The sequence below is a fragment of the Phascolarctos cinereus genome, unplaced genomic scaffold, assembly GCF_003287225.1.
Source record: "Phascolarctos cinereus isolate Bilbo 61053 unplaced genomic scaffold, phaCin_HiC Scaffold_5;HRSCAF=322, whole genome shotgun sequence".
Lineage (NCBI taxonomy): Eukaryota > Metazoa > Chordata > Mammalia > Diprotodontia > Phascolarctidae > Phascolarctos > Phascolarctos cinereus.
This window is the reverse complement of record NW_027555958.1, coordinates 368,497,665-368,786,022: the sequence shown is the minus strand read 5'-3', so window position 1 is coordinate 368,786,022 and position 288,358 is coordinate 368,497,665. Positions and strand designations below refer to the sequence as shown.

The 288,358-nt window shown below is 39.3% G+C and overlaps 3 protein-coding genes, 2 long non-coding RNA genes and 1 pseudogene across 6 annotated transcripts; 2 read left to right on the top strand and 4 right to left on the bottom strand.

Moving 5' to 3' along the window:
* Positions 1-68,948: 68,948 nt before the first annotated feature.
* On the bottom strand, positions 68,949-77,336 carry LOC144457798 (uncharacterized). The gene is made up of 3 exons (XR_013487309.1): positions 77,231-77,336; positions 73,724-73,860; positions 68,949-69,297 (listed from the first exon to the last, which is right to left on the bottom strand). It is a non-coding gene; the product is annotated as an uncharacterized LOC144457798 (long non-coding RNA).
* Positions 75,925-155,949, top strand: PPP2R5A (protein phosphatase 2 regulatory subunit B'alpha). 2 transcript variants are annotated; one of them, XM_021007780.2, is made up of 13 exons: positions 75,926-76,782; positions 121,895-122,091; positions 129,556-129,657; positions 134,645-134,737; positions 137,405-137,535; positions 139,450-139,509; positions 142,096-142,204; positions 142,931-142,984; positions 147,305-147,355; positions 147,644-147,763; positions 147,857-147,984; positions 149,142-149,243; positions 154,660-155,949. In XM_021007780.2, exons 1-13 carry the CDS (start codon positions 76,575-76,577, stop codon positions 154,802-154,804), a joined length of 1,500 nt encoding a protein of 499 aa, XP_020863439.1. In that variant the 5' UTR covers positions 75,926-76,574; the 3' UTR covers positions 154,805-155,949. The 2 variants fall into 2 exon arrangements, with proteins under 2 accessions (XP_078012451.1, XP_020863439.1); XM_078156325.1 differs by lacking the exon at positions 134,645-134,737 and having other exon boundaries at positions 75,925-76,782.
* A 3,198-nt stretch (positions 155,950-159,147) lies between these two features.
* On the bottom strand, positions 159,148-197,954 carry PACC1 (proton activated chloride channel 1). Its single transcript, XM_021007890.2, has 8 exons — positions 197,750-197,954; positions 191,359-191,455; positions 177,310-177,519; positions 172,614-172,765; positions 169,519-169,661; positions 167,367-167,511; positions 164,203-164,310; positions 159,148-160,003 (listed from the first exon to the last, which is right to left on the bottom strand). The coding sequence occupies exons 1-8, from the start codon at positions 197,783-197,785 to the stop codon at positions 159,842-159,844; spliced, it is 1,053 nt and encodes a 350-aa protein (XP_020863549.1). The 5' UTR covers positions 197,786-197,954; the 3' UTR covers positions 159,148-159,841.
* Positions 197,955-202,508: 4,554 nt separating this feature from the next.
* Positions 202,509-221,317, top strand: NENF (neudesin neurotrophic factor). Its single transcript, XM_021007776.2, has 4 exons — positions 202,509-202,753; positions 217,230-217,290; positions 220,234-220,337; positions 220,963-221,317. The coding sequence occupies exons 1-4, from the start codon at positions 202,580-202,582 to the stop codon at positions 221,137-221,139; spliced, it is 516 nt and encodes a 171-aa protein (XP_020863435.1). The 5' UTR covers positions 202,509-202,579; the 3' UTR covers positions 221,140-221,317.
* On the bottom strand, positions 212,682-213,451 carry LOC110222672 (ran-specific GTPase-activating protein pseudogene; annotated as a pseudogene).
* A 34,122-nt stretch (positions 221,318-255,439) lies between the features above and the next one.
* LOC144457987 (uncharacterized) lies at positions 255,440-258,807 on the bottom strand. The gene is made up of 3 exons (XR_013487554.1): positions 258,733-258,807; positions 258,494-258,630; positions 255,440-256,216 (listed from the first exon to the last, which is right to left on the bottom strand). It is a non-coding gene; the product is annotated as an uncharacterized LOC144457987 (long non-coding RNA).
* Positions 258,808-288,358: the final 29,551 nt, after the last annotated feature.

Below are 288,358 nucleotides of genomic sequence, written 5' to 3'. Positions count from 1 at the left end.
TCAAATAAGATAATATCTATAAAATGCTTAGCATAGTTTCGACATGTAATAGGTATTTAATAAGTGCTAGTTTCCCTTTATTCCTTCTTTCCTTCCAATCTTGACTTTGGGCAAATCACTCTAACTCTGTTTCCTCAGTATCTTCAACTGTAAAATGGGAATAATAATAGCACCTATGTCCCAGGATTGTGAGGATGGAATGAGATAGTATTCGTAAAGTGCTTAGCACAGTGCCTGGCATATAGCAGGTATTAATAAATGCTAGTTTTCTTCCTTCTTTCTCTTTTTCCTTCCTTCCTTCTTTCCTTGACCTTGGGCAAGTCACTTGACCCTTCTGGGCCTCCTCAATGCAGGCCCTTCCCAACCCACCCCCTATCAACAACCAGACTATATGCCTCCTCTTGAAGGGTAGAAGGAATTTAGAGGTGAATTGAGGGGCCTAGAAGCACACCCCAATCCTATCACTCTATGAGAAGATCCTGGGATCTTCTTCTCATAGTCTGAGCCCCTGAGTAAGCCATTCTCCAGGGAATCAGTACTTGTGGACACCTAGCCTGTCAACTGCCTCTGTAGGTGTTGCAGCTGTTGAAGACCAGGAAATAAAAAAATATTCCTACCACTATTAAATGGTTCAACATCAGACATCAATATGCTTTATCTGTGGAAATAACATTAATAAGAAAGATGCCCGACTAGCAGCTTTGCTACTACAACCTAATGACTATGAAGCTTTTCAATTTGACCATGTATTGTCTCCACGTTAGAATGTGAACTCCTTGAGAGCAGGGACCATCTTCCTTTTCTTTGTGTATCCCTAGAGCTTAGCACAGTACCTTGCACAGAGGAGGTGCTTAACAAATGGTTTTTCATTCATTCATTCATCTCTTTAACATCTGGAGATCTCTTATAGCCTTCTCCCCATTCCCTTCCCATTTAAGTAAAAACTCCAAGGGCAGGAACTATGTTGCTTTTGATCTTCTGGTCCTCAGGATTTACCAGTGGCAGGCCCTTAATCAGTATTTGTAAGTTGTAAGTTGCATTGAACTGATTAGTGTCCTTATCTATGAGGTGCCAAAAATAATGGAAAATTATGTGATTCACAGGATGCAACCATTGAGTCATGGAAACTCTCTGTCAATGAAAGCCAGAGTCTTCCAGAGAGAGGAACAGCCCCTGTAGTGAAATGAGCAATTCATATAGAGCTCATATCAAAGCACTGAACAAAACTGACTTCTTGAGCAAGGGATAGCTCCTGGAGCAATAGGGCTCCCATTCTGCTGGTCAGGGTTCTGGTAGTCAGAAGATCCCAGGACTGGTGATACCTTTGATGAAGACAATCCAGGTGGAGAATTAATGTGGGGCAGAGACAAGGGGTGACGTGGGGAAGAAAGGGGCTTCCTTTTCCTTCTCAGGAAAATGGGACCTATCCTATAAATAGGTCATTCTCGTTGGGTAGTTTATCTCCAAGCATCAGACTAAGAAATCTAAGTTCATGAAAGCCTCATTCACATTCTTTCCCCCATCTCCTGTTTTCCCATAGGACAATGGGATTTTGACCCCCTTTTGTGGCAAAGTAGAGGGAAGTATCTTCAGAAGATAATGGGGCATGAAGGGTAAGAGGAGTGGTGGTGGGGTCTCCTTTAATCCTGGTACAGCAGGAACAGAGAACAAAAATGTTGGAGAACCTTTACCCTCTGCCCTGAGGGCAGAACCTTTACCTGGCAACTGGGAAGGAAAGGCATTGCACAATGGGAAAGTCCTGTCTGAAAAGAGGAAGCCAGGCTGCTTCCCTGGGGAACAGTTTCTTTAATGTCTCACTCCACCTACCACCAAATTTATAGCCTTAATGTAATAGAAGAAATGGAGTACTGCTTTTTTAAAGCAGTAACAACAAACATAGCCATAGGGAGTGGTTCAGACTAAGGAAGGTCCTTTTTACACAAAGACAACTACGATAAAAAAGACTAGCAACCCCAAGAGAACTGAGACCACCCCAAATTTTAATGTTAGAAGAAACCTTCAGGATTGTATATTCTAGCCCAATGTTCTCATTTGACAGAAGAAAAAAAATCTGAGTGAGGCCCATGGATTATCAGATAGGTAACAAATGGCAGAATCATGATATGAACTCAGTTTTCCTGACTCTAAAGCCATTGGGGAAATTTAGGGCAGTAAAAAGAACATGTGATTTGAAGTTGGAGGATTTGGATTCAAATTGTATCTCTGCTGTTTTTACTAATTGTGTAACCTTGAAGTAGTTCCTTTATACCCCCTAGATTCAATTCTCTTGAGAAGGTTGGACTGGATTATCTCTAAGGGACTGTCTTTAAATTCTGACTAAGGTCTCAACATAAATCTAAATACCATAATCCCTCTCTTTTTCCCCCTCCCCACTTCCCCAAGTGAGGAGATCTAGGAAGGGAGCAAATTTGCCCCGTAGTCACCAGTATAAGGTAAAATCAATTACTTCCTGGGGTTCCCCTATCCTAAAATGGCCTGGATGTGGGCATAAGGGTGGGATGCAGTATGTGAAGAAGGAAAGTGATTTTTGTGGTTATAAAAAAAATTGAAATTGGGGGATGCCCAGCAGTCGGAGAATGGCTGAACAAGTTGTGGTATATGAATGTAATGGAATACTGTTGTGCTATATGAATGTAATGGAATACTGTTGTGCTATAAGAAACAGAGAGCAGGCAGATTTCAGAAAAACCTAGAAAGACTTGTCTGAACTGATGCTGAGTGAAATGAGCAGAACCAGTAGGACATTGTACACAGTAACAGCAACATTGTGTGATGATCAGCTTTGACAGACTTGGCTCTTCTCCACAATACAATGATCGAAGACAATTCCAGAAGACTCATCGTGCACAATACTGTCCATATCCAGAGAAAGAATTATGGAGTCTGAATTTAGATCGAAGCACATCATTTTCACTTTTTTTGGTTTGTTTTTTTCTTGTGGTTTTTCCCTTTTGTTCTGATTCTTCTTTCACAACATGACTAATGTGGAAATACGTTTAATATGATTGTACATGTATAACCTATATCACATTGCTTGCCATCTTGGGAAGGGGGGTGGAAAGGGAAGGAGGGAGAAAAAAGTTTGAAACTCAAAATCTTATAAAAGTGAACGTTGAAAATTCTCTTTATGTGTAACTGGAAAAAAATACTAGCAAAGTTAAAAAAAAAAAACAAGAAAGGAAAGTGAGTAAAACCTGGAAGACCAAACTCAGCCTTTTCTATTGCTCTCTTCCCTTTTTCTTGTTGTGGTTTATCCTCCTTTCAAGTTCTATTGACATTTTTGCCTGCACTCAAACTGTTGTTGACACTAGCTACTCTGCCTTATTTGTTTTTGCTCCCCTTGTAGCCTGGAGCCCAGCAGAAGGACTTTAAAACCAGAGCACTCAGGTGTGGCTCCTGACCAAGAAACCTGTAAGAACCAGAGAGAATATGAGGGAGGAACTGAGATAATGGGGTGCCAATGAGAGGCCATTCTTAGAGGCTGTATGTCCATCCTGAGCACTCAGCAGGGATCAGAAAAGAATTGAGCCATGATGGAATGTAATCCCTGCTACTGGGGTCTCTGAAGCTGATGGATCTCTTGAATTTGGGAGTTCTGCTGCAGTAGGCTAAACCTGTCAGGTATCTTCACTAGCCACCAGGCTTCCTAAGGAGATTGAACTAGACTAGGTCAGAAATGGAGCAGGTCAAATCTCTCATATGGATCATTAATGGGATGGGCCCAGGAATGGCTGCTGAATTTCTAGCTTGAGCAAGATAGGGAGACCCAGTCTCCAAAAAAAACAAAAACAAAAAAAACCCCCAACCCACCAAAAAACAAACAAAAAAACCTGACCTTGGGTTGTGCAACTGAACTAATTGTAAATATTTAACCTCTTCCTTATTTTTGTTTTAAAGCTATCTTTACCACATGCTCATTCACTGTTTATATGAACATCTCTCAGCCTTTTTCTGTCACTATATCACATCCCCACAAACTAGTATAGAGAAGAAAAGATCTGAATTCAACCAATTAGCTATTTAGAACTCCCTACTAGTAACCGGTTGTTTGGATCCAGAAAGTCTTTTTTTCAAAACCGTCTATGTATGTCAATACAGTCTTAAGCTGGCAGTACCCAGAGGCAAAGCTGGGGCCCAGGTAGTTTTTGTATGGTGGCAGGCATAGACCAGAAAGGTTCTTAATTGAAGCTATGGTGTTGGCTAGTTAATCCTGCTGAACTGAGTGCCCTGTTGTGCTGGTATCCCACTTCTTGGCAGGGAAGGGGAATGTTTGGGACTTATTAAACAGGCTCCATCTCCAAGCTGGCAGAGGGAAGGTTCATGCTGGGGCACAGACCTGAGACTGGAATGATTCCAAGCTTCTACTCCATTGATGGACACCTCCCAGGCCTATCTCTGTCCTTTAAATGAAATGAACTAAGTAGCAAAGTAAAAATAAAAAGTAGAGTCAGACAAAGAGCAGACCTAGAAAGACAGAAATAGGAAAATTCCTGCACACGCAAGGGGGTGAAAAAGACAGGAAGAAAAGAAAATGTTCCCACATCATTACTGATGTATGGGGAGCCCGGATTCAGTTTTAAAATCCCAAGAATCTCCACCTTCTAAAAATGATCTTCACTTTTATAATTTAAAGACTGAACATTTATCCACCACTGTCAAGGAGCCTCCTTTGACAGGGTGAATTTTTTCCCTTCAACTTGAAGGATTTAGGGCTTAGAAGTAGAGGGGAAAATGGAGAGGCACTGAGTTTCTATTCCTCCGGATGCTGCAACTTCCCATAGTGCATTGCAGAAAATAGGTCCTCATTATGTGGGTGTAATGATGAAGAAAAAGAAGAAAATCTGGCTTATGATGGGCTTGGCTAATTCAATGGGACCAAATTAAATTCAAGAAATTGCACTGTGCTGAGTCTCTAGGGAGTTAAAGGAAAGAAAAGCTATGAGGGCACAGGATGTACTCAATGAACAGGGATAGTAAAGGGATTGAATGCTTGGTCAGAAAGAGATTCCAAGGGATCCCTGTCCTAGCAATGGACAGAGGATTGGGCATGGTTTGGCACCACCATAGCCTATCACTCAGTTCCTGGTTGCAGGGTTCAAAGGAACAGGGGTACTTGGGTAAGGACCAGAGCACAGATCAGGAGGGCAGTGATCAGACCAGATCACACCACTTAGGAAGCACATACAGGCCCACAAATCACTCTGCAGAAGCTCAGGCCATCTATCCCTGACACTAGACCCCAGCTGACATAAAGTCCAAAGTCAAGAAATAGGCTGGAAAAATGAGCAAAAAACAAAAAGCCCTGTGATCTAAAGTGAAGAACAGTAGACTTAAATGTCTGAAGACTAGGTTTTGAATCTCAACTCTGGCACTAGCACCCCTAAATTATTAAACCTCTTTCAGCAGCTGCTCTCCCATCTGTAAAATGGGCATAAGAATATTTGTTCCTGCTACCTATTGATGTTGACAACTAGCAGATATAGAGCACAAGGCACTTTACAAATATCTTATTTGGTACTCAGCAACAGTTTTGGGAGGTAGGAGCTATTGTCATACTCATCTTACAAACACAGGAACTGAGGCAGACTGAGGTTAAGTGACTTGCCCCACGTCACACAGATAGTAAGTGTCTCAGGCTGGATTTGAACTTAGAACTTCCTGACTCCAAGTCCAATGCCCTATCCACTGTATTACTTAGCTGCCTCTAATAATATGTTTGGTTATTTCAGTTGTGTCCAACTCTTTGTGACCCCTCTGGGATTTTCTTGGCGAAGATACTAGAGTGTTTGACATGTCTTTCTCCAGCTCATTTTACAGATGAGGAAATTCAGGTTTTTAAACAGGGTTAAGTGACTTGCCCAGGGTCACACAGCTAGTAGGTATCTGAGGCTAGATTTGAACTCAGGTCTTCCTGACTCCAGTGCTGGTGCTCTATCCACTGTGCCACCTATCTGCCCTTCCAATAATAAAGATGTATAAGGTAGCTTGTATATAATAAATTCTAATATATGTGTATGTGTGTGTGTGTGTAATATATATATATGTATATATATATATATGTATATATATATATATATATATATATATATATACATATATATATGCATATAACAGCAGTTTAGGGTTGCAAAGCTTTTTATATAAACATATCTCATTTGGTCCTTATAACTTCCTGTGAGGGAGGGGCCATTATGAGCCCCATTTTATAGATGAGAAAACCATGGTGGAGAAAGATTAAGTGACTTGACCAGATAGTAAATATCTGAGGTAGATTTATTTCTGAATTCAAATTGCTGTCCACTGTGCCAAGTAGCTGACTCTAAAGGACTTACCTCACAGGTTTTTTTGTTTGTTTTGTGAGGCAATGGCGTGAAGTGACTTGCCCAGGGTCACACAGCTAGTAAAGTGTCAAGTGTCTGAGGCCAGATTTGAACTCAGCTCTTCCTGAATCCAGGGCCGGTGCTGTATCCACTGTGCCATCTAGCTGCCCCACAGGTTTGCTTTTTTGCAGAAAGCACTTCGTAAACTGTTAGAGCCAATTATTACAAGAAAAAAGCCTGTTTCATAGTTTTGGCCTTTGATGAGCTTACCTTCTCTTAGAAGAGACAAGACTGACAAATGAAAAACGATTAGAGAACACACACACACACACACACACACACACAAATTGTGCAGTATAGATCATAAATACCATGGTACATCAGGAAGACAGGAGAGTAACACTTAGCTTGTAATTATCCAGGCCAGCTTCATGGAAGAGGCGAGATTTGAATAAGTAGGATTTTGATAGGCAGAAAGGAAGAAGAAAGTTCTCTAGGCCAAAGTCATGACTTTAACATTACACAGAAAAAATCTCCATGGCCAAGACCAGTAAGTATCCTTATGTCCATTTGCCATTGATAAGGAGGTGAACCGGGTGAGAAATGTTAGCATAATCCATTCCCACTACTATGGAAACAACTCAAAATGTTTAAGTCACTGATGGCAGGTTATCAAGAGTGTCTGCTATATAGGGTAGCTCTGTGGTGCAATGGATAGAGTGCCTGGCCTGGAGTCAGGAAGACTCATCATCTTCCTGAGTTCAAATCTGGCCTCAGACATCTACTAGCTGTGTGACTCTGGTCAAGTCACTTAATTCTGTTTGCCTCAGTTTCCTCATCTGTAAAATGAATTGGAGAAGGAAATGGCAAGCCATTCTATTATCTTTGTAGAGAAAACCCCAAATGGGGTCACCGAAAGTTAGACATGACTAAAGAACAAATCTGCTATATAAACAAAGTTCATATAAAGGACAGATGCCTCTGAGCAATTCAGAAAAAAAACTCATCTGCCATATTATAAAAAATTTTAATTGAAAATCTAATGATAATAAAAACAGTTAGTAAAACATTTAAAATAGAAGGTAAAGTATTGTATAAGATTCATCATTTAGCAAGGTAGAACGTAATAAACTAACACCAAGGCAAAGTTCTGGGTTCACTTCTAGGTCTGTTTGAAGTTTTGGTTTCTCTGGAATTCTTTCCTTTAAAAAAAAAAAAAAATATATATATATATATATATATATATATATATACATACATATATGTAAACTATAGTTAGTATATATTCAATTCTAGTTCTGTTTGTTTTACTCTGCATCACCTTCTAAATCTTTCCATGTGTCCTTATATGTTTCATATTTATTTTTTTCAAAGCACCATAATATTCCATTATATCAATGTAGTATTATCCATTTTGGGGGCTTAAAGGTTGATTCCAGTTTTTTCCCACGAAAAATAAATCAACAATGTATATCTGCACATTGATAGGTCCCTTTCTAAAATTTTATATTTTTAGGACAAAGTCCTGAAAATGGAATCACTGGATGAAAAGATGTGAACAGCACTGGGACTCTTTTTATATACTGTCCTATCACTCTCCAAAATGCCTACCCCAATCCACAGTCCCACCAATGGTGTATTAGAGCTCCTGTTTCCCTACAGCCCTGCAGACATTATTGAATTCTATCATTTTTTGGTTATTTTTGCCATTCCAGTGGGTGTAGGGTGATTAATAATAAGGTTGTCTTGTGATTGGCATTTCTCCAGTTATTTAGCAAGTCTGAACATCTTTTCATGTGATTATTAATAGATTCTATTTCCTCTGATAATTGTCCGATCATATTCCTTGGTAATTGCTCACTTGGGCAATACAGAGTATCCCAAAAGCCTTAGTGCTGTTCTAAGCTATTAAAGCTTAATAAATTACACATCCACCCATAGATATGTGTGTTATTTACGTACATGATAGCACTTAAATACACACATATAATAGCACTTAAATAGTGCTTTCATTCATTTTTCAGTCATGTCCAACTCTTTGTGGCCCTTTTTATTAGGTATTTTCTTGGCAAAGATATTGGAGTGCTTTGTCAATTTTCTTCTCCAGATCATTTTACAGATGAGGAAATTGAGGCAAACAAGGTTAAGTGACTTGCCCAGGGTCACACAGCTAGTAAGTATCTGAGGGTGGATTTGAGCTCAAGTCTTCCTGACTCCAGTCCCAGTGCTCTATCCATTGTGCCACTTAGCTGCCCTCAAATGGTGCTACTCAAGTGCTACTTGATGCTGTACTAAGTCTTTCGGGGATACTCTGTATTATTAGTAATAGACGTGTGACATTTCTTTACATATTATTTGTCTCTGACCTTTTTCTAACATATTTACTAAAAACGTTTTCCCCAATTTCCTTTTTTTAATTTTGAAGATATTACTTTTTGCTGCACAAAATCCTTTTATTTCTGTATGAACAAATCTATCAGTTTTGTCTCTTGACATTTCTTCTATTTGATTACTGAAAAAATACCCCTTCCATAGTTGAGGTAATTATATTTGTAGTCAGGGCTGTTGCTCACATGCAGCATAAAGTATCATTGTGTGTCTCAAAGGAAATTAGAGTGGACATCTCTAGCTTCTTCTCCCCCCACCTTTCTCCAAGAGAGACTTTCATTCCTGTCAGGAGGGAAGCAGGGAGGTAAGGCCAGATGCTGCCACCCTGCTCTCATCTGAGAGAGGGGGTTACTGGGCTACAATCATATGCATCTACTTCCTTAAATATTGCTAGTCTAGGGAATGTGGTTTTCAGGTTCAAGTTCACTTCTGATCAATGTTTTCTTGTTGGGGAAGCAGGGCTCCAAGTTTTTTATCCATGACTTGATCCCTTTCCCACCAAATGCCAGCTCCACGATGAATATACATAGTGAATAACAAAGAAATCCATTTACCCAAATCATAGCAAAACCAAAATTAGAGAAGGTATTCATAGGAAGATATATATGGACAATACAGAGTGAAGGAGCTCTCCCAGTGGGAGCAAGGCAACTCATCTCAACTAGGAAAGAGAGTCCCAGATCTCACCCAAGGGGAAATCCTGTAGCAAACTAGAGAAAGGGACATGATGGAGACTGCCAGCTCCTCTCATGTCAGCTTCTTCCCAGAGTCTTATTTTCACATTAGTAACCTGAAGTGGGGTTGACCTCATCCATCTTTTCTCTCAGAGCTGGAAGCTAGAAGTGCCCAAAGTCCATAAAGACTCAGTGACTCAAGGAGAACTAGAGAAAGATTAAAGAGACTTGAACTCTCCCACTCTCATCAATTCTACCCTGCCCTTCATACAGACCTGAGCATTGATCTCCATCAATAATGAAAGAGTCCCACACCAATGGGTTGAGACTAGGCTTGCATATTATTCCATTTTCTTCTTTTTTTTTAAACCATATTCCACATTTAAAGTGATGCTTGCAAGATTCCCTCCGCTAAAGTATTCCTTCCAATGCCTTGATGAAGGTGACTTTCATTTGTAAGAGGCTATGCTAAATGAAGCCCAACTCTAGCTGGTCCAGCCACACTAGAAAGTCTTTGAAGGCAGGTCTGATAAGGGACTATACTGAATATCTGTCATTTGAGGACTGGTCTGGCTATGTTCAGAAAGATTTAACACCAGCAAGTTGGCCAGCAGGGGATGAGTTTCAGGGCCAAACGGTTCATGTAACCACCTACTAAGGCACTGAGGGGTTGCCATCTGAAGGAGTGGAGCGCATAGACAAGCTGATTAAATCATATAGATCCTGTGAAGTATTCTAGTAAGAAGCACACTGCTTGCTTCAAAATATCACTGAGGCTTGAAAGAGCTTTATTATCAAAAGCAATTGTCCCTGACAGGCATCCATGAAGCAATCCAAGATCCACGAATGCTGTTTGTTAACAATCTGTGCTAGCCCTGCCCCATGGGACCCACACGAAGTTAAGGGGTTGGGGTCGGGCAGAAATGTGAGGCTGGAGAAAGGTAGGAATGAGAAAGAAAGAAACGGTTTCTTTTCCTCATCAACTTTGTCAGCTGAAGATCATAAAAAACAAGTCTCTTGAATCTTTCCTGTTCTTTGTCTCTCCACTGCACCTAAAAGGAATAAGAATTAACCAAGGGTAGGGTAAGGAGGAGGTTCCTCTAGAGGGATGAAGTTGGAAGGAGGGGAAAGAAAGAGGGAGAAGGAGTCCTCAGGGATAAATTGCATCAGATGGAGGGCATACGGATTGTGTGGACACTAACTCCCTACCCAGGGAGTTAGTCAATATGGCCATGTTTTGTTGCTCTGTCTTTTGTTTCGTCCCCAGAGAAGACAATTTCCATGACAACAACCAAGCCCATACAAAGCTCAGATAAATTATACGGAGCAGGAGCTAGCTTAGGATGAGAGTCATGTATATGCTTAGTTTCTATTGATAGCAATCGCCCATTGAATATTCAGGGGCCACACAGACCAGAGTGATACCATTCTGATGAAACAGCTGACTCAAGTAGTAGGAGTGAATTGCCTCATAGGTGAATGGAGTGTGAGTCAGCCTCTTTTCCTTCCCCTTCCCCTGCTGGTCCCCAAGGTGAGCTGGAGTTCTAAGAGGGACACTGTAGCTACAAACAAAAAACAAAATCAACCAACCTACAAATAGCTTTTTGGGGCTAGTAACTGAAACATCAAAAGGTTGATTATTATGGGGTGGAGGTAGGTGGAAGGGGACAATGTACAGTGGTTTATCTGGTTCCTTATACCTCTATCCCTGCCCCCTCCCCCAACTTTGTAGCTGGGGGCATTTAAATTTCATCTGCAGATTTGACCATGCCTCACACTCCCCGATCAATCATGACCAAAGTAGGGGTAATATAAAGAGGTGGTAGCCAGCAGGTCACCAGTTGATGTGATATTGTGGCTGATTTTACTCTGATCTTGGTCCTACTATGAGTAACATAAGATTTACAGCTGAAAAGGACGTTAGACATCATCTAGTCCAGGGGCCTCAAGGCTGCAGGTTCCCCACCTCTGATTTATCCTATCCTCCTCATTTTAGAGGAGAAACAAGCTGCCTAAGGTCACAGGCAGTAGTAGCAGAAGCAGAATCTTAACCCAGGTCCTCTGGTTGCAAATATAACATTCTTTCCACTATGCCATTCTGCTGCCATGCTGCCTTATCAATAACTGGGCTCCTGGCTTGTATTTATTTATTTTTTTAACAACTGGGATTCCTCATTTCTCTTAGGCTGGAGGTTTAGGCACTACTTGCCACTGTTGTCGGGTACAGAAGCAGGAGACTCATCATATTAATGCAGTAATGATTCATTTATTGTAGATACCAGATCATCATAGCCCACTGTAGCCCCAAACTCCCAAGTCCAAGAGATCTGCCAACCTCACCACCCTCAGTAGCTGGAGTTACAGGTCTGTGCCACGGGGCCCGGTACTCCTGCCTTGTAGCACACTTTTCCAAGATAAATACCTCTGTGGTATAGTGAAAAGAATATAAGACTAGCAATCAGGAGAATTGCCTGGATCCTAATCCTGGCTTGCCCATTGGGTAGTTGTGTTTTTTAGGACAAATCATTCAAACTCTCTGGACATCATTTTTTTTCATTTAGAGAATAAAATGGTTTGATTTGATTGAGCTATCCCATTATCAAATCTAATAATGAGGCAGCTAGATGGTGAAATAGATAGTGTTGTATCTAGAATCAGGATTCAAACCTGAGTTCAAATTCTGCCAAAAGACACATAAACTTTGTGAGCTTGGGCAAGTCATTTAACTTCAGTTTTTTCATCTGTAAATGAGGATAATAATAGCACCTACCCTTTCAGAGTTGTTATGGGGATCGTGTGAGGTAACATAAGTAAAGTACTTTCCAAACCTTAAAGGGCTATATAAATGTTAGCTATAATTAGTCTCTTCTCCATTCCTTCCCTTAGGACTCCTAGTCCTACTAAAACATAGAAAGGTACAATCTGCAGGCTTAAACTTTTGTGATACTAATACTGATTGTGACTATTTTTAACACAGCTTGTAATATTAAGCAAGACAAATCTTTTCCTCTGGACCTAAGTTTCTTTTTTCTATAAAATGAGGGCTTTAAACGAGCAGTTCTCTAAAGCGCTTTCCAGACCTAAGTTTCTTGTGTCTAAAAGTTGGAAGCCAGCCTGTGCAAGGGCACAACATATGTGGTGATCCTTAATTTGTTGTTTACGTAAATTCAGAACAGTCTTTCCCCAGTGCCTGAAACCAGCTGTTTTATTATAGTTCACTAAAACTACACAAATGGAAGGTCAGTGCTTTTTCCTCACCCCACCTCCATTAGCATAGAGTTTGAAAGAAGCTAGGTGCCAAAGTGGATAGAGGGCTGGAGCTGAAGTCAGGAAGGCTTAAATTCAAATCCAGCCTCAGATACTTATTAGCTGTGTGACCCTGAGCAAGTCACTTAGCTGCTATCTGCCTCAATTTCTCTGATCTGTAAAATGGGGGTGATAATAGCATTTACATCCCAGGGATGTTGTGAGGAGCAAATGAGATATATTTCTAGAATTTTCTACAATATTTGCAAAATTTAAAGTGCTATACAAATATTATTATTATAAAATGAAACCATATTAATAATATATATACATATGTATACTTGTGTCTAATGGTAGTCATCTCTAGGGTGGGGGGAGAAAAAAGGGAAAAAAAGATAAAAATGAAGTTTACGAGATAACTTTAAAAATAATAGCAAGTTGTACACAATAGATTGGCAGTTTCATATGCAATCAATTTTTTTTTATTACACTGTGTTATGGAAATGCTTGTTTTATTCCATAAATTAAAAATAAAATAAATAAAGTATTTTTAAAAGGAAATATTAGACTATAGAGAAACACAGCAAATTTAAAATTTTGCTATTATTTAAATTGGGTCAAGGTAACCCATAGGTCACATCCTTTCTCCTCTTATTCAGCTAGTACTCAACACAGTGGGGAGAATGTCAAGGAAATATATCTAAGACTCAGTTCCAACTTTAAGGAGCTTACTATCCTTTGATGGAGACAAAGATGATTTGCAAAACAATCAGGGGGGGAAAACCCCACTAAATTGTGTGCTACAAATAGTACACTAGAAACATCATGGCTTTGTCTCCTACTTCTCCCATCTCCTCTGCTTAAAACGTTTCAGTATTTTCACTCACTCTACTCTTTCTCTCCTATCCCAGAGGAACAGATAACTCAACTCCTCACCAAAGCTAATCCCTTTTCTCTGTGCCTGTGGTGCCAACTTTCCCATTTATCTCAGGATATACCTTCTCATATATTTTGAATCTCTCTTGATCCATAGATTCCTACCAGTAAATAAGAATGCTCAAAGGACTTTCTAATTCATCATTTAAAAAAACAACCCAACACCCACTCCCTTCACCTTTCAAACCCATCTAGATACCATTCCATCTCATCGTTCCGCTTTGCTTATAAATTTCTTGAAGAAGTTGTGCACACTAGATACCTGTATTTCCTCATTACCCATTCCATCATCAAGCCCTGAGAATCTGGCTACTGCTTCCATCCCTCTGTTGAGCTGATTCTCTTAAAGATCACCAATGACCTCCTAAATGCTTAATCCAAAGGCCTTTTTTGGGTCCTCATCCTGTCTGACCTCTTTGTAGCAGCTGGCAAGCTTGAACATCCCTGTCCCTCTGGATTTTCTCTCCTCTTTTGACTTCAGAGACAGTATGCTCTCCTGGCTACCCTCTTACCTTTTAACAAGCCCTTCTGCCTGCTGTCATCCTCTTCCTGATCCCTTAAGTTGGGTGTCACCCAAAGTTCTGTCCTTGGCCCACTTCTCTTCCTTTCTGTACTCTCTCTCCCTTGGCAACCTCATTCATTCCCACTTCCTCAACTAAGATTTCTATACAAATGATTCCCAGATCTATAGGTCTAGCTCTTGTTTTTCTTCTAAGCTCCAGATATATATCTACAGCTGCCTATATCTGTCTGGATGTTCTATCAGTATTTTTAATTTAACAAGTACATACCTTATATTTTCTTATATTTTCCTCAAAATCTAAATGGTACATGTAGCAATAGCACCATTGATCTAGTCTCAAATGTTTGAAACCTTGGTGCAATCTTTGACTCTTTCCTCTTTTTCATCTCTTATTACCAACAAGTTGACAAGTCTAGTCTATTTCCTCAGTATTTCTTAAAAATAATTCCTTCTGTTCTATTCCCTCTGCCACCACTCTAGTACAGGTCCTCGTTATGACTCACCTGGTAATAATCTCCTGCCAGGTTTTCCTTCTTCTACTCTCTCCTCTCTTCAAACCATCTTTCTATACAATTCCCAGTCTTATCCATTCGTCTAGTCACACTCAAATCCCTATAATGCCTTTCCCTTCTATGGAGCAAAGTTTAAATTCCTTGGCTTGTCATAACTGATCTACTCACCATCTCTCCAACAAGTCCTCACTCTTACCATCTTAATGCATTTGCTTGTGATATTCCTTCTATCTGAAACATCATTCCTCTTCTGCCTCCATCTATCAAATTCCTACCCCATCTTTAAAATTCAGGTCAAACTCTCACTCTTCCTAGAAACCTTCCGTGACCATTATGACCAACTGGTCTCAGAATCAGGAAGATCTGTGTTCAAATCCTGCCTCATATATACTAGTTGTGTGACCTTGGACAAATACCAAGTTTTCAGGCCCCAGCCAACTATCCAAAATTATCAGTTGCACAATTATCAATCTTCATTGGCAGAGGCAGTTTCATCATAGAGTGGTCCCTATAACAATGGAATCACAAATGCAGATGTAAAACCTTGGTCATAGTCATAAAGAGAGACTCTCAAAGACAGAAGGGACCTCAGTTTATCCAGCTAATCCCCTTACTTCACAGAGGACAAAACTGAAGTAAACAAAGGGAAATAGACTTGCCCATTGATGTAATAATGACAAAGAGAGTGGGAGGAATGTAAGGATGTTTCAAGTTAATTTGCATGGCTTTAAACTCTGACTTCCTGATTCCTCATTTTACTCATGCCCCGTGACTGACACAACTATTTCATGTTCATATTCATGAAGCTTTTCTAAACCTTTTCATCCCTCCTCAAACCTTCCTCTCACCCTCTCAGCTGAGAACCTTGCTTTATACTTGACTGAACAAAGTGAGACAAATTACTTATTGATTATTCTCTCTTTCCTCCCTTCCCCTCAAATTCATCTCATATCACTTATATGTCTTCTCGTACTACCTTTACTTCTATCTCACATAGAGAAGTTGCCCCTGTTTTTATTAAGGCAAATCCCTCTACATGCAAACATGTTCCCTTTCCATTCTATCTTCTCCAAAAGATTGATGCCTCCATCAAGCCCACTCTCTCAGTAATCTTCAACTTCTTCTCATCCTGGTTGCTTCCCTGATACCTCTCTCATCATCAAAACAAACTTTACTTGATCTAGCCAGAGATGGTCCTTGTTGTAGTGAGTTAGTTGCTATGTCAGGACTAGAATATATGTGCCCTGACTATTTGAGGCTGTAGAAGTCAGGCTGTGAGAGAGAAGCTTTTAAGAATCATTGCTAGAAAGATTCTCCATTACCTTTACATTGGAATCCAACCACAAGGCTCTTAACCGGGTAACAGGTCACTGGATAGGATTTCTTAGGGATCGGGAATAACGGTTGTGATGAGGCACTTCTTGCATTGTTAATTAAGAGACCAACTTGAGATGAGAAGAGTGAAGCTTGTGTGGTTGATTGCTACTATTCCTTCCAGCTGGAAAGTAGGGGTCCATACTAGAAGCCACCAGTCACATACTAGCATGCCCTAGTCAGGGGTGGGGAACCTGCAGCCTCGAGGCCGCATGTGACCCTCTGGGTTCTCAAGTGCAGCCCTTTGTCTGATGTTTGGATTCAGTCAAAGGGCTGCACTTCAGGACCTAGAGGGCGGCATGTGGCCTCAGGGCCTTAGGCTCCCCACCCCAGCTCAAGAGTGATCTGACATAGAGAGAAAACACTTTGCATGCTGTTTTAACTGGCTGACTGTAGGGACCTTCTACATAATATCCCTGGTTAACAGGCATCAGGACAACTGAACTCCTTAAGCATCTGGCACTGTGGGGCAATAGGAGACTAAAAGTCACAAGTGGAGACTAGTAAGAGCTTGTTTCTCCCCAGACCTTAAGATCTGAATTCAAAAGCTTATTTCTGAAGCTTTTAAATAAGCAAGCGAAAAGCCTCCAAAAGTCATTGTGGATGACTATATATATTAATTATAGCCACCAATGGTTACAAAGTCTACTGTAAATTAGTGGGGCTACAGTTTAGATGAACTCAGTGACTCTATTTAAGAGTAGCATACCCTACAGGGATTATCCTGAGGCAATTAGATATTTTAGGCCAAGCATTTTTTTTTAGACCAATCACATTTAGCTATGTGACTGAAGTGGCCTCTGAGTCACTTGGCTAAGGAAAGGGATTGCAGAATCCAGCCTGGGAGAAAGGCCAGTGATAGACCCTGGGGAAAGTGTCCAGGGAAGGGAAAGTTAGTAGATACCAAGATATTTTGTAGCTTCCTGCTTTCTACCTCTGCTTTCAACTTATTGGGAAAGTGATTTTGATTTGACGGGAAGGGTCAGTCTCTGATATAACTTTACTCTTGGTATCCACAAGAAGCATCCTCATCATAACAACTTGTTTTATGTAGATCTTTAAGGTTTGCAAAGCACTTTACATAAACTATCTAATATACATATATCTATATATACATATATCTATATCTAATATACATATAAATAATAGCTGACATATAGCACTTACTATATGCCAGGTACTAGGCTAAGTGCTTTACAGTTATCTCATTTGACCCTCACAACAACCCTGGGAGGTAGGTGCTATTATTATCCCCATTTTGCAGATGCAGAAACTGAGGCAGACAGATTAAGTGACTGGTTGAGAGTCACACGGCTACTTATCTCATTTGCTCCTCACAATAACCCAATGAGAGAGGTCCTATTGTTATGATTTCCCCCCATTTTACAGATGAGAAAACTGAAGTTTAGTGATTTGCCCAGAGTCACACAGCTAATAAATATCTGAGGCAGCATTTGAACTCTGGTCTCCCTAACTCAAAGTCTAACATGTTAGCCACTGGGCCACTTAGCTGCCAGCAACTTAATATTTCCACATTTATTCATTAGTGAACAGATCAATTGATCAACAGATATTTACATATAAACAAGAAACTCTAGCGTACTGTAAAGAACATTAGATTTACAGTCAAAAGCCTCGGGGCAAATCAAATCTTGACCACTGTCTGTGTTCTCTTAGTCAAGGCATGTAACCTTTCCAGGTTACAGGAGAAACTTAGGATCTCAGCTTCTTTCTCAGTAGCATAGAAGTTAAACAATATTAGTCAATTGTCATAACAAGGACACCGAAAGACCCACAAAAGTACCTCAGTCAACAAATATTTGAATTCCAAGACAAGCCAAGAGATTTGATAGCCAAGGGCAACCACCACCAGGTTTAGAATATTAGCCTTAATTGTAAAATCTTACAGGAAAGGATGCTAGAAGAATATGCTCATTATTGATCATAAAACAATAGGAAGGAATAGAGACTAAATCTAGCTTAAAGAAAGCTTATGAGAGATCTGACTGAGCAGTCATCTGAAGTAAGAAAATAGAAGCACCACAAATGAAAGAAAACTGAAAAAAAAATAAAGCCCTGCAGCCTTTTTTATGAATGCAAATATTTTTATAAAAATAATTTCTCATCATCAAGAACAGTAGAGTCATCATGTAATTAACAGATCAGTCATCACTCGGCCTAGTCTTGTAACTCAGGTTCCAGAGCGAAATGAAATGAGGTATTTGCAGAACATCTGACACTTGATAAAATAAGTTTACTTTTCCATAGCAGGGAAAGGATATTCAGCAAGGATACAGTATTGATTCAGCTGGGTGTAGCTTCCTTGCTTCCGTGTTGCCCACAATGGTCCTCGGTTAGAGGCCTGAGGGAAGATCAGGTTACTACTTGCACCTTGTATCATATACTTAGGGCAATGAGAAAAAGCTAAAGCAATAGCTCAAGTCTTTAGATCCAGAGCCAATTAAATGAAGAAAATGGTTTCAATTCCTTTTAAACAAAAACTGTCCAAGTCTGTGTGGGGCAGGGACTTAGAATATTGCTTGCATCACCTTGGACTTTAATATGACAATACCAGATGCATTTATAGAGGAAATAGGACTAGCACTAAGGGAAAAAGATGGGAAAAGCAGCTGGATACAAATGTGCATAGAGTAGATTCATACTGGAAGGGACACACTTGTGAGAGCATTAGAGAATCAATTCACAAAGTATCTGAAGGAGGATAAGATACCCAAGGGATGTACAAAATCATGGACCTTATTAATACCAAAAAGCAGCAACTGAGGCAACAGCCAATTACCAACTTATATTCCTCCTTTCCCAATTATTTACAATTTTATTAGAAGCACTGACACGAGCATTTACAACAAGAATATTAATAAAGAATAGGCAGGCATTTGCAAGCAATGTTCCACAGTAGAACACATCTTAACCGTTACGATTAACTGAAAAATATAGAAAATACAGGATCCCATTGTGCTTATTATTTGTTGTTTACGAAAAAGTGTTGATTTGATAGAGCAACACACTCTCTTCCCAAAAGGAACATCCTATTCTCACATCAAAATTATTCAAGATTCATTGAAAGTCACAATAGCAGAAATAACTTTATTCTATCAATACTTGTTAACATCAGGCAAAGCATAAGCGAGGAAATCTATATTTAGCAAAGGTGCTCTCCACTCTCACAGAGGAGATTCATCACAGCGTCCCAAGTTGAAGAGGCATTCTCTACAGATAGTCAAGTCCTCCAGATGCTTTCGATTGTGTATGATAGTATACTGGTCATAACAATTGCTAGAACACTGCAGAGTCTGTTGGAAGAGAGTTAACTAAAGAGAGTTAACCATCCACATGGGTGAAACCAAGTGAACAAAAAATGCTGGTTAACCAAATCACGATGCGCAGTTAGATCAGCAACTCTTTGAGCTCGTTCAACAATACATCTCAGACAAACAGTGCAAATGAACAGTAAATTGGGCATAGAATAAAATATGAGAAACGAAGGCTGGATTGCCTTGTAGAAATGGAAGAATTCCTTTAATGACCCTATACTTTTCCCAGAAGTGAAAACCCATTATTTTAATTTCAATATTTTACTACTGTTTTTGTTTAGTTCCTTGTTGTGGAATATTATAGTCTCCAAAGAATTAAAAATGAATATCACACAGATAGCAAGGATGATATATGTTATTGCAGGTGTGAGCAGGCTGCAACATATAAAAATAGGAACTATGAAAAGGAATAAGAATAAAGGACTTCATCAGAGAAAAGGATAATCAAAAAGGCAATGTGTTGGTCATGTAGAAAGAGTAAGAGATAATTAAGTAGTGGACAGCCTATGGGTTCCCCTAGTGATGTTAGGAGAAGCTAGTTGGATGGACCCTCTCTGGTGAATTGATAATAGTGCACACACAAGAGTCATAGAACACGGACTCATTTGGATGGGCTGTGATCCTCATCGCTGGAGGAAACATTTGCTGTTGCTACACTTGGTTAAGGTCTTAGATCCAATTGAGTATTTGAAGAGTGCATCCTGGACTCTTGGGTTCTTTCCTTTCCTGGCTAAGTAACTTAGAGGCAATCCAGATCTTCCTGCCACTGGCCTATCTAAGCTTATTGTTTTTAGTGGCTATCTACATGGTGTATAACACTCTAACAAACTAGAAATTGCACATTCAAGTACTGGTTAAAGAAACTGGGGATTAGTCAACAAGTATTTATGAAGAGGCCACAATGCACCTGGTCCTCCAGTAGGTTGGCATACATTGTAGATCCAAAGAAGGAAACAATCCCTACCCTCAAAGAGCTTGTACTCTATTATATGAGTGATAGAGATGAGATAGAACTAAGAGTTTTTATAACGGAAAAAAGAATTTGGTGGGACATAATAACTGTCTTCAAGGCATCTAGGTGGCACAGTAGATGGAGTATCAGGCCTGGAGTCAGAAAGATCTGAGTTCAAATCCAGCCTCAGACACTTACTGTGTGACCCTGAGCAAGTCACTTAACCCTGTTTGCCTCAATTTCCTCATCTGTAAAATAAACTGGAGAAAGGAAATGGCAAACCTTTTGAATATCTTTGCCAAGAAAACTCCAAATGGGGTCATGAAGAGTCAACTACAATAATCCATTTACCTAATTTTTTTTCAGATAACAAAATTAGGGCTGATGAGATGAAGTTCAATTCAATAAACATTGATTACAAGTACCTAATATGTTCAAGGCACTGTGCTGGGTGATAGGGGTACATACAAGAGCAGAAACTTAACTTGCTCTCAAGGATATTAGATTCTACTAAGGGTTAGCAGCAGATTCCAGCATGTAAAAGCAAAGCAAACAATGGAAAACATTGTGGGGTTGGGGGGGAATCCAGAAAGACTTCAGTTAGGAGATGGTATCTAAGCTGTCCTCCCAAGGAAGCAAGATTGAGAAAGGAACAACTCGTCCAAAGTCATACCTCAATTTGGTATTGGAGCTGGGACCGGCATCTAGGTCTCCGGAGTCTAGGCCCAATACTTAAGTGGTTTAGGAAGGTTCATTTGTCCTGGTGTGCCAGAGAGCTTTGGCTTGGCAGAGGGAATGACTGGGGCCGGGGAGTTCAGTTGCTTGGACCCACACCTTTAAACTTGATTACTTTAACATACTTTCCAATTGCTCCAGCGTCTCATTCAGAACCACCTCTGGCTTCTTAAATGAAATTTAACTTTGGAAATATTTGTCATTTCTCAGGATTTCTGAGGTTTCCTGTTAGAACATTTTAGAAATTTTTTTTTATTTCCCCCTCCATTTATTCTGCTTAGCTAAAGTCATCAGAGACAACTTGAACTTTATATCTTTACAAGGCCTCTTTCAGAGTGTGCTGAAACTGCCTTAGATGGTCTGGTTACTAGACTGAGGGGATGTCATTAGGAAAGTGCTGGATTTCTCAGAGTTCATAAGATCAGCTAAAGCAACCATACATAATGAGAGATTTCCTTCCCCAGGCATTAGCTGGTTCTCATACCCATGCAGGTCTTTATATTTATTCCCAGGGGGAGGTTCCTAGCCCCAGTCAGATTGTTTACAAAAAGTTGTTAATCCAGAGTAAATGAGAACTACTCTCCATTCTCCGAGGCTGTGGGAGAATTGTGGCACTGCTCCCTTAGAGATCCCTCCCTACAGAAGAGCAGGCTGTGTAAGGAATGGGCATTAAAGGAAGTGATTTGTTTCACTGCCAAGCTCTAGGGAGTTTGGTATTTGTAATGTTTGATGCTTGACTTTTTACATGATTTCTCCAGCTCTTACATTTCACCCCAAGAGCAAAGGCTAGGGCTCTGAACTCGACATCCCTGATGCTGACCAATAGCAAATAATTTGACTCTAGCGTACTGACCAATACATCACATCAACTTTTAGGCTTGGCAGTTTTGCCAGTTTGCGAGGCTGGTTAGTTCAGGTAGTTGGAGGAAAGAGAAAATGAGGCCAAGGTCATAGGTTTCTATCCATACAAGGGTCATTGAGCATTGCACAGAGTAAAGTCCTATTTCATTATAACATGCTATAAATCTACAGATTGGGCCAGTCAGTTCTTAAATACAAATTGTTGGCCCCAAAGAAAGAGCCAGCCCTTGGAATGAGGAGACCTGGTGTCCATCCCATGTTCAGTATTTAGGATCAGATGATGTTTCGCTGTTCAGTTGTTTCAGTCATGTCTGACTGTTTGTGATCCCATTTTGAGGTTAAGATACTAGAGTGCTTTGCCATTTCCTTTTCTAGTTCATTTTACAGAATGAGAAAACTGGGGCAAGGAGGGTTAAAGATTTGTCCAGGGTCACACAGCTACTAAGTGTCTGAGGTGGGATTTGAACTCACAAAGATGAGTCTTCCTATTTCAAAGCCCAGTGGTCTATGCACTGGGCCACCTAGCTGCCTCAGTAGGATGACAGATATAGAATCAGAAGGGACCTCAGAGGCTATTTAGTCCAACCCTTTTATTTTACAAATAAGGATTTCCTTCATTTCACAGATGAAGTAGTCTAGGTAAGTTAAGTGTCTTCCCCAAGATTTCCTAACAATTCATTTCAAATAGAGATATCATCTTCATACATGCTTCCCTCAATCCACACAGCCTGTGCTTCTCTAACTTTGCTCACTGTTTCTGAAGCCTGGAATGTCTTCTCTCCCCTTCTATGCTTGTCAGTGCATTAAACTCCCAACTATTCTTTAAAGTTTAACTCACATGTCACCTTCTCTATGAAGTCTTGCCTGATTTTTAGTTTGTTCCCCTCAAGTTGGTGACTTCACATAGTTTTGTCCCCCTCTCTTACACCTAACAGATCATATAATATTGTATAGAGTACCATTCTAGATCCTGGGAAATATATTAAATTGCCAAGTCATGTCAATTCTTTTTTTTTTTAAATTTTAATCAACAATCATTTATTAAGCACTTACATAATATACTGTATTGGGGATACAGAGGGATCCCTAGGTATTAGAGATACAAAGACAAAGCTGAAACAGTCCCTCCCTTCAAGGAGTTTATATTCTGCTAGTGAGAAAGTTATGTCAATTCCAAGGCTACGTCTCTCTTTGGTAATCCTTCTTTCCATTAGCATAGCCACTAATTAAATTTAGGATCTTAAACCCTATGGATCAGACTACTAAAATGGCCTCCTAATTAGACTACCCCCTTCCCCAAGGCTCTCTCCTCTACAATCCCTTCTCCATGTAGCTGCCAAATTAATCTTCTTAAATTATAAGCCTGACTACATCACCCTCTGCTTTAAAATTTTCAGTGGTTTCCAGTTGCTTCTAGTGTGAACTATGAACTCCACATCTTGGCCTTTCAAAACCCTTTACAGGCTGGCTCTAGTCTACCTCTCCAAACTCATTTGTCATTCATGAACTCTTTATTCCAGTCAAACTGGTCAATTTACTGTTCCCTCTGCTCAATGTTACCTCTCCTGTCTCTGCTTAACATAGACTGTCGCATATGTTGGAACTCCATTTCTCTTAACCTCTACATCTTAAGATGCTTAGCTTCTTTCCCAAGACCCATCTTGGCAGCTACTTCCTACAGGAAGTCTTCCTTGATCCTCCTGGTTGTTAATGTTTTCTTCCTCCTTAAAATATATTACATCTGTTTAAATGTATTTTTGACAGTAAACACCCCAAGGGCAAGGACTTCTTTTTGGTTTTGTTTTCATATTTACATATTGCATATTTGGGGAAGGGAAGGGCAGAGAACTGACCTGTAATTTCTTTGGTGTGAGGAGTTCCCCATGCATATACAGATGAACGTCTCCTTTACAGTTTATAGTTTTAGAGAGTTGTCCAGGGCATTTACACATGAAGTGACCAGCCCATCATCTAGCAAGGCTTAATGCTCAAGGAAGTGGAAGATGTTGGGATCTTACAGCAATCAGCCTGCTTGTGTGGCTGCCCCACCTCAGCCTTCCACTTCTTGAAGCTTGACTACTAGTCAATTGCCTTCCTCCTTTCTGTCCCCATTATATCCACTCCCAATACATAGACTGACTGAAAATTTTGCCTGTAGGCACTGATAGGCCCTGGGGCAACCACCAATTTTATAAATTATAACCTTGTCCAATGAGAAAATGTCCCTGTGCAGTCCTGTGCCACTGTAGTATTGGCAAAGATAAAAGATGGCCAACCTCTCTGCCTCAGTACCCCACAAAAGCAGTCTCTTACAGGTCCAGATAAGACCCACTATAGAATAATTTACTTCAATTTCATGGGTTCATTCTTGTTCCTAGCAGATCTTGGGATCATTTGTATGATCCTGTATTATCCCCATATTTTCTGATGGTCTAAGAAAATTGCATTTTATTACCCTGACGGCAATACCTTCTTCCCCTTCTCCATGTGGCTGCTGACCTTGTCCACCACCAGCCAACATCACGCATACTAGTCAGTCTCTGGTGTTCCCAAAGCTAATATAGTACTCAGTTTTTCCCCCTCAACTATGGCTGTGCAATTAATTTAGATCTCAACCACGTTCCAGAATTTTCTGAGCTTTGTTTTCCAGGATCTGCTAGATCCCAGTTTAGGGATCTCTTTTTATGATATCTTAATTTACCCAAGTTTCTAAGCTTCCTGACTAAATAACCTATGCAGTCCACACCTATCTTTACAACTACTGCCTCTAAATACTTACTGTTAAAAAAAAAAAAGTCCTAGGGGCAGGTAGGTGGCACAGTGGATAGAGCACTGGCCCTGGAGTCAGGAGGACCAGAGTTCAAATTCAGCCTCAGACAATTGACACTTACTAGGTGTATGACCCTGGGCAAGTCACTTAAGCCCATTGCCTAGCCAAAAAACAAAACAAAACAAAAAAATCCCAGTTTGTAAACAAATTGTGGCAAATGCATGTGATAGGATATTCCTGTGCTGTGAAAAATGACAAACACTGAAGAATTCAGAGAAACATGGGAAAATATCTGAACTGATAGAAGGAAATATGTACAATCAAGGAAACAATTTCTACAATAACTGCAATGATATAAAGAAAAAGAAAACCAAACACTGTGTAATGATTATGACCATGTTTGGCCCCAGAAAAGAGTTGAAAAAATGTGCCTTTCCTCCCTTCGTTGTGTGTATATGGGGAAACTATAGGTGTGGAATATTACATATTCTGTCAGATAATGATTGATGAATTGGTTTGGCTGAATTGATTTGTTTCTTTTTTAATCTTTATGATAAAGGTTGGAATGTCAGGAAGAGGATATGGTAAATCTATATTTGGCAATAAAAGTGAGTGAAAACCAAATACGTCAATAAAAACAAGATAGATATCAGAGATCATTTGTCAAAAGAAAAAAAGAAACATCAGTTGGACAAAAAGGAAATAGAATTTCTTGGGCACATAATAAGCCAGAAGGTTATTAGGATGGATTCCTGGAGAGTGAATGTGGCACTGCTATGGGGAGACTTCCAAGACCATAAAAATCCAGGAATGTGGAGTTTGTTGTTCAACTTAGTCTACTCAAAAACTAAAAAGCAAGTCATCACCTATTCTCTTCTTTCCCTATACATTAATTGCAAATATCCTTTTACGGTGGGAACTAAACTCTTAGTCATCAATAAATATAAAGCTAGCTGACTGTAACAACACAGTACCCATGACTTCAGAAAGAACGTCTAGGACAAAGTGCACCCAAGGTGGACAGGGAGAGGCGGTGGGAAGAACTATTTGTGTCCAAAGCAGCCATTGATACATGGCTATCCTTGATGGAGTACAGCTATGCTTTGATGAAGCATAGCTTCTAATCCCCATATGTAGTTAACCCCAGAACTCAAGTTTAAGCTTCTTCAGTTTTCTTACAAAACTGGTGCTAGTGTTAGGGTTGATTCCATTTTAAAATCTTATACTTTCCTGCAAGTCTGAACCAACAAGCAGCAAATACTGTATTCTGAGAAGTAAGTCCTCTATCATGCTGAGAATGTCATGGTGACCCAGTCTTCCCTTGACCCTCCTGAGTTTAACTAAAAGCAATAATTGATGACTACTACACTAATGCTACCATAATTACTACTATCACCACCACCAACATTATTACCACCACTACTGCTACAAATACTACTATCACTACCACCAACACGATCACTACTACTACTACTACTGCTACTACTACTACTACTAATGTCTTAATTATCCAGTCCTCTGGGAGAAAAGCTATTTTATAATGAATTTGGTTAAGAAAATCTTTAAATTGTGTGAAGCAATATTGGTGAATATCATATAAGTCAATGGTGGTGTTTCTATTAGACTATAAACAAAGGCAGACGTAGGCATCTATCCCTAGGGAGTCATTGACAAAAAGAAGATAGGTTCCATATACAACAAAATATTTATAGCATTACTTTTTGTGGTAGCAAAGAACTTGAAACAAAATAGATGACCATAGATTAGAGAAAGGCTAAACTAATTATGGCACAAGATAGTAAGAGAATATCACTGTGATGGAAGAAAGAACAAACATAACTACAGAGGAGAATGGAAAGATTTAACATAAACTGATATAAAGATATAAGCAGAATCAGGATAACAATATACATAGTGACTACAATAATAAAAAATTTTAAAATGACATTCACAAAGCAATGGGAAAAAAAGTTACAAAATTATAAAGAACAAGCATGGCGCCAGAAGAAGAGACACTTCCCACTACTCTTTTGCAGAAGTGGAGCCCAGTATACTGGTGTAGGAATATTGCAATGTGATGTTAGACTTTTTCAATGTATTGATCACTTTTTCTAATTCTTTCCTCTTTCTCGTTAAAGAAACAACAGTTCTTTTTTATAAGGGATGGCTCTCTAGGAGGGAAGGGAATGGAGGAGGAATTCTAGGAGATGCAAGAACAAAATATACTGATTTTAAAATCTATCTTTAAAAAAAAACATAAGCAGATACACCAAGCTGAAATATATCTCTGAATAATTTCAATTTATCCCCGAGAGTTACAGAGTAAAAGGGCCAATCCTGGACAGAATTCTGAAGTCAGAAAGTTTGCTATTCTCAGTTTTCCTTTTCTGTGCCTCCCCTTTCTTGTTTTCTTCCACCTATCTGTCCTTCTTCCACATCCCAGGGCCCTCTAAACCCCTTCACTTAACTAAAACAGGAAAAGACTTAATATCAGTGATTTATACTTGTCAACCAACTAAGAATACTCAAACTGGGAATTAATTTCTGTTTGTCGCCTAAACCAGGCATTGGCATTTTAAGCTCTTTAAATAATGTATCTAGTAGGAAAATTTAAAGCCTTCCTCCCGTTATAATGAAGGTAGAACACACCCCATGGAACATGCGTGAAGCTAAGCAGAGCTCCCCCTGGCCGCTTCTGGGGGCACACTTGCTCGGGACTGAAGGATCTGAGATTGATGCTGCAATTCATTGGTCTGAGAGACAGCAGGAGTAGGGAACTGTGCCAAAGACGATTGGCCACCAAAAACTGGAAGAGCCACCCACTCAGCAGTCTTTAAAAGGAGAGCCAATTTCTACTCTTGATCTCTTCTTTCTTTCTCCAGGCTATGTCTTTCTCTGGGTCTGCCTGTGGGTGATGGAGGAGCTCCTTCTCTAAAGTGCCTCTCACTTTGCATATATTAATGAGCACATGTACTGCCTAGGTGAGCCATTTTGCATTCACCTCAGCTCTGCACTGTACAAACAACTCCATCAAAGTCCCCGTCTAGTAGCAAGCCAGAATGTGATTTAGGTTCTTCTTCCTCTCAGTTTTCATCTTCTCTGAGAAAGATGTGATTGTAGAAAAACTCCTACTTCTTCCTGTCAACTCTAGCTGTCAGCTCGAGGGCTCCAGAACTCTCAGTGAGGAGATTGCCCTCAAGGCTGCAAAGATCCACCTCAGTATTACTTTTTTGGACACCCTTTCTCAGAGAAAGAAACACAAAGCAGAAGAGGCAGCTAGGGGCCCCAGATCCAGACTCGGTGCACTTAGGGCAGCTCCTGTGCTCATTGCTATACGGAACCAGCCACCATAGGAAGTCCCAGAGAGAAAAACTTTCATGCCATGCATTCAGGAAGAAGAAAGTGAGACCAGAGCTTGGCTCTCCTTTTAAAGTTTACTGAGTATGTGGCTTTTCTTGCCTCAGCCATTCCTTTCTAAGGAGCCCCTTCTCCCTAATGTTGTCATGGCGATGGAGAGAGAGGCATATCATCCCAGAATCCCTGGAAGGAGCCAAAGGAAACTTGGAACTTCTCTATCCTCACTTCGGGGGTACTGGATCCATTTTACACCCAGTGAAGTAATTCCAAATGTGGTAGACTTGGTTTTGAATTGAGGACCTTCTAAAATCATATGCTAATAAGACTATTCCTGAAGGTGGACCTAATTTAATTGAAGGGTGGGGCTGGAAATGTCTCAGGGTTGGGAAGAAAGCAATGGGTATCCTTTTCTTATGACATGGCTCCCATTGGAAGACTGGTCCAAGCCTCAGCTGATGGATGCTACGAACCGTTTTTGAGAATCGCCTGGTGGGCCCTTGCCTGATCTCACTTCCTCAAAAGTTTTTAATTTGATCACGGGCTCTAGTTCAAACCTTTGCCCTTAATTTAACCTTTCTCTTCTTATCTAAGATTCCCTCATTTGTGTTTTACGTCTCCTGGCATGTTTGACCTTACCTTCGTTGGTATTTGTGATATTTTTCTACATAATAAACAATCCCTTCTTATATTATGAAATGTGTCCCTGTTTGAATTTTGTTTGAAAGGCCTCATGCAGAAAAAGGCACTTGAACAGAGTCTTGAAAGAAACCAGGGATTTTGAGAGCAAGAGGTGAGGAGGAAGATTGTTTCATTTTCATCTGTATATCCCCCGTAGTAGAAACTTGTCAGATGAATGAAAGATCCGTGGCACTTTCCCCCACCAGTAGTAGGATCAAATTATACACTCAATCACAGATTCCCAATGGATTTCTCAGCCCTTCTTTTCCCTTTAGGTAAAGCATTTATTAAGTACACTGTACTGTGAACTGTGAATACAAATATAAGATAGAGAATCAGGCCTGGAGTCGGGAAGATCAGAGTTCAAGTGTGACCTCAGATATTTATTAGCTATGTGACCCGGGGCAAGTCACTTAACTCCTATTTGCCTCAGTTCCTGATCTGTAAAATGGGGACACACCAGAGAAGGAAATGGTAAACCACCCCAGTATCTTTGCCAAGAACACACCCTGGACAAGAAGGTCCATGAGGTCATATAGAGTCAGGCATGACTGACTAAACAACTGAACAACAATCCTCCCCCCAAACCCCAGCTACTCCCCTTAAGGAGCACACATTCTAAAGCAGAATGACAACACAGGAAAGAGAATTGCAAAGCAGGAGGATCGGGAAGGGAAAGTATCCACATAAGGCAGTGCGGAAAAGTCCAGAGTCATGAATGGGGAGAAAGGAAGTGAACATGGGCCTAGGTGCTTCCTGAAAAGGTGGTTATGGGTAGGAACTCACCAGTTGGAGGAGGGGCCGCATGGGACAGAGCCATCTCCGGGGTGAGATCTCCTTCCCCAGGGTATGGACCAGCACTGTAATAAGGGATAGTTAAGCGCAATAGCCATGAGTGGGTGGTCCTAACCTCAGCTCAGAATGGAGAGGAAGGCTGTAATCAGGAAAAAAACATGGGGCGTTTGTTTTCTGGTGGTTTGAAAACTTTGTTGTTGAAGTAGACTTTTTAAAAAAAGCATTCCTTGTTGGCCAATGGCTCTGAAATCATCTTGATGGTTTAGTTAATCATTTTAAATGAGTCTTCCAAAGTACATTCAGCCTTTCTGTTAATAACAGGGGGAGAAAAATGGAGGGGCTATATTTCAGTTCCCCCACTTTGAGGAATTGAGGGTTTGTCTTCCACAGGATTACTCCTGAGGTGCCCTGTTTTCTTCCTTCTCTGACTCCAAACATTCAATAAGGCTGATTTGGTATACGAGGTTCAAAGTCCGTAACCTTCACCCAGCTACCAGGCCGGTGTCTATGATGCTAGGCCACTGGGCAGGGCAAACAGGATACAGGAATTCTGGCAGGTAGTGATAATAATGACTCTTTGGGACCCCATTTGGGGTTTTCTTGGCAAAGATACTAGAGTAGTTTGCCCTTTCTTTCTCCAGCTCACTTTACAGGTAAGGAAACTGAGGCAAACGGGGTGAAGTGACTTGCTCAGAGTCACACAGCTACTAAGTGTCTGAAGTTAGATTTGAACTCAGGAAGATGAGACTTCCTGATTCCAGGCCCTGTGCTCTATTCATTGCACCACCTAGTTGCCCCCATTTGGTTCCACAGGGCCAGGCAAAGTATATAAGATTAGCAGTGTACACGGTTCATGTGACTATACTGAGGTTGGAACTGGAAGGTGAGAGGCATGGTGAAGGGCGTTGGATTTGCAACCGGAGAGCGCTGGGTTTAAATCCTGATTGCCACTAACTGTGGTCACTTCCCTTGGCCTTTCTGGGACTCAGTTTTCTCCCATGTAAAATGAGGGAATTGTTCTGGCAGACCTTTAACAGGTCCCTTTCAGCTCTGAATCTATAATCTATATAATCTATGATCCTAATAAGATTAGGAGAAGAACATCTGGGCAAAGAACAAGGAATAATGGGCCCTGCGTGTGACTCCTAATGAATTTAGACATCAGTTGGTTGCTCAGTCAACACTATGGATTAAATGACAATTCTGTGATGATCCTTGATCCAGCAGCCGTGGGGAGATCCAGAGAAAAGAGGAGATGCAACACCCGCAGGGACATTCTATTCTAATGGGGGTAGACTCGGTCACTGAAAACAAAACAAAATAAAACTTCGGGTCACTTTGGGGGCCTTAGCAAGCATAGTAAATAGGATCTAGACAAGGAGTGCTAAGTAAAAGGAGTGATCCCTTTGTCACTTCAAGATCCAGAATCTTGTGTGACAGCACCATTTCCCAGACTGGAGAGTAGGGGCCCCAGAAACTAAGGAAACGTATACTCATAGTATATATATAAATAATTTTTAGACACACCCATGTTTCATTGGTATAAGGAACTTTGGATGAAGAAACTCCCTGAATCAATTCAGATCAGCACTTCAGCAACTTGGCCTCTGAGAGAGTTGTGCAGGCCACTACAGGCTTAAGTGATATGCCCAGTCGGGGTCACGTAGCCAATGACACTAAGAAATGGGACTTAAACCCAGGTCTTTTTGGCAGGGAGGCCTCTTTATCCACAATTTCACATTATGTCTCTTGCCCACAAGATCATTTGCTGTATTGAATATATTGAATTATAATTATATTGAATATATACATATATATATATATATACATACATATATGTAAAATATTGAAATCTGTCTGCTCAGGGATTTATTATATTTACATATTTTATGTTATTTTTGGTTAACAAATTATTTTCCTGTGTTGATGACAGTTGCATAGAAGTATGTCCTATGTATTTTTATCAAATGCCTATTTCCTTAAAATGTACTACATGCGAACATCTCATATTGCTACCCTTCCCTCCAAAACGGTCCCTGTGGTGGTCCAGCACCTAGTACAATATCTGTAAGTACGATATAAGTGCTTAAAAAATGTTTTTTGATTAATTGACTGGTAACTGGCTTTACCAATGGGCTCCTCAATCTCCATATTAAGTTTGAGTCTTATTATTACCAGTGTTATTACTATAGTGCTAATAAAGCTCTTAGAAAACATGAGCCTCACATTATGACTTTTCCTTCAGAAGGGAATATTGTGCTCATCTCTCCCCTATGTTATCTGTGGATCACCTGAAGATAAAAACAACCACAATAACAGTAACAACCACAATAATAACGCATTTCCATAGTGCTCTGAGGTTTCTGAAAGTACATTTTTCACAACAATCTTATGAGCCTGATGGAATTATTATCACCATTTTACAGATAACAAAACTGAGGTTCAGAGAAGTTGTCATACAACTAGTGGCAGATGAAGGATATAAACACAGGTCCTCTGATTGACCAGTGCTCTTTGCATTAAATACATATCCTGCTGCTAAAAATAATAATAATAATAATAATAATAATAATAATAACAAAATAATAAAACTCAGAGCCTGGTTCTTAGCACCCTGAGGAGAGATGGGATTTGCCTGAATTTATTCACTCCTACATGGGTAGATCATCAAGTCTGTGGGAGTATCTGTAATCAAAAACAAAGTATGTGGTCTCTCTTGAATCATGAGGAATCATGGCATAGGCTAGTGTCAGGTGCAGTTCCAACATCTTTGGTGGGACATGCTGCAATCTCAAAAGAGACACCTGGGAAGGAAAATCTGATCTGCCAGAGGCCTTCTCGGGAGCCAAGTTCCAAGGTCTCTTGGTTTTATACTTTTAAATCATTCATTCATTCATTCATTTGCTTATTTATTTATTCATTCATCTATTTATTTATTTATTCACTGATTCATTCATTCATTCATTTATTTATTTTCAGTTATTTCATTGCCTCAAAGGGAAACCACAAAAGATCTACATTGTTTCTTGTAATCAGTTCTGGTCAAAGGTCTCTTGAGGAGGAAAATGAACTTAATGAGTTCTTTGTATTAATATAATGAAGCAGGGAACTGGCCAATAAAGGTTCCAGTCCTCAGAGCCCGTGTAGTGTGTTCTGCCTGCTGGCATTCCTTGTGGAAGCTCGACGAACCTGCCTCTGGGAATGTGTGATTGTGTACGCTGAATCATCTTGCCTCTTGCCAGTGCAATGTTTAGGCCAGTATCCTTTGACAGCTTTCTGTTGGTTTGCTGTGCCTGAATTGAGTGGGCATACAAAAGACATAGATTAAAGTTTTCTGTGTCCCTGGCAGCTTTTGAAAGAGGGAGAGGGAGAGAAAGGGTGGGGGCAGCGGGGTAGACAGAGACAGATAGACAGAGACAGAGTGAGAAAGAGAGACAGAGAGAAAGAGAAAGAGAAAGGGAGAGAGAGAGAGAGAGAGAAAGAGAGAGAGAGAGAGAGAGAGAGAGAGAGAGAGAGAGAGAGAGAGAGAGAGAGAGAGAGAGAGAGAGAGAGAGAGAAGCAAGAAATGATAGCTGCCTTATCTCTTCGCCCAGGTCACCTTGTGGTCATGAACTCCTGGCCACCTCTTTTTCTTCTGTTCCTGTGTGTTTATTATTTCCCGATCTTAGGAGAATAAATATTAGAGACTAATTGTTTCACCCTGCCAGATCTGAAAGGTCAGCAGAGCCACCAGAGGTCCCCCAACATGAGTCCGTACCAGAATTTGATGATAGCTGTAGCAGCCAAGCCCAGGAAAGGAGCCAGCCCTGGAAAGCGACTTGCTAGACCTAGCCCAGCAATTAATCAACCCAGCAGCTGAGATGTTTTCTCTTATAAGCAAAGGACACTACACCCAGAAGTGAACTTGTGAGGAAAATGTTGGTAGTTACCCCTTTAAGTACTAGCCCATTAGCTTTAGGGTCTGAGGGGGTAGAGGAGACATTTTATTCTTTAGTTCTTGCTATCTCTCCCAGGCTAGAAGTACAGGGGCTACTCATGGGCCCCCACCCACTCTGATCAGCTCAGCAGATTTGACCTGCTCCATTTTCTAATCTGAGGTAGTTCTAGCTGCCCTAAGCAATCTGTTGGTACCTGTTCTCAGGGGCTCACTATACTGATGCTGAATTTAGTGAGAACACCCAATTGTCTTAGCCCACTCCAGCTCAGAACTCCCAAATTCAAGAGATCTATAAGATGTAGCTTCACTGACAGCAGGGATTACAGGTATGTGCCTGTTCTTAATATCTTATTAGTAAATATCCTTTTGTAAAAGCTATTATATTATCATTTGTTATTTATTTTATTAGTAATCATTTTTATTTTTATTCCATTAGTTTATAATTCAATACATAATTTTGTTTTATTTAATGTTCAATTTTTATTAATTTACATAATTTAATATTTAAGAATGTGTTGGTTATTTATATGAGTTAGTCAAAATGATATTGGGGCAGTAACCACTGGTTAGATGTTATTGGGGAAATATTAACAATAGTATTAGTAGGAATATACCAGTTGGGGGCTTTTAGGCTACAGCATAGTACAAAAGATGATACCTCTCAAACTCTCAGGGTTACCCATAGAACCCTGAGGGAAGAAGTAATAGTAGCTTGACTCTAGGGCCCCGACCTCTAAATGTGACTGTGAGTTGGAAGCATAAGCCTGGAGCATGTCTGTGCAACATCTTCATAGTTCAATTACTCATGCCTCCAGTTCTCTCTAATGAGCAGAGAATTCAAAATGAACAAAATATATTTAGAAGTAAGCTTCATCCAACCATGCAAATTGTGTTCTAAGCTATTTTCATTTCTTATAGTTTTTCTGTGTAACCACCTTGTAATACTTTTCCATGGAAGAGTGGTCAGAGAATCCATAAGTGGAAGAAACTGAGACAGGAAATCCTTTTTTCAAGCAGGTCTACAACTAAAGAAAACTTTGTCAGTGGAAAAAAAAATTATACCTTCTCTTCTCTCAAGAAACCTTCCAATATTTAGTAGCCTGTACTGTCCAGAAGTTCTTCTTCAGTTTCACCTAGATCCCTTTAGATATAGCTTAGCCTAGTTACTTCTGTTTAGCTCTTGGTGAAGATAAAGATGAGCAGTAGTATTTTTCCGTGGTCCTTTAGGCATTAAAGATAATTAAGTAAACTCTATTTGAAAAGCATTGCTTCTGACTCTTTTCTAAGGCCTGTCATAAAGCAGGAAGGCCTGAATGCAAAGTATTTGGCAAATAAAGAGTTTGAAACATAGTTTGCACAGCAGGTTGCACTTAACTTCCAACTGGAACTTTTCTCCAAAATTCTGGGATCATGGATCTAGAACTGGAAGAGAACTCAGAGACTGAGGTAACTTTGGAAGTATCCGAGGTGGGATTATATAAATCTATCCCCTAAGATTCCAGAGTTAGCCTGCTTTCCCTTGTACCACACCCTGAGATGACTGTATCTCACTCTTAATTATCTATTCCAATAATGGGAGGGTTGAGTTTTGGGTAAAAACCAGAGAAGCAAAAGAGTATTGATGACTCATACAAGCTGTATGATCTGCCCCCTAGGATAGCACTAGAAATACAGTCAGAACACCTCAATTCAAATCATGGCTCCACCTCTTACTAGCTGTGTAACCCTGGGCAAGTCATAATTTCTCTGAGTTTCATGGGGAAGATTCTGTACCACAGTTAGCAGCAGAGTTGGTAGTAGAAACCAGGCCTCCTGGTCTAGTGGTCTTCATACTGTAATAGTTTGCCTTGTGCTGATTCTTAGACAGTTAAGTGATGGTAATAATCATACATCAAATGTCAAAACTGAAAGAGAGGTGGTATTATTCAACCACCTCATTATACAGATGAGAAATAATGATAGCTCACATTCAGGCAACACTTTCAGGTTTTAAAGCCCTTACCTCACAACATCTCTATGAAGCAATTAGGTGATGGAATGGATACAGCACTAGGCCCAGAGTCAAGAAGTTCAAATGTGACCTCAGATATTTACTAGCTGTGTGACTCTGGGCAAGTCATTTAACCTCTGTCTGTCTCAGTTTTCTGATCTGTAAAAGGATAATAATAGTACCTACTTCTCAGGGTTATTGAGGGTATAATATGAGATATTTGTAAAGTGCTTTATAAACCTTAAAATGCTATATATGTTAGCTACTATTATTATAAGATCAGTCTTCATTATAGTTCAATTAATTTCACTGAGATCACTTACACTCTGTGTAAGTATTATTATTCCCATTTTATAGAAGAAAAGATTAAAACTTAAAGAGGTTGTCATTTACTTGGGCTGATTAGTGACAGAGCTGGAAAATTCGACACATAATTGAACCCCAGTTAGCTCCTAAATGTTTTTATTAGTCACAAGGGTGATGGAGAAAAGGTATGGATGACTCAGCATACTCCATTCCCATTCCTGGCTACATTATAAAAAAAGCTCATGTCTTACAGAAAGCAAGTCAATAGCCAGAGTCTTAACTTGGACACTGCAACTGGGACTTTGCTCCAAGATGACAATATGGTGGTGGTGGTAGTGAGCTTCCTCCCCAAGGAGTCACCACCCCTTAGCCACACACTACATACCCCAAATGAGTCCCTTTCCCTCACCCAATACCAGGCCACTATCCTAAAGTTCTTATCCTTATGGTATATCCCTCGTCAAAGCTTTCTTCATTGCCACACACTTCTGCCTCCTTCCAAGGGAGGGGAGATGAAGGACCACCAACTATGATGTAGGGATGTTGATCAGAAACTTTGGATTCATCCAGTACAACTGCACCTGAGTGAGTGTCCCATGTGCAAGTGTTCCTAATTAAGGCTCTACTGAGAGCATCCCTTTTCTAAAATGATGATATCTCATATTGATGAGTATAAGCATAACTCACACTTATATAACATTGGAAAGTTTAGAAGGTGTTTTCTTCCAAATAGTCCTGTGATACAGATAGTTTAAGGATGAACATTCCCATTTTAGAGAGGAGGAAACTGAGGTTCAGAAAAGTTAATCAATCTGTACATAATTTATATTAAAAAGATTTCTATAACAAAACCTCATGAGATAGGTAGTATAAATATTATTATTTCCATTTCATAGAAGAGGAAACTGAGACTTAAGGAAGTTATCATTTACTTGAGCAAATAAATAGCAGAACTAGGAAATTCCGCACAAATGAAACACAAAAATCAGAATTGTTGGCAGTTAGACATTTAAATAATCGCTGATGATTGTGATAAAGACTCTGTCTAACAATATAACTTGGCTTTGCAAACCCACATCAAGCTTGGAAAGAGACCAATCAGAGAACCATGTAATGAAAATAGAACTTAAAAGCGAGATATTTATGAGTTCATTATGAGCAGACGTCTGAAGTTGGGTTGAACATTAAGACAAGATGAGACAATTTTCTTATGATAAGTGGGAGGAAAAGAGAGAAAATAAGAAGATATCCTTGGACACTTTGAGGGAGAGAGCTGGGGGAAGCTGTGGGACATCCTGACTGCTCATTTGCAGCACTACCAGGCTCATCTTTTCAAAAGGCATGTCACAGGATGAGACTAAATCAGGATAATCTTCCTAATTGTTTAATGTGGCTTAAATGTAGGCAAGAGGTCACTTAGGGAAAGCAATTACTTTCAATGAGCAATGACTTATCAAAAATTACTTAGGGATTATAGGATAAGAAGCTGGAAGAAACTTTAGAAATTATTTAGTTCAATCTTCTTATTTTACAGATAAGGAAACTGAGGCTAAAGGAAGGTAGAGAATGACCAAATACCCAGAACTAACCAACCAAGTTTCAGACATGCCTACTGAAGAGTGAGGAATCTTATACCTAGGAGTCTAAGAAAGATGAAGTCAAATTCTGGCAGATGTGAGCTGCTTGCTCTGAGGTTTCTGTTTTCTCTGACATCTTAGGTATGGCTCTACCTGAAGTCAAGTGCTCTCAAAGTTTCTGCCTGACCAGCTGTTGTTAGAGTCACAAACTCTGCTAGGGAATATTTTCATGTCTCTTTCCAGCACTTGTTTTTCCTAAAGTTTATACAATAATAGTAACCAAAAGGCAATGGGGTTTATTGACAGAGAAAGATCTGGATTCAAGTCTTGCCTCTGATACACACAGCTGTGTGACCTTGGGCAGGTCATTTAATCCCTCAGTGGCCTTAGAAACTCTCAAATTGTAAATAGTAGCAGTTATTAATCTTCATTAGTGAAGGGAGTTTGCTTGGCACATTTCCTCAGCACATTGCCTGGCACATAGTAAGATCCTAATAAATGCTTGTTAACTTGACTTGACTTATTGGAAGTCTTACACCAATGAAATCACGGAAGCACTCCTGGCACCCCCCAACAAAAGAATGAAAACAAATGGCAGTTGAATGCTTGCACAACGTGGAGGTTTTGTTGAAGCAAACTTTAAGATATAACAAAAAATGTTATTAGCCTTTATATTTTTATATGCTTAATTTTTAATATTAATTTTTAATTTTAGATTTATTTTTAATGTTTTATATTGTACATGGTGATTAAAAATTTTTTTTATTTTAATATCATACATGGTGATATTTCTTTGTCAGAACCATTGTAGCGTAATTAGGACCAATGAACCCAGCCCTATGGGTATGTGCAGAGTGCATCAACATGTTTTGCTGATGTGATGCCCCATGGAGAAGAGTCTCTGGAGTCTGCTTCCAAGGGAGTTGTAATAGTGTGTAATGGCAGTGCCCTAAAAAGACTTTGGAGAATGTGGAGGTGTTCCATAATGGCTTCTGGTCTACTCACCCCAGAATAAATGGCAGCCTCTTTGTTTGACTGGAACAGGAGGTGGCTTCTAGAGACTTCTCTGGTGTTGAGCCCTGGCTCTCAGTTTGATTCTTTCATTGATAATGTTTGGTGGAAAATAATTCTATAAGAAGAGAGACCTTGAGCCTACTCCCTCTGAGGCCAACATGGAGCCCCATGAATGAGGGCCTTTGATCTATACCTACCTTGATGTTTGTTCTTTTTTAAAAAATGTAAATAGCATTTCATTTTTTCCAATTACATATAAAGCTAATTTTCAACATTCATTTTTTAAATAAGATTTTGAGCTCCAAATTTTCCTCCCTCCCTGTTTCCTCTCCCCTCCCCAGGCAATCTGATTTGGGTTATACATGTGCATTCATGTAAAACATATTTCCACAATACTCATCTTGTGAAAGAAGAAACAGAACAAAAGGGAAAAAACACGAAGAAAACAAAGAAAGTGAAAATAGTGTATTTTGATCTGTATTCAGAATCCATTAGTTCTGTCTCTGAAAGTGGATAGCATTTTCCTTCATGAGTCTTTTGAAATCGTCTTAGATCATTGTATTGCTGAGAAGAGCTAAGTCAATCATAGTTGATCATCACACAGTGTTGCTGTTACTGTGTACAATGTTCTCCTGATTCTGCTCACTTCACTTTCATGTAAGTCTTTTCAGGTTTTTGTGAAATCTGCCTGCTCATCATTTCTTATAGCACAATAGTATTACATTACATTTATATACTACAGGTGTTTGTTCTTTTGTTTTAGGTAAAAGAGATTAATCTGGAGGCTACAAACTTCTAAGCTGTCCTAGGAGAATGAACTGATTGAATTGGCATTTAGGAATCCTAGGAGTTCAGGGATTGGATACATTCTGGGATTTGCAGCCAGCCCAGCACTGATGCTCTGAGAATAAATTTTTGTAGTAGAGAGGAGGATTCATCTGGTAGAGATGATGAATTTGGACACAAACTTGGTGGGACTAATGCTATGTAGAAACAAACCATTAAGTTTGAGCTCACTCTCCCTAAAGCCTGAGGTAAGATAGGAAAGAATGTGCCCCCAAGATAAGAGGGGAAATAGTTATACTTTTATTCATGTTATATCTTTAAAGTAAATATCCCTTTGTAAAAGTTGATTGATAAGTTGTTAAATGGAGCTAAGGAGCTAGTCACTAGTGGTTAAGAGTGGGAAGAATATATAGGGGTGCTCAAGCCAATGATATTAAAGAACAGACATTCTTCTTTAAGTCTTAAGACACTCTTCTTTAGGTCCTCAGGGGGTACCTCTAGAAAGGTCAGGGTGAATATATGGCCTACCTTGCTCTGGAAGAGTGAGGTCAGAGAGAGAGATTTACTACACTATTATCCCCATTTTATAGATGAGTGAGTTGAAGAAACATGACTTATTAAGTGCTAAAGTATGGCTGAGTCAGAACTGGAATCACCTAAAGCCACACTGCCTTAGCAAGCAGAGTATGTTGTGTTATGTGTTTTGGATTAAATTGGAGGAGGGCAAAGGAAGAAGGGGAATATTCCTGACCTAGAACTTCCTTTTTGAGAATCAGAAATTCTCAGAGAACAGGAGCTAGTACAGCTCATTTAATTCTCTCTCCACGGCAACCTCTTTCCCTCCCCGCAACCCCTAAACAAAGAAGCTTGGCAAATAATTTTGTTCCCTGGGGCAAGTTCCAAAGCCTATGCTTCCCTCCTCCAAATCCCAATTTTGGGGAAAAGAACCGTGTGGGAAAACAATCCTGTAATTTAAACTACATTTATAAATCTCAGAAGCTTTGTCTAGTTCCTCCCCACTCTTTCTGCTCTCTCAACCTAACAGGAGGTTCCTTTTTTCACAGAAGCAATCAAAGGAAAGAGACTGTCATTGCAGGTCAAATACCAGCTCAGAAAAACATGGCAGCTTCTGGGGGCTCCTGTAGCTCTAGCTTTAGCTCTGTGCCCCCACATGGGCTAAACTCAGGAGGGTTTCCCTTGATGTCTTGACCATAGTTAGGCTCCACTGGGCCCAAGACAACTCTCTCTTTTTACGGTGCCCATTGGCACTGTCCTAAGACAACAAGAATGAGTTAAAAACCAAAAGCCAATGAGTTGAATCTGCACAATGATCAGACAGGCTTGCCTCCTGGAGATAATTCAAATGGAAAAGAAAAGAAAAAAAATTCAGGTCATTGGCCTTTTTAAACAGACAGCCGGCAATATTTACTCCTCTTGAAATAGCAGTCACATGAAATAAGAACTGTGTTCAGTAATGCCTGGAAAACAAAAGGACAATTTACAGGCTGCCACGTTCACTGAGGCCCCTCTGTTTGCTGGGCAGGAAAGACTGTTTTCTGGCCTCGCTAAGCCATCTTCAGCACCCAGCCTGGAGGAGGTCAGGAGAGTGAGACAGATACCTGGGAAGCCTCGCCCTGGATTTTATGAACTGGGAGAGGAAACCTGACCGTTTTGGGCTGGGCTGTGAGGAGGGTGTGGCAGATTTGATCTCCACCACTCCCTGGGGGTAGGGACAGCTGTGTCATAGCCTTAAATAATTTCAAGTAACAAGCCCTAGAGTATAGGAACTGTCTTATCTAAACTTTCTATCTCACTAAGACCTGGCTGGCACAGGACCATAGGAGAGTAGGACCTTAGATTTAGAACTGGTTGGGATTTTAAGGGAAATGGAATCTAAGCCCCTGGTTATACAAATGTGGGGGTAGAGACTACAGATGTGGAAGGTAGATGGGCTGTCGTGGGCGCGTGTGCTACCCAGGCAAAAGGCTCTCTAGAATTCTCACTGTATGTACCACTTTTTTCCTCCTTTCTCCCTAATTTCCCCTTTCTCCTTAGTGGATGGCTTAGACCTACCCATGGCTTCCAGTTGGGTTTTTGTGGTCCTGTTCTTGGCCCTCTGGACTAATGGACTCCTAATCCCTAGGCTAATGAGCACTTATTAATTGCTTCTGCTAATTCCTACTGGGATTCATGCAGACTTCCTTGTGAGGAATCCAAGTACACCTTCTTTGCCTAAATTTTTAGAATCTGTCACAGCAGCTGCCTGTTTTCCAAATGGACATTAAATGAAATACCTATTTAATAGATCTTAATATATTTATATTTTAATGTATAACATGTCTTAATATATATCAGTTAATATATCTTACATGTCTGTACTTTTTAGAGTGCCTTCAAATCTATTAACACATCCGACCTCTACAACCACCCTATGAAAGAGCCAGGGCAAGTGAAATGATAATTAATTTATGAAATTATGAAATAGAGGCAGGCACACCTGGTTCTTTGGGTACTCACCAGGAAAGACCATTATGGCAGTGGAAAATGGAGCTGTAATCAGACCTTAATAAGGCCAGAGGGTGTCAGGGCAAACAGCAAAGAAAGTACAGACTCAGGCAGCAAAAGGGAGGAAAGAGGCAGACTGCCACAGGAAAGGGGATAGGGTGGTAGAGAAAGACAGGCAGCAATGGAGAAAAGAATGGGGAGGGAGGAAAAGCAGCGAGGTGTGCAGGGAATGGAGCGCAGGGCCAGCAGTCAGAAAGACTCATCTTCCTGAGTTCAAATCCAGCCTCAGCTACTTAGCACCTGTGTGACCCTGGGCAAGTCACTTAACCCTGTATGCCTCAGTTTCCTCATCTGTAAAATAAGCTGGAGAAGGAAATGGCAAACCACTCCAGTGTCTTTACCAAGAAAGCCCTCAATAGGGTCACAAAGAGTCAGACATGACTAAACAAGAGCAGCAACAAAATGAGGAAGGGGAAAGGCACACGTAACCGCGGATATGCACTGGGACCACTGGGCAGTCTGGACTGGACCAGGAGCAGTGTGAGGTCTCAGTTTTACAGGATTTTGTGGGGGAGAATGGGCTAACTTGTATCTGTGCCATCTTAGGGTCAGTTCATAAACATATCTAAGTCATCTCAAAGTTGTCAGTAAAACTTTAAAGTTAACACGTTCGCACCATCTTCTGCTGGTTGTATTGTGAATGTCCTGTCTGAAGTTTACACAGGACACAGGATTTCTACCATAGGACCAAAAGTCCCTGAAAGCAAAGATTAGGTGGCTTCTTCTGATTTAGCAGATGTTATCAGGATTTGATCTTTGAATAGTGTCTAATGCAGTTTGTAAATTATTCTCCTCTGATCTTTGAGATGGTTTGTATGTGATGTCCACATTCCCCTTTTACAATGCTACTTCCTGCTATTGCCACTTTATACTGACTACTTCTAAACTTATTTATTATACTGACTAGAAGGGGGGGTGGGATGGGGGTAGTCACAGGACCCAGAGCAAAAGACAATTTTAAAATAGCAATTATTATTTCCATATATAATATAAAATATCATAAATAAAATAGATTTTATATATAGATATATAAATTGCATATTTAGTTTAGGAAAGCTTCTGTTTTCCTGCTGATACTGATAGTGAATTACTCAATAAGCATTTGTTAAGTGCCTACTAATATGCCAGGCACTGGGGATACAAAAAGAGACAAAAGACAGTCCCTACCCTCAAAGAGCTCAAAATCTAAGAGACTAAAATTTAGGAAGTAAATTATTTCCATTTTACATATGAGGTGACTTAAGATAAAAGAGGTTTATTAAAAGCCTCTTGTTTAAAGAGTCATGAATTTAGCAAGATGGAGGGGAATGAGGAGTGGGAGAGAGCAGTGAGAAGGGAAGGAATAAAAATAGTAAGAATAGCTTTTTATTGGGAATATATTCTTGATGTCAGAGAGGGACTCCCCAGAAGGCAATGTGTCTATCCTGTAGTCTGTGATGAGCTCTGTTTTATATACTTCTTTAAGGGTGAGAAATACATGTTCTTAAATCCCTAACTTGTCAAAATTTGGACATTTTGTTGAATGTTATTATTTATTATTATTTTATTATTTATTTCAATTAGAAACATGCATATCATGAACTAGATTTGCATTGAACATTTACATTTTTGTTTTACAACAAAAACCCAGCTTGCTTGAACTTCAATTTTCCTTCTGATATTCATCTTCAGTGGAGATTAGGTCACTGGAGACTCGGACAACATATTCATTCCATATTTTTTTTTTCCAGATCTTTTCTACATAAAAATCGCCTATGGGTAATTCTCCCAAATTGATATTCACATTCACGGGTTGGGTTCCAAGTGAGAGGCTGCTATACCCACAGGGCCTAGGATACCCTATGAATCCCAGCTCCTATAGACCCCAAAATTGTATTTCCCATTAACAACCAGTAGACACATTTAGCTCACAACAAAAGCAGAGTAAGAATAGTACCTACAAAATATCCTCTTCCCCCACAAATGTAATGCACATTGTTCCACAAATACGCACATGCACACACACACACACACACACACACACACACACACACACACACACACACACACGATGAATATAAAGGTAGTGAAGTATACACATAGGAAGAATGTCTATGGCCAAGACAATTCAACTCTGGTACTTTAGGAGCTCAAAGTACTTTCTTTCTTCATTCAGTCCTTTCTGTAACCCAACATGATTGCCAGGGCGTGTTCTTTCTTGAGTCTCTATTTGGCTGCCTTTTCTTTTTTTCTTTTTTTGTGGATTGATCTTTATTTTTTAAAAAATTAGTATTTTATTTTTTCCCTAATTACATGTCAGGACAATTTTTAGCATTTATTTTTACAAGATTTTGAGTTCCAGATTTTCTCTCTCCCTCCTTTCTCTCCTCTCTTCCAAAAATGGTAGGCAGTTTGACATAGGTTATACCTGTGCTGTCATGTAAAACATTTCCATATTAGTGATAGTTGTGGAAGAAGAAACAGATCAAAAGGAACAAAAATGCAAAAAAAAATAAAGTAAGTGAAAAATATTCTTCAATCTGCATTTAGAGTCCATCAGTTCTTTATCTGGATGTGGATAGCGTTTTCCTTTTGTGAGCCCTTTGTACTTGTCTTGGATCGTTGTGTTGCTAAGAACAGTTGAGTCTTTCATAGTTGATCATCATACAACGTTGCTGACACTCTGTACAATGTTTTCTGGTTCTGCTCATTTCACTTTGCATCAGTTCATACAAGTCTTTCCAGGTTTTTCTGAAATCTGCCTGCTCATCATTTCTTATTGCCCAATTATACTCTATTACATTCATATACCATAGTTTGTTCAGCCATTCCCCAATAGATGGGTATCCCCTCAATTTCCAATATTTCACCACCACAAAAAGGGCTGCTATAAATATTTTTACACATGTAGGTCTTTTTTTCCTTTTTTCCCTCTTTGGGATACAGACCTAGTAGTGGTATTGCTGGATCAAAGGCACAGTTTGATTGCCCTTTGGGCATAGTTCCAAATTGCTCTCCAGAATAGTTGGATCAGTTCACAACTCCACCAACAGTGCATTAGTGTCCCAACTTTCCCACATCCTCTCCAACATTTATCATTTTCCTTTTTTTTTTTGTCATATTAGCCAATCTGACAGGTGTCAGGTGGTACCTCAGAGTTGTTTTAAGTTGCATTTCTCTAATCAAAAGTGATTTAGAGCACTTCTTCATATGCCTATAGATAGCTTTGATTTCTTTATCTGAAAACTGCCTGTTCATATCCTTTGACCATTTATCAATTAGGGAATGGCTTGTATTCTTATGTATTTGACTCAGTTCTCTATATATTTGAGAAATGAGGCCTTTATCAGAGACAGTTGCTGTAAAGATCATTTCCCAACATTCTACTTGCCTTCTAATCTTGGTTGCATTGTGGTTTTTTGTACAAAAGCTTTTTAAACTAATATAATCCAAATGATCTATTTTACATTTCATAATGTTCTCTATTTGGCTCTGTTTTCTGATGCTGGGGATCACGGTCCTTGAAGTTGCTTCCAACCTGGAGTGACTCTCTCTATATATTAGTGTCTGTCTGGAGAGTGTCTGCTCAATTGCTGGCTCCTGCCCAGACTCTCCTGAATTCATGAACTCTTTGTCTCCTGGCTAGGCCATGCCTTTTGGGGCCAGTGGCTCTGCTGTTTGATGCCATGATGAGTGTGTGTAGGGAAGAAGAGAAAAATAAATCCCTACTCCTCTCCCACCCAAAAGGTGAAGAGCTGGCTTTTCCCCACCTTCTTCTGGCTTTGTAATTCACCAGGACTATTTGATTGTCCAGCAGTCACCAAGGCTTAGATATCGAAAATTCCAAGGGGTATGGCCAAATTCTTTGCTTATCCAAAGGCCGGGATCCCTTTAATTCTATCAGAGAAAAGTGTTCAAGATTCATCAAGAGATCACCAGGTGTTAACATCATGTTACCACACTAATTCACTGCCATATGTGATTATGGGCAGCTAGGTGGTACAGTAGATAGAGCACAGGAAGACCTGAGTTCAAATCCAGCTTCAGACACTTACTAGCTGTGTGTCCTAGGGCAAGTCACTTAACCCTGCTTACCTCAGTTTCCTCATCTATAAAATGAGCTGGAAAAAGAAATGGCAGATCACTCCAGTCAGTATCTTTGCCAAGCAAACCCCAAATGGAGTCATGAAGGGTCAGACACAACCAAACAACAACAATAACAACATATGTGATTATATCTCAAGTGACTACATCAACTGAACTTAGGTGGAAGGTCCAAATTTTCTCCACATTCACATCTGATTATGAAAATAATTACTCATGCCACTGAGGAATTCTGTCACTAAGTTTAGTCAGTAAGTATCTTTGGAGTAAATGCTTTATGCTCTGCCATGTTTAGCAGTATAGGAAATACAAAAGAACTATATGACATGTAAGTATATCAGACATAGCTCCTTCCTTCCTTCAAAGAGCTTACAATATAATTGAGAAGATAAAATTAACAAAAATGATATGATTGTAGAACAATATGACTTCATGTCAAGTGTAAAATTGTATAGTGAAGATAATAAGGGATACTAGAGTCTAGGGAAATAACAATACATTTAAATGTTCACCATGCAGCAAAAGTTTGCAAAGGCATCAACTTCCGAGTCCTCTGTTTTCATCAGACTCCCTGAGCATCACCTTCCTTTCCTGAGCTTCTGAGTTAGGGTTGCTAGCATGGCCTGCTTTGTGTAGGTCACTGATCTTGGATGGGGCACTGTTTTATTTGTTGATGACCTCATTATCTTTGTTTCACAATATTACAAAGACTTGGGGATATAGGAATGTCTAGCAAATTTCCTGACCCATGACTGAGATATTGAGTGCCATTCATCTTTTCCAGCCAGAGAGTAAATTTATTTTACCAGACAAGATCATGATGTTTGATTTGTCTTTTCAGTCATAGTGCACCCTTTTCTTCCCTTCCCCCAATTGTTTCCCTCTCTAGTTCTGGAATTATGATCAAGTTAGCCATTATTCTGGAAAGAGATGTATTGATCTACTCCTCTATGGCCCCACTTACTATGCATGTAAATTTCTGGACCAAATTGCCCCTCTAAGTCCCCTATTCCCCTTTTAATGTTATTTACTTCGTTAGGGTAGTGACTGACTTTCCTTCTGTATTCCCAACTCTTAGCTATCAGCCCTGTTTTGGTGGACATTAAGTACTTGATAATGCTTTATCATTCATTTATTCATTCATTTCTGAAAGAGATCAAACTTATTAAGGCTGCTAATTTGACATTGATATTTATCAAGATAGACTAGACTCGAGGAATTATACATCTGGGAAGATGTATAGGAATCATCTTTTCCAATCCCTCTAACTTTTTAGAGGAAACTGAGGCAACTAAGTGGCACAGTGGACATTGTGCTGGGCCTATGGACAGTAAGATTCCTTTTCCTGAGTTCAAATCCTGCCTCAGACACTTACTAGTTGTGTGACCCTGGGCAAGTCACTCAACCCTGTTTACCCCAGTTCCCTCATCTGTAAATGAGCTGAGAAGGAAATGGTGAAAGATTCCAGTATCTCTGCCAAGAAAATGTCAGTTGGGGTTATGAAGAATCAGACACAGCTGAAAATGATGAGGCTTATGTGGTTAGTAGCAAAGCCAGTATGAGAATTCAGGTCAATTTTTTTAGGTGGCTCTTTGAACTTGAACAAATCATTTAACTTCTCTTTACCTCAGTATCCTCATCTATAAAATGAGGATTCTGGTCTAGAAAGAGAAGGCTTCTAAGGTCCCTTTCAGTTTTAAAAGTCCATGAATCTATGAAATCCATGTTAGGTTAAAGCCTATTCACCGGAATCTATTAAAAAATTTCCAAAAAGTTGAAATTCCAGAGGAAGAGAAGATTTTCTATATTTAACTGAAACTTAGGTTCACTCTACCCAGACCCCTACAGTAAGTTTTGCATCTCCTAGCCTGCCACAATGAAAACTTGAGTTCACAGGATCATAGATAGAAGGTTAAAAGTCATTTTGTCCAGCATCTTCATTTTACAGAGGAAGAAATAACCAAGGCCCAGAGATGTTAAGTGATTAGCCCAAAGCCGCACAGGTATGAAGTGGTAAACATTTGAGCCTAGTATCTCTGATTACACGTTGTGTTTTCTCACAATAATTTCTTCTTCTTTGGTATTCACAGCCTAGAAAGTTGTTTCCTTCAATAGGTCCTATATTACGGTTTCAAACTGGTTTTGAAGACTACCCCACTCCCACTTGACTCCAGGAAAGAGATGATCGCACCCACATTGCTCCTCTGAGGACCTGGATTTCATGAGGGAATCTGTCTCCAGAGGCCCGGACTGGGCTGAGTGTTTACTCTGCAAGGTTTAGATGAATAGGGATGTCATTTCCTTATCCAGAATCTGGCAGTGTGCCTGTTCCCTCCCGAGTAGGCAGGAACCAAAGATGGCCCATGCCCTGTATCCTCACTTCCCCTTTCCTTGCAGGCCTATTCATGAATGTGACCTAGAATATGGATTACATCTGAGACCTGGAGTTTCTATCCTAGGTTTCTGCCCTCCCAGAAGGAGAGTTGGGTGAAGAGGCAGAGGGGTAGGATGATGAGTCTAGTTTATTCTGAAGGGCTGTTTTCTGAGAAAAAGGAAATTTAAAAGAGCAGATAATCAGATCTGAGAATAGCAAAGCCTGCTGAAGTCCTTGTGGACTTGGTATTTGCAGTAGGTGCTTAACAAATGTTTATTAAATGAATGATTGCTGTTTCTGGGGTAAATGCTGGTGGAGAAAAGAGGCAGGTCTAGTCAAAGGGTCATAGGCTTTTAAAAAATTCTTAGCATTGCAGAATGCCATTCTTAGAAGGGACCTTAGGAAATCATCTAGTCCAGGGGTGGGGAACCTGTGGCCTCAAGGCCACATGTGGCCTTCTAGGTCTTTGGGTGCAGCCTTTTGATTGAGTCCAAGTTTTACAGAACAAACCTTTTTATTAAAGGGATTTTTTCTGTGAAGTTTGGATTCAGTCAAAGAGATGCACTTGAGGACTTAGAGGGCCACATGTGGCCTCGAGGCTGTAGGTTCCCAGCCCAGAGAGATTAAGTGATTTGTCCAATTTCTATTTTAATTTTAAAATTTTAAAGAAATTTTAAAATAATCTTTGCCTGTGGAGCAGAAGCTAAGTATCCAAGTGGGGATGATGGCTGGTAGGGACTGTGCCTGGATTCCATTGGCAGTACCCCCTTCTTCCCCTCCTCCTTCCTATCTTCCAGCCCTGTAACTAATGGTTACTCCTCCCCACAAAAAAAGGTTCTACAGCCATTGGTCAGATGAGTTTTGTAGGCAGTGGAAGGTGAGAGAAATTGGAAACAAAGGGAGTAAATCCAAACAGCCCCCAGGTATGGAGGAAAGCCAAGAATTTATGTGTATTTGTCCTATATAATTAATGAAATTGAAAGCTTCATGAGGGCAGGAGCCACGAAGAAATGAAGGCTTAGTCCAACGGTATCAAAAACCAATAAAAATGGTGCTACTACACAAGGATCCCTTTGGGTTGCATATTGACTTAGTTTTAAGCCTCACGATTATCTATGTTTTATTATATTTTAAATTTTATTTTGTTAATATTTCCTAATTACATTTTATCTGGTTCAGGCCACACTCTGGAGTGCAGAGGAGTGGGATTTGTAGTCAGGAAGGCCTGGATTAGTCCAAACTTAGTCAATAGCCTCTTGTAGCCAGGTTTTCCTCATCTGCAAAACAGGAACTATGTGAGATAGTATGTGTAAAGTTTTCTATATTATTATGTTTTTTCTGTCCCCTTTATCTGTCCACATACCCATCACAATACCCTACCCACAACGGAGCATCAATAGACATTGCTGATAGTGTTCGTGAATTATACACACTGGAGGCCATTGCTGTTCAGTCATTTCAAACGTGTCTGATTCTCTGTGGCCCCATTTGTAGTTTTGGCAAAGATACTGGAGTGGTTTGCCATTTCCTTCTCCAGATCATTTTACAGATGAGGAACTGAGGCAAACAGGGTTAAGTGACTTGCTCAGGGTCATGCAGCTGGTCAGTGTCTGAGGACGGATTTGAACTCAGGAAGATGAGTCTTCCTGATTCCAAACCCAGTGTACTATCCACTGTGCCACCTAGCTGCAATATAATACGGGAGACAACAAAAATAGTGAATACTTATTAAGCATATGGTATAGGCTCAGAATCTTTTAAGTACTAGACAAGTCACAAAATTTTGATTAAACATAGTTCTTGTCCCTGAGAGAACTGGGGAAGAGAACAAAGATTCATATAGGCCCTGCTATGTGTCAAGTGCTGTGCTAAGCACTTTACAATTATTAGGTCATTTGATCCTCACAAGAAGCCTAGCAAGTAGTTACCATCCCTATTTTACTGTTGAGGAAACTGAGGCAGAGAGGTTAAGTAATTTGTCTAGGGTCACATGGATAGGAAATGTCTAAGGACAGATTTGAATTCAGGTCTTCTTGACTCCAGGAAGGTAACCAGTGGATAGAGTGTTGGTCCTAGAGTCAGGAAGATGAGTCTTCCTGAGTTCAAATCTGGCTTCAAACACTTACTAGTTGTTCTGGCCTTGGAGTCAGGAGGACCTGAGTTCAAATCTGGTCTCAGACACTTGACACTTTCTAGCCATGTGACCCTGGGCAAGTCACTTAACCCTGACTACCTCACAAAAAAAAAGGAAAGAAAAAAAGAAAAAAAGAACACTTACCAGTTGTGTGACCCTGGGCAAGTCATTTAACCCAGTTTACTTCAATTTCCTAATCTGTAAAATGAGCTAGAGGAGAAAATGACAAACCACTCTGGTATCTTTGCCAGGAACGGGGTCACAAAGAGTAAGATATGACTAAAACGACTAAGTGACAGTGACACAAATTAAGTCTGAATTATGATTGCGATTTGGATAGGTAAAAGACGTTTTAGGCATGGAAAACTACCTGAGCAAAGGCTTGCTATTGAGATTGGTATGTCTGGGGGACAGTGAAGAGATCAGCCTCTTGAGCAGTAGTGGCAAGCAAAGTTAGATAGGTAGGGTGGGGCTAGATTATGGAAAAATGTCTGGAATGCTAGGCTGAGGAGTTCAGACTCTACAATAGAAAGTGTGGAGCCAGGGGAGGCTCTCACTCAGGGAAAGTTTTCTACTGCCTCTCCTCCAGGCACTTAGGAAATCAGTGACTCAGGAAGATTATCCTGTAATCAGTGTGTAGGATGGGTGTAGGAGGTGTCATGGCTGTCCAGGTGCAATAAAGGGCCTGGCATAAGAAGGTGGTGTAGTGGCCAGTGGCCACAGTGGTAATAAAAAAGAAGAGAAAGATGCCAGAAATGTGTCATAGGAAGGAAGAATTTAAAATGGGGAAAAGAAAGAGAGAGATAGAAAGACACAGAGAGAGAGAGAGAGAGAGACAGAGAGAGACAGAGACAGAGACAGAGAGACAGACAGACAGACAGACAGAGATAGACAGACAGACAGACAGACAGACAGAGACAGAGAGAGAGAGAGACAGAGAGAGAGAGACAGACAGACAGAGAGAGAGACAGAGAGAGAGAGAGAGACAGAGAGAAAGACAGAGAGAGAGAGAGAGAAAGGACTTGGAGGATTTGGTGACAAAAACCATCTTAGTCCAGTCCTTCATCATCTCTTGACCAGAGTATTATAGCTGACTCCTAATTTGTCTTTCAGTCCTTTTTCAGTCAGTCTGACTCTTCATAACCCCATTTGGGATTTTCTTGGCAAAGACACTGGAATAGTTTTCTATTCTTTCTCTAGCTCATTTTACAGTTGAAGAAACTAAGGAAAACAGGGCTAAATGACTTACCCAGGGTCACATAACTAGTAAGTGTCTGAGGCCAGATTTGAACTTGGAAAGATGAGACTTCCTGACTCCACTCCCAGCCCTCCATCCATTGTGCCACCTACCTGCCCCCTAATTTGTCTCTCTAACTCAAATCTCATCCCTTTCCAATCCACTTTCCACATAATGACTAGAGTGATTTTCCTAAAGAGCAGGTCTGACCATATTATTCCCTCACTCAATAAATCCCAGTGGCTTCCAATTGACTCTCGGAGCAAATATTATTTTACCTTTATCTTCTCATTTTATTTTTTTAACTTTAAAATTTTAAAGATATTTTCTATTAACAAGCATTTTAAAAATCAATCTGTCCCTCCCTGCAACTGAGCAAATTTTTAAAAGGCCTCAAGGCATAGCAAAACAAATTCTGACATTAGCCATGTCTGAAAATTTATGTCTCTTTCTGAATTTTTAAGTTCATCACTTCTTTATGAGATGAGCGGCATCTACCATCGTTCTTTTGGACTTGTGATTTAATCATTGTGGTGATCAGAGTTCTGAAGTCTTTCAGAGTTGTTTTTATCTATAATGTTGTCCTTGTAGAGAATGTTCTAGTTCTCATCTCACTCTGCATCAATTCATAGAGTTCTTCCCAGTTTCCTCTGAAATTGTCCTTTTCATCATTTGTTATGGCACAGTAATATTTTATTACTTTCATATACCCCAATTTGTTTAGCCATTCCCCAATAGGACATCCCCTTTCATTTACAGTCTTTGGATACAATTTTTAAAAAGCTATAAACGTTTTTGTGCATATAGATCCTTTTCCTCCTCATTTAGGAATACAGGCCTAGTAGCAGTATAGCTAGGCCAAAGGATATACATAGTTTGGTAACTTTCTGGGCATAGTTCTGAGTCACTGTCCAGAATAGCTAGTCCAATTCTCAGCTCCATCAACTTTGTACTAGCATCCCTAGGGGTCTGTGGCCTAGTAGCATGTCTAGAGGTGTATGGGGTATTCAGGGAGAACTAGCACCTCTGATATGACGGCTTGCTGAGCCCTTTTCAGGGCTGCTCGTCTACCTTTGGTGTTCACCTATCACCCAGCTCTTGCCTATGGCTCCAAGAAGCTGCAGCACGCACAGTGGCTACCCTCTAGTATACCATGTTGGCAGATGGACTAAACCAGGTCAAGGATAACTGAGGTTAAAACCCATTGGTGAGTTAGCATGTGAAGCCTTCCCCTGGTGGAATGGACAGATGAGAACAATTTGTTTCAATGGCCCTGAAGGTGGTTGAAGCAGGCACTGTGGAGTGCTTAGAGCTTGGTCAGGCATTGAAGATGACAAAGTCATTCACTGCATCCTGGGCCATTTCCTCTTGACTTTTGTCTTGCTACTGGACTTTGATGATTCTGGAAGAAAGAATGAGGTTGATGACTTTATGCAACTCAGCCTCACTTAAATCCAATTTGCCTGAAACTCAAGACATCAGTCTTCAATGTCATTGGTCTTCTTCAAAAACAAAGGATAAACAACAAACTGGTATGCCTATTTTCCCATATCCCCTCCAGCATTTGTCATTTTCTTCTTTGGTCTTCTGTGTCAGTCTGATAGGTATGAGGGAGAACCTCAAAGTTACTTTTATTTTTACTTTTCATAAATTATTGCTGATTTAGAGCATTTTACATGATTATTGAAAGCTTGAATTTCTTCCTTTAAAAACTCCTTTGATTGGGGAGTAAATTTTAGTCTTATTATAAATTTGAATCAAATTTATCATAAATTTGAACTAAATTATAAACTTTTAATCTTATTATAAATTTAAATATCTTGGTTATGAGACTTTTATCAAAGAAATTTGTTACAAAGATGTTATTTCCTTAGTTACCTGTTTCTCTACTAATTTTTACTACCTTAGATTTGTTCGTGATCCTCTCTCTGTCACTTGTTAAGTCATAAACTCTTCCCTTACCCAGAGATCCAAAAGGTAATTTCTTTCTTGTTCCTCTAATTTGTTTATGATATGGCTTTTTATATCTAGTTCACTTATTTATCTGTAGCTTATCTTGGTGTATGATATATGGTATTGGCCTAAGCCCAGTTTCTGTTAAGCTATTCCTCATTTTTCCCAGGAGTTTTTGTCCAATAATGAGTCAAATTTATCAAATTATTTCCTCTATTAACTGGGTCTTTGAGTTTATCAAATACTTTGCCACTGTATTTGCTTCTGTACTATGTACCTAATCTGTTCCATTGATCACTTCTCTTTTTTAACCAGAACCAAATAATTTTTAATGATTATTACTTTGTAGAAGAGTTTGAGATGTGGTACTACTAAGTCCCCTTCCTTCTGATTTTTTTTTTCATTACTACTCTTGAGATTTTTGGCTTTTTGTTTATATGAATTGTTTTTTTTTCTAGATTTACAAAACATTATTTTGGTCATTCTTTTTAAATTTCTTTTTTATATGTATTTGATGGTATAAGTAATCAGTGTGATAGTCTGTATGTAAATAAGTGTATATGTATATATGTATACACACATATATGTTTTAGGGGTGATTGCTCAAAAATTTTTTACTTTTAAAGGTATACAATCAAGAAAGTCTGGAGACCATCGCTCTATACCCTAAGCAACTAGGAGAGACATACCCTATAGATGCTACATTTGGGAAGCCAGCAACACTGCTGTGGCCAACACTGTGGATTTCATGTCAAAGGATCTGGGTTTAAATATTGGTTCTGTCACTTTGGACAAATGACTTAACTTCTCTGGATTTCACTTAGCACAGTGCCTGGAACATAATTAGGTGCTTAATAAATGTTTTTGGATGGACTGACAAGATGACTTCTAAAGTTCCTTGTACCCCTTAATTTATGATACTATGACCCTATAAATGTTACATGCTGGCTTACTGAGTGATTACTTGTCTGTCTCAGCCCCATAGGTTGTTGGGAAGATTCCTCCAACATGACTCTTTTTATAACTGGGGAGCAAACGAAAGGGAGAAAGGTCCAACAGGGGCAGGATTTCCAGAACAAAATTTCTTCAGCTGCCTGGGGAAACAGTATAATGTTATGCAACAAATGGCTTATGGGGTAAAAAAGGCACATCAGACCTTGGTCCCTCAGTCTGCTCAGCTATTTTGGATCTGTTAATATAACAATAGTAAAGAGATGAAAAACTAAAGTTAGCAAGTTCAGATGCCTTTGTGATACCCTAGGAAGCTAGGTTTATGTTTTTGTTCTTTGACTTCATTTTTACCCTGGTTAAATAAAAAAAAAAGCATCATCTGAAAATGACATTTAAGACCAATGAGAAATGGATGGTTATATTTTCTCAACTGTCTTCCTTCCTGCTAAGTTTTCAAGTTCTGCCCATGCTTCTTTTTTCCCCCTCTAAACTACCACAAACCCACTTCCTCTCTCAGAGACCCAACCCACTCAACTACCCTCTCTTGTCACTTCTCACTGCTTCAGGTCCTCTTCCTCTCTCATTCTAAAAAGCTCATAGTCATAATGCTCTGCCTGCCTGGTCCTGGTGGAGCTCCTAAGCCAGCAGCTCTATAGAGAACCTCTACTGGGGAGATGGCTTGGTCTTGCATACCTCACTGTGAGCATTTTAGACTGCTAGTAAACCGTAGGAAGGTCGTCTTACCACCTGCTGCCTCAGACAGATCATCAGAGGCTAGGAGCTACTTTTAGAGAACTGGTGAATTGGGTGGGGCCCAGGGCCAGGCTATCCCAAGAGGTATGTGGATCTGTGCCTGGTCAACTGCAAGGCAATCTGCACTTTCTCAGGGGATTGTTTGACAAGATTCACTTCTACTATGCCTCTTGTCCCAGATCCTGGTCATTCTGATGTTAATGGGGCCAGTGTCATAGGTTGGTCTCCATGAGGGCCCATTAATTTTAAATTGTTTTGCCACAGACAGAAACCTCTATTCCTGGCTATTTCAATTCATGCCTCTGATAATTTAGCAAGCCAATCACCACTAATGGAAAATAACAACAAGAAGCTGTTTTCAGCTTGGACACAAAAGACATCATTAAGGACAGATAAACCAGTCATGTAGCCTATTGTTGGTATTCTCCAAATACTGAAAGAATCTGAATAAGTAAAAGGTTTCCATGGGCCTTGAGTGGACCCTCTTTGTAATACTTAATGGAAAGGCACATAACCAAACAGGAGGAGACAGTATTGTGATTTGTACCTATAGAGGAAAGCTTACAACAATAAAGTCACTGATTGATTTATGTATCTAAGTATACCCTACAATGGTAAGTCAGAAGTGTTGTTTTTTTAAATGAAAGAAGCAGCATAATATTAATGATAATTCTATGTATCACTTAGATACATAGAACAGTCCTTGGAAGGTATGGCCCTAAAACATGCTCACTTTTCTCAAGATGTCAAGTTCCCACTGTAGTAGGTTTTTGCCCTGATTATAGGTCCAAATACGTTAAATACTTTTCAACTTTTTTTCACAATTATCCTCAACTAATGCATAGAAGTCAACTAATTTTAAGGTATTCTCTATTAGACTGTAAGCTCCCTGAGGTGAAGAATGATGTCTTTTGCTACCTTTGTAACAGCCTACAGACTAGGGTTCAGGACATAAGAGAACTTTAATATTTGCCTGAGGGATTCTCTGTATCAGTCTCTAGTCCAGAATAAACATGTGCTTACTGGTTGGAACTGTGAGTTATCTCACAGAACTCTTCTATTAAGTCCATTAACTTGAGTTATGACTTGAGTGCCTATTGGGGTGCTCATTACAATAGCTCATGAGTTTCCATTCTCTCAGGCTTATTTCAAGTACAGCCTTCTGTACAAAGCCTGCGCTGATCCCCCTCACCTTCCCTCCCTATTATAAAAGTGCTTTCCTTCCTCAAATCTTGGTAGAGCACTTCATCTGGATCTCAATTTATTTTTACTCCCTTTGTTCCCCACTTTGCATTATACTAATCTTTATACGTGTTGAATCCACCTCCCAATATCCCCCCTCCACATATACACACTTTACATTTGTAATGTCCTTGAGAACAGACACTATAATTTTTTTATCTTTATATTATTAGTGCCTATATTATAGTGCCTTTATATATCAGTACCTACCACAGTGTCATTCACATTGTAGACACTTAACCAAATGTTTGTTGAATTTATTGTTCACAGTTCTCTTTGGAATTTTAGAGACATAGGACAGACAACATACTTTAAAAAAAAGTTGTAAAACCACACACAAAGAAATAAAGGAATAAGTAAAACCAAAAAAAAAAACCCACCAAAAAACCCATGCTATACATAAAGGCATGGAAATGTGTTGGAAAAATTCTACTCATAAATTGCTGAGAGGGATGTTGGAAGTTTTCAAGCCCCCTCATTTCGTTGTATTTATTTTTAAAGAATTTTAATTACATATAAAATAATACAATAGAAAAATAATATAACAATATAATATAATTTTACAGATGAGGAAACTGAGCCCAGAGAACTTAAGTAATTTATTCAACATCAAACGGTTAATAAGTGATATAGGTAGAATTTAAACCCAAGTCCTCTGACTCCAAGTTCAGCACTCTTTGCATGGCACTAAACTAATATCTTGTAGGAAAAGGAGGAGTTTGTACCGTTTTTTTTTAAAGAAAAGGACATGGTTTAAGGAGAAGACCTTCACAGATCACATAAGATCATTGAATTCAAACTAGAACAGACCTTAAAAATCATTTAGTCTGGCTCCCTCATTTTACAGATGGGGAAACTGAGACACTGAGAGTTTAAATGATTTGCCCAAGGTCATACAGAAAATTAGTGGCAGAACTGGGATTTAAACTGAGGTGTATTGACTCCAAATCCAGAGTTCTGTCACTAAACTAAGTATTCACGGCCCAGATTAATAAGTGTCTTTGGGATCCTAGATGTTCCAAGGAAGATAATAAATACCGAGGAAGCTATACCTTATTTTTACTCCTCCATGACCCGCCCTAAAGAAAATCCTGTGGTTTCTCTTGCAGACAGGAGGCACAATGGCTCTGGGGCAGGAGAACCTCTTTCCTTATGACGTGCAAAGAGGGGCAACCTCAATGTCCTTTAAATGCTACTTTTAAATAACTGAAAAGAGGCAGATCTCAGTTATCAGCAGATGACAAATCATTTTCCCTAAACTGGTCTCTAAAACAACATTGAAAGTGATGGAAAAGTCCATGCTGCTTTGGACGGTGTAAATCTATCCTGTTTCTGGGGAATTCCTCTTCCTTCTTTAAAAGGCATACCCTTGTTCAGAAAGCTTTAACTTGTATATCTGACTCATTCCCACCAAAACAGTTAAAATACCCACTTTAAATGTCCAGGAAGCAGTGGGGGATGGTGGAATGGACTGCCTTTCTAAATGGGCTCACTTCTTTCAAAACAGGAAGTGGCATTTGTCCAGCTTCATAAAAAATCATCACCAGGGAACATTTATTCAATAACTAATTATGTAATATGACTCTGGGTTGGAGTAGTTGGAAGGGTTTTTTGAGAAAGGCTAGGGTAGAAAGATAGAAAATAATAACAACTAACATTCATATAACACTTTACAGCTCATTGATATGGGTGTTACAGTCATAATTATCCTGATTTTACAGATAAGGAAACTGAGGCTCAGAGAATAACTTGCCTATTGGTCTCACAGCTAAGCCTGGCAGAAGTGGGATTTAAACCCAGGTTTTCCTTCCTCCTACTCTAGCTCTCTATCCACCATGCCATGCTGCTTCTCAGGAAAGGAAAAGGAAGAAAGAGAAGAGTAGGAACCAGATTCGTCTCTACCTGCCCTGGCATTTCTCAGTTCTGTTCTTTGTGCTTACTAATGGTATAGAGACAGGGACAGTCTGTTTCCTTGAAGCCTCACAGTAAATAGTTTGTTTTCTGAGTAATCAGTTGTTGTCCAGGAGTGACTGCTGAGTTAGCTGATGAGTCACAACATAGTGCATTAGAATATTGAATTTTGGGGGCCAAAAGGAACTATTAGGATTGTTTAGTCCAACCCTCTCATTTTACAGATATAGAAATGAAGGTCCTGAGAGGTTGTGATTTGGCCAACGTCATACGCTGCTAGATAGTCAGAGAAGCAGAACTAGATTCAAGGTCTCATCTCTATTTCCAGGGCCCTTGCCACTGTGCCAGATGGTTCACTGCTTATTGTATTGCAGAAATGAAGGAACAACCTTGGGATGAGTGCTGAACTGGTGCTGTCCTGGAGATGAAGGACACTAGCATACTCTGTGGCTCTGTCCCCTCTGGGACCTGGGGCACCACCATAGCAGCTTTAAGACTAACTGGCTCAAGCAGGGATCAAACCTATGACCCAGGACTGCATAACTGTGCCACAAGAGAAGAAAAAGTACTCACCGTTTACTAGAGAGCCCAGAATGAGATATTTGCATCACTTGTTCAGAAGAACAGAAAGGCTGAGAGAATGGTTGCTATTGCATTTTTAGCTAGGCAAGAGCGGCTTCCTGGAGGAGGTGAAATTTTCGAAGGTCTTCCAACATATGTATGTAGAGAAGGCTGGCAGAATGAGAGGAAGGAAGTTCTCATGTCCTGGAATAAGCAGCCTGGGATACCAGGGGAAGGCTCACTGACTGTAAAATAATTTTTCACACGTTTGGGGCAATGTGTCACTTTCTAGAGATGGGTGTGGCTGGAAATAATGACTGTTGGAGGAGATATGGGAAGAATGGGAATCAGCCATGGTTCTGGGTATGCCCTTGGGCAATAGTTTTATATTTTCATCCTTGATCCTGGTTCCCATCTCAGTGAAGCAAGTCTGTCTTCCTTGCTTCCTACATCAACTCCTTTCTGGCCTTCATTGTTATCTCAGACTTTCTCCTACACCTTCTTCTCTAGATGACGCTCACCAAAGATAATTTCCTTTTCCTGAGTAGGTTTTTTGCAACTTTTCTAACCACTATGAGGCTCAGAATGTGCATAAAATTGGGACAAGACACAAGTTGTGGTATATGATTGTGATGGAATACTACTACTGTGCTATGAGAAATGATGAGCTCGATGATCTTAGAAAAACATGGATAGACTTGCACGAAATAATGAAGAGCTGTTGTTTTAAGAACAACTTTGAGTGAATAAATAATTTTAATTATTATAAATACCCAAATTAACTACAAAGGACACATGAAGGAAGATACTATCTGCATCCAGAGAAAAAACTGATAAATATAAATATGTATAAAATGATGTTTATATGTGTGTGTATGTATATATATATATATTTATATATATACACACACACATATACACAGACATATTTGTGCCTAATGGTGGGTGGGTGGCAAGGGGAGGGAAGAAAAAAAGGGGAAAGAGTTACATGATAACTTTATTATATATTTAAAGGGAATAGCAAGTTATATGTTTTTTGCAGTTTCAGTTCAGAAACTACAGATTGCAGTTTCATGGGCAATCATCTTTTTTTTTTTCCATTCTGTGTTATGGAAATGTTTGTTTTATTTCTTAAGTTCAGAATAAAATACATTAAATTGAAAAAAAAAACAGTAGGGTCACAAACCAGAATTGGAAGAGCCAAAGTAATCATTTAGGGATGAGGGTTTGAGACAAAGCAGGCAGGGAGGTAGGACAGACCCCACACAGGACAGGTAGCTATGCAACCTAGTGGATGTCATCAGAATATTTGGGTTTGAATCTCAGGATCACTGTCTCTACCTTAGCTGTGTGACACAGGCAATTCATTTCACCTTTTTGAGCCTCCTTCCCAATCTGTAGGAGGGGTAGGATGTGCTACTTTCATCTTGGGGTTATTGTGAAAATTAAATGAGATCATGCATGTAGAGCATGTTGTACTCATAAAGACTACAAAAAGACAACTATAAGTATTTCACAAGTAGAACTCCAAGGTGAGGCAAGATCTGTGCTAAAGAAAACAGTCACGCATCACAAACAGGAACCACAGCTCACAGCAAGAAAGAGGAAAGAAAGGACAAAAATTACCAGAGGCAAAGAGGTCTTGAGGATCTGAGATATCAAACATGCTCTATGCCAGAAATTCTATATGAGCCTCATAGTAGAAGTAAATAACTGGTCCTCCCAGGTGGGGCCAAGCAACTACTTGCCTGGCTTAGGGCTTCTGTAGGATAGTAATTCACTTCCCTGGTGTGTTCCAACACTGAAAAGTTTTTGAGAAGAGCTGTTATATGATGAAAGTGTTTTTTAGGAAGCCTAATTTGGTGGTGGTATGCAGGATGTATTAGACAGGTTAAGAAAGGAGAAAAGGGACCTCTCTAACTGACTATGTCATCAGAGGGAAGGGACCAAGTGGAGACAATACATCCAGCAGAGGGAAATACATCAAGGACAAGCATGAGCAAACACTAATGCAAATGTATACAAGAGGGTAGCTACCCAGTGGAGGAAGAAGCTTCAGGAAACATGATTCTCCCCTCCCTCCTCCATCCTAATAGTGGAGAGAATGCTGGCTATGTACCCTAAAAAGGGACCTATCCTCAGAACTCAACAGAGAGCTGCTCTAAGGGAAACGTCATGAATGTTCCACAAAGATAGAAAAGGTAGTGCTGGGACTTGTGAGGTATCCCTTTGTCCTGTATGTTCTATATACATGTGCCTCACTACCTTTCTTCTTTATGTCTCAGCTCACTTTACCCAGGATCCTTAGATATGCAGGGGGACAATGTGCCCTGGTTTTTTGTGGGGGGAATGTTATGTGTCAACTGTTTTTACTATGCCAGCTTAGTAAATAACCTTTTCTGAAAGCTAATTAAATTAAATTAAACTAAATTGAGTCAATGAAACCAGCTGGGAGGCAGTACTCCTGAGGTAACATGATGAGGTCCTAGCCTGGTACAGTTATCCTTTCCACATCATGACTTTCCCCATCGTGGTTTCAACATATCATGGGTTGGCATAAGAAATTAAATGGGAATTGGGGGAAAGTTTTGTGGAAGCCACAAATGACCCCCGAAGGCCAGCAGATGACACAGAAACAGTTTAGAAACTCAGAAATGCATAAAATATATGTGTAGTATTGTATAATATCAACATAGTTTATCTTTTAGTACCATAATAATTCAGACTTCTTCTTTGGTACAAAGGGAAAGCCAAAAAATTTTATGTGGATTTTCCAGATTTTGGGAGTGCTATGCCCCAAAGCCCTGAAATGTGGAAGGGATAACTATTTAACAACCCCTGGCAAGGCTTTGGCTGGTCATGAAAACTGGAAGAACTACAATTCCCAGGGTCTTTGTGGCAGCCAAAGCCTTTCCAGACATTGTTACTAGGATGAGGGGAAAGGGATACTGATATAAGAAAAATCACCATAATCCTTTATTCTTACATTGCCTTCCTATGCTTTATTCCCAACTTCCTTTATTCCAGATTTCATTTTTCCCATTCTAATGATCGCTCCTTTCATCATGCCCTTGCCATACTCATCCCCTTACCCTTATTCCTCTTCTGGTTTTTGCTTTTCTGCATTCCTGCTTATCCTGGTATCTACTACTAAAAAAAAAACCCAACAAAAAAACCAAAACTGCCCTCATTCATAATGTGACCTTCATTCTGTTTGACTTTTGTGCTGATGAAACTTCTTATTCTAAAATCAAATAATGAATTGTCTCCTGGTCAAACCGAATTTTCTTTTCTTTCTAATTATTTCACTCATACTGACACAGAGTATTTCTTCCTCTTCCATGCCCCCTTCCTCCCTAGGCATCTGTGGAATTGTATTTTCCTTGTTTTCATTTTAGCAACCCATCTGTTCCTTTAGCTTTTTCTGTATCAGCACTTCATTCTCTCTTTTCCTGTGGGTGGGCATCTCTCAGGGCTCTGTTCCCAGACCCCTTTTTACCTCACAACTCTTTCTCAGGGACTCTTCCTTCCCTTCAGTGTGATAATGTGATCTCTGCTGTTTCAAAGACTGTAAAATAGAGTCATATAGACCCAAACAACTTTCCTTCTTTCTGATTGGGCCTTTCTAGGCTTTTCTATCTGCCTTCCCCACTCAAATTTCTAATTGTCATATCAACCTCACCATTTCTAGGATGCAGATCCTCCAGGTTGACCATTATTCTGCTCCCAAATTCTTTTTTATTCTGGTATGTGATCATTACTCTTCATCAAGTCTGGACAATTTCAGAAAGCAATCAGGCATTCGACAGTACATGTATGAGAGTAACCTGTTATTTAAAAAACTTTTTTTTTTGAGAATGAAGTAGTATGAAAGACATCATCAAGTAAGAACAGACGTAGCCAGGAAAGTCTGTCAGTCAGTCAGTCAAGCATTTATTAAGCACTTTTTATGTGCCTTAGCACAGGTGATTGCTAAGTGCTAAAGATACAAAGAGAGGCAAAAGACAGTCTTGCTCTCGAGCGCATAGTCTAATGAGGGAGACCTTATACAAACAACCACTAAAAAACAAACTACATACAAGATAAATAGGAAATAATCAACAGAGAAGATACTAGAATTAAGAGAGATTGGGAAAGGCTGCCTTTAGAATGTGGGGTTTAAATTTTTTTTAAGTAAGTTTTTATTGAGTTTGAAACTTTGTTTTTAAATGTTTTCATAAAGTTTTGTAAAAGTTTCACTTTGTTTCTTACATCATTATAGATATGCCAAGTATTCCTCCCTTTTTTCCTCCCAAAGAGCCAACTCATATACCATATAGTATTTTGGGGGGAAGGAGGAAAAAAATCAGTTTAATTGATCAATACATTGAAATAGTCTGAAAACCTGTACAATGTGTAACACCTGTAGATGTTCCATCTCCAGAAAGGGGTAGATTGGGAGTGTCCTTTCATATCTCTTCATTTGAGTCCTGCTTGATCTTTGTAATTTCGTTATATTCGCTTTTGATTCCTTAGTATGTAGTTGCTCTTCCCATTTAGATTGTTGTAGTTACTGTGTATGTTGTTTTTTTCACTCTGCTTATTTCACTATTTATTAGTCCACAGAGTTCCCATGCTTCTCTGTATTTGTTACACATATCAAGTCTTACAGCATAGTAATATTTAATTACATTCATGTACCATAATTCAGCTTTCCCCCAATTTACAGGAATCTACTTTGCTTCCAATTTTTTGATATCACAAAAAGTGCTGCTATAAATATTTTGGTGTGTATGGAGACTTTCTTCTCCAATGGCTTCCTTGGGGGATAAGCCCAATAATGGTATCTCTGATTCAAAGGATGTGGACATTTTAGTCATTTTATTTGCACTATTCCAAATTACTTTCTAAAATGGTTGTACCATTTCATAGCTCCATAATAATGTATAACTGTGCCTATCATTCTACAACCCCTCCAACATGGAATATTGTCATTTTTGCAAATTTTCAGGATATAAGGTAAAAACTCAGCTTTGTTTTGATTTACATTTCTCTTATTAGTGATTTGGAGCATTCTTTTATGTGGTTGTGAATTCTACTTTTGATAACCATTTGTTCATATCCTTTGACCACTAATCTGTTGGGGAATGACTATTGTTCATACACATGTACATATTTATTATTTGCTTATATAGCTTGATACACAAGCAATTTATATGTAACATATATATGTGTATGTACGTATATGTATACATATAAATATATTTCAAACCCTTATCAGAGAAATTTGATCTAAATTTTCTTCCTCATTCCATCACTTCCCTTGTTCTAGGTTTAATTCTAGCATTAATTTTTTTCTTGCCAAAGTTTTTCAATTTCATATAATCAAAGTTATCTATTTTATCTTTTGTAATTGCCTCTGTCTCCTGTTTGGTTATGAATACATCTGCTACCCATAGCTGTGAGAGCTATATTATCTGTTTTTCTTTTAAATTTTTTATAGTATAATCTTTAATATTAAGGTTGTATATCCATTTTGAATGTATTGTGGAGTATGGTGTAAGCGTATGAGCTAAGCCTAATTTCTGCCAGATTGCTTTCCAGTTTTCCCAGAAGTTTTTATTAAATAAGGACTTTGACTTAGTCATTTCAGTTTTCCATTTTATCAAATCCTAGGTTATTGAGTTCTATTGTTTCTGATTTTTCCTTATTAACTCTGTTCAATTGATCTAGCTTAATATCAGATGATTTTTATAACTGCTGCTTTATAATATAATTTGAGGTCTGGAAGTGTTATTCCCAGGTGGGATTTTAGATGGGAGGTGGAGATGAGAAGAGAGAACATTCTAGGCATGGATGGGTGGGGGCAGCATTTCCAGAGAAAATGCCTGGAGCTAAGAGATGGGAATGTCTTATTAGAGGAACAGAAAGAAGACAAGTGTCACTGGACCAGAGAATATACATGGTGGGGTATAAGGTGTATGAAGACTGGGGAGGGGGGTGGTGATAGGTTATGAATGGCTTTGAATGCCAAAGGATGAGGTGATAGGGAATCACTTCAGTTTATTGAGTAGGGGGAAGGAGGTGACACGTTCAGATATTCACTTTAGGAAAATCACTTTGGTGGCTGAGTAGAAGATAGAATGGAATAGGAAGAGGCTGATGGCCTGGAGACCAACCAGGAGTTATTATAATAACTCAGATGTGAGGAGGCACCAGTGTGGAAGCAGAATTAGAGGAGAGAAGGGGTTGTATTGGAGAGGTGTTGCAAAGGTAAAATCAACAGGTCTGGCCAATAGAATGGATATAGGGAGAGACAGTGAGAATTAGAGGATGAAACCTACATTGCAAACCTGGGGGACTGGGAGTATGGTGATGCCCTTGACTGTAATAGGGAAGTCTGGAAGGGAGGAGTGTTTGAAAGGAAAGATAATGAGTTCAGTTTTAGACATTTTGAATTTAAGATGTCTCCTGGACATATAGTTCAAGATGTCTGATAAGGAGTTGGAAATGCAAAACAAATGGTTATCAGAAAAGGTAGGGCTATCTAAATAATTAGATTTGAGAATTATCAGCATAGAGTTGATAATTGAATGCATGGGTACTGGTGAAATCACCAAGTGAGATAGTGTAGAGGAAGAAGAGAAGAGGACTCAAGTTAGAGTCCTATATGATACCCACAGTTAGTGGGCATGATCCGGATAAAGATCCAGAAAAGGAGATTGAGAAGTGGCCAAAAAAGCAGGAGGGGAACCAGGAGAGAGTAGTCTTCTGAAAATTTAGAGAGAAGAGTGCTAAGAAGAAGAGGGTGATTAACAATTTCAAAGGCTACAGAGAGGTCAAGAAAGACAAGGACTGATAAAAGGCCGTTGTAATCGGCAATTAAAAGATCATTGATAACTTTGGAAAGAGGAATTGTAGTTGAATGATAAGGCTGGAAGCCAAATTATAGATAGTTAAGAAAATAAAGGGAAAAGAAGTGGAGGCACCTTCTGTAGATGGCTCTCTATAGGAATTTAACCACAAAAGGCAGAAGATATATGGGATAATAGTTAGCAGGGATGGAAGGATAAAGTGAGGATTTTTTGAGGATTGGGGAAACACAGGCATGTTTGTAGGCAGTAGCCAGTCGATAAGGAGAGATCAAAGATAAGTGAGACAGGAGATACGATATAGGGGGGGTAATCTGTTGGAGGAGACAGGATGGAATGATATTCCTTGTGCAGGTAGAGTGGTTTGCTTTTGCAAGGAGAAGGGCCACCTCTTTGTGTGAGCCAGGAGTGAAGGAAGAGATAATGGTAGAAGGCACCTGAGTGATATGAGGTGAAGAGGAGAAGAGATAGTGAGATCTCAGCAAATGACCTCAATTTTTTTCAGTAAAATGTGAGGTAAGATTCTCAAGCTGAGAAGGTGGGGAGAAGGGGAACCATTGGAGGTTTGAGGAGGGATGAAAAGATTTGGGAGAGTCTCTGTGAAGAGTGGAATAGTGAGTTGATTACAGAAATTTAAAAGGATTGCCTAGCAGGAGTGAGGGCCCAGTTGAAATTATGCAGTATAAATTTATGCAGTGTAAATATGTAGTTGCATGATTTTCTCCACCTTCATTCAGCAGCCCATGTTTAGGAGAGAAGGCAGTATATGGCGAGAGTAATACAAGGCTGAGGCTTGGCAGGGCACAATTGACATTATGATTAGGGGGCAAGGGACTCAAGAGAAGAGGTTAGTATAGAGTTGAATTAGTTCATAAAAGGGTAAAGATGGGAAAAAGGGGAGAGTGTAGCTAGTGGAGCTAGCTAATAGCTAGTGATGCCCTGGGAAAGAACTGAGGGGTAGAGGGTTTGTAGGTCAGTTAAGTCAACAGAGCCAGAAGGGATATCCTGATATTGTACCAGTAATGCAAAATATTAAAAAGTTCATAGAAAAGACTCCAGTGTATTGGTTATAAGCGATAATAAAATAGATACGGTTGATCACTGTGCTGATCAGACTTCTTAAGTCTTCAGAAATTATTCATTTTTACAATGTTGATGTTATAGTATGCTGTTTTCCCAGTTCCTTAGTTAGGTTTTCATGCAAATGGACAGACTGCAAAACCACCATACGTGAACCAATACAGGAAAGGGACATTTGATAAGTTAAAGTTTAAAAAAATTTTTTTTCTTTCCTGGACAAGGGTGGAGGAAGGAGATCCAATCTCATGTGTGCAGATGTTTAGTACTTTAAGGCTGTGTGAAGGGAAAAACCCTCTCCCCATTTGTATCCCCTTTAGCCCTGCTTTGAATGATGGACAGTCCATCCAATACAGTGAGAGGGATGGAGTTAATACTTTCTAGCACTTACTACACTCTTTGATATGCAGCCTAAGGAGGTGGCTAGCTAATTTCATGATAATACTCTGGACCAAAAAGATTATCAAACAGCATGCAAATAATTAGCCTATATCGGCTATATCACCATCATGCCATTTGGCTCTCCTGGAATGCTCATCCCACTCCTTTCTGCCTACTAAAATTCTATTCACATTTCCACATAAAGCTCACTTGCCACCTTTTCTGGGAAGCATATCCTGGCCACTTCTACACAAAATGCTATCTCCCTTCTCTGAACTCCCTGAGTTTATACTGTCTAAAACCATTTCTCAGTCATGTCATCTATTCTCTTACATTCATAATTATCTTTTCATGTGTATATGCCTTAGCTCTTCAATGACATTGTAAGCTTCTTGAGGATTGGGACTACATTCTACATATCTCATGTAAGGCCTAGCATAGTGCCTACCATAGCATATTCCTTGAACATTGTGGGTACTCAATAAGTATTTGTTGACTAATTTATCTGAATTGCTTTGAGTTCTCTGCCTATAATTTGTCCTCTGAGGTATATTCGTTGTCTACATTTCTTATCTTGATTTAAAACATGGTATATATACTTATATGCCTCTACAAACTATTTCACTTTTAAGAACCAGACACTGTAACCTCAAATAAGCAACATTATAGGATTTGTGTCACTGATTAAGAAAGGTCTTGGTGTTGAAAGTCCTTTTCTTTCCAGTTCCATTAAAAAAACAAACAAACCTAGACAAGGTAACAGAGAAAGGGAATGGGACGAACATCTGGCTCCCCCATTGACCTTTATGAAAGATTAATGAGAAACATCAGAAGTGAGATAGCACATGAAGGAACCATTTCTGAAAGTGAAATGGATTATCACAAAAAAACTCCAAGGCAGACACAAGAGACAACATAGAATCATAGGAATCAAAGAGACCTCAGCAAATAACCCCCTCCATTCTGGCAGGTGAATCAGAACATTTTCTGTATGGAAGAGCTACCAGGGAACATTTTGTGGAACATAGTGGTTGCTCTCCATGATATCATCCTTTCATGTTAGGAATGATCTCCAAACATCCCTACGCTCCCCCTTAATTACCCATTATAGGCCTATCATCCATGAATCTCTGTACTCTTCGTGAAATTCTACTCATATTTTTTATTTTATTCCTTCCTTTACTATCTTCCCCTCCCTTCCCCCCCCACTGCTTTCACCCCTGGAATCCAAAAGCACATTGCTTCTTGTACATAGTAGGTGGGCATTGGTGAATCAAATACATGAATGTTTCGACCATTAGGACCAGTGGTCATTTTTTCTTCTGCTGAATGCTTTCAGAGAGGGAGCTTTCCTAACCTGACTCAGTAGCCCCTTCAATTGTTTTGCCACCTAAAACAGGAAAGAAGTTCATTATGTCTAACAGCAATATCTTTTGCTTTAATTTAAAGTTCATTTTCTCTTGTTTAATATTTCACAGATAAGGAGAATAATTTCATCCTTCTTATCCAGGCCTTTTCACACACTGTGCTTGGATATAAAAATTAAATCACCCCTAAGCTTTTTCCTTTCTAAAGAACAGAAATCCAATTCCTTTAAACTTTTCTCATGTTTTCTAGTTATTCTCTTAATTCTTTTCAGTTTTTCTGCAGGAGGAAAAGAAGATAGAGATACGCATATGTAAAACAACCATGCATATTAATATAGGAATGAAAGTTATGGACATGAAAAAACATCAGAAATTTTAAAAAATCAGAAAGTACTGAAAATAAAACTCAGAGTACTAGAACTGTTTTTTGATAATTCTTTTTTTAATTAATTTATTTTGATTTATCAACAATCACTTCCATATTCTTTTGAGTTGAAAATTTTTCTCCCCCTTCCTCCCCCCCACCCTTGCTAAGAAGGCACACAATCTGATGTAGGCTTTACATTTACATTCCTATTAAACATATTTTCACATTAGTGAGGTTGTAAGTAAAAATTAAAACCAATAGGAGGAACCATCAGAAAGATGAAACAAAACTCAACAGAAGGTAAAAATAAGTGATAGTGATTCAACTTCCATAGTTCTTTCTTCGGATGTGGACAGCACTTTCCATCATGAGGCCTCTGGAGATGTCTTAGATCCTTGTAATGCTGAGAAGGATTCAGTTTAACAATATTAGTCATCACATAATATGGCTGTTATTGTGTACAAAGTCCTGTTGGTTCTGCTCACTTTACTCAGCATCAGACCATATAAGTCTTCCCAGGTTTTTCTGAAGTCAGCCTGTTCATCATTTCTTATAGCACAATAGTATTCCATTACATTCATATACCACAAATTGCTCAGCCATTCCCCAATTGATGAGCATTGATAATTCTTCTTGACATGAGACAAGAAAGCTAGTAAAGGTTGGGTGGACTGGTTACAACATTTTGAAGTTGATGTCTATCTACAAGCCTAGTTTAAAACATTAAAGCCAGGGGCAGCTAGGTGGCCTCAGACACATAATACTTCCTTAGCTGTGTGACCCTGGGCAAGTCACTTAACCCCATTGCCTAGCCAAAAAAACCAAAACAAAATAAATAAAACATTAAAGCCAGTGGATAGAGTACTGGTCCTGGAGTCAAGAGGACCTGAATTCAAATGCAGCCTCAGACACATGATACTTACTAGCTGTGTGACCCTAGGCAAGTGACTTAACCCCAATTACCTCATAAAAAAAAATTAAAGCCAAAAGGAAAGTTATATAAATGAAACACACACACACACACACACACACACACGATATATAAATGAAAAACCCATTTCACAAACACACACATTATATATACTAAACAACTCAAGGATATTCTTCTCTTTAAGGGTTATATTGACTTCCCCATGTATAAAATGGGGGTGCTTCAGTAACAAATAAGCATCTGCTACTGAGTGGACAGATGTTGTGCCTGCTCCTCTCCATAAGGTACTCCCTTTTCTCTGGATTCAAGCATTCAATAGCACTGGATTTATTCCTCTGGGAGCCTAGCCTACAATGAGAAGACTTAAGTCTCTTTTTTTCTCACACTTCTGCAAGTTAAGTCTCCACCCTAGCACACAAGGGACATTATTTAAAGTTTAAATTATGGCTTAAATCTAGGTCTCCCCAAAGTGGCCAATGCAAAGGTATTCAATGTACAGTATGAATCAGGTATGGGACAGGTATTTTATTCCTATGCACAAAAGAAATGCTAAGTTTAAACACTCATAATGACTTAAAACAGGATCCAGTAACAATTTGTAACTACTGTTAAAAATCTTCTGGGAGGTTGATACTTAAACCTTAAAAGAAGATAAAGAAACTTTCAGGACTGCTGATTAGATATTTTACATTTCACCTTTTCAAACCTTTTCCCATTACATATTTGTGGTAAAATGGGTCTGGTCTAGGCCAATCCTCTTCTTGTTAGTGGTTATCTTTTTGGACGAAGAAACTCTCCTTGCTACTAGTCAGCTTCTTTCAGTAGGTCTAGGATGTCAGACTTTTTGTACTTACAAAGTTATCTCTAAACCTAGACAGATCTACCTTGAGGTTGATGCTCAGTCACCTCCTCAGAAAAAGAAATACAAAGGGAAAAAGACAGCAGTGGGCCCATGCTCACTTAGTTGAGTCTATGCTCCAAGTAGGAATGAGGGTGGGGAAAAAAAAAGGAAAGAAACAAGGGTTTAAGTGCATACTACATGTCAGATACTGTGCTAAGCACTTTACAAATATTGTCTCATTTGATCGTCACAACAACCCTGGGAGTTGGGTGCTATTATTATCCCTATTTTACATTTTACATTTACATTGAAGCAGACAGAGGTTAAGTAACTTGTCCAGATTACACAGCTAGTGTCTAAGAAAAATCTGAAGATCTTCCTTACTACAGGCCTAGTGCTCTAATTGTGGACTAACATCCTACCTACCTCATGGGAGTTTAAAAACAGAATAAACCAAAAGCAGTCTCTTCTCTCAACTGATGCAGCCCCCTGTCTCCTTGTTGCTGTCATGGGATGGAAAGAAACCCATAATACTTCTTGGTGTTGCCATATCATACCAAAATGTCAAGCTTTTTTTCAGTACTGGGGCCCTACATAGTGGAAAGCACACTCCAAAGATCTTTATGGTCAAATCTAACCAGGAAGAGTATCTCTGAGCATGCTCCATGGGATGGCTCTTATTACACAAATACTTGCAATTCTTGCCTCCTAGGGTGGAGGTGCAAATCAGATAAGATAGTGTAAAATGCTTTGTGGCCACAAAGTATTATATAAATTGTTGTTGTTACATTTCCCTATTTTCAATCTGCCACATATACTGAAATATGCTAGAGGTATTTGTCAACACTGGCACTTCCCTCCACCCTACCTGAAATCCTTTTTATTATCAGAATCAGGATCAGATCTGGAGAAAATGTCATGTGCAATAGAATCACTGAAATAGTTCTGTTACAGAAGCAGATATCCTGAAAGTAGACTAAAAACATGTGGCTGGGTGAGTGGAGGAGGGGTGCTGGAGAGTATTTTTCCTTAATGTGCTTACACATGTAGGCACATACACACATCACATTTTCAGTTTTGTCCACACGGATTATAATTTCCTCTCCTGGGTAATCACTAATTTGTTCAATAGAATCCTGACTTTCTCTATCTGGAAGCTACTCTCTTCCTTTAAAATTCTGCTTTAAAATCATCTCCTCCAAAAAAGTTTTCCCTGACTAATTCCAACTCATTCTAGTTACTCCAATTTTTCCAGCTACCCCATCCCAACATTCATAAATGTAGCTTTATACATCTGCAACTAGTTATGTACTGTATTTGTTTGTTTTCTGTTGTATAACAACTCACATTAAGACAGTGCTTGAAGTTTTACAAAGCAATTTCCTCAGAACTACCCTGAAGTAAGTAGAACAAATATTATTTTCCCCATTTTAAAAATTAAGATATTGAAGTTCCAAGATTTTTAGTGACTTGCCTGTATTTACACAGCCAGTAAGTGAAAAAAGAAGGATTTAAACCTAGGTTTCTTCTAAGTTCAAAACCAGTTTTCTTTCTATTGAACCATATTGCCTCTCTTGAATGTGTTTTGCCTCTTGTATTCTATTCAAGTATGATAAAAATTCATGGGCTTAAGAGATCACATTTTTTAAGGAAAATGACGTCTAAGGAGGGACTAGAAAGGTTAAGTAACTTGGCTAACAGCTAGTGAGTGGCAGGACAGGGACTTCTGACTCCTTGTAGAGTGATCTTTCAACTTTGGTGGTATAGGGCTGAAAAGGAACCAGCCACTTACTACCTTTATGACCACAGGCAAATCATTTCATCCCTTTGGGCCTCAATTCTCTTATCTGTGAAGAGGCTGAACTAAATGGGCTCTAAGATCCCTCCTTTTTCTATATTAATGACAATGGTTCTTTCTTCATTACCAAAAGATACTATTACAGATCTTAGAACTGACATCAACTAATATCCAAAAAGTCCTAAATGAAAACAGATATTATAAAGGACACTAAAATTATTAAATACTATATGCAAGAAATTGTATCATGATGAAGAAAATATGAATACCCTCTAAGACTTCACAGTCTAAAAGGAAAAATAAGAACTTTAGATCACAGGATCATGCAGCTATAGATCATACAGCTTCCTTAATGTATGGGTCTCATTACCATTGTGCTACAAGTTTTAAGCCTATTTTTCCCACTGAAGCTGGGTGTATTTGTGGGAGAGTATGCTACAGGTTTATGGAGTAAATGTTTTGTAGGTATATTTTTACTTCATCATCTTACTAAATGCCTTTGCTAAGAGTTTATTGTAGCTACTGGCTTACCATTTATGGGAAGCATACCAGTAGGGGCTCAGAAGTTATATTTAGAGGAATAGCCACACATAGGGTTATCCCTAGAATCCAAAGTAACCACCTTCTAAGTCCCTAAACCTGGAGTGAAAGTGCTAAATTAGGGAATAGCAGGTAAGAGAACTGAGGCCTTCAAGTGACTTGTCCAAGATCTGACAAATAAGTAGCACAGCCAAATTTGAACACAGGCCATCTTATTCCGGATCCAGTGCCTCTTCTACTATATTACCCCAAGTCTTGATAAATACAGCATAAGTCAGATTTTAACTGCTGTATCAGTGTGACAGCTAATAAGTGCAATAGAAGGTCATGAAAAGGAGGACTGGGCTAATCAGGGAAGGCATCTTCGAGGGAGGGTTTGATCTAGGCAAGCATTTTGAAATACCTCTTAAGATCATAAAGTTACAGATTTAGAGTTGGAAGAGATCTTAGAGGTTATAGACCAACTCCCCTCATTTAACAGATAAAGAAGTTTAAGCCTAGGGAGACTGGCCCAAGGTCATACAGGAAAGAGGTATAACTGGGATTTGGTATGAAAAGGAGTAAATAAGCATTAAATACCTACTGTGTGTCAGCACTGTGCTAATCACTTTACAGATATCTCAACTGATCCTCACAACAACCCTGGGAGATAGGACTATTAGTATCATCTCCATTTTACATTTGAGGAAACTGAGACAGACAGAGGTTAAATAACTCACCAACAGTTGCCGAACTAGTAAGTGTCTGAAGCTGGATTTGATCCAGGTCTTTCTGACTCCAGGCCCGGCTCTTTATCCACTGTACACCTTGCTGCCTCTGATTTGAACCTAGGTCCTCTCGCCTTCTGGTCCAGCTCCTGTGATGTAGATTGTGGGAGTAAAAGCAGGTTCTAGGCCAAGAGTTATAAACTTTTTTTGTATCATATCCCCTTCATGGACCCCTTTTCAGAACAATATATAAAATACATAGGATCACACAGGAAACTAATTATATTGAAATGTAGGTATCAAAATATTTTTTTAAAAAACAAGTGCATTGACCCAAGGTTAAGAACTCCTATATTGTTGTTGGGCCCTGGCCACTTGTGGAGACCCCCATCTGGGATTTTCTTTGCAAAGATACTGAAGTGGTTTGACATTTCCTTTTCCAACTCATTTACAGATGAGGAAACTGAGGCAAACAGGGTTAAGCTGCTAGCCCTTTGAATTCAGGTCTTCCTGACTTCAGCCCAGTGCCCTATCCACTATACCACTAGCTGCCCCTATCTTAAGTAGAAGGAAAATCACAGAGGTGGGAAAATCAAGGCATATTTTGGAAGTGAATAGATTGGTCTTTTTAATGCATGGATCTCTCATATCAGGGATTCTTAAAATTTTGTGTCAGTTTGACAGTTTGGTGAGTTAAGCTGATGCATCCCTCCTTAGAATAGTTTTTTTTAATGCATAATTGAAGGAGATGCTCAAATTCGATGTATTTTTTTTCCCATCCAAGTTCACAGACTCCCTGAAATCTAGACGTGACTCCAGGGAAAGAACCTCTCCTAGGGGAATGGTAGCACAAGGACTAGAAAGGTTTTTAAAGGTCAGGTTTTGAAGCCCTGGCTAAAGAATTTGCACTTTATTGAAAAGATAGTTTGGAGAAAGTGTGTCGTGAGCAGGAAGCAAGGTCAGGCCAAGGGTATATGCAAGTTTCTGAATAAACAGACCAGGTTTTTTGTTTTTGTTTTTTAAAGTGAATACGTACTCTCTGGTTGGTTAGCGTTTGCAGGCCTTGAATTGTGGAAGGAGGGGAACCTCATGTTCAGTCCAAGAGAGCGGTCAGGAGGATGTCAGCCGTGGGGCTTTTTTGGAAAGATGTGCTGGTACTTCACAACCTACAGCACGTGCTCATAAAGAGCCGGAGACGGGGGAGGCGCCTGAATTCCCCCAAGACACTTAAAAACTTTGGGGAAGGGTTTTATATCCAACGCCTGCCCTTGGAATCCTTCCTTTCCCTCCCCTGGTGTTCCCTCCGGATCCCCGCAGGCTGTCAATCAGTGCCCGCTGCTGCCCCGACTGGACGGCAAAGCTGCCCCTCCAACTGACTAATCACCCGGCGTTCTTTCCTCCCCATGCCCGTCCCCATGGTCGCTGTCAGTCGCTTCAATCGCTCATTGGCCAGCGGGCCTAGGAGGTGGGCGGGAAGGGGGTGAGGAGAGTGTCCGGCGACGCCAATCCCCCTATCCCTTTCTAGTCTCCCTGTTCATTATTGGCTATCGGAAAATTAACAGGCGCCTAAGCAATCGCACACGAACACACGTGTGTATGTATGTGTGTATGTGCGTTTATGTGTTGGGGGGTGACGGTACCTCCCCTCTCCCACTCAGAAGTATTGGTTCCACTGCTATGACGCTAGCAGCGCGCTTCCCTCCCTTCATCGGCGATTAGTAGAGAGAGATGTCCGTCACAGAGCATCCCCACCCTCTTTCCCCTCCCACCCTGCCCTCCCTACTCATTCTTCAGTCTCTCCCGAGCTTTTCCAAGGGCTACCCTAAGCTGTTTGATCGACTGTTAGGCGTGTCCCGCCTCTCTCCGATGGCTTCGGTTTGCATTGGCGGGTAGTGCCTGTCACTTCTGTTTAGTTCACTACCCCTTCATAGGTTCTATCCCCTATTAGCCTCCTCCCTCCTATCCCCCCACCCCGGAGCCTGAGCCTTAATTAGCTTCACGGTTTTCGTCAGAAACACAAGCTCCTCTTCCTCCTTGTCTTGCTCTTCCCCTCCCCCGCCGCAGGCCCCTCCCTCTCGCTCGGCGAACTCCGGGCTAGGAGCGCGGGCGCACACACCCTCCCCAGTATCCACCACCCTCTCAAGTTGTAGCGGTCGCTGCGCTGCGGGGGTTGGCCGTGGGCTGCAGACTGGCAGGCGGGCGGGGTGGGGGAGGGGGGTTTGAACTTGGCGGCGCGGAGCAGAGCGGCGGTGAGCTGGGTCTGGTGTGGAGGGTGAGGGACTGCGGGTCCACCTCCTGCTCCGGGAATGAGGGGCGGCCACTGACCAAGAGCAAGGAGACACCGAGGGAGCGGGGGGGACACCACGGTAGCGCCGGGTGGTGGCAGCGGCAGCAGCAGCAGCTCGGGCCGTGAGGAGCCCCGGGATGGCCGCGGCGGGGGAGCCTCCCGGCAGGAGCACCAACAGCGGCAGAGGCAACTGAGGCACTCTCCTGGACGGCTCTCCACGTCCTCTCCTCCGCGCACTCCGAGGAACTTCCCTCCAGCTCCTCCCGCCCTAGACGCCCGCAGCCCCCAACTTCTACCAGCCCGGGAGGAGCGCGTGCGGCGCTGGGAGCCCGGCCCGAGATGGGGCTCTGAAGATTTGGGGGCAGGCGGAGGGCGGCCGGGCGGCCCGGGGCAGGAGGAGCGAGAAGAGGAGGAGGAGAAGACCCGGGGTGCTTCGGCAGCGCGGGAGCTGGTTCCCCTTCTCCCGGGAGCTGAAGGCGGGGAGGGTGCGGGCAGTTGGGGGTGACGGGGCCCGCAGGGGGGGCTTCCGCTCCTCCTTCTTCTCCTCCTGCCGTGACCGCCGCCGCCGCCGCCTCCATGCAGCGCCAGCCTGAGCTGCCAAGCTCGGCGGCCGCGATGTCGTCGTCGTCCCCGGCCAGCGCCGCCATCTCAGCCTCCGAGAAAGTGGACGGCTTCACCCGGAAATCGGTGCGCAAGGCGCTGAGGCAGAAGCGCGCGCAGGGCTCGTCGCAGTTCCGCTGTCAGAGCAACCTGCCCGAGCTGCAGCCCTTGCCCCAGCTTAAAGGTAACCGCAGTCCCCACCGTCGGCACCTCCACCGCTGGGTCCTGGCCCCGGCCCGGGCTCGGGCTCGGGCTCTCCCCTCCTTCTCCTCCTGGCCACGGTCACTCCCGGTCCCGCCACCTCCGGCTTGCTCTTAGCCCTCGGGGTTCAAGAGGTGTCGGTTTCACCTCCTTGTAGGTTGCTGAGATGGTGGTGTTTTTGTCCCCGAACACCGCAGCCCCCCATCCAATCCCCGAACCAATCCCTCCTGGAGGGAAAGTTGCCCTGGCCTTCGGTTTCTCATTAGCTGGAGTTTGCAACCGCCTTGGTCTTGGTTTCCCTCTGCCACTTGGGCTCCCTCGATTGCCTGCGGTTTGGATTTGAACTCAGGTTAAACTTAGGCACACTTCTCCAAAGCTTGTCGGGCTCCTTTTTCTTGCTTGAACCCCCCCCCCCGCCCCGGTTTTATTACCATCTTGCGACTTTCGCTTTCCTCGGGTCTCCTCACTTTTCTCTGCTACTCTAAGCCTGGCAACACAGACACACACACACACACTCGTCGACACACACCCCACCCCTCAAACACACACACACACACACACACACACACACACACACACACACACACACACGCAAACTCCCCCTCCCACTGATCACTCCTAGAGGCCATATTGATGAAGACTGCTAATGTAAACAGCTGTCCTTATTATTTGGGTTTTAGGAAATTAAGTTAGGTATTTCTTTTTAAGTGAAACTTTTCACTGGCTAATGCAGAACAAATGCATTTCCTAACCTGGGGACCAGGAAGACTTTACAATCCCTGTGGGCTCCGAATGCATCAAGGATAAACTGAAAGGCATAAAATGAAGAGAATTCTCTTCAAAATGCTATGGAATTTTCTCCAGCGAGTGAGTGCGTCGTCCCAGTTCTATGGCTTTATACAGCAATTCAGAATGAGATTCTGTCCAAAGCAGTGCAGAGGAAATTAGCAATCCCTGTCAGTTTATAAGATTTTCAGCGAGTTGTTTCCCTGGTGTTATTGGGAAATACTGTAATTTTCCTCTTTCTCTAACAGAAATACTTTGCATTTGCACAGTTTTGACGGTTTGTTGGGTAAGGATGCTGTCTGAGATTGGAGTATGATTCCATTTGACAGTTTTAGAAAACTAGTCAATAAAAGCTACAAAGACTGGCTAGTCAACGTGGAAGAATTTCAGTAAAAATTTAGATTTTTTTCAAGGCCTGAAAAGCAAAAAGTTCACACTCAGATATTTAACTACGAAATGCACAAAGTGCATTTTAAAATCTTTTCTCCCTGCTTTGCCTACTCCTAAAACCAGTCTGGGTCCCAGCTGTGTGAATCCAGTTAAGGCTGAAAGAAGAAGCACCAGAGAAAACCTTTCTAGTATATATGAAACCTCTAGAACTGTTTCTGCTTCTTAGCCTCTAAATAGGAGACATTCTTCCAGGAAAAAATAAGGCAGGTACTGAACCAGAATCAAACTGAATAGAGGTGGAATTTGTGAAATGTGGCATACCTTATCAACTTTAAGCTTATTCCTTAGTAAGTTATAAAAATTAATTGGAGTCCAGATATCGTGGTCACTTGAGTTCAACTCAAGTGTAGGCATTGCCAAGAAATATTTGAGAGTGATGTCATTCACATCTAAGAAACTTGAGTTGCTTGGTCCTTTGTTTAGCCTAAATAATAAAAATTTGGGTTTTTAAAAAGCCATTTAATTCTAAATTATCAATTTGATTTTGTAGTTAGCAGAAAGCATGAAATAGTTTTCATTTCCCTGTGTTAAAGGCAAGTTTAAAGTACAGTGTAAATTAGCTTCAAACTTTTTAATACTATGTCTACTTTTAACTGCTAAACAAAAAAAAAAAGAAAAGTTGAGAATAAAAGCTTTTGATTATCCTGTAAAGACATTCTACCTTTACTACTTTCCCCTCCCCCAAACCCTTAGTGCTGTTCATACTGTCCTAAAAGGTAATTGGAGAGATGTTTGCTTCATTTCATATGATTGGTGCAAGCTTACTGCTCAAGGTCAAATGTAAGTGTGTTCTTTATAATGGCATATAGTTTGAACAAGTGGAAAGTTATTCATTTTATTTAGCATTTGGTTTTTGTGGAGAGAAGGAAAATTAGAATGTTTTAACAATAAATGTAGCAGTGAATATAGGTTTGATTCTTGGGCTTTTTAGTGAAGATCACCTTTTGGAAAACAAACATTTATTAGGAGAGTGCTATTTATTTAATAAAATGAGCTTATGCAAATTTAACCTTTCTTTGCTCTATTTACACCAATAGGAAAAACTAGGTTGATTTTAATAGAATTTCTAAAATGTTGGGAAAGCATATTTTAACCCATTGCTTTAATTACCATTGTTTGTGCTTAATTAATATAAGAAACTAGTATATGGCATTATAGGTATAGGTGCCAAACACAATATGTTTCCCCCTTGGCAAGTGCTACTGATTTTCTTATATATTTAGCTATAGCCCTAATAAAGAGAAGACTTGTAGTATATGTGGAAAATTGCATATTCCTCCATGCCCTCAAATTTTATCCTACTATAAAGTGAAATAAGTGTATATATATATATATGCATTCAGAAACAACCTGCTCATGTTACAACTTTGTTCACGTAGGCCCAGTGTTGGCAGAGTGCCAGCTAGCTTTCTCCAGTGTACCATGTGCAGGGATTAACTTAACCAAATAATCCAATCTTTAGTCGATCTATATAAGAAGCTCATTTTTGTAAAATGATTTCTAAAATGGATTTTGGTGTTTTATAGGGAAAATGTAAGTCCTTAGCAAATCTGTTATCCAGAAGAGTAAGCAACTGTTTAAAAAATATGAGGCCTAAAAAAATACCATTACTTTGAATTTATATAGCACTTAACTTTTTTCAAAACATCTGTTGTTTCACTTGAGCCTCCCAACCACCCTAAATGATAAAATAGGACAAACTTATTAAACTTTACATGGCAATAATATACAATTTTTTTGTTTATTTGAATTTGCTTCTGGACAAGGTGTAATTATAGTTTTCCAGGGAAAAAAACTCCCCTCTTCTCCCCAACACAAGAGTAAGGAGCCACTTAAAGTTTCCCATCTTTATTGCAGACATTGTTATCAGCTATGTTGGGGCTCGAGTAGGTGTGAAAACATATCAAACAAATGTCTATGTTAATATAGATGTAACTTGCTTTAAGGCTGGGGTTCTTAACCTTTTGTGTGTCATGGAACACTTTGAATAGTCTCTTGGAGCCTGTGGACCTCCAACTCAGGATAATGTTCTTAAATGTTTGAATGAAATGCTCAGTTTTAGTTAGATATTAGTAAAAATAAAGATATACTTTTTTTCCCCAATCTCCTGAAATTACCCAGGGACTGGTGGTTAAGAACCCCGGCTTTAAGTACACTTGTTATTATAAAACTTGGATTTTTTTCAAAAGATAAGTTAGGAAGTAATTTGCTTTTCAATGAAGATTCACGATGTAATTTATTTAAATAATAAATTATTTAAATTTGTCATAGCTTACTTGTCAAATAAGGACTCAGATTTATGTAATTACTTTAGTCTGGTTAATTTACATAGCTTACCTAGTACTTCTAAAATATGACTTGGATGTAAATTGAATTTTTGCAAATCAACATTTGCCAGTACAAATGCCACATTCTTTAGATGCATCTGTATAGAAATGAGTAAGGTAAAAAGTAAGCTCATAAAAAGGATACCACACTTACAGGCCAACAAAAAAGCAGATGGAACTTACAAAAAGCATGGTGACTTAGCACTTAAAGTATAGTAGACACTCAGGAAATTGATAAAATAAGAAATTGGAGACTGGAGGGTCATATGCCCTGTTGGGAGCTGAGAGTAAAGCACCCACCCAACTATCAATCAGAGAGTATATGCTGCCCCTAATCTTGCAGAGGTGATCAGTGCATTTACTATAATAATGACTGTAGATGCTCTGCTTCCTTTTAGAGAAATATTTCCAGAAAATGCAGTCTTTCAAAACTGAAATCTTTATCACCTGAAATCTGAAAGATTTTCTGAGAATTGTGTTGGCAAATATACAACCTACCCTTCCTCCAACTCTTTTTCTGAAGTTTTATATAGCCTACAAACCTGTTTTATTTCTAAATTGCTGTGATGTTAAAGAATAGGAATGTTTACAATTAGTAATTGGATACATATGCATACACACACATACATACATGTTTGTCCTTTAATTTGAGCACATTAGAATCTTGTTCTTGAAGATCTATCATGTCCCTAGAACACAGTGGTTTTTATTTATTAGAATATGGATCTACGAGTAGTTCCTAAATATAGTATCCATTGCTAGTCTTCACATACAGACTTCTATTTAAGTCTTTCAGTCTTGTTACATGCCTATTTAGGATCAAATTTCTTTTTCCAGTTCATTGCCCTTTCCATTCCTTGATGAGAATTATTTTGTAAATGTCTAATTGAATAGAACAAATCACATTTGAAAATAAAAATTTATTTAGAGAAACAGCAGGTTAGGGAGAGATTTCATTCCTGTTTCTCTAAGTTTTTTTTTTTACCCCCTAAATGTTTAAATGTCATCTCAGACAAATTGTCTTTGGACTTCAGTTTCTTCTCTGAAATGTATCAATGTCACCAATCCCCATCCTACCATAGGAGCTAATGTAATGAAGTACTATCATTTTGAGATTGAAATTATTGCTTGCTGACAAGATTGGCTTTGATTAATTAAGAATAATCAAAAACTTTGTGGAATTATCCTTAATTTTTTTTTATTAGCTTTGAAATGATTTTCAAGTGTGTGAGAGAGATCAGTTTCAAAGTCCGTAACTGAGATGTTTTCCTATTGATCTTGGCCTCTTTTTACACCTATGCCATTTTTTGTTCTTGGTGATTATAGCATATTTGCTGTTTCTATTACTTTTACTATTATCTCCCAAACCTCTCTTATTCCATGTGGCTCATTAGCTACCTACATGCTAGTTTTTGAAATAGGAAGAGAGCTTTTGCTAGCTTTCAACTTTGATGTGGTAGAAGTGATCTCAACCCTTGTTGTTTTTTGCCTCTACTTCTCAGGGTGTAAGAAAAAAAATCCAACTTTTTTTTTCATTTGGCATCCATGTTAAGTTATTTTTAGCTCATGAGATTTGGTGGAGTCAGGGCTAGGACAGGCCAGATGGTAGAATCTCAACTGACTTCAGCTTTTTTTTTTTAAACTAGGTAAGGTGCAGTGATTATGGAACTAACTCATTCGCTTTAGAATATGGAACTGGTTTTTTGTCACATTCAAAACAATTTTAATATTACAAATTTATCTGTGATCATTACCCAATAAGAGTCTTTGGCACACTAAGTGTTAAACAGATAAAATTCCTGTTGTGGAACTTAGCTGTTGTGTTATACAAACACATATAACTCTTCCAGTCATCCCTCCCCACAAGATCTCTTCACATCTCATTTAATCCACACTAGCAGAATAAGGAAGGTAGGGCAAGCAGAAACCAAGACCCAAGACCTTTTCCACTGACTATACCATATTAAAGAAATTAAAACGAAAACAAAAGCTTGCCATCAGTGTTCATTTCTACAAGAGTTTTGAAATGTGCTTCTTATATATTTTTATCACATTTAGTTTTTGAGCTTTCTATTGGTCTAGTTTGGAAGATGTGAGACCTAGAATCCTTTCATTCCAGTTAAACTTTTTGCATTTGTTGCTCTGTAAATATATTCTTGTTTTTTCAAATAAATTGGCATATACTTTTGCTTCCTTACTTTGACTGAAAGATCCTTAGTTTCACCTTTTTAGACATTTCTTCCACCGGCATAGTAAGTCTGTCAACCTGGTACAAAAGTCATGGTCTGACCCATCTCAACTTCTTGGAAGTAGGAACCAGATCTTCTATTCTTGCATCACATAGTTCTTATTATAATGTTCTGCAACACATTTTGACTTATTAGATATAGCAGGGAACTCATATCTACTGTTACCATCAGTTGATTTCACATAGACAAGTTGAATATTTTGTTTATAAAATTACCTGTCTTGGCAGTTTTATCAAGTTTTACCCCCTCCCCCAAAGTTTTTTCAGACTCTTCATTGTCTTTGGTGCTGCTATACCCTTGAAAGGTCTTTAGTCAAGATCTAAATAAAGAATACTTTGGGGGGGAAAAAAACAATGAACACCAATAAGTTTTAGTGTTTAAAACCAAACCTCTGCTGAAGTCATCTCCCAGCATCTCATTGTGATGTGAAGGGTGTAATTGTGGGGTTTTGTAGTTGAGTTAAGCTCCAGTATTTCCTACCGAGGTGGCAAGACTTTTAGTATTGGCTAGCAATAGAGTTTGTATTCTTTGTCTTTTAAAGATCACACTAGAAACTCTGTGTTGGTGGAAGGAGTATGTATCTCCACTGAAATCACCATACTTGAGGTAAAGTTGAGCACTTACATTCTTGATGATGTTAAGAAGATGAAGTCCAGGTTTATGTTACCTGAGTACAGGTTTAAAAGTAAGAGATTGTTGATTCCCTGGTTCTCTGTCTGAGAAAAGTGCCATGTGATATTGATAAAAGATTTATTTCATTGTAACTAAAAAAGAATTGAGCACTTTTGTTAGGCAATAATTTATTTGTATTGTGGTAAGTTTGACACTGAATGTGTACTGTATATTTGTGATTAGACAGACTAGAGCAGTATGCACTGATTTGTCATATTTAAAGTGAATTCTTTATTTGTCAGAATGTTCTTGGGAGAACAGAGTTAAAATATATAATCACTTGTAGTAAGTTCACCATTATGTAACAAGAGAATGGAGTGCTTTTTCTCTTAAGTTTTTTATATGACAAGCAAGGCTTATGCAAAATGAGCTTTACTTGTCTGTGCAGGATATGGACTAATAAGTAGTTTCAAGCCTACTCATTATACATATCTTTTGAACTTTCTTTTCTGAAGGAAATGGTGTAATATTTCACATGTATTTTGAAGAGGAGGGAAATAACAAAGAATTTTAGAGACTTTCTAATTTCAAACAAGTTTTCCAGAGATAAACTTGCCTAATGATGCACAACCTTCGTGCATTTTTTTTTTATTGCTGAGAAATGACATTCACAGAATCAAAATCATGCTTCTGTTAACTGATTTGAATACTTAAGGTAAATAAAGAATTTCTTGGGAACAAACTCCTCCTGGTGGAATGATGCTATTAGTGGCATCCGTAGTAGCATTACTAGCATGCTTTGTTATTTCATATATAACTTGAAAATTGATTTGGTGATTTTATTTGTCAATAAAAATGTTTTTTCTTATTTAATAAAAATAGTTTTCAAGATGTATGGAAAAGAAAGTTTTACATTTGTGAACTCAGGCATTCTAAGAATTTCACCTTAGGTAATAAACAGATTGATCCAGAGATCTAGCTAAAAAGGGTTAAGATATCAAGTTTTTATAGTATTTTTTTTTGTTAGTAGATATCTATGGTGGTAGATATAGGATTAGAAATATGTAGCATAGGAATATCAAATCTCTGCTTAAGTCATATGCTATAATGTTTCTAATATGCTTTAAAGATTGAATTGTAAGGGTAGTTCTAAAACTGTTCTTTCCTAATCAAAGGAAAGATCAGATTATTATTCAAAGTCCACTTTGTTCTTGTCTTTAAAACATATGACAAATGGGTCAGATAGATTTTCTTATCCTTAAATTAGCAAAACAGGGTATTTCTTTCATCATGTCTATTAAGTAGCTAACTGAAGTAACTCTTCTAAAATATGGTATTTATTGTTTATTACAAAGAACATCTGTTCAAGCTAAAAGAAAAGTGTAACTTAGAATAGGATCTGCTATTTTTTAATTGTAATTTCAGGCTTCTCTCCTTGACCAAAGTGGGGAAATTGGTTCAAGGCTTTGAAACTTGATGTAAATTTCTTTCCCTTTTGAAACCATAATATGGGTAATATCTTGTTCCATAAGTTACGCTTTTTTGAAATATAATTAAAGGTACAATATAAGCAAACTTATAAATGAGATCACAGTATAGGATTGTAGCTTTAGAGCTAGAAGGAACCTTAGAGGTCATCTAGTCCAGCCCCCCTCATTTTAAAGGTAAGGAAAGGAAGCCTAGAAAGATTAAACAGTTTGCCTAAGGTCAAATATATAGTAAGTAGCAGAGCAGGGATTTCAACACAACTCCAAGTTCAGCACTCTTTTTGCTGTCCTGTTCCTTCCCCCACACCATGCTTTTTAAAAGCATGTATATTTCTCAAATTCTTTACATTTGTAACAAATGTAGTCCGTATTTTTTTTTTAATTTTCTGGTTGATATTCATCTATTTGCTAAAATTATAATTTTGGAAATTTGAAACTATTTTTAGCTAAATAGGAGGTAGATGGTATTTTTTTAGAGAGTGAAATCTACCTGTGTGGAAGTTTTATTCTTGTGAATATCATTTATTAACTTAATTATATCTGAAATATCAGACTAATCTGCTATTAATCTCATCCTTTAGAGTTGCTGTTGGAATTATATTAGCTTTTGTTGGGATAGAAGATGGGGGAGGGGAGAAAGGGGTGAAGAAAGCAGTGACTATAGGCTAAGATTGGTTCTCTAGATTGATGGTAGGAGATTGATTCCTGGACTCAGTGTCAGTATACATGAGTGAATGATCTGCTACCAACTTGTGTCAAGAATGTATTGAGTGCTTCCAATGTTTAGGACACCATTCTTACTTGGCACTGGAGATAAAAAGGCAAAATGAAAAGTTACTCTTCTTAAGGAGTTTACATTCCAATAGGGGTTTGGGAGCATAGAACATGTAAGGAGATATGTAACTATGGGATAATATGAAAAGTTAGCACTAACAGGTTGTGTGTGTGTTGTGTGAGTGACAGGAATTAAGAATGGTTTCAATAAGAGGTGGCCATGAATTGACCCTTGAAGGAAGCTAGAGATTCTAAGAGGTATAGAGGTAAGGAATGAGTGCATCTAGGCGTGAGAGGTAGCAGTGTCCCATATGTGGGATCTGTGGAATACAGGAAATAACATGTGAAGTTCTGAGAAAAGCAAGTAGACCTATTAGGCTGGAACATAATGTGTAAAATAAGTCTAGAAGGGTCAGTTGGAGCCAAATTGTGAACGGCTTCAAATTATAAAGGCCAAGTTCAGGAATTTGTACCATCAGTAAATATAAGTGCCTACTATGTACCAGGCACTGTGCTAAGTGCTAAGATATAAAGACAGGCAAATGATGTTGCCTGCCCTCAAGGAGCTCATAGTCTAATCAGAGAGACAACAAACAATGGTGTACAAACAGGATATATTGGAAATAGTCAACAGAGGGAAGGTACTGTTTGAAACACCACTACAAATTATTGAACTGAGGAGGATGTTGTGAAACTTGTGCTTTAGGAAGATTATTTTGGTAGCCATGTGGAAGATCTGTTGGAGAATGGAATAGGAATTGGGAGATCCAGGAGGAAACTCATTTTGGTCATCCAGGGGAGAGGTGATGAGCACCTGAACTAAAGCAGTAATCATGTCATTGGAAAGAGAGAAGATGGATGCAAGAGATGTAGAAATAGTAAACAAGAATTAGACAAACTGATTGGATTTGGTGGGGAAGGAGAAGGATGATGAAGGGGCTAAGATAGCCCAAGTTTGTGAGTAGGCAATTGAGAGCATGACAGATAAATACTTAGGAGTGGGGAAAGACCAGTTCCGTTTTGGACATGAATTTGAGATGCCTATAGGCCATGCAGTGGAGATATTCAGTAGGCAGTCAAGAGAGAAACTAGAGCTGGTTATCTGTCTAGATCTAGATCTAGATATAGCTACAGGTCTATATTTGTATGGATCTAGATATCTAGATCTGGGCATCATCTGTGCAGCAGTGATAATTGGACCTGTTGAAATCACTAAGTGTAGGTGGAGAAATAGAAGATGGCCAGGGACAGAGCCTTGTGTCACAAAGCAAATTATCTTTGAAAAGCTTAGGTCTGACCATGTCACTCCTCTCCTCCACCTTCCCCCAACCCGATAAACATCAGTGCCTCCCTATCCCCTTCAGGATTAATTATGAAATCTTCTATTTGGTCTTCAAATTTATCCTTTTCTCCCCATTCCCTCACCTTTCCAGGCTTCTTATGTTTTACACCCTGCCTTTTCAATCTAGTGACCTGGGAGCCTCCTTGAACAAGAAACTCCAGGCATTTTCACAAGCTATTCTCAGTTTCTGGAATGCTTTGCCCCCTTATCTCCATCACCTGGCTTCCCTGGCTTCCTTCAAGTCCCAACTAAAATCCCACCTTCTATAGGAAGACTTTTCCAATCTCTCTTAATTCTAGTGCCTTCCCTTTGTTAATTATTTCCTATTTACTTTGTATATAGTTTGTTTTACAAGTTATTTGCATATTACCCTACCCCCATTAGATTGTGAGCTCCCTGAGGGACAGGTATTATATTTTTACCTTTCTTTATTTCCCTAGTACTTACTACAGTGTCTGGTACATATTATTGTTTTTCAGTTGCTTCAGTCAATGATTCTTTATGACCCCATTTGGGGCTTTCTTGGGAGTGGTTTGCCATTTACTTCTCCAGCTCATTTTACAGATGAGGAAACTGAGGCAAACAGGGTTAAGTGACTTGCCCAGGGTCAGACAACTACTAAATGTCTGAGGCTGGATTTGAACTTGGGTCTTCCTAACTGGTTCTCTGTCCACTGTGCTGCCTAGTTGTCCTTATCTGTTGCATAGTAGTGCTTAATAAATGTTTATTGACTGACTCTGAGGATTCAGACAGGCAAAGACCTGAGTAAAAGCTATTGGAATTTAACAGTAAAGAGATCATTGATAAACTTTTCAGAAAACAATTTAGTTGAGTGATGAGAGTGGGAGTCATATTACAAAGAGTTGAGATATAAATGGGAGAAAAGAAAAGAAGTTTAGACAAGTATAGATGACTTTTTCTTTTTTTTAACTTAAAAAATTATTTTAGACATTCTTATTTTAAAATTTCAAGTTCCAAATTTTCTACTTCCCTCCGGTTTCTCCCCCACCCATTGAGAAGGCAAGCATTGTGATATCAATTATATGTGTGAAATCATGCAAAACATTTCCATATTACCCATATTGCAAAAAATAAATAAAAAAGCAAGAAAAATAAAGTGAAGGAATTATATTTTAATCTGTATTCTGAGTTTATCAGTCCTCTTTCTGGAAGTGAATAGCATTTTTCATCATGAGTCCTTCAGAATTGTCCTAGATCATTGCCTTGACTAATTAGAGTAGCTAAGTCTTTCACAGTTGTTATGATATTACTGTTAAAGTGTACAGTGTTCTCACTTCACTTTACATCAGTCCATCTAAATGTTCCCAGGTTTTTAGATGACTTTTCTACCCATTTAACTGGGAAAGGGTACAGTGGTAGAGGAGGGTAGCTTGGTAGGATGGTAGGGTCAAATGAAGGATTTTGTTTGTTTTGATTTGTATTTTTAAGGATGGGAGAGACTTGGACATAATTGTAGGAAGCAGGGAATTCACCAGTAGGTGAGAAGAGACGGAAGATGAGAGAGGGAGGATGACTGAAGAGACAGGCTCCCAGAGAAGAGATGGAATAGAATCAAGGTCTGCCATCTTTGTTACAGACTGGAACAAAGTAAGAGAGAGCTAGGTGAGTGGGGGAAATTGTTGAGGGATTTTATTAAGAGTATAGAAGAGTATAGAACAAGGAAGAAGAAGGATCTTGGGATGAATGTCTTGAATTTTTTTTTCTTGGTAAAGTAGAAGGTGAGATAGTGAAAGGAGAGATTGGGAGTGTGCTGTAGGAGACTTGAGTTTGAGAAGAGAAAATCTGGAACAGCAGCTGTGGAAAGTTTGTAGAAAGTGAGTTACAGAGTAATAAAAGGATAAAAGTGAGAGGGCTAATTGAGATTGCATAATATATAGTGGACCCAGTCAACTTACTCTATAGTGGACCCAGCACAGAATTATAGGGATGCTAGTGTTTGTAGCTCTGTAACCAAAGGCTACAATGTTATAATATATCCAAGATGGCAACAATGTAATAATAACTGAGGGAAAGTTTTTCCTGGCAGAGCAGTAGTAATTTCACTTGAAACCTTAGGCCTTCTCCTATTTGAGTGAGTAGATCTACTTTTTCATGGTTACTTTGTAATATAATTGTGCTGATACTTTTTTTTTAATTGCAATTGAGAAAGCTTATTCTTACAGATACTATTTCTAAACGTAAAATATCGAATATATGGAAGCAGGCTTATTTCTCATTAGAAAAAACTGAATTAATTCTTTCAGAGGCAGTATGGAGTAGTAGATAGTGTTAAATTGGGAGTCGTGACGAGACAGGTTCAAATCCTGCCTTGCCTTAGACTGTGTGATTGTTATGTTTCTGTTTATTCATTTGTAAAATGGAACTGGGCTCCATGGCCTCTAAGTTCTTTTTCAGCTCAGGATTCATGATCCTATTACTTTAATCTCAAATTCCATAAATCAAAAGAAATTATTTCCTAGAAGATATTAATAGCCATTATGCAGTTGGAGTAATATCTTTTAACTATAGTAGCAGATCTTTATGTCAAGAAGAATTATTTTTTTAAATGTGGACATAAATTGAGGGGTTTATTTAATTAACCTATGTTTTCATGTATTTTGCAATCCATATCAATCTGCTGTTTTTAAAAAGGCCTTACTTTCTTAACATTGAAGTTTGACCCATGGCTTGATTCTTTAAAGGCCATTTTTCAGCCAAAGGGACAGAGGTTGGAAGTAATCAACCTTGTGATTGATTGTGAACTCAACTTAAAGTTTTCTTTCTATACCTATTGATCTGTCACTAAGAATCTAGAGCATATTTCTAGGGCTCCATTTTTCTCTTTCTATGACCAAGACAGTCTCTTTGTAGAATCTGGGATAGCTTGTTGACTTTTTGCATTTCTCTTTCTTTTTATTTCCCCGAATTTCAGCTTTCTCTCATATAGAATAAAAAAAACAACCTGTTAAATTCCTGTTTAGTAGTCATTCCACTCATGAATAAGTTGTCCTTTGGTGTACTATTTCTAGTAAGCTGATTTAAATATCTTAAGTGAACTGTCATGATTTCTTAAAATGTTGGTATATTAGGTTTCAAAATGTTGTATTTAAGGATTCCCATTCCACCCCTCAGGGCAGCTAGGTGGCTTAGTGGATAGAGTGTTGGGCCTGAAGTCTGGAAGACTCATCTTCCTGAGTTCAAATCTGGCCTCAGACACTTAATTAGCTGTGTGACCCTGGGCAAGTCACTTCACCCTATTTGCCTCAAGTTTCCTCATCTGTAAATGAGCTGGAGAAAGAAATGGCAAACTGCTCCAGTATCTTTGCCAATAAAACCCCAAAAAGGGATTGCAAAGAGTCAGATATGACTGAAATGACTGAACAACAGCATCCCTTCAAACCCAGGAGAAAATAAAGAGTCTTTTCACTGGTACTTATAGTTCTCTTTATATTCATTCTGGTCATTGCAGCAAATTTCTTATGCTCAAACAGAATCAGTGTTTTTGGGAGAGGATACTGGTATCACAGATATATTAGAGTAGTTTGGCTAAGGGAAGGGGGCAGTATGGGAGGTAGCAGCAGAGCTGTCTGCTTAAGAGCAGGGATTTTTGGTGCAGAATAGGAGGAGGAGATGGTAGGCAAAAACAGAGCAGCACTTAGAGTAGTTTTGGGTCAAGGACAAAAATTAGAGATTAGTGGTAGAGGAAGGGAATAATAACCAGAAATCTGGACTTTTTACCTGATGAATTCTTTAATGAAATGTCAGCTCTTGAAGGGTATACTTAAGACTTTTTACGTCCCAGTAGAGTATTTAACACAGTATGTGTATACTGAAGAAGTCAGTGCAAAAAAATGATAGGGTAGAGGAAGGTGGGTGGAAGTTTAATTTGTCACTTGGATCCAAAGAACCTTGATTTCATTAAGACAACCTTTGTTAGACCTCATTCTGTGAAACTTTATGGTTATATGAAGCAATCCAAGGGGTTCCTTGAGAAAAAGTTATGATGATTGATGAGTGTGTACAGGAAACTAATTTGCTTTGTGGTCTGTGGTTGTGCACAGTATGTATGTTCAATCAATGTTGTTAACTGCCAGAGATTGGTAGAAATGCATTATGTGACAAAAAGTTTACTTCGTGTTGGTCTAGAATCAGTCTTTGAGCAAATCTGATAACAGAGGATTCGTAATCAGTATTTTTGTTCTGAGTGGGCAGGGCAATATAAAACAACCAATGTCCATTTATTTGTATTTGTATTTTCCCTTATAAATATTTTTTCCACCAATACTTATGAATCCCCATGGTAACAATGAAAAATACTGCATTTGAGTGAAAGAAACTGGCTTTGAGTTCTTCCACTGCTTTGTTGTGATCTTGGATGAGTAACTGGACTTCGTCAATTTCTTCATCTGTAAAGTGTGGGAAATGAACTGGGTCACCTCTAAGGTCCTTCCGCTCTAAATCTGTGCACCCCTATTGTGAATGACTGACTTTAACAACTAGAAAGCAACTGTTAATAACCAAAATAGAGGATGGCAAATATCCACTAACTAGTCTGAGAACTAAATCCCGAATGAAAAAGAAACATAAATGTGAGTGACCATAGCAAGTGACAACCTGTGTTTGTTTCTAGTGATCTAAGGTCCCTTTCAACTCTGAAATATCTGATCTTTGAAATTATACTGTATATATTTGTCTGTTTACATATTGTATCCCTCTCAGAATATAAGCTCCTTGAGGGCATGAACTTTTTCATTTTTTCCTTGTACCTCCAGAGAAAGTTTAAAACAGTTTGTATGGATAAATTTGATATAGATTTTGCTAGAAATGAATAATATTTAAAGCCCTCAACAGTTTTGCTCCATCCATCTTTCTGGCCTTCTCGTGTGCTATTCATCTTAAAAGACAATATCTTCCATTGAGATTGGACTGCTTGTCTTTCCCAGTCTCACCCCTTTCTCTGCCTTTGTGCCTTGGCTTATAGATTGGCTTATATACTGGGAATGACCCCTCCCCTCACATCTCTCTTTCTTTTGGATCTTTTCTTTGCCTTCAAATCTCAGCTCAGTGGCCACCTCCTACATTTTAATTCAGCCAGCATTTTAAAACTACTGTATATAATATAGAATATTAGGTACTGGAGATTGGAAGAAAAGTGTGTAGTAGAATGCTGGCCTCAGAATCAAGAAGATCTGAGTTCAAAACTCATATATTAAACTTACTAGTTTTGCAACCATGAGTAAGGTTTATCTTTAAAATGAGGAAGGGGAAAGTAAGAAGCACTTATTAAGCACCTACTGTTTGCCAGCTTGAAAGCATGGTCATGAAACCTTTGTCATGAAGTAGAGCGAAGAATTGTGAGGACATGGGAGTTGAATTGAGGGAACAAATGCACTGAGATCCTAAATGAGGCTACTGAAGCCAACCAGGAGGAAAATGACAAGGGAAAAGAGTAAAATTGTGAACAAGGTGCTGGCATTCATAGCTCAGGAGAGGGCAGGGACAACGAAACTACTCTCAAGGGACTTATTTTCTAGCATGTTGGATAGTTAATTGTATAGAGGGAAGAAATACAAAATGAAAGCAAAGTAGTAAAACACCAGGTAGCTAGGGAGGGAAGGGACTGATATTGGGTGGAAAAGGGATCAGAAAAAGCTTATGTCAAAGGCAATGCTTGAGCTGCCTCTAGAAGGAAGAGGAATTCTCTGATGTGGAGGTGAGGGGCTAGAGCTTTCCAGGCATCAGGGACCATTTCAAAGGCACAGAGATGGGAGATGTAAGGGAAATGGATTGCTGTGTGTAGAGAACAGAGAAGTCAGTTTAACTGAATATAGAATGTGAGGGGGGTGGTAAATGAATAATGTGTCTGGAAAAAAAGGTTGGGGCACGTTGTAAAGGGCTTTAAAATGTCCTAAACATATGTCCTAAAAGGACAATGGGAGTAGATAGTATATAATAGAATGGCCTCATCCTCTAAAGCATTTATGTAGCACCTACTATATATGTGCCAGTTACTGGGCTAGTTTTTGAGTCTTATAAATATCTCATTCGAGAGCAAAAGCAAAAGGAGATATTCTTGAATGATGGTGGCAGATCCAGGGTCTAGAAGGCCTAGCAGTAGTTGTTTCTGAATACAAAAAACATTTGAAAAATAATTAATTTATTTAAACAAACCATAGAGTGGACCTTTCTATGCTGTGATGATAGTAGTAAACTTAGAATATGAATTAAATGAAATAGTAATTTTATGGCCTGGCAAGTTTGTTAGGTGGGATTCTACTACCCTTATGTTTTCTTAGGGTTAGATACCACCAAGGTAATTGCCAAACTGGTAAGATTCAATAGTTTTTCATTTGTGATGATTTTGAATTCTTGTGGGAAAAAAAAGCCTTAAAACTAAGTTTCAATATTAGTGAAAACCATAGAAAATATCTGAGACTGAATGTTTTCATTAAGTTACTTTACAATAACCTGACCCACCAAAGTATCAAATAAAATCTGATTTTAGACTCATGGTTATTAACGTTCTAGGGGTGATGCCAAAAAAAGCGACATGTCCTATATTCCATGCCAGTTTCTTAAATTAGAATCTTGGATTGCATCCTCAGCGTGTCACTGTGGTGGGATTGCTGGGTTGCTATGATACAGTGCTTGTTCTAAAATTTGTAGCATGAATTGTATAGGAGATCCTACTTCAAATTTCAAATATGTGAGCAAAAGCATTTGGAATATTTAGTACCTTTTTTTAAAAGTAAAATTGTACTTGTCAGTTAACTCTCTTCTATCACCATAAATTAAATTTGTCAGTTATTCTTAAATGTAAAACAGAATTAAGCAAGAACAGTTTCAAATAATTATCACTAATGTTACAATTCTTTGAAATCAATCTAATTAACTTTTTAAAGAAGGAAATGAGTTTTATCTCCTAATGCCTTGATAAAATTACAATATCTTCCTATGTCTTGATAAAATTTCAATGTATTTAAGGTTTTGAGAGGTTGTGGATATTAATTTTTTTGCACATGGAAAGGATGGTTTTAATTTGTAAAGTCATTATATATTTCAGGTAACAGTGTCCACAAAAGATTCATTTAAAAACTTCTGAATTCTTCATTTTTTAAAAGAAAATTTAAAATGAATTAATTTTTAGTTTTCAACATTCACTTCCACAAGATTTTGAGTTCCAAATTTTCTCCCCATCTTTCCCCTCCCCCTACCCCAAGAAGGTATGCATTCTGAATATCCCTTCCCCTGATTTGCCCTCCCTCCTATCACCACCCCCTTCTCTTATCCCCTTCTCCTTCTATTTTGCTGTAGGGCAGGATAGATTTCTTTGCCCCATTGCCTATATATCTTATTTCCCAGTTGCATGTAAAAAACAATTTTTAACATTTGTTTTCAAAACTTTGGGTTCCAGATTTTCTCCCTTCCTTCCTCCCCACCCACCCCCATTGAGAAGACAAGTAACTCAATACAGGTTATACATGTGTAGTCAAGCAAAACACTTACATAGTAGCCATGTTGTGAAAAGCTAACCATATTTCCCTTCATCCTATCCCATCTCCCATTTATTCTGTTCTCTCCTTTGACCCTGTCCCTCCTCAAAAATGTATGCTTCTGATTACCCTCTCCCCCAATCTTCCCTCTCTTCTATCATCCCCACCTGTTATGCCCTTCCCCTCTATTTTCCTGTAAAGTAAGATAGATTTCCATACCCAATTGAGTGTGTATGTTATTCCCTCCTTAAGCCAAATCTGATGAGAGTAAGATTCATACATTCCTTCCTACCTCCCCCCACTTCCCCTCCACAGTAAAAGCTTTTTCTTCTCTCTTTTCTTCTTCTCCCAATACAATCCTCTCTTACCCTTTAATTTTATTTTTTAGATATCATCCCTTCATATTCAACTCATCCTGTGCCCTCTGTCTATAAATATTCCCTGCAACTACCCCTGATACTGAGAAAGGTCTCATGAGTTACAAATATCATCTTTCCATCTGAATTCTTCATTGTATGAGACTTTAAACTCTTTGTTTCCCGAAGTCATCCTTAAACAGCTGTATTAGCAAACCTGTACTTAGCCTTTAATTTTTGAGTTATATTTTTAATCGTTTGTGAATAAGGTCCCCTCTGTCTTGTATGTGATGGTATAAATGAGGGAAGATGACAGGAATCTTCTACTGTATGGCAGTCCTTCACATTCCCAAATGTGTATCTGAATGGACAGTGAGTGAGGCAGCTACATGTAATACCCTTGGCATTATTTATTTTTCTTTGCGTTTTTGCAGTCCCAAACAAGAATATGATCCCCTCCCTTTCTGGGGCACCCCTCCTCACTTATTATCATAAGGATAAGGAATTATGGCTGGAGTGGGGAATTTCCGCGTTAACTATGAGAGGATACTTGTTAAAGATAAGAAACTGGAATATCATGTTTAATAAACAATCATTTTTGACTATCAGTTGGAGGCAAGAAATTCAGTGAAAATTTGTAAGGATATTAATTTAATTAAATATATATATCCTTTCTGTCTAAATGTGAGGAGTTCTCTCTGCTGATTCCTGATAAGTCTGTGTTTCATTGCTTTTTGATGTTTATTTTCAGAAATTAATTGGTATAAATAGTAAAAATTCAACAAATTTGATTGGCTATGTGAAATTTAAATCCAAGGATGACCCCAAAGTTCCTAATGTATCTGAAAGCAAAATTTAAGGCATTTATTTTATTTTCTGGGAGAGTTTTTTTTTTAAATTTTCTGTGACACTACTTTCCTTTATTGGGGATAGGGCCTAGACTTGTAATTTCATTGGTTCAGTGAATTTCCTCATTAGAAAACTCCTTCTACCAAGGCAAGTCATCACTTTCTTTTCAATTTATAGTGTTAGAGAACTGCTTAGAGCAACAAGGGCTTAAGTGATGTGCTTTAAGGTCACACAGCCAGCATATGTCAGAGGGAGGACTTGAACCCAGGTCTTCTTGGCTTCAAGACCAAGCTCTTTATTCAGTGTTCCAGGCCACCTCTCTAGATCCCTTTATTATATGTAGATTATTAAAAGTTCAGTTTTAAAAGGAGTTACTTTTTTATGTTTTCACCTAAATTTGGTAATAGTTGAGTTTTCAAACCAAGAGATAGAAAAATGAAAACATAACATTAATACAATTGAATACTGGAAGGGTAGATGAGGAGATGGCTATTCAGGGGGCAGTTGATACTAGAACCTAAGTCTCCTGCCCATCAGTTCAGCCTTCTTCCCTACAAGGCACTTTAAGTACAATAAAATGAACTATTTTAAGATCAGGCTTTTAAAATAATATAGCCATTCTGTTATGAAGGTTTTCCTGTTTTTTTAAATTTACATTACAAAAGGACAGGAAAATAATGATATGACTGGCCCCAGACATTTATAGAGCACTCGCTGTAAGTTCTGTCTCGATTGATCCTCACAACCACCTTGAGAGATAGGAAAAGGACTTTCAGAAAAGTTAAATCACTTTCGTGGTAGAGTAGCCGGTTAGTCAGTCATTGTCTGAAGCTAGATTCAGACCCTAGTCTTATCTTTGTACTGGAGTTCTTTCCAAATAAATGAAGGAGTAGGCTTTAACAAATCATCTGTGGGACTGTAAAATGTGAAATTGGTTGCAGATTTTTCTTCTTATTAATCTATTAACTTACTACTTCATGTATCATTTGGTGATATCCCTTGTCCTCTTAGCTTTCTCTTGCATATTTTTGCCTGTTCCTTCTTCCCTCTCCTTCCTGCCCTGTCCCCGCCTCCCCCCCCCCCAATTCAGTAGATGATTTGAAATGTGGCTATTTTTGGAAAAAAAGCGGCCATCCATATCTTTGGGTTACTCAGAGCCTTCCTTGAGGAGAAGTTAAGGATGGAGGGGGGTACCCAGGAATTTTAGGGTCTTTTATTGAGGCAAATTTATCACTGTGAAAAGAAACTTGGAAGGACAAATTGTAATTGATTGGAGATTCTTTAGAACTAGGGTTTCTAGCCCTTTACTACATATAGTCTGTACCCAACAGATGGTTTTAGGGTTTTCTGTAGATTTCAGTTATACCCCATACTCTTGGCCCCTATTACTATGAATAATTGAGAATTGGCTGCAGTCAGGCTATTGTAAAATAGCATATTGTGTCCTAAGAAATTTAATTTGAGAGATTATATTTGCTATCTCCTTGTCACTCCCCCACCCCCATAATATCTGAGAATGTGTTTAAAATAGAATGTTCAGAAGCTTTTTCACCTCTAAGCACAATTGGTGTTTTTAAGAGTCTGAATATGAAAATAGGTTCCAAAAAAGGCCTATAAGAGGTTTCATTTTCACACAAAATTTTGAATAACTCTACTCAGACATGTTAAAACCTCCCCTTCTTCCTATAGTTAAATACATTCAGAGCCATAAATTAACAATTCTCATAATATCTTAACAAAAAAGAAAACTTTGAGTGACTTATTTAAAGTAGATCCTGATTTTCATAATTTCTGTTAAAAGAAAAAACATCACTCTGTAACCCATATGTACCACATAGCTGCCCAGGGAAGAAGAGGCATCAGATCTGAAAGTGTGTGTTAGGCTTCCCAAATACCATTTTAGTAAAAACATTCACTATTTCATCTTACGTCAGGCCTCTACAAACTTGATCTAGTCATTTGCTCCCCTCCTCCAAACTTAAATATCCTGAGAAGGATCTAAGAATTCTTCAGTCTTTGAACAGGCAAGGAGGGGTGGGGCTAAGAATATGAAGAAGGAAGTACTTGGCTTCCTGGGAGCTATGAGGAGATGTAATATTATTGAGTTTTTAGCTATCTCCCTTCCCTACTAGAAATGGTTTTGAAGGAGGAACATTTTTTAATGATTGTTTCATTAATTCATGATGCAAAATGCTATCCACATCCAGAGAAAGAACTGTGGAATCTGAATGCAGATCAAAGCATATTATTTGCTCTATCTCTTTTTTTGTTTTGTTCTTTCTCGTAGTTCTCCCCCTCCCCCGCATTTGTTCTAATTCTTCTTTACAACACGAGTAATGTGAAAATATGTCTAATAAGAATATATATGTAGAGCCTATATCAGATTACACACCATCTTGGGGAGGGGGAAGGAGAGGGAGGTGGAGAAAATTTAAAACTCAAAAGCTTATGGAAGTAAATGTTGAAAACTAAAAATACATTTAAAATAAAAAATGATTGTTTATTAACATGATTGGTTTATAATCAAGGGATTGAGGACCCCTTTATTCATAAATAAATGAATAATTTTAGCCATTTTCCAGTCTTAACATAAAAAGGTATCATAATGCTGGAATTAGTATGATTTGTTTTTGAAGAAATAATTTTTGTTTTAGAATTTCCTGGAATAATATTGTGGTGTGATGAATACCTTCTCACAAAATATCTAAAATCACTCTCTCTTTCTAGAGAGATATTGAGAATTGCGGAAGCCATGAAGCTAGGAGGGGATAACTAACACTTTGGATGAAAGGGTTGGGATTCAAAAGAATCTTGACAGGCTAGAGCATTGGACTGAATTGCATAAAATATGCCAACAACTGAATACAACAGTCCAGATTTGGATGACTAGAGCAGGATACAGTAGAATTATCACCTTCTTAGACCTCAACAATACATCTTTCTTAATATAGTCTAAGATCACAATAATATGAACTAAAATGATAAAATTAATTTAAAAAATAAGACTTTTTGAGGTATAACTGTAAATTCTTATATTTGGGTTCAAAACATCAATTTCATAAGTATGAGACAAGAGAGTCTTTGACTAGATAGCAGTTAGTGGATTATAAACTAATTATAAATCAGTAGTGTAATATAGAAGCCCCATAAGCTAATGCTGTCATAGGCTACATTAAAAAAAAAAGCTTTATCAATTGTTTGGGGGGAGGGGAACCCAGTCATTTCTGATTATAGTCCTCCCTCCAATGAGTCTTCTCTTGTAACCAAAATAAAAGAAAATCCTGACACATGTTAGTTTATGAAACATTTCATACCCATAGTTGCCTACATTCCCAGTGAAAGGAGGGAGGTGCATTAACTCGTCTCTTCTTGAGGGTCAAGGTTGATCATTATCATATGCTGTTCAGCTTAATTTTATCATTGTAATTTACATTATTGTCATCTTAGACTTTATGGAGAATAAATCTTGTTCATAGACTTTGAGGTCCCTCCAAATCTTGAGATTTTTTGATTTGTGGACATTTTATGCCAACTCCTAGAAGCTAGCAGAATCATTAAAAAATCAGGCAAAGAGATAAAAAAAAAGAATTTGTTTTGCTTTCTTTCCCCCAAAATCTTTGGGGGGGAATACTTTTTATTCAAAATCTTTTACTCTTTCTTGTTATCCCTGACTCTGTTGTCAGTATTGTCATTCTTCTAGCATTACCTGGATGAAGTTCTCTAATGGGTTGCTACAGGTCACTATCTTTTGGGCCCTAGTGTATTAAATATTTTTTATCAGTGATTTGAATAAAAGTATAACTACATGCTTATTGAATTGCTAGGTGATAGGAAGTTTGGACAAATAATTAATACATTAAATGACAGAATTAGGAGCTCAGAAGGTCTTGAAGACAAAAACAATAGACAAATCTAAGGGGAAGATACTTAATAAGTAAATATCCCCTGCTGTACTTGAATTTTTTTTTAAATCATCTTCATAAGTACCAAATGAGGAAGACATGACTATACAGCAGTTCATGTAGAAAAAGTTCAGTGAGGGTTAATGGACTGCAATCTCAATTGATGTGACACATCAAGAAATTAAGGTGCTTTCAGGCTGTATTCATAGAAATAGAGTCCAAAATAATAGGGGATGGTCGCACCATATTCTTACCTGATCTGCTCATATCTTGTATCTAGTTGTGAGTGCCATTTTTTAGGAACAGCATTCATAAGCTGATGTACAGCTAAATGAGGGTGACAAATATGGTGCATGGTGTACCAAGTTTTGGTGAAAGTAATGGGCTTATTGATCCTGAGGATAGGGACACTTCAGTTGGATATGTTTGCTGTTTTCAAATATTTAGAGTTGTCACTTTGAAGACAGTTCTTTTAAAGAAGAGAGATTAGAGTTATTCTGCATGTGGTCCAAGAGGACAGCACTCAGACCGGTGAGGTCAGGTTCTAGGGAAGCAGTTTTTTTTTTTTCCAATGAGGCAAAGGTTCCTAATGGAGCTGCCTGGAAAAGGGATGTGGATTGCCTTCTTTTGTGGTAGGTGATAAGTTCCTTGTCATTGGATGTATTTAGGGGGAGCCTGGATAACCACTTCAGTTGTTGTAGAGGAAATGATACCCAATTTCAAGTAGGGAATTGTGCAAGATATTTTCTGAGGTTCTTTCCAATTTAGATTTTGATGATTTTGTTCCATTTTTAAGGCTCTCCAACTGTACTTCACACTTCTGCCCCCTCACATAGTCTATACTCCAAACAGGCTGGACTATTTGCTGTCTACTGAACGTGCTTTGCATTTTTATGCTTCTCCCTTTGCTTCCATTATTTCTTATCTCTTGAATGCCCTCCTTTCCCTCACTCCACTTCGGACGTTTGACATAGAATGGCCATCTTTCAAGATCTAGTTCAAATATTCCTCCACAAAGACTTCACTATTCTCCCCACTCTATAAAACAAAGTGTGGTGAGGAAATAAACTTAATATTGTATCACATTTGTCTGTATAAATATGCCTTATCTTCCCCTTCTGGGTTGTAAGTTCCTTGAGGATGGGGATAAATGAATGAAAAAAGCATTTACTAAGCACTTACTATGTTCAAGCAACTGTGCTAAGTGCTAAGGATACAACCAGAAAAATAAGACAGTCCTTGCTTTCAAGTAGCTCATGTTCTAATATAGGGAAACAACACATATAGAAGGTTTCAGCCGCAAGTCAAATGGAAAGGTCCCATTGTTTTTAGGGTTCAGCAGAGCAAAAGATAGTGTATCATCTTTAATGTTATTTCTACTGATAAAATGAGAACTTTTTCTGATGTTGAACCATTTGCTGGTGCCAAGGGCTTCCGTGAGAAATTTCTTTTCTGGGACTTGAGTAGCTGTGGCTGCAGCACCTGCAGGAGCACTTGCCATTTTATTTAATTTTACATCTCTTCTGGCATCTAGCTCATTGACAAATAAAGGCTATCTTTGTTGAAGGCGTACATGTTCCCTTAACTTATGGAACTGTTTTGCTACCTAGCAGTTTGAGACCCCAAAGGAGAGTGAGGGAAGATCTCTGAGAGACTTAAGTAGAAATAAAAGGCTATTTGGCAAATTGAATGCATCCACTGACCTTTTGTCAGGGTTGAAGTTAAGTGGAAAGGGGCTTGACACAGGTTCTCAATTCTCTGCTCCATAATGCTGAATCTTTTGCTTGCGTTACACTGTTGTTATTAAATTCCTTAGTTCAGCTTAACTAATAACAACAACAAAAGGAGATGATGGTAGTTGATTATTTCAAGGATGTGCAATTTTATCAATGTGGATTCTCCCTCCGTTGATGCAGATTGTAACTCGTCTGTGTCTTACATGGTTTTTTTTTTCCATGAATTTAGATGGCCAGAAAAATTCATCATCTCATAGCCAACTTGATTATGAGCTGCTATGAATTTAGCTTGGTTAGTCCTCAGATGACAGACACTAAATTGCTGAGCACATATCTGAAGCCTTTCTAAAGTGGTAGAACTTTTTAGAGTTTGTATTCCATTGGCATAATTTTCAGGAACCCACAGATATATTTCATCTCTTGAGGCATCAAAAAAGAACTTTAATGAAAGTGTAACATGGATTAGCAGAAAAATGTAATTAGAAATGATTTTGGCTTCTTTTCACGGATAACACTTTAATGAATCAGTGATATTAATATGAGTATTCTCGACATGGGTGAAGATCACAACTTTTCTGTTCCTCTTTATGTGACTTTTGTTCATATCTTTCCATAAATCTGCCATAAAGGAGCCACCCAATGTGCCAGAGGCCTTCTGGTTTTTTGTTTTGTTTTGTTTTTTTTACCAGTGCAGTTCTGACATTTTCCAGCTGTTGTCCCTTATTCTTGCTCTGTGACTGACCTAATACATTCTCCGATTTATACCATGCCCTTGAGGATTTCTTATGCCATTTCTTTGAAATGTTAAATTTTACAGAGTTTCTGCATGTAATATTACATGTGTAACAACATGGCAATGGTTATTTTCCATTTATTTTGTTTTTCTAATGTGTGTGGTTCCGCCAGTTATTCAAATGCTCATCAAATGTTTCAGTCCCATTGAGGAGGTTTGTAGTGTTCTATGCATGTTATCTTTGAGTAAAAGTATTTGGAAAGTATTGCCAACTATGGCGAGTCCTTCTGTTTGGACTCTATACAAGAAAGCCTTCATAACGCTGGTCTGGTGTACACCTTAGATGAGCTTACTTGTTCCTATTTTATGCCTTGTTTAATTTTAATACTAAATTTTGTTCAACAATCAGTGATATCCATGGAGATGTTATGAAATTTATCATGAAGACAATATGTCAAGAGACACATCTAATGAGGCAAATGAGTGTTTTGTTTTATATTAAATGAATTTTTTAAAATCAACAAACAATGCAGAAATCTTTTTTTGGTAACTCAGTTAGCAAGCATTTACTAAGAAATTACCATGTACTGTGTATCAGACATTGTGCTCAGTGCTGGGAATAAAAAAAATAAAAAGCAAAATAAAAAGGAAAAATAATCCCTGCCCACAGGGAGCTTACATTTTAATAAGAGACAATCTGACAGGTACATACTGGTTGCATATAGAGTAGATGGAAAATAATCTCAGAAGAGAAGGTACTAGCTGCTAGGGAGATTGGTACAAGTCTGTTGCAGAAGGTGGCTTTTGAGCTGAAACTCTTTAAGAGGCAGAAGTGAGGAGGGACAACATTCTGGTCATGGAGTTTATAGTGCAGAGGAGGAGAGTAGATGAAGTATGGTGTTTGGGAAGCAGCAAATAGGTCAGGATGGCTGAACCACATGGTACATAGAAAGGAGTAATGTATAAAAAGACTAGGAAGGTAAGAAGGTACCAGGTTATGAAGAGCTTTAAATGCTGAAGTTTATGTTTGATATTAGAGTTTATTAAGTGGGACTAGAGGTAACGTGATCAAACCTGCACTTTATGAAAATCGTTTTGGTGTAGAAAATGGATCAGGGTAAAGACACACTTGAGACAGGGAGACCAATTAGGAGGTTACATTCAGCAGTATTTTGAACCTGAGTGATTAGGAGGCTAGTGGAGCCTTTACCTGTAATAAGGAAATTTGGAAGAGAGGTAGGTTTGGGGAAAAATGAGTTCTGGTTTGTACATACTGAGTTTGAGAAGCCTGTATCTATCAATGGTATGATTGTAAAGATGTCTGTTGTAGATAGATTCTGTTCAAACTTGACTTTAAAGCAAAGAGGTAAATATGTCCCTCCTTCCTTTCTTTGTAGAAGAAGTAAAGGCCTGTGGATATGGAACTTTGTGTATACTGTCAGACTTAGCTGTTATATTGGTTTCTTTTATTGAACTGCCTTTTCCATCTTTTTTATTCTTTATGACAAAAGTTGGCTCACAGAGTAAAGAATGAACATAATTTGGAAATGAATATGATGTAAAAACAAAAAGTATCAGTGTAAGTTTTTTTAAAAGGAAAGAAAGAAAATCTGCCGTTTTCTGTGTTCTCATGCAGCATATGCCCTTGAAGGATGAATAGTTTTGATGCATGATGCATAGACTGTTCTGACAAACCTTCTATGAAAATGAAAAAGTGTTCATATAGGTTAGTAGTTTCTGACATCGTCTTGGTTTGCTTTTTGAGTTAGATACCATCTGGTCTTTCTAATTCTTTTGGAATCTTATCTTCTTTGTGAGAACTTGAAAATCACTCCTCAAGTACCTTTAAAATTGTGTCACCTTCTGCAGATTTTCTTTCCTGTCTATATCTTGTTAGATCTAGCTACTTTTTCCAACTTCATACTTAAATGTCATCACCGTTTTCTCACATTGTTCAGAGTACTAAGGCAGTTAAGAATCCATATGTGATTTTACTACCATTGCTAATGAGACTAGATCACTGTAAAAATGCCATGAGATCTTGTGTTCTGAGAATGAATGAATTAGTAGGATCATGTGACATGCAATTAGCTCATTCTTCCCTCAACAGTTTGGTGCTGTTTTCTGAGACAGTATTTCTGGTAGTCTTCTGTGACCTTCTTCTGTAATGTTTTGCAAATGAGATTGTATGCTAAGCCAGTCATGCTCTTGGGACTGCCATGGTTTTCCCTTTAACAAAGAAAGAGAAGAGAGCAAATGCCTGTTGGCTGAGGTAGTTTGGGGCTTTTTTGGCCACCTTATTTCAACTGTTCTATGCTTATAAATTTCTCTAAGAAATGGTGGTCAAAGAATAAGTTGGTCACTTTCTATTTTGTGCTTTTTGGAGTCAATAGCTTATTTAAACATATTGGGTTGGGTTGTACATAGAGTCTTCTTATTCTTAGCTTTCTAAATGCCTCCTGAGCTCTAGACCTGCATCACCAACTACCTATTGGATATAAGTTTGTATAACCAATGTTCTTTCTCAAACTCAGCATGTTCTAAGCAGAACTTATCATCTTTACCCCTAAAACTACCTCACTTCTTAACTTTTCTATTTCTGTTGAGGATGCCATCATTCTTCCATTCACCTATCTTCATGACTTAAGCCATCCTTGATTCTTCACTCTTCCTTACCCCACTCATCTAAGCATGCTAATAATTGATTCTTCCTCTATTGTCCATTCATATGGCCAGTACCCTAATCAGTCAGTCAGCAAGTATTTATTGTTTACTTTGTGCCAAGGCAGTGTGCCAGGCCCTGGGGATACAAATACAAAGAATGAAACAATCTATAATCCTCAAGTCTTCATAATCACTTGCAGGGACTATGGCTAGCCTCCTCATTTATTTCCCTTCTTCAGATCTCTCCCCTTTCCAGTCCTACAGATTGTTCCCAAAGTGGTATTCCTAAGTACAAAGAAACTTTCTTTCCTGCAAAGAAAGTATTTATGGTCTTCCGAGGGACCTGCTTTTGACCTCTTCATTGTTGGATGAAAACCGCAAAGAATGCCAGTAGTGAAATTGTGTTTTGGTATTTAAGGTCTCTGTGATCATATCTCATTCTTTGTTCTACTCACTGTCAAAAGTAAAAGGGAGACTGCTAGTATTGAGGGATTACTTTGGTCTTATTTCATGAATTGCTTTGGCCAGTCTTTTGCCTCTTTCAACTCTTAGCTCCATGATGCAATGAGACATTGAAACAGAACTTCTGTAGCTGTCATTTTGTTTCTTAAGTCAACATATGGGGACATAGAGCACTTTTTGCAAAACTTTTCTGTGGTTGAGAGAGCCTTGTTGGTCAGTAGGTGATGATTTATTCTGTAATTTTATTTTGGTATAGTCTGTGATATTTTCCATTGCTTTGTAATCTTCCTTTGTTAATGCTCTTAAGAGTATTAAAGATTCCAAAATGATGGAAACGATTACAGTTATAATCAAAATATCATGAACACACACACACACACACACACACACACACACACTCTCACACACTCAAACATTTTTTACGTGGCTGCTATGTTCCAGACACTGCTAAGCTCTGGAGACACAAAAAATAAAAGACGGTCCCTACTCTCAAGGAGCTCACAGTCTAATGAAGGAGACAATAAGCAAACAAATGCGTATAGTGAACAAGCTATGTACAGGATGGAAGGGAATGAAGAAGGTGGGGGGTGTGTATGTATATATGAGAAAAAGAGAAACTTCCCCTTCATTCTTTGTGGCAAATCATATTTTTGAGGCTCTTTTAGCTAGATTAATCTTCCTGAAAATGTTGCTTCAGTCATGTCACTTTTTAGCTCGAAAATGTTAGAACGTAAGTGGATTCCAGTTGGCTACAGATAAAATCCAAATTTCTTAGTCTGACATTCAAGGCTCTCTATCATCTATTAAATGCCAATGTTTGCTTCAAGGGTGCATCCACAAAGTTTTATTGTGTTTAGGCAGATGGAAGACAGTGTTGGTGATGAGAAGATCATGAGATGCACAAGTCTTCAGTAGTAAGTGACCATTGCTGTTGCTGTTTCCGACTCCATTCCTCCTTAGGACTTCCTCCCAAGTTTGGTAATCTGCGCCTGCCCTAGCATTACCCAGAATTACACACACACACACACACACACACACACACACACACATTTTCTGAAGGAAAGTATGGGAGAGAAGAGATATTAGACTGACAGACTAAAGGTCTAGAGAGCTGTCGTGCTGACTTCATTATTATATGCCTGTGAAACCATACAGTATACCAGCGCCATGCCAGGAAACTGAATTGCTTCCATTTGAATCGTCTTAGGAAGATTCTGAAGATCGCCTGGCAGGATAAGATACCAGACACTGAGGTCCTGTCTTGAACTAAACTGCCAGGCATTCAAACTTTGCTTCAGAGAGCACAGCCCCAATGGGTTGGCCACATTGTTTAAAGGCAAAACATACACGTGCCGAAAAAGGTATTTTATGGAGAAATCACACAGGGCAAACGGTCACATGGTGGACAGAAGAAGCAGTAAATACAAGGACACTCTCAAGGTCTCTCTTAAGAACTTTGGAATTGATTGTGTGACATGGGAGACACTGGCACAGAACCACTCAGCATGGTGTGCCCACATTGGAGAAGGTGCTGTGCTGTGTGAGCAGAGCCGAATTGAAATAGTTCCAAAAAATGTAAGATGTGCAGATTTAGAGACTCCACCTCAAATGTTCACATGGACTATTTGTTCCTGACCTGTGGTAGAGCATTCTGAGCTCATGTTGGTCTCATCAACCACAGTTGGACACACTGAAACTTGACTCTAGCATAGTGATGTCATTTTGGTCCTCCTCAAAAATGAAAGACAAAAACCACCACCCGCAGTGATCTCTCTCTCCTCAAAACTTTGATGTCAAGTGCCTTCTGTACCTTTGATTTGACATTTACCATGTAAAATTTGTTGTCCTGGTTTTACATTATGGTGGGCAAATCACCTAACCTCTCATTGTCTACATATGTCAAATGGGATAATATTTGCACCAAGACAAGATTATAGAAGAAAGTACTTGGATTTACCAAGACCTAATATAATTAGGATGTAGTATTATTAATACTATTGTCATGGGTGTTCCTTTCCCCTCCCTACCTAGAGTGCAAACTTTTTGAAGATAAAGGGCTGGATTTATGCTACTTTATATCCTTCCCAATGATCTCACATTATGATCTCAGATATTTTATAGAGTAGAGAATTTCATTGGGTATTTTTGTTGCTTTAAACAGTTTTAGATTATTTTGTCACACCCACCCACCCACCCAATCAACCACTGATCACTTTTTTTTAATCTCAAGATAATTTTACCACATCATTTTATTTTTGTCAGGTTTTAAAGTCTAAGACTTTTAATAACAAACCTGAATACACTGGTCTTAAATGATTTTGAACTTTGGAGTTGCATGTTTTAAATATCAGACTAATTTAGAGATATTAGATTAATAACATCTGAAAAGCTCAATGCAGTTTGTTACTGTGTTTAAAATACACACACGTGTGTGTGTATGCATATATATCCTCTTTGTATGTCATATTTAGCCTTTGAAAGATCCAGATCTCATTAAAATGAACTTAGAGTATAACCCCTTTATCATTTTAAAATTGAGGAAACTGAGGGAGGTTGTGAATGAACTTGTGTCTCACAGACTACCAACTTGGTGGCTACTACCATAGACTTGATCCTTAGTTTTCTAACTCCTCGTCAATGTTCTTTGCACTGCTTACTCCCTGATGTTAGTTACCATAGAATTCTTAGGTTATTTAGCCTTTTGGGGTGGTTTTGTTGTTATTTATTTTTGCTTTTCTTATTTTGCTGGAAGCCAGATTAGTGGCCCTTCTAACAAGGGTTGTGTGTGTGTGTGTGTGTGTGTGTTTATGCGTTGGGGATATGGTTTTATTCCTGTGAACATTGTTTCTTGGAAGCTTATATTCCTTTTAGTTGCATTGTCTTTCATGCTAAAAGTTGATAGATGAATCATGTAGTTTGAAAAGTATGGGTGTTCTTTTTTTTTTAAATCTGGAATTTTATTTATAGATAAATATTTGTTTTACAAAAAGACTCATCATGATGGTTTTTTATTTGTTGTTGTTCAATTACATCCAGGAATGTACATTTAGTAAATATAGTTTGATTTACAAAAAGAATCTGGGAACATGTCTATACAAAGTAAGAACATATGTATTCTAATTAATAAAATCACTCAGTTAATTCCATTGAGCTCTCATCACAATACTGTGCATTTTCCCTGCATTTATATGTAGTACTATTTGTATCATGTCATGCACTTGATAATATTGCTTTTCAACAATATTCAGTTATTTCCTAGATATTCTTTACTTCCTATCAATGTCCTTGGGGAAAGGGGAGCATCTATTTCTTTTGTATATTTTACCTCCTCCCTAATTATCTAACACAAGTTGTGCTCGAAGTGGCCACTTTATAAATGCTTATCTTCTTAATGCCAGTAGTTTAAGGGGAATATATGCTTAGCCCATATGCTATTCAGAATATATCAGGTGATTATTGGATATGGTAAGGGAGTGGAGAGTTCTTTAAAATTTTGACAAGCAATACGGTAACTTTATAGTGACCAGAGCTGGAATATAATAAAAGGCATCTATAGCTTAACAATCAGCTGATTTACAATGATTTCAGTTTTTTATTTAAAAGTCCCCTTGGGACTATTTTATATGAAGTGAAAGCCATTAGAAAGTCTCATATACATAGTGTCAAATATGAAAGAAACTTGAAGTTTAAAGCGTAGGTATACTATGAAATATCAACAGAAAATGAGGAACTTTTACCTCAGGAAAAGAAGTGTTGCACTGGAGATCTATGTGCCTAATAAATATCAGTTGACTTGGGGGTTCAGAAAGTCTGCTTTATTAAGGAAACAGTCCTGTCTCATGAACTTTATGGTTATTACTTTCTGTGACCTTACTGCTTCTAGTGATCATGTTGGATATGCTCTATTTTCTCAGCTATTTATGAAACATGGATTTAGCAGATGTTAATTTCTGTATTACTCTGGGGTTTGTTGTTACCAAAATGGCAAGACCAAAGCACTAACATTAGGATCCTCAACATAAGCAGAGTGTTCACAAATATTCACCACTGTCTTTACTCAGGGAGCCATGTCAGATTGCACCAATTCAGGTTCCCAAAACAAGTTCTTTTTTTTTTTTAAGTTTATTTAACAAACTACATTCCAAAGGAGAGCAGAGTGATTTCTTCAGGAATCTTTCATGTGCTAGGTGAAGTATCATCGACATCAACTCATGAGTGACCTTGGGCAAATCACTTAATTTTTGTCAGTTTTTATATCTATTTCTTTTTCCTCTAATGGTAGAATCTGATTTTCTTGTCACCTCCAACTTGACAAATCTGTGTTGTTCAGTACCTTTTCATTTGGAGGAATAATGTGCTGTGTTGCAAGGAATTACGTATTTTCACATTCTACAGTTGTGGATTCTGTTAATCAAAAAGCAGACTGACCAGGAATGGCACTCATTCCTACCTAGCACATAATTTTCAGAGAGATAAGAAATTCATTGAGTGTTTTGGAAATAATAAAATGCTTTCTGTAAGCTTTAATTTTTTTAAAATGTCATTTTATTTTCTCATAGCACATTCAACAAATGTTCAGTTCCTATTGTATGCCAAGTTCTTTGCTAAATGTCGGGAGCAGGAACAGTCTTATTTGAGTAACTGAATGGATGAAGAGTTGGACTTAGTCTCAAAGAACTGGGTTCTAATCTATCTTTTTTCATACCAGCTATATGTTCACGATCCTGTTGCCGCATCTATAAATGCAGGTCATGTCTATAGTACCTACTCCATAGGATTGTTGCAAGGTGCCAATGAAAGGTTCATTTCATATGTTAAGCACAGGATGGAAGAAGTGTGGCTAGTAAACAGTTCCTGTGAAAAAGTTCTAAGGGAAGGAAGGTTCCTTTAGAGCTCAATATGCATCACCAGTGACATGGAAGCAAAAAATAAAACCCCAAACTAAAACTAGACTGTAATTGAGGTTCCCAGAATGAGGATCAAAGGATCTTGAGATAATAATTCTGCTTTACTCTGCCCTGAGTAGGTTTCATCTGGTGTATTGTTTTCACTTTCGGGTCCCCATTTCTGGAAAGACATAAATAAACTGGAGAGGATCCACAGGAGGAAGACGAGAATGATGAGAAGGTACCACACTAGATCTCTTGAAGCAACAGGATTGCTTTTGGTCTGGAGAAGAAAAGACGTAGGTTAGCAGTGAGCAGTTTTCATATATTCAAAGACCTGTAAATGAGAAGGCAGATTAGATAGAACCAGTTGTTGGTCCCTCCTTCATTCTCAAAGAGGACCAATGATATCATGAAGGTAGTGTCTTGACTTGCAAGTGAATTGGATAGAACTTGTAGTGATGTGTAGAAGGAGCATGGAGCAAGGAAAAGAGTTTGGAATGCAGGATGCTTGAGTTCAAATCCAGGCTCTGTCTTTTACTTTCTCTACTACTTTGGTCAAATCATTTCACCTCTCTAGTCCTCAGTTTCCTTATCTGTAAAATAAGAGGTTTGGACTAAATGATCCCTTAAGGCCTCTTCCAGCTTTAGGTCTATGAACCTTTAAAAGGCCTCTGTCAATGTCAGCTATACATATGTAATATGTTGTTGGATCGCATATTAAATATAATTGTCTTTCATATTAAATGGCTTTGATTCTACATATTTTCCCCAAATGGCATACATTTTCTTTTGAAACCATTTGAACTCTAAATTTGTCCCTTTTTTTGTACTAGGATAGCTTGAATCTTAAATTTCAAGATTTTAGGCCCAACATTTGGAGCTTTCTGATATCTTTCTCATCCTTAACAATCTCTACTAGTATCTTAAGTCATTAATACAAACTCCTTTAGAAAAAAATCTTTCCCCAGAATAAAACCTGTGTAGTCTTATTTTGTTCTTGTTGGTAACTATGGTACTTTGTGACTGTCCAGACCATGTTCCTTCATATTTTTTCTCCCTAACTATATTAAATTGCTTGGCATCGTTTCTTTTCCCTTGTTATTCCAAAGTAGTGTGTAGAATGTGTCTCAGTAAATACTTAACTAAATCTTTAAAAACTTAGTAAAAATAAATGTTGGTATGTAATACTGATTTAGCAGAAATTAATGGTTATATTTATAACCTTCTATGTCTTTAAGTTACTAGTTAAAATTAAAGTCTGCTTGTTTAAGGAAATCATCTATAATTATAGTTCATATGAATGAATTTTGTGGTCCTTTTGTTCTAGTTTCTAGTAAACACTCGTCCGTGTGACATGAACCCATATCACAGTTGGCCTCTTAGCTGAGACTTTTAAGGGTGCCAAAGACTGACAAGAGTAGCAAGACTGAATTAACCTTGGAGATAGAGTTACAAAGTCAGGGCACGGGAAACTTGACCTAACTTAGGGTAGCTTTAATTGTCTGTAACCACCAAACTGTTGCAGCTTAGGTCACTTGCTATGCATTCCATAGACATTGAAGTAATGTGGAAAATCAAGAAACCAACTGGAAATTATCTGAATAGAAATATGTTATACTAACTAATGAGGCAAAAGCAGTTGAATTTTTTTTTAAGTACTGTAACTAGTTCAGAGAAAGCAAATAAGCTTTTGGTCTGGTCTATGACCTTTAGTAAATATCTAACTGAGTTTGTTTCCTACAGTATTCGAGTTTTTGTTTTTAAGACTAATTAAGAATGGGATACATTAAAGTGGCTAAGGGATTCCTTTTGGAGAAGGGAGGAATAGATGTTTTAAAGCCAATATATCCATGTAAGGTCATCGGATACCTCAAAAGCTGGCAGTTGGGATTATCTGCTTGTGCAGAAGCCTGAATGTCACTTCCAGTTCCCATCTTGTCTGGAAATGGTGGTGCTGCTGTGAGAAATACTGCTTTACGAAAGAAGGAGGCTAAGAATTCTGCTCATATGTGCCTGGAAATAGTCTGGTGAAGAGTATCCCTTTGTGACGTAGCACCTTGCACATAGTTGGGCCTCACTGAATGTTTGACTTGAATTATTGGTACATGAAAATCCTGAATTCTGTCTTCTTACCAACTGAATGAATACGCAGACATCTTCAGTGTTGTTTTATTAAAAAGTTTTTATAAATGATAAAGACCTAATGAATACAAATCTACAGTTTCACTTCTGTGGCCCAAGATATTTGTTTCTTCTTTGAAATTCTGTGTTTCTAGGTGCTCTTTGCTATAGATTGCTTTTATGATTTTAAGCAAATCACTTTTATTTCGTTGATTAGGTTTAGGTGACTCAAGGAACAATTCAAACTCCTGCCTCAAAGCACAAGTTATGTAATTGTATACTGACATAATCTAGAGTGTAGCTCAGGGACCTCTGGAGGCCTTCAAAACTTTCTAATAGGGGGAGGAGGTCTGAAAAAAAATTTTTATTTTGAAATTTCAGATTTCAAAATTTGAAATTATTCTGAAAAAAACATTTTTATAATAATATTAAACCATTTTAATTTCTTAATACAGCAAAAAAATCCAGAGATACAAACCATAAAAAAAAGTTTGGAGTAGTTGTGTCCTCAGCAATTTTAAAGAGTGTAATGGGGTCCAAAAAATTTGAGAACTGCTAACCTACAGCAGAGATGTTACTCAGTGGTACTCTGCAAGTATAACCAGAACAAAATTAAAATGTAATTGGGAAATATTTAACAAAATAAATAATCATACAGTAGAACATAGATAATATGCTACTGGCAGAAATCTCTACATATGTGTTAGTAGCCTTGAGTTCAGTCATCCATTTCTATTTGAGTTTAATACCAACTGGTCTAGAATGTGGAATTTCGGTAAATGTTACTTTGTTAGCTCTAACCAAACTTAATGGTTATGAGTACTATACTTCCTGCCTCATGCCCTTTTCTGTGATCCTGCAAGATAATTCAAATTCAAGTTAATAGTGATTATGTCAGTTGAACCTGAAGTGGTGACCAACAGCCTGGTAGCTGAATTCTGTGCCCTATCTTTTTCAATCTGATTTGCTAAAATTGAGTCTTAGGTCTATATCTATCTCTCTGTCACAGTCTGTCTTTCCATGTTAGCCTGCTTGCTTGTCTGCTCTCCCCAGCAGTTCCTTCTCCCTTCTGTCTTAATCCTGCCAAAATAAAGAAAAGTTCACTTATGTATTAAAACTGATGAGGTTTTAATTCTGGTTATAGCCACTTTTAAACTGATTGTAAACTAGGTAAAGTCTGTATTCAGCCTGAAATAAGTATAGTTTCTGGTTTTACATTTTTTTTCTCAGTTACACAAGTGTTCACAAATATGAGGAGAGTGTCAAGAAAGCATATAACATTTTCTAAATCTTTAATCTTATGTTTGGGAGATACAAGGCTACCTGGTTAAATAATTAGAGAAATAATTTAAAAATACTGAATTGTATAGCACAAGCAGTATTGTAGAAATTCAGAGAAGGGAAAAATCAATGTGCGCCCAAGTTAATGGACAATCTGCTGAGAAAGTGGGAACCTACCTGGATATTAAACGTTCCCATATAGGGGAATAAGAAGGTTGTTTCAGGCTTTATGATTTTAAATAATTCTTTCGTCAGAAATTTTTTTATATTTCAAAAGATATTAGGCATCGGTTGTGGCATATTTTGTTGGTTTTCATTATATTCTTTGAACCAAAACTTTTTAGAGAGAACACAACTTCATATTTATAATGAAGCAATTAAAAAAAAAAGTTTTAAAAAATTAACTTTCCAGACTTTTCAGTATCTTTTCTTTTCTTTTTTTTGAAAATGGTGATATAACTGTACTTTAAATTAAGATTCCTAGAATATTCATTATTTCTTTTTTATTGTCTTGTGGCCAAGTTCAGGTTTCTTCATATAATGATGAGCCTTTGATGAAAGCACCTATTAAGTGCTCATCCTAGCAAAGTGCCTTGTATATAGCAAGCTTCCAAATATATATTGAATGAAGAACTCTTGACTTCTTGATGATACTAGAATATAAAGTTGAACATGTAATTCCATTTATTAAGCACCTTCTATGTGCCAGACAGTATAATAGGAACTGGGGGTTACAAAGACAAAAATGACAGTCCTTGCACTTAAGGAATTTACATTGGATCAGTAGGAAAAACATATACATAAATAGGTATTTACAAAATATGTTGCTATAAATGCTAAAAAAAAATGAGAGCTTGTATTTTATCCTAGGGCAAGGGATCTTTGCCTATTTTGTGTCATGGACCCTGGTGGCAGGCTTGAAGCCTACAGACTCCTCCTCAGAATAATCTGTTTAAATGCACAAAATGCATAAAATTACAAAGAAAAGTAATTATGTTCAAAACACAGTTACCCAAAAAAAGTTTTTTAAAGTTTACAGACTCCAAGTTGAGAACCCCTATCCTGGAGGCAATAGGAAAAACACAGAGCTCCTTGAGCAGGGGAGTGAGGTGGTCATATTTATTATGCTTTAGGGATATCAATTTGTCAGCTGTGAGGAGAATGGGATGGAAGGGAGACTGATGAAAGAGGTATGATCGATGCCTGAAGAGTAGCTAGCTGTACTTTCTTTGGCACAGTAGTGCCTGAGAATGGCTAGATATGTCTAGCCTTCACACTATACTATCAGCTATGTGGTTCAGAGGATAGTATGCTGTTGTCTGGAAGATCTGAGTTCAAATATTGCCTCAAATACCTATGAGCTGTGTGACCCTGAGCAAGTCACTTATCTCTTTCATCCTCAGTTTCCTCATCTGGAAATTGAAGATAATAATAGGACCTACCTTACAGGGTCCTTATGATGATAAAAATGAACATAAGTAAAGTGCTTTGCAAACCTTAAACAGGCTGTAAAAATATCAGCCATTATTATTTTCATCATCATTATCCAGGAGTTTCTTGCCAAGGTAGAGTGTGGGCATGAGTGGGCCAGCAGGTGTTAGTAATATATTAGTAGAACTATGTTTTCCTTACAGTTCATTAGAACAGGACTGGACAGCTTGGAAGTTATTACTGAGAGATGCAAGCACAATCCAGGATAAAGAAAAATAAGGAGATAATAGGACAAGATGAAACAAGGGGGACTGAGACTTCATAGGAGGAGGAGTCAAACTGAATAGGTAGAGGTGAGGTCACAGATGGAAACCAGGGCTGGATGAGAGGAGGGAACAGATGGATGGATGATGAACATGAGTCTTATTCTAATCAGAGAAATCAAGAACATATTGAGGTGGCTGAGCTGAGGCTAGAAACAACAGTGGGGATCTCTCTCTCAAGAAGAAGAGTTGTACACCATCAGGAGCTTATAGTAAAGTAGAATGGGCAGTCAGGGCTTTTTGAATAGTCTAAGACCAAGAAGGAACAGTTTTGTCTTGCCTTGCCTGAAAAAGAGGCCTACTGGGACTGGCTTTGTTAGGCCAATGTTGTCTTGGTGTCTTCTAGCATCAAAATCCTTTGAGGTAGAGGCAATGCTAATAAGTCTTAGAAATTAACCAGGATTGGGAAAGCCATCTTTAGGGCTTTCCTCCCTCAAATTGGGCATCAGGGCCCCTGACAGCAGTGTTTTTTGTTTGTTTGCTTTTTAGTGTTGCAACTTCAAAGTGGATAGCTAACTAAATGCAGTATCTGGTTGGATGTCAAAGGATCATAGCGTTTAGATCTAGAAGAGAGATTAAATAAATATCTAGAGCACTTATGTTAGAGATGAAGAAAATATCTCCTAGAGATAACCTACCTTTGTCAAATGTGATAATCATTAAGTATGATCACAAAGTGCTTTTTCATAAATAGAAGGGTATCTACTTGTAGCACATCAAGTATTCTTTTACAGTGTAGACATAATACTGGACTTAAGGTTCTACACAGGGGTCTTACCATTACCAAGAGACTATGACTTCTCTGAGTCTGGGCAAAGAATTAGAACACAGATGGCTTTTCCTGATTGTCCTTAAATTTTTGCTTTATAAATCGTTACCATAGTATTCTTCTAAATGGCACTCCTTGGATGCATTTAGCTTTTTTTTTTAAAATAGAAATCTGAGTTATGTACGTTTTTTTTCAAGAATACACTTATTAGGTAAAATATGAATATGCTTGCATAGGGAATTGCAGTATTAACTTTGCTAGTAATGTATTCAGAGGCTTCAAGAATCTATGATTTCATCCATAAGTATCCCTTCCTTTTTAAGATGACAGAGCCTCAATCTGTCTTACAGTTTTCATAGGCTGTTACAATTAAGACTGGTGGTGGCCATTGTGGTGATCAGCTTCTCCAAACTTTATTGCCCGCCTACTATCTGTAGTTAAAATCTTTGCAGCTGTCTAGTATCTCCTAGACCTTGTAATCTGGTGACATGGCCTTCAAGACATAAAGGGGATCTCTAGACTCTGCTGACTCACCAGAGTGGTACTTTAGTGGAGGATGCAAATAATTTAAGTTGGAGAAAATTTCCTGGATTTGTTGAGAGGTAGATATGGGTTTTAATAATGAAGTTCCTAGAAAGCTGAGACCATCTTTCATTCTGGCTCACAAGGTATTATGAATGTGTAGGTGTTTAACAAATATTTAATATTGAGAATCATGTATAGATTTAGAGTTTTAAGGGACCTCAAGAGGCCTCTTAAAGGTGCTGCAGGGATTATGGAAAGGCAGGCATTCTTGGTGGAGCTGTGAATTGGTATAACCATTCTGGGAAGCAATTGGAAGTTATACAAATAAAATGATTAAAATGTACATACCTTTTGAACCAAAAATTTTTACTTCTCAGCTTGTCCTCCAAGGACATTATTTACTAAAAAGAGAGGCTCTTTATGCACTACATTATTTATAGTGGCACTTTTTCTAGTAGCCAAGAACTAAAAACAAAGTAGATGGCTATCAATTGGGGTTGTTTTTTGTCCTTCATTCTCAAAGAGAGGACCATGACATCAGGGAGGTGATAGCATCCACCTTCAAAGGAAAATGTCAAGAGTTATTTACAAGGGGCTCTGCTTTGATATCTCCAAATATTATATCAGTTGGGGAATGGCTAAACAAACAGTGGTCTAGGACAGTAATGGCATATTACTGTGCTATAACCAATAATAAATGTGATAAATAGTGAGAACTATGCAGAAGCTTAGAACTAATGAATAGAGAAGTAAGCAGAGCCTGGAAGACAATGTATGAGTACATAAATAGAAAGGACTGCAAGGCAATCAAAACTAAATGTTATAAAATTACAAAGGTTGGACTTGGCCAGAAGAAGACACACCTCTGCACTCTTGCAGGGGTCCACAGATGTAGAGCACCATATATAATGTGAGATTTTTTTTTTAATGTATTGGTTGGTTTTGCTGAATTTTTTCCTTTTATTCTATTTTTTAAAAATTCTTTCTTATAAGAGAGGGAGAAGAGGAATAGACTGGGAAAAGTAGACAATGTAAAAAAGAATGAAAGATACCAATAAAATCTAATTTTAAAAATAGGAACTGCCACTGTAACAGTATCTTCATATACAACAGAAATTTTCTGTTCACCACTTAAAAGAATCCTATAATGATGTTTGTAAAGAAACAAGTTAAGGACAATTAGGAAAAATCATCTGTCTTCTGATTCTTCATTCAATTTCAGGAAAGTTATGGTCTCTTGGTAATGGCCAGACCTGTATCTATAGGCTTACCTCCAATATTATATTTATACTGTCTTGTATACGCATCTTGAACCTCAGAGAAGTATTCCCAACTAGTAATAGTTGACAACCAGCTCCTGTTACAGTCTTAGCAACCCTTTTATGTTTTGACCTTTCCCCTCTCCTGAAATTTTCTTCTTAAAAGTTGCCAGGGACACATTATTCACCACGTGTAATGTCTTATTTCAGCCCTCATTCTCCTTGACTTCTCTATGGTAATTGTCACTACTGACTAACGTCTATCTTTGAAAAACTTATCTCTTAGTTTCTGTGACAGAGTATCTGTTCTTCCTTTCTCTGATTATTCCTTCTTTTCCTTTTCCTGGATCTTACTGTAGACATCACCCAAGTTTCAGCCTTGGGCCTTCTGTTCTCTCTTTTTTTTTATCCTTGGTGATCTCAGACAGTCATACCTAACATGATCAAAACCCCTAAATGTATACTTCAAATCCCTCACCCCCACCTAAAAGTTATTCTTGCATTTCCAACTACCTGCTAGATACTTCCACTGAGTTGTCATGCAGTCACCTTAAAATCGTGTCTAAAACTGACCTCATCATCCTGTTTCCTAAATTACTTTCATCTTTCTGAACTCATTATTTCCATTAATGAATCCTACCACCATTCTCCCAGTTACCCTACTTTGAAAATGTGGAGTTCTCTTTGACTTTTACCTTTTACTTGTTAAAATCCTGATATTCAATTAGTGGCAAATTCCTTTTGATTTTTGCTTAAGTGGGGTGTGTGTGTGTGTGTGTATGTGTGTGTGTGTGTGTGTGTGTGTGTATGTGTGTTTGTGTTTCATTATCTCTGCCACTATCCTAATTTAGACCTTTATCATAATATGCCTGGATAATTGCAGTAACTTCCTAAGTGGTCTCTTTTTCTATAGTCTTAGTTAAATCTAATCCATTTTGTATCCCTATTGAAGGTGTGAATGACTAAAACACCAATTTCATCATGCTACTTTCCTATTCAGAAATCTTCATTGTGTTCCTCATTACCCACAGGCAGAAGTCCAAACTTCTTACTTAGCCAAGTGTTAAGGCAATTCTTGACTCTCTTTCTTCCCATGTAAACCTTTGGTTCTAGCCAGACTATTCTACTTATCATGCGCTGAACATTCCTCATGCTTTGTACCTCTGCCCATGCTTTTTCCCTTCCTAGAATACCTTCTCTGCGTATCAGAATCTTAATCATTTTTTAAAGCCCAGCCCAAATTCTACTTTTGTGAAGTCTTCATTGTTTCAGTCAGAAGTGGTATCTCCTTAAGTCCTATCATACTAATTTGTTTAGCACTAGTAATTTACTGCATGCTTAGAATCTTTTCCCATGTGTGTACTCTCTCAACTTAGTCTTGAGAGCAGGGAACACAACTCTTACCACTTTCCCTCAGTGTCCATTATTATAGCTTGAATATTTTTGGTATTTAATGACCATTTGTTTAACTTATAAGATGGAATATACAGGAAAAGGTGCTGCATTTTGGTACCATACAAGTTGGCAGCCTTTCAGAGGTGACTGCAAAGTCTATTCACTCTATGGTTCCAGTTACAGTGATATATATATATATGTATATATATATATATATATATATGTGTATATATATATATATATATATATATATATATATATATATATATATATATATATATATATATATGAGGTGATAGTTAACAACAGCCTCTTTCCAAAATCATTGTAGATTGGAAAACGTCCATTTCAGCCTAAGACCAATGATGTTGGAGTGTAATTTCATTATAGGTATGCTTTATTTCTCAGGAGAAGACACATAGACATGGATAATGGAGATAAGACCTCTTTGACACTTAATTTCTACTATTGTAGAGGAGAATGTATAAAAAGAATTTGGACCTTTTAAGGGAACCTGTGTATATTGGGATGTAAAAAGAGGGATGAAAGAGCTATGCAAAAGGAGCACCTGAATAAGGTGCTCTGGTGACCCCAGACTCAAGGAAGGAAACTGCACTCGAAACCATCTGCCCTGAGATTCAGATTTATGGCTTCTGCTCTCCCTTTGAACTCGACCACACAGCTTCCCCAAATATCTCAATTTGTAATAGTTATTTTTAAACCATTCACTGTGTACAATGCATTGGTGCTAAGTGCTGGGGGTAGAAAGGTGAAGATATAGTCCCCATTCTAAAGAAGTTGTAGTATGGGAAATAAAATGGATGAGTATAACATAAATTAAAATAATATAAATATAAACAAGAGGGAAACAGAATGCTGTGAGAGGAAAGAAGAGAGATCACTATGGGAGAGTGGTGGATGAATTAGGGAAAGCTTCATGGAGAATGTGGTACTCGTATTGGACCCTGATGGAAGGAAAGAAAGGTCTTTAACTGTCAAAGACAGGGATGGAAAGAGTCTATTTTAAACAAAGCACTTAACAAAGTCTGCCATTATGGACAAAATGGAGAGTTGTGGACTGGATAATACAAGAGTTAAAGTGAATTCAGAACTAGTTGAATGACCAACCCAAAGGGATGATTAATTTAATGTTAATTGAGCTCCTTTGATAGAATGTGCCAATGTTTTGCTCAATATTTTTCTATGAAGATATAGATAGGATAAAATTTGCAGATGATAGGAAGCTTAAAGGGGGGAGGGGGAGTGGCTAATACATTGAACAACAGAACTGGGATCCAAAAAGACCTGTGTAGTCTAGAGCAATGAGCCAAATCCAAGAAGATGAAATTTTTAAAGGGAGAAATGTAAAATTTTCTGCATGATTGTTTTTTGGACCCAAATACAGAATGTGAGAATGTTACTAGGTAACCATTCATGGGGAAAAATATATTTGGATTTTAATGGACTACAAGCTCAATATGAGTCATCAGTGTGACACAGCAGCTAAAATAGTAATGCCATCTTTATCTTCATTAAGAGAGGTGAGGCATCATAATATCTAGAATGAGGGAAGTGATAGTCCCACTATACCCTGCCCAGGTCAGCACCACATACTATACTGAAGTTCTAGATACCACATTTTAGGAAAGACCTTGATAAATTGGAGTGTATCCAGAGAAGGAGAGCAAGGTTAGTGAGGGAACTGGAGACCACATCATGTAAGGATCCCCTGAAAGAATTGGAGATGCTTATCTCAGAGAGGAGATCTCTAGGGAACATGGCTGCTGTATTCAACTATTTGAAAGGCTAACATGTAGAAGAGTATTAAACTCATTTTATTTCATGCCAGTGGGTGCAGCTTGGACTGAGAGTTGGAACTTTGAGAGGGACAGAGTCAGACTTGATATAAAGAAAAAACTTCTCAGCCAGTAGGGTTATTCAAAAGTGAAAGCTAAATAGCCATTTGTTGGGGATTTTGTAAAGTAGATTCTTGTTGAACAATGCAGTGACCTAAATGAAATTATAGGTCATTTTTAAGGCTTGTGTTGAATCTAGAAAGGATACTTGTGGTGTGATAGAGATCACTACCACTACTGTAGAATCAGAAGACCAGATTTTGAGTCTAGCTTTGCCATCAACAAGCTTGTTACGGAGGCATGCTATTTCATTCCTCTGGGCTTCATTTTCTTCATCTGTAAAGTGGAAAGGTTGAATTGGATTATTTCTAGGATTATTTTTAGTTTAAACAGTCTGTGATTCCAAGTACAAGACATGATCCCTTGCCTCCAACTTAAAATAAGACATAAGAAAGTTAAATAACAATTTAAAAATTTTTGGACTGTTTAAGAAAACAATAGATCTCTTTTGCTAACTTAATTTTATTTATGTATTAGTAAGAAAACTGTTGCCTATGTAGGAAGACAGTATGAAAATAGTACCTTTTAAATCCCTGTAATGGTTCTGAATAGTTTGAATTGTGTTCTGGAGATGTCCAATAATTAAATAAACAGAACCTTTAAAAAAATAGCCACTGAACTGATTATTTTAAGTCCTTATTAGGTGTGAAGTTCAGAATTGAAATTCCATTTTCATTGAAATATTAGAAAGAATTTGATTTATAGTATTTATAATCATGCTGTCATTTGTCTCAGAAAATTTTTTTGTGATGACAAAATTTCCTTCATATATTCTACTTGAAATGTGGTTTTAGACCCACGTTTTCCTTCCCACACTTCTAAATACACTTCTTATTATATTTCCATTTTGATACAAGTACTTTTGTATGATACTTTGCTTCATGAAATAATTTGCTTTAAATATTTTAAGTCAACTTTTGAATGGATAGATAACATCCATGTTTTTCTATATTTTTGTTTATAGATGCCTCTTCAAATGAACAACAAGACCTTTTCTGTCAGAAGTTGGAGCAGTGTTGCATACTATTTGATTTCATGGACTCTGTTGCAGACTTGAAAAGCAAAGAAATTAAAAGGGCAACACTGAATGAACTGATTGAGTATGTTTCAACAAATCGTGGTGTGCTTGTTGAATCAACATATTCTGATATAGTGAAAATGGTAAGCTTCTAAATTTATGTTCCTTTAGATTTACCCCTGATTAAAGTTAGGTGTGACTAATATAACTGTCCAAAATAATGAAATTGCCTTTTTTAATAAAGCAAATATCTCAGAATTTATATATCCAAACAGTCACCTTGGAAGCTGGCTTACAGCTACAGAAGAAAACAGAAGGAAGACCAGAAAGAGTCACAGAAAAGTAGGACAACTTTGAAAGTTACATATTTAATTTATTTTAACCGTTATTAAGAAAAGCAAGTTGTACATAATAGAGAGACATAGTTTAACATACAGTCCTCTTTTTTCCATCTACTATGTATATAGAAATACCAATTTTAAAATTAACTTTAAATTTTAAAACTAAATTTTTAAAAAAGCAGTTGAAGATGAGTCAGTCAAAGTTAACTTCATCTGGTAGGCATGTTTTACTTCCATTTATGAAATAAAAAAAGAGATGCTCAAGTCATAATTTACTTGTAAAAGATAAGATTTTTTTTTATTACTTGAAATTTAGCTGAAACTTTGGCAGGACCGTTTTATTTATAGGTGTTTAGGCCAAAAGTTTAAAAAGAGACTTTTTGTCCTCAATGTCCAATTCAGTAAGCATTTATCAAGCTTCCTATGTGTTTTTCTTCACATATTCTCATTTTCTATTCAGTCTGGCCTACTCTTTGTTCCTCCATTTCATTCCATCCCTTCATAGCTTTGCATGCAGATGATCTTCTGTGTCTAGACTGCCCTCCCTCCTCACCTGTACTTCATGGAATCTCTGGTTTTCTTCAGATCACTGCTCAGCTGCCACCTTCTTTAGAACACCTTTTCTAATCCTCTTTATTTGTTGGTGCTTTTTCTCTTGAAATTATTTTGTTTAACTTTTTACATATTTTGAATGCACTAATATTCTTGTATAGGTTCTATCTTCCCCGTTCCACCAGTACGATATAAATTTCTCGATCCCAGAGTCTGTTTTCTTTGGTCTCTGTCTAAAGAATCTTTGTGCTTAGTGTGTTTTTGAATATTTACTGAAATGAGCTGAAGTTACAGAGATTGAATAAGACTTGATCTCTGCCCTCCAGAAGCCTAGGACATTGAAGGAAGGGACAAAAATAACAAATACAAAGTAAAACCAACGGTTACAGTGGATGGAGATCTGCTTGTCTTTGGGAGTTTAAAAAAAAATAAAAAGGACCCTGGGTTCAACCTGCCTCCCACAAATCTGAGCTGAGTGGCTGTGCACAGTTCAAGTCAGGCCACTGGCTGGCCAGCCTGTGACACATCTGAGCCGAGTGGCCACAGGCAAGTGTTGGTTACTTAATCTCTTAGGGCCCCCAGGCAACTGCATCTTTAGGACCGATTAAATTGTGGGTCTGACTGGAGAAAAGCTTACTATGAGATCTCACTAAGTACTTTAAAATTAGAAAGAAGATCTAGCCCAGTTCTTTCATTTGACAATTGATAAAACTCAGGCCCAGACAAGGAAGGAAAGAAAATCATTACTGAAACATAAAACTTCAAAAATAAGCTTTGGATTTTGTGACGAAACCATTTTACTGCTTTTACTAGAGGTGCTGAAGTTAACATACCCAGATTTAAGGGGTGCCTATTCATTTTATGAAGGGGTGATTACAAATGCAAATGTAATCTTTAGCTTCTAAGCCTACATATAAGGAAGTTTGCCCAGGTGGTCAAGTTCATTCCATATGAAGATCATTGAAGAAATTGAGGATATTAGAGAAAGAAAGAAGAGAAGACGAGAGAGAGCATGAACTAAAGGGAACCAAGAGATATATTTTCAAACATGCAACTTAAAATGTAAAATTCATAAATTGGATCACTGCCTGCTTTATTAAATGAGTAAGATCAACAAAATGAGATTTTACTTTTGTTGTTATTGAGCATCTTATTTAGTAGTGACTGTTAATTACTAGTAAAATAGATGTGCTTCTTAATCCTAAATTCAAATCAACAAAGATATTATCTAAATGCAGCAAGTAAATGTAAATAAATGAAAATCTAGATTATTCTTAAATGGTAGTGCCTCTTCTACCGTCTGATTTAATTCAGGCTCCTCCTCTGTGTTTGTGGTCAAAGGCACTATGATGTAATGAGTCTTCTTTGAGACAAATGATTAGGAAATATTAGGCTAGATGTTAAATCAAGTCCCCATTAAATGTCTCTTTTGTAAAAGATCCCTACCCCCAGCCTAGTAGGGTGGAGAGTACAAAACAAGCACTAAGTAGACTACAAAATAAATATAAATGTATATGAAAAGTATGAGTCAAGTGTGAGAACTGGGGAGGGAAAGAATTTCTGATGGGAATAATCTGGTCCAGCCTTCACTTGAAATTTCTGTGGCTGAGATAAGGAGCTAGAAAGATGTATAGGTAGATAAAATGTTTATTATGTGCCAATCACTGTGCTTAGCACTGGGGATACAAAAACACCAAAACAAAATAATCCCTTTCCTCTAGGGACATCATCTATCCTAGTCTACTCTAGGGAGGAGTAATTAGGTGTGGGGGAGAGCAAGGTATCTGGTTGGTATTTAGGTGAGGCAGGGGGAAAGAAATGAGCAGCCTGGCTGGGATTTTTGTGTTGAGTATAGAAACAATAGTATGAGCCCTCAAATTAATTCAGGACAAACTTGGAGAGAATATAGAATCCTCATACACCTGCTCACCTAGGCAGCCCAGACCACTCCTGAGGAAGGGAAAGGCCAATTCTGGGAGTAGGGGATAGGGTGGGGAAGAAAGCAGATTCCTCCCTTTTTAACTAATCTTGCTAAGGAGGTGCTAACCTGTGTTGTTTAGGTGTTTCTGGAATGTAAGTACTATTAGTGCTTTAAGGCAAAGTCTCTCTTGTCTTTCTGTCCTTTCTGTTCCTGTGACGCAGGAATGTTCATGAAAGAGGTGGCATCAGAAATGGATTTTGAAAGATGGGTACAATTTCAGCAGTTGGAGATGAGAGAGAATAGAATGCTTCGTGCATAGTATGCTCAAAGGGACAAAAGGGAAGACTTCAGGAAGTTTTGGTGCATAGTGAATTTTAGTACACTTTGGCTTGAGGGGCGACAGTGGGAAAGAGCTGGATAGGTAAAGTGCCACAGGTTTTGGAGGGCCTTGAATACAAGGCTAGGCATATGTGTACTTAGTTAAGTATACAGTAAAGAGCCATTGAAGAGTTTTGATCAGAGCAGTTGCTTCATTAGCTCTGTTTATAAAGATTGAAATGGCAAAGAGATGAATGAGTTGGAAAGAAGAAATCAGAAGCTAGAAGACCACTTAGACAATTTCAGTCATCCATGTGAGAGATAAAAGCCTGTATTAACTTCAGGTTCCTCCTTTGCTTAAATCTCTCTATTCATCTGCTGCAGAGAGCCACAAATTATGACATACAAATATGATGGGATATGATTTTACTATAAGCAATGATGAAAGAGGTTGGTCTCAGAGAAACTTGAGAAAACACGTGAACTGATGCAGAATAAAGTAAGCAGAATTTGGAACACAGTTTATACCAAAGCAAGAATACCATAAAGATAACTTTGAAAGACTTAAGAACTCTGATCAACCACAATTTTAGAGAACTATTATGAAACATACTATCTGCCTTCGACAGGTAATGGACCCAAAGTACAGATTGAGGCATGTCTGTTTTGGATATGGACAGTGCAAGAATTTTTTTGCTTGACGGCATATTTTTCACAAAGATTTTTTTTCTTTTTTTTTTCTCCATTGAGACAAGTGAGGTAGGAGACAGAGAAAATAGATTTTTGTTATTTTAAAAAAATAATTTTTGAAAAAGACTTGAAAAAATTAATTCTTCATTGGGCATTGGGGAGGAATGCCCCAATATAATAAAATGAGCAAATTTTTAATAGCAACAAATAGGGTGGAGAGAGACACCAATTAAAATTAATTTGTCCCTATTAAAGTCCAAAGATGGTTAAAAGGGAAGGACAGGATATAAATAAATAGCATCTTTTGCCTTAGAAATGTGTATTTGCCTTTTGGTGTTAGTGGGGTACTTTTGTGCCAGTGGAATACTCATTAACCACCTAAAAACTGATATGTGTTTTATTGTGAGAGGGAGCCCTATTTCAGTATGAATTATAAGCTACCAAAGAGGTTATTAATGTCCTAAATCCTTGTTAGTGTCTATTATAAGGAACTCATTCTAAAGCTTAATCAAAAGCCAGGGGTTCTTAATCTTTTTTTTCTGTCAAGGATCCCTTTGGCAGTCTAGTGAATTCTGTGAGCCTCTTCTTAGAATAATGATTTATTGACTACATTGATGATTGAAGTAAGTCTTAAATTTTAGTTAGAGATTAGTGAAAATCAGGATGTAATCTTATCCAGATTCATAGACTGTCTTCAGATTTGTCCATAAACCTCTTTGGGGTTTGTGGACCTCAAGTTAAGATCTCTTGATTTAAATCAACGTGGTATCCCAGCATGTGTGCTAGCTTTTGCTTCAGAGGACTTGGGTTTGAATCCAGACTCTGCTATTTACCGCCTATGTGATTGTAACTCTGGGCAAGTCACTTAACCTTATTTGCCTCCGTTTCCACTTCTGTAAAATGAGTTGGAGAAGGAAATGGCAAACCACTCCAGTATCTCTGCCAAGAAAACCTCAAATTGGGTCATGAAGAGTCAGATGCAACTGAAATGAATGAATGACAACAGCTTATCCTTTTTTTTTTAACAGGGGGTTAGACTAGATAGATCTGTCAAGTATCTTCCAACTCTAAATCTTGTGATCTGTAATATGTCCTTTGTTTGCATTTACATTTGCTTTTCTTTATAAGTCTCTAGTGAAGAAAATGAAAATTTCTCCCTTGTCTTTAGTGACTTAAAATATTTCTTGATTTGGAAATCTTTGTAGCTTTTAAGAAGACAGCTATATTCTCCATTAACAAAATTGTTGACTCTAAGGACAAAAGGTATGTTGTCGTTGTTGAGTTTTTTTTCTGTCATGTCTGACTCTTCATGACTCTATTTGGAGTTTTCTTGGCAAAGATACTGGAGTACTTTGCCATTTCCTTCTCCAGCTCATTTTACAGATGAGGAACTGAGACAAACAGGGCTAAATGACTTTTCCAGGGTTGCACAGCTAGTAATCATTTGAGGCTAAATTTGAACTCATGAAAATGAGTCTTCCTGATTCCAAGCTTATTGCTCTATTCCCTGTGCCACCTAGCTGCACAAAAAACACCATTTAAGTCAAAGTGGCTAAGATACCATGCCCTAACCTAGTAAAATGTGATTCAGTGTCTTAGATCAGGTGAAATTTAGTTTCTGCTTTTGAAAAATAATGACTAATTGAAATTCTAGGTAAGAATGGTTCTTCCCAACTCTGTCAAGACAAATTAAGTAATTATTAAAGCACCTACTATGTGCCACACACTGTACAAAGTAATCAAAGTAATTGCTGGGGTTACAAAGAATGGCAAGAGCAGCTCCTTCCTCAAGGAGCTCGTAATCCAAATGGAGAGAACATGTAATGTACGAACAAACTATAGCAAGGATGAATTGGAGGTCAGCTCAAAGGGAAAGCATTAGCATTGACAGGTATCAGAAAAGGCTAGGTTGTTAGCTGAGATTTGAAGGAAGCCAGGAAAGCTTAGAGGCTAAAATGAGCAAGGAGATAATTCCAAGCATGGGAAGGAGATAGCCAGTGAAAATGCATGGAGTTTAAGAAATGGTGTATTGGGTTCTGTGAACAAGGAACAACAGAGAGCCAGGTGTCATGGAGGGGAAGAAGGTAGAAGACTGGAAAGGTAAGAAGAAACCAGGTTAGGAAGAATTTTAAAAGTTAAGCAGTATTTTATATTTGAGCCTGGAGATGATCAGTAACCATGTTATTTGTATATGAATATTATAAGCAAAGTGAACCAATTTGTTACTTTGTTACTCTTATTAGTACTAAGAAACCAACCAAGCTCTTAAATTGTAATGATTGCCTGCCTTGTGTCTGACTTGGGAAAATATTTGTTACTTTATTTTGAGGTATAAGAATCTTAATTTAATGGTAAATAGGAGTAGGTAAATCCTCATGGCATTGTTTCAAAGAACCTGAATATTCAACAGTTTATTGATTAGTATATGTGACATAATATCTTACTATTCTGAATGTTTTATAATTTAAAAAAAAAGAAAGAAAAGAACTTAAGGTAGGTACCACATGCTAAAAAACCAAATCTATAGTCCCAAGGTTGACAAACCTTCTGATGATTATTGATAAGTCTCATCTCTCAGTGTGTTTGCCACATTATTAGGTGTAAGTGAGATAGCCCTCTGTGTTCCTTTTCTTATGAAGAAATGACTAAAAGGGGTTCAGTGGGCTCATGTGTCTTACCAAGGATGCTGCATCAGTGATAATAAGGACCTGTTGCTTTATTTATGATCCAAGTGAAATTCTAGGAACATTGGCATCTATGGCCTGGTCCCTTTCAGATGTTTCTTTTGCTTATATTTGGGGGTTATAACTATGCAGCTTAATCAGTTATTTAAGCTAAACTGTAAGACTGGTTTTGTTTTGTTTTGTTTTATTGGGGTGGGTGTGGGGGATGTTTAGTTTACTTGCTTTTCCAAATGCTGTTTCCCTAGACAGCTTTGTGAATGTAGAAATGAGCTCCTGAGGAGCTATTTACTATGTTTAAAAAAGGTTGAATTCAATTGAACAAATTAAGTGCCTCCTATATTATGTTAGGTGCAGGAGAGACAGAGGAAATGAGCCAGTCAATACCCTCAAAGAAATAGGAATTAGACATCTACCCAAATGAAGAATGATACTGTCCAGTGCAAAAAGAATTTGCCAAATATTTCAGAGGTAGGAGCATATTGAAGAATTATACCCGTGTTTTAGCAAGCGCTTAATAAAATGCTTGTTGACTTTTTGGATTCACGTCATCTTTGCAGGAAGATGAAAGAAAGAAGTAATAATTCAGGGAATAGGAGAGAGAACCCAAGGTCATCCCTGTTTGGATTTTGGATCTGAGATCTGATGAAATCAAAGAGAGAGATTAGAAATAAGGAAAGAAAGCAACTTCTCTTGAATTTCAAGAGAGGGTTTTTTTTTTCCTGTAAATCTCATATAGAGTTGTGGAGTTAACACTGAGCTATACCTTTAAGATGTACAAAACACTTTAGAAATATTATCTCACTTGGTCCTTACAGTGAACCTGGGTGTAGGTGCTTTTACTGTCCCCACTTTAGGGATTGGGAGATAGACTGACCAAAGTTAAGTGACTTGCCCAGGGGCAGATAGTTAAAAAGCATTTGAGGCCCAATTTGAACTTGGTTCTTCCTGACTCCAATTTCAGGGCTCTATCCACTCTATACTACCTAGCTGCCTCAATTTCTGAGTTATCAAAAAATAATCTTAAAAAAATAAATCCCTTTTAATTGTCAGTCTGTCCTTACCTAACAGAATTTAAGTCTGTAAATGTGTTTTTGTTCATAGATCAGTGTCAATATCTTCAGGACTCTTCCTCCAAGCGATAATCCAGACTTTGATCCTGAAGAAGATGAACCAACCCTTGAGGCATCATGGCCTCACATACAGGTGTGAAGCACAATTGTGTGTTGACTATTTATGGATCATTCAAAGTCAAGATAATTCTTCTCTGCTCATTGTTGTATCTTCCATTGTAGATTCCAATTATTAAATTCATAGATAAATTTATTTTAAAATTTACCCACTTGATATTTTCTCACTTTCTAAAGAAATAATCAATAATTAAGCCTGTTCCTTAAAGTATCCTCAGCCACACTTTATCTTTCCTCCCTCCTGTACCCCCCCTCTCAATACTGTTATTTTTTTCCTCTTGAGTAGGCTTGTAAGACATAAGGAAAATGTTGGAACTGAAGGATTTTGACTGTTGCACAGAGTTAATTTTTTTTTTAAATACAGAGGCATCTTTGGTATGCAAAAAATGTTAGTAACAAGTAGCTAGATAGCACAGTGGATAGAGCACTAGGAAGACTCGTATTCCTGAGTTCAAATCTGGCCTCAGACATTTACTAGCTGTGTGACCTTGGGCAAGTTACTTGACCTTGTTTGCCTTAGTTTCCTCATTTGTAAAATGAACTGGAGAAGCAGAAGGCAAAGAACTCCAGTGTATTTGCCAATAAAACCCCAAATGGGGTCATGAAGAGTCGGACATGACTGAAACCACTGAATAATGAAGAAGCATCCTTACATATGTCAATTTTAGCAAAAGACTAAATTTAAAATTTTGACACTGCAATTTGATCACAAGAATGATAAAGGTAGGTGAAAAATATCACAAGATATACTGGCTTACGGTATTAACAGAGTCACAAAACAATATACACACTATATAGGTTCTTGAGATTTTTTTTTATCTTTAATTGTTCAATGTATCATCTTCCTGCTGCAGCACAGCTTGGGAATGCTTAAAGTGTGACCATCTTAAAAACTAAGTATCTTCGATAGGCCTGAAGTAGGAAGGATATGTCTTAGTTGATGCCCCCTTGAACTTCTATAATACTTAAGTAATTCCATTTTATCTTCTAGAATTGTTTGGTTTTCAAAATATTTGCAATAGAAGCTTGTTAAATTTACATAGCTTTTTAGATGACAGCAGGAAAGTATTAGATTTGATCAAAGTGCAAGTCAAACTGAAATTACAAATGCTTAGTTTATAAATTTTGTTTTCTTTTTACATTGCACTGAAACTGAATTGTACAAACTGAAGCTGAATTGTATAAACAAAATATTTGAGGTAGTTGGGACTTGTTGCCTCTAAACTAAATTAAATTAATTTCTTAAATCTGCAAGTCAGATAGCAAGCAGAGTTTTGAGATGTCAAAAAACAAAATCCATAAACCCACAGCTTATGGTCAATAAATTGCCATTTTAAGTTCTACTTGAAAAACAAAGGTATTATAGGCAGACCTACATTCAGATTTCCATGATTCTGGAGTCATGGCCCTTCTACAGAATTGGGGCAAATTTTAAGGAAAAGGTGTTTACTTAATTTTTATTTACTGCTCTTAAAGTAGTATCTGTTTGCATATGAACATTGGATTTGATTTAATTGAGTAGTAATTTAATATGATGCTTTCTATTTCATCAAAACTTTTGTGTATAATTAGATCCTTACTTGGCAAATTAACCCCCCTCCTTTTTTTTTAAAGTAATTTTTTCTCATATAGAGTAGAAACTAATGACACCTTTTAACTAATATTCTGCATTTCAGACTTAATCAAGTGATCCTAGCCTTTCCCAAAGTGAATTTGAATTAATAAGATTTTATAGTATAGAGCAAAGAAATTCACACCATGATTTAAAGTAAGAATATTGGACTGGGAGTCAGGAGACCTAAATTTTAGCTCTGCTGTTCACGAAGCAAAACAACTAACCTCTCTGAGGCTTTGCTTCTTCTTCCTGCCAAATGAGGTGATTGAACTAGATGATCTCTTCGAAGCCCTTTCCAACTCTACGATTTTATTTTTGTTTGTATGTTTGGAAAAAGACCTCAGAATATAAGTTTATCTCTTAAAAAAAAAAAAGAAGAAATGAAATCTTACAGTTGGAAAGGAACTTGGAGAATGAGAGGAGAATCATCTTTAACTAGTCCCACTTGTGCCTGAATAGGAATCCCATCTACAAACGTTCTCTTCAAGTGGTCGTCCAGCCTTTGCTTAAAGACTTTCAATGAGGGGAACTTTCAATGAGGGGGCTGCATGGTAGCCCATTTCACTTTTTTGTTGTTGTTATTCATTTTTTTCAGTTGTATCCAACTCTGTGATTCCATTTTGAGGTTTGCTTGGCAAAGACATTGGAGTGGTTTGCCATTTCCTTCTCCAGTTTATTTTACAGATGAGGAAACTGAGGCAAATAGGGTGAAGCAACTTGCCCAAGGTCACACAGCTAGTAAGTGTCTGGTGCAGGATTTGAACTCAAGTCTTCCTGACTCCAGGCCCAGCACTCTATCCATTGTGCCACCTACCTGTCCCAATTCACTTTTGGATAGTTTTAGTTAAGTTTTTTGTTTTTCCAGATGTGAATCCTAAATTTAACCTTTTGCAACTTCTGCCCATTCTTTCTGGTTCTGGCGTCTGGGGACAAAAAGAACAAGACTAATCTGTCTTACACATGATGGCTGCTCATCTGCAGAATATAGTTATCATATCCAGCCCCAGGTGGCTCAGCCGGTCCTTACATGGCTTGAACTCCCGGGCCTTTCACCATCCTCATTGCCTATTCTGCATATACCCTCAAGCTTGTCAATATCCTTCCCAAAATATGGCATCCCAAATTGAACACAGTACTCCAGACATAATCTGACAGCTCAGAGTATATCTCATATATTGAAACTCATCCCCCCCCTCAATAGATGAATATATTATCTTAATATACCAAACCCATTCCCCACCTTCTTTTACTTGTCTTCTTTCCCCTAGGGGAAGTCATTGTGTGCATTTGGGAGGAAAAGTACACCTAAAAAGCTCTAACCAAAATAATAATAATAATCCTGCTTAAAGTGTTAAGTCCCTCTACATTCCCTAATCCTCAAGTTTCAATGATTTCTTACATTCCCACTCAAAAAATAATCAAATTGATTTAATATGCTTAAATGGAATTTCTCTTCAATTAAAATATAAATATTTAAACTAACTAACTTTAATTTTCATTTATCTGATATATATCTTTTGGTAGTTTTTCTTTTGGGGGTCATTTTAAATGTTTGTGGAAAGGGGTGAGTAAAAATTCAGTACAATAAAATATCTGTTGGGCTTACTACATGTAAACAAACTTTGGATTTAACTTTACACTGTCCTTGGTCCTTGAATCCCTTATCCCAGTGTCCTGTTGCTATTCATCCCTTGCTAAATCTCAGCCCCAAATTGCCCCACCCCACCCCCATTTACCACTCCTCTTTCTCCATCAGCATTCATCATCAAAGGCCGCATAGCTGCCAAATGGGTCCGCTGAATATTTGTTATCTAGTCTCACTTGGGCCTTCACTGAAGCATTCCAGTCCTTCCCTTAAGCACATATTCCAAATTTTATCTTCTCTTCTTTCCTCCAAAATTGTCTCTTCTCCTCCTTAGTTGGGGACGTTGGGGAGGGAGGGAAAAGATGTCATTTGTGGCAAATTTTCTTTCTCTGCCCCCTTCCCCCAATGTATACTTCACATCATTTCAGTATCGTTTTCCAGAAGCTTCAACTTTGCTCTAGTCTTGGACGATGAAGCTGCCCTTCTCCTTGCTAGTTCCCCCTCCCCCCCTTTCTGTCCTTGATCTCATCTCTTCCCTTTGGTAGCTTGCTTCTTTCTTTGATCATCCCCATCTTCCTAATTTTCAGAGCTTTTTCTTTTCTACTGGCTTCTTCTTTGCTGCTTGAAAATATGCTAAAATATCCCCTTGATCTTCACTCGACCCTATCATCTTCTAGCTGTACACTTCTCCTTCCCTTCACAGCAAAATCCCTAAAAACAGACTGTCTGTACTTCTTTGCCTCCACCTTCTACCTCCCAATCACTTCAGTTTTACCTTCCATATTTAATCAACTCCATCTCCCCCATTTATGCCTTGGCATATGTTGTCTCTTTCCACCAATGCCTGGAATGCTCACCTCCACCTCTACTTCTTGGAGTCCCTAGATCCCTTCCAGGCTTAACTCAAGTGCCACCTTCTTCTAGAGGTCTTTCCTGATTCCCCCAGTTGTTAGTGATTCTCCTTCAGTGAAATGTAGATTTACCTTATATATATCCTTAATTTACTTATCTTTGAACATGTTGTACTTATGTGCCCCCTCCTTACCCCTTGAGGGTAAGAACTGTCTTTGCAGTTGTATCCCCAGTGCCTACTACTTAGTAATCATTTAATGAAGTTGATTTTTTTCAACTTTAGACTGTTACAACTTAAACAATTCTATTTTCTCCTGGAAATGTGTATAGGCAAAGTCATACCAATTATTAATAAAAAACTTAATTAAAATTTTGCTTTTTAAAAACATAGTCTTTAAAAGGACTATATATTTATAAAAGTCCTGCCATTTAATGTGATTAGTGAACTAGCTTACCAATTTTTAAAAGGTACATGTATCTGCAGTCTTCATTCGGGATGGAATGAAAGGCTACTCTTTAGAGTAGGTCCAATAGTACTCCTGTAGTAGACCAATTTCATAGCATTTTTGAGAAGTACCCATTCTGGTTCACGTGCCCAGCCAAGCTGCTCTTTGATCTGGGCAGATTCCACTGTAGTGGTGGGAGAGGAGTGTAGGGTGTAACTCCAGCCTAGCTAGTCAGATCTCTTAATGTGATTTGTGGTCATACCTCCAGGGGACTAATGACCTAGATGACCTTCAGGTTCCATTCATACCTGCTGCTGATTCTAATTGCTTCCTGGTATGTCCATGCTGGCAGCCTCTGTTCCCTCGTCTAGAATCTATAAGCACTTAGTCTGTTTTCTAAAGTCCACTGCAGGCTGTGTGTGTTGCATGCGTATCTACTATTAAAAAGAGTCTTGGTGGAGCTGTGTAACAGTTTCTTTACTTGCCCTTTAAATTTCTGTTATAGTTGGTATACGAGTTCTTTTTAAGATTTTTGGAGAGCCCTGATTTCCAGCCAAGTATTGCAAAGCGATCTATTGACCAGAAATTTGTACAGCAGGTAAGGAACTCTTATTAACATTGCTTTATTAAATGCAAGAATAAATACGTATGATAGAAAGTTGACTTCATTCAGTCTGTGATCCTACCCATGGTCTTGGACGTTCCAAACTGTCCCCCAGCCTCCCCACCCCCCGTCCAGGAAGACGAGCTCAGTTTCTCAGAGGCTTTCTTTGATAGTAGCTCTTAGTTTGGTGTAGCATTTGTTATTCTTGCAAGACTGTCAGAGTACGTCCACTTTTCAGATCTGTGTTCAGACATATTCCATCATCAGGACAGCTGTAAAACAGCTTCTGGCAATGCAGGGCTTTGAGGGAAGGGTGAACTTCTTGTAACAGGAGTCAGATTAACTCACGTTCCCATAGTTCTTTCACGTCTGACACAAGACTCAGGTTTTGCAGAATACTCACTGTCCTCTCCAGTTTCAAGAACAATGCTGTGGGTTAGTTTGACTTCCCAAGCTAACATGTCAGAAAGCACTTCTTTGCTCAAATGCAGAAGTAAAAGCAACCAAACATTGGTATACAAACCCTTTTCTTTTATTATGCAGACAGGTTGGGATTCCATCCAAACAAAAACTTTAATGGAACCTGAAAATTACTTAAATGCATTTTGTGGTCAGCCCCAACTGTCTCTGATAACTTTCTCTCTCTCCCTTGCCCTTCCTTTCTCCCTCTCCCACTTTCTCCCTTTCTCTCTCTTCTTCCACCTCTCTCTCCTTCCTCTCATCCCTTTCTTTTCCATCACATAGCAAATCTTTCCTCCTCTTCTAGACCTTTCATTTTTGCAATGTCTGGTGTGTATCCCTATCTAACTTCAGGCCCCATCTGTATTTCCAAACTCACGCAAAGCCCAAGATCCATTGTGGTACAGCGGGAAAAGCACCAGATTTAGAATCTAGAGGACATGGGTTCAGATCCCAACTCTGCTACTTTAGAACCTTGTGTTGTTGGGCAAGTCATAGCCCTTCTCTCTGTTTTACTTTGCGCTCTTGGTTTCCCTTCCACTCTAAGCCTGTGATTGTGGGACCTAGGTACAAGGTAGCTAGACTGCTATAACATTAACTAAGAACTTTAGATACAGTCTAAAACTAGCACCAAACATTTTAGTTTTGAGGCTAGCCTAAGCCTTTACAACCTGCAGCCCAGCAAAGGATTTCCTCTACATACAAAGGATGTTTTCCTCTATATTTTTATCAGCTGCCTGAAATCCTTTGGTGTGCAGCAAGCCAAGGGTTGTAAGCAGCCAGTGGTGGCTTCAGGTTGTGCAGGCCTGGTCTAGACAAAGGTTTTGAGTCTTATGTTCCAAAGGTCTAGGTAGATAAGTCTGATAAATCAATCAAACTACTAGTAATATAAAGATATTTTAAATGTTTAAGTCCTAGGCAAACATGAGATTGAGTACTTTTATTTTCATTATGAAAGATTTTTTATATTTAAATTTTTTTGTTTTATTATGAAAGATCCTGATGTTAATCTTTTGGTGACCTTTTTATGTCTTCCTGTCAACTCCTGCCTCCTGACCCGTGAAGTTCCTGACTCTTCTAGGTTTTTCTTTGTTTTAAATAAAATCATTCACATGATTTCATGTCACCTTTTCCGGGGCTATTTGTATTATACCTACAGGATACTGGGCGAGGTTCACTGATTAATATAAGGAGTGGAAGTTCATGATAGGATTTGTGGCTTCATTTAGGGGAGCTACTTTTTGGTCAGATCTGCAAATTATTACTGGAAGTTTGTGACCATTGTGTTAGAGATAAAACTTTATTTGTGTAATTCAGGTGTTTATTTTTATCCTATAGTTTCCAAACTCCTTTTTAAAAAATTGAACAAATGCTATGGATAAAGAACATTGTCAGCTTAAGATAACTCACTTAATAATTGCCTGAACTTGCTGCCTTAGTTTAGCCATTCAAAAAGAATTTAATAAAATGTGTAGAAATTACTGTTTTGTTTTAAACTCTGACGCTTCAAGTATCTTTCAGCAAAATTATTCAGTTTAAATTAATGAAATAGGGCTATTTAAGTAGTTAGGAGACTCTGTGTGTGTGTGTGTGTGTGTGTCTGTGTATTTCCTTTATGGATGTGCATTGTGTGGTATATTTGAGGAAGAAAAATTTAAGACTTTTAAGTGGTGCAGTGGATAGAGTACTGGCCCTGAAGTCAGGAGGACCTGAGTTCAAACCCAGTCTCAGACCAAACACTTCACACTTACGAGCAGTGTGGGCCTGGGCAAGTCACTTAACCCCAATTGCCTTAAAAAAAAAGTTTGCTTAGGTTTCAGCATTGTATATAGGAGAAGACCATATTCTTATAGAAAGATATTATATAGATAGCAAAAAAAAAAGATCAGTTGTAAACTAGAATTTGGGGATTTTCCCCACCACTACCACACACACACACACACACACACACACACACACACACACACACACACACCCCTTTCTTGAGAATATGGAGGAGTAATTAACTTTGTTGTTAAACATTTACGTATCTTCACTTTTCAGTTACTAAGAACAGAATTGAGCCCAGTTAGAAAAGACAGAGGTGGGGGTGGCGGGGGGGAGGGTATTTCTACTTAGGTAGTGTGATTTAGGAGTTAGAAGTAGAATGAATTTTTAGTTTGATTATTTTTTAAAAAGTAATTTCTCAGATTTTTTTTAAAGCTCTTGGAGCTTTTTGATAGTGAAGATCCCAGAGAGCGTGACTTCCTGAAGACGGTTCTGCATCGGATTTATGGGAAATTCCTCGGATTAAGAGCATTCATCAGAAAACAGATTAATAACATTTTCCTCAGGTAGGTAGATTAGATGTACAATTTATCCTTTTTTTTGCACAGCATTTGTTTCACCCAGGCTTCATTTTGGCTAATTTTTGAGCATTGAGAAATCTACAGATTAATTAATAGCTTCTAGGTGATTTTTTTAATAAGATGAAAACTACTTTGTAGTGTGATATTAATGTTTAGGTCATATTTGAGATTTACTGTAGTACTAATATTTAAACAGATATGCACTTACCTTTCAGCTTTTTAGTAGAATAGTCTCATAAATATTTGGATTACCTGTCCAAGCCCTAAATACTTAAACTTAGTCTTTTTTTTCCTTTTGGTTAAGAAATATTTATTGTTGAAGACCATTGCTGGAAGTAAAGAGGGTCTGCAGAAGAATAAACCTCACTGGCTGATAATGAAAGCCTCAGGCCCATTTAATTGGTGTGTTTAATGGAAGGCAATGGCATAACTGAGGTCAGTAAAGGGAGTATAGATGGCACAAGGGGAAGAGTACTGGCTTTCCCCCTCAGCGCTGGGGCTATGACTGGAACCTCCAAAGCGGAACGGAGAAGACAAGGAAGGGATAGAGGAAGGGACGTGGCCAGGCAGTCCCCAGTATGGGGCAGGAGGAAGTCCACAATGTGCTTGGACTCCTGGATACCTCCTCTCTCCATTCTTCAGGACAGTTCAGGATTTGTGTAGGGAATCAGGGGTCTTGCTTTAGTTGAGTCTCTTTGATCTCCTACCTCTAATGTCATGAATAGGGAGACACACACCGTTCAGTTAGGGAACTGGAAGTTTCAAGGCTAGAAGAAGACTCCAGAGAAAAGGAGTAAGGGAGAAAGTAGATACCAAGCAGAAGGTATGGCTAGGGCACAGACGGCTTGTTGGACAGAGAGAGAAATTCGGCCCACAGTAGAAAGTTTTTAGTATTGTTGCTCTAAGCCACAAGGTATTCAATAATTCATTTTCATACAATTTTTTTTAAAGATTTAAAATAATATCAAGAACAGTATCTAGTTTGTTATGTGACTGAAACCAACTTTCTACTGACTTGTATAATTTAATGGGAAAAAAAAAGGAGAATTCACTGTGAACTTCATACTTTTATACTCTGTGTGGTTTTTGTTTTGTTTTTAAAGAAGTCAGTGTTTTATTTTAGGCTAGTAATCTAAAGAAATAATCACATAGAATTAAAATTTTAATTTTTCTAGTGTAGATAATGAAATGTATCAAAGGTTTCTGTTGCTACTGTTTTAGAAATGGAAGGTGGGTGATGGTAATTTACTAAAAATAGAGTGTAAGTAGGATATCTGCCCCTCAAAGACATTCTTAGTTTGGATGCCTGTCTCTTCTTGTGAACCTGCAACATCTTACAAGCACTGAGGGCACTCAGTACATACATTCGGGTGGAATGGAACTTACTCCTCAACTTGAAAAATGGTGAGGGGGGAAGCTGAGGCAGACTGATAGGACTTTAAAATGCCGTTATTACACTGCTGTTATGTTGAGTTGTAGGGTGTTTCCTTACCTGTTTCGAAAACTAATTTGACAAAATCTATCCTTCCTCTTCAGTGTTGAATGAGGTAGAATGTTTCAGTTAAAATATTCTTCTAAAGCTGACATGATTCTCTTAATGAGTCATGAGAAAAGCAGATGTGATTGAACAGGAAGTTAGGCATTCCTTGACCAGATCAGGAATTTCTTTGCATTTAAGATTGGAAAGAATTTAAGTTTGAATATTCTTTGATAGTGAGAGGACCATTGGTCCCCTATAACAGATCTTAAATGACGTCACTTAAGACAAAACATACTTGTTTCAACTGATTTTATTTGGCAAGAGAGTGATTTCTTCCCTTCTAGTCTTTTCTGTCTTTTAGTTTGACTTTGCTGATTTACTTGACTAACAGTACCTCCCTTTTAATTGTTAAAATGCAGGTTTATATATGAAACAGAACATTTTAATGGTGTTGCTGAACTTCTTGAGATATTAGGAAGGTAGGACACTTTTTGATAAATTTTATTAATAGATCTTAAATGCTTTTTGAATTATATTTTGAGTTGGATTAGGGGGTAAATTTAATGCTTCATGTTTTAAAATATAGCACAAAATGTAGTTTTTCAGTTGAAACCTTATAGCATCATAGGAGGTCAAACACTTGAAACATGGCTGTGTAAGAAAATCTGTTGCAGAGTAGACATCCTGCTTTTGAGGTTGTGGCATGTTTCCTGCTTGAGCCCTCTAAACTGCCAGACTCCTTCCTATATGCCTTTATTTAATTTCGAGTTGAGGGCATATGGGGAAGAGAAGGAATTAAAATGAACTATAGAGAATATTGATGGAGATTTTTACAATTAAATTGTATTTTTAAAAATTTAACATCTGTTTTGTCTTCCCACACCTTATCCCATTGGTGAAGAAAAAAAAAATCCTTGCAACAAATATGCCTAATCTAGCAAAACAAATTCCCTCTTTGGCTATATCCAAAAATATGTCTGCCTCAGTAACTACTAATAAAGATATATTAAAAACCTGTATTAATCCAGCTTTCTTACAGGGATATGGGAGAATCTAAAGTCATAAATTTAAGTATCTTACACTATTTTCATCACATAAATATTGTAGTTCTTCTCATTAGGAGATTTTAGCCATATGTTTGGAGATAGTTTGCAGGTAAAAGTACTCTGATCAAAGAAAGAAGAAAAGGACTCATATGTATAAAAATAATTATAGCAGCTCTTTTTGTGGTGGTGAAGGATTGGAAACCGAGGGAGTGCCCATCAAGTGGGGAATGGCTGAACAAATTGTGTTTTATAAATGTGATAGGATACTCTCATATTGTAAGAAATTATGAAGGAGGCCCTTTTAGAAAAACCTGGGAAGACTTGTATGAACTGGTAAAGAATAAAATGAGCAGAATCAGGAGGACAATTTATATAATAATAATAATATTGTTTTTTAATTCAATTTTATTTTCACTTCAAAATTATCTGCCTCTTCCTTTACCTTCCCACAGCTATTAAGAAGGAAAGAAAAACAGAAACTATTAGAAATACATATAGTCAGCTAGGTGGCACAGTGGATAGAGCACCGGCCCTGGAGTCAGGAGGACCTGAGTTCAAATTTGGCCTCATAGACACATGATACTTAGTAGCTGTGTGACAAGTCACTTAACACTGATTGCCTCACCAAAAAAAAAAGAAATAAAGAAAGAAATACATATAGTCGAGCAAACAAATCACCAAATTAGGAGAGAGAGAGTGATTGATTGATTACGCTTTATAGTCTGTACTTTGGGTGCATCACTTCTCTCTCTGGAAGTGGAGAGTATGATTTATCTTGAGTTTTTTAAAATTATGGTTTATCTTTGTGCTGCTCAGAGTTCCTAAGTCTCAAAGTTGTTTATCTTTACAGTATTGTGATTATATAAATTGATGCAACTCTCCTTCCGAGGTTTTCTGAAACCATCCCCTTTATTTCTTACAGCACAGTAGTATTCCATCACATTCATATGACATAACTTGTTCAGTCATTCCCCAATTGATGGGCACCATCTCAGTTTCCAATTCTTTGATACCACTAAAAGAATAGCTATATTTTTATGCGCATGGGTCCCTTTTCTCTTTCTTGGATCTCTTTTTGGGTAAAAACCTAGTAGTGGTATCATTGGTTCAAAGGATATACACAGTTTAATAGCGTTTTGGGTGTAGTTCCAAAATGCTTTCCAGAATGGCTGGACCAGTTCACAGCTCTACCAAGAGTGCATTTAAACCTATTTTCCCACAGCCTCTCCAGCATTTATTTCCCTTCTTTGTCAACTTTTTGTCAATAAGGTAGTCTTACAAAAGGATTGCAAAGACAGACAACTTTGAACTACTCAGGATTGCTGATCAATGCAATGATGAACCACAGTTGCAGAGGACTCATTTGAAATATGCTACCTACCCACTAATAAGAGGCAATTTGTAGATAGAGACATTTTTTTTTCATATGGCCAATGTGGGAGTTTGTTTTGCTTGACTATACATGTTTGTAATAGGGATTTTGTTTTCTTGCTTTCTCAGTAGTAGAGGGAGGAGGGAGTAAGATGAGAGGAAGAGAAGATGACTTTTCTTTTGAAAAAAATAAAATTTAGTTAAAAACAAAAGAAATACTTTGGCATTTTGGGTCTTACTGTGAAGTAAAGGAGAATTTACCCTGCCTATTTATTTCTGAAGAAACAATTTGTATCCAAGTAGAAATTAGGTTACTAGTTGTCCTAAAAGTTCAAGAAAAGGAAATTGTATCTAGAAGGGTGTACTTATGTGACCTTGGGTAAGTTGTTTGATTTCTTTGACCCCTATTTTCCCCATGTTAAATGAGAATGATATATATTTGATGATAATTTTGAGTCCCAGTCATCTGAATGTTACTGAATGACTTAAAGGGAAAATTTGTAATAGTCTTTGTAAGGTAACTTAACAGCTGCTGAATTACAAATCTCTAGACTTAAAAGAAGTCATCTGGGAACACATGGATAAATACTTTTACCACACATAAACAAAGACACAAAGTAATTATATTTACTGCTTACATTTTTTCAGTATTATCAACGGTTTTGCCCTGCCTCTGAAAGCAGAACATAAACAGTTTCTAATGAAGGTTTTAATTCCTATGCACACTGCTAAAGGATTGTCTTTGTTTCATGCTCAGGTGGGTTCAAAAAAAAATGAATTAATAATCTACTTTTGAAGTCCAGTATGGGTGGCAGAGAAATGAGAAATGTTAAGTATATTTAGCTAGCTTCTTTTGTAGATTGCTCAATAATATACATACACACATACATTATATCATACCGAGTAAAAGATAGAAAGCAATTAATTTAATTACTAGTGAATAGAGCCAGCTTTAAAATGAGAAATATTTGTATTCAAGACCTGTCTCTGATGGGATCTCTGGTATATAACTTTGGACAAACTTTTAAACTTTTCCTGAGCTTAGCTTCTCAGGTCTCCTCCAACTAAAACAAAAAAGCTGGATAAATGTGCATGTTGAAACACATTGAAAATCAGAATACTTGTCTCCTTAAAATGGCCTGCAAAATTGTGATATTGGCTTAAGAAGAAATGTATTTTAAAATCTTGTATTTGCCATTTTGTTGTATATTCTACATATTGTCACAGAAGCAGTAATTCAATATTTTCTATATGAAATGAAGACAATAATATATTTTTATGTATTAATGAAAATGAAATTTTGGAAATAGTACAAAAATCTTCTGTTTCCAAGCATTGAGAAATTAAGTAGCTAGTCATATTAGAAGCTTATATAAAGTAACATCTGTTAAGAGATAATAATTTCTAGTTATGCATGTTCTAAAACTACATCATTAAATATTTTTGCACAATAATATTCATATAATTGTGACTTGTGTTTTAGCTAGCGTATTGTGTTGTACAGTTCCTGGAGAAAGACATAACACTAACAGAACCAGTAAGTGTTTCACTTATTTTTATGTGTTTAGTAAACAATATTATAGAAGTGGTGTGTGGTGCTAGTAATATATGTGAAACTTACTTTTCTGGAAAGTTGTGTATAAAGTTAAAGACCTTCCAACAACTAGCATGAATAGTGAAAATGAAGATTTTAAAAATAAGGTACTTTAGGTGACTGGATCAAGTGATTGTGATATGGTATATCGGAGACTAGCGAAATTAAGAGTTTTAAAAGACTTGCTAAGTCTTTTTTTCCTAAGTAGCTTTTAAAATGTGGCATTTTTCTCTACCTTGTAATCAGAGCCCAGGATTCAGTTCTTTAGAAGCAAAAGCATTTCTTTGTCCTTGATGAAGATAGTATTGTTCTATTTCGAATTGTAAATTTAACAGTATTTACTAAGAAATCTCAATTACTACTTGCCACTAAAATGAAACTATTGCAGATTGATGGTAGAATAAAGGTCATAGTACGGTATACCAAATTAAAAAAAATATACTTCTGATTCAAGAGTTATATAACTAACATGAAGTAGAGTAATAGTCAAATATAAAGACAAACCTTAAATTTTTAACTCGTTGTGAACCCATTTGACCTTTAAGAGGCGAGTCTGGTGTTTGATATCCAAAAATACTTTAGATAAAGAGTTTATGGAAAATAACGAAGTATTTGAAATACTAGAATTTCTTTATGTAATATGTCTTCTGGAGGTATTTTTTGAAATGCATTTTTTTAAAAGTACTGAGTATTACTTACTGACTTTAACACTGTCAACATAAAGCAACAAGAATCATTTCTCTACTACCCCCACCTTTTTTTTTAATTTAGAATTTCTCTTGGAGACAGCTAAAAGCACTTTTTAAAAATGACAAGTCAGAATAAAAATATTAACAAATATACTTAAGTCCACATAATTTAAACAAGGTGAATATAAAATAAAAATTGGCAACCAACTATGAGGCTTCTGCCTTACCGGCTCCACAGGAGCACTCACTAGAATTCACACCCACTCTTGCATAGTAAACCATGCTTTCTTCTGTATTAGTAGTAAAGAAAGCTAATTTCGTTTAATATACATAAAAACTCTCGGGGGGGAAATGGGAGGTAGGGTTTTGTTTGTTCTCAATGTGTTTTTAAAACACTTAATATTTACTAGGAGGACTGCCATCTGTAGTCACAGGCTTTAATTAGGTTTCCTTCCTTGAAATTTGTAGCAAGCATTTGTATAAATTTAAATCCTGGTTTCCCTGTCAAAATTTAAAAACCCATTGTCAGTTGCAAAATAGAGCCCTTGTGAAAAAGACCCCAGACCTTTGGTGCCTGTTCTCAAAACCCATTATTTGCAGGGCTTGGATAGTATCTGGGCACAATCTATACGGAATCTCAGAATCTGAGTTACAGAGGACCTCAGGAACCACCCATTTGGGACCTAAACCTAACCCACAGTCTCAAACCTAACCCAGCTAAGTTCTAGTGAGAACGTACTGCCTCTCTCTCTCAAGGCATCCATTCTGCTTTTGGACACTCAGTTAAGAAATTTTCCTTTTCATGGGCCCCAAGTCATCCTTTCTACAGCAACCCCTCTGGAACCAAAGAGAACAAATTAAATCCTTATACATGACAGCCCTACAAATGTTTGAAGGTAGATTTGTGTTCATACCCCTGGCCAATCCTCCTTTTCTATTCCATATTATTAAAATTCTTTGGTTCCTTCAATTGGTTCTCATATGGCAAAGCCCCAAGGCCTTTTATCATCATTTTAGCTCTCCTGGGAGCTTTCCAGCTTATCAGCATCCTTCCTAAAAGGAAACAGGTGGCTACCTGTTTTAAACAGCATAACTTCCCTTCCCAAAATATGGTTCAAGGCAATTCCAGATAGTAACTTCTAGAGATATTGAATTTGGATGTAGTATTGGGCAGTGGGTGAGAAGAGAGAATAGATTCAGTGCCCTCCTCCATATATTCATAAAAATTTGTTTTAAATGGAGGGTTTGGGGCCTATTTAATAGGCCTAATGCTATTTAACAGTTTATGTGATTCCATTCCCCTTTCTCATTAAGGAAAACAATTTTCTGGTCTAAAAATGCCAAGAAGGCCACAGTCACTATTTTACTCTAAGTAGATTTCAAAGATTGTCTCAGGGCATAATCCTATGTGTTTTTATACCTGAACATTTCTAAATTAATTCAAATAATGAAAAATATTCCAACTGCAAGTTTTTCCTTCATGCATAAAAATATTTGTGATTTTTCCTCAGTCTTATCTGTCTGCCTTAGCCTGTTGGTTAATACCTATTACTTTAAGAATACCCACTTCATAAATGCTGGTGTGAAGTAAGATTCTCATAGGATTGTACATAGATAGCTCTATCACAGTCACTTTCAAGAAAAGCAAGTTGAAACTTTGTTATTTTCATTTTTTTTCCTATACACATCTTTTTTTTCCTATACATTTCATAGGAACTTAAAACTAGCAGGGCCCCTAATAGGTCTTTGAATCTAGGTTGTTTTATGGTGGTATTCCAGATTACCTAAAGAAAATTGTTTTCTATCTCTGGTAAGTGTGATTTCATAACTTCTATCTGTAGGCTGTCCTGTTGTTTTAACAACCCCTAAGGTGAAGTTTTGGGGTATGCCATTTTCTAGAAATTTAAACTTTTTTTTTCAAATTACATCTTCTAGAAATATAAAATTATTTGCTTTTATCTTTTATAATTTTTCACATGCCTGAAGACTTTAAATTGTCCTTCAGTGTCTTTAGTCTGAAGTTATATATCATTTCCTGTGCTTAAATGACTCATAATATCAGAGTGTTAGACAAGACTGACTTTAATTAGTGAATGAGAAAGTTAGAAAGTATGACCATAAGAGTTTTATGAACCAAAATCTCATTGTCTCAAAAATATGTATAAATCTTCTGATAGATTGAAAAAACATACTTTTATTCATTTATTTTGTTTGTATATTTAATTTAAAATGTATTTTATTTTTATATATTTGTTTTTCTTAAATGTACTTTAAAGATTGTTTCAAAATGAAGTTCCATTTTTTTATGCAGTTCAACAAACACTAACTTGCTGTATATAGATTACTGAACTAGATGCTAAGTAAGGTGTCAAAATGATTAAGAATGAGATAGATCCCTCTACTCTTGAAGCTTAAAACTGACTTAAGGGAAGGGAATACAGTGTATATACAAATAGCAATAATATTTCTAAATAGTTAAAAAAATTATTTTGTATATAAAGAAATAAAGGTATATTACTCTGTTTTAAAGTTATGTTTATAAAACCTTGTGGTCAATAAGGTCTTCAAATTTGTATCATGTGCTTAATGAAGATATATCTATTAGCAGTTGATTACATGGCCTGTTTGTATAAATTAAGACTTGAGAAATTGGATCCTTGATATGACATTATGAAACTCAGGGTAAGGATGGGGGTGTAAATAAAAGAAAACCACTTCTTATTTGCTACAATAACTGAAACCCACCCACTCCACCCCTAAATCCATTACAAGTCAGGAAAATATGATAGGCAGCACAGATAATTTGTTAAATTTAATCCTTGGTAAAGAGCTTTAAAATTTTAAGGAAAATTACACAAAAAGCAGTGTATTAATATTATGTGAAATTAATATTGTGTGAATTGCCAATAAATCTAGACACTTGTTTTTAATTAATTTTGAGCCAAAAAAATGAGATTGAAGTATGGTGCTATCATAAACATTTTATTTGAAGTTGAACTAACTCAAATTTTTAATTCTTAAAATTAATCTTGATTCTATATCTCTTTCATAGGGTCATAGTGATATTTTATTAGAAAAGGAAGATGTGACATATTAAGTCTTAACTGAGATATGCGTATCCATCATAAACATTAATACAGTCACCATAATGGTAGCATATTTGGTAATACGAAAGGTAGTGTGGTATAGTAAAAGGGAGAGTGGAATCTTGGAGTCAGAAAGTCTTGATTTAATTATATGGTTTGCTATTTATTTGCTTGGGGAAGACACTTAATCTCTTGAATTTTTCTTCATCTGTAAAATAGCTGCCCTACCAAGCTTACAGGATTGTTTGAAGTACATGAAATGTGATAATATGTATAGAAGCATGTTATATTACTATTTACTATTACAATTTACATTACTAAGCAAATAAAAAGTGTTATCATTAGTCAGATTTAAGTCCCTAAATTCATGTTAAAATTATTTACGGTTAATTGATACTAATATGTCATTATGCCATTTAGAAGCATAATATGTTAGGTTAGTTTAAAAAGCAAAGTTTGCCTTCTGTTAAAAATTTTCTTTTTCTTAGGTGATCAGAGGATTGCTGAAATTTTGGCCAAAAACGTGCAGTCAGAAGGAGGTAAATCTTAAAAACTATATTTCAGTCTCAATAAGGATTGTGTTTATTTTGACAAAAAAAAAAAATCCTCTCCCCCCGCCCCAATCTTCTCATTAACTAGTCTTGGGTTAGTTTCAATGCTTCATAGAAATATCTACTTAGGATTTTTATTTCTATACCCCTCTACTTTTATATAAAATTAAAACTTTTTTTTCTGTATTTGATGGATGAATGCTGTCAGTGGTATGATTTCCAACTGCCAGTGTATGCTATATCATACATATTTTTGGTTGTTTCTTTTTCCCACAGGTGATGTTTTTAGGAGAAATTGAAGAAATCTTAGATGTAATAGAGCCAACACAGTTCAAAAAAATTGAAGAGCCTCTCTTTAAGCAGATATCCAAGTGTGTGTCAAGTTCTCATTTCCAGGTTTGGTAGCCTATTTTCAGTGAATCTGTTTCGTTTAAAAACTGGTCCTTTTTGTGTTCTTCTTGTTCTGACCTTACCAAACATCTGTTTCAGGTTGCGGAAAGGGCATTGTACTTCTGGAATAATGAATATATTCTTAGTTTGATTGAAGAAAATATTGATAAAATTCTTCCAATCATGTTTGCCAGTTTATACAAAATTTCCAAAGAGCACTGGAATCCGTATGTATTTCTTTTTACACTTTTTCTTGTTTGGTCTCTAAATTTTACTTAAAACCTAATCAGATTTGGCACTCTTCCAAGCACAGCCTATCCTAGCCATTCCTTTCGTCCCCTTGCACTCATCCTTGTAAAATTTTGGATGTTATTATGTATGTCTGTTTTTAACATGTTTTGGTCTTCAGTTGAGCCATAATTATAATCTCCATGAGGGCAAGGATTATCTTTCTAAGATCATAGATCATGGATTTAATGGTGGAAGGAGATGGAGATCATTTAGTTTAACCTCTTAATTTTCCAGATAAGGAAACTGAAGCCATATGAAAGGATTTCCCATGTCTAATGTTACACAGCTAGTAATAAGCAGAGCTAGGATTTGAAACCAAATTATCTAAGAGAGGAGGCATAATATACTAGAAAAATCCTTGGAGTTTGAGTCAGAGGCCTTGGTTTAGGCACTGGCTCTGGCATTAATTACCTGTATGACCCTGGGCAAGTCACTTCATCTATCTGAGTCTCAGTTTCCTCTTCTGTGAAACTGGGATTTTTGGTCCAAGAGACTGGATGAAATGATATATAAGGTCATGTAGAACTCTTTTGTCTATGATCCCCAACTCCAAATCCAACATTTTCTCCACTGTAATTAGTAGGTGCTCAGTAAATATTCAAGCTTGATGAATGGACTCATGGTCTCTCTGCTTATCTCTTCAAAGTGATAACAAAGTTTTATTAATCTATTCAAAGCACAAGGTAGATAAAGCAGAAAACCATAATCACTTTGAATTGATTTTATGTACACCTACCTCTTACTGTAGAAGCAATACCACCTTAGTGTCAAAGCTAAGTCCTGGGCACACACAGGCCATTCAAGGTCTCAGGATTGACATTAGGTCTCTTGTTTATTGTGTAGTAAACTTCTTGACTGCAGTAACCCTTGCAATGCTGTTACCTGCCTCCTACTGGCTGCCTTACAGGTCAGAATGATAGAATCCTAAAATGCTAGATGTAGGGGGCACTTTTGATTTACCCTTTCCACCTTTATTCCTGAGAATGCAGCATCTCACCAGAGTGAAACGTAGAGCAGAAATGAAAATAACCACGCTCAACTCAACCAAATGCTCTATCAGCATCAGTAACAGATCCGGATTCTTTTGTTCTAGGACCATTGTAGCACTTGTATACAACGTGTTGAAAACATTAATGGAGATGAACGGCAAGCTTTTCGATGATCTTACAAGCTCATACAAAGCTGAAAGACAAAGGTATTTATTGTTTTAAATGACTTGAGTATCCACAGTCCATGGTCCCAGGGGTCTCATATTGGAAATATCCATGTGCTATTTAATCCTGACCAAAATGAGTAGTGACTTCATGTAGATATATTTTAGAGTATTTATGGAAAAGTTAGTTGCATTTTGAGCTTTATTTACACTAAATAAAACTATCCAAACAGCACCCATAGATCATCTTCACGTGTGCTATCTCTTTTTAATAGATTTATGCTAAGCAGAAATAGCAAAAATATGTCATCTTGGAAGAGACATCATATAACTTCAGTGGTATAGGTCAGCATTTCTCCAGACTAATTTGGCCACAGAACACGGGTTTAAAATACAGGATGGAATGGCCTTTTTTTGTGGTTGTTCTATTTTATATAAGGAGATGCTTGTTTTATTTGATATTTTTACTAAGTTCAGAATTTGAAAAAAATATATAAAAATAAAACATGATGAACCCATAAATGCCAGTCCAAAAAGCCTGGAGGGTATGGCATTTTCCAAAGATAGAGGGATCTGGGGAAGAATTCTGATCCAAAGTAGAGGAAATAAGGCCCATTTTCTAACCCTAAAATTGCTACAAGTAACAGTTTTGATGCAGATATAACATTATTGTTTTTGGAAGAAAGACTAACATTGACTAGCATTGAATGTTCTCATGGAATACCTTTTCACATCATGTAGAACATTATGGTTTTATGAAATAGGTGTAGATTAATGCTGGTAATCATCAATAATGCTTTTATATACATTGCCCAAATCTTCCATTCACCTAATACTGACCATAAAGTGGTATATACAGTTAAATAAAATGTGTCCAGAAAGCAAATATCCATATATACTTTCCTATTTGATGATATACTTTTATGATTTTTCCCCAATTACATGTTAAAACAATTTTTAACATTTTTTTAAAAGTTTTGACTTCCAAATTCTATCTCCCCCCACCCTGCAATCCAATATAGGTTATACATGTACAATCATGTAAAAATTTCCATCTTATTTATTTTGTACAAGAAGACTCAAAGAAGGAAGGGAAAGGAAAGGGGAAAAAAGTGAAAAATACTGTGTTTCAGTCTGCATTCAGACAATATCAGTCCTTTTTCTGGAGATGGATAGCATGTTTCATGATGATATGCTTTAAAAAGGGTGTTTGTTTTCACAGACCTTTAGAACTTCTGTTGGAAGACACGTCAGAGGTCATTTAATCCAATTTATATCTTAGCAGGAATTACTTTTACAACATCTCGAGCAAAGGGTCATCTAGCATCCACCTAAAAATCTCCACAATTGGAGTACTCCCTGCCTCCTGAGGCAGCCTAACCCACTGTGGGGAATTTCTAATTGTTAAGACATTTTTCTTCATATCAAGCTGGCATTTGCTTCTCTGCTAGTTCATATCGATCTGACTTCTGCCCACTGGGCAAGTAAGGCAAGCTTGATCCTTCTGCACTTGGGCTGCTTCAAGATGTTGTTCAGTTGTTTCAGTCATATCTGCCTCTTCTTTGGGGTTTTCCTTGGCAAAAATACTGGACTGGTTTGCCATTTTCTTCTCCACCTCGTTTTACAGATAAGGAAAACAGGGTTAAGTGACTTGCTCAGGGTCATACAGCTAGTAAGTGTCTGTGTCCGGATTTGAACTCAGGAAGGTGAGTCTTCCTGACTCCAACCCTGGCGCTCCATGCACTATGGTACCACCTAGCTGCTCCTACTTGATGATGCCTAAGCCTATTAAGCCTTCTCTTCCCCAAGCTAAGAATCCTCAGTACCTTGAACTGATGCTTGTATGGCTTGGTTTCTTGTCCCTTTTCTGTCAAGGATGCCTGTCTCTGAATGTGCAACCACTTGTGAATATTCTTCCTAAAATAAAGCAACTGGAAGAGCACTTGTGTTCAGTGGAAATGCAGAATGAGACTGTTTCTCATTCTGGAGCATATGCTTCTGTTAATACAACCTGGCTTTTGACTGCCATGTGTCACTATTGGCTCATATTGAGTTTCTGATACATTAAAACCTCCGTATCTTTCATAGGTGATCCATTGATTTGCCAAGCATCTTACATGTTTTAAAACCAAGTGTACATTTATCTTTATGAAATGTCATCTTACAAAATTTGTCCCACTGTAGCCTAAAAATCTTTGGGGATTTTGATTTTTGTCATCTCGTATGCTAGCTCTTTTCCTGAGCTTTGGGTTATCTTCAGATTTGTTAAGCTCCTGTGACATCTGTGCCTTCAGCTAAGTCAAGGTTAGACTGAACAGGGCTAAGGGGCAGATCCTTGACGTATTTCACTAGAAAAACCTCCTTTGAGACTGACATTGATCCGTTAATCACCGCACCAGCTCTTATTATTAATCTCTCTTTGTCTTGGCATTCCCTTGATCTACCAGTCTAGTAATATCATTACCTTTTTTTAAAGGATTAGTTTGGCATATTATAAAATCATTGCTTTAGAGCTTTGAAAGAATTTTAGCTAAACCTAATCTAAATTTTTTTTGGGGGGGGGGATTAGGCAATGGGGTTAAGTGACTTTCCCAGGGTCATACAGCTAGTAAGTGTTATGTGTCTGAGGCTGGATTTGAACTCAGTTCCTCCTGACTCCAAGGCCAGAGCTCTATCCATTGTGCCACTTAGCTGCCCCCCCCTTTTTTTTGTCAGCCTAGTCTAAATTAAGTAATGTGTTCTCAATGAACCCATACTGGGTCTTTTTATTTCCAGTGATTTAATATTTTCTCCCAATTACATGCAAAAACAATTTTTAACATTCATTTTTAAAATTTTGAGTTCCAAATTCTCTCCCTCCTTCCCATACTGGCTCTTAATGATCACCTCTTTCTTCAGGGCTTACAAAATTATCCCTATATGTTCTAGAATTTTTATAGAAATCAAAGTCAGATACATGATAATTTAAAGAAACTATTTCTTCCCCTTTCTCAGTTGCAATAATTTAATACTTCCTGCCCTCAAAAAAATTATTTTTAGCATTCTTTTTCAAAAATTTGAGTTCCAAATTCTCTCCCTCCTTCCCACTCCTCCCCCACCCATTGAGAAGGCAAGTAGTATGATATCAATCATACATATGATGTCATGCAAAACGTATTTCCACACTAGCCATGTTGCAAAAACAAAGCAAGAAAAATAATATGAAAAGAGTATGCTTCAATCTTCACTCATACTTCACTAGTTCTTTTTCTCTCTCTCTGGAAGTAGATGGCATTTTTCTTCATGGGTCCTTTGGAAATACTTAGGTCATTGTCTTGATCAGAGTACCTAACTCTTTCACAGTTGATCATCATTGTAATATCACTGTTACCCTGTATGAAGTTGTCCTGGTTCTGTTCATGTCATTTTGCATCAGTTCATACAAGTCTTCCCATGTTTTTTCTAAAAGTATCCTGGTCATCTTTTCTTATAGCACAGTGATATTCTATCACAATCACATGCCACAACTTGCTCAGACATTCCCCAGTGGATGAGCATCCTCTCAGCTTCCCATTCCTTGTCACCACAAAAAGAGCTGCTAGAAACACTTTGGTACACGTAGGCACTTTTCCTTGTTCTTCCATCTCTGGGATATAGACCTAGTACTAATGTTGTTGGGTCAAAGGATACGCACAGTTTTGTAGCCCTTGGGGCATTAGTTCTCTAATCAGTAGTGATTTAGACCATTTTTTTCATGTGACTATTGATGGTTTCGATTTCTTCTTCTGAAAACTGCCTGTTTATATCCTTTGATCATATTATGATAACTTATTTTCTAAGATTTTTCAGAGATCACCAAAAATAGCTCAGCAATCACATTTAAATCTTTTGACTTAAAGTCAAGAGCAGCTTTTACTATATACTCCTTTATGCCACTTTCAATTCTCTGTGAATCATTTTGTTGTCCTCCAAGTCTGAAAAATATTATTCTTAGTAGAAAAAACAGACGCAAAATTAGGTCTTTGAGTATTTTTGCATTCTTTTAATCTTCCATCATCAATGATCCATCTGCTCTCAGTAGCTGTCCAGTCTTTTCTCTGATCTTTCTCTTTCCCTTATCATAACTTCCAGAAAAATACTTTTAGCTGTCCTTAACATTCTTTACAAACCTTAGCTTTGACATTTTTACAAGACCATCCCACGCTTTTGTATTTATTTCTAACTCCCTTACCTTGCATCCATCTTTTCAGCATGTCTTTTAGAATTTTAGGTTGGTCGCTAAGTTCCCTTTAGAAGCACATCAGTCTCCTTAGACAGTTCCTCCATTTCTTCTTCATCAGAAATATTTGTGTTATGTCATCAGGATTTTGTTACTCAGAGTGGACCCACCCTTCTTCACATGACATCTTCTGAAGCACTACGATCCTGCCTGTGTTTTTCACGATTTAAAAAATAAACCGTTTCTATCATCTAGGAAGTACAGATAAGATTATACCCAACATTTCCCTATTTGTTAGTGACTCTAGGACAGCATGCTTACTTTTATTCTCATTATTTCTGCTTTGGCACCTAATGTCTCCTTATTGGTCAGAAACACCACCCTGCCTCTGCCCCCATTGCTTTTCTTGACTTCTGAAGCCTGACATTATCAACAAGGCAAATCATATCTCAATTGCTTTACTTTTTTTTTAAAGCAGAAAAAGAGATCTAGATGATGTCCAGATAATTAAAGGTTTCCTCTCATTACTACTTGCCTTACTGTATTTGTTTTTCATTGATTTTTTTGGATCATCTTCCATTTCTTCCTTCCAACTGGATGTCCTGTAATATAATGTATTCTCACCACAAGATTGCTTCTGTTTCTCCATCATCTGTGCTTTCCATCATGCTTGATGGGGATATTTTTGCTTCTGAACTGCTCTTGCACAGTTATTTGTAATTTATTTAACAAATCAGATTTATTAACAAAGACGATATTTTGAAGTCAGCACCATTCTTTATTGGAAAGTTAGATCTCATATATGTCATTGGCTCTGAGTCAACCAGTCAGCGAGCATTTATTAAATGCCTGCTATATGTCAAGCACTGGGGTTCAGAATCGGCCCCCTGCTTTCAAGGAGCTAACAGTCTAGTGGGAGAGACAACATGCAAATAACTATATACAAACAAGTTAGAAACAGGATAAATTGGTCAGTAAATGAGCATTCCCTTTGTAGAAACAATAGTTAAGTCTCACGAATCATTGCCTCCAAGGCTTTATTTTGGGGCCATAAAAATGAGGGGAGGAACACACATACTGGCTTGTTGCTTGAGATGAGGTAGATATACTTTATTTTATTTATCAAATGCTCTATCAAAGAATGGTTTAGTGAATGTGGATGAGGTCTGTTTTCCCCATCAGTGTTATGATGCATGGTATGTTTCTCTTAGCACTGTTTTAAACACATCTGATTGCAATTGTGTTCGATATCTTCTGCAGAGAGAAAAAAAAGGAATTGGAACGTGAAGAATTATGGAAGAAATTGGAGGAGCTAAAGTTAAAGAAAGCTTTGACTGAAAAGCATAACAGTACTCACAGTGTGCACAATGCACTCAACAGTACAAGTGCCAAAGAAATGAAATGATGACGACTTCTGCTTGAAAGGCAGACTTTTTGTACACACTTTTTTGAAATATGTAAAAATTTGCAAAGGAAAAACCTCAACAGTATAATGTAATTAAAAGGCCAATTTTTTTTTCCTGGCATCTGTAAATGAAAAATTTGTGGACTAAACATAGCCATATGTTACATCATGACCACAGTATATTGTAACTTTTTTGTCTAATCATTGATTTATTGTGTCACTTCTGAGGTTTCACAGAAATGAATGAATTTTTATTATACGTGATATGAGTGAGATAATTATGGGAGTGGTGAGAATTATGACTTGAATTTTTTTTTGATTGTGTTGCATTGCACATAGATGTAGTAGTCTGCTCTGTACATTTTTTAAATGTGCTTTTCACATTGCTGCACACCTTGGTTGAGTTCTAGGAAAGGCAGTATTTCCTAAAATAAAACTAAGGTACAATCCTTCCTTTCCTTTTTCCTTCCAATAACACAAAGGGAGGAATAGCCTAGCTTGCCCTTTACCTTTTGTCCTTAAAGATATTACTGTATTCTGGAATTTGAGTGAAAAGCTTAAAATTCCAGGAAAAAAATTGTGATATTTTTAAAGCACAAGTTAGAAATAAAAGCTGGGAAAAATAAAACCAAAACTCTCCAGAATGTTCCTCATGGTCAGCTGGAGAACATCCCCCTTTACCTGCCCTCCCATTGATGACATTCACCGGTCAGCAGGCAGCTTCGTAGAAGTGTGATGGTGACGTGATCTCCAACATTACCTCTCATTCATTCCTCCTCTTCCCTTCCCCATGAAGCACAGGGCTGAAGGCAGGGCCTCTGGAGCCCTCCCTCCACCCCTCTCTCCCTCTTCTCCCCCTCCTCCCCCTCCCCACTGATGGAGGCTTTGGGTCCCTCGGTGTGGGGATGCGGAGCTGTAATGATCACTGCCCGGCTTTATTTAAAAGAAATGCAGTGCGCTTCCTAAATGGAAGACTCAAGAAACTGATTCTGGGGGCCTTGTACATTTTTACTTGATCAGATGTTTCTCGCATCTTTTGCTATCAGAGCACCATTCCAGTCTCTTGCGGTTGCATAGAAAGCTGTTTTGTAATGGAAGATCTTCACTGGGGGATTGAGCAGCATTTAATAAAGTCTATGTTTGTAGTTTGTTGTGTGTTATCTTTGACTTCTGACCGCCAGGCTCTAGAAATGTCGCCAGTGGAATCATCCAGCAAAGTTTATTTTGATAAAATAGCTGAACTCAAGTATGACGCTTACCCTGGTGTAAAAAGCAATGATGGAGCCCATAGGTATGTATGCTGCTTATCAAAGCACGAAGGTGGGTGCCAGGGCTAAGTGGTGCAGCCAATAGTAATCAACAGCTGTCAGCTGGAGCTTACTCTGGTGGATTGATTTGTAGGAAATTTTAAAATCCTACGTTGGCCTCTCCGGCACACCATACGGCCCAGGCGAACTTAGAGAACGCAAATCAATTTGAAAATTAGTCTTCATAGAATGGGTGCAGGAAGACAAGTTGTAGTGCAAACCATGCCCCCCTGTTAGCAGAGACTGTTTTTGGAAGAAGTAAAATTTTTTTAGGGTTAATTGCATCAGCTATCCATTCTCTTGCCAGGCATTCTTAACTGGAAGTCTGTGAACCTAGGGGACACAGAGGAGGAAGGGTGTCAGGCCTGGAGTCAGGAAGACGAGTTCAAATCGGGCCTCGGGCAGTTGCTAGCTGTGTGACCTTGGACAAGTCACTTCCCCTCTGCCTCATTTTCCTCAAATGCAAAATGGGAATAATAATAGCACCCACTCCCCAAGGTTGTTGTGAGGATCAAGTGAAATAATAATGGTAAAGTGCTCGAGCACAACGCCTGGCACCTAATAAGTGCTATGTAAATGTTTATTAGCTTTTGTCTCTGTTTTAATATTTTGATAACTATACTTCAATATAATTGGCTTTCCTTATAATCCTATGTGTTTTATTTTACACATTTAAAGCGCAGTAGCTAGGTGCCACTGTGGATAAAACACAGGGCCTAGAGTCAGGAAGACCCAAGTTCACATCCAGTCTCAGACACTCCTACTAGCTGTGTGACCCTGGGCAAGTCACTTAACCTCTGTTTGCCTTCGATTCCTTTGCTGTAAAATGGGGACAATCATAGACTTACCTGACAAGGATGTGAGGATTAAATGGTGTGGTAATTGTAATGCATGCAGCACAGTGCCTGGCTCATAAAAGCACTTAATATAAATACTTGTTTCCTTTCTGCTAAAACATTCTAAGAAAGAGTCCATGACACAAAAAAGGCTAAGAACCCCTTTTCCCGTAAAAGTATCTGTCTTTTTCTTTGTGCACTGCGGGTTATTTCCCTCGGGTTCCTGCGGAAGCAACCTCCTTTGAAGTATTCTCGACTGTGGCAGGTATCCTCCCCTAGGGTCTGCTCATTGTCCCAGCGCAAGATCCGAAATTCCCTTGCCCTCATTTGAATCCCACCCACATCACTTATGAGCCTGTGTGATTCCAAGCAGGTAACTTCTCTGCATCTCCATTTTCACGGTACAGAGTAGGTGCCATACAAATAAATCTCTCTCCCTTTTTCCCAATCTGTAACACAGGAATAATGATAAACCACTGCCCACTTGTTGTGAGGAGAGCTCTTTGTAAACTTTTAAAATGTTGTTACTCCAAGTGCTTTAACTACAGATACCAATTTAACACCAGCAAGATTCAATGAGCGACTCCCAACCACAGAAATGTGGGTGAAGGCGATGGACTAGCAGCAGCAGCTGCCTTCCAAGAGAAGGAAGGGTAGGCAGGCAGCCTCATCTTCTGCCTGCTGGGAGGCTCCCTTTCTATAAAGTTTCTATTTTAGGGTAAGTAATAGGAGTACTTTTTTTTTTCACTTGAACAGTGGGACTACAGGCTTTGGCTTGGCTATGTAGCTAATTGTTTTAACAGTATTTTTCTTTAAATAGCTAAAGATGCTTGTATCCTTTTCTGATTCTCCAAAGTTTATTCTGTCCAAAATGCATTTTAAAAGGTCTCTGTGAACTTTATATGATGTAGGCATCACAGTTCAAGGTGGCCTTCGAAGTATGTTTTTATTAAGTTTTAAGCAACACTAAAGTGACCCATCATCTTTAAAAGATATTTATTTCTAAAATACCTCTAATGAGGCTACTTTTAGTACTATTAATGTAAGCTTTCACAAGTGTTTTTGAAATAAATTGTATGCTTGGCTCTGCATTTGCCCTAGAACAAGATGTAGGGAGAAAGCACCGCTGGGATTGTTTTCTTGTGCTTTTGTGGAGGAGAAAAATTGCAAGGGATAGTTTCTTTCAGATGGGCTTCCTTGGTCAAAAGCAGAACTCTTGCTTCCCTGTTGGACACAGGACAGATGTGCCCCACTTATCAACTTGGCACTCCCCCCTTCTCCCAACCATTGGAAGAGCAACAGCATGGTGAAAATTCTGAAACTTGTTCTGATTTGGTCCATGATTGCTTATGCACTGGAAGAGACTTCAAGAAATCATGCAGGTGTTTGTTTCTGCCTGGGTAGAGTTCATTTCTCTATGGCACCAGGGACAACTGGTGGCACAGTGGATAGAGCACTAGGCTTGGGGTCAGGAAGTCAAATCCAGCCCTCAGATTCATACTAGCTGGGTGACCCTAGGCAAATCACTTAACCTCTGCCCGCCTCAGTCTGTAAAATGAGGATCATAATGGCACCTACCTTCCCACAGTTGTGAGGATCAGTTGAGATATTTGTGAAGTATTTCGCACGTGGCCTGGCACATAGTAGGTGCCATTGAATGCTTATTCCCTTCCCCTACTAAGTACTGAGACCCATCCCACTGGAACAGAAGCATTAAAAGTCAGAGACCAGACCATAAGGGGAATCTTAAACTGATGGAACCGTGAGGGGTACAAAGAAATTAGCACAATTTATTTATAGAGCCTTGATGGAGGCCAGCTTAAACAGGCGGCCACTGTCACTTCCTTCGTGTGCCCCCACCACTACTACCCTCCACCCCCAGTCTCCCTTCCCTCCTGACGCAGATGGACTGCAGTCAAGCCTGAGAATCGATCATTCTGGAAGTAAGGGTAAAGTGTTAACTAACTAACTTCCTCATCAGCATAGAAATTGACACCTTTCTAATGTGAGAGAAGTCACAGGATAAAGGAGCAGTTTTGGCAAATGTGTTTAGCCTACAAGCCCTGCTTACCCTGCCCTCTCTGGGCTGGCTTCCTCCCCAGACATTTGTTCCCCCCATTCCCTGTCCTCACGTGTCAAGTAGAACTTATTTCTTCAAGCTTTTGTGTGGCTACTGATGTGTAACGCTTGGACAATTAAGTGAACGGCCATTCAGGAGACATTTAATCACTCATTTCAAGTAACTTTAAAAGATGTTATGTCACTTCATATTCCACGTGAAAAAGCTCATCAGCTGCTGACAGTCTCACGTTGATGGGACATGATGCACTTGTACTACAGGACAATGCACAGATTCAGGGAAGGTGTCAGAGCCCAAGCTCTCCTGACTGCTGCCCTGGTGGATCAGGAGAAAAGTCTGATGTCCTTGCAGCACCATAACCATCTTAAGAGAAGCGCAGTTCACCTAGAAGGCTCGTAGGCTCTTGAAGCAGCTGTGTTCCATCAAAACCATGGAGGAATGTTGAAGTGTATTTCCAACACAGAGAAAGACATAGCACAGCATCTTACACAGTTGAGGTCATTTGTCAAGCTACCTGAACTCCCACCCCTAATTTGCTTGTTGGTCCAATTTTTTTTAATGGTTCATTAATAACTTAAACATTTAAATAACTTTAGGAGTTGCAGTTGGACCCGTCCTGAGCTCCAGTCAGCCTCTTCTCGGGCCAAGTCAGGAGGGCTATTTTTCCAAACCGTCCCTTTTAAGCATGACAAATATCTGTTCAGGCAAATGCAGGCTTGGTGGTGACTGGCTGGCTTTGTCCCAGCTGGGGGGTTAGCATCCATCAAGTTCACAGTTCCACCCAGTGTATCAATAATGTCCCACACAGGTGCATTCAGCTGATGTGGTTGGTTGCTTGACCCTTCCTTTTCAGGTAGCGTTTTCGGATTTTGATCATCCACTTCACACTTAGTTTGGCAAACTCTGCTGCCTTGAATAATGCTAAGAAGGCTCCACAAAGAAGAGCAATTGTATTCCAAGGGTTGGCAGTGATGATCTGAAAAATAGAAATTTATGGTTTAGTTGTTTTTCAGTCACGTCCAGCTCTTCATGACTGCATTTGGGGTTTTCTTGGCAGATACTGTAGTGATTTGCCATTTTCTTCTCCAGCTCATTTTACAGGTGAGGAAACAGATGCAAATAGGGTTAAGTGACTTGTCCAGGGTCACACAGCTAGTAAGTGTCTGTGGCCACATTTGAATTCAGACCCACACACAGATTTGAACTTCTGTCTTCCTGATACCCGCCTGGCACCTTATGTACTGTACCACCTAGCTGCCCCTAATGTAAGATTAATTAAAATTTTTAATTTACTTCTACAGTACTTGGCATGTCCTATTAAGTGAAGGCCTCAGTCTAAGACAGTACCAATCCAATAGGCTAAAATCACCATTCCTACCTTTTACCTTTGCTTTTTTCCCTTGGTGTGTCTCCTCTCACCACTCTGCAATTCAGACTTGACACTTTAGCCATGACAGTCCACTGATTTTGTTAGAATCTGTCTACCTTACATATCCTGTCTCCAGTTTTTACTTATGCCATTTCCCTCACCTAGAATGTCCTCTCCTCCTTTGCCTCTCCAAAGCCTTCCCATCCGTTGCCCAAATCCTGTTCCCTCACTGGAGACTTGCCCTTACCTATGCCTCTTTCAAACTCCTACTCCATGTACCGAATTGTTCTATGTACTTCTGGAACTTTTTGTATACTGTCTGGCACAGTGTTGGAGTACCTGTACCACTCTGACTCTACACAGACCCCCATATATAATCAGTCTTTGACACCAGTGTTGGTTGTAATATATAGCACTGGAAAGCCACATGCATTCACTCTGGGAATACATCCATGATACACGGTCTTTGCTGGAGCTCACACCTGTGAAACTTATCCACTGAAGATATCCCCGAAGAGAGCCCTCAGCTACCACATCAGGACAACGGAGTGACTACATTGTAAACTGCCTCTGCCTTTGAGGTGTGCCATGATGAGGTTGACTCGGGGTGGTTAGAACCTTTTGTAAAGCTGGCCCATGACTCGGGCTCGACATTTTTTAGCTCGGAGGGATATTGGCATTTATCTAGGTTCAGTGGTCAGCAGATTTTCTGCAATAATGTAACACTTCATTTTAAAGAAAACTTCAAAACCCGTGGAGTAAAATTGTATTATATAGGGTGTCCTGAAAGTCTTAGTTTAAAGTTGAAATAACTTCAAAAGTGTAAATGCTATAAACTTAAAAAACTTTGACAAGTAAATCACACAAGTTTTAAGATATTAATGTTTCTTAGTAAATTCAACTTAACCACAGTCTTGTGCTGTATGTGGCTCTAGTTGATTTTTGAACTTTATAAAAATTTTCATCAGCTGCTGCTCAGTGACTGAAAAGATTACGTTTGTTTTGTTTGGTTTGGTTTTTTTGATTTGGCTAGGCAATGGGGTTAAGTGACTTGCCCAGGGTCACACAGCTAGTAAGTGTTATGTGTCTGAAGCGGGATTTGAACTCGGGTCCTCCTGAATCCAGGACCTGTGCTCTGTCCACTGTGCCACCTAGCTGCCCCCAAAAGATTATGTGTGTAACAGTGACCATCAAGAGAAGCAGCTAGGTGGCACAGTGGATGGAGCACTGACCCTGGAGTTAGGAGGACCTGAATTCAAATCCGGCCTCAAACAATTGACACTTGCTATGTGACCCTGGGCAAGTCACTTAACCCCAATTGCCTCACCAAAAAAAAAAAAGAGAATGATGTGATTGCTTTTCAATAAATTGCTTTCTAATTTGGAACAATACTTGATGCAATAGCTCACCTTATATGATCCTACCAATTGTCATTTCCCCCATAAGCCAGTATTTGGAAGAAATTATCTCAGTTCACAACATTTTTGCTTAAATTTTAAAGTCATTTGAACCAGTTTGGTTAACTGAATGAATTGAGATCACTCAGAGCAAATCTGCATTGCAGATAACCAGTATTTCTCCTGTGTGGCATCACAAATAAAGAACCAGTCTCCCTTCTGGGAAGACCAGCTTATAACCTCTGCCTCAGACACATAGGGCTGTGTGACCCTGGGCAAGTCATTTTACCCTCAGTGCTCAAGCAACACTTATATAAGACTATAAGTTACCAAGAAGGTGATGACCTGCATAGGTTGGGAGTTCCCTGTGCCAGGCCCTATCCTGAACATAGGATGTGATTTCCAAACTCAGTTCTCAGATGATTATTCAGTTTGGTTATACACAACTTGCTTTCTTACTATCTTTCCAAACTTCCCAAATTTGCCCAATTATTCATGATGAGTTGGTTCCAAAAATAATCATAGTTTTTTAAAAAAAATCTATGCATATAAACACCCCAATTATGCTTCACACCTTCTGCCAAGATATCGACCTACATAATATGCCGTTGGGCACATTCATTGTTTCTAGACCAATAAGATGCCAACTTCTTTGTCAAGCATTCTATTTTGACTAATGGATGGCTCTCTGCCTCGGCTGAATGCATAAGATGATACACCATGCTCAAACAACTCAGGGAAGCAGAGAAGTCCGTCGTGGGTCTTTGTCATCTCTAACAACTGTTTTCTTTGGGGACTGCTCTGAGAACTGATCTGTTCTCATCTAACTAATACTCAGGTGAAGTCACAACCTCTCTGGACAGCCAGGTGGGAGGTACGGTGGATAAGGCACTGGACTTGGATTCAGGAGGAGCTGTATAAATTCTCCTCAGATACTTCCTAGTGGACAAGTCACTTAACTTCAATGTGCCTCAGTTTCCTCTGTCTGTAAAGTGAGGATAACACCTCCCGATGTGAGGCTGAATGGGATAATACATGTAAAGCGTTTTGCAAACTTTAAAGATTTTTTTATTATTATCACTAAGCTTATTTGTTCATGAATAACAGGAAGATGGCACTCTACTTCACAAAGTAGTGGAGAGAATCAAATGAAACTTGGTATGTAAAAAGCTTCATAGGGGCAGCTAGGTGGCACAGTGGAAGTACCAGCCCTGAAGTCAGGAGGGCCTGAGTTCAAATCTGGCCTCAGACCAAACACTTGACACTAGCTGTGTGACCTTGGGCAAGTCACTTAACCCCAATTACCTAAAAAAAAAAAGCTTTGTAAATTGTATACCACTATGTAAATGGAAGTTGTTGTCCTTAGAATGTAAGCTCGTTGTGTTTAGGAACTATTTGACTCGTTATATTTGAATCCCCAGAATCCAGCACAGCGCCTCTGACACAAAGTAAGCGCTTAATAAATACTTGTCCCCTGATTGGTCTGATTGAATCCTCTCACTTTAAAGTGAGACTTGGCAGTGCTGTGATGATGATAGCATTTATGTACCACATGAAGTTTGCAAACTACCTTACATATGTTATCATGATTTGATCTTCATAACAACACTGAGAGGTAGGTATTACTATTATACCCATTTTAGAGAGAAGGAAACTAAGGTACATTGAGGGTAAGTGACTTGCCCAGGGTCATACAGTTATTTCATTTTAGTCCTGTCCTACTCTTCATGACCCCATTTGGGGTTTCCTAGGCAAAGATATTGGAGTGGTTTGCCATTTCCTTCTCCAGCTCATTTTACTGATGAGGAAACTAAGGCAAACAGGGTGAAGTGACTTGCCCAGGGTCACATAGCTAGTAAGTGTCTGAGGACACATTTGAACTCAGAAGATGAGTCTCCCTGACTCCAGGCTTGGCATTCTATCCACTGTACCACCTAGCTGCCCCCGGGGTTGTACACCTAGTGAGTGAGGCCTCAGACACTTCTAGTATAAGGCAAAAGCTGATTGGAACTTGGGTCTTCCTGGCTCCACATTCATGGCTCCATCCATCCCACCATGTAGTTGCCACCAAACACAAAGCTCGTTAATTTCAGAGGCTGTCAGCCAGACGCCTGTCACAATACCCCTGATGAGGGGACACTCATCTTCATAATCTCTTATTTAAGCAAGAGGTTGGCTTCTGCTCCCTTCCTAGCCACTCTGCTCAATTATGTGTACTTTTCTGCTCTGGTTCCCTATGGCAATAGTCACTTTGGATTTTTTTTTTTTACTAGTTTTTCCTAGATTATATCCAACAGGAGTGAGCTGAAGTTAATGTATAAAAAATACAAAATGAAGACATTTTGCCCAAGGAAAGGAAGCTGCATCCTACACTGTACAGGGAGCTGGCTAATCACAAACATTACTTACATCTTGGACTTTCTGAATGAAGGGATCTTTCCACTCAAAGACCACAAAGAACAACTGGACGCTTTTTTCTGCGTCTGGCCTCTGGTCAATGTAGTTCACCACGCTTGTCTGGAAGGAGAGAAAGCAGCGTTACCATCCCCTTGTACACCTTCCTTCCTCCAGATCCTCCCTTCTCCCTTCCTTTCCTACCTCACCGTTCACCATCAGACCCAGGAAAATATAATAAAAGGATTCAAAGTCTGCATTTGCTGGCTTTCCCCATCTCTCTCAGGCCAGACGTGCTGGGACATGGATCTGATCCCACTGCTTGATGCGCAGAAAAGCTTTGACCTGCTGTTTCTGACCTGGACTGTTTGGCCCATCCCTAGAAAATGTGGTTTCCTCTTCCCCTCCTTCCCCACTCCTGGGAACTCACAACACGGATTCCTTAAAGAGTGTGGACACCTATTTGGTGTAACCCATTGCAATTTAGCACTCCTGAGCTCAGGGCTGAGAGACAGCCTCCCAGGAAGCAAAGATTACCGGCCAGCACCACGCCTGGCTAAAATCTGCATTTCTAAAGCACACCCATCACTGCAGTCATTCAACTACGGCCAGGTCTTAGAAATTCCAATTTAAGTTAATCTGTGACATCAGTCCCTCTACTCACATCAGACCCACCCTGGATCTGCTCTTAATTGGCCTCTCTGCCAGTCAGTCAACATTTATAAGAGTTTACGATGTGTCAGACATTGTGGGATGCAAAGAAAAGCAAAAGCAGAGTTGTGACCCTCAAAGAGCTCACATTCTAATGGAGGAGAGAGATAATGTGCAAGTAACTCCCATACAAGATACAGACTGCATAAATGGAAAAGAGGTTCAGAGGGAAGGCACTAGCATCGGGGGTGGAGGGGAGGGAAAAGGTTGGTAAGAAACCACAGAGGGCTTCTTGTAGGAGGAAGCATATGAGCTGACCCTTGAAGGAAGCCAGAGAAGCATGAAAGGGAAGATGAGGAGGAAGAGCATTCCAGGCATGGGAGAAAGCCAATGAAAAGGCACGGAGTTGGGAGATGGGTGTCCTGTGCAAGGAACAGCCCAGGTCAGTGTCACTGATGTGAAGGTGAGTCAAATGTCCAGTCCCAGTCCCTGCCTGATCCATCTTCCACATAGCTGCAAAGCTATTATGAAAAGCTGGTTTTCCTAAGACATGGGTCTGACTACATTGCTCTCTTGTTTAAGGAGCTTTAACTGTTCCTCATTGACTCAAGGATATGATATGTTCCGCTGTTTGACATTGAAAACTCTGCAGATTTGGCTTCAGTCTGTTAGTCCAAGCTGATTATACTCTCCTCCACACTTCAATTTACTCCCCAAAGGTTGGCACAGTGTTTGACACAAAGTAGGCACTTGAATGCTTATTGACTCTCTATTCACTCTACATTACATAATTATATTTGCTACATCACTCTCTATATTTTCTGCATCCCAGACAAACTGGCCTAATTGCTATCTCTCATACACAACAGTCCCCATCCCCTGCCTCCATGCCTTTGCCTTGGCTGTGCCCCCTGATGGGGATAGATATTGTCCCTCTATTTCTTGGAACCCTTAGTGGCCTTCAAAGTTCAGTTTCAGTTCCTTCCAAAAAGCCTTTACTGGTTTCCTCTTTGTAGAGCCCTTCTATCCCTGTATATTTTTTAAGTTTTATTGATGCATTGTTTCTTTTTCATTTGTATCAAATCTCTGATAAGGATTTTAGAATCCAAGATATACAAATTATATGTATGTGTATACATATATATACACATATATATACACATGAAACTAATATCCATTCCTCAAAAGATAGTCAAAGGATATGAACAAACATTTCTCAAAAGAACGCAAAGTATTCACAACCATATGAAAGAATGCTCCAAATCACTGATAATAAGAGAAATGCAAATAAAAACATCTGATACTCTGAAAACTGGCAAGAATGACAAAAATGGCAATGGTAAGAAGAAAGTCCCCAGATACAACAAAACATTTACAGCAGCACTTTATTGTTACAGCAAAGAATTGGAAACAAAGTAGAACGGCTGAATAAATGGTGGTTAAATGAATGTAACAGAACGGGGGGGGGGGACCTGAGGCCTTGAGGCCACATGTGGCCTTCTAGGCCCTTGGGTATGGCCTTTTGACTGAGTCCTAGTTTTACAGAACAAATCCTTTTATTAAGGGGGTTTGTTCTGTGACGTTTGGATTCAGTCAAAGGGCCGCACTTGAGGACCTAGAGGACCACATGAGGCCTCTCGGCTACAGGTTCCCATCCCTGTACTAGAGTATTACTGTGCTGTAAGCAATGATGAACGTGATGAATGTGTTGAATACAGAGAAGCAGGGAAAGATCTACATGAACTGATGCAGAGTGAAGTAAGCAGAGCCAAAAAACAAAATACACATGATGACTACAACAATGTAAATGGAAAGAACCCTAATACACACACGCCCAAAAGTGAATGTAGCAAAACTATAAAATTCAAGCATGACTTGAATGAAGAGATATGAGAGAACAGAGGCACAGTCATGGAGGTGGGAGGTCCAGAGGTGTAACATATACCTTCAATCCATTGATATGTTATACTGATTTTTTTCCCTCTTCGTTTCCTTTTTTTTTTGTCTTAAAAAAACACTATTTTGATATATAGGGGTAGCTCTCTGGGAAAGATAGGGAAAAGATACTGAGGAAAACCATGATGATGTAAAAAAAACCTAAAGGCATCAATAAAAACTTTCTTTAAAAAACATTATTTAACAATATCTTTTGCTTTTACATCACCTTCATTTGTAAATAAATCCCTCCCAATTCCCCACACGTTCCTTGTAAGAATAAGTGAAGAAAAAAAGGAGTTCAGAAAAATAAATCAATACATCAAGTGAGCCTGATAATACATGCAATATTCTATACCAGTAATTCCCCACCTCGGCAAAGAAGGAAGGGAAGTACATTTTCTTATCTCTTCATCAAAGGCTTGCTCCTAAGAGGGTTGAGACCTCTCAAGGGCACCGGCCTGTGTTACTAGATGACCGTGATGACAGATGGTAAGCTTTAGACATAAGCAGAGAAATGTACACAGTCACCCACCAGGACTCTCCCATCATTTTCATGTTCCCTGTGCTAAAGGAAGCCTAGAATCAACTACCTCCTGCCGGAATTCCACCGCTTCCCGTCCATCCTCTTCTTTTGTTTTCACAAGTGACATCTTGACCCAGGTCCGGAACCCCCCAGAGAATTTCCAGCTGGAATAGGCACTCTCACAGTCCTGCATGAAGCGTACTTTGTCTGGGCTTGGAAGGAAGGGGAAGGGAGAGATGGGAGAAAAAGACAGACTTATTTATAGAATTAAAGAATGGAAAAGGATCTTGGCAATCATCACATCCAAACTCCCCCATCTCCCACCTTCCAGAGAAGGAAGTTACATAACTAGCCCAGGATCGCTCAGCAGCAAAGCCAGGTTCCAATTCCTAGCTGATCTCTAGTCCTGAGAGAAAAACTTAAGCAGCTAGACCCAACATCCTCTCTCTACTCCAGAGAAATTCATTCTCTAGCACCCACTAACTTCCAAGGCAGCCTGTTTCATTTTTGGATAGCTCTAACTGTTAAGAAGTTTTTCCTTACATCAACCATAGTACAGTGGAAAGAATAGTGAGTTTGGAGTTGGGGGATCTCATTTTGTATCCTGGCTCTCCCTCCTCCTACCTGTGTGACCTGTAAAAATGAAGAGATTGAACCAGATGTCCTCTAAGGTCCCTTCAAATTAAATCCATGATCCTAAGCCTGAATTGGCCTCTGCCAGATCCACCCATTGCTCTCAGTACAACCCTCTGGGGCCAAACAAAATACGTTCAATTTCTTTTCCATACGACAGCTCAGGTGTTTGCCAAGTCTTCTCGTTTCTCCTCTTGGTTACACATGCCCTGTTTTTTTTTCAGCTGGTCCTCACACAGTATAATCTCAGGACCTGTCATCATCCTGTCTTCTACACATCTCACAGTGCCTTTGCAGAATCTTTGGCTAAATCTGTTTTACTCGCTATGTAGATGCAGAACACTGTCTTAGAACGTCCCCTCTTTATATCATTTCTCAGTGATCTCATAAGCTTCCAGGGGTTTAATTATCATCTCTATCCAGATGACTCTCAGATCTATATATCTAGCTCTTTTCTGTCCTAAACTCTAGTCCCATATCTCTAACTTCCTGCTGGACATCTTTACCTGCATGGCACATAATCCCAGAGGACCAATGATGAAATGTGCCAGATTCATGACAGAGAGGTGATAGACTCAAGTTGTGGAATGTGAGGCATTTTCAGATGTAGCCACAGTGGGAATTTGTTTTGCTTGACTATGCATGTTTGTTACTAAGATTTTCTTTTTCTTTTTTCTCAGCTAGGGCAGAGGAAAGAAATGGGAAGAGCTAGGAATTGAGCTGCCAAAAAAAAAAAAAAAGGAAAGAAAGGAGGGTCGTTGAAACATTTTTTGAAATGCACTGAAGAGAACAGAAGGGAGGCCAGAAGGAATCATGGACAAGGACAGCTTTGAAAATGGCATGTCAAACTTATATACTTCAAAAGAAAATAAGCTGTATATAACAGAGATTCCCAGCTTCTTGGACAACCTCTTTCTATTCTATTATATATAAGGAAGTGCTCATTTTAGTTGATTCTTAAGTTCAAAATTTTTTTTAAATCAGGAGAAAAACAAAATAGATATCTTCCCCCTACCCACTCTTTCCTCCCATCTGTTTTGGAGAGATTTGACAGAGTTACTTAGGGATAAGAGGTTGGCTGAGCCAAATGACCTCGCAAGGACCCTGCACCAGCATTTGGCAGAACACTGCAGCCTATCTCTCACTCATTTCTCTGTCACCTGTGCACCACTGTGTGGTTTAGTTGTGATTACAGTCTCTGCCAAGATCAGATTTTTAAAAGGTTTGGTGTAAAGGAAGGGGAACGGGCCTCTCAAGGTCCTCTTCCAGCCTTGGGATTCTGTTTCTAAAGAAAGCCAAGGAAGACAAATAGCTTGTCCCGATAACTTGCTCCTCCTAGCTCTACCAGCCAGATCAGGTTCTAATCCAGCAATTTCATGGAAGGCTTCTGATCCTCTATGAAGATGCCTAGACTAGACCGACCCAGCCCAACCCAACCTAGCTCAGCCCAGCCCAACCCAGCCCAACCTAACCCAACCCAACCTTAGCCCAGCCCAGCTCAACCCAACCTAGCCCAGTCCAACCCAGCCCAGCTCAGCTCAGCCAAGCCCAACCACCCAACCCAGCACAGTTCAGCACAGCCCTACCTCTGCACAAACTCCTGGAAAGAAGAGAAGAGGAGGTAATCAATGGCACTGAAGTCTTCATTGGTTTCATTCAGGCGGAACTGAAGGAAGACCAGTTCCCTCTTCTTTACTTCCCGGGGTCCCTGGACAATCAGAGCATATTTCTACCGCAAAGAAAAGAGCAAAACCAGAAGTTAGAATGGGTGAGTGGGGGATTGGGGAAGGGCAAGAAGATTATAGCTCTTCTGATCTTTGACACCTCTCCTCAGGCCACATCCTACTCCATTCAAGCCTTCCCATGCTAGTGAAAAGAGAGCTGACGGCTTCTATCTGCTCTGCCTAATGTGGAAACCACATTTACCCTTCTTCAGAATTACCTACCTATTCTTCCTCTAGCCAAGGCTCACGGCACATGAAATGAACAGCAAATTTCAACTTTTGCTAAGCCCCTGCAGATATCTAGCTAACCAGGAACTGCTAAACAATACGTGAATGTATTGGAATATTGCTGGGCCATCAGATACGATGGATACAAAGAGAAGCATAGAAAGACTTCTATGAACTGAAGCAAAGTCAAGAAAGGAATATAGTACAGTAAAACTGAGCTAGGACTCTCAAGTGTAGAGACCTGAGTTCAAATCCTGTCTCTGCTGCCTAGTACCTGTGTGATCCAGGGCAAGTCAACCACCCAGGACCTCAGTTTCCTCCGGAGGAAAATAAGGACTTGGAATAGAAGGCTTTCAAAAGAAGATCTAATGATATTATGAACTAGAAAACAGTATACCAAATATGGACAACAACGTAAATGAAAAGAATAACTGAGTGGGAAACTATAAAATTATATATAAGGAATGATCAAGTTTGGCCTCAAAGAAGAAAGGAGAAAATGGGCCTCCTTCCTTTTTTATAGAGGTGGGGGACTATGGCTGTGGAATGAGGCATGCACTGTCAGACTAGGCTGATCTGTCAGTTAATTTTGCTGAACTTTTTTTTCTTTTTTTAATCTTTGTTATAAAGGATGGCTTTCTGGGGAGATAAGGGGAGATATATCTGTAAATGTAGATTTCACTTCATCCTGGAAGCTCATTCCAGGCCTGGAATTCACACACTGTCCTTCTGATTGGACGGATCCTCCCAGAACATCCACTGAAGGACAGCGCTTAGGCCGGTCATGTCTTTGTTCCTCTCTAGGCCACATTTGGGCTTTCTCTACGGTGCTCCAAGTTACCTCCATCCCTCTTTTCACTTCTTTCTTGTTGTCTTCCCCCATTACAATGGGAGGAGTCTCCCCCTCGAGGGGAGAGACTTTTTTTCTACTTGTATTTGTATTCCCAAAGCTTAGTACAGTGCCTGGAACACAGTAAGAGCTTAATAAATGCTTGCTGACTGATGGACTGATGTAGGTGATGTAAAAACAAAAGACATCAATTTTAAATATTCGTTGAATATCTATGGTATGCAGAGCCCTGTGTTAACCACTAGGAAAATAGAAAGATCAAACAGTTATTGGCCATAAGGAACGGACAATTTAGTAAGGAAAGACAGCACATACGAGACGCAACCTAATATACGTCAGACTTTGAGTCCGGAGAAACTTGATTTTGAAAATGACGCCTCTGTTGTGATCATGGGGAAGTCCTACAACCTCTGTGAGCCTTCATTGCCTCACTTGTGAAACAGAGATGATAAGAATGGTGGCTTTAATAATAATACCATGTAGTACCAGGCACTACAAGGACTAGATAATAATAACCCCTTGTAATCTAGGCACCTGGGTGGTCCAATGGGTAGAGTACCACGCCTGGAGTCAGGAAGATCTGAGTTCACTTACTAGCCATGTGACTCTGGGCAAGTCATTTAACTGCCATATGCCTCCATTTCCTCAACTGTTAAATGGGGAAATAACAGCATCTACCTCTCAGGGTTGTTGTGAGAATCAAATGAGCTGCTATTTGTAAAGTGTATGGAACACGGTAAGTACTATGGAAATGTTAGCTATTATTAAAGTGTTTAGCACGGTGCACAATAGGTGCTATATAAATGCTTATTCCTTCCCCTCTCCCTTTGAAGGCTTTTGTGAGAATTAAATGAGTTAATGTACGTAAAGAACTCAGCAAAACTTAAAGAGCTACATTAGCAATGATTAGGCTGTATCTTTATATTTCTCCTTCAGTAACGGTATGAAAGACTGGAAGAAGGAAGTGCTGCAGGGGTTAGGCCAGCCATAAGGAGGGCTTACATCTAGGGAGAGGCAGTGAGAACAGAGAGGAGGGCTTATGTAAATGTTGTCTCCCCTATTAGAATGTAAGCTCCTTGAGGGTAGGGTCCATCTCACTTTTTCTGTCCCCAGCAATGAGCACAGGGCCTGGCACATAGTAGGTGCTTCATAAATGCTCGTAGATTGATTACAGAAGTAGAAATGGTGACAGGGCTGCAGCGAATCTTGGTTTCTTGGGGTAGAATTTCCTGGCTTGGTGGCATGTCCCAAGATGCTGTTAGGGAGTTGTCCTAGAATAAGGTTAGGGGCTAGGATGCCACATTTCCTACCTCGTCTAATCCATGGGCCTAGGAAAAGTCCATGAATACCTTGGGGAGCCTACCGAAAAGAATCCCAAGAAATCAGCCTCTATCCTTTAAGCCCTTCTTCTCTCAGTGACGTCTGCTGCCCTTCACCGCCACCTCACCACTGGCCCTCTCCATCACACACACACTGACATTCAAAGAATTCCCCACTGAGGCAGAAGAATGTTGCTTGCAAAAGAAACTTGTGCTCCCAAGAGAAGCCCTTTCTACCTATCCTCAGACAAAAGCTACGCCATTTCAGTATCCCATCAGCTGCCATTTGCAAGTTGTCTAGTAATTATTAGGCAAGGCCTGGAATAAATTTCACTTCACATGCCCAATGTAAGGGATCTTGCTGGAGCCACATTCACATTTTTTTCCATTTTCTGCCTCCATAGAGGATGCTATTAGGAAAACGGGGGCCCACCCAAGGAATTCTAAGCAATCAGCCTCTCAGAGCCAGGCTGGAGAAGGAGTTAATGTAGCCCACATCCTTGGAGCCTGGGAAGTCTGAACCTCTCAGGTTGACTGGACTAGCCCCCCAGGAGGGTTACCATGGTTTGGTTGGAGAAAGGGTCCGTGTAATTAATCCTCTTGGTAGTGCAGTTCACGACTCCCGGCTGCCCTGGCCTGTTCAGAGGGGGGATGACATCATAATGGTGCTTACAGCTTAACAACTGAGCCTGCCCAGGGTACAGGGCAATACCTAAGTTGGGAAAAAAGAAATGGAGACCAGAAAACATCAGAAATCCTCAGGGGCCCAGGTTCAACACCTTTTATTTCTTATACTTTTTACCATCAGCAAACTATATGAAGCAACCTGTGAGATGTCACAAAATACAGCCCTATCTTGGAGGCTCAGGGTTTGACTAGGGACCTGGAGTCTTGGCTCTCAAGAAACTCCCATTATACTGCTATTAATTCTATCAGTAATATTTCCAAAACACTTCAAGGTTTACAGAATGTTTTCCATAACAGGTTAGTGTGATATAGGTACGAATATTAATATGCCCATTTCACAGATGAGGAAACTGGAACTTGCAGAGGTTGCATGATTTGCCCAAGGCCAGACAGCTAGTAAATATCATGTCAGGATTGAAACTTCTGTCTCCTGACTTCCAAGTCTAGCAGTCTTTCCACTGAGTGATTGTTTCTACAAATGCTGGGTAAGCTACCATTCATGATGACCTAGGAAAATTCAAATCCCATCTGATGCTTATTAGCTTTATGACCTTACTAATTACCTCCCTGGGCCCAAGGTTCTTCATCTGTAAAATGGGGGGGGGAGGTCAAAGGATATGAACAGAAAGTCTCAAGAGAAGAAACCCAAGCTCTCTATAGCTATGCAGAAAAAATGCTCAAAATCATTAATAATTAGAGTAATGTAAATTGGAGAAACTCATACCCATCAGATTGGCAAAGAGGAAAAATGAAGAAAATGGCAAATGTCAGAGGAGCTGCAAGAAAATAGGCAAGCACGCGTGTGTATTTATTGTTGGTGAAGTTGTAAATTGGTTTATCTATTCTGGGGTTTTTATTAAAGCATTTAAAAAAATTATCTCTCCCACATATCTCAATTGAGTAAATTGAAAAAAAAAAGCCCTCCAAATTAAAGCCCTACATACCCCCCCAAAAAAAAGCCCCAACAACTTCATGTTAGTACTGCCCCAAAATGTATGTCTTTTTCTGCATTTTTAGTTCATTACCTCTCCGGTCATGGGGTGAGTGGTCCAGCCATTCTGGAACACAATTTGGAACTACATCCAAAAAGCTCACTAAACTGTCCATGCCCTTCGACCCAGCAATACCACTATTAGGCCATTGCCTCAAAGGGGTCAAAGAAAGAGGTAAGGATCCACATGTACAAAAATATTTAAAGTAGGCTTTTTTGTAGTAGCAAAAAACTGGAACTTAAGGGGGTACCCACCTATTGGGAAATGGCTAAACAAATTAGTGTATAATAATGTAATGGAATATTATTGTGCCAAAGAAATGACAAAATGGATAGTTTCTGAGAAAATTGGGGAGAATGACGCAGAGTGAAGTGAGCAGAACCAGGAGGACAACTGATACTATAACAACATTGTGAAAATAAGCCATTTTGAACAACTTAAGAACTCTGATCACTATAATAATCAACCATGATAAAGAAAGGTACTTACCTCCTGAAAGGAAGCTAATACACTAAATATGCAGAATGAGACTCACATCTTTGGACATGACCAAACCTGGGGATTTATTTTGCTTGTCTGTGTATTTGTTACCCCCAAAAAAGGAGGTTGGATTAGATCTCCCCAGAGGTCCTTTCTACCTTTAGATCCATGATCCTGGGATTGCACAAAAGCCGCCTCAGACTTTTCCAAAATTGTTTGGCCATTGGGTCAAATACAGACACTTTGTCTGCAAAGGTGGTGCCCTGCAATTTGATGTTACGCTAGATGTGTGCTGGTAAATGTTTAACAACCAGCTCTCTGGGGGAGAAAAGGCAGTGCAACACACTTTTAAGTTTAATCTAAAATTAAATTTAACATATCCTCCATCACTTTCTTAAGTCTAGATAATCAACAAAACAATAAATTAAGTCCTGGTTTGTACCATTTGCTAATTTCCAAGGTGTACATGATCACACCAGAAATTTAACAATCAGCTCTCAAGAACTCCAGCACATCACTGAAATACATCCTTGCTGAACGTGGGGGGCCAAGGAGTTCCAAAGGGGACAGAATTTCCCCCACTTTCTGCCTGAGTGGAGCAGTATTGTCTACTCTGTTCATGGGAAAGGACACAGTTGCTGGTTCAAAAAGGATGCATTCTTGATTGGAAAAAAAAATAGAGGTGGGCATGGGAGGCAGAGGGTGGTCAAATAGCAATAACTCACATTTATGTAACATTTTAAGGTTAATAAAGCACTTTCCTTCCAACAAGCCTATGAGGTAGAGAGTGTAAGTATTATCCCCATTTCACAAATGAGGAAATTAAGGTTCAGGGTAGTTAATAGTTTATCAAAGTTAAACAGGTATCTAAGGCTGACTATGAATTTATATCTCCTCCTGACTCCAAGCCCACAATCATTTTACGTACTGTATACACCATGCTGCCTCACATTATCTCCCAACCAGAACAAGACAAAGGCAAAATGTCCAGTACAGAGGCTGAGCCTTACCATTTCCCCTAGAATAGACAGTAGATAAACCATGTATTTATTAAGGGCTGCGGATGCAACAACAAGAAACCAAGACAGTCCCTATCCTCAATGGCCTTATATTCTAAGGAGGGAAACACACTGAAAAGTGATGAGGGAGGGAATGGATGTAGTGTGAAAGTGGCAGAAGGAACTTGGAGGTCTGCTTCTAGGGGCAGAGTCCAAGCTTCTAGCACAGGGAAGATGAGTTAGTGAGATTCAGATCTACAATGGAATTTCCCCTTTCTTCATTTCTCCATCTTTTGAAGGGTCAAATTATTGTTAAAACAAGTCCAGAAGTTATTAACTGCTCTGTTTTTCTTCCCTAATGCCTCTAGGATAAAAACATAAATTCCTCTGGTTTTGCTTGTAAAACTTTTCACGATCTAGCCCCAATTTATCGTTCCAGCCTCAACGCAACCCCACTTATCTTCTCTCTGTTCCTCACATGTGGCACTCTATCTTCTAACTCTGTACCCCTGTACTGGCTGCCGCCCAGGTCTAGGTTTTATTCCCTTCTCATCTAAGCTATCTTCCTTTAAGACACAGCTCCAGCACCACTTTCCATATGAAACTTTTCCCAATTTTCCCCAACTTCTAGTGCCCTCCCCCCATGACTTTGTGTTTATTTCTCATTTATTCTCTTCATCTCTGGTCATTTGTTGTTGGTGGTTTTCGGTTGTTTCAGTAGTGTCTGCCTCTTCATGACCCCATTTAGGATTTTCTTGACAAAGATACTGGAGTAGTTTGCCATTCCTTTCTCCAGCTTGTTTTATAGATGAGGAACTGAGGCAAACAGGGTAAGTTACTTGCTCAGGGTCACACAATTGGTAAGTGCCAGAGGCCTGATTTGAACTCATGAAGATGAGTCTTTTTGATTTCAAGCCCAACATTCTATCTACTGTATCACCTAGCTGTCTGGTAGCCTGTCAAAGCTATATTTAAAGCCATGGTCCAGAAATCTAAATCTCATTTACAAACATCATCATCTTAGCCAGTTTGCTTCCCAAATCAAAAATTTTTTTCTCCCTGCACCCCTTACTTTCAGTGGTAAGCATTGATGAAAATACCTGGTGAGCTCCTCTGATTTTCCTTCTCTGGCCCAAGACTTTGTAATCTTGGCAAAGCTTTCTAGGTCCCTTCCAGCCATTATAAATCACCAGAAGCAGACAACAGTAATCTATTCTGAGAAGTCTTGGGAGGTTTTCTTCATACCTTGCATCCAGGTAGGCAACAGACGTTTACTGTTATCATCAGACCAATAGACAGCTGCCTCAGCACCCCTGAACAAATAGTCTTTGACCACCGTAACTCTCTTCTCTTCTTCCTCTTACCCTTACTCACCTGGCAGTACCCATAACTCTAATCATCATTGCTTAAAAATTAAGCAGTAATACTTCCTCCTCTGAATACCTAGCTCTCTTCTCTTCAGGAAGAGTCACAAGTGGGTTTTTAGTTCAAAGTATACAGGGGTCTTTCTTCCTTTCCTCCTCAACATAACATTCTTCCATTCCACCCCCAATATACTGAGACAGGTCAAGTTTCCCTTCTGCCATCAGATCCTTGACCTCAACTGCCATTATCCCCTATAGCCTAGAATACAAAGAGGCATACCTTGAACTCTGTCACCTTCTCTTGTGATAAGAAAGCCAGCTTGAATTTTGAACAAAGAGAGACACAGAAATTCAAATCCCTACATCTCAGATACACCTAGGATCATGGGATTTAGAGCTAGAAGGAACCTTAGAGATCATATAGAATATAATCTCATTTCACAGATGAGGAAAGTGAGGCACAGAAAGTGAGGTAACCTGCCCAAAGTCACACAGGTAGGAGATAGCAGAGTAGGCTATAGAGCCAAATCACAGTAAAACAGATCCAATATTTGAACCCAAGTTCAATGTTCTTTCTGCTATACCAAGCTGCCTCCTCAGGTACTCAATAAGGAAAACCACAGAATTTTGGTGTCAGATTTTAGTGCTTTAAAGATCTTTCAGTTCAATCGTATTTTGATTGACAGCTAGGGCCTAAAAGACAAGTTGGCAACGGGGTTTGGAAGCAAGTCTTACCTGGTGCATCATAGCGGTCCACCTCCTTGTAGGAGACTGACATGACTGGATGCTTGAGCTTCTCCCGGAAATCAGTGATGGTCTGGTAGACCAGGAAGACAGCCACAGCCATGAGCAACAGGTAAATGAAGATTAACAGCACTGAAAACACATTCTTTAGGCACGCCTTGCTGAAGCGGATGCTGCTGATGACAGATTCACTGTCTAGGACTGGGGAAAGACAAAGTAATGATGACGAGATTATCCCTCATCTACAGAAAAAGACGCTCCTAATCCACCTAATCATAAAACACTCAAATTGTGAGTCATCTTCCCAACTGTAGGGATTAGCTGCACAGATACATCTGTACTCACTCATCTGGTTCTCCTGATGATAAATGACATTTATGAGTTGGTTGGCTGGGAACTGGGGGTGGCCTATGACCATAAAAACTGAAGAAAGGTAACAATTCCCACAAGAATTGAAACTTTGACCTTTACCCCGTATCTGGGGTTTAAAAGAACCATCACTGTAGGCCAGGGGTGGCGAACCTGTGGCCTTAAGGGTCCTTAAGTGCAATCTTTTGACTGAATCCAAATTTTAGCTGATTCAGTCAAAAGGCCACTCTTAAGGACCTAGAACACCACAGGTTCCCCATCCTAGTGTGTGTAGCCTATTTAGAATCATGATATAGTTAATGCATTTTTGGATATTCTACACCTGTGATGCAGGTATACTAGAAAAACTGTTTGGATTTTTTTTTGTAATAACCAGGATAATTTAGATTAAAATAAACTGAGGTACCACATAATACCCCCAAGTTAGCAAAAATAGGTAAGAACAATAAAACTTACCATTGGTGGGATCATGGCACAGAATTAGATTGTTGGTGGAACTGTGAATTCTGCAATCTTTTTGAGAGCTATCTTGCAATGAATTACAAAATTGATTATACCTTTTGAGTAAGTGATCTCACTAACAGGTCTATCTCCTGAATATGTTATTTAAAGGGAAATAAATGATTTATTATAAAATACTAATATAATAACTTTATAGAAGTGAAAAACTGGAAACAACCCATATGGCCAATCACTGGGAAAAGATGAATTAACTGTGACACATTAATGTAACAACATTATTTTTAAAATAATAAATGTGAAAAATGCAATGAAATGTGGGAAAATATCCTGATATGAATCAAAGAAAACAAAATCAAAACAATGACTTGCACACTGTGACTGTATTAAAAATAACAGCAACAGAAATCTGATAAGAATGCAGATGGAAAGAGATGACACAAAGCACAGAAGTCTACCAGCCAGAATCCAACAAAATTATATTACGATAAGATCTCTAGGCTCCATAAATGCAACCATTTCTACACTTTTGTATTTTGTTTTGTTTTGTTCTATTTTCCCTTCGTTGCCTGGTGAAATTTTTTTTCAGAGAAAAGCATAAGCTTGCTTTGGAGGGACTAAGAGATGAAACACTTTTTGCCCATATCTAGCATGAGAAAAGTGAGCCCCCCCCCTCCAAGTTTCCTTTCCTAGAGGCAACAGCAGCAACAGTCTCCATTCCTTAAATAAAGATTCCTCACTCATGATGTTAGAGGTCACAGAGAACTGAAAGGCAGCTCTGATGGCCAATCTCTGCCTACCTGAGCTTTCCCTCCCTTCTGGTATCATTCTCTGTGGTTTCAAAAGCCACATCAATGTCACTCTTTGTTTTTGTTTTTTGTTTTTTATTAATTTATTTTGATTTATCAACAATCACTTCCATATGCTTTTGAATTTAAAATTTTTCTCCCCCTTCCTCCCCCCCACCCTCCCCAAGACAGTGCACAATCTAATATAGGTTATACATTTACATTCCTATTAAATATATTTTCACATTAGTGAAGTTTTAAGTAAAAATTAGGACCAATAGGAGGAACCATCAGAAAGAGGAAACAAAACTCAACAGAAGAGAAAAAAAAGACAGCAATTCAACTTTCACAGTTATGATTACTACCTGTGTCTTTTTCTCCATCCTTTTTTTCCCCGTCTATGCTTTTCTTTCTCCTTTCTCCTTTCCCTCCCTCTAGTGTTTTGCTTTTGACCACCACCTCCTTCAGTCTCTTCTACCTTCTATTATCCCTTTTCCTTTTCTTCCCCTTTGCCCTTACTGCTTCTTCCCTCCTTTCTATCCCCCTCCCTTTTCTTTCCCCTTTTCCCTCCTACTGCCTATAGGGCAAGTTAGATTTCTATACCTAACTGATTATTTATTCCCTTCTTGAGCCAAATCTGATGAGAGTAAGGTTCAAACAATGCTCACCCCCTCCCTTCTTTCCCTCTGCTGTAATAGGATTTTCTGTCTTTTCCTGTAATGTAATTTACCCTTGTCTGCCTCCTCCTTTCTCAGTACATTTTCTAAGATCAGACTAATCCACTTACTTGGATCCATTTAACCCACTTGATTAGATTTTTTTTATCATTACATCAAAGTCAACTAATATCCACCCCCTTTATGTATACTCCTTTAACATGGAGTAATAACAATACAGTTCTTAAGAGTTGCAAGTGTCATCTTCCCTTGCAGGGATGTAACAACATTTTGTATCTTTCTGTCCCATTTACCTTTTTATGTCTTTCTTGAATCTTGTACTTGAAGATCAAATTTTTTGTTGAGCTCTGGTCTTTTTATCAGGAAGGTTTGGAAGTCCCCTATTTCATTGAATATCCATCTCCTCCCTTGAAAAATCATGCTCATTTTTGCAGGGTAGTTGATCCTTGGCTGCAATCCAAGCTCCTTTGCCTTATGGAATATCATGTTCCATGCCCTTTGGTCTTTTAATGTAGAAGCTGCAAGGTCCTGTGTAATCCTGACTGTGGTTCCATGATATTTAAATTGTTTCTTTCTGGCTGCTTGCAGCACCTTCTCTTTCATCTGGTAATTTTGGAATTTTGCTATTATATTCCTTGGCGTTGTCAATTTGGGATCTCTTTCAGGTGGTGAGTGGTGTATTCTTTCTATGGTTATTTTACCTTCTGGTTCTAGGACTTCCAGGCAGTTTTCCTTTATGATTTCCTGAAAGATACTGTCCAGGCTTTTTTTTCATCATGATTTTCAGGTAGTCCAATGATTTTTAAATTGTCTCTCCTGGATCAATTTTCCAGGTCGGTTGTTTTACCGATGAGGTATTTTATGTTTTCATCTATTTTTTCATTTTTTTGTTTCTGTTTGACTGATTCTTGCTCTCTCATAGAGTCATTAGTTTCCATTTGTCCAATTCTAGTTTTTAACAGATTGTTTTCTTCTGTTAGTTTTTGTACTTCCTTCTTCAATTGGCCAATTGTATTTTTAAGGGATTTGTTTTCTTCAGTGTACTTTTTTTCCAGTTTGCCAATTGTGTTTTTTAGGGACTTGTTTTCTTCAGTGTACTTTTTTTCCAATTGGCCAATTGTATTTTTTAAGGACTCTTCTACCTCTCTCATTAGACTTTTAAAATCCTTCTTGAGCTCTTCTAAGAAGGCTTTTTGGGCTTCAGACCAGTTCATATTCCCTTTTGATGTTGCAGATGTGGGTTTGTTGACAATGTTGTCCTCTTCAGAATTTCTGTCTTGATCTTCACTCTTCTCATAATATGAATCTATGGTACATTTCTTTTTACTCATGGTTTCTTTATTCCCTGGCCTTTAAAGAGATTGAGCTCTCCTGCTGGGGAACAGAGGGCACTGACCCAAGCTTCTTGTGTTGGGAGCCTAGGTCTTGGTCACTGGCTTTGTGTGCTGGGGCCTCTTATGTTGGCAATTGGAGGCTGTAGGGTTTTGGCAGCTTACCTCGTGTTGGGCTGGAATCAGCAAGGCTGGAACTTTCAGGCAATTCTAGGTTGCCTGCTTTTCCTTTCCTTTAGCTTTCTTCAGCTCCTTTTAGATGGGTGCTGCAGGGTGTTTATCTGCCTGGGGCCCCTTGCAATGCTGCCTCCCTCGTTTCTGCTAATGCACTGGGAGATTCCTTTGCAGTAGAGTGCCAAGGCACCTGGTGGTTTTCTGAGCTGGTTTCCACCAGTTCCCCCTGCCCTCACTGAGGCACTCAGAGGTCCAGGTGTTGGTGTTTGCCTGCTCTACCACCTGGGCTTCAGGATCTCCTCCTGGTTGACAGTTGGAGGCTGTAGGATTCTGACAGCTTACCTGGTGTTGGGTTGGAATCAGCAAGGCTGGGACTTTAGGAAGACTCTAGGTTGCCTTCTTCAGCTCCTTTCAGATGAATGCTGCAAGGTGCTTATCCGCCTGGGGTCCTTTGTAGTGCTGCTTCCCTTAGTTTTGCTGAGGCACTGGGAGACCCATTTGCTGGGCTGCTGCACTGCTGTTCCCCATCTTTCTTCTAGTTCAGCTGTTCCAGGGTTTTTTTTTTCCTGGGGTGATATTTTCTGGGTTTTCAGAGGTTGATAGGGGAGGGTGAAAGCGACTACCTTTTTACTCCGCCATCTTGGCTCCCGGAAGCAGAAGCCTCAATGTCACTCTTTAACCTGAGGGGGCCAGTGGAAAGGGCCCTGGATTTGGAACCAGGAGACTGTAGGTTCAAATTGTGGCTCTAATGCTTACTAGCTCTGTGACTGACCATGGGCAAGTCACTTAACCTCTTCAAGGCTCAGTTTACTCATCTGTAAAATGAGGATGATAAGACTTGAACCTTTACTTCACACTGTTGTTGTGAGGAAAGCGCCTTGTAAAGCTTAAAATACTATATAAATGTAAATCATTATTATTATTAGTAGTAGTAGTAGTAGTAGTAGTAGTATTATTAACCTCAACTCTATTTTAGCCACCTATTGGCAAAGTCACACTGGAGACTTCCTCATTACTTGGAACAACTGATTTTCCAGTCCCCTGTTCAAGAAACTCCAATGGCTACCCTCTTATCTCTGAGATGAAACAAAAACTCCTTTGTTTGATGAGCAAAACTTTTCACAATCTGACCCTGGCCTACCTTTCCATGCTTACTACACATTAAGCAGTCTTCATGGACTCTATGTACCAATAGATACTGTCCCCAGTACCTGTGCTGTTCCACCAGAGTCCCTGGCATACAGAAGGTCCACCCTCCATGCCCAGAATTCTTTCCCTCCTCCCCCACATGTCACAGAATCCCCAGTTTGCTTCAAGGTACAGCTCATGCCCTCCTCTGTGAAGACTACCTTGATCCACCAAGATCAGTTGCTAGTGTCCTCCCCACCCCCACTCAAAGTTGCTTCATATTTATTTATCTTGGTACCTGTTTTCTCACTCTAACACGAAGTAAGTTCCCTTAGGGCAGGAACTGTTTTATCTTTGTCTTTGTGACCCAAGCATCTAGCAAGTGCCTAGCATATAAAAACCATTTAATAAACTCTTTTTAAAAAAATATTTTATTCTCTAAAAACACATAAAGACAATTTTTATCATTTTTTTTAATCAAGAACCTCTTGTTGAATAAACAAGTAAAGGCAAGAAGCTGAGGGCTCTCACTCTTTAGTCATGAGCTCCAAACTTTTTACACCTCCCACCCATTGGACCTGCTGTTTGTCCTCCACGCCAAATCCCCTTCCTACATTCCCAAGCTGACAGCTTCTTTCTGATCTCACCTAGGCCCCAGAGTCAGCCATTTCAACACTGCCACACTCCATAACACCATAGTTGGGCTGGTGTGGGGGGTGGGGGGATAGTTAGAGTAGGGACAGGTGCCTCTGGCACCATATTCCAATCACCTCTCAGCTCTCTTCCATCATTATACTTGACTCCTCACTCACTCTCACCACAAGTGTCTAATTAGCTGCCAACTCTCGACATTTGTACCTCCACAATATCTACTCAAATCTGTGTCCTTCTGTCTATTCTCACAGCCACTAACCTAATACAGGCCCTCTTCACCTTTTGCCTGGACTTTTGAAATAGCCTCCTAGGTGTCTCCCTACCTCAAGTCTCTTGCCTCTCGAATCCATCCTTGCCATGAATGCCAAAGTGATTTACCTAAATTGCAGTGAGTTACCTAAATTGATCATGTCACTTCCCAATTCAATAAATTCCAATGGCTCCCTGTTGCCTCTAGGATCAAATATAAGCTGCTCTGTTTGGCTTCTAAAGCCTCCACACTCTGGCCCCAACCTGCTTTTCCTACTGTATTATACACACTTACCTTCCTTTATTCTATGGGCTATTGAAACTGGCCCTCCCCATGTTCCTCATGAACAACATTCCATTTTCTTAAAAGATTTCTTACTGATCACTGCCCGCCTTCCCCATATGATGTGGAACAGAGTTCTGGGAATAATACATCCTACAGAATAATATCCAAATCCTTAGCTAGGCATCCAAGACCACCCACAGCCTGGCCACTAACTACTCTTCCAAACTTTTCTCTCACTAGTTAATAAAAATTATATTAATAGCTAGTGGTTCAACATGACTAATGTGGAAATATGTTTTACACGACTGCACATGTATGACCTATATCAGATTGCTTGCCATATTGTGGGTGGGGAGATAGAGTAGGGAAAGAGGGAGAAAAATATGGAATTCAAAATCTTACAAAAATGAATGTTGAAAATTATCTTTGTTTGTAATTGGAAAAAATAAAATACTATTTTAAATAAAAATTTAAATATAGCTAATGGTTAATGCACTGTTGGTGGAGCTATGAATTGGTCTAGCCATTCTGGAAAGCAATTTGGTCCTCAATGTCCCCAAAGCTATTAAATTGTGCACACTCTTTAAGCAATATTATTACCATATGTCTATACCACAAAGAGATCAAAGAAAGAGGAAAAGGACCCATATGTATAAAAGTATTTATAGCAACTCTTTCACAGTGGCAAGGAATTGGAAACTGAGAGGGTAGCCATAAATTGGGGAATGGCTGAACAAATTACAGTATATAAATGTGATGGAATACTATGGATATTGTAAGAAATGATGAAGGAGAGGGTTTCAGAGAAACTTGGAAAGACTTGTATGAACTGTAGCTGAGTGAAGTGAGCAGAACCAGAACTTATGCACTAACAATATTGTAAAGACAATTAATTTTGAAAGATTTAGGAACTCTGATCAACAAAATTACCAGCAATCACTCCAAAGGACTCATGGTGAAAAAGGCTACACATTTCCTGATAGAGAGGTGATGGACTCAGAGTACAAATTGAGACTTCTTTTGGACATGGCTAATGCAGAAATTTGTTTTACTTGACTATATGTGTTCAGAACCAGGTTTTGTTTGAAAAAATTAACTTCAAAAAATAAAAATAGCTAGCATTTGTATAGCACCTTAAAGTTTGCAAAGTGCTTTACAAACATTAACTCATTTGATCCTTACAACAAACCCGGAAGGTAGATGCTATTATTGTCCCCATTTTACAGATGAGGTAACAGAGGCAAAGGATAACTGACTTGCTCAAGGAAACACAGCTAATGTCTGAGGTAGAATTTGAACTCAGGTTTTCCTGACCTCAGGTCCAGCCATAATAATAATAATACTTTAGAAGGAAAGAATTTATTAGCATCAAGTGGAACATAGCTTTGGAAATGCTATCTATAGAGTTACAGGATAATATCCACATACTTAGTTTGCCTTCAGGACCACTCACAACCTGCCCCTACGTGTTTTTCCAAGCTTTGCTCCCACTACAGTTATTCCTTCCACTTAGCCGGAGTTAGGGGTAGAGCACCTTCCTGATCTGAAAAATCCATGTAAAATTTTTTGGCCCTCTCTCTGTGCCAGAGAAGAACTCTGTTTTTTTTTTCTTTTGTGGGGTGTTCACAGTACCTTATTGTAAAATTTGGGTTAAGTATTTGGTCAGAGGCTCTGTGTCATCTGTTGGCTTTTGCATTTCATCTGTGCTTCCACAAAACTCCCCTAAAATTCCCATTTAATTTCTTAATACTGACCTGTATTTTATCAACATTTCGATGGGGAAAGTTGTGGAAGGGACAACTGTACTTCCTGATAAATACACAGAAAGTTCTGGCCAAACTCACCTAGTCCATGATGTCCATAATACAATGCCTCTCCTCACCTCACCTCACACGTGCTCTTCCTGTCTGTAATGTCTTTCTTCCATTACCTTATCTTCTTTATTAGTATAAGTCTTATTCATCCTTCGAAGCTCACTTCAGGTTCCACATCTTCCATGGAGGTTTTCTTGACTTGAATTGGTTCCCTTGATACTGACTAGCTGTGTGACCCTAAACAATTCACCCACCTTCTGTTTCCTTATTTGCAAAATTTATGGGGTGCACTAGATAGTCCCAATAGAAGGGTCCCTTCTAGTTTTGAATCTGTGATCCTACGAATTCCTATATCATTTATGGCCTGTACCAGTACCATGACAATCCGTATTAGTTGGTCTTGTTATGAACCTTTCTGTATCCGTGTCCTTCTCCCAAACTAGACTGAAAGCTTCTCAAGGGTAAACATTGCATCATAGCATCTACCAAGTAGCCAGAGCTATATAAATGCTTCTTGATGATGACAATGGTGACTAAGGAAATGTAAATCTCCTTTTCTTGTGGGAGTGGAGAAAAGAGATCTGAAGAGTCTCATGGGGAAGGCTCAAGATCGGGAACATGACCTTGATGATTATTACAAATACTCTTCTGTCTTATTTCTCGATGCAACAGGACTCATAAAATCATTGACTTGGAGCTGGAAGGAGACACAGAAGCCATCTAGTTCAACTGCCTCATTTTACAATTGAGGAAACTGAGGCCCAGAGAAGTTATGTCATTTAGAATGGCACAGTGGAGAGAGTACTACATTTAGAGTTAGGAAAATCTGTGTTTGAATCCCATCCTAGATATTTACTCTCCATGGGAAAGTCATTTAAACCTCTCTGAACTTCTCATCTGTATCTGTCTATAAAATGTTTTCCATCTGTAAATGGGGCAAATAGGAAATGGAGATAATAATACCTATAGTACCTATCAGACAATGAGATAATGTATGTAAAACACATTGCAAATTATATGCACAATGTCAACTATTATAGTCATTACAATGCATCTTAATGTCTCTCTCAGCACCCAGCACAGGGCAATGAACGTAGTAGGCATTCAACAAATGTCTCTTAAATCGACTTGCTGAATATTTGTTACTTGGGTTTTGTGTTTCCTTTGGTTTTTCTTTGAAGGGCTGGGAGGGAGAGTTACGATTAGGAATAGGGGAAGAAGAAACAAAGAAAGGAAGAAAAGAAGAAAGAAGGAAGGAAGGAAAGAAAGAAAAAAAGACAGAAAGGTCATCAAAGCATTTTTTAAAATGTATAGAGAACAAAAAGACAGAAAGAATCACAGATTAGTAAGACAGCTTCGAGAGGTACACTTGAATTTAATATGTATTTTAAAAGAAAATCAAGCTGAAAATAATAGAGATTTGCATTTTCATGTTCTACTGTATACATGGAAATACTTATTTTATATAATGTTTGTTAAGTTTCAAGTGGGGCAGCTAGGTGGCACAGTGGATAAAGCACCAGCTCTGGAGTCAGGAGGATCTAAGTTCAAATCTGACCTTAGACATTCACTAGCTATATGGGCAAGTCATTTAACCCTGTTTGCCTCAGTTTCCTCATCTACAAAATGAGCTGGAGAAGGAAATGGCAGACCACTCCAGTATCTTTGTCAAGAAAACTCCAACTGGGGTCACAGAGAATCAGACATGACTGAAACAACTCAACCATAAAAGGTCTGAAATAAGAAAAGTTCTTTTAAAAATTTTTAAATTGAGTTGCTGAGAAAATGACAATAAAACCCACACCATTTGACCCTGAGAACCCACTGCTAGGCATTGACTCCAATACATTCCACGACCAAAATAAAGGTCCCATACACACCAAAATATTGAGAGTAGCACCTTTTGTAAAAACAAAGAGCTGGAAACAAAGCAAATGCCTATCAACTGAGGAATGGTTTAGACTACACTGTAAGATGCACAATGTCAATGAAATAGAATATTATTATGTTGTAAAAAACCATCAACAAGATTACCAAGAAACATGGGAAAATGTAGAAAGAGATAAAGAAAACAGAGCCAGGAACATGATATCCATAATGACCACAACAATGCAAATGCAGTAACAACAGTGAAAACCAAATCAAAACCCAATACTTCAAAATTACAGTGATCAAGCTCAGCCCCAAAGAGGGAACAGGGGAACACAATGACCCCACAAAAACCCACTGCTTTATTATTTTTTTTTCAGATGCAGGGGACGAGGGTGTGGCACACTGCATGTACATCAGACTTTTTTGATTATTTTGGTTCGTTTTCCTGAACTTTTTTCTTCCTCTTTTTAAAAAACTTCTTTATTATAAGAGATGGCTCCCTAAAAGGTAGCAATAAAAGAATATTTTTAAAAAATGACTTGCTGGATTTAATTAAACATGCATTTATTAAGCACATACTATATGCAAGGCATTGTGATAAGTGCTGGGGATCCCAAGATTTGAAAATGAAAGTCTTACTTGGGAGTTCATATTGTATTTGGTGAAAAGGGGTGGCAGTGAACACATGTACACTGATAAGTAAACATGGAACATTTTGAAAGTAAATACAAGACAATTCCAAAGGATGCATCATGAAAAATGCTATCCAACTCCAGAGAGAAAACTGATGAACTCTGAACGCAGATTGAAGGATACTATGTCTACTTTTTTTTCTTTTTGGTCTGTGTTTTCTTTTGCAGCATGGCTAAAATGGAAATATATTTTGCATGACTTCACATGTATAATCAATATCAAAATGCTTGCCTTCTCAAGGAGGGGGGAAGGGTGGAAAGGAAGGAGAGAATTTGGAACCTAAAGTGTTTAAAAATGAAAGTTAACTTTTTGCATGTAATTAGGAAATATTTAATGAAATAACTAAAATTACGTATTTGTAAAAAGAAAATAGAAACAAAGTCATTTCAATAAGAACCTACATCCTTCCAGAAACCTCTAGGCTATCTCTGATCTCAAAGTTTCCCATCTGACTGGAATCTTGTTGGTGTCTACCTCTATTCTTTAAAAGAGAGAGAGAGAGAAAAAAAAAAAGATAAGCCAGACCTTTGTCTCCTGAAGGCAGGAAACAGGGATCTTGGCTGTCAGTGAAACTTCCTAGATAACCCTCCAGATCTGAAAGCAGAAGATGCCAGTCTAGGACTTCACTTCCTGATCTGAGTTTGTATAATGCCCTGGAGCCTTAAACAAGGAGACTAAAAAACAGAGAGGCTGACAAGGCTAAAATTCCCTACAATCACTTCCTGACTAGTCTTTCCTTCAATAAAAGAAAACACCAAAGAAAGATCCTCCTGTGGAATTAGCCTAGCAAGTTCTCACATTCTTTTAGTGGGTTAAAAAAGTCGCCTTCACACAAACAGAATGGGAAGAGAGGTAGGTAGAGAGCAGTTCAAGCAGTAGCTTTTTGTTTGTTTTAACATAGCTGCCAGTTCAATGAGTCTCTCTACGGCATACGGCATGAGTGTCATGAAGGTGTCAAACCTTAGGCTGCACTGAGAGAGACATAGTATGGATACTGAGGGAAGTAATGATGCCACTGGCCTTTAACCTGCTCACATCACATCGGGAGTAGGTTGGTTGGCTGTGGTCCCTTGCTCCTGAAGAGGACCAAAATAACATCACTATGTTGGGATCAAAGGACAGTGTGTCCGACTGTGGCTGATCACACCAATATGAGCTATACCACAGGTTGGGCACAAATAATCCCTATGAACATTTGGAGTGGAGATACCTCTAAATTTGCACATTTATGTTTCTTTTTAGCTCCTGCAATTCTGCTTTGCTCATAGAACATATCATCTTTTTTGATGTGGGCACACCATGCTGAGAGGTCCTTTGCCAGTATCTCCGATGTCATGCAATCAATTCCAAAATTCTTCAGAGAGGCCTTGAGAGTGTCTTTGTATCCCTTCTTCCTACCTCTGCATATGCATCTCCCTTGCCTGAGTTCTCCATAAAAGTCTTTCAAGCAACATACATTTGGCATTCGAACAACATGGCCAATCCATCAGAGTTGTGTTCTCTGCAGTAGAGTTTGAAAGTTTGGCACTGCAGCTCGAGAGAGGACCTCACTGTCTGATCCAGTGTCTTTCACGAGGGCACACCATGCTGGACGGTCCTATGCCAGTGTCTCCTATGTCTCACAATTGATTCCAGAGTTCTTCAAAGAGGCCTTGAGAGTGTCCTTACACATTGGGAGTACTATATTTAGTTCTGTGCACCATGCTTTAGGAAGGGCACGGACAAACTAGAGAACACAAACTCAGAAGATGATGACCTAGACAGTGAAGGGACTGGAGGACCATACCATTTAACCATCAGTTGAAGGAACAAGGGGTGTTTAGCCTTGAGAAGAGAAGACTTAGGGGAAATATGCTATCTGTATTCAAGTATTTAAAGGGCTGGAAAGAAGATCAGGTATGGAATTTATTATATACTCTTTATATATACATATATATATATATATATATATATACATACATACATACATACATATATATGTATGTATATAATAGAGATTCATGGTTTCCTATCCAATCCTCTTTTTGTGTTCTGCTCTCTTTTTTCTAGTGTTAAAGGTCAAAAGAAAGGACTAAATTTGTTCTGCTTGGGCCCTGAAGGTAGTACTAGGAATAATAGGGGAAAGCTGTGATACATTTGGAGCTCAATTTAAAGCCAAAGTTCCTAACAATAAGAACTATCCAGAAGTGAAAATGAGCTAGCCCAGAAGGCAGCGGATTTGTTGTCACAGGAGGTCCTCAAGAAAAGGCTGCATGATCACGTGTTGGGTGTCTTGTACAGGACTAGATGTCCCCTGCGGTCTCATTCAATGCCGAGTGTTTGTGCTTCTGTGATTCTGTTCTGCGTCTCGGGTCCCTGGGAGGCCAATGGTTCCTGCGAAGATGCCTGTCTCCTCTAGAGAGCCTTTCCTGACTAACTGCATGACAGCCAGCGACTTCATAGACTTTCCTAGTTCATTACCCTCCCCGATGCAAGTACAGGAAGAAAGGGCATCAAGTTTAGCCGAAACTTAAGAAAGGCCGAGACTACGTATCACATGTCAACCGACCTGTCTGGCAGGCTGCAAGTGTACCCATCCCAGAGATAACAAGTGCTCATATTCTCCTGGCACCTCACAAAGCAGGTTTTCTTACAACAGCACTGTAAGATACATAGTGCCAGGGTTACTATCCCACATTAAAAGATAAGAAAACTAGGACTCAAGGACCTGATCACACAGCCAGTGCCAAGAGATAAAATTTGAACCCAGGGCTCCTGACGACAAGTCCAGATCCCTTCCCACTATACCAGGCGTTCTTAACCTGGGGTCCATGAGTGTTTTTCTTTTAATATTTGAATAACTGTATTTTAATGTAATTGGTTTCATCTGTAATCCCTAAAATATATTTTATGTATTTTATTTTGTACATTTAAAAACATTATTCTGAGAAGGGGTCCATAGGATTCACCAGACTCCCCAAGGAGACCATGACTTAAAGAAGTCATGGTACTGAGTGATGCCTGAAGAGAACTACAGGGGACTCCCCCAAAGGCACTGACCTATGTGCCCTGAGGGGCACTCTGAGGAGTAACCTCTTGGCAGGGAGGGAGGCAGTGGGAAACCTTTGAACTTCTAGATACTCCACCAAGTGGCCTGGCGTCATTGAGCCTCCCCAGACAGCTTTGGGAGAGATCAGCCTACCCCTGGGTGTGAGACATAGCTAGACTGAAGGGATGGCATTCTCCATCATGAGTCCTCCATCTGCACAATCTTGTTAAATATGTACAGCTTCAGAAATAAGGGAACAGGGATCTCCTCTCTGGGACAGAAGAGCAAGTTCAGTAACCAGACACCAAAGACAGATGAGGGTATTCACTCACCCACTCAGAGCCATTCTCCAGCCCCTAGGTGGAGGGTTCTTGCTGCTCCTGATGCTTTACTGAAGACTCTTTGCATCAAAGCCATAAAGACACATGAGCTCTACCCCAACCCAACCCACTGTATTCCTGCTGCCCCTCCCCTTTCCACCCCTGCTCCCCTACCCTGGTACTCATTCCCCAACTCACCTGGCAAAATACCTGAGCCTTTGTCCTTGGAGTCCTTCCTTTCTTTCTCCTCCACTCTATCTGAATTCTCAACCACTTGATCCAGCTCTTCATTTAGCTAAGAGAGAAAGACCGTCAAGCAAAGGATCAGTGACGATATGGAACCTGCCATATCACAAGTGGCTGGCCTCATCCTCAGGGCCCCTCCCCTCCCCCACTACACCAGTGTGTCATGGTGCAAAGAGCACCGGATATATAGCAAGAAGACCTGGGCCTGAATCCCAGCTCTTAATGGTATGACCTTCAGCTAGGCACTTCAATGATGAGCCTCAGTTTTTTCATTTGCAAAATGAGAATAATACTTACACAACCAATCTCCTAACATTATTGTGAAAAGGTGCCTTGTCAGCCTTAAAACACTATATGAACACGAGTATTGGTTATTAATTCATTCTGTTCTACTCTCTTATTTTTATGATTTTGACTTTATTAACCTCAATCCAGGAAAGTAGCATTGCTACTGTTTAGAGTATACTGGAAATTATTCTCTCTTCTACTCCTATTCCTCTGATTTCTATTTTTTTCTCCTCTCTTTTCCTTGTCTTTCCTATCTATGTTTTAAAATTGCCAATGATTTGAGGTGATGCTCATCAATTGGGAAATGGATGAACAAGTTGTAGCATATGATTGTGATGGAGTACTATTGTTCTATAAGAAAGGAAGAGGGAGATTGTTTCAGAAAAACCTGGGAAGGCTTATATGAACTGATGCAAAGTGAGGTGAGCAGAACCAGAGCATTGCACACAGTAACAGCAAAACTGTAACAATGATCAACTGTGAGAGACTTAGCTACTCTGATCAAAACAATGACCCAAGACAGTTCCAAAGGACTCAGGAGGGAAAATGCTACCTTTCTCCTCCAGAGAAAGAACTGATGAATTCTGAGTACAAATTAAAGTATAATTTTCTCACTTTATTTTTCTTGGGTCTTTTTGATATGGCTAATATTTTTTGCATGATTTCACATGTATAATTGATATCATATTGCTTGCCTCCTTAGTGGGTGGGGGAAGGGAGGGAGAGAGAATTTGGAACTCAAAATTTTTAAAAAAGAATGTTAAAAATAAACAAAAAATAAATTTTTAAAAAGCAGAAAGATTTAAGAGGAGAGAGTAAGAGAGAGAGAGAGAGAGAGAGAGAGAGAGAGAGAGAGAGAGAGAGAGAGAGATTGCCAGTGATTCTCAGAGGCTCTCCTTAGTCCCTCATAACCAGTTGCTAAATCCTAGAAAAGATCTGCTCTGTGGGCAAGGGGACCACTCTACCATTCATTGGCTTCATGATCTTGCAGATTGTAAAATGGGGATATATGATCATAGCAGTGGTAATAAAAATGGACCTTTATATAGTATAGTTAGACAGGTAGAACAAATATTATCATCCTCATTTTCCAGCCAATGGGCTGGTAGATATTTTATTCCAGTCACTTAATTCCCAAGTCCAATGTTTTTTCCATTCAATACATCACACAGACTTCTCCATAGGTATACAACATATCATCACGCATTATGTTACAAAGGATCTTAAGAGTTGGAAGGATCCTTAGACATCATCTGTTCTAAACTACTCATTGCAAGAATGTTTTCTGCAACAGCCTCTGCCTGAATACTTCTAGTGACCAAGAGTTCACCACTTAGCACAAACCAACCCATTCTATTGTTGGACAGTTCTAGAAGTTAGAAGTTTTTTCCTTATCTTAAGTTGAATTTTATCCCTTGGAAATTCCTACCCAGGCCTGTTTCTGGACTAATAATACAAAACAAGTCTAATATTTTTTTCTATATAGCAGCCTTTCAAATGTTAGAACTATCCTATGCCCCAGAAATCTTCTCCAGACTAAATTCTTTGTATGACACAGACAGTAAGTTCTCCTGTCATACTGCAAGGCTATCAGAAGGACAGGTATAGGGACTGGTGTCTTCACTGGTATAAAGAATTCCCAGGTGAGGAAACTCCCTCTACCAATGCAGATCAGTACCTTCTTGGCAACTTACGGTTGCCTAAAGCACTGAGATGTTAAGTAACTTGCCCAGGGGAGTGGAAGGAAAGTGAACAAGTATTTCTTAAGGCCCTACTATGTGCTAGGCACTGTGTTTAGTGCTTTACAAATATATTATTTGATCCTCACAACAACCCTGGGAGGTAGGTACTATTATGATCCCCATTTCACAGTTGAGGAAACTGAGGCAGATAAAAGTTAAGTAATTTACCCAGGGTCAGACAGCTAGTGTCTGAGGCTGTATTTGAATTCAGGTCTTCCTGACTCCAGGCCCAGAGCTCTATCCACTGCACCACCTAGCTGCCTTTAAGGTCACAGAGTTATGTAACATAGACAGGACTTGAACCCAGGTCTTCCTGTCTTCAAGGCCAGCTCTCTAGTCAGCACGCTACACTAACTCTCATCAAAATGATGAAATAACATGAGAAATTTCTCTGAATTTTTAAGGTGGTTCTATGTGAATTCAAGTCATCTTGATAATTATTACTGTATTTTTTTAAAAAGATAAACAAAGTATGAAAGTAACTAGAAAGAAATTGGGGGGCAGCTAGATGGCACAGTGGATAGAGCTCTGGCCTTGAAGTCAGGAGAAGCTGAGTTCAAATCCAGCCTCAGACACGATACTTACTAGCTGTGTGACCCTGGGCAAGTCACTTAACTCCAACTGCCTCACCAAAAAGCAAAAAAAAAAAAAGAAATTGGGAAGGATGGTAGTGTGACAGAGGCTGGGATAGAGGTAAGGCTTGCCACAGCTGTGGGCTCACACTTAAGGAAACAGCTGAGGTGGTTGTCTTCAAAGGTCTGTTTTGTTTTGTTTCTGTCTAGACCTATGATCAGACCAGATCTGGATCCACATATAAGTGTAGAAACTTGTTTTAGTGATGAGATTACCAAATCATAGTATGGGACAGTCAGGAGTTAAGGAACTTTGTAACTCCAAGGCTGGTTCTCTATCTGGTAAGTCATACTGCATCTCAAGACCCTAAAGAATATTTGAGTTTCAGTTACTTATTTAGGTCAAGGGCACAGTGGCTCTGAAGAACCTGCCATTCAGTAGCTGGCTCCTTTCTTTTTCCACAGTCTTCTAGACTCCAACTCCCACTCTCCCCAACAAAGTTCCATATACACTTTCTAAAGTAAGTTCTAAACATGCTCACTCATTCACATGACCCAGGCCAAAGAAATCTGCACTCAGCAAATATCATAACCCCAAGCTAAATTCTCTCCCAAGGCAAGAACTACATAGACAGCTATCCAAATTACATTTTCCTCCAGTATGAATCAAAGGGCAAGAATCTCAGAAACACACTGGCTATAGCCCAAATCTAGAACAACCCTATTTCAGGTATGCAATATAAGGATACTCAAAACAAATATGATGACTCCTTATCTAACCATTCTTTTTTGTCCCTGCAGGTGCACTGATACTATTTTAATGACTGAATGGTTTCAGATAGAGGAGCTTGGTTCAACTGAAATGGAACAAATGATTCTAATTCTCCCAGTGACAGGAGGTAGGTCTCCCCTATTTGACTGGGAGTTTCCAGGAACCACGTCTCCATCAGATGGTTTTTCTTATGGTTCCCAGTCCAGTTCAGTCCTCTCTACATAGAGAGAGGTAGTGTGGCTCAGTGGACAGAATGATACTTGGAGTCAAGAAAGGCTGAATTTGAATCCTACCTCAGATCCTCAAAACCCATGTGACCCTGGACAAATCTCTTAAATTTTTTGAGTCTTCACTGCCTCATTAATAAAATGGGACTAATAATAACACCTACTCAGAGAGTTGTAGCAAAGATCAAATGAGATAGAATGTAAGGTCCTTGAAAGCAAGGACAGTTTCATCTTTGCCTTTGAATCCCAGAGCCTAACACAGTGACTAGCATTGAGCAGGTAAGTTGATCGATTGACTGAAATGAGATGATGTATATAAAGCATCCGACAAACTTTAAAGTGCCATGTAAGTGGGACTTGTTATTACAAGGGATATTGAATTGGAAGTATTCAATGACTTGAGTTAGAGATTCCCAAAACTATAATGGATTCGCTTGGGAGGGAGTTTCCCATCACTGGAGTTCTCAGGAGGAAGCTAGCTAAATACTTCTTGGGGGATGATGTAGAGCAGAGGTGTCAAACTCTGCCAGCCCCTAGTGTGGCCAGAATCAAAGTAAAATGTAATTGGGAATTTTTTTTTTGGTTGTTGTTTTTGTTTTTTGGTGAGGCACTTGGGTTAAGGGACTTGCCCAGGGTCACACAGCTAGTGAGTATCATGTGTCTGAGGCTGGATTTGAACTCAGGTCCTCCTGATTCCAGGGCCAGTGCTCTATCCACTGTGCTACCTGGCTGCCCTGAGAAATGTTTAACAAGATAAAAATGCAATACTGTATAGATAATGTTAATTTGTGGTTTTCTAATGAAGGGTTTAGTGACCTCTATTTCTATTGGAGTTTGCCCCACTGTTGTAGAGAACATTCCTGCTTTGCTAAGGATTAGACTAGATGGACTCTGAGATGTTATTATTCCATAGCCAACAGTATACTACTGTCAATAGGGATGGAATGAAGAGAGAAGAAAGGAACCTGACCCAGAGCCAAGTTCTAATACTGGGGCTACCATTAGCTAGCTGCATGATGCAGTTCCTTGGCCTGTCAAATAGGGATAACGATACTCTACCACACATATTTCACCAAATTGTTATGAGGATACAAAAAACTATGAGAGTTTAGAAAAGGCAAAGATTACTTTCAGCTAGGAGGAGGCTTTGAGGAAGGAGCATTTGAGCTAGTTCTCCAAGGAGGAGTAGAATTTGGGCAGGTGAACAGAGGCATTCCAGGCAAAACAAAGACTGGAAAATATGGAACATATATGAGGAAAAATGCACAGATGAATTTGGCTAAAACTAAAACTGAATGTATATGTACCAAGAATGTGGGAGATAAAGTTGAATCGGTAGGGGAACCTTGAGTTCCAGGCAAGGTTGTTACAATTTTGTTCCAGAGGTAATGGCCAGGCATTGAAGTTGTTTGACCATAGGAGCGAAATTATAAGATCACTATAGGAATGGCAACTAGAACTGTAATTTCCCTGGCACAAGGAAATCCCCAGTAAGGAAATTCTACCACTGCAGGTCATTGACCTTTTCTGCAACTTGAAGTCTTGTGAAGCAGTCTAGAACACAGAGAAATTAAGTGACTCACCCACAGTCATACAAGGTATATGTCAGAGTTATGCCAAGCTGCCTCTTTAGGAAAATCAATCTTGCAATAATGTGAAGGAATTTGGAGGAATGAGCTGTTGAAGTATAGGAAAAAAGTTTCAAGGCTCTGCAGTCATCCTGGTGTGGGTGTGGATAGTGGGAATAGAACGGTCAAGTCAGCAAAAAGATGCATGAGACACTTTGGAGGAAGAACTAATTAATTAATTAACAGGTCTTGGCAACAAGCTGACTAGAAATGGGGAAGAGGAGGGGAGGGATGAAAACGGAGAAAGGAGCAGCCAGTCTGAGACTGACACTGAGATTTCAAGCTTGGGTGACTATGAGAACAGTGATGCCACTGGTGGAAATAGGGAAGTCCAGAGGACAAGCAGGTTTGGGGGAGGGGAAGATGAGTCTGGTTTTAGATAGCTTGCAGTGGCACTGAGCCATCCAAATTGGAAACGTCATTCCAGCAGGAAATGTATCTGATTGGAGCTCAAGGAAAAGGCCCAGGGCTGTAGAACAAGATTTGGGGATCATCTGCACAGAGGTGGTAGTTAAAACTGAATGAGTGGGTGTCTTCAATGAGGGAGACAGTGTACAGAGAGGAGACAGGTGAAAGCTCTTGCAAAAAGTTAATAGTGTATATGGGTGTAAATATTATTATTATTATTATTATTATTATTATTATTATTATTATTATTATTATTATTATTATTACTAACCAGCCTGGCCATGAGCCTAGAGGACCTGGGAAGGAAAAGGTGATGCCATCTGGTCACGATGGCAGAAGAGTAAAGTGCACTTCTAACTCTTTGCAAACTTCCCGCTCCCTAGGGCAGTCCAGGGGTCCCAGCTCTAGTCTGGCTTCACTTCTGCCAGTGCATGAATCATTCACCTGCTGGTTATTTAACTACTCCTCTTCGGATTATGGGGCTTCCTAAGTGTCCCAGCAAGTGGAGACAGCTTGAGTTCTTTTGCAGCCAGTTTTCTTTGCACACAAGCGAACACACAGACACACAGACACACACACACACACACACACACACACACACAATCTGCCTTTGCAACTAGTGCTTGAGAAGGTGACGCCCACGACCCTCCCCCCACCTCCCTCGCCACCCCAATAAACTTTTCTTTTGCCCCTGGCTCCCCAGTACCTCCTGATAAGATGAAGACAGCTCCTGCCTGATCATGGCATCGACTGAAAGAGATGCTGCAGCCCGGAGCTAGCACTGCTCCCCGGGGCAGAGAAGGAGGAGGACCGCAAGGATGGGAAGCAGCAAGGACAGTGAACAGTGCGAGGGTAAACGGATTCAACAGAACCTTACCGGGAGTGCCGGCCCCCCGGGAGGTTCTGGGGCGCATGCGTCTCGCCTGAAGGCGATTGTCGGGGTTGAAAGAGGGCTGATTTCAGAGCTTGCTGGGAAATGTAGTCCTCCATTGGGAGCGATTCAGAGACTGTTGTTAACTGTAGTACAGGAAGGAACGGGGCCAGTTTGCCCAGTTGCACAATTTTTTTTTCTCTATAATTTTTTTTTCTTCAGAGGGAGACGGGGAAGTCGGAGAGTTGAGTGGATGGGGGAAAAAAGGGTAGCCAAGTCGAAAATATGCTAGAGTCTTGTAATTTAAGACATAAGCGTGTCCTGAGCATGCAAGCTTTAACTTTGGAGTCCAAGTTTAACTTTAGAGGAGAACTTGGCTTTGCCCATGTGGCAGCATTGGAACTCAATGGCCACATCTTCCTGACTCAGTCCTCCTCAGAGATTACAAGTGAGAGCTCTCAGGCAGCTGGGAATGAATGGTCTTTCTTTGTGTGCCTGTCTGAGGTTTCAGACGAGAGGAGCAAATAGTTGGCTGCTTATACCTTAATGAATGCAGCTCTGTGCCCACTGCAGCTGCAGACCTGTATCCTCTCTCCTTCCACTGTGGGACGGCAACTCTACTCACCCCAAGCATATTTGGGTGCACAAACAAGAATGAGCTTCTTCCTTCTTAGATGGGCAAGCAGTCAGCATAACTTGGGGGGGAAACGCAGAATGTCAGAGCTGGAAAGGCTCTTTGAAAGCATCTCATCTAACCCAACTCCCCATTTTATTAAAAAAAAAAGTAAACTGAGGGAGGCCTCAAGAAGGGAAGTGATGTCACCAAGCTAGTTGTCCTTGGCTTTTTCGTCTCTCCCTTCTCTTCTCTTTCCTCTTTCCTCCTTGGTGATCTAAATAAGGAGGTGATGGTACCTCGAGAGCAGACTTCCTTTCCCCTTTCTTTACATCCCTAGCATTTAGCACAGTGACTGACACCTGGTAGGTGTTGAATAAACATTTATTGACCAATTAATTGATCTTCCCTGCACTTTCCTCTGGGCAGATCACAAAAGGAGTATTGTATTCTGTACAAGACACCACTGCTTAGGCAAGAAATTGGTTTTTTTTCTTTTATTTTTAAAAAAATATTTTATTTTCCCCCAATTACATATAAAGATAATTTTAAACATTCTTTTTTTTTTAATTGAGTTAGGAAAGAAATTGTTAAGCTAGAAGAATATCCAGAGGAGAGGATCCAGAATGGTGAAGGGCCTGAAGTTCATACGATAAGATGGTTAGTTAAAGGAATAGGGATGTGTAGTCTGAAAAACAGAAGATTTAGAAAAAATGCAGTAACTATTTTCAAGTTTTCGAAGGGTGGTTATATGAAAAAGGAGTTGGATGGTACATGGCTCTAAGTAGGCCCTCCTAGTCAAACTATGGGACTGATTGTCCTCTGCCCCTCCATCAATTCAATTGAATTCACCTTAGGGGCAGTTACTGCTACTTTCTTCTGGGTACACTTAGTTTGGGCCCTGGGGGCAGAACTTGGAGCAATTAGATAAAAGTTATAAGAAAAAATTTAGACTTAGGCCCAGAGGAAGAGGAAAACTAAGCTTCACACATCTCAAATCTATATATCTACTCCTAATCTCTGTGCTGATTTCCTGTCTCACATCTCCAACTGCCTACTGTGCATCTCAAATTAGATGTATCATAGACTTCTTAAACTCATGATTTCCAAAACTGAACTCATTATCTTCTCCTCCCAAAAAAACCTCTTCCTAACTTCCTTGATACGAATGATTGTGCCTCCATCCTCCCAGTCACCAACGCTGGTAACTTAGATGTCATCCTCAACTTCTCACCCTCACCTTCCCTGCCCCCCAGCCATAGCCAATTTGTTGCCAAAGCCTGTGGATTTTACCTTCATGACATCTCTCATATATGTAACCTTCTCTCTCCTGACACTACAACCACCCTGATTCATCACCTCACACGTCAGCTATTGAAATAGCCTCCAGACTGGTCTGTCTACCACAAGTCTCTCTGCTCTTTAGTACATCCCCCATTCAGCTGTCAAAATGATCTTCCTAAAGTACAAGTCTGATGCTGTCATTCTCCCTTCTCCAAAACCACCACTTGATAAATTTTAGTGATTCCCTATCACCTCCAGAGCCAAATATAAAATTCTCTATTTAGAATGCAAAGCCCTACAAAATCTGATCCCCCCACCCCATATCTTTCCTGTCTTCTTACACTTTCTACCACCACCACCACCATCACCACCATCTTGCTCTCTAAGATCCTGTGACCTTGGACTCTTTGCTGTTTCTTAAACAAGACACTCCATTTTCTATCTCCACGCACCCTCCCCCACTCCCCCATCCCCACCTCACCCCCACCCCCTGTCTGGAATTCGCTCTTTTCATCTACATCATCTACATCTGGCTTCCCTCAAGGCCCAGCTAACATTTCACCATCTACAAGAAGTCTTTCCCAATTCCTTAATTTCCTTAATTCCTTTCCCAGATTCCTTAATTCTAATGCCTTCCCTTTGTTGATTATTTCCACTTTATCCTGTGTATAGTTTCTTTGTACATAGATACTTAGCTTCTTTGTACATACGGTGCCTGGCACCCCCCTAGGTACTTAATAAAAGCTTGTTCTATTCTTCTTTCCCTGCCCCCACAAAAAAAAACCATGGAATTCAACAGTTTTCAAAAAATTAAAATAGTTTCTCTCAGAGGGCAATGGATAGAGACACATGGTGAGTATAAGTAGGTTGCAAAGTGTAAGCAATGAGGAACTTTACAGAATGGGAGTAAAAGACGTCAGCCCTCAAGGAAATGCATGATGGGAAGAGAAGAGGGACTAGTGATGTGGAAAGGCTCTGTTGGTTTCTTGTTATTGTCATTTGATATTGAGAATGTTAGATGTCACTAGAAATTTAGCATGTTAGGTGGACCCCCAAGTGGCAAGCTTATGTGAACACAGGTTGGGGTTCACAGGCACCCAAAATGTTGGGGTGCACCAGAATGATGAGGAATAATGGTATCTTGAATGAATTTGTTCATTTATTGGGGTGATGCACTCATCCAGCCCTGCTGGGGGGGGGGGGAGGCAGAGCACTGAGCCGGGTTAGTTGTCAGGAGAGAGGGAAGGGGAGCAGGAGAATGGGAGGAAAAACACTGCTCCAGAATGCCATATAGTCCATTAAAGATAAGCAAAGGGAACAGGAAAGGAGAGGGGAAGAGCTGTTCTGGAATGTCAGGTAGTTGGGGGGTGCTTTGTGAAAGTACACAGTTAAGTCCACAGTGGGGGGGCTTCAATGCATAGGTTCCTGGATCACTTTTCTGGCTGGTCACATCCTGCATCTTTTCTCATATCTCATAGACTGCATCCTGCTTGCTCCATCTGCTTCAAACCCCCCTTTCCACTTCACCTCATCACATACACACACAGAAGAGTCAAAGACATGGGATGGTCAGTCAGAACCAGGAATAAAATGTATCCAACAACAACAACCCTGCAAAGACAAACAGCTTTGAAAGATTTAAGAACACTCTGGTCAATGCAATAACCAATGATGATTCCCCCAAACCAATGATGAAGCACCTTTCCTGACAGAAAGATGATAGATTTGCAACTTAAAGAGATACAGAATGAATGATTCTAAACGGATGGTAGGTAGCTAAAAGAAACTTAGGGTTTCCTTTCTCTACAAAAGGCTGAGCACCCAGAACAGAGAATAAATACTTACAGCATCTGGTCTGTGTGTCTAATCCAGCATATGTATGTATTCAATTCCTGCTTGAGACACAAGTTAGCTAAGCATTCCTTAGCAAACCACTTAACCTTTCAGTGACCTGAGGCAACTCTCTTAAGATTTCAAATTTCAAAGAGTGGTCCTTCTTCATTGGTAGAGGAAGCCTCCTCCCTAGGAGTTCCCTGCACTAATGAAATCACAGGTCCCGACCAAAAGAAAAATCTAAGTGTCCAACATAAACACTGTATCGATGTATTTTTTTAACCATAAAGGGATCGATTTTTATATTATTTTAATGTACACAATATCTCGATGGATCCCTCTTCTATGTAACCTTTTCACTTTCTTCTACTTCAAAGGCAGAGATGAAGTGGAAGAAATACAGGACTGAGGTCAGGAAATCTGGATTGTAGTCTTGAATTTTTCAATAGCTCCTTGTGTGACCTGGGACAATAACTGTTATTCATATAGCAATTTTAAGTTTGCAAAGTGCATTTGTATCTCACAACATCTTGCAGGCATTATTATCCTCATTTTACAGATGAGGAAACTGAGGCACTTAGAGGCCATGTGACCCACTTAACCTCACACAACTAATAAAAGGCAGTAGTTCAGACTGAATCCAGCACAACAGGCAGACTCTCTCACCAAGTCCCCTCTCTAGGCCTCAGTTTCTCCAGATGCGAATTACAGAAACGGAGAGGGAGGATTGAGAGGGCATTAGACTAAACTGAAGTCTAAGTCCCTTCTAGCTCCCGGATGGGGCGGGGTTGAAAGTCGGCCCAGATCTAGGGTGGGGAGGTAGCTAGGAGCCGGGCTCGGGCTCGGAGGGCCGGGGCGGGGCTGGGAGGCTCCGGCTCTCCCGGCTCGGCCAACCTGAGCCTGCCCTCCCCGGCCCGGCCTCCCCGCCCCTCGCGATGGCGGCTCCGGGGCTGCGGAGGCGGCCGTGTCTCTGGCACTTTCTGCTGGCGGTGGTGCTGGCCTTGAACTTGGCCGCTGTCCGAGCCCAGCAGACGCCGCGCACCCCAGAGCGGGGGCCCCCAGTGCGGCTCTTTACCGAGGAGGAGCTGGCCCGCTATGGCGGGGAGGAGGTAGCAGATGGGGCGGGACGGGACTGGACGAGGTGGCCTTGGGCACAGACGGACTGACCCAAGGACTGACGGACAGATCGACAGCCCAGCCCAGGACTCCCAATCCTGGAAGGGCAGGGGGGACCGGGAGACTCGGGGGGCTCCGGGAGAGGTGGCAGACCGCGAGCGACGGGGGCTGGGTCCAGTCTAGAGCCAAAGGGCGGGACTTCCCGCGGCGGACATAGGGAGGAGGAGACTGTAGCCATAAACGGAGTCCTGGACTCCTGCAGGAGAGAGAGAAAGAAAGGAGAAGGAGGAGACGAGAGAAGGAGTTGTGCTCCTAGGACAGGCCTCATTTTGTGTCTGACCTCCCCTCCCCCTAGTGAAACCTCAGGTAATCTCCTGAATTCTGGTCCTGAATCACTAACTCCTTGTGTAACCTTTGGGCAAGTGGCTTTCCTTCTCTGGACCTCAGTTAACTCATCTGTGAAATGAGGAGGTTAAACATCTCTGCCTCCCTGCTTTCCTGGCTACCTTCAGGTCCTAGATAAAATCTCATCTTCTGCAAGAAGCCTTTCCATATGCCCCTTAATGCTAATACCTCTCGTCTATTGATGATGTCCAGTTTATACTGGGTGTATTTTGTTTGCAAATAGTTACTTTCATGTCTGCTCCATGTGAGTCCATTAGACTCTGCTCTTTGAGTGCAGTGACTATCTTTTGCCTTTCTTGATATTCCTAGCGCTAGGCACAGTGCCTGGGACATAGTTGGGGCTTAATAAATGCTTATTGACCTACTGACTGACCTTGTCCAGGGTGTAAACATATGGAGTTTTGGGGAGTTGTCTGCCTCTTCCTTCCCCCATCATTTTAATGTGTTTCATAATATTTATGGGAGCCTCTTAATGTAAAATGTCCACTTCAGACCTTTTTTTTTCTTTTTGGTAGGCAATTGGGGTTAAGTGACTTGCCCAGGGTCACACAGCTAGTGAATCTCATGTGTCTGAGGCCAAATTTGAACTCAGGTCCTTCTGACTCCAAGGCCAGAGATCTATCCACTGCGCTCCCTAGCTGCCCCCCCCTTAAGATCTTTATCCTAATGCAGGCCCTCTCCTCCAACCCCCTAATCCCAGTAAAACTTCAGTCATCCTCCTGGTGTGGTGAGTAATGCCACCACTCCAGGACAGAGTGTCTTATCAAGGCCTAAGTTCCTAACAACCAAAGTTGTGTACACTACTGAAAATTTATAGGTAATTTATAGGTAATATTGCCCCTGCGAAGGGGTAATATCTGAATTCAAATCTATATTCAGACACCAGATGTATGCTACTTGCTACTGGGCAAATCACTTAACCTCTCTCAGCCTCAATTTCCTCATCTGTAAAAATGGGATAGTAGCACCTCTCTCCGGGAGTTGTTGTGAGGATCAAATGAGATAATATATGTAAAGTTGTGTTCAACTCTTCATAACCCCATTTGGAGTTTTGTTTGCAAAGATACTAGAGTGATGATTTGCCATTTTCTTTTCCTGCTCATTTTTGCAGATGAGGAAACTGAGGCAAACAGAGTTAAGTGACTTGCCAAGGGTCACAAAGCTAGTAAGTGTCTGAGGCCAAATTTGGACTCAGGAAGATGAGTTCCTGACTCTAGGCATAGTACTCTATCCTAGCTGCCCTTGGAGTGCTGTATAGATGCTAGCTATTATCATTATTATTCCATAGTAAAGTCCCAGTGCCCTCAGTGTTTCCTCACCACCCCCAGGACACCCCTAACACTGACTAGCATACTCTTCCTCCCACCCCATCAACAAGTCCTTCTGCAATGTAAAAAATTCATGGTGTCCAAGGGTAGGTCTCTTCTGTCTTCCTACCTTTGCCCCAGATGAACTTCCCTAAGAACAAAAATCCCTAGTTTCAGCTTTTCAAGCTTTCTTCATTTGAACACCCCATCCCATCACCTTTCCTTACATTTACTAGACCTTTAATTCACTAATTAGAGAGAAACCACAGCCCAGTATATCCTTTTTACTTCCTTGTGAATGTACTCAATAAAACTCCAAGCAGGAGACAATACGTATTTCCATGTCTTACACATGCTGCTCTTTCCACTGCCTGTACCACCTAGGTAGTCTCACAACATGATCTCCTCCTTGAGCCTGGATTTTTCCCTGATTATTTCACATGCGTGGTGGTATAATAGAAATGAGCACATGGAGTCAGCAAGCCTGGTTTTGAGCTCCTCCTCTGCCACTGTGACCATGGTTCAAGTCAATCAGTCACTTAACTTCAGTTGTCTAATCTGTAAAATCAGTATAATAATGCCTATCCTACATCACAGGATTATTGTGAGCATCAGGGAGGCAGAAGGACTTTGTTAAATTATCAAGTCCTATACTCATTTGAACAAATACTGATTAAGCACCTACTATGTGCAAGGCACTGAACTAGACCAGTGTTGTTTGTTCCATGAACCATTTTCACCAATAACAAAAATGTGCCATGAACCTCCAGGGTAATTAAATATACTGCTCACATCTTTAGGTTCATTCATAAAGTACTTACTAATTACAAGGATATCATTTGCCACCCAGAACTCTAAATTAACATTTATATTATGTTATAACATATCATAATTACACAATTATGAGCTATAACATTCTATTCTATCTATAATTATGAAAACTAAATATAAAATTATAAAACTAATTAAAAGAAGTAATCCAAAAAATCTCATATCTGTGAGACTAAATATAAATTTTTTTCATTTTGCAAATTTTGTTGAATACAAATAAATTAAATAAGTTACAATTTTGAAGATGTTTAAAAATAATACAGTAATCACATAAACTTAATTTTGATGTTGGACTTTTATTTGAACACAGGTTTGCAACATTTGGCTTAACAACAAAAACCGTCAAATCTGATTCCATATTGAGCTCTGTATTTTGATTTGAAGCAAAAATAAAATGAAAATACTTTCTCACACAAATATGAGGTAGAAAATGGTAGGAAAATTTTACAAGCTCTCTTGCTAAGAAATGGAAATTAATTTTTAACTTTTAGTTACCTAAGCAAATGATTTACAACATATAAAATGCTTATTCTTTCACTGGCTAATGACAAAGACTGTATTAAATAATAAATTCTCTTAAAGTGAAATTGCATATTTTGTTTCATTTTAACATTTTAAATATAAACTAATTTTTATAAGGAAAGAATCTCATCGGTCATGATTTTCTTCTCTTCTAACACTGGCACAGCAGCTATGTTGCCAACCAGTTCATTTAAAAATTCACCAGATACAACAACAGTAAGGAAGTAACTAATAAGCAAAGGAGACGTAGTAACTAAGTAAGTAATAAGCAAGTAAGTAGTGACTAATAAGTGGAAGATAAGTTTAAATCTGAAAGCAACCTTAAAATTGCGATACGTAATATATGGTTTGCTTATGCAGAACATTTAGGATGGTTGGTGATAGTTCCAAAGTGGCTCGTGAGGCAAATACCCAGTGATCGTAGTTTTCCAGCAGTCTGACATTTGCCCTGGAACACAAACATTCCTCATATCTCAATCACTTGATCACACAGCTGATGAGGTAAGATTACAGGGTAACAGAGAGATTGAGGGAGCTGCTGTGGTGCAGTGCACAGAACAATAATGAGAATATGTACATACATCTGACCATAATTTAATTGTTTAACAGTCTAATTTAAGCAACCACTAAATAGGAACTGGTGGGTAGGTGGTACAGTGGATAGAGTGCTAGGCTTGGAGTCAGGAAGACTCATCTTCCGGAGTTCTAATCTGGCCTCAGATACTTACTAGCTGTGTGACTCTGGGCAAGTCCCTTAACCCTGTTTGCCTCAGTTTCCTCATCTGCAAAAAGAGCTGGAGAAGGCAATGGCAAACCACTCCAGTATTTTTGCCAAGACAACCCCAAGTCATGAAGAATTGGACCTGAGAAAAACACATCAGCAAAAAACAAGAACCACTGGTATAGACAATAAGTACAATAGGAATTCAGAAAAGGGAAAGCTCATGGGGTACTATGGAAGAAAAGGCTTCATGGAAGAAGTGGGAATTGGGTTAGGCTTTGAAAGATGAGTAAAATTCGGATTGGGAGAGAGAAGTGGAGGGGAAGGGGATAGTGTTCTATGGGTTTTGGGGGAGGTGAATGGGGAGCTGCAACGTAAGTGGCAGAAGTGAGTATGGTTTGTATGATGGCAAGATATAAGAGTTTGTAGAGTAGAGTAGAGAGTGATATGGTCACGTGAGGAAGGTAGGGGACTTATCTTGGAGGAAGATTGAGATGTGAGAGTGTCTAAAATCTAACATTTTCTAGCTTTGAGACACACATTAGGGCAACACTTAATGAATGTTTGTTGACTGCCTTTAGATTAAAGGTGCTAGATAAATAACTATTGTTTATTTTATCATAATTATTAACTTCCTGAATCAATTCTGCTATATAAATGAATACATCTTCTTTTAGGTGCCTGAAAAAAAAATTAGCCTTCGCTGGTGTAAAATCGACTTCTGTACCACTTTTGTCTTTGTATTCCGATGACCTAGCACAGTTATTAATAAATGCTTATTGACTGATTGATTGATTCATCTTGGCAATAAGATTCTATTGTATTTACATTTGGCTGAGGCTAGAGCTAATGCATCTCCTTGGGAAGAATACTTAGCAAACTCATGAAGTTTTCTTTGTTTAGGCTGAAAACAGTGCTGAGTCCTCCAAGAAACACTCTCTGAACTCCTGGATGAAAGTGATCTCTTTGTATGCTATATTACTGGAGCACTTTCTGTGGATCTCTTTTAGGCTTTCATTACATTCCACCTTGTGAAATTTACTTGTAAAGTTGCGTCCTCTATTAAATTGTAGCCTCCTTGAAAGCAGAGACTGTCCTTTTTTCATCTGTGTACCCCAGCACCTATAACAGTGCCTTGCATTTAGAAGTCATTTAATAAATGGTTGACTTCAACTGAATTGTACTGTGCTTGAATTACTAGGCTTTTCACCAATGAAACTTTGCATCTGACAAGTGTTGCATTTCACAAAAGTTAACCAAGCTCAGTGAGTGCTTTTTGATCAGAATACAAAGCATAGCTTCCATTAATTATTTAGCTTTTGGAATTGAGGGGCAATATGAGTAACAGGATACAAATTTGCCAATTGTGCATGTGCTGATGAAGGTGAGAGTGAAATATTAACAGTGAAGGCAAGAGGCATGGGTGTGGGAAGTGCTTTTCCTGCCGACTCCCGGTGCTGGTGATCTTTGGGGAGTAGGCAGGTTATTTAGTTTCTTAACAATTTTCCCAGAAGGAGGAGATCCTCTTACTATGTCATTGACTGATGAATGATAATTTTCCTGTCTTAGTGAGTTGGTGGAGGGAAAAAAACAAGGGAAGAATCATCCTATTAAACAAAACAGATGTTGGGAAGAGATTAGATTTGGGGAGTGAAGCCTGCTGCCTATCCTCTTAGCCTTTTTGTTCTAAGATATTGTCCATTATCTGCAGAGAGTGGAACTACAGCTATAATCATCTTTCAGGAAGCTAAATAGGAATAGGATTTGTTAAGGGAATCATGAAGTGGCATTTACCCATTCAGAGAAATAGATTGTTTCTGGCCTAACTTCTGGCTTCTCAATAGCAGGTCCTCCCTCCCCACTCTCCTTCTGGAAGAAATATGTCGTTGCAAGCTGTGGCCTGTTTTGCGGACCATGCTTAAAACAGTGCAGTGCACTTAATATATTCTTCATGACCTGACTTGACATTGGTCTGATCCAGAGGTGGGAAACCTGCTTTAGTCCCAGTGGATAATGTACTGAGGTATAGAAATGAGTTGGTATAGGAGGGAGGCAACGTGGTGCAGTAGAAAGAGCCCTGGCTTGGAAATCATTTGCTCTCTGTGGGTTTCAGATTTCCTCATCTGTAGAATGGGAATGACTGTTTTTGCTTTTTTGGTGAGGCAGTGGGGTTAAGAGACTTGCCCAGGGTCACACAGCTAGTAAGTGTCAAGTGTCTGAGGTTGGATTTGAACTCAGGCCCTCCTGACTCCAAGGCTGGAGCTCTATCCACTGCACTACCTAGCTGCCCCTACATCTGTAAAATGTGGCAATTAGACTAGGCAATCTCCTAAGTCTCTTTCAATTCTAGAATTCTGTGGTTCTGGGAGGCTGACCCAGACAAGCCATTGGTACATGAATTAATATAGCAACGCTCTGGACTTAATATTTATCCCGAGTAAGTGTGGCATTTTCCTATATTGCAATCTTGTCTATCCCACACTGGGAGCTCTACTCCCCCAGCCTATTATGCCAGCTGTACTTATAGCCAAAAATTTTCCCCAAAATCTCTAGCAATGTGGAACAGGGTCACTTGTTTTGTTTTAATGAACAAAACTTTGAAATTATCCGAAGCTGAATTTTAGCCAGTACAACAAAGGAGACACATAAGGCAAACTCACAGTGATAAAATGCAGGATAAAATCAGATACAAAAAAAAAAGTGAGAACAAATGTTTCCATCATACATTAGAACTTAGGTAGAAATTAAGTAATTTCTGAAGGGGAAGGGGTAGAAAACTTTCTTTCCATTCTATCTAGGAGGAGAAAAGAGGAACGAGTGTAAGATTTATGCACTGGCTGTCAGTGGTCTGAGGGCATGTCAAGGAGGAAAGGGCCTGCAACTTGTGAGCCACACTGCCAAGGCCCACGTTCAAGATTTCTCTCTTACGGCCATGTCTTGGAGACCTAGCATCAATGAATCAGTTTTCAGCCCATTGTTTCCTGTATTCTTTCTTTTACTAAGTCATCACCTTCTCAGCCTTGTCCTACAGCCATTATATCTTGTCAATACTCAACCCAGGGTCACTGCTTTCTTTACTCACACACCCAAGCCATTGGTGGGGAGGGAGGGGAAGGGCAGCCAAATCTACTAGTGGTACAAATTACTTACGGTTTAGTCAAACAAGGACAGGAACTCTGGAAGCTGGAGGTGGGGATGGAGAATGGACTGATTGTTCCCTAGGAATCTGCAATTTTGTTAAGTGGACAAACTGTACACGTGACGTTACATGATAATGTATCTGTTTTATCTGTCTCTGGGAAGGGCTGATGTGCCATTGATTAGGGCATTAGAAACTCTCCAAGCCCAGGGAAAGAAAGCTTTTTATTCTAAAATGCTAATGAAGAGTAATAGAGTGGACAGGTACTGATCTTGGAGTCAGAAGACCTGAGCTCAATCAAGTTTCAGCTCTGTCATTTACTAATCTCGAGATCCTAGGCAAGTCATTCAACTTTGAACTTTGGTTTCCTCATTTGAAAAACGGGGATTAAAATCCTTCTTCTCAGGATGGTCGTCAGGAATGGTCCTCATAAAATTTAATGTATTCTAGCAATTTTCACTCTAGCAAAAGGAAAGGACTGGATTAACAATCTGCAAATCAGCTTTCAGCTCTAATATTTGAGAGGTCTAATTATTTTTCAGAAGACACTGATTTCTCTGACTGATCATTCAGGTGCCTGGCTCTGGTTTCTCGCTGATATTTTTTTTTTGTCATAGAGAATAGAATGACATCTCTATTTTACCCACAGTTATAATAATTATTAATAATAGCTGGCATTTCTATAGGCAGCTAGGTGGCTCAGTGGATACAGAGCTGGGCCTGGAGGCAGGAAGACCTGAGTTCAAATTCATCCTGAGATATGCAATAGCTATGTGACCCTGGGCAAGTCTTATAACTTCTATTTGCCTTAATCCACTGGAGAAAAAAATGGCAAACCACTCCAGGATCTTTGCCAAGAAAACCCCATGGATAGTATTGGTGTGCTATGGTCCAAGGGGTCATGAAGAATTGGACACAGCTAAATAACTGAACAACAAAGCATTTATGTAAAACTTTATGGTTTGCAAAGTGATTTAAAGTCTGCAAAGTGAGATACTTGCAAATATCTCATTTTATCTTCACAATAAACCTAGGACATAGGTAGTATTATTATCCTCATTTTACAGATGAGGAAACTGAGGCAAATCAAAGCTTCAGCAACATTTCAGTCACACAACCACTAAGTGTCTATGGCTGATTTTGAACTCAGATCTTCCTGACTTAAAGCTGAGTACTCTTACCTAGCTGTCTATTAATAGTGAAGTCAATATGTCAAAGATCTATGATTTTGTTGGCATGGGAATTCCTTCCATCAAAGCAGCTATATAACTTAATAGATTTATCTTAGATCTGTCTCTGGCCTCAGGTTCAGAGAGGTTAAGTGACTTGCCCATAGTCACACACATGGGTGCCAGATGTGGGGTCTGATCCCTGGTCTTCCTGCCTCTGTTCATTGCTATTCTGCCTGTCTGGGACATCAATGTATATAAAAGCAGCACATGGGGGCTCTTGTATATGTGCATGCACATATGCCCACATTATGTATCAGACCTATGATTTCATCAGTGATCTTAGTAAGGAATCTCCTATGCCAATGCACCTGGGCATCTTTTTCTGCAACTCATGATGTTAGAGAGCTGCTTGGGGCACAGAGATGTTAAGTGATTTGCTCAGGTTCACACAGCCAACAGCCAGAATATATCAGAAGTGGGGATTGATTCCAGGCCTTCCTGGCTCCAAAGCCAAACTCTCCATTCACCACCCTTGGCTGCCACTGTGCGTGTGTTACTTATAGATGCTTTATTGGGGGCACTGATCCATTGAGGAAGGCCCAAGCCCTCCCCACTTTCATTACTTAGAACTCCTGTGCCTTCATGACTCTTTCTGGAGATCCCTTCTCAGGCCCCGTGTCTGCAATGCCCTCCCTCCTCCTGTCTCTTAAGATCCCCAATTTCCTTTAAAGTTCAGCTCAGGTAACACCTCCTAAAAAGGCCTTTCCTGATCCCTCAATTGCTACTGCTCTCCTCTCCCCCAAATTACCTTGTACTATATTTATTTTACATATGACATGTACTATATAGTGATTTGCACAGATCATCAGAGTTTTGTCCCTTCTCATGAGGAGGCAAATTGTCCCTTTCTCCCTGTGTTTCAGCAGCTTCATGTATACTTATATGTATACATGTTGCCTCCTCCAATAAAATTGGAGTTCCTACAGGTCAGGGATTTGTTCTATTTTTGTCTTTCTGTCTCTAGCATCTAGTACGGTGCCTGGTTCCTAGGAAGCATTTAATAAATGCTTGTTCTTTGATTTATTGATGTGGCCAGATGTGTAATTATAAATATAACTGGGACATGGGGAAATCACACATTCAGTGCTTTGGACATGGTAGATGCTTAATCAATGCTGACTGAATGTAGAAGTGAATTCAGGTATAAGTCAGAAACGAAGTAATTAATCACATGTCATTAGTGATGAGAGGCCTTTTCTCTATCATGTTTTTCTGGATAGAAAAGAAAAAAAATACAAATACTGTATTCTGCATTTTAGACCCAAGTCTGCCAGACACAATTTTTAAAAATTGATTTCACATTATTCTACATCCAAACATGGTTAGCTTATTGAGGGAAGTGTCCAGACTGGAATAATCCCTCCATATCCTTGGACATATCTCTAATACCATTTGAAATAACTTTAAAAGAAATCTTGAACAAGGGAAAAAGTCACAGGAAGATTTAAAAAAAAGTTTGGGGTTAACTTCTTTTGATGGAACAATAGTTACTTAACCTTTTTTTTTTTTTGAGGCAGCTTTCAAATGTTTTATTCACTCTTTTGTATGTACTATAAATAAGTGTTTCCACTATGGAAAAGAATGGTATGAGCACAGTACATGTGACTGGGAATGGGTTTGCTGAAGACATCTTCGAAAGGGTAAAAACTTAGAAAACAAACGGGAGGCTGGAATTCAGTTCTATATATAAAGTCCCTTATTAAAAAAAAAAAGGAAACGAAAATAAAGAAAATAAAAGGAAAGAAGGCAAGGCCACAAGATGATTTATTGCAGTGACATGTCCTGGTCCTTGGTCTCCTTCTTGGGCGCCCCAGAGCTCTTGGCTGTCTTCCTTGTCCTTCTCCTTCACCGACAGCTCCAACAACTTCTCCACCACTTTGTTGGTATTTTCTTTGCCTGCTCCTGCTCCCTTTTCTCTTTCTTCTATCTCATTCCTGTATTCTTCAAACTTTGCCTTAAACTTCTGGGCATCTTCTGCATTTAGAAATCAAATGGCCAGCAGTTCCGGCTTGGGACTTTCATCAGCAAAGTCAGCACGTGTGTTCCAGACCCAGGCCATGTATTGGGCTTCAGCTCCATCAATGGTATTATATAGTGATTTCCACAGATCATCAGAGTTTTGTTCCTTCTCATGAGGAGGCAAATCGTCCCTTTCTCCCTGTTTCAGCAGCTTCATGTCACCCATCCCTTGCTCTTTCCATTCTGGAAGGTCATTCTTAGAGGCAAATCAGAACAGCTTGGCCTGCGTCTTAAAGAGCTCTTCTTCATCTCTTTCAAGGGTCTTAATTTCCTGCTCAGGAAGAGACACTATGGGCTCAAGCTGCAGATCATAGTCTGAGTCATCCACATTCTCTATGGAGGTGCTTCCTTGGCAGCCGCCATCATGGTTGGTCCTGGCTGTGCAGCAACTCTTGGTCCAGTCTGGTTTGTACCTCATCTGGCCATCACTTAGTCTTTTGAGGGAACATATCTGTAGAACCATTCTCCTAAAACTATTCCTCCTTCTTTGACCACTTTCCTCAAGGGCTTCCCCTAAGATGGTCACAAGCTAAATAACATTAGCTAGCATTTATGTAGTTGCAAAGCACTTTACATATGTTAACTCATTTTGATTCTCACAACAGCCCTGAAAAGTACATGCTATTGTTATCGCCATTTTAAAGATGATGAACTGAGGCTAAGAAAGGGTAAGGGATTTGCCACAGAGGTGATGCAGCTAATAAGTGGGACTGCTAGGTGGCACCATAGTGTATAGAATGCCAGGTCTGGAGTCAGAGGACCCATCTTCCTGAGTTCAAATCTGGCCTCAGACACTTATTAGCTGTGTGACCCTGGGCAAGTCATTTAACCTTGTTTGCCTCAGTTTCCTCATCTATCAAGTGGGGTGGCAAAGGAATTGGCAAACCACTCTAATATCTTTGCCAGGAAAACCCCAAATGGGGTCACAGAGAGTCAGACAGGACTGAAATGACTGAACAGCAAACAGTTAAGTGTCTGAGGCAGGATTCGAGGTTTGTTCTTCTAACTCCAAGTCTAGTGTTCTATCCATGGCTCCACCTGAAATGGTCACAAGGACCTCCTCCCTATGATCAATACCGTGATCCTTTCAGGAAATGGGGAAAGAAAGACCTGCCATTAGGTGGGTCCATACTCTGATCCCTTCAGGGGAAGAAAGAAAGGCAATGATCTTAGACAGGCAAGAAGTATTTCTTGCTCTAAGTTGGGTTACCTCTCTTGATCAATTCACTGGCATGTCAGCTATTGTGCTGGATGCTTTGCATGCTTTTGTAAAGGGAAAAAGTCTGCAGAGAACTTTAGAAATATTATTTCCAGTTGAAATAAAAACTTGTTTTTAATATGCTTCCATATGGCCCTAGTTATGCAATTTGTGCCCCTTATAAAGGCCCACATTGCCTTCCTTTCTTTGCCTGCTACTTTTCTTTCTCCTGCTACTTTGCTCCGAATTTATATCAATTTCACAAGCTCAAACTCTGGCAGGAAGCTTTCTGACTTAACCCCACTATAATTACTTTTTCATTCTTAGGCTCTCTCAACCTTAATCATTTTCATAAAATGCTAGGGCTCAGAAAAATCTTAGAGATCCTCTAGTCCAATCCCCACATTTTACAGATAAGAAACTGATGCCCAAAGACTTTGACTTCTCTGCTGGTTAGCATCACAGCTAAGATAGAACCAAGGTCTCCTGACTCCCATTCCAGGGCTCTTTTCACTACACTGTTTCCTGTCCTAGCAATGCTAATCTTAAGGAAAGTATCCAGGTACAAAACATCAATCTTGGACTAAGAAGTTAGAAGAAATTTTGTTGAGTTGTTTTCAGTTTTGTCCAACTCCTTCATGACCCCATTTGGCATTTTCTTGGCAAAGAGACTAGAGTAGTTTGCCATTTCCTTCTCCACCTCATTTTACAGATAAGGAAACTGAGGCAAACAGGGTTAAGAAACTTGCCCATGGTCACTCTGCTAGTAAGTGCCTGAGGCCAGATTTGAACTCAGGAAGATGATGAGTCTTCTTGACTTCAGGCCTGACACTCTGTCCACAGCACCACCTAGCTGCCCAAAAATTTAGAGAAATTGCTGGACACAAACAGTATAAAATGCAAAGTTAAAATGATATGAAGATTAAATAAGAAATTAAACATCCCTTATCCTTATAGAAGATAAATGTGCTTGTATCTAAGATCTTTGTAACATATAGCTGGTATAGGTAAGTCTCAGTTGATTAGGTAATTCATTTACCTTCAGAATCACAGAATCTCTGAGTTGGAAGAGATGGCAAGGTCTCCTGGTCCGACATATACATGAGCAAAAATCCCATTCACCACATCACCAAGTGATCATCCATCTTTGAAGACTTCCAGAGAAAAGGAGCCCGCAGCCTCTAAGGCAGCCCATTCTATTTTTGGATAGCTTGAAATGTTAAGAAGTTTTTCTTTAGACTGCACCTAAATCTGTGTTTCTGTATCAAGCACTCATTGAGTCTAATTCTTACCTTTAGGGCAAACCCCACAGCTAATCCCTCTTCCAAGTGAAAGCCCTTTGGATACCTAAAGACTGTTATCATGTTCTCCTTAGGACTTTACTTCTTCATGTTCCCTTCACTTGTATGATGTGGCCTTGAAGCCCTTTCACCTTGGTTGCCTGGTTCTCTTACCTCTAAAATGATCATTATAGCCATCACCATGGGTCCTTATAACTGCCTCAGCATCCCATTTTGAACCCAAGTGAAAGACTTTACATTTGTTCTATTTAAATTTGATCTAACATTCCAAACTCTTGAAGTCTTTTTGAATTCTGATTATGTCATCCACCATGCTCACTATCTATGTGAGCTTTGTGCCATAAATAAATTTGACAAGCATACTATTGATATCTTTACCTGAGCATGAAAAAAAAAAATGAACCGCTTGGGACCAAGGACAGTTCCCTTGGGCACTCCACTGGGGCTTACTTCCAATTTTACATTTAATGATCATTAACTTTCCAAGAGGCAGCATGGCATAGGTGATAGAATACTGGGCTTGGAGTTAGGAAGACCTGGATTGTACTTGCACCTCCTGTGCTTGTCGCTGTTCAGCCATTTCAATCATGTCTGACTCTCTGTGACCCCTTTTGGGGTTTTCCTGGCAGAGAGTGGTTTGCCATTTCTTTCTCCAGCTCATTTTTACAAATGAGGAACTGAGGCAAAAAGGTTAAGTGACTTGCTCAGGGTCACACAGCTAGTAAGTGTCTGAGGCCAGATTTGAACTTATGAAGATGAGTCTTCCTGATTCCAGGCCCAGTGCTCAATTCACTGGGCCACCTAGCTTTCCTCCTTTTCCTCCTCCTGTGTTGACCTTCAGTGTAACCCTACAGAAGCCATTTAATCTCTATGTGTCTCAGGTCCCTAATAGACTGAGTTTTGAGCTTCCTGAACATGAGTTCCCACACCCAGATAAACCTAAGTGAGTGTGGAACTGTTAATAAATGTGCATGGTGAGTGGCCTTTGAGGCCAAAACTCATCTTAAAAGAGAGATCATCAGCCTGGAAGTGGGGAAAACACAACACCCCAGAAGCAATGTACTAGTGAACATTTTGAACTGTAGTGAAATAATAATAATAATGTCTCATTTTATTATCATAGATGATATTTATGTTGTATTTAATTACTCATATAATGCTTTATATCCATTATAGGCAAACAGGTTAAGTGACTTGCCCAGGGCCACATAGCTAGTAAGTGTCTGAGGTCAGATTTGAACTCAGGAAGGAGTCTTTCTGACTCCAGGCCTGGTGCTCTAACCACTGCACCACCTAGCTGCCCAGAGGTTGGTCATGCCAGCTCCTTATCATCATCACTTTCCCCCCAGATGTCCATTAGTCAATCCTATAATAATATGGCCTAGAATTTTACCAGAAAGCAAAGTTAAACTCAGTAGCCAATAGTTTACAGCTTCATGTGTCTTTCCCTTTTTGAAAATTAAGACAACATTTGTCCTTCTCCAGGCCTACAGTACCTTCTCCATTCTCCTTGATCTTTCAAAAACCACTGTTAGAAATTCAGTAGCTACATCTCTTTTATTTTTTAATCATTCTGGATACATGTGTATGTGTGAGATCTTCTTGATTAGAATTAAATTCCTTAAGAGAGACTTGGTTATACTTATATTGAATTCTTTACATACACACTGAGTACTGAATAAGATAATTGCTAGTTCCTAGCCAATAGAGGTGTGAGTGAGACCTTTTGAGACTCTCTATCTGATCCTCAGATTTTCCAGGAAAATATTCTCACCCCTTCTGTTTGCCTTCTAGGAAGACCAGCCCATTTATCTGGCAGTGAAAGGAGTAGTATTTGATGTCACTTCTGGAAAGGGTGAGTTGTGTAGTTCCCTGAATTTTCCCTTTTCATGAGAAGCTTGGGAGATGGAGGTAGAAGGGGGAGGGGACCAGAGGACAGAATCAACAGAAGAATTGGGAAACGACTTGTTGTAGTTCAGAGAACAAAACCTGGGAATCTGGGGACCAGTTCTTCTAGCTGTGTGATTATGGGCAGGTTACTCCATCTTACCACCATTGTCCTCATCTATAAAATCGGAATGTTAGTAATACTTGCCCTGCTTACCTCATAGGGTAATTGTGGTAATGATCATGAAAGCTTCTGTGTAATTATAAAGTACTATTGAGGTTCAGGGGACATCCCAAAATGTTGGAGCGCACCAGAATGATGAGAAATAGACACATGGGTCTTGGTGTCTTGAATGAATTCGCTCAGACCATCTCCAGGTTAAATAAAGGTGTTTATTGGGGGTGACGTACCCAGTGGATTCTGTTCCTTTTGGGAGACCAGAACACCCAGTGGGCCCTGCTCCCCATGGGAGCAGACCACTTCACCAGGTCAGATGTCTGGTCTATATATAGTTTGAAGGGGGAAGGGGGAACAGGAGAAGGTGGGGGTGGGGGAAAAACAGCTCTGGAATGCCTGGAATATCAGGTAATCAGAGTGTCTTTGTATGTATACAAGGAGAACAGGAAAGGGGAGGGTCAGAGCTGTTCTGGAATGTCTGGTAATTGGGGATGCTTTGTGAAGGCATACAGATAAGTCTGAGGTGGGGGCATTAATGCATAGTCCTCTTGAGCATTTTTCTGGCTGGTCACATCCAGCATTTTATCTCACATCGCACATCCTGCATCCTGTTTGCTTCATCTGCCTTGAACACTTGTATCTGCCTCATCAGTCCCATATAAGTGTAAGCTAGAATTTATGATTCCTGACTTCCACGACCATACTCAGTTTTTATTCTTTGCTAGTACTAGTCATGAGGAACCCCAAAATCTGAAATCATTTTAGAAAGAAATTTATTTGGTCATTTGTTAGGGGATAGAGCAGAAGACTGTCAATCAGGTCTATGCCAGTCTATGTCATATAGGGTTCAGATCATCGCATAACCACACAGCAGTTGAGCTGTATTGTAGATAGGGCTGTTCCCTGATGAGCTCCATTGAGATGTATATCAGTAAGCATTAACATCAAATTAAGATCGATTGAGATGTAAACTTAAACATTCACATTTGGGGAACTCAAAACTCAAGTTTTCCGTAGATTCTAGACTGGGTGGCATCAAATATTCCTGTAGCCATCCAGTTTCTCCAGGAAATGTCTCTGGCCTCTACAATAAGCTTTCGGGTTCAACAATTTCTAATCACATAAAACAATATCTATAAATGATAAATAACATTTTTTTCCACACTAGGTTCTGACATGAGCAATACAGGTCAATTCTTACTTATCTGCTCTAGTATGTATATTTGCCTTAGAAAGGGGACACAATTTGACTGATTATTATTAATAATAAGAACTAGTATTTATATTGTGCCTTATGGTTTACAAAGTGCTTTAGAAATATTATCTCATTCAATCCTCACAACAGTCCTGGGAGGTAGGTGCTATTGTTATCCCATTTTACAGATGAAGAAACTGAAGCAAACAGAGTTAAGTGACTTGCCTAGGTTCACACAACTAGTACATATTGGAGGCAGGATTTGAGCTCAGATATTCCTTACTTCAGGTCAGGCTCTCTATCCACCACACCACCTAGCTGCTTTATAGAATGCAATCTACTTTTAGGTAATTAGAGCAGAAATGTTGTAAATGATTTGTGATATATTTGAAGATAAAGAATCTATTTGTAAAATTATATTTCCAATATTAACCAAAAAAGGCATGAAAAATAAAATGAAAAAAGTATGCTTCAATCTGCACTCAAGAGTTGAGCGGTTCTCTCTCTGGATAGAGATAACATTGTTCATCATGAGTCTTTTGGAACTGTCCTGGATCGCTGTATTGATTAGGGTAGCTAACTCTTTCACAGTTGATCATTGTCGCAATATTGCTTTTACTGTTTACAGTGTCCTCTTGGTTCTGCTCACTTCACTTTACATCAGTTCACATAAGCCTTCCCAGGCTAAAGCATAAGTCTGACCATTTCACTCCTCTACTCAATACATTCTAATGACTCCCTATCACCTGTAGGATCAAGTATGACCTCCACAGATTTAAAGTTCCTCACAAGCTAGTCTCTCCCTACCTCTCCAGGTCTTATATGTGAAGTCCCCTCTGCATATTCTATGATCTAGCCACAAGGACCTACTTGATTTTCTGTATACATTATGTTCTATTGTGCACCTCTGCTTTTTCACTGGATATTCCCCCATTCCAGGAATTCACTGCCTTTTCCCTTTTGCCTCTTGGAATCTCCATCCTCCTTTAAAACTTGAATCAAGTGCCACCTTCTACAGCAGTGCATGCCCCCTAACTTCTGGTACTCTTCCACCCCAAACTATCTTGAATATATTCTGAAGATCCATATATATATGTGCAGGTTTTTTCCCTCGTTAGAAGGCAAACTCCTTGAGGGCAGGAACGATTTCACTTTTATATCCTCAACCCTTAGCACACAGTACATGGTATAAGTAGAATTTTAATAACTGCTTTTGGATTTATTGACTGGTAGATGTTTCAGAGGTAAACTCAACCTAGCACATTTGAACTATCCCATACCCAAAATGATGGATATAAGCATTATATGAGTAATTAAGTACAACACAAATATCTATAATAATAAAATAATGAGACATTGTTATTATTTCAATAGAGTTCAAAATGTTCACTAGCACATTGCTTTTGGGGTATTGTGTTTTCCCTACCTCCAGGCTGATGATCTCTCTTTTAAAATGATTTTTGGCCTCAAAGGCCACTCGACATGCACATTTATTAACAGTTCCACACCCACTTAATCTTTCTTCTTCCTTGGTACAGAGTTCTATGGGAGGGGAGCACCATACAATGCCCTGGTTGGGAAAGACTCCACAAGAGGGGTGGCCAAGATGTCTCTGGATCCTGCAGACCTCACACATGATACTGTAAGCATTTTCAAGACCCCTTTCCCCAAATCTGTCATCTTCAGAAATCTTGCTTCTCCAAAACTTTTAAAATGCTCACCCTCATTTTCCAGCTTCACTCTAAACCATTGGTATAAGTTATAATGTTAGACTTCATTAAGAGGGGCATAATACCCAGAACAGAGGATGTGCCCACTGTCTTAATTTCTTTTAAGCCCCAAGGCTGGTCTTTAATGGCACTTTCTATTTTGTCCTGTTAGTTAAAGTCTAGTTGCATATAATGATATACCACACTTTGTTCAGTCATTTCTTATTGTGCACTTACTTTGGTTCCAATTTTTCCTCCTCCTTTTCCTCTCTGTAAGTTGTAAAGCAAATGTCAATCTGCATTGGTGGAGGAAGTTTCCTCATTAGGAATTCCCTACAACAATGTCATCTTATATCCAGCCCAAAATTATATATTCCAGCCACTTACATCCTGGGGTAGCCATTTATTTTTCAAACTTTCTCCATTTGGTTTTGTCAAAAGGTTTCCTTTCCTTATCAGTTGATTTGTGGAAAGGGCAAAAAAGAAAGGAGAAAGCCCAGTGAAAAATCAGTCCTCCTCCTTTAAACTCTCTTACTTTTTGGATTTTTCCTCACTCAGACTGGACTCACAGAAGAAGAACTGAAGTCCCTGGATGATGTCTTCACTAACGTGTACAAAGCCAAATATCCTATTGTTGGCTACACAGCACGTAGAATCCTAAATGAAGATGGCAGCCCCAACTGGAATTTCAAGCCAGAAGACCAGCCCCATTTTGATATTAAGGATGAGTTCTGACAGTAGTAGAGCAGATGCCACTGGGGGGAGATGCCAAGCACAGAGGGCAGGACACAGTCTTCCGCATTAGCTGAGGAGTGAGTGAAGTAATTTCACACTTCAGAAGTACTCAAAGTGGCCCAGTATGGAATCTCTGAATCACTTTTTGATAGGAATAAAATGAATTTTTTACATAGAACATTTCTTCTCTTTCTCTTCCTCTTCCTTTTTCTCCTTTTTCTTCTTCCTTTTTTTTTTGTGCACATTTCACCCACAAGATCACAGAGTTTAGAGCTGAAAGGAGATCAACTCATCTAATGCACTCATTTTACACAGGAGAGAACTGAGAACCAAACAAGTTAAGGTATCTTTCACAAAGACAGACTGGAGTAGATATGGTGCCAGACCCTGTCACGCGACTAGCTCAGCTCACCACAAGAGCAAGGATCCTATACTAACCTTGAAGGGATAAGACCAGCTTAACCTTCTATCTCGAATGTGCATTGATGAGGCGGGAGAGAAGGTGGAAGCAACTCCGTTTAATTTTAACAAAGCATTCACTTAAATAGTGAAGTTAACAGGAACTTCTTCTCAAGTTATGATGACGTAGAGCTCATGCTGTGCTAGGGACGGTGCATGCACATTCTATGCACTTATCTGACTCCAATCCCAGATAAACTGCTAATGACCATACAATAACTAGGGGAGTTAAAGATTGTTAAAGACCATAGAATGGAGCACCCAGCCAGGCAACCTTTGCCCATAGATCAGTCACCTGAGAGGGGCCTCCGCCCATCAGTGAGACCTCATGAATAGCCTGTGGCCCTCTACATCCTTACAGATCCCCAACAAGACCTGATGTTAGAAAGACTTGGATCTGAATCCTGGCTCAGATACTTTTTAGCTGTGTGACACTGGACAAGTTACTTAACTTTTCAATTTCAGTTTCTCCATCTATTAAATGGTGATAAAAATTGCACTGACCTCACGCAGTGATTTTGAGGATCAAGTGAGATAATATATGTAAAGTGCTCTGTAAACCTTAAAGCACTATGTAAATGCCAGCTCTTATTTTTTTAACTAACTGGATTCCAGTAGGCAACTCAAACTCAGCAGTCCAAAACCAATATTCTTCCAACTCATCCCTCTTCTGAATATTCCTATTACTGTCCATCAATGCTGTTTTCCTAAGACATGTACTGATGAACAAGTTCTATGGATTGTCATTCTAACTGGTCTGGACAATAAGGCATTCTTCATCCACTTAGTTTTTCTGGTATGGATAGTTAGACCTAACTCTTTTGTGTAGTTATAGATCAGTTTAGGAGGCTTTGCTTAGGCTTCATGTAGTTAGCACAATGGCATTCCCCAATCATGGCGTCTGTAGGACCTCACCATCTGCAGGGAATCTCTCTTCAGTTTGGACTCTGCTCTCCATCACTTACAATCCTAAATAAGAGGGCTCCTTGGCAGAGTCTCAACCCTAAGCCCCGCTGTCGTCTGTTGCTGTCTGCTGACTAGCTGCAGTTGCTGCTACTGTTTGTCTTTCGGTCTGAAGAGGACCATGACATCAGGAAGGTGATGCCATGATATGCAAACGAATTGGATTTGAGTGAGGGAGGGCTGTGCAAGGTCACCAGATTCACTTTCTCCTTCAGAGCCATCTGGGTCCAGTGGCTCGATATGGGTCAGAACGACTGGAGATGGCCCAGGATGCAGTGGGGAACCCTGGTCTTTTCAAGCTAAGGTCTTTAACAGGTCTCAGTTTGACTGAGGTCTCTGCTGACTTAAGTGAGAGATAGGATGGTTTCTCTTCCCCCCACCACTTTCTTCCAGCTTCCTGCTATTTCTCATGACTCTCCTCAGCTCCATATGCAGTTTCTCAGCCAAGGAGAGGCTAAGTCTCTTAGGTTCTCCAATCTTTCAGTGCCAACTCCCCCATTCCAGAAGAGAGCAAAACTTCCAGCGTAGAATTTCCTGGGTGTCACCATTCCAGCTCTTGTTCTCTCCCCTTCCATTTGTACTCCACATTTTGTCCTTATCACCACCCACCATACACATCTTCACATACAATTCATTCTCTCATACACAAATAGAAAAAGGAAAGGGAAGAGGGAAAGATTCCAATGTCTCCTTCATCTGTGACATCCCCAATGGATAGGCTTGAGTTGGAGCTGTACAGATGGCATCTGGCATTCCCTTAATATCTGGTATAGTCTATAAATATCATTGGGCAAAAGCCTCTGGGTTGTTTCAACTCTTCCAAGGCAACCATCCAGGAAAAGATGGAGACAGAGAGTGAGGAGAGAGAGAGGAGAGAGATGAGTAGTAACTTACCCTAGTCTCATTCACTCACCTGGCCCCTTTCTACATCTCAACCAATTAAACTCTAGTTTCACAAAGAAAAAGTGAAGAGTCCCTGCCCTCAAGGAGCATATATTTTAATGGGGGAGACGACTTGTGCATAAATACCTATAGAGTTGATACAAAGTAACATGAGAGGAGAAAGAACTAGTTCTACAAGAAGAGTCAATCTTTTTTGAAGGGGAACATGATCTTCACTGGGAAAATGGTCTGTTGCCAGGCCATGAGGTGGTTTCCAAGGGTTTCCTCTTTCATCTACTTCTATCCTCATGTTGAGGCTGTGAACATTACCTCCAAAGACAGCCTCATTGAATCCTAGGGGATTTCATCTTCTCTAATCACCTGTGTTTTCACACTAGCATTTATGTAAGCTATCTTATTTGATCCTCACAACTCTATAAGGTAGTGCTATTATTATTCCCATTTTACAGATGAGGAAACTGAGGCCAAGAGGGATTAAAAGACTTGCCCAGGGTCATACAGCTAGTAAGCATCCAGGGCAGGATGTGAACTCGAGTCTTCCTGACTCCAGGCACAGGGCTCTGACCACTGTTCTACCTATTCACATCCTGGTCCCACCCTTCTGCATGCACAAGCTGGCTGTTCAGTACAGGAAGAATTACCTTCGTGATTGATTCTCGGTATTTTCAGTCTGTACTTTGTGAAAACTGACTCAGCGCGAGGTGTTAAACCGGTGTTGCTTTCTGCAAAGAGCTATGGATGATTCATGGGCTAAACAATAGGGAACGTGGGGCCTGAATGGAGGATAACATCAACCGGTGATGAAAATCAACCCAGCAGGATGCAGAAAAGGAGAGAGGGAAGATGGCACTTAAAGACGCCCATCGGATTCCGAGGGGGCGCCCAAATCTTCCCAGATCCCTAAAGAATTAGACACAGACAACAGGAAAGGCTTGGTGCTTAATTCAATTCCTTTGAATTTAGTTCAACAAATGTTTATTGATCTATTTAATTTTAGTCCCCCATCTATAATAATGATGATGATGAAGATGGTAATAACACATCTCTACAGCACAGCATAAGATCATGGGATTAGACATGGAAGGAAGCCAGAGGCAGTCTAGTTCAACCACCACCTTTTACAGATGAGGAAGCTAAAAGCCAGAAAGATAGAACAACAACAACAATAATAGCTAACATTTATATAGTGCAGACTCTATGCCAAGCTAATCACTTTACAATTATCTTTTCACAAAAACCCTGGCAGGTAGGTACTATTATTATCCTCATTTTACAGCTGAGGAAACTGAGGCAAACAGGGTTAAGTGACTTGCCCAGGGTCACACAGATAATAAATATGAGGCTGGATTTGATCTGAAGTCTTCCTGACTCCAGGCCCCCATGCTTTGTTGACTGTGCCACCTAGTTGCCCCCAAGGTCATATAGTCAGTCAATCCTGACTGGATGAGCCAGGATTTCAGCCAAGGTCTTCTGATTCCAAATCTGATGCTCTAGCATCTTAAGGTTTATAAATTGCTTTCCTCACAACAACCCCAGGAAGGAGGATAGTACATATATTCTTATTCCCATTTTTCAGATGAGGAAACTGAAGCCACATAATGTGACTTGCCCGAAGTCACATGACAAATATCAGAGTCAGTTATTCAAACTAAAATAGTCCTGATAAATGTTTAACCATAGGCTCTCTCAGGGAAAAAAAAGTTTGCTGTAATGTTTGCCTATTTCTGAGATGTAGATGCTCATGCTAAAAATTTAACAATAGGCTCTTTTGAGCTAGTAAAAGGTAGCTCCAGCACATCCCTGATTTAAACCCAGGTCTCTTGCATAATGAAAGAAAAGATCACACTTCCTACAATGCCATACTGTATCATCACAGGCAGTTCATTTGGGATGACTTTGTGTGACTCTGCCTCTCTTAAATCAATTCATGCGCAAGTCAAGATAACATCCTGTGATGTCACTGGTCCTCTTAGAAAAAAGACAGACAGCAATTTGTGATGATAGCTACTTTGTTGACTCACCACAACATTCTCTCTCTGTCTCTGTCTGTCTCTCTGTCTCTGTCTTTCTCTCTGTTTCTGTCTCTCTGTCTGTGTCTCTGTCTCTGTTTCCCAGTATATCACTTGGTAAATGCACTAGATAAATGTGCTTCCACCACTACCATTCCTTTTATTTCAGGTAAAGTTGGGAAGTTCTTCCTCAAATCCAACAAGCCCCTCTCCTATTGTCTCTTTCTTAGGGAAAACAATGACAACCTGAGCCTTGAAGTTTTCCTGGATATCTAAGAGAAAGAGAGATGACCATTTCCACTAAATCCATTCTGAGTACTGAAGTCCCATGAATCTCCCCCACTCATTGATCATTAATGTGCTTAGTTTTCAGCCTGCTCATCTCTACATATACATTTTATCTTCTCAAATGTACTTTATCCCTTGTTCATTGACCACATGTCTGTCCTTTATCTGTCAGTCTATGGTACTGTGTCATCAACACCCCCCCCCCCCCCCATCTAGTATACAGAAGCCAGCAGACCTGAGCTAGGGAGCACTAAGAGGTGAGGAAGTATATTAAAAATCTCTTTTTTAGTTCAGTTAAAAATATTGATGTAATAATTTCTCTAATTTAAAAACACTTTCCAAATTTGTCCCCTATGATGGGTTAGGTCAAGAACAAAAGATCTTTCTGAAGTTTCCTTAGAGGTGGAAACTAACCTTTGGACAAAAATACTTCTGGTCCAAGTTAGACTCTTGCTTTCCCTACTCCCACAAGGGTTTGGGCTATTGATTCACTAAAAGTGGTTTCTTCTTTCCCCATGCCCTGAAGTGATGATGTTGGGCTACATATGACCTTTCCTCCATCCAAAAAGGACTGTGGATATTGATCATAGGGAGGAAGCTTTTTTCTTTCTTTCTTTCTTCTTTTTTTTTGGCTGGGCAATGGGGTTAAATAACTTGCCCAGGGTCACACAGTTAGTAAGTGTTATGAGTCTGAGGTCAGATCTGAACTCAGGTCCTCCTGAATCCAGGGCCAGTGCTCTATCCACTGTGCCACCTAGCTGCCCCAGAGGAAGCTTTCTTCAATCTATAAGGAAATCTATAATGTAGGAATCCAGTAGAGATCATTGTTTTGGAATGTTAATCCCAAATTGCATTTTAACATATGGGTAAGTAATGGGAAGGGGACAAGTTATTAAGTACCTAGTACTCAATTTACGGTTATTTCATCGATCCTCACAACAACCCTGGGAGATAGGTGCTATTATGATCTCCATTTTGCAGTTGAGGAAACTGATGCAGACAGAGATTAAATGACTTATCCAGGGTCACACAGCTAGGAAGTGTCTGAGGGCAGATTTGAACTCAGATCTTCCTGACTCCAAACCCAGTCCTCTTGCCACTGAGTCTCCTAGCTACCTCATATTGTGATCTTTTTTTCCTATATAAGATTCCTTTAAACATTATCCCATATTATCTTGGGAGAGGGTTATTGCAGGGCATATGAGAATTATGCCAGTTTGGACATTTCTTACTCTAGGCCAGAAATGCTTATATTTAGAATAATGATAAATTAAATAATATTGTGGCTGGTAGGCATGCCAAAAGCAGAGAATATAGTATTAATTTTTTTTCTCCCACAGAAGTATAAGACCCCACCCCTGTACTCAAGGAACTTAACAGTCTCATTGAGGAAACAAGACAGACACACATGAAAGGCCAAAGATCACAGGAGGCAGTGTTTTTTAGTGGAAAGAACATTGAATTTTGAGTTAGGATACCTAGGTTCGAATCTCAGCTCTGTCTCTTATCCCCTGTGTGATCCTGGACAAATGTGTCCCTGTGTCTTGGCCTCAGTTTACTCATTTGTATGTAGTGGTCATCTGCAACATGTCTCATCTTTTTTAGAAGCTAAGGGGAACTCCGGAAGTTCCTCTAGTGGTGAAAAAGATTGGTGAGATACCAAGGAATGGAGGGATGTCTGTGTGGGCATGCAGATTCCAAGATTCCACGTTTTTCTCTTTTGACCTTGAGGAACTTTTTACCTGAGATATTTAGTTTGTGGGAAGCAGGAGAGATGTAGGCCCCAGTAGATGTCACCCTGGCCATAGAGAATGGGCAGCCTTGGTGTTTGGATCCATGGTATAGATGTGACTGCCTCCCCACAGCCTGCTGGAACTGCTACCTCATGGAAGGGTAGACTTTTTGCACTTATTCTGAGAGTGCCCTGAGGGCAGAGCATAGCAGCCTCCCTGGCACCATGTGTAGACTGTATTTGATAATGGCTTCTTCATTATGAAGAAAATGAAGCTTCACAAAATGAAACAAGTAGACAGGGGCATCAAACATGTCCATCATTAGAAAAAACTCACTGTCAAGCCTTGCCAAGTAGGGAGAGGGACCTATAGAGCTCCCAGTTAAGGCAAAGAGTAGGAACAGAGGACTATGATGAGAACTTTAGGATGCTAGATCCTCTCTGGATCCTTGACAGACTTCCAGGGAGGTCATGTGGTCTAGTCCTCTGCCCTTGATGCTCAATCCATCCAGTATGGATAATTATTCTCTTCTGGAAGGCCTCCATGGATCAAGATTCTATAAACTTTGGCCAAGCATTTCTGTATTTATTACATTGACAAGGCAGAGAATGGGTTTATCACAACCAATGTTGAGAGAAAAAGCTACAGGGATTAGTAAAGCAGATACTGAACCATGTCCACCTCCATGTTTACATCTTTTCCAAAGGATGGTCTGCAAGTCTCAGCAAACACGTGAGCCCATCAGGGTATCTTAAAACCCTTGAGATATGTCCGGGAGACAGGAGCAGGGCAGATGCATGCCAAGGCCAGTTGCCAATGACATTATGGCTCTGAAGTACATTTTCCTCCCCTGAGGTTGTCCAGAATCACGAACTATTAGTTGTGAACATGGCCCAGAGAATTCAATTTTATCCAGCTGACAGCATCTCTAAGGGTTCCAGAGTCTCTCTCGATCAAATAAGACTGAGATAGCACATGGCCTCACCAGAAAGATCAGGCCAGGTCATCCCACAGATTGGGTAGGGGAGATTATCCTCAGATTGTACAGAAATAGTTAATGCTCTTGCTTGCCAAGCAGAGCTGCCCAGTTCATGCATGCAGAAAGCACTCCATTTAGTGGCTCAAATCTGATTATCATCTGCAAAGTCGTTAAATAGCATTTACTCTCTCTGCCCCTGGTACACATTGCCTAGTACATAACAAGCTCTTAATAAATGCCTTATCTAATCTAATCTGGTTCTTTCACTTTCTGAACTAGAGTATGTCTTGGACTTTGAGACACATGGTTCATATTGGGATGGGGTGGGCATTTGTCCAGTGGTCCATGGGGTTATTGGGAGTGAGGGAAGAAGAAGTAGAGGATAGGGGTAAAATGCGGTATAATAGAAACAGTGATGGATTTGGAAATGTAATATAATATAAATAGTGCTTTAAGGTTTGCTTCATATATGTTATCTCATTTGACCCTCATAACTACCCTGTGAGGTAGGTGATATTATCCCCATTTTACGGGTGAGATAACTGAGGCTGAGAGGAGTTACTCTTTCACAGTGATTTGCCCAAGCTCAGACAGCTGGTAAGTGTCTGAGGCAAAACTGGAACTCAGATCTTTCTGATTCCAAGTCTAACTCTATGCCCCCAGCTTACCAAAATCAGGAGATCTGGATTCAAATTCTAGCTCTGCAATTTACTATCTATGTGAGCTTTGGCAAGTTACTTATTCTCTCTGACCCTGTTCCCCCATCCGTTAAATAAAGGGGTTGGGCCAAATGATCTCTAAGGTCCCGGGCTAGCTCTAAATCTATGAGTGTCTGAATGTCTCTTTGGCCCTCACTCCCTGGCCTGACATTGGAGAAATTAGCTCAGTTTTCTTGGTGCAAGTGGTCCGAATGTGAGAGTTTCCTTCACTGCTTGGAGACTCTGACAAAGCAAGGCCCTAAGGAAGGATGACAATCCTGAAGTCACCTCTTTTTTTCCCCAGTTTTCAGGTGTTTTTCACCCCTTTCTGTCCTTTCTTTGTAAACACCAATTCATTTATATGGAAGTATATAAATCCTTCTACATCCTCATAACAGCCCCCACTTCTTTGGAGGTAATTTCAAGGGATTTACTTGTTCAAAGTACTGATGGAGAACATGTTGGGAGATTGAGACCATATTTCAATCAACCCTGATGTCCTATGAATGCTGGAGGTATCTAAAGCTAGCTTTTCTCAGCTTCCCCTTCAGTCTGATTCCTTTTGCTGTTATTGCTGTTCAGTCGCGCCTGACTTTCACGACCCCATTTCAGGTTTTCTTGGAAAACATGCTGCAGTGCTTTGCCATTTCCTTCTCCAGCTCATTTTACAGATGAGGTAAACTGAGGTAAACAGGGTTTAGTGACTTGCTCAGGGTCACTCAGCTAGTAAATTTGTAAGGCCACATGAGTATTCCTGGCACCACCTAGCTTCTGACTTCTTTTAATATATAATAATTTTATTATTAATATCATAATATGACCAACTAATAAATAATAGCTAGCAATTATATAGTGCTTTAAGTCTTACAAAATACAGTACAAATATTATCTCATTTGATCATCACAAAAACCCTGCAAAGTAGGTATTATTATCCCCATTTCACAGATGGAAAAAAACCTAAGCCATACAGAGGCTGTGATTTACCCAGGGTCACACATGGAGGAAATGCCTGAAGCCAGATTTGAACTCATGTATTTTTGATCCCTGATCCAGTGCTTTATCTACTATGCCACCTAGATCATATTCTAGGTTCCCATTGGTAGACACATCAGATCTCAGTTTCAAAGCAGTTTATTCAGAAGGCAAAGCTGCTTTGTTTTAAGTCTCTGGATTCCACTTCTTCAACCCTTCACTTTGAGTAGAGAAGTTGTTGGCACTGCTAGCCCATGCCCTCTCTTCATGAGAAGAGTTTTGCTCCTCACTGGACCTGGCCTGGAAAAAGACCCCTTTATCTGTCCTGGATCTAGACCTTCTCAACCTGTCTCTAGCAGTCTCCCCTTTGAGCAGATTGCTTCCATTGGAATGCTCTTGCTCACTTCCATGGAGACCAAAGAAAAGGAGTGGGGTGAGAAGGGTTAAGGTTCTTTATATTTTTGTCCTGAGCTATTTATTCATACTCAGTCTTCATTGATGTGAGCAGTCTCCCAAGGTGGGGATTGGATCTCTATTTATTATTCTCCATCACTTCTGGCTGCCTTCTCTGAGAAAACCCAGAAAATTGTAAATACCCACGATTTCTCTTAACTAATCCTCACGTTCACCTGAATCATCTTTCACCTGAACCCAACGGAATTATCTTTGTATTCCTAAACCACATGACCTCTAATGGTCTGCCCCCCAATTCCTATTCTTTAGTCTAGCTGCAGTTAGGTTCTCTGACACCCTGGTGCCAGAGAATACTAGGCACCATTCTTCAGGCCATTTCTTTTCTCTACATAAGAGGCAGTGAGGGTCTCGGTGTTAAGTCATTCCCTTCTGGAAAGTGACTCTCTCCCTACATGTTGGTATAGTGATCATAAACAGAAAATGCATAAGAGAGCCAACAATTATATTAATGTATTTATCACAACTTGGGGAAGTGTGGATAATGGGCCTCAGAGTCAGGAAGACCTGAGTTTATGTTCTTCCTCTGACATAAATGCGGTCTATGTCTCTTACCCTCTCATTGCTTCAGGCAACTCTCTAAGCCTCTAAGTTGAACAGTAATTACCCATCTGCTTTGTTAGAAGCCAAATCCTTTTTAATATAATATAATCAAAATTATCCATTTTACATCCCATGATGCTCTCTATCTCTTGTTTATTCATAATTTTTTCTCTTATCCATAATCTGATTTTTTGTCAACTGGGACCTGGCAACCTGTGGTGTAATCTGAATTTTTTATACCTCTAATGGAGGAGAAGAAGCAATGGGCTCGGCTCTCTTCAAAGTCAGCCCACTAGCCTGGCTTCTTGGGAATTTGCTGTCTGATTGGGAGAGGTCATCCTATCTACCTGTTCCAAGGATAAAGTAGGCCATTGGCACATTCCTACTTCCAGGAATCCTCCTGCCACTCAGTCTTGAATCCCTGAGCTAAAATATTCTCTTTTCCTTTTTATCTATTGCAGACATCTACAGTGATATAGGGTGATGCCTTTCCTGTCCCCACTCCTCTTCAAGTCAAAGGCTGCTCAGCCATGTTTACTCACCCAAATCTCTCTGCTTCACCAGCCTCATCACCTGGGGAATATATGAAAATAGTAAGTGGTTCCCTTAGCAACAAACATAGGAAATGGTGCAGCATCACTGAAAAGAGAAACCAACTCTGCTTTGTAGAGTAAATATATTGTCCTGGCCCAGCCAAAGAGCCATCTGAGCTGCATCTCTGATTCCTACCAATTTTGTTCCTGGGAACAGCCTGTCCCAAGCCCCCAGAGGCAAGCATTCCATTGAAAAGCCACTCACTTCATCCTAGTGACTCGGAGTTTAAGCAGTTCTTTTCCATTCTTGGCTATGTTCTCTAATTCTAGACTATTCTTGGCTAGACTATTCTTACAAAGTATGTTACAAATATTATCTCATTTGATCATCATGAGAACCTTGCAAAGTAAGTATTATTATCCCCATTTTACAGATGAAGAAACTAAGCCACGTAGAGGGTAAGTGACTCATCCATGTTCACAGGGAGAAAACGTCTCTCCCATTCTCAGTTATTCTTTTCTATTTTAGGCTACTCTCTTCCATCCTAGGCTACCCTATCCCTGGTTTACTCCAGTGGAAGAATGATTCCTTTCACACAGAAAACATTGTCTTCTCCGGGTTTTGCATTTCCCCAGGGCAGCAGGATTCAGAATACAGCAAGCTAGCCTGGTAACAGGAGGCCTGAGCTCTTTTCTTGGCCCTACTCCTGAGTGACCACCTTTTTTATTCTCTTTCTATGGAGCAGGGCTGATAACGGCGGGGTATCAGGTGCTTTGGGAAAACACTGCCTAGAGATGAGTGTCTCCATCAACAGTCAATGAGGAAGTGCCTGCTCTGAGTCTAAGGCACTCACAGAGGGCCCCACACATTGTGTTCTACCCAAACAGGAGCAGTCCCCGTCCCTCCTACAAATTCTGCACTTTCCTACCCTTGCTTATAAAATTGCTTAGGCCCTTTGGCAGCTCTGCCTTTCAAAATCCTGACCCCCCCCTTTTTTCTTTTTAAAGCATTACTTATTTAGCTACTTTAAAATCTTTTAACATTCATTTTTAAAATTTTGAGTTCCAAATTCTCTCCCTCTCTCCCTACCCTTTTCAACCCATTGAGAAAGGAAGTGATCTGATGCCCATTATACATGAGAAGTTCTATAAAACATATTTCCATTCTTGCCGTGTTACAAGAAAAATCAAGTTAAAAAAATATTCTTCAATCCGCACTCAGATTTCATCAGTTCTGTCTCTGGAGGGGGGTAACATTGTCATTATGAGTCCCTTGGAATTGTTGTGGATCACTTGTTTGATCAGAAGAGTCTTCCCCACTCGTTACAATGCTGCTGTTAATATGTACAGTGATCTCCCAGTTCTGCTCCCTTCGTGTTGCCTCAGTTTATCCAAGTCTTCCCGAGTTTTTCTGAAATCTCTCCCTTTCATCATTTCTTATAGTACAATAGTATTCATTCACAATCATATACTGCAACTTGTTCAGCCATTCCCCAGTTGATGGGCAACCCCTTAATTTCCAGTTTTTTGCTACTACAAAAAGAGCTGTTACAAATATTTTTGGACATGTAGGTCCTTTTCTTTTTTCTTTGATCTCTTTGGAATACAGACCTAGCAGTGCCTATTTATTTTTTTCAAGGCCCCATCCTGATATGGCCTGGTCAGACTGGGCCCCTTTCTCCAGAGGAAAGAGTAGGAAGAATTCCTGGCAAAGAAAGTTGGTTGATTGATATGTGGATAGGAACAATTGGAATGATTCTACTATTCTACTCATGATTGATATATTCAAAGGTTCCTGAGATCTCTTTACCCAAGATTGATACATACATAAAAGTCTCCAGCTCCCCTTGCCTATATAGAAAGCAATAAAGAACTTAGAGATTTTGGGCCACTCTGAATCTGTCTGTAGTTATGGATAGAAACACTATCCTGGGTTGAAGTTACATGCACTGCATTAGTTCTCAGAATCAGAGCAAGACTGGCACCTAAGACTGGTGGTGAGGTGGTAGTGTTACTCCCCAGCTCAAGAACTGTGAGTGGCTCCCTGTTGCATCTAGAATGAAGTACAAACTCCTCTCTTTGTCTTTTAAAATCCCTCATAATCTGTCTTAAACCAGGTTATGATTCTGGCTTATTTCCTATTACTCTCTCTTGAATACTCTCCCCAAATTGGCTTTACTTTCTGTTTCCTAAATGCAGCGCTCCATCTCCTATCTCTCTGTCTTTGCTCAAGCTGTTTCCCTTCTCTGGAATGCACACCAACTTCACCTCCACCTCAAAGCAGCCTTACCTCAAGCTTGCCTCAAAAGTTAAAAGTTCACTTCAAGCATCACTCTACAGAAAACCTATCCTGATCCCCCAGCTGTTAGTGGCCTTTCTCCAGAAAGTTGTTCAGTCCCCTCAGTTATGTCGGACTCTCCATTTCCCATTTAGGGTTTTCTTGGCAGAGGCAGAGGAATGGTTTGTCATTTCCTTCTCCAGCTCACTTTACAGATGAGGAAACTGAGGCAAACAGGGTTGAGTGACTTGCCCAGGGTCACACAGCTAGTAAATGACTGAAATTGTATTTGAACTCAGGTCTTCCTAACTCTAGGCCCAGCATTCTATCCACTGTGCTACCTACCTGCCCAGAAAGTACACTGTATCTATTTAGTATCTCATTTACTTTAATGTACATATTGCCCTCTCTTTAAGAAAACATAAACTTTTTGAGGGCAGATACATTCATTTTTGTTTCTGCATCTTTAGCACCTAGCACAGAACAATATAGGTGCTTAATAAATTCTTGAACAAACATATGACTATGCCTACTCCATTAACAGCTTGATGCAGGCGGGGATATTTTAATTATCTTTGTGTGTTCTGCCATATCCTAGTGCATGCTCTGCATGCTATAGATTATATATATATAATTTTTATATATAATATATATACACATGTATATATACAACCATTAGCTATAGCCAGTATATGTACATATATGTATGTGTTATATGTATATATAATGCACACTAGCTATAATGAATGGTTATTGTTTGAATGATATTGAGAAATTGGTCTTTGCCCTTCTGAGCCTATAATTTAATACTTGGAAGTGGAGATAGGAAGGGAGAATGAAACGAGAAGCACAAAGCAAGATAGCAACATGTGGACATAATACATAATGATGGAATCACAGAATCTCAGAGCTGTAAGGACCACGGGGGCCATCTAGTCTGGCCTTTACTTGAACAGGCATCTATTTTACAGCATGCTCTACAAATAGATATCCAGCTTTGCCTTGAAGACCTCCAGTGATGAAAAACTCACCATGAGGTACAATGGGCAGAGTTTGGGACAGGTAACATGCTGTATAGAGTGCCAGGTCTACAATCAGGAAGACTCATCTTGCTGAGTTCAAATCTGGCCTCAGACACTTACTAGCTGTGTGACCCTGGGCAAGTCACTTTACCCTGTTTGCCTTAGTTTCCTCATCTGTAAAATGAGCTGGAGAAGGAAATGGCAAACCACTCCAGTATCTTTGCCAAGAAAACCCCAAATGGGGTCACAAAGAGTCAGAAAAAACTAAAAACAGCCGAACGACAACAACCTGCAGTCAAGAAGACCTAAACTCAAATCTAGCTTCAGATACTTACTAGCTGTGTGACCTTGGGCAAGTCACTTAACCTCTGTTTGCCTCAGTTTCCTCATCTGTAAAGTGGGGATAATAACTATGTCCTAGGGTTGTTGTGAGGATCATGAGATAATAACCGCAAAGTGCTTGGTACATACAAATGTTAGCTATTATCATTATTAATATTAGGAATCCGAAGACTTGTCTTCAAATCCCAGCTCTGCCACGGTAATGAATATATATATATATATATATATATATATATATATATATATATATATATATATATATATATATATATATATATATATATATATATGTATGTATGTATGTATGTATGTATGTATATACACTTGGGAAAATCATTTCACTTCTCTGACCTTCAGCTTCTTTATCTATGAAATGAAGGTGTCAATCTGGATAACCTGGAATCAGAAAGACTCCTCTTTCTGAGTTCAAATCTGACCTCAGACATTTGTTAGCTGGGTGACCCTGGACAAGTCACTTAACCCTGTTTGTCTGTTTCCTCATCTAGAAAATGAGTTGAAGAAGGACATGGCAAATCACTCCTTTATCTCTGTCAATAAAACTCCAAATGGGGTCATGAAGAGTCATACATGACTGAAATGACTCAAAAACAACAACAAATGCCCCTCCCCTTTTGCAAATTATTGGAAAGAGATACCTTCTCAAATCTCTCTTTGGGGCCAAGCTTGGCATTTTAATTTCACAGTTACCGCTTCTATTTCTAAATATTCTGAAACAATGCTTTTAATAACACTTTCCATATACCCTGTCCGCATACCCAGAAGAGGAACAATCTCACTAGCCGGTGGTTTGAAGGATGCATCTTCTTTCCCTTTCTGAAAATTGAGATAACATCAAAGATCATCAGTAGTAGCTCAGCCATCACATCTACAAGGCCTTTTGGTACTTCAGATGTAGTTGGTTTAGGTCTGGTGATTTGAACTTTTCTACGAGACAGCTAGCTATTCTCTGACCATTGTCTCACTTTGTGGGGCGGGAAGGGGAGGTTCAACTGCATGTTAACCATTTTTGTTCTATTTTTCTCATGTCAAAGATCATTCTCCCTGGTAGAGAAAATAGACAAAATAAAGATTGACTCTTGACTTCTCTTTATCATCCATGTCATGGATCTGTCCACCCTGAGCAGCAAACCTAGCCTTCCTCTGATCTTTTCTTGTCCCCCAACAGAGCTGAAAGAAAGAAAAGAAAAGAAAAGAAAAGAAAAGAAAAGAAAAGAAAAGAAAAGAAAAGAAAAGAAAAGAAAAGAAAAGAAAAGAAAAGAAAAGAAAAGAAAAGAAAAAAGCTATAATAATGACAAAATACGAGCAAAATGGATTCCAGGCACACAAAGATATTTTTGAGTGGTGAAGGGTTAGTTTGTTTCATGTGTGCTCTGTTGTTATTATGCAATGTTAAAAACAAAACAAAACAAAACTAGAGGGGCAGCTAGATGGCACAACGAATAACACATAGGCCCTGTAGTCAGGAGGACCAGAGTTCAAATCCAGCCTTAGACACTTGCTAGCTGTGTGACCCTAGGTAAGTCACTTAACCCTGATTGCCTCAGAAAACAGAGAACTAGAGAAAGGCGTGTTTAGTAGACCCATTAAAATAATAGTAATGATAGATTGCATTTATATATCATCTACTATGTCCCAGGAACTGTGCTAAGGGTATGAGAAATATTGTCTCATTTGATCCTCACAATGATCCTGGGAAGCAGCGGTTACTATTATCTCTGTTTTACCGTTGAGAAGACTGAGGCAGACAAGTTAAGTGACTTGTCCAAGATCACACAGCTAATAAATTGTTTCAGGCCCAGTGCTCTATCTGCTGCACCACCTAGCTGTGTTATCTTATGGTGGTGGACAAGAGTTAGGATGAGAAAGCCAAGGTGAGTTACGACCTATATCTTTAGGTGGAGCATCCACATCTGAGAGCATAGACCCAGCCAAGGAGCGATTTAAATATTGAAAGTTAACTTTAAAACCATTCCTCCTCATTCCCGTAATGATGTATCTCTTCTGTCCCCTTTGCTGGTGCTGTTCACAAGTGACTAACTTGTGCTTGTACAAAATGGCAGCTGGGGGATGTACAGGATAGAATACTGGACTTAGGATGTTAGGGACTGGAGTTAGAAGACCTGACTTTAAATTCTTCCTCAGACACTTATTGGTTGTATGATCTTTGTCAAGTCTCTTGCCCTTCCCATGCCTCAGTTTCCTTACTTGTCACAAGAGGAAGTTAGACTTGATTCAATCTAAGTTTCCTTCCCCCTTTAGACTGTGAGCTCCTTGAAGGCAGGGAGCCTTCTTTTTACATCTCTAGCGCTTAGCACAGTGCCTGGCACACAGTAGGTGCTTGATAAATGTTTATTGACTGACTTCCAGCTCTAAGTCTATGATCTGTCAGAAGGGCTAAATCCATCTTTAATCTCTCAAGTCTAAGTCCCTCTCATTCCCTCCCCTCTACATCTCTTCACTTGGTGCCCACATTTTTTTTAACTTCAAAAAGATAACAGTACAAGGCAGCTCATGTGCACTATTTGAATAGTACTGATAGTAAGCACTTAGGAATGAAGAGGAGCGGGGGGGTCACTCTGGACCCCAACCAGCAGAAAAGCCTTCACAGAAGAGGCAAGACCAGATCGTTATAGGATCACAGATCAAAAGCTCAAAGGTACCTTGGAGGCCCTTTAGTCCACACCCCTCATTTTACAGATGAGGAAACGGAGGCACAAATAGGTTAAATAACTTGCTCAGTCATGCGGGTAGTATGCATCAGAGGAAAGATTTGAATCCAGATCCTTTGACTCCAGAGCCAGAGTTCTTTCCACTGTACTACATCTTGAAGAATAAAAGTGACAATCTCATGAGGAAAGTAATGCAAATATTATTTTCCCCATTTTATAGATGAAGAAACTGAGAGGTCAATAACTTACCCAAGGGCACATAACCAGTAAGTAGCTGAGTCAGAATTTGAATCCATATCTTCTAGGAGCAAAGTCAGTGCTGTTCATTTAAAATATTGAAAAATTATTTTTTATGCTGAATTTCATAAACACCAACCAACATGAACATTTCCATATACAAAAATATACTAGCCGTATAATCCTGTATATTTTTCCATATACAAAAAGAGGTTTATATATTAAGCCACAAATCTCTTTTTTAAAAGTATATACAAAATTCAGCATGTTAATTCTAAAAGCTGTCCTCCTTGTCTGTTTTCCTCTAAACTTCCTTCTGTTCTTTATGAATTTTAAATGTTTCATTGATGCTGTCTTTCTTTTGTTATTTCTATCTTTCCTTCCTTCCTTTTCTCTCTCCCTCCCTCCCTTCCTTCTTTCCTCTTTCTTCCTTGATCTTTCCCTTCCCCTCCCTCCCTTTCTTCCTCCCTTCCTCCCTTTCTTTCCTTCCTTTCTTCTTTCCTTCTTTCATTTCTTCCTTCATCAATATCACTATGCTTTTCTCCTCCAATCCCAATTCCCCAAAATAGAAACTCTTCCTTGTAACAAGTTAGCAATCACACAAAACAGATACACATCTGTCCATAACCAAAAATAGATCATTTTGTAGCTCTGGTCTGTGACGGCTCTGCCAAGGGGTGGGAAGCTGCTTTACCCTTGATTTTTTTTTTCCTTCCCCTTTTATTTTTATTTATTTATTTATTTTTGGTATATAAATTTATTTATTTTTACCACAAGATTTTGAATTCCATATTTTCACCTCATCTTGCCCCTCCCCTCACCCCAAGATGGCATGCATTCTGAATACCCCTTCCCCTAGTCTGCCCTCCCTTCTATCTCTCCCCACCCTTCTCTTATCCCCTTCCCCTTCTATTTTCCTGTAACCCCCTTGATCTTCTTGAATGGTGGTTGATTACTGAATCCATCAGGGTTCTTAAGTTTCCAGCACTACTTCTAAGACACTGTGCTGATTCTGGAGGGGGAAGACTAATATTCTGAGAGTATGCTCTCATGTCTGTTTCTTGCATTTGTCCAGTGTATGATCTCCGAGGACAGAAAAAAAGCTGAAGTTGGAATTAGATGATCTGGGTTTGAATTCCAGCCCTCCCTGCTTGTGTGACATTGGGCAGATCACTTAACCTCTCCCGGCCTTAGCAAACTTCATCTTTAAAAATAAATGGGTTAGACTATCAGGGGTGTCAAACACACAGTCCTCACCTGAGGGCATCTCAAAGCAGATTAAAATGTAATTGGGAAATGTTTAACAAAATAAATAAAAAATACATTGGAACCCAGATAATGTTAATATGTGGTTTTCTAAGCCAATATATGGTGGCTAGGGATCCTTACCTATGGTTTGGTGACCCATTTCTATGTTAGTTTGACACCCTTGGACCTGATGATCTCTTAAAGTCCCTCCTAGTTCTAAATCTACGATCCTATTATACTTTTTCTCCTTCCTCTGGATTCTTATTATTATACACATAGTGTTTCATTGTTTGCAAAGAGCTTTACATACATTATCTCATTAGATCCTCACAAGAACCTTGTGAAGTAGGTGTTATTATTATCCCCATTTTACACTTAAGGAAACTGAAGCTCAGAAAGGCTCAATGATCTTCCCAAGGTAGGATTTGAACCCAGCTCTTCCTTACTCAAGTGTTTTATCCATTAAACCATACTTCCTGAATCCACAAGGTTGAGTGACTGAGGGACATATAATCAAGAATAAAGATCTAATATTGAAAGTGAATGAAGGAGCACAAATTTGATTCAGATACCTAGGGATGGAGTGATGGGCCTGGAATCATAAAGATCTGAGTTCAAATCCTGCCTCAGCCACTTACTAGCTGTGTGACTTTGGGCAAGTCTCTTAACCTCTCTGTGCCTCAGTTTCCTCATCTATAAAGGGGATAATAATTGCAATTACCTCCCAGGGTTGTTGTGAGCACCAAATGAAGTGATATTTGTAAAGTTCTTTACAAAGTCTTTTGGGTCACCCTGTATAAATGCAAGCTAGATATTAAAAGCTGCTCCACGGGGCAGCTAGGTGTCACAGTGGATAGAGCTCCAGCCTTGGAGTCAGGAGGGCCTGAGTTCAAATCCAGCCTCAGATACTTGACACTTGCTAGATGTGTGACCCTGGGCAAGTCACTTAACTCCAATTACCTACCAAAAAAAGCAAAAAAAAAAAGCTGCTCCAAAAGCTTAGACATATGCAAACTGAACATGCAAATCAATTCCTGGCTACTACTAGAAGTTCAGAAAACTTCCCTAGCTGGCCAACAGTTTGATTAGAGGAATGAGGTGAGAAATGAGACCAGTTTATCCTGTAAGGACTCTCTCAACCATTCTGCTCATTGGTCAGTGACCCTATCTGCCCTGTGTTCTGGAGGGGGAGATCCTGTGGTTACATTCTACTGGTCCACAAGAAGAGTCTGGCTATGAAGCAAGTGAAATCTTCACAAATATCTAGCTCGGAACAAGTTCAATGTAGAGGCCTGCCATTTTTAATTTGAGCAGGACCACAGCGTCACCTGGTGGTCAGTGCATGGAATTTGCTGTTTTCCCACATCTAAAGCTAGGGTTCTAAACTTGGAGATTTTAGATCCTGGGATCCATAGAACCCCAGAGGCCCATGGATATATTTTAGGGGGTCCATGAACTTAGATGGAAAAAATTTCATTTTTATTTTCACTGACCCTTGTTTTCCTTTATTTTATATATTATTCCGAGGAGTCCTGGACTTCACCAGACTGACAAAGGGGTTTGTGATATAGAAAAGGTTACAGACTCAGTTCCTATTCTAAAGGATCTGAATCTAATATGTGACCATTCATTCACTGACAGTGCTATGTATTTATTCTTGTTTCTGCTATCCAGTGACTAAACAAACAGGTAGTATAAAATAGCGAAGAGTGAAATGGACTTGAAGTCAGGAAGCTGGGGGTTCAAATCCTGCCTCTCCTTCCACTTAGGAAACATATAACTCAAAGTACTCCTACTTTTGCTTTTAAGTAAAAAAAACAACAACAGAAAAAATACTTGATTTTAAGACATCTAAATGAATTTCCAATATATATATTTCTCTTTTAAAAATGACTTTATTATTTTTTATGTCACTAAAATTTCTCTGAGAGAAATTTCTGGGAGGCCTTCCCCCTTCCACAGAGCCATCTCAAATATAGAAAACAATCTTTTTAAAGGAAAAAAAAGAGAAAAACCAGCAAAAACTGATCAAGAAAGTCGAAAACTATATCCAATGAACCTCCTATCTCTGCAAAGGAATGGAAGTGAGAGGGCATCTTCTCATATCTGCTTTTTTATTTTTAATGTGAGGCAATTGGGGTTAAGTGACTTGCCCAGAATCACACAGCTAGTGAGTGTTATGTGTCTGGGGCAGGATTTGAACTCAGGTCCTCCTGACTCCAGAGCTGGTGCTCTATCCACTGCACCACCTAGCTGCCCCTCATATCTGTTCTTTAGAGACATGCTTGTTCTTTGTAATTTTTCAGCATTCACTTTTGATTGTTTTGTGGTTGTTCTTTCCATTTATATTGCTTTGGTCAGTGTGTATATTGTTTCTTTGGCTCTGCTTATCTCACTCTGCATTATATCATATAAATCTTTCTCTGCTTCTTTGTATTTATCACATTTGTTATTTCTTACAACATAGTAATATTCCATTACATTCATGTGCCACAAATTTGTCTAGCCATTCCCCAATCATAGACATCTATTTTGTTTCCAATTCTTTGCTATCACAGAAAAATTGCTGCTATAAATATTTTGGTGTGTATGAGGATTTTTTTTTTCTTATTAGTGTCCTCTCTGGCATATAAGCCTAGTAGTAGAATCACTGGATTAAAGGGTATGGACAATTTAGTTACTTTATTTGAATAATTCTGAATTGCTTTCCAAAATGGTTATACCAATTCACAGCTCCACCAACAATATACTAGTACGCTTATCTTACCACTACACCTATAACATATTCTGGGCAAGTCACTTAACCACTGCTTGCCTCTGTTTCCTCATCTGTAAAATGAACTGGAGAAGGAAATAGCAAACCACTCAGGTACCTTTGCCAAGAAAACCCCAAATGAGGTCATGAAGAGTCAGACAGAACTGAAATGATTAAATGACAACAACAAATCCTTTGTCATCATTATCACTTTGCAGGGCATGAAGTGAAACATCGAAGTTGTCTTGATTTTCATCCTCTTATCATAGTGGTTCACAGCATTCTTTCACAGGGTTGTTAATAGTTTGCAATTCTTTTGAAAACTATTTGTTTCTATCTCTTGACCATTTCACTATTGGAAAATGGCTTTCGATCTTGTGTACGTATATATACACACACACACACACACACATATATACAGATATAGAAACACACATATGAAAACATGTATGTACATACATATCTAATAGTTGCTTATATTTCTTGGGCACCAAATCCTTTGCTGAGAAATTTGATACAAAGATTTTTTTCCCCATTCAATTGCTTCCCTTCTTATCCCAGGCAGCCAGGTGATACAGGCAATCGAGAGCTAGACCCAAAGACAAGAAGATATGGGTTCATATTTGGCCTTAGATACTAGCTGTGCAACCCTGGGCAAATGACTAAATCTCTCTGTGCTTTAGTTTCCTCATTTATAAAATGGGGATAATAGTACTTAGCTCCCAAGATTGTTGTGGGGACCAAATAAGATAACATTTGTAAAGCGCCTGGCACATAGCAAGTGCTATATAAATGCTAACTATTGTTAATGTTACCTCCCAGGTAATGACATGAGGATGAAATGAGATAACGTAAAGCATTTTTCCAGACTTAAAGAGGTATATAAACATTATCATCATCGTCATCATCAATATCATTTAGAAGCTTTTCAGATTCATGCAGTCAAAGTTATCCATTTAATCTTTCGTAATTGCCTCTGTCCCTCACTTGGTCAAGAATACATCTGCTACCCGCAGCTGTGAGAGGGTATATAATTTTCTTCTCTTTTATTTTTTTTTTATGATTTGGTCTTTAAGTCACATATCCATTTAGCATTTATAATAGAATACAGTAGGGTATTGGTCTAAGCCAAATTTTTGTTTTCCAGTTTTTCTAACAGCTTTTTTTTTATCAATAAAGAGTTTTTTCCCAAGTAATTTATGTTTTCCAGTTTATTGAATATTGGGCTATTGTGTTCTGTTGTTTCTGATTCTCCCAGTCTAATCTCTTCCATTGATTGTTCTCTTTATTTTTTAACAATATCATATTGAATTGATGACTACTGCTTCATAATATGGTTTGAGGTCTGGAAGACCGATTTACCTTTCATTCCTATCTCTTCTGTGCATTTCAGAAGTGTATTTCAATAACTTTCTTTTCTTTTTCTTTCCTTTTTTCTTAAAACCACCTAATATTAAGGCATAAATCTTCTCTACAATATCCCCAAAATGTAATAATCCAGCTTTAGCTAGAGAGGATAAACCCCCCACTACTTCCTGAGCCCACTCATTCTACTTTTGGACAGCTCTAATTATTATGAAATTTTCTCTTATATGATAAAAAAAATTAATTTGCATCTCTAGAACTACAGCCCCTGCTTCTGCCCTATCACACCAAGCAGAACAAATTTAATCCTTCTTCCATGTGAGAGCCCTTCAAATAAGTATCCAAAGAGACTGCTATTATATACCTTATAATCTCCTCTTCTTTGGTCTAAACACCCATCACTCTATCAGTCAATCCTTGTTTGGCATGGTTCCCTATCCTCCACCATCTTGGTCACCCTCCCCTCCCACCTACAGAGGAGTTCCAATTTCTTAATATGAGCCAGTGAAAATCAGTTTACCTAGGATGGCCCCAGTCTCTCAGGATGCATGTATGCTAAAGCTAAAAAATCAGGACATTATCACCCTCACTTTCCTCTTGCTTTTGTGACACAATTAGGGTATGAGTCCTTGCCCTTCATTTCTCATCTCTTATGAAATTCAGAGAATTCTCTCATTTCACTGGTCCAAATTATCTTACTGTCTTCTCTCATGGGTGACAGACAGGTGGTCTCCTATTACTGCCACAGTTCTTTGTCTAAAATTCTTTATAAATTTGAGCCCGGAGGGCTTTAAGCCTCTGACCAGAGTCTGAGTACTATTGTACTGTGGTATGTTCAGAGCCAACTCACAGCGTGGGTTGTCAGCCCTTGGACTGAGGGCAACAGGAGCCTCACACAGAGGTTCTTCCCTGTTGGCGTCTGTTCTCTCTTTGTGAGTCCCTGTGTGATGCTGCTGCTCTTCATCTAAACCATGTCTTCATCTTTTGCGCTACAGTTAATATCTTTCTAAAATGTGGTAACCAACACAATACTCCCGATGTGGTGAGACCAGAGCACGGCCTCTGTACTGTCTTCTAGCTGTACCATCAAGAAGGGTTCCAGCAAGATTAGCCACCCTGCTCCTTGACAACTCAAACTTTTAAAAAAAAATTTCAGTGTGGTATTGGCCATCTTTTATCATTCTAGTTTTGAAAAGAAATGAGAGCTTGGCAGAATGTGGAGAGGAGCAGGCATGAGGAAAGGTATAGGAGAGCCAGGCCTTCAGATTGAGGGCAGTATGAAGTAAGGCTCATATACTGTCAGAGGACTAATGAGGCCTCAAGAATTTGAATGAGTAGATTAGGATGGAAAGTAATGGCCTTAAAACAAAGAAAGAAAAGCTGAAGTAAGGCTCATGAATAAGCCATAAATTGGGTAGTTAGCCTCTGAATGATAAAAGTTTATGTGGAATAACTTCTGAAATTATTCAGAAGAGACTGATCTCTAGAATGTAACATCATTAAGCAAAGGGAAAATCTCAGATTGGTGTCAGAAGATCTAGGTCCAAATTCTAGTTCTACTACTATAATTTTAGATGGGTAAGTTAAACAATGAATGATGATGAGGATGATGGTGATGATGATGATGATGATGACGATGATGACACTGTGATAAAGATGATGATATTGATGGAGGCAGGGAATAGAATTTTTATTTCATTTGGTATTAGGAACTCCCATATGAGAAATAATTATAATGAAAATAACTCAAATTTATGTTGCACTTAAGGGTTGTAAAGTCCTTCCTCCCAACAACCCTATGGCACATCTACGTATTTAGGACCTATGACTTTGGTGTAGGAACTTTCTCTAAAGGAGGTCACAAGTCATTCATAACTTAGTAGATAAGTACTTAGGACAGGCCTGCACAACATACAGCTCACAGGCTGCTTGCGGTTCTCCAAAGGATTTCAGGTGGCCCACGAAAAATGTAAAGGATATAAAAGAAAGTAAAGATGTAACGAGTGTTTTGTCTGCTCCCCACTTAGCCTGCCTTCCGCTATCACTATGCTAACTAAGGTCAGTTTTCAGATTTCTAAAGAAATCGATTTCAAACTGGAATAAGATAAACTGATTGCTAACAAGAAGTATAATAATGTCCCATTAACTAAATGTAAACACTAAGAAAATCTGAAAAATGTATTAAAACATATCGCTTTGCAAAGTAATTTTTAACATTAATGTGACTTCATGATAAAAAAAATCTTAAGGAATAAGTGTAATTAATTGATGTTAATTGAAATTTCCCTTTTTTATATGGTTTATTTATAAAATAATTTAATCATTAATTATAGCTTTACTTGGAAAGCAAGCCACTAAAAACCTATCTGTGGCTCGAAAAAGTTTAGCCTGTTTTAATTTTGGTGCCTACCTACTGCCAAGTCATGCAAATCTAATTTAGGATGTCACCTAAGCCCAGAGAAATTAAGTGACTTGCCCAGGATCCCACAAATTCAAGTAATATCCCCATGAGTCAAGTGAAATGACTGTAAACTATAGAGGGCTCTACAAACCTAAAGGATTATTCTTGGGTCATGCTGCTCCATGCCTGTATGTTTTTTCTCTGACTTTCTCCCTTTCATTTTGTGCTTATCAAAACCCCCACACAACTCTTCCACCCGAAAATTCTACTTGGGCAAGAATGAGGTTGGAACTGTCTTCATTAGTGCTTGTACTATAAACATTCTGAACAATGGAAAGGGGTCATCCCAGCCTGAGTCTCTGTCTTTAGTAAAGCATGCCTACCCCAAGGCTGCTGTCATTGTCTTAAGTCAGTTTTGGACATTTATCTGGTTCCTTGCCCACTGGGAGCTCTTGACAAAGTCCAGTCTGTCCAAAGTCTGGACAAAGAATACAAGATGTTATCCAATAAAAGGTTAAATTGAATTCCTGTAATCTGATTTTTGAGGACTTTATTTCCTTGAGGTCAGACTTTCATTTTTGGCCTTTTTATCCCCAGCATCTTGACTACAGTAGAAAATTAACAAATGCTCATCGAAGTGAATTGAATTCTCCTTGTGGATACCCAATATTCTGTAAACTTTTGAGGGGAGGGCAGAATTATTTCATTTTTTGTCTTGCCATTGGCACATAGTAGAAGCTTAATAAATGCTCTTTGATCATTCTATACATTTCAATCTCCCACTTTCCACAACTTTAACACCTGACTCATTGTTTTTCTTTACGTTCTATCCCAACATTTTGAAAGCAGGCAATGACCCTTTTAACGCCCAGTCTCATAGTTCTTCAGCTTCCTCAATTCTATTGACTTTCTTCCCCATCCCTTTTCAGTTTCCCACAGGCAAGGCCGCACCTTAAGCCCTACCCTTCCCTGGAAATATACCACCTTGCAGATCCTGAATCCTGCTATTCCTCTCACAGACTACAATCTCCTGATCTTTCACCTTTCCAATTATTTCATCTTTTTTTTTTTTTAAGACTGGGTCTCCCTATTTGTTCCAATCAGGAAAGGAAGGGAAGGGAAGGGGCTTCTTATGGGTCTCTCTGATTGGCATAGAAACTTGACCTGTTTAGTTTCCAACCTGGGCTTGGTTTGACCCTTCTTTGGCAACCGGGTGTCTCCCCTGTCCCTCACCCCTTGACCTTAAGCTATTTTTGTCCTTCCAATCCTCAAACTTGGTTCTGGGCTTAGGGGCATTGGATCAAGTTCATAGGGTCATAGGTTGGAAGGGATCTTAGAGGTCACTTAATCCAACCCCCTCATTCACAAGAGAAAATTGGAGAGGTAAAGTTACTTGTCCAAGGTCACACAGATAGGTGTAAAATAGCCAATTGGGTCCATTAAAAATTCATGCTACTTAACCTCATCTGGGCCCTCACTGCTGCTCAATAATGCTTTTATTACAGTCTTATTGACCTCATAAAATTCTTTTCAGAAGCTAGGAGTGCCAAACTTTTTCATTCTTCTCAAGACCTCCAGTCTCCCAATTATACATACATGGAACATATAAGCATGTGCGTGCATGCATGCGTACACACACACACACACATTAAACTGTGAGCTCCTTGAGAGTGGGGATTGTTTTTTTTTTCCCTTTCTTTGTATCCAAGCACTTAACATAGGGCCTGGAATTAGTAGGTGCTTAATAAATGCTAGTCATTAATAAAAGCTAGTGACTGACTGACACATAGAACAAATTCCTACTCTTACTTTCCCAGCGAATAGCCTCATGCCAGGATGCTATGGGGTTGAAATGAGATCATGGATATAAAGCACTTTGCAAACCTTAAAACCCTATATAAGTGCCAGTTATCATCATCATCATCATCATCATCATCATCATCATCATCACCATCATCATCATCATCATCATCTTCACATTATTTTCTAGTCACCAGGTTTCCAGTCTAGTAATAACTTCATTCCCTGAGCCTTCTAGTGCACTCCTGCTGAGCTTAAGCAATATTCACAGGGAAATCCAGAGGAGTTCTGGTAAACGTTTAACATCTGTAGGGGATGTTGTTGTTGTTGTTATAGTTGTTTTTCAGTCATATCTGACTCTTCATGATCCCATTTGGGATTTTCTTAGCAAGGATAATGGAGTGGTTTGCCATTTCCTTTTCCGGCTCATTTTGCAGATGAGGAAACTGAGGCAAACAGGGTTCAGTGACTTGCCCAGGGTCTAAGTAAGTGTCTAAGGCCAGATTTGAACTCAGCAAGATGAGTCTTCCTGACTCCAGGCCTGGCCGTCTATACGCTGCCCCACCTAGCTGCCCCTACGTGTCACTGTTCACACCAAAGCTTTGAACAAATGGCTCTTGCAGGATTAGAGCTGTCTCAATGAACCCCTCTCACTCTCTGAAGACCGAGATCAATGTGGAGTCCTTGATTCCCTTCTCTGTCCCTCAAAACTTCCATATCTTTGCCCACACATCCCTTCTTCTCCATGGCCTTAGAAGACGTCCTTTCCTGCACCTTGACAAAGCCAGCCCCTCTCTGCCACCCTCCCCTTCCCTCATTCTCTCTCCCTCCATCTGTGTATGTTCCAGACTTTACCCAGGAGCTCACTGACTGCTAGATCTGATGAATGAATGAATGAATGAATGAATGCAAGGAATTATCAGTTCAGCTAGAGGGCAATACAGTAACACGGTCCAGCCTGAGGAAGCAGAAGGGAGAGGAATAACGTAACTAACTGAAGACAAGGCGATCCAGGAAATAAGAGGCTGTGGGGAGGGGCAGCTCTGATTAAGAAGGGGATTTTTAAGATTCCACGCTCAGGAAGTCACCTCATCCAGGTGAACCAATGACTATATATTCCCAACAGAAAACTTATTACTTTTTTTCGTCTACAATTCTAAGTTATTGAGCTTCCCAAAGGTCATAGGACCAAAGATTCTAAGCTGGTAGGACTCCAGAGGCCACCTACAACAACCCCTCCATTTTACAATGGAAGAAACTGAGGCTGACAGACATTAAGTGACTTATCAGAGGTCACGCAGGTTGTAAGGGTCACAGTAGGATTTGAACCCTGGGCCTTCTGACTCTAGAGCAGTTCTAGAGGGCAATTTCAGGGAATGCTGAGCTTGGATTCAGAAAACCCCGAGTTTAAATCCAGCCTCAGACATTTACGGCTTAGCTGTCTGAGCCTGGGCAGAACACTTAAACTCTGGCTGCCTCAGTTTCCTCAACTATAAAGTGGGCATAATAATTGTATCTCTCTCCCAAGGTGGTTGTGAGGATCAAATGAGTTTTCCGTAAAGTACTTAGTACAATGCCTGGCACATAATAGATGCTAAATAAATGTTCCCTTAGTATCCAGAATTTAGGAGTGCTGAGGGATATGAGAAGAATTCTTGCTTCTTTTTATGTAGAGGCTGGGCAGAGATGTGGTCCCATGTAGTTTTCACCCAGGTCTCATAACCTGGGGAGCTCCTGACCACATTCTTAGTGCCCCCAAGCTAATTGGGTCTCCCCATGAGGCCTGCTGCTGAAGTCTTACCTCTATCCTTTTCCTGACCCATATCAGTAAAAGTTAGAATGGGAAGGAACCTCAGCTCTGAGTTGCTCCAGGAACAGACTAAATATGCGTGAAGGGGCCACACAGGCATTAGCTGTGATTACAGAATTTCTTCCCTTTATGAAGCAAAATTGACCATTACAGAGAATCTGTCACTTAAGACCTTGAGCTAGAATACATGGAATTTGGAACTGGAAGGACAGAGGCAGTCTAGTTCAACCTGCTCAGAGGCCCAAGGAGGTTAAGGTCACACGGACAGTAAGTGACAAAGCTGGTATTCAAATGTAGGTTCTTTGCCTCTAAACCCAGGGCCTTTTCAGCTAGCTAATCTCACACTGCTAGCCATATTCTAACCAGTTGAACTAATGAACTCATTTCATCTGCCCCACCCTACCCGCTATTAAGAGGCCTTAGTTTTAGAGTTACATTGACTTAGAGCCCAAAGGGATTCTAGAGCAATGGCGTCAAATTCAAATAGAAATGGATTCCTGCCAACAGTCTAGTAACTTAGAAAACCACAAATTAACATTATCTATGTTGCATTGTATTTTTGTTTATTTTAATAAACATTTCCCAACTGCATTTTAATTTGTTCAGGCTGCACTTAAGAGTTTTGTGGACTAGGAATTTGATACTCTGTTCTAGGGATTATCCTGTCCAACCCTTTCTTTTTCTTTCTTTTTTTTTTTTTAAGATAAGGAAAAGGGTGTCTAGAGAGAAAAAAGTCATCTATTCAAGGTCATACAAATAGTTAATAGCAGATTGTGGACTTGAACCCTTTTTGGACTCTGGTCCAAAGTTCTTTCCATTGTACCACGATTCCAGAGGAAACCCAAAGAAAAGAGAACAGACCCCAAAGCTAAAGCAAGTATGATCTCCAATACAATGTCTCTGGATGACCAGAAGAGAAGGACCAGGAAGGAGAATGCTTTGGCATAAAAGCACTAGAGTTGAAGTCAGGAAAATCTGAGCTTGAATGTTGCCTCAGACACTTACTAGTTGTATGAATGGGGCAAGTCATTTAATTTCTTTCAGCCTCAGTTTACTTATTTGTAAAATGAAAATAATAATATTTCCATTCAGAGTTATTGTGAGGATAAAATGAAGCAATAAAGATAAATCACTTTGCAAATCTCAAAGTGCTATATAAATGTAGTTATCATTGTTATTATTATATTTCCATGCCTGGGACAGAGAATGGAGTCCAGTCCTGCTTCACAACAGAAGAGAAAAAGAATCCGAGCAGCTGCAAGACCTAAAGGGAACTGTGGTTAGCATGACTTTCTGGCCTCTGATAAAGGAATGCAAAATAACAGGTTTGCAAGTTGGTCTGGGAGGGGACACACCCCGACCCACACCATACCAGGGTGTGTCTCTGTCTGTTTTCACAGAGAAAAGGCTTGTCAAAGTTACAAGCCCTAGGAGCTTCCTGGGGCTGGGGCTGGGCTCCATGGAGTTGGCTGGATTGAAGCTAAATCCCAGATGTACAGAGATGAGGGTGTTGGAAATGGGAGTGGGGGCACCTGAGCATCTTCTGAAGCTGTGAAAAGTGATTCCTAACATAAGTCCAGAAGAGCATCTTATTCTGTATGATGATATATGCTAATCAACAGGCATTACATGTGGCATTCTCCAAAGCCTGACTCATTAAATCCTAGGACCAAGAGCTGGAAGAACCTTAACCATCATCTAGGACAACTGGGATTTTAAGGGTTTGTGAATGGAGGTGGGGGAAAAAATTATATCTTTATTTTCACTAATCTCTAATTGAAATTTAGCATTTCTTTCAATTATTTAAAAACACTATTCTGAGAAGAGATTTGTGGGTTTATCAGATTGCCAAGAGGGTCCATGACACAGAAAAGGTTAAGAATTCTTAGTCTAGTCCATTGCTAGTGAAGTAGGGATAAATCAACTTTATTTATGTTTGGTTTGCACTGTGATTATTGTTATTGGGGTTGCCAGATAAAGCATGGGGTCTGGAGTCAGGAAGATACCTTCACAAGTTCAAATCTGGCCTCACACACTTACTAGCTGTGTGACCTTGGACAAGTCACTTAACCCTGTTTGCCTCAGTTTCTTCATCTGTAAAATGAGCTGGAGAAGGAAATGACAAACCACTCCAGTATCTTTGCCAAGAAAACCCCAAATGGGGTCATGAAGAGCCAGACATGACTCAACAAGAAAAAGTGATTATTATTAATAGTGGGCATTTTTGCAGCAAGAGTAGCAGATTTATCTTCCTGAATATACTTTTCTGAAGTAAATGGTAAGAAGATTGCCTGTTATATCAGTTGGTAGTTTAGGGAGGAATTTCCAGCATTAAAGGCCCAGGGTGACCTTGGAGTCATTCTTGACTCTTTACTCTCCCTTTTCTTCCATATCTAGTCAGTGTATAAGTCTTTTAGATTCTATACCCAAGATATCTCTCCCATCCATCCCTTTGTCTCTACTCTTATAGCCACCACTGAATCAGAGATTCAGGTTTCTTTTACCTTTCTCCTGGATCATTGCACTAGCCTCCTAACTGGTTTTTCTGTATCCAGTATCTCTCTTCTTTATTCTTTGTATAGCAGCCAAAATCTTCATCAGGCCCCAGCCTGACAATGTCACCCTCTACTAGGAAACCTTCACTGATTCCCCATTTTTTCTATAATAAATGCAAACTCCACATTACCTTTTCAGTCTCCTCCTCTGCTTCCTCCTCCTTCTCCTTCTCCTTCTCCTCTTCTTTCTTCTCCTTCTTCCCACATTCTTCATTCTAGCCAAACCGGACCATTTGAACTTAACAGTCTATCTCCTACTTCCTTTCATTTGCTCAAGCCATTCCCCCATGCCTGGAATGCACTCCTTTGTCATCTTCATCTCCCCAAATCCTTTAAGCCTCGATTCAGATGCTACCTCCTTTATGAAGCTCCCCCAGTCATTAATGCTCATTCTATACTCAAATTACCTTTTACTTATTTATAGTTGCAAGTTTTATCTCCCTAGTAGAATGTGTGCCCCCTTTGAGTCAAGAACATTGAGTTGTTTGCCTTTTCTTACCTAACACTTAGCACGGTAACTTGCACATAGTAAAAGAAAACGATAAGTATACTGCATCTGCTATGTGCTGGGCATTACCTAAACACATCACAAATACTATCTAATTTGATCATAGTAGGTGCCTAACAGGTTTTGAACTGAATACATGGGATGGAAGTAAAGCATCAGCTCAGAAGCCTCAATGCTAATCAATCCAAGATGGCAGAGCAAGACCGACCTGTAGGCAAAATATCATGGTACGATTTAAGGGACACTAGGAAGGCCTTGCTGCCCTTTCCCAAAATATATTATTTCCTCTGCTCTAGGCTACCATACTACCTGGAATTACACCATTAGAAATGCATACCTTTGACTTCAGAAGAGTTCTTTTTTCTTTCATTACATGCGGTCTCCCATGCCTGGAATGCTCTCCCTCCTCACATCTCTCTCTAGAAATCTCTGGCTCCACTCAAGGCTCAGCTCAAGTACCATGTTTTACATATGACCTTTCCTTCTCCACCTCCCCCAATTGTTAGTGCTTCCCCAATTACACTGGATATCCTTTGTGTATATTTTTTCTTTTCCTGTGTATATGTTTTCCCCTCCAATTGACTCCTTAAAAACAGGGACTGTTTTCATTTTTCAGCACCTAGCAAAAACTCTAGGATACAGTAAAGGCTTAATAAATGCTTATGGGCTTGAATTAAATTGAACAGAATTTCAAAGAGAATAAGCCCAGGAGGGGAGAATCAGGTTGGTGTAATAGAAAGAGGCCTGGCCTAGAAGTCAGAAGACCTAGTCTCTAGCTCTGGCATTTTTGTTAACTTAGCTGCAAGAACGGGACAGATCACTTAACACCTCTGGGTTTAGTTTCCTCAAATGTAAAATTTGGAAGCTAGACTAGATCGGGGGTGGGGAACCTGTGGCCTCCAGAACCACAGGTGGCCCTCTAGGTCCTCAAGTGTGGCCCTTTGACTGAGTCCAAACTTCACACAACAAATCCCTTTAATAAAAGGATTTGTTCTGTAAAACTTGGACTCAGTCAAAAAGCTGCACTTGAGGACCTAGAGGGCCACATGTGGTTCTGGAGGCCACAGGTTCCCCAGCCTTGGACTAGATGATTTCTAAGGTGCCTTCCCTCTCTGATGTTTTATGATTCTAAAGTTCGAATACAGAAAACTATTACTAATCATTTGCATCTTAATGTGTATTAGCACGCAGCTAGCTGAACCGAAGGAACTGAGGAAAAAGCAGTTTTTAGTTAGCATTAGTCAAATACTTTAACTTGTATGAACTAATGCTGAGTGAAGTGAGCAGAACCAGGAGAGCATTGTACACAGTAACAGCCACATCGTGGGGTGACTGACTTTGATAGACTTGGCTCTTCATAGCAATGCAAGAATTGAAGACAACTCCAAAAGACTCACCTCCCTTTTGCTAAAGTTAGCAAAGCACTTTATAAATAGTATCTCATTTTATTCTTACACCAACACAGAAGATGGGTACCATTATATCCCCATTTTACAGATGAGAAAACTGAGGCAGCCAGAGATTAAGTGACTTCTCCAGAGTCAGACAGCAAATGTCTGAGGATGGATTTCAACAGGAATTTTCTTGACTTCAAGTGGAGGGCTTTGTTCACTGCACCACCTAGCAAACAACAGAGTAGCCTGGGATATCCCTACTACCTGGTAACGAAAGATAATAAATGACCCACAAAGTGAATTAGCCAGAGGTGACCATATTGTGACTACCAGCCCTTGGATATAGATTTGAAGATTTAATCTAATCAGCTACATGGCCCATTGGGTAGAGCACAGGACTTGGTCTGAAAGTCTTGAGTTCAACTCTTGGCTCATATACTCCCTAGATGAGTGATCCTCGGCAAGTCATGTATGTAGCTTCTGTCAATGTCAGTTGGAAATGGAAATATTAATAGCATCTACCTCGCCATGTTGTGAGGATCAAATGAGTTAATATATGTAAGCATTTTATGAACTTAAGTCTATATAAATGCTAGCTATTATTACGAAGAGAGAAATCAAGGCATGATTGGAGGGTTGAAGAGTGAGGGTGGAAAGTGGCAGCTGTTGTCTTGGAATGGAGCATGATTCTGGGGACTCAGCAAAAACTAGAACCTGCTGGGAGCCCAACTCCAGAAGCGCCAATAAAATTCTCTATGTCTCTATGAGGAAACGGCAGAAGGAAGAAAACATTGTAGACTGGTTACCTAATTCCTAGCCACATCCCTGATCCATGTGGGTAGCCCATAAAGAGGAAGTCACTTTAACTCCTATTCTTCAATTTCTCCCTTTATCATTTTGTTTCTCCCTCCCTCTCTTCTTCCTTCCTTTCTTCCTTTCCTCCATTTCCTTCCTGCCTTTCCTTTTCTTCCTTTCCTCCCTCTTTCTCTTCCTTTTCTTTTTCTTTCTTTTCCTTCCTTCTTTTTTCCTTCCTTCCTTCTTTCCTCCCACTCTCCCTCTTCTTTTCTCTCTTTCTCTTTTCTCTCTCTTTCTTTCTTTTCTTTCCAAAACATTGCCCTAGAGTTATCCTGCATCTTAAGTAACCTCAGTTGCAAAGTTGTAAAGAAGGAAGTGGTTCCTGTTATACTCCCACCTTAGTCAGTATGAGGATGTGTACTTAATTAACATGCATTACATTTGACATTCTCCAAAGACTGACTCATAGTATCTTAGGACTGAGAACTGGAAAGACATTAGACAGCTTCTTGTCACTTAGCTAAAGCAGGAGGTGGCCTACGTGATGATGAGATTTCAGAGACTGGGGGAGGATTCTTTATTGCTCTCAAACCCTCCTATATTGCTTAGATGATGCCTGAAATTCTACCCTTAGTATTTCATTAAATAATTTGTTCCTATTAGAATGCAAATAACTCTCTAAGAAGTAACACTTTAAGCTGCAAATTCATTCATTAACTTAATATGGATTTTTTTAAAGCCTCCATTAGCACACCACACTGTGCTAAGAGCTGACTGCATTACAAAAATGAATGACACAATCCTTACCTTCATGAAGCTTATACTCTAGAGTGATGTTAAGACATTAGAAACTAGGTAGTCATCTTAAGTAAGAATGAAGGATTCAAAAGCCAGTTTTGATAGGGGAAAATGAGTAAAGACATCGGGTACCTGGGGCTTTAGGGAAAAGGCATAAAAGAGAGACAAGTTGGGTAGAGAGTAAAGATGAACCAATCTCTTTCCAATTTTATCTGAGGCTAGATAGGTACCTGAATCCTGACCATTTCCAGGTTCTCTGTAGCTTGGCCTAGTTGGGTGTCTCTGCCACCCAAAGCAGGACCAGGGGAAAGCAGGGAGACCTCAAACTTTTGTCTAATGTTGCTGTAGGTCCACAATGTAGGGAACTTCTGCACACATATACAAAGAGGTCCATGTACAGATGCAAGGCCATGTCCTGGTGCCTGCTCTTGGAGAGCTTACTGAAAAATTCTCTTTTCATCCTGCTTCCTCCTTGTGAATCCGAGCTTATGACAAGTACTTGACTCAGTTTCTTCTCTTCTTGATTCCTGTAAGTATATGGAAGGCTCATGAGAAGAAATGACCTAGAAAGAAGGAAAGGGGTCCTATAATACTACACTGGACTGGGAGAGCCAGGAAACTAAGTTCTACTAACTAGCTGCGTGACCTTGAGAAAATCACTATACTTCTGTGCCTCTGTTTCACAGATCATTGAAATGGAACTGAAAAGAACCCCAGAGGCCATGTAGTTCAACTGCCTCATTTTATGAACAAGATTAAGGCCCAAGAAGATTAAGGGACTTGTACAAGGTTACATGGGTAGTAAAGAGCAGAGGGAGGATTTGAATCTAAGTGCTCTGATTCCAGAATGAGTGCTATGGTCCTCTATAGTAGTGGTAGTAGTAGTAATAGTAGTAGAGGAAGTAATAGTGGTGGTGGTAATAGTAGTAGTGGTAGTGGTGATGGTGGTGGTGGTAGTAGTAGTAGTAGTAACAATAATAGCATTTATATAGCATTGTAAGATTTGCAGAGCACTTTACAAATATTATCAGATTTTAACCTCACAGCCATCCTGGAAGGTTGATGTTACTATTATCCTCATTTTACAAATGAGGAAACTGGGGCAAATAGAGATAATGTGACATCCAAGATCACACAACTAGTAAGTGTGTGACGTAGGCTTTTAACTTAGCTCTTCCTGACTCCAGGTCCAATGCTCTATCCACTGAAAGACAGAGATGAGTGGAGAAGACAGAATCTGTGATTTTAGTAAATTCGTAGACCTCTTTGTCAGGCTTTTTTCTTCCTTTCTCCCCCCAAAGGTAACTGATTTTCCCCTCACCTGCCTCCTTGGTCTCTCCCCCCAGTTCCTCTCAACTGTATTATCCACTATTGTTTGTCTTTCTTTGGGACTCAAATTCGTTTCATCTTTTGTCCCTGGTGGTGACTGCGGTCTTTTCCAAGGTTTCTGACATATGTGACAAACAGCCCCCAGACCTACCTGGAATACTGTTTGTGGGCTGCTGAGGCCTCCCTCTGTGAAATGTCTTTATCAGTCCTGTCCCTGAGAAGGTACCATTAGTCACACCAGAAAATGACTCTTTCACTTCTTTGGTGACTGCATGCCAGCCAATCTAAGAATGAGTCACTTCCCACACCGTGTTATTACCCAGGCACTCAACACAGGCCTTTGTCTGCTCCTTTTGTGTCTAACATTTCTTTTAATTTAATGAGTCAGAAATAGCAATCCACCCAGGGCCCTGTGACCTCCCAATCTTCCCTCAAGAAATATTCTGAGGAAACTTTGCTGGAAAACCCTGGAGGGAAAGGAAAAAGGAACTGGTTTTGGAAATGGTGGCTCTATACTAAAACTATGCAGAAGGGAGTTGAAAGAAGAGAATAGGAAATTGTATTTCAAAAAACCATTGTTTTTTCATTAAGCACTGAGGCACTATGCAGGGCTGTGAATTTTAAGCAGTTTTTGTCCTTTCAAAGTCTCCAGTCAGTCTAAGACAACTGTAACCGTCTAAGGGTGCAGATTCCATGGCCCCTTAACACCTCTATTGCCCAGAAGGTTATTTGTGAGTTCATAGTGTGAGGAGCCTCCAAATATGGACATTCTTGAGGGCACTGACATTGACATCCCACCAGGACTTTGTGATAGCTGAGCTGTGGTCCAGAATTTCAGCAATTGTCCCATTCCTATGCCAAGAAGCCCGCACTCTCAAGTTTGCTTGTGCTTAGAGGCTCTATGCTACAAATTCATTAGGATGTAAGTACCTTCAGGGTAGAGACTGTTTTGTCTGCTTGTATTTGTATCTTTAGTATTTGATACAGTGTTTGGCACATTGTAAGCCCTTAATAAATGTGTTTATCTATCTATCTATCTATCTATCTATCTATCTATCTATCTATCTATCTATCTCCAGAATCCAAAAGACCCTCAGTATGGGACTCTCTCCTTATTGGTGCCTTGCATCTGCTTGAGGAATTGTTGAGAGCAGAAGAGTGGAGAGCAGAAAGTCCCAGTCTCTTCAGGTCTTTGGGGGATTCTTTGGTTCTCCTTGAGCTTTAAGTATTTCCAGCTTCCAGCTTTAAGAGAGAAAATGGATGATACCAACCTCACTTCAGCTCACTAAAGAGCAGAAGCAGACACGAGAAGCTAGCAGTCTAATGTCCTTATCTCCAGGCTGCTACACTAGAGGCTTCAGGGATCTTCCCCTTGGGTGAAATCTGGGACTCTCTCTCTTAGCTGAGCTGTTACCTCTTTCCTACTGAGAGAGCTCCTTCATTGTATTAGCTGGCATATATTCTTCTACATATACCTTCTCTGATTTCTGTTGTGCTTTTTGACTTGGATAAATGGATTTCTTCACTATTTCCTCTGTGTGTTCATTCTGGAACTGGTATTTGGTGGGAAGGGAATAAAGCCTTGGATATAAAGCTTGGGGTCCTCCTTTTCCTGTAAAGAAACAATGATCAGAAGACAGATTGAATCTGAAATCATGTCCCCTAAGACTATTGATATTTAAGGCAGTAAATAAATACAATTCTAGTTCTTTACCTTTTCTCCCTAAGGAGAGCAGAGTGGCTAGGTTTCTATCTCCAACTTCTAGCCTCCCCTCTTAGCAGGAAATCAGGTTTCCTTTGGAGAAGGATACAGGGAGAAGAGTATGTCTATTCTGCCTCATTTTTTGGTATTGTAACATTTTTAAAAAAAATTTATTTTTTTAAACATTCTTTTCTTTTTAAATTGAGTTCCAGATTCCTTCCTTCCCTCCCATCCCTCTCATACACACTGAGAAGGCAAACAAATGATATGTTATAAATGTGAAATCATACAAAACTATTTCCATATAAGCCATATTAAAAAAAAAACAAAGAAAGTGAGAAAATTATACTTCAATTTGCATTTAGAGGTCATCAGTTATCTTTCTGGAGGTGGATAATGTTTTTTCATTGTGAGTCCTTTGGAATTGTCTCAGATCATTGAATTGATCACAGTAGCCAAGTCGTCCACAGTTGATCACTGTTACAACATTGCTGTGCATAATAATCTCTCCTGGTTTTTCTCACTTCACTCTGCTTCAGTTTGTATAGGTCTTGCCATATTTGTTTTTTCTGAAACCACCCCCTCATTATTTTTTACAGCACAATAGTACTCCATCATAATCATATGTCACAACTTGTTCAGTTACTCCCCAATTGATGAGCATTCTCTCAATTTCTAACTCAATGTCACCACAAAAAGCGTGGTTATAAATATTTTTGTACACGTAGGTCCTTTTCCTTTTCCTTTGATCTCTTTGGGGTACAGACCTAGCAGTGATATTGCTGGATCAAAGATTATGTACAATTTTATAGCCCTCTGGGCATAGTTCCAAATTGTTCTCCAGAATATTTGGACCAGTTCACAACTCCAACAATTTATTAGTGTACTTGTTTTCCCTCATTCTTTCTAGCATTTTCATTTCTGATAGATGAGCAGTGGTACTTCAGAGTTGTTTTAATCTTCATTTCTCTGGTAAATAGCGACTGAGAACATTTTTATATGACTATAGGTAGCTTTGATTTCTTCTGAAAACTGTTTATATTCTTTGATCATTTATCAATTGGAGAATGGCTCTTGTTTTTACAAATTTGACTTAGTTCCCTATATATTTGAGAAATGAGACCTTTATTAGAGAAATGCTGTAAAATTTTTTGGATATTACTTCATTGTCTATAGTACATTTTAAACTAAATGTAGTTTCCCTGATTATCTCTTTTAATTAGGTTTCTTTTTGCTTTGCTTTTGCTTTGATCATGATTGCTATCCCTACCATTTTTATTTCAGCTGAAGCAGAATAGATTCTGCTTCAGCCCCTTATTTTAGCTCTGTGTATGTCTGTTTCAAATGTGTCTTTTGTAAACAACATATTGTTGGATTCTCATTTCTAATCCATTCTGCTATCTGCTTCCATTTTATGAGTGAGCTCAACCCATACACATTCAAAGGTATGTTTACTAACTGTGTATTTCTCTCTATCCTATTTCCTTCTGTTTATCCCCTCTTTTTGTCTTGTTCCTCCTCAAAAGTCTGTTTTGCTTCTGACCACTGATTCCCTTAATCCACCACCTCCCACATCTCTTATCTCCTTCCCCTCCTATTTCCCTATTGGATAAGATAGATGTCTATACACAACTGAGTATGTACATATATTCTTCCTTCTTTGAACCAATTCCAATTAGAGTGAGGTTCAAGTCTTGCCTGTCACTCTCCATTATAAAAGCCCTTTCTTGTGTGCCTCTTATGTAAGAAATTTTTCCCATTCTACCTCTCCCTTTCCCCTTCTCCCAGTGCATCCCTCTTCTCACCTCTTTTTTTTTTTTGAGATCATCCCCTACATAATTGACTCACATTTATGCTTTTTCTCTATATAGACTCTTTCTAACTGTCCCTATAATGATAAAGTTCTTAGGAGTTATATGTATCATCTTCCCATATAGGGTAAAAAGTTTGTCTTTATTGAGTCTTGTACATTTACTCTTTTGTGTTTACCTTTTCATGCTTCTCCTGAGTCTCTTGAATTTGAATGTCAAATTTTCTATTCGGCTCTGGTCTTTTCATCAGAAATGCTTGAAAGTCCTCTATTTTATTAAATATCTAATTTCCCCTGAAGGATTATACTCAGTTTTTCTGAGTGAGTGATTCTTGGTGCAATCTTAGCTTCTTCACCTCCTAGAATATAATATTCTAAGCCCTATACTCTTTTAATGTGGAAGCTACATTAAAGAATCTTGTGTGATCCTGACTGTGGCTCTACAATATTTGAATTATTTCTTTTTGGCCACTTGAAATATTTTTTCCTTGACCTGGGAGCTCTGGAATTTGGCTATAAAATTCCTGGAAGTTTTCATTTTGGGATATCTTTCAGAAGGCTACTGATGGATTCTTTCCATTTCTATTTTACCCTCTGGTTCTTAGATATCAGGGTAGTTTTCCTTTATAATTTCTTGAAATATTCTGTCTAGGCTCTTTTGTTTTTATCATGGCTTTTAGGTAGTTTAATCATTTTTAAATTCACTCTCCTCAATCTTTTTCCAGGTCAGTTGTTTTTTCTGGTGAGATATTTCACATTTTCTTCAATTTTTTCCCCATTGTTTTGAGACTTTGCTTTATTGTTTCTTGATGTTTCATGGAGTCATTAGCTTCTGTTTGCCCAACCCTAATTTTTAAGGAATTTTTTTTTTAGGCAATTGGGGTTAAGTGACTTGCCCAGGGTCACACAGCTAGTACATGTCAAGCGTTTGGTCTGAGGCCAGATTTGAACTGAGGTACTCCTGACTTCAGGGCCGGTGCTCTATCCACTGCACGCCTCGCTGCCCCCAGGAATTATTTTTCTTCAGTGACCTCAGCTTCTTTTTCCTTTTGGCCCATTCTGCTTCTAAAGGAGTTCTTTTCTTCAGTGAATTTTTGTACCTCTTTTACCGTTAGGTCAATTCTGTTTTTTTTAAGTGTTATTTTCTTCATTTTTGTGCCTCTTTTACCAAGTTGTTAATTCTCTTCCCATAGTTTTCTTTCATCCCTCTCATTTCTCTTCCCAATCTTTCCTTTGCCATTCTTAGGTCTTTCTTTAAGTCCTCTAGAAATTCTTGTGGGGGGGGTGGGGTCCAACTAGCATTTTTCCTTGAGGCTTTGCTTGTAGCTGTTTCCACATTATTGTCTTCTTCTGAGTTTATGTCTTGGTCTTCCCTGCCATTGTTGTAGCTTTTTATGGTCAAGTTCTTGTTATTGTTGTTGTTCAGCCTACTTCTTGACTTTGAACTTTATGTTAAGATGGGCTCTGCTCCCCTGAAAGTGGAGAGACAATGTTCTAAGCTTCAGGCTTTTTTGTGATATTTTCAGAGCTAGTTCTGGGGTCTGCAACTTTTCAGTGCTTCCAAGGTGATGTGACTTGGGGGAGAGGTGTGGTTGGTGCTTTCCTGGTCTGAGCTCTGGTGTTTATCCAGGAGGGGCCCCTTCTCCCCTGCAGCTGCAAGTGCTAGTGCTCCTCTTGGTCTTGGAACTGCAACTAGAATCCCTGTTCCTTTGTGACTGATGAGAAGTGCTCTTTACCCTGGACCTGTAACCCAGAACTGTACATGGGCACTAGAGTTGACAATCAGCACCAGGTCCTGTACCCAGTACCAGCAAAAGGTTCCACGTAATCTCTTTCTGACCAGTTGTCCAACTTCCCTACCATCTCTGGGCTGAGAGCACCTGAAGCTGCTATCAAAACCACCTCCAAGGCTTACTGCTGGTGTTCCTGCCCCACCCAGGGACAGCTCCCACTGTGGAGTGCTAGACCTCTCCTGCTGACCTCCTAAGTTATCTTAGGTTGGAGAAATATCTCACTCTAACCTCTCCCTGTCTCTGCCACTCCAAAATTTGATTTGAGGAGTTATTTTAAAGTTGTTTGGAGGGGAATGTTGGGAGAGTTCAGCTGGGTCGCTGCCTGTATTTTGCCATCTTGGCTGTACCCCATTCTGTGTATCTTTGAACCACACAGCCACACTCTCATGCTATGAGTGAGGAGCACCCTTGCTACAGATCTATCTACCTATCTAACCTCCCTTTAAATTTTCCTAGTTGTAAAATGAGGTAATGGACTAGGTGATCTCTAAGGCCCCTTTCAGAGCTAACATTTTAAGATTTTGTTATCAGTGGTACAAACATGTGAGATCATTCAAGGTTAGAAATGTTAGTCTGTGCCTGTGGATTAAGTTTTTCTTAGTGTGAAGCTAGCTGGGTTTTATGGTGGTCGATCCCTGTGACCATAACTACCTAGTCCAACAGACCTGAAAACATGCCTGATTCTGTGTATTTGGTTCAGTTCTGAGACCCCTGAAATCTCTAAGACTATAAAAAGAATTTGGTCAGTTCTAGCTTTAAGACAGCTAGGTAGCACAGTGGATAAAACACTGGAGTCAAAAAGACCTGAGTTCAAATCTGTCCTCAGATACTTACTAGCTGTGTGACCCTGGGCAAGTCACTCAATCCTGTTTGTCTCAGTTTCTTCATCTGTAAAATGATATGGAAATGGCAAACCACTCTAATATCTTTGCCAAGACCCATTTGGGGTCACAAAGAGTCAGACACAATTGAAATAACAAAAAGCTCTGAGACTCAGGAGACTGAGTTTTTTTCACCTCTGCCACTAATTAGGTACTTGGTTGGTCTTGAACAGATGACTTAGCTTTTTTGGGCCTCAGTTTCCTCAGTGGCAAAATGGAAGTAATAATCTCTGACCTATTCCCCTTTTGTAGAAAATATAGATATAAAAACGCTATGAAGACTAAAGAGATACATGAACACGAGGTAGCTGTTATAGTGGAAAGAGTACTGGATTTAGAATCAGAAAACCTGGATTCAAATCCTAACTCTTCTTGTTATTACTTGTGTGACCTTGGGTAAATCTTTTAACTTCCCTGGGTTTTAATTTCCTTAATCTGTTAAAGGAGGAAGTTGGATAAGATGACCTGTAAGGTCTCTTCCAGACCTAAATCTATAATCCTAAGGGAAGCTCTAATTTTATATCATTTGGAGTGTTTTGCTGGAACTTCTCAGACATAGGAATATAACAAATCAAACAGCACATCTGGCTTCCATGATATTTCCACTCAAAAATTCCCTTTTTTATAACAACTAGATAATTCAACTAACCCTGGTTTACCTTAGCCTCTCTGATACATGTGAATAGGAATCTTCCTTCTGATTAGCTCATTTTTTTTAAGAGGAGCATTTCCTAACCACCATGTTTTCACCAGTCTGCAAAATGTTTGCTATCAAAGGCTGTTACTTCTTAAAACCTATGTGGAGAGTTGATCGGAGAGTCCCCCTCATCACTCTGACCAGCTTATAGGACGGGGAGCGTTTGGGACTTGGATTGAACTTACTTATGTGGACAGTCAGGTGGCGCAGTGGATAGGGCACAGGACCTAGAGTCAAGAAGTCTCATCTTCCCTGAGATCAAATCTGGCCTCAGATACTTACTAGCTGTGTGACCCTGGGCAAGTCACTTAACCTCATTTCCCTCAGTTTCCTCATATCTGAAGAATGAGCTGGAGAAGGAAATGGCAAACCACTTCAGTTTCCTTACCAAGAAAACCCAGAATGAGGTCACAAAGAGTTGGACGTGACTGAACAACAACTACCACCTTTGAATCACCCAGGTTTTCAATCTTAGTGTCTGAGACATTAACCATGGGACTAGTTATAACCACATAGCTGGTAAATGTCTGAGGCTGGATCTGAACTCAGGTATTCCTAACTCCAGGCCCAGCATTCCATCCACTGTGCCACATAGCTGCTCCTGTAAGGCATCTCTCATTTTATGAACCCCTATACAACTTGTTTCATAGTTCTTATAACTTCATTGCTTGTATTTGTGTAGATGAATCAGCCAATCCACCAAGTTATAAATCCTCTGAAGGCAGGAACCTTGATTTGTTCATGTTTAGATCCCCAATGTTGCCTAGTGCAGTTCCTTCAACAAAGTAAGCATTCCAAAAAAATGTGCAACAAATGAAAATGGAAAATGGAAGTTAAAAAGGGATCAAATTCCAGAGAGTCCAACAGAGGTCAAATGGACTGTGGACTAAAAAAAAAAAGTTCTTGGGCTAGACAATTGGGAAGTCATGGGTGAGCTCAGAGGAAGAAGTTTAGGGGAGTAACAGAAAGAAACCATATCACAGGAGTGAATAATGCTATGCTTAAGATTAGTACCAAAGGGAAGGAGAGAAAAAGGCTGGTAGCCTAAAGAGGAACATACAGCCAAGGAAGTTTTGTTTTTGTTTGTTTTGGAGGGGTTTATTAGAATGGAAAGAGCTGAGCATAATTGTCCGAAGAGAAGAAAGGGGGGAAGTGACAAAGACTGCAGATTTAAAGAGGGAATGAATCGATGGAACAAGACTGTAGAAGAGTGCAGATGAAAACTAATGGTTGGAACAAAAAAATGATAAATGTTGGAGGGGCTGTGGGAAAGCAGGCATATCGATGCATTGTGGACCTGAGAGGAGATACAACCATTCAGGAGAGGAAAGGTCACTGACTAATCTGTGCCCTTTGACCCAGCTATACTACTGCCAGGCCTATACCCAAAAGAGGTCAAAGAGAGAAGAAAATGTTCTTTCTTATACCAAAATCTGTATAGCAGTTCTTTTTAGTGTTGACATTAAAAAAAAAAAACTCCAAATAGGAAACTAAGAAGATGTTCACAATCAAGCAATGGCTGAATAAGTGGTAGTGTATGAATATGATAGAACGTCACGGTGCTGTAAAACATGAGGAAAGAGATGATTCCCAAAAGGTATGTAGTTGTGTGAACTGTTGCAGGGTGAAGTGAACAGAACCAAAAGAATAACTACTCTATTCCATCACTATTAGAAAGATGAACAGTTTGGAGGATTTCATAAACTGATGAAAGAAAGAAGCAGAACCAGGAGGACAATTTATACAATGACAACACTGTAAAAACACAACACCCACAATTTTAAAAGCTATAAGAAATATGATCAATACAATCAATACATTCATGATTTTGGACTAGTCCAGGGAATCTATGTGGCCGGCAACACTCCCAATACAGCCAAACCAGATGAAAATGTAAATGAAAAATATTTAACAAAATAAATAAAATATAACAGAATATAGGTAATGTTAATATGTGATTTTCTAACTCAACATGCAGCCTACAGGGATCTTTATGGACTGTTTAGTGGCCCTGTTTCTATTTAACACCAGTGTTCTAAAGGCCTGACAATGAAATTAGCTATCTATTAAAGAGAGGTGATGGATTTAGGGTACAGGAGAAGACTTTTTTTTTATATACAGCATGGTGTGGGAGGAGTTGTTTTGCTATGCATATTTGTTATAAGAAATTTGTTTTTCTTTTCTTTTTTTTCCCCAATGGAGTCAGGGTGAGGTGGAAGAGAGAGAAAATAGATTTCTGTTCATTTCTGGTGGAGAGGAGGGACATATGTGAAGTGTTGTATGCACTTTCAGACAGGTCACTGTATTATTAGCTTTACTGTTTTACTTTATTATAAGAGACCTCTTATAAAGTAGGTGGAGGGTAATCTAAAAGTTTGTAATGTAAAAAGAAAACACACCAATAAGACTGGGGGGGCGTGGCAGAGGAAGGCTATAGGTAATCATTGGAATGCGAATGGAGGGCTTGACTTTGGGATGGAGAAGATAGGCCTTCAGGAAGGAATAAAGAGAGAATCATGAAGAGACAGATATTTTCAATTCAAATAGCCTTTGTTAGCACTTACTATGTGCATAGGTGGCAGGTTATCTCCCAAATGCTGTAGATACAAAGTTTATTCTACTGGGGGTGGGAAAGGAGTGGGAAACAGTGCAACATAATTAAATACAAAATGTATACAAGACAAATACAAAGTACTTTCTGGAGAAGAAAGGAGCATAGACAATAGGGAAAACAGGAAAGGCTTCTTGTGATCGGCAGTGTATGAGCTGGGCCTTGAAGAAAGCAAGGATTTCAAGTAGGAATAATAAGGAGACAGAGCATTCCAGGCAAGTGGAAAAGCCTGTATGAAGGCACGATGTCATGCATAGGGCACGACAAGGTCAATGGACCTTAGGGTGTGTGAGCAGGAGTAAAGTATAAACTCTATTATGATAGCTTCGAGTCAGATTGTGAAGGGCTGTAGATGACACTTCAAGGGGGATTGATGATGAAGTTAGTGCTAGATAGTAAAAGCATGATGGCCCATATCATGGGCCATGAATGTGCAATGGATAGCCCACTCCACCCCCATCCATCTCCAAGGCTGGCAGGATCCTAAGTTATTGTCTTGATGACCTAATGAATCTCATTGTGTTTACTGTACTCCAAGCCTACTTACTTATGAACAAGATGGGCCCTTAACACTACTGTGTTTATAAAAAGCTATCAGTTGGGGGGCATCTAGGTGGCGCAGTGGATAGAGCACTAGCCCTGGATTCAGGAGGACCCGAGTTAAAATCTGGCCTTAGACTTATAACACTAGCTGTGTGACGCTGGGCAAGTCACTTAATCCCATTGCCTAGACAAAATAAATAAATAAAATTTAAAAAATTAAAGAAAAAATAAAAAGCTATCAATCTAATAAGTCAATACCTTTAGACTAGCCTTGACATTACAAGCAAGACCTTGATCACAGTATGGAAAAAATGTTGACTGAATTTGGCTCCTAACAGACCTGAAGAAATTTCAAACATGTTTTCATCTGTTTATAGGCAGTAATGACTTTAACAAAGAAAAACATGTTTTTTAAACTATATATTCATTTAATATTTTATTTTCCCCCAATTATACATAAAAACAATTTTTAACATTCATTTAAAAAATTTTTGAGCTCTAGATTCTCTCCCTCCTTTCTACCCCTCCCCCCATTGAGAAGGCAAGTAATTTGATATCTTACACATATTCAGTCATACAAAACATATTTCCATATTAGTCATGTTATGAAAGATGACATAGACCCAATAAAAAAAACCCCAAGAAAAATAAAGTTAAAAAAGTATGCTTCAATCTACATTCAGACTCCATCAGCTCTTTCTCTGGAGACAAAAATTTTGAATTATAAGTAAAGAAAGAATATTTTACTCCAAATTAATGATTTGCCTTCCTAATAGAAGTATAAGCAGGCTATTACTTAATTGGATAATTAATATTCCTCTCATGAACATTAGACAGTGTATCATATAAAAACCTAGATGTAGATTATAATTTTTCATATTTATATGAGGGCTTAACAGGGTAAAAAGTTTATTCTTATTTTATAGGCAGTATAAATATTATTATTCCTGTTTACAGATAAGGAAACTGAAGCTCAGAAAGGTTAAAATGTACCTATCTCCTGTTATATAAGTAATAAATGCTGGGCTTGGGACACATCTTTTGCCAATGTTGGTGCTATTTCCACTAACTGCTGTATCTCTGTGGGTCTATTTACAAGTTATTAGAGTCACCGTTCAATTATAATGTATAGAATTTCAATTTGTGGGTAAAACGTGGGCAAGTGTATGCACCTTCTTATCCATTAGGCTTGTAGACCATTGATTCTTAGGGTGCATAGCCACCAAGAGGTCACCATAGTGTAGTGGGAAGAATGTTGGATGTGGCATCAAAGGACTTGGGTCTGAATACTGGTTTTGTGACTTCCTACCTCTGTGGCTTTAGGCAGGTGGAATTACTGCTCTGTGTTTATGTTTTCCTGTATGTAAAATATGAGCTTTGGCTAGTTGAACTCCAAGGCCCCTTCTGACTCTAAGTGCCATGGAATTCAAAGCAGTTTTAATATTAACTTCAGCAGAATAAATGGACATAAAAATGCTACAAGAAAATATCATAACATGTATGCAATACCAATGGAAATGAGTTTTAGATGCCTTGCTCTCACATTCTTTCAATTAATGGGGAAAATCAAGAACTGACAGGTCTTGTCTCTTCCCCCTTATAAGTTCTTCGGGGGCAGACAACCTCCAAGATTATTTCTCTGAATGGCTTAAGTTCTAATCCAATGGTGTCCACAAGATTCATGGTCTCATGTTAAGACTAGTCATTTCCAATGGGGATGGGAATAATGGCCAAAGTATGCCCTGGGAAGAAAATGGGAAGATTTGGGTCCTTGGCTGCCAGAGTCTTCTCTTTGGGGTTAATTTTTAATTGGAACAAATTTAGCAACCAAGTCATCTTGTCTCTTCCTTATCTTGGAAGAGTGGGTTGCAAAGAAGCAAGGGGATGAAGAGAGGAAAAAGAGGGAGGAAGAAGGGAATAGTATTTGACTCTGTGATGCTTTTTTTGCCTTTTTTAAATTCCCAGGGTTTAGCACAGCGCCTGGCACATAGTAGGTGCTTAATAAATGCTTGGTGACTAACTGGCTACCTGACAGCTTTGGAGATGAATTTTGTGTTGTCCATTTGGCTGTACCAATTAGCCCAATAAAGATGATGTTTACCCCCTGGGCATCTCCATCTTATTCTTTTTTTTTTTTAGTTTAATGGCATTTTATTTTTTTCCCCAGTTACATGTCAAAAAAATATTTAGTATTCATTTTTACAAGACTTTGAGTTCCAAATTTTCCTCCCTTCCTTCCACCCCATGGTAGGCAGTTTAATAATAGTTTTTACATGTGCTATTATGTAAAATCCATCTCATTCTTCAATAAACACTTACAATTTCTTTCAAAATTAATACTAGTAGTCCATACATTTGGTTCTACCATGGCTTTCAAAATGTTGTTCACCTATCTGCCCTGCTCTTTTAAAGTAAAAATTAGTTGTCTAGCATCAGACAATGAAGGCCAAATTATTAAATTAATTATTTAATGATTAAAGACCAAATGTATTAGAGGAAACAGTTGTTTTGGGGTTCTTTTTGGCAATTGGGGTTAAGTAACTTGCCCAGGGTCACACAGCTAGTAAGTGTCAAGTGTTTGGTCTGAGGCCGGATTTGAACTCAGGTACTCCTGACTTCAGGGCCGGTGCTCTATCCACTGCGCCACCTAGCTGCCCCTTGGGGTTCTTATAAATACAAATAATTCCATGTTAAATATATATTCATTCAACAAGCATTAATTAAGTGTATGCTACGCACCAGGAACTGCTTTGGCAAAATTATACTTATATTACGGAGAGAGGACTCCTATGCCTAAGATTTAGAAGGTGATAGCTCCACTATACTCTGCCCTGGTCAGAGTGAATCTGGAGTGCTGCATTCATTTCCAGGTACTGTAGTTAAAGAAGGACATTCATGAGGTGGAGAACTTACAAAGAAGAATCACCAAGATTGTCAAAAGGCCTTCAGATGTATCTGAGGATTCATTGAAGGACCTGAGATTTTTTAGCTTTGAGAAGAGAAAACATGATGACTGTCTTCAGCTATGTGGAAGGCTAGCATGTGGACGAGGATCTAATTCATTCTGTTTGGCCCTAGAGAGCAGAACTAGGTGCATGGAAATACAAAGCACCACATTGGGGACCAAGGTAAAGAAAAGCTTCCTGACAAAGAGAGCTGTCCTAAAGCAGAATGGGTTACTTTAAAAGGGCTTAGGCTCCTCCTCACTTAAATTCATCAAGCAAAGGCCAGATGACCATGTCGAGGTTGTTACAGATGGAATTCTTGCTCAAGTAAGAGTTGGATTAGATGGTCCCTGAGGTCTTTTCCAATCCTCAGATTTTATGATTCTGTTTATAGTTCTAGGATTCTGTGACTTAGTAGGCATCAGAAGGCCTGGTCTGAATCCCAGCTCAAACACTTAGCAGTCATGAAATCTTGAATAAGTATCTTGATCTCTCAAAGATTCATCTCTGAAATATGTGTAATAATGAAGTGCTCCCTCTTTAGATTACATGAAAATTCAAATGACCCCCCCCACACACACACAAATTTTCGTTCTTTTGAAAAGCTGTAATGTTATGTATCCAAAACCTTTCTACACCTCACTTTGGGGCAACTTCAGACATAAGCCAAATGTAGTCTTTAAGTGTGGTGAAAGATATGAAGAACCAAAGAGTGTCAAAGAAGAGCATAATCCTTCTTTTATGTAGCCAGGCTCCCCCAAGATTAAACCAGGTCACCAAGTAAGGGAGTCAGAGAAGAGAAGCCCCATTAGTAGAGACGAAGAAGGGTTCAGTGCTTTCTCCCACCTTGGCTCCAGAAGTGGTTTGTAATTAATTCACAGATCTGAAGGCACCGTTATGTGGTAGACTGGTAGAGGGGAAAGAATACAACTCTTGGAACCCCCAAACCTGGGTTTAAAATCTTGTTTCTAATATTTGTTTTATGTAGTCAATTAACTGCTCTAAGCCTTGGCTCTGGAGAAGGAGATGGCAAACCACTCCAGTATCCTTGCCAAGAAAACTCCACGGACAGTATGGTGCACAGGGTCATGAAGAGTCAGACACAATGGAACAACAACAACAAGTCTTGGTTTCTTTTCTTCATCTGTGAAATAAGGGTAATACTTATACTACTTTCTTTACACAGGATTGTTCCAAGGAAAGTACTTTGTAAGCCTTAAAGTTCTATATAAGTATAAAACTTGAGTGACACTGATATTTGTTGCCCCAACCTGGAGGTTGGTATTTGAACATCATACCTTAACCCTTCTCATGGGGCTATAAGCTTTGTGACTGGGAAGGGGAAGCTGGAAGTTAGGTCTAGGCGCCAAGGCTGGCTGGGCCGGGAGGGCTTATTTGGGCAAAACCCAGGCAACGAGGCACTCTGGGTAGGTGGGAGACTGACAGCGTAGTAGAAAGAGACCTGAATTTGGAGACAGAAAAACCGGATTCTTTTCCCAGCTCTGTTCCTTATCATCTGTGTGACCTTGGACAAATCACTTCAGGTCTCTGGGCCTCAGATTTCTCATTCATTAAGTCCATCTCTTCCCACCTTGACATTCAATGGTTCTGTGGGGATTGTTCTGAAATCCAATGAAAAGCATGGCCACTGGAGGGCAATAGAGTGTAGGTGATGGGAAGGATTAAGGCACTTTGCTGCTGTGACACACACAGATCCTACGGAAATGTCCACATCCAGGTATGGTGACAATATTTCTGAAACAAAAATTGTGACACATGGTCTGACAAATACTATTCCTTTTGGACTGGATTCTTTCCTTGACATCAGGATTCTCTGGTATCTTACAGGGAATCCTGTGGTGCATAGAACATGATACTGAGGTGAGAGGTGTGGGGTATGGGGTGTTCAGGGAGCACCAGCACCTCTAGCGTGAGGGCTTGCTGAGCCCTTTTCAGGGATACTCACCCATCTTTGGGGTCCACCTGTCACCCAACTCTCACGTATGGTTCCAAGAAGCTGTAGCATGTGCAAATAAATTGTAGATAGGCTAAACCAGGTTAAGGGTAACCGAGGGTCCTCAAACCCATCAGTAAATTAAGAGGATGTCTACCTCCAAGCATGTGAAGACTTCTCCTGGTAGAATAGGTGGATGAGAACAATTGGTTCCAAAGGTCATGAAGGTGGCTGAAGCAGGTACTCTGGAGTACTTGAGGCTCGGTCAGACATCAAAGACTCCAGGGGCATCAGCTGCATCCCAGGCCATAGCCAGCTATCTTGATTTATGTTTTGCTATAGGACTCTAGAATGACTCTGGAAGAGAGAGTGAGGTCGAAGATTTTGTGCAATTCTGCCTCATTTAAATATAATTCACACACAAGTCAAGACATCACCCTTGTGATGTCATTGATACTCTTCCAAATCTAAGGAGAACAACAGAGGTAACACAGGAATGCTAACATTAGTCAATAAACATTTATTAAGTACCTACTAAGTGCCAGATTCTGTGCTAAGGGCTGGACAAGGATCCGTGTTCAAATCTTGCCTCTGGTATTTCACTTATGTGACTTTGGACAAATCCTCGAATCACTTTGGCTTTTCATTGCTTTATAAAATTAAGGGGTTGGATTAGGCGGCCTTTGAGGCTTCTTCTAACCCTAAATTGATGCTCTGTGAGCTTCATTTTTCTCATCTACAAAATAACCAAAATGATAAAATCATTTATTCTTTCTCCAAAATATATTTTGGATCTTTATTTTCCTCTGTTTCTATAACCACAGTTTTCAGGTTCTCATCCAGAGGCGTTCTAGTAAATGTTTATCAACTGGCTCTCCAAAAAAACAAACAAACAAACAAACACAACTGTAAGCAAGACATACTTTTAAATCTAATTTGCATTATTGACATTTTCTCCACCACTTTCTTACATCCGGACAATCACCAAAACAATAAATCAAGCCCTGTTTAGTAGCCTTTGCAATTTCCAAAGGGGTAAATGGTCACATTGAAAATTTAACAGTTGCCTTTGTATGAGTTGGTTCCACCACACCCTTGGACCTCTTATCACATCACCCTGAGCTGCTGTAAGAATAGCTCTCCCAAGCCCTGAGGGGACAGGCCAAAATCTCAGCAAATTAGAGCTTCTAATTCAACAAGGTGACCCTCCTCTTTTGATATTATAAGTTATTATAAGAGGTCATCCATTTTAGAAGTGAGGCATCTTAGGCTCAGAGATGTTCAATAAGATTTGCCCATGGAAGGTTACAAAGAGTAAGTCTCAGAGTTCAGATTCAAACTCAGGACCCTGGACCCCAAGGCCAGGGCCCTTTCCAGTATACCCACTCTGCCTTACTAATGATACTAGTAAATGGTTCTGAGATGCTTCCATTGAGGTCTCTTTCCAGGAAGGCTTTGACGGGGAGGAGGGAGAGTTTGGATAATTAATATCCAAAGACTCCAAAAATATCATTTAGCCAATACTTTACAGCTCCTGCCTCATGTAACTTTTTTCCAATTCAATTCCACACAATGACAACTGCTCAGTAGAGCCAAATGTACTGATGTGCATATCATCTCTTTTTTTACCTTTCTTTTTCTCCAACTGATATTACAAACCAAATAGGAAGAAACAGCATACTTCTTACATAAAATTTCAGATTTCCTTTCCCTTTACTTTTCATTTTAGTATTATTTGACTTATTTTTTGGTTGTTTAAATGTATGATTACTTTTGGTTACAATTTATAAAATGTATAATAATAATAACTAGCATTTATATAATGCTTTAAGGTTTGCAAAGCACTTTACAAATATTACCTCATTTCAACCTCACAATAACCCTGGGAGGTAGGTGCTATTATTATCCTCATTTTACAGCTGAAGAAACTGAGGCAGAGAGAGTTTAAGTGACTTGCCCAGGATCACAGAGCTGGTAATTGTATCAAGCAGGATTTGAACACAGGTTTTCCTGACTCCAGGCCGAGCTCTCTTTTGCTTCCTCCATGCAACTTAACTGCAGTGGTGGGATATTTCCCTGGGATTTCCTCATAGGTCAATCTGGATTTCACTGTGCTGGTTAGAGCCATAATTACCTAATTCTGTGCCCTCAGCAAGATTCTATAGAATCATGCTCCTTTGTCCTAAAGGAGTGTGTGCTCTTGGGATAGTAGTTACATACTTTCTGTGTTTCTTTTTCCCCTCTGGTTTTCACACCTGAGGCAAGTGAGTCAGCTGCCTCACTCTTACACTATAGTATTGGCAGCTAGACTCCACCAAATCAGTACCAATTCGCCTGCAGGCAGAGAACCCAGGACAGGGCATAGTCCATGAAGAATTCATAGTTCTCTCTGGGACTCATTCCAGACCACAGCCACTATAAGACTGTCGGGATTTTCACAAGGTAAACAAGCTATCAACAAAGAAACTAAGGAACTCTGAATAAGGAAGAGAGCTCAAAGGGCAGGATCGTCTATACAGTTATTAACTCATGACTAAAACAGGTCAACAGCAGGTTTAGGTGGGAAAGTGGTAACATGAATTTTAAACGTAAAAAGACATCAATTGCTCTCATTGGCCCATAGGACAAAGTGGAGTGAGAAAAAAAACCTTAAAACAAAATAAATTGGAACCAGAGCAGCTAGGTTCAAATCCCCATCTTGTCCACTGACTACTTGTGTGACTTTGGATGAATCACTTAGCCTCTCTGGGCCTCAGTTTCCTTATCTGTAAAATGAGAGTATTGAGCTCTGAGGTTCCTTCCAACTTTGAATCCATGATCTTATGACCTTAAAACCTACAATCCTGATAAAATGATATCACTTACAAATCAACAGATATTTTCCTGGGCAGAGAAAGAAAATGGTGATGGTGGGGAGGGTATGCTGTGACCACTCTAATATCTCCATCGACACCCTATTCCCCTCATCAATGACTAAAACAAATCAACAGCAAGAATAGGAAGTAGTAATAGGATCTTTAAATCTTCTGTTTGGTTTTAAAAGACCTTCATAACCATTGCCTTCCTTCCTTGCTAATCTTCTTATGCCTACCTCCCCTCGGTATTCTTCGCAATCCAAGGACACTGGCCTCCTTGCTGTCATCAGACACTCCGTCTTCCTGATCCTGAGTGTTCTCACTGACCGTCCCCCAGGCCTGGAATTCTCTCCCTCTTCATCTCCCCCTTCCGGTTTCCCTTCAAGTCTCAGCTAAAGTCTCACTTGCTGAGGTCAGCCAGGTGGCACACTGGATAGAGTACCAGCCTTGGAGTCAGGAGGACCGGAGTTCAAGACACATAACACTTACTAGCTGTGTGAGTCTAGGCAAGTCACTTAACCCCAATTGCCTGCCCAAAAATAAATAAATTAATGAATGAATAAAAAATAAAGTCTCACCTGCAAAAATCCCCTTCTGGCCTTCTCTAATCTCTGTGCCTTCCCTCTTAGACTCTCCCCAGCTTATCCTCTATTTATCTTGTTTGTACATAGTTGTCTGCATATTGTCTCCCAATTAGACTCTGCTCCTTCAGAGCAGGAACTGGTTTTTGCCTTTCTGTTTTCCCAGTACTTAGCACAGTACCTGACACACATTAGGTTCTTAATAAAAGCTGTGGACTTGACATAACGAAGACACCAATTGTTTCCTTTGCCCACAACCTATACCCTCCTAGATCACTTCACCTGAAGGTTGATTTGGAAAAGGGCTTTGGTTTCAAACTCAGTTTTTTCCAAGGTTCTGCCTAGAGGCACCTATGTGGTTAGGCGCAGTCACCAACAATCAGGAGACCTTGTCTGTGGCCAAGCCTGACTTTCTAGCTTTGTCATATCATTGAAAAATACATGCAGCCTTTTGCATGTGATCAAGTGAGAGAGGGTTGTTAGTTGACTCAGCAGCTCTGAAATTAAACTGAGAAAGGTGAAATATGAAAAAAAAAAAACAAGGAACTTCAGCCTCTTAGTCAGTCACAAGTGCGGGGGAGTTGGAGGAGGTTTTTTTGCTTTTCTAAAACTGGTCTTGGTAGGATGAGAGGAAAGAGCAGGGCATCGATCTCTGCCTTAGAAGAGTTGGAGATAAAGCCAGTGGTGGGAAGAGTCCTGGCCCGAGGGCCACAAGGCCTGGGTGTCAGCACTGGCTCCAGCTATGAGTTAACTCCTCTCAGCCTGCTGCTCATTGGTAAAACAAGGAAGTTGGAGTGGATGATCTCCAAGGTGCATTTGACCTCTAGACCTATGATCAGTTTCAGCCTCAGGGACTGCCTTGTGGGGGACCCCCAACTTCTAGAGTTGGGAAGTTTGCCCGATCTTCTAGAAGGAGAAGTTACTTCCTAAATAATATACCTTCTTGGAAGAAGAAGAGGATCGCTCAGATACCACCCCCTCCCCCATGGATAAAGGAGCAGTAAATGGGCCCCTCAGCTTGCAGAAGCAACTTGGACTCTGCTATCCCCTTGCTTTTAAGCGATTCAGACAGTGCAGGCTCAATGGGAAGAATCCTTCCAAGGACTACCTCCAAGGAGACCACGTTCTACCTGAGTGCCTTTATTTTCTTAATCTATTTCAAAGATGGGCAGTGAGACGGTGCCATAGTGCGCAGAGAACTGGGCCTGAAGTCAGGAAGATGAGTCTTCCTGAGTTCAAATCTGGCCTCAAACACTTAACTAGCTGTGTGACCCTGGGAAAGTCACTTTACCCTGTTAGCCTCAGTTTCCTCATCTGTAAAATGCATTGGAAAAGGAAATGACAAAAAACTCCATTATCTCTGCCAAGAAAACCCCAAATACGGACACAGAGAGTTGAATACAACTGAAATGACTGAACAAATTTCTAAGTTACATTCTTTGCATCTTTTATCATTTCCTGAAGGGTAAAATATAGGTTGTCCCATTCCTTATTTGCATATATTACTTTGAGTGCTTATGAAGGAGCTAGGAACCCTATTCTCCAAATTCAGGGAAGCCTAGGTGTGATATCAAGAGATTGTCCTGAAGTCTGGATAGGGACCATAACAAACCTAGGGGAGAAGATAATCCTTTGGGGGTCAGCCCCTAAAATTATATCTAGTGCATACAGGCCCAAAAGCTTTGGGGGTGGGGAAGGCTTATACAAGTCTTACTTTTTATAATCAAAGCCTCTGCCTTCCTTCAGGGACCAACTTAGGTGCCACTTTCTCCATGAAGCCTTCCTTGGAACCTACCGGGGGAGGCACCACCTTCCCCCCAAAAGTGATCTAATTTCTCATAGCCCTTTGCCTGAATCTCTCCTTTACCTTTATTGCATTCTCCCTTTTATCATAGTATTTGTATACTTACACTTCCCTTATCAGATTGTAAATTCCCTTAGAGGAGAGTCTGTGTTATATTTTTATGAAGTACTCAGATCATCCTCATACATCCCACCTCTAGGCTGGAGATGGTCTCCTAGACTGAGCTATACTAAAGATGAATATGAGACATGTTCTCAGGGAATTCATAGACTAATAAGGAAAAGCAAACAAAAATCATTAGTATCTAAGAATAAGGATATAAACAATGTTCCTTCTGTTAAAAAAAACAAAACTGTGAACACGTGGAGAGATGAGCACACTAATGCATTGCTGGTGGAGCTATGAATTGATTTAACCATTCTGGAAAGCAATTTGGAATTATCCAAAAAGTGACTAACGTGTTCACACTCTTTGAGAGATTTCACTGTTAGGTATATAATTCAAGGAAGTTATTGGAGAAAAAAAGAAAGTCTCCATATATAGCAAAGATACACCAAAATATTTATTGCTGCACTTTTTGTGATAGCAAAGAACTGAAAACAAAGTAGATGTCCATAGATTAAACAAATTATGACACATTAATGTAATGGAATAATACTGTGCTGTAAAATAGAGGTATCAAATACAGGCTACAGGCCAGCCCACAACACTTTCAAATGCAGCCCAAACCAGATTAAAATGTAACTGGGAAATCTTTAGCAACATAAATAAAAATACAATTAAACATAGATAACATTTCATTTTAAAATTAAGTCAATGTGACCCACAGGGATCCTTCGGTATGTACTAGTGGCCCTGTTTTTGAATTTGATACCACTGTAAGAAACGATGGACACAATTATTAGAGAGAAGCATGGGAAGATTTACATGAATTGATGAAAAAGTAAAGTGTGCAGAGCCAGTAACACAATTTATACAATGACTATAACAAAATAAATAGAAAGAACAATAGCCAGAAAACAATTGAAACTGAATGTTGTGAAAGTAGGAAGAACAAGGTTGGCCCCAGAGAAGAAATATGAGAAGATACTTCACCCTATTCCTTTATAGAGACTGAGGACTCCACGTGTGGGATACTGAATATAATATCAATTTTTTTGTATTGATTGACTGGTATTGATGATTGTTTTCTCTTCCTAAAAAAGTATTCCTTATAAAGGGAGGAAAAAGAGAAGACGAAAAAGAACATGGCGGGGGGGGGGGGAATCTAGGTGATACAAAAATAACAAATATCAACAAACATCAATAAAAATCTATTTTTTAAAATTATGGACAGATGGCCACATTACATAGGGAGGAAATATGATACACTTAAAATATCAGTGGGCTTGGTCTTAAAAAACTCAGAATATTCACCTTTGATTCCTATGACTGTCTTTTAGGTATATGATGTTGGACAAATCATTTCACTTTTCTGCATCTTACTTTCCTCGTCTGTAAAACTTGGTGGGAGTGGGAAAAGGTTGAATTAGATTATTTCAAAGGTCTTTTCCAGTTCTAACATTCAATTATTTCTTGAGTGATAGAAGACTAAGCATATATGAATAGAGCCAAGTGTGATAAGGTAAAATGTGCCAAAAATAAGTTATTAGATACTTTAAGGACATACATGGGTATCATGCATATGTGAATTATCCACAAATGGTAAATATAAATCATATAAATTACTCAAGTGTCCAAAGAACTATGATTCCATCAGTCTCCATGCTAATTCCATTGACAGATTGCAAGCCCTACATACTTCATTAGACAAGTTCATGAACTGCAATAGCCAAAAAAAATTCATTGTTGGCCAACCTTCTGGTGATGAGTCTTTTCACACTTAGCTAGGTTTGTTCTTGGATAAGAGATACTAAACCCATACTGGAAACTTGTGAGATTTGCCACAGCTTGTACTGCACTGGCATAGCCATCAAGACCAAAGGATTACTGATGAAGAGGAACTGGAGGGGGACTTTTTCAGGAGCAAATGAGTACTTAATATTACTTTGACACAATTAAAACAAGATTTTAAAGTTTTTCCTTTTCTCTTTGTTAGTTTTTCAGAATTTCAAAACTTCAGAGTTGAAACCTGTACATGACCAAGAATCCCCTCTACATCTTACACTAGTCTTTATCTAGCCTATGCTTGAAGACCTCCAATGAAGGGAGACCCACCACCTTCCAAGGCAGCCCATTTCACCTTTGGAGACCTCTAAGTGTTAGGAAACTTCTCTTCACATCAAGTCTAAATATGCCAATCTATAATATCTACCCAGTGATACCAGTTTAGTACTCTGGAGCTGAGCAAAACATGTCAGGTCTCTCTTCCATATGACAATCCTTCAATCTGTAAATAACATTGCAAAATACCATATGGATTCAACTCCCAGACCCCTGGACCATAAGTGGTTCATTCTTCTGCCCTTTGAAACTCACAAGGTCATAGCTTCCAACTTCCTTTATCTCAAACGAAAGCACCCCAAGGCAGGTAAAGAACCATAGCCTAAATTTATTAGGGCCACATGTTGGCCTCAGGGAGAATTAAATTGGAAGATCAGGGAACTTTAGATAGATAGATAGTTAGATGGATAGATAGATAGATAGATAGGCATATATGTATTATATATAAGTTCCCTGACCTATATGTATATGCATATATTTTTAATCCAGTTTTTTTAAACAAAGCATTGGATAAAGAATCTATTCTTATGAAAAATAGAGAGAAATGCAAGTTAAATAAGATGTGGGCATTATTCAATGGATTTGGAACTCAGGATGGCCAGACTGAAATAGTAATCATTAATGGTTCAATAAAAACCTGGCAGGTCTCCAATGGGTGCCCGAGGGATCAGTGCTTGGCCTTGTGTCTGATATGTTTATCAATGCTTTCGACAAAATCATAGATAGAACGCTTATTAAATTTGCAGATGACACAAAAGAGACTGGATGATAATCAGGATCTAAAAAAAGATTGTGATGGGATAGAAAAATGGATTGGCATAAGATGCAATTCAACAGGAATAAAGGTAAAGTCTTACACTCATATTCAAAAGATCAACTTCACAAATACAAGATGGGAGAGGTATAGTTAGATAGCAGTTTCTATGGAAAAGATCTGGGGTTGTTAGTAGACTGCAAAGTCATCGTGAGTCAACATTGTGATACGGTAGCCAAAAAAGCTAATGTAATCATAGGCTGAGTTGAGAGGCTACGTATGCTTCCAGGAATAAGGAGGTCAGAGTCCTGATCTAGTCTGCCTTTGTTGGACAACGTCTCTCACATTGTATTCGGTTCTGGGCATCACAGCTTAGGGAGGACACTGATAAAATGGAAAGCATCCCAAGAAGGGCAACAAGGTTGGTGAAAGGCCTTGAGTCTATGGCATATGAGAATTGGCTGAAGGGACTAGGAATGTTTAGCCTAGGGAAGACTTGAGGTAGAAGAGGCATGATATTTGAATCAAAGTATTTGAAGTGCTATATAGAAGAGGGATTGATTAGGTGATTTTTTGTTCGTTTGCTTAATCCCAAAGGGCAGAACCAGAAGCCATTGATAGAAATTACAAAGAGGTAAATAGAGGCTTGAAGTCAGAAAAACTGCAAAATAATTAGAACTCCGCAAACATGGAATGGGTTGCCTTGGGAGGTAGTGAGTTCTCACTACACATCCTTAAATATGAAGTTAGATGACCATTTAGTGGTTATGCTGAGTGGGAAGTCTTTTTAGGCATATGGTAGATGAGATGGCCTCTGAGACCATTAAAGTGAACCAGTGGGAAAATTGGAGGCATGAGTGCCAGGAAGCTGTGGAGGGACTGCTGTCATCGAGTGAGGTGGAAGGGCGCAGGTCTGCTGAGTGAAACTCTTGTGCTAAAATACTAATTTGAATAAACTAGTGTGGCTACCAGCTCCTTCCACCCAAGACACTACTAGTTTCATAGAGAGGAAAGAAGAGACAATTAGCCAGGGAAGATTAGACTGTGTGGTCTGGGTCCATTTGTCCAGTGGTGTGTGTCTTCTGTGTGTATTACCAGACTTGTGACTAAAAACATTTTCACATGTGGCTAAAATATTTGGGGGAGGGGACAGTGGCAAAAAGGACAGCTTGACCACAGATCTGTTAGTACTAGCAAGAAGGTTAAATACTGGATCCCCTGGTCACTTTCCTCAAAGTCTTTGGGATCCCACCCCTCAAGTTCTTTACAAATGGGAGAGATTCTCCTCTGTCTTTGATGGTTTAAGGGTGGGCTTGACCAGAATCAAGAGGCTACAGGTTCAAAATCCTTTTAAGACCTCTGTCATTACTTCCTGTGTGACCTCAGGTAAATCACTTTACCTCTCTATTGCTCAGTTTCCTCATCTGTAAAATGAAAGATTTGTACTAAGTTGCATCTAAGGTCTCTTCTAGCCTTAAATCTATTATCTTATGATCCATGAAAGGGGTCTTACACTTGTAACCTGACTCAAAATCAAGCTGGGTGGGACATAGTGTATGGTAGCAGGTTAATATGATTCTGGATTGGTGGAGAGAATCCTGACACAACCCTGTATGAGCATGTGAGGGATGAAGTCATTGGGAGAGCTTTGGAGAAGAGAAACATCCTTCACTCCTTCAAGAGAGCACACACATGGCTTCTTCTCTTTGGGTAGCTAGGTAGTACAGTGGATAGAGGGCAGGACCTGAAATCAGGAAGGCCTGAGTTCAAATTCTGCCTCAGGTACTCCCTACCTAGGTAACCCTGTGCAAGTCACTTAGTCGCTCTCATCCTCAATTTCCTCCCCTTTGAAATGGGGATAATGATAACATATGCACTCCATGGGGTTATTGTGAGGATCAAATGAGTGTATATTACATATATACAAATATGTGTGCACATATGTATGTATGTATGTATGTATGTATAGTGCATTGTAAACCTTAATGCTAGCTATTATTATTATCATCATCATCATCATTATCATCATCATCATCGGAACCAACTCCAGGGAGGAGAGAGGAAAAAAAGACTTTGAAGTGGCAAACATATAGAGGAGGTTGGAGACTAATATATCCTTGATTTTCAGTTTGCCTCCCTAAAGACTTTGGAGATGAGATGAGATCAGGGCCTTTCTCTTAGTTGAACTGAAATACTTAGCTCCCAGTGGGACAGCTTGTACCCTTTGTGTATTTTCTGGCATATGCTAATCTGTATAATTTTTGATTCTCATTCACTGTTTGGATAAACAGGTTTACTTGCTATTCACTATTTGTGATGGTTTTTTGTGTAACTAGCTTGAGATAAGAATGGGCAAAGCTGGTTAAGATTGGGGTATCTTCCTCCTTTAAGGAACAGCAATTATGGAAGCTAGTACCTTTCTTTTTTCTTCCTTCTCTCCCTCCCTCCCTTCTCTCTCTCTCTCTCTCTCTCTCTCTCTCTCTCTCTCTCTCTCTCTCTCTCTCTCTCCTCTCTCTCTCTGGCTTTTAAACCTAAAAAATTCATGCTCCTAGATCAGCAGTATTAAGAGAGACAGACAAGATATAATTCTGGTTTGGTACTCACCGCCTCCCCTAGAGGACAACAGAATGGTCAGCCTTGTGGCCCCTTCTTTTCCCCTCCGGGCAGGAATCAAGGTCTCCTTTGGAGACAGAAGAACAAAATTTCACAGATTTTATAATTCCAAAATTTCATGCCTCCCCATGAGCCACATGTAAACAATTCATATATATATATATACACATATATATATGTATGTGTGTGTGCATATATATGTATATATATGTGTGTGTATATGTATATATCTCCCATGTATGTGTGTGTATATGCACATACATGTGTGCATATATATCTATATCTATATCTATCTATCTATCTATCTATCTATCTATCTATCTATCTATCTATATATCTCCTGTGTGTGTGTGTGTGTGTGTGTATAAACTATATGGGCAGCACATAACACTTTCAGAGTGTAACTCCCAAAAGGAAGAAACTGGTGTGTGTATTAAACTCCCACTGTATAGCACCAAGCCAAGGGCTGTATGCAGACTAAATGCTTTTGTTGCCATTGCTTCTGATACCACCAGTAGTGGTTGTTGGAGGGTAAGCCCCAATTCATGTCATTCCCTTCCCTCAGAACCCAGCTTAAGACTCACTTCCTCCCAAAGCTTCTCCCTTTTTAATACTACCCCAGAGACTGATGTGGTGCATACCAGGGAAAAGAGATTTTGCTTCCCATGTTTTGGGGGATTAAGTTTGTATATTTGTGAATATATCTTTTAAAGTAAATATTTCTGTGTAGAAGCTAATCTGATGTTAGTGGATAACACCACTATGGGGGACACTCTCCATTCACTTGAGGGAACATTAGTTGGGGGCAGAGAACCTAGATCCATCCTCCCATTCAAAACCCCTTAAGGGTACTGGAGAACCCTGATGAGGAGAGTGAGGACCACAGTAGCATATTATCTCATTTGATCCTCAAACCCTGGGAGATAAATGCTATTATTATCCCCATTTTACAACTGAAGAAACTGAGGCAGACAAAGGTTAGTCACTTGTCCAGGGTCACACAACAAACAAATATCTGAGGCCATATTTGAAAGTCAGGTCTTCCTAACTTCCACCATACCACCTAGCTGCCTTCCCCTGGCTAGAGCAATAGACTTGTCAGAAAGACCTGAATTCAAATCCTGCTTTAGACATTGGCCAATTCATTTAGCATCTCAGTACTTCAGTTTCCTCATCTGTAAAATGAAGGGGGTGGGCTCTGACTTTTAGAGGCCCTTCCAGCTCTAAGTCCCTTTCAGCCCCAAGGCCTTTTGATATATGAGTTTCTTCAACAACATCCCCTAACAAGTGGTCACCCAGGTGACCTATTTAAATATCTCAGGTGACAAGGTGTTCATTGCCAGGCAAGCTGTGTGTGTGTGTGTGTGTGTGTGTGTGTGTGTGTGTGTGTGTGTGTCCCCTTGGGTTTTCTGTGTTATGGCTCTAAAGACTAAGAGTGTGCCTCTTCCACCTAACTGGGGGCTTTCTGGGGATAGGAGCTCTATCCTTCCCTTTCAGTAGAATAGGAGCTCCTTCGATGCAACTGTGTTTCCTTCTTCCTAAGTGGCCCCACCACTACCACCTCCCCACCCAACACACAGAATCTACTTTAACCCGTGGGCCATACATGCTACCAACAGACTGACAGAGATTAGATAGCAGGAGAGAGAAGGATGGAGTGAGCTTTAGACCACAAGGAAATGGTAGCCAGGACACATCAGGGCCTGAGGGAATGGAAGGAGGGAAGATAGAGGAGTGACTCAGCTAACCCTGGATGTCAGTCCCCTTGTTAAGGTTGTTTATTTTTCTCCATTGAACGATAACAATTCCTTGGCTGTGTGCCTTAGTCTCCATAGGAACCAGAAACCACACTGGATGCCATGCAATCTCTGGGTTAGGGTCTTCTGAGATAGATTAGGTGAAGACGAGACCAGATAAAAGGAATACTTCCCTGCCCCCTTCACCTGGACTTTGGACCCAACCCTTGGCCTCCCAGGTTCCATCCTGGGCCTAGTTTCTCTCATCCTGGCCTTGAGTAGATCAGGTAAACAGCCACAAACTGTCTCTTGGAATGTCTGATCTTATCTAAACCTGGAAGCCCTCTGTTGATCACAAGTCCATGCTTGTGGGTCTCTGGGCCTGAAATTCTGCTGAAGAGTGGAGGTCTTTGCCTCAGATCTGGAGCCATCCTGATTTAAACAGGCTTATACTATGAATAATGAGAATAAAGAGGAAGGAGCTAAACGCCCAGCTTCAGGAGTTCCCTAAGGTCTGATGGAAATAGACGAAAACGCCATACTCCAAAAGAAGCATAAAGACAAGCATTCAAATGACTGTAAATCCATATATGGTGGTGCTGGGCAGCACTGTGGTTTAGAAAACAGAGCTCTAGACCTGGAAGACATGAGTCCAAATCCTACTTCAGCATCCTTTCCTAGACCATCATCCATATACTTCCCCCTAACCACGGGTATATCCCAGAGCTCTGTCCTAGGCTGTCTATACTTTCTCTAGGCATCCCACCAGCTCCCATTGGTTCAATTATCATCTCTATACGAATGACTCCTAGATCTAAATATACAACTGGTCCTGTTCTCTCTCCTGAGCTCCAGTTACATATCATTAATCATCTATTGGACATCACACTGAATGTCCTGTAGGCATCTCATCTCATTATGTCCAAAACAGAACGCTCTATAATTATATCTTTCCCCACAAAACCCTCCTCTCTTTCTACCTTTCCAGTTTCTTTTGAGGGTACCATCATCTTTCCAGACATCCAGGTTGACAAACTCAGCATCATCCTCAGTTCTCATTCACAGTCACCCTATATATCTAGTTATTTGCCATATTTTATTGATTTTACCTCCGAAATATCTTTCACCTCTGTCTCCTGATTTCCAATCACATAGCCACCTGCCTAGCTCAGGACATCATCACCTGTTTGTTTTATTGCAGTATTCTCCTAATTGGTCTCCCCTTGACAGTCTACCAATATAATAGTTTGTTAAAGTGATACTCCTAAAACACAAGTCTGACTACATCACTTTCCTGCTCAAAAAACAAAACCAAAACAACAACAACAGAAACAAACAAAAAACCATAGCAACTCCCTGTTGTCTGTTACAGAAAATAAACTCTTCTCCATTTGACATTTAAACCCCTTCTCAGTCTGACTCAGATCTACCTTTCTAGGCTTATTACACGTTACTCCAGCTGAACTAGCTCACTTGTTATTTTTCATACCTGACATTCTATCTCCTGTCCTCCATGCCTGGAATGCACTCTCTCCTTACCTCTGCCTCTTGGAATCCATAATCCTCTTCAGATTTCTGCTAAAATGCTACCTTCTACATGAGACCTTTCCTGATTCACCCAGCTGCTAATGCCCCAAGAAATTATTTGATATCTACCTTACACATGTTTTGTATTTACTTATATATGGAGATTATAGGAGCCATGCGTATGCACCCAGGGCTAGAATTTCTGGGGATTCCAAAGACATAGTGACTCATTGCTTGGGCCTTTTGGAGATGATGAACTCCCTGGTTGCTTCCAGGCATGTGGTAGTCTAGAGCTAAAAGGATTTTGAATTTTAGAGTAATATGGAAAACCCTGAGTGATCCTTTAGTCCTACCCCTGATTCCATGACAGCCACAAACAAGTTCAATAATGAATCTGTTAAAAGAAAAGACAGCTTCTGACTGGTGCTCTCAACTTTGGCTCTCTGGGAAGCATATGTGATTCCATTGAGGGGTAAATGACCCAGTATCATGGCAACCCTACTACCATTGGTGTGCAGACTCAACTAGATAGGCTTGGCTGTCTTTGACCTTTTGTATTTGTTCTTTCCTGACCTCAGGCAAACAAGGCCCCTCAAGGGGACCTATCTTGAGGACCTTGTGAATTTGGAAGATGTAGTGGTACCATGGGAGGCAGTTTGAGCTGAATCGAGGCAGGGAAGTGACCCCAGAGTAATAGTGGCTGACGGTATGGGAAATGTCTACATGGGGAAAGTTGTCCACCTGAAAGAAGATTAAGCGTCACTGTTTTGTTGACTGTTGTCCAGGTGAAATGCAAAATGGCTAATTAAAAGCCTTTTAAACTGTTTTATGTTTTGGTAAGGCATGAATACTAGTCTTCCAAACCATTGTAACTAGAATTGTCCTGTTAATTCTATCAATGCATGTGTTTTATGTTTTGGTAAGGCATGAATACTAGTCTTCCAAACCATTGTAACTAGAATTGTCCTGCTAATTCTATCAATGCATGTTGTGATTCTGTCAATGCATGTTTTGCATTATCTTGCATAGGAATAAACTACCTGTCCCATAATTCTTTTGTTCCTCCCTTTGAATTTCCCACCATAACTTTTACTATAATTAGTATTGACCCCAGGACAATGAGGTAGGGATTTGTTAATGAGTCACAGAGTGTGGAAAAGCAGGGCTTAATCTCCCTGATTAGAAGTCAGCTCCTCAGAATGGAACGTGGTCCACAAAGCACAAGGACTGGTATACCACAGAGAAAGGTGCCTCTTTTAACGTGAAACTTATAAGAGGGTGTGTTGCTCTCCCTAATAGATTGTAAACTCATTGAAGGCAGGAACCATTTTGTTTTTGTTTGTTTGTTTGTTTTTATCCTTAGTGCCTGACATGGAGTAGGGGCTTAATGCTTGCTGATTGATTCATTGATTGACATCCTTTGTGACAGTGACAATCAACTGTAATAAGTCTGTTTCCAAAGGACAGTTGAACAAAGTGATCTTGCTTGTTGTACTTAATAAGGAATCTTACATGATCTTAGTATCTGCAGGGAGATTCCACGTTGTGGAAGAGCCTTTAAGGCTGCTGCATTTTGCTTAATTGAACTAAATGCTTAAAAAATAATCAACAAGAAATAAACACAGTGGCACATTTATTTGTTCTCTGCACCTTTTAGTCACCTGCATAACTGCAAAGATTGAATTGCACAATATTACGTGGGAAAACCTGACTGTTCCTTTCTTACATTTTCATCAAGTATAACACAAAACTTCTTCTGATCCTCCAAAATACTAGGCAGCTGGTGGCCCAGTGGATGAGCATCATAATAGCACCTATCTCTCAGGGAGTAGGCTCTATATAAATGCTTATTCATTTTCCTTCCTGCCTTCCCTTCCAAACTACACTGTATTATCTAATTTGTATGTATATGTTTTATATTTATTGTTTTTCTTTTTCAACATACTCATCTCTCCCATTAGAACATAAGTTCATTGTGACTAGAGACTGTTTCATTCATTGTATTTTTATTCCGAGACCTAGCACAATGCCTGGTATATGCCAATAGGTGTTTTAGAAATGCTTTTAATAATAATTATTATTATTATAATTATAATAGGTAGCATTTATAAAGTGCTTTAAGGTTTGAAAGGTGCATTACAAATGTTATCTCATTTGATCCTCACAAAACCCTGGGAGGGAGGTGCTATTATTACCCCCATTTTACAAAATAGGAAACTGAGGCAAACAGAGACTTTAAGTGACTTGCCCAGGGTCACACAGCTGGTAAGTATCTGAGGCTAGATTTGAACTTAGGTCTTCCCAACTACAG

Bases quoted from the DNA above. Each gene is read 5' to 3' on its own strand.
- PPP2R5A (XM_021007780.2), top strand. From the start codon at position 76,575: ATGCAGCGCCAGCCTGAGCTGCCAAGCTCGGCGGCCGCGATGTCGTCG. The intron at 134,738-137,404 runs GTAAGGAACTCT...TTTTTTTTAAAG, and splicing joins ACCAGAAATTTGTACAGCAG to CTCTTGGAGCTTTTTGATAG. The intron at 147,985-149,141 runs GTATGTATTTCT...CTTTTGTTCTAG, and splicing joins TCCAAAGAGCACTGGAATCC to GACCATTGTAGCACTTGTAT.
- PACC1 (XM_021007890.2), bottom strand. From the start codon at position 197,785: ATGATCAGGCAGGAGCTGTCTTCATCTTATCAGGAG. The intron at 172,766-177,309 runs GTAAGACTTGCT...TTCCCAACTTAG, and splicing joins GGACCGCTATGATGCACCAG to GTATTGCCCTGTACCCTGGG. The intron at 167,512-169,518 runs GTAGGGCTGTGC...CTTCCTTCCAAG, and splicing joins TTCCAGGAGTTTGTGCAGAG to CCCAGACAAAGTACGCTTCA.
- NENF (XM_021007776.2), top strand. From the start codon at position 202,580: ATGGCGGCTCCGGGGCTGCGGAGGCGGCCGTGTCTCTGGCACTTTCTG. The intron at 217,291-220,233 runs GTGAGTTGTGTA...TCCTTGGTACAG, and splicing joins TGATGTCACTTCTGGAAAGG to AGTTCTATGGGAGGGGAGCA. The intron at 220,338-220,962 runs GTAAGCATTTTC...TTCCTCACTCAG, and splicing joins CAGACCTCACACATGATACT to ACTGGACTCACAGAAGAAGA.